The 202,151-nt window shown below is 43.5% G+C and overlaps 6 protein-coding genes across 20 annotated transcripts; 2 read left to right on the top strand and 4 right to left on the bottom strand.

Annotated features, from left to right (window-relative positions):
• Positions 1-763: 763 nt before the first annotated feature.
• On the bottom strand, positions 764-20,806 carry AS3MT (arsenite methyltransferase). Of its 5 annotated transcripts, none has more exons than XM_025993008.2 (11): positions 20,426-20,696; positions 20,174-20,214; positions 19,772-19,899; positions 18,568-18,718; positions 17,612-17,748; positions 16,337-16,406; positions 14,848-14,929; positions 13,174-13,305; positions 12,698-12,840; positions 10,030-10,164; positions 764-2,260 (listed from the first exon to the last, which is right to left on the bottom strand). In XM_025993008.2, coding segments are annotated over exons 1-11 (1,125 nt in total). In that variant the 5' UTR covers positions 20,427-20,696; the 3' UTR covers positions 764-2,155. The 5 variants fall into 5 exon arrangements, with proteins under 5 accessions (XP_025848793.1, XP_072595979.1, XP_025848788.1 ...); XM_072739880.1 differs by lacking the exon at positions 764-2,260 and adding an exon at positions 6,340-8,556; XM_072739878.1 differs by lacking the exons at positions 19,772-19,899; positions 20,174-20,214 and having other exon boundaries at positions 20,426-20,804.
• Positions 20,807-26,646: 5,840 nt separating this feature from the next.
• On the bottom strand, positions 26,647-38,184 carry BORCS7 (BLOC-1 related complex subunit 7). The gene is made up of 5 exons (XM_025992990.2): positions 37,972-38,184; positions 30,847-30,909; positions 30,677-30,720; positions 29,324-29,344; positions 26,647-28,464 (listed from the first exon to the last, which is right to left on the bottom strand). The coding sequence occupies exons 1-5, from the start codon at positions 38,167-38,169 to the stop codon at positions 28,413-28,415; spliced, it is 378 nt and encodes a 125-aa protein (XP_025848775.1). The 5' UTR covers positions 38,170-38,184; the 3' UTR covers positions 26,647-28,412.
• A 14,571-nt stretch (positions 38,185-52,755) lies between these two features.
• On the top strand, positions 52,756-59,078 carry CYP17A1 (cytochrome P450 family 17 subfamily A member 1). The gene is made up of 8 exons (XM_025995766.2): positions 52,756-53,484; positions 54,866-55,004; positions 55,206-55,435; positions 56,088-56,174; positions 56,547-56,762; positions 57,092-57,261; positions 57,846-57,949; positions 58,454-59,078. Exons 1-8 carry the CDS (start codon positions 53,188-53,190, stop codon positions 58,735-58,737), a joined length of 1,527 nt encoding a protein of 508 aa, XP_025851551.1. The 5' UTR covers positions 52,756-53,187; the 3' UTR covers positions 58,738-59,078.
• A 7,556-nt stretch (positions 59,079-66,634) lies between these two features.
• WBP1L (WW domain binding protein 1 like) lies at positions 66,635-133,796 on the bottom strand. 3 transcript variants are annotated; one of them, XM_025992971.2, is made up of 4 exons: positions 133,539-133,796; positions 82,593-82,695; positions 71,662-71,823; positions 66,635-70,386 (listed from the first exon to the last, which is right to left on the bottom strand). In XM_025992971.2, exons 1-4 carry the CDS (start codon positions 133,626-133,628, stop codon positions 69,647-69,649), a joined length of 1,095 nt encoding a protein of 364 aa, XP_025848756.1. In that variant the 5' UTR covers positions 133,629-133,796; the 3' UTR covers positions 66,635-69,646. The 3 variants fall into 3 exon arrangements, with proteins under 3 accessions (XP_025848756.1, XP_072595978.1, XP_025848764.1); XM_072739877.1 differs by lacking the exon at positions 133,539-133,796 and adding an exon at positions 107,668-107,901; XM_025992979.2 differs by lacking the exon at positions 133,539-133,796 and adding an exon at positions 107,264-107,518.
• Positions 133,797-139,318: 5,522 nt separating this feature from the next.
• SFXN2 (sideroflexin 2) lies at positions 139,319-163,134 on the bottom strand. Of its 9 annotated transcripts, none has more exons than XM_025992941.2 (14): positions 162,880-162,985; positions 155,849-155,918; positions 152,075-152,131; positions 149,791-149,975; positions 149,447-149,617; positions 148,084-148,182; positions 147,061-147,136; positions 146,665-146,750; positions 145,281-145,341; positions 144,862-144,928; positions 144,092-144,141; positions 143,707-143,756; positions 141,348-141,395; positions 139,319-140,536 (listed from the first exon to the last, which is right to left on the bottom strand). In XM_025992941.2, exons 4-14 carry the CDS (start codon positions 149,949-149,951, stop codon positions 140,437-140,439), a joined length of 969 nt encoding a protein of 322 aa, XP_025848726.1. In that variant the 5' UTR covers positions 149,952-149,975; positions 152,075-152,131; positions 155,849-155,918; positions 162,880-162,985; the 3' UTR covers positions 139,319-140,436. The 9 variants fall into 9 exon arrangements, 8 of the variants coding, with proteins under 8 accessions (XP_025848726.1, XP_072595977.1, XP_025848709.1 ...); XM_072739876.1 differs by having other exon boundaries at positions 149,791-149,968; positions 162,880-162,967; XR_003234107.2 differs by lacking the exon at positions 155,849-155,918 and having other exon boundaries at positions 144,779-144,928; positions 149,791-149,968; positions 162,880-162,996.
• A 14-nt stretch (positions 163,135-163,148) lies between these two features.
• On the top strand, positions 163,149-199,986 carry ARL3 (ARF like GTPase 3). The gene is made up of 6 exons (XM_025992910.2): positions 163,149-163,311; positions 170,377-170,520; positions 176,061-176,177; positions 188,952-189,002; positions 190,499-190,684; positions 199,706-199,986. Exons 1-6 carry the CDS (start codon positions 163,309-163,311, stop codon positions 199,751-199,753), a joined length of 549 nt encoding a protein of 182 aa, XP_025848695.1. The 5' UTR covers positions 163,149-163,308; the 3' UTR covers positions 199,754-199,986.
• Positions 199,987-202,151: the final 2,165 nt, after the last annotated feature.

The following is a 202,151-nucleotide window of genomic DNA, read 5'->3' as shown; positions in this document are numbered from 1 at the left end:
GTGTCTCTGCCTCTCTCTCTCTCTCTCTCTCTCTCTGTCTGTCATAAATAAATAAATAAATCTTTAAAAAAACAAAAGTTTGGCATCAGCCTTCTGCTCATCATTCAACACAGCCTCTCTCGCTTAAAGGAAAGGTAAACTCTGTGATAAGGGACGTACATTCCTAGTTGTCTATCTCACCTATTTTGAATATTTAAATAATCATGTATGGCATTTTTCTGGACAAAACACATCTACTTCATTTTATATTAATAGATATTTTGTCTAGATTCTAGACTAAATACAATTCTTACGATGTATATTTTTGTTGGAAAATAATATATAAAGTATGTTATCCTTTGGAAAAACACAACATGAATATCTACATTCCAGTTTAAACTCATCCCTCAACCTCTTTTGGGGGAACTGAGAATTCAGAATGACAAATGATTGCCTAAAACCTCCTCCCTCTAAATTTAGAAAAGCCTAATAAACCAAATAACCAGAACTCTTTCTTTCCATCCTTTCCCCTCTGGCAGGACCACCTTCTGCTCATGGATGGTGAAATATGCTTAATCCCACCTGTCCTACCTATACCATTCTAACTAATGCTGTCACTGAAATAGGTTATCCCTGGGTAGATAATGAACTCTAGAACCACCAAAGCACTGTTTAGAATCAAGGTCACAGAGTGAATAGAACTTAAAAGATACCACTCAGTCCTCTCCTTAGACTGTAGTAGTAAGTCAGGTCCCATGGATGAACCCAGTCAGAAATCTGAGAATTTCTCCATTTTTAACAGCTTTATTAAAAGAGGACTTTGGACTATAGAATCCATTCCAGCATTCTGTGAGGCATTACAATGTTTTATAAATGTTCTCATACCCCTAATAAAATATCTCTTGGGTCATGTCAGCTCCCCCTCTTGTTTTTTTGCACTGAGGTCAGAGCAATTGGTTGGGATTTTTCTCATTAAAACTCTTCATCACTTGAAGGCTGTTATTAAAGAGCTGATCAGCTCCTGATGACAAGGACCATGACTTATATAAACTTACACCTTTCTATGTCCCCCTGACAAAGCCTTTAAATGTAATTGGACTTCAATGAAATAATGTTCTCATTTCAAATGATAACATCATCCTGAAACATTCCTCAATCTCATTCTTTAACCATGGAAGCTAGAACTAAATCTAATACTTCTCTAAAAGTTTAAGCAGGACATATTATAAAGGAAAAGAAAAGGGGCAGCCCCAGTAGTTCAGCGGTTTCGCACCACCTTCAGCCCAGGGCCTGATCCTGGAGACCTGGGATCAAGTCCCATGTCACGCTCCTGCATGGAGCCTGCTTCTCCCTCTGCCTGTGTCTCTGCCTCTCTCTGTGTGTGTGTCTCTCATGAATAAGTAAATAAAATCCTTAAAAAAAAATTAAAAAAAGGAAAAGAAACCCACCGTGTTTACCTCTTCTACCCCTCTTTAAAAAATAATCACTCTTTTCCTACTGGGTGTTGTTCTGTATGTTGGTAAATTGAACACCAATAAAAAATAAATGTATTATAAAAAAAAAAAAAAAAGAAAAAAAATTAATCACTCTTTTCCTGATCAGATTAGGATTTACTACAGAGAATCACTATGTTGTCATTCTTTATGATCCAATGAGGTCAAAGAGATTCATTATTCACTTGTTTTCTTCATTCAATTGCAAAAAAAAAAAAGTTTGATTTAGACCAGTTACTTTGATAGCACTCCTACCAAATATGATTTGGCAATTTTTTTGGGCATGATTAGCATAATTTCAGTAGGAGCTTTGTTTTATGAACAAACATGGTGAAAGTCCAAAAGGTGCTATGCAGGTCAAAAGGAAGATGTTTTTCCTGAAACCCTCTGCCAACTGTCATTCTCTTTGGCCAAGCCTGAAGACGGCCTCCCAGTTCCACAGCTGACCACTAAGTGGCACCAGAACTTTGAATTAGCAAAGAGAGAGAAAAACCTACTTAACCAGCCTTTAGGTCATTTGCTATGAACCTTCAATTAAAACCTTCTAAAAATAATTATTTTTTATCAATGATCTACAATATAGTGACTTTTCACTATGTATTCTTTATTATGGTCTGTGCTATGGGAGAGAGTAGATTTAAAAGACATATGTAAGTCCTTAGCCTCCTGCCCCTTTCTTCCAGTCAGCTGTAAGTTATGCCACAGCAGCCTCCAGCAACATCAGGGGAACATCTGGACTTCATACTGTCAGACTGTCCTGCAAGCGTGAATGGATCTGTGATGATACCCTGTCAAAAATCAAACCAAAATGAAAGGACAAATTAAAGGTGTTTTGATGTACCCCAACACTCATATTCCAGTTTGACTGAGGTTGGCTTACCTGGAAGGTAGATAAAATGTTATAATTCCATGGAATCTTTGGGAGTCAGCTATCAAGGTGGCTGTCTCGTCCTGAAACTTCTAATTAGGTTTTTACTACATTTTTAAAAAGATTTTGTTTATTCATGAGAGACACAGAGAGAGAAGCAGAGACATAGGCAGAGGGAGAAGTGGGCTCCCTGAGGGGAGCCCGATGTGGGACTCGATCCCAAGACCCGGGAATCACGACCTGAGCCAAAGGCAAATGCTCAACCACTGAGCCAGTGGTCCCTGTCCGCCCCCCCCCCCCCCCATGTTTTTACTACTTTCAAGGTAAAATTCATTTAAAGCTTCTTAAAGGTGGTCCCTAGGGGAAAGTTTATTTGGTTACATTTTGTTTTATGGGAGTCCTATGTGTACATGCTCTTTACCCTTCTGGCATTGAATACCAAAATGTTGAATGCTAAATACCAAATCTTTCCTTCCCTTACTCTCATCTCCAGAAATATGTATGCAAGACAAGAAGGCAAGTCCTAGACACCAGGGCCATCATTAGCAATTGTTGATGTTCAGATGTTGAGATTGCCAACAATGGCCAGCAAGCTCTCAGGGCAGAGTGACTGGAATTTTCAGAAGACAAGACGGCAGACTTTATTTTTCCTCCTTTCACCTCCAGATGAGATATTCCAACAGCAACACCAAGGGGGCCAGAGACCAACCAGGCACAAAACAAAGGCAGCAAAAGCATGGACAAGCCACCTCAAATAATGATGAATTCATTAAACGTAAATGTACTCTCTTACACTTGATTGTTGGTCACTGCAAATAGAAGGTAGGACAAGACACGCATGGGCCCTACATTCATACAGGACAGTCTAGGGCAGCCTGGGTGGCTCAGCAGTTTGGTGCCGCCTTCATCCTAGGGCCTGATCCTGGAGACCCCGGATTGAGTCCCACATCGGGCTCCCTGCATAGAGCCTGCTTCTCCCTCTGCCTGTGTCTCTGCCTCTCTCTTTCTCTCTCTCTGTCTCTCATGAATAAATAAATAAAATCTTAAAAAAAAAAAAAAAGGACAGTCTATGGACCACTCCCTTTAGTGAAGGAACCTCCCTGGCCCTCAGTTTTCACCTTTCTAGAATGAAGACACCTGCCTGGGTCTGGGCTCCCAGAACAAGTGAGCTAGCATCTCCATGCCTGGTAGAGGCCTAGCTATGCTTGTTGCTGCTGCCATGCCCTCCTGTTCATTCTTTCCTCTTCTCGCTACATTGGAATTTCTGGTCAGAAGAGTTCGCCTCTCCTCCTTTTCACCCAGGAAAATGATTTTCCACTCTTTTTGCCATCCCAGATTCTATGAACAGGAGATAGTGACATCAGTATTTCTTTCTAATGTACACTCTCAGTCCTAAAAGATCCCAAGACTTAAAGGGAATAAAAGGTGAGATACTTTGATAAACTGTACTTTCCAGCACCAACATCCTGTGATTCTGTGAAAAGTCTAGATACAGAGAGGCAGGACAGCATACTAGGTAAGACTATCAGCTCTAAAATCCAACATGGGTTCAAATTCACTGCTTTCTAGCTGTGTGACCTTGGATTAGTACATTAATCTCTCTGAGTCTTAGATTCTTCATCTGTAAAATGAGGATGATAAAGGGTTGTTGTGAGGACGAAATGACTGAACATCTTACCCATTCAGTAAAGGCTGGTCCTCTATATTATTCCTAGTGTTGCTCACCTTGTTATTACCACCACTATGAACTGCAGCAAGACAGTATGTACCACAATCCTGGTACTGCAGTGTTTTACTAATGTAATCCTTTGTTGTTATTGTTATTGTTGGCTACATGCCCAGTGTGGAGCCCAATACAGAGCCTGAACTCACAACCCTGAGATAAAGACCTGAGCTGAGATAAAGAGTCCCATGCTCAACTGACTGAGCCACCCAGGTGCCCCTAATGTAATTCCTTTAATAGCAAGATACACTTTCCTTGTCAAGATTAAAAGAGAAGAAGGAAGAGGATGAGGAAGAGGAGAAGAGGAGAAGAGGAGGAGGAGGGGAAGTGGGAAGTGGGAAGAGGAGGAGAAAAGGCAGGAGGAAGAGGAAAAAAGAAAGAAAAGAAGGGCTCTAGAAAGCAGTCATCACTGAGACAAACCACAGTAAGCAGCATTCTTCTGTGGTTGCAGCTGTCAGAAAGACGCAAGTGCCAGCAACCCCCACATGCTGCCTGCCTGTACTGTGCTCTAGGTCTTTATCGGAAAGGTCTTCCATAAAAAAGATATGAATGTCCTCCTCCAACTACACAAGGTTATATTTCTAGGACACGCAGCTGTCTCATTCTTTAAATCTTCCTTCACTGTCAATGATTGCCTTTTCAAAACCTTGGAACTGATCTAAAGACATTGGCACATCAGCAGGCTGAAAGAAATAAGGCAGATGAGAGAGGAGACAGTTGGGATAAACTAGTTCAAGTACATGGAACATTACCATTGGTATCTGAGGTCAAGAGTTCTCCTGTGTGCCCCCAGTGCACACTAAGAGAGAGGTCAAGGAGAGCCAGGCTGGAAGAACGGGGTCTTTGCAGAAGCCAGCCTGATTAATGGTTTTTGTTTTTTTTTTTCAGCCAGAGTACACTGGAAGTGTTGTGGTTGGAGGAAACACTCCCTTTACTTGTAACAGTAATCTGCTGACTGCTTTTCTAATGAGGATTCAGGAAACTAGGTTCCAGGAGAATTCGAATGGTGAAAACATTTCAAAATACACATTGATTCTCCCCAGCAAGGTTTTGTTATCAGTGAACTTCCCAGAGTTTCAAAATACCAATAACACATTTGTGAAAGGTTTAATAGACTGAAAGTCCAAAGTCAAATTTCTCTACTTTCCAAAAAGGCATCTTCTTGGAAAAACAGAAAAGAAATGAAACAGAATGCTCAAGAATTTCATAAAGCAAAACCCGTCAATCACTCTTCAGCTCTAGAGGTGGCTTCTATACTTAGCTTGGGCTTGATTCATGCTAGTAATGGTGGCCAAATAAGAATACATTCAGGTTTTTGGCTCCAGAATTCCTGTCTCTTGCATTCAATTAAATTTTCCCAGCTACAAATTTACAGTTTTGGAGAGTGATCTCTAAATAAACTTTACTCTTAAAGACTGCTTATAATGTAACAGATGGAGGAGAAAAAGGCATAACAGTTACTTGTGTATCAATGTATGCTCAGTGTATCCAAAGTTACTATAAAACCCAAGCAAGAGAAAGCAAAAATTCATGGCAAAAGATTAGAGAACCTCTGAGCCCAGGAGAAAGGGTGTGTGGGAGAATGATAAATCCTAGAACACAGTTCCAAGTGACCAAGAATCTTAGTACAAATCCACAACTGTAACTACTTCAATTTCTTGAGTTTGCATTATGTACCAGGCATCAGGCTAACATCAGGCATACATCATTTCCACTAATCCTCACAACCTGAGGCAAAAAGTGATTATCACCTTCCTGTTACACATGGGGAGACAGAGGGTGCAGGGAGGTTAGGTAAGGTACCCAAGATCACACATGCCTGATAGAGCCAAGATCTAAACCTAGTCTGATTGCAAGGCCTGTGTACTTAAACCCCATGCTCTGCCACTATCCTGCCGTGGCAGCATCAGTGTCTTCTTTCCTGGGATTTCCAAAATTCAGTGCCTTGAGACACAGTATTGGTATGACTTTGGTGAATGCTGTGAGTTGTCAGCCAAAAGAAACTTGAAACCCATCACTAAGCCTCTTCTAAATACAATATTATAAATTAATGAATGGATCAATAAAACAATTGTGATAGCATGAATACGGTGAAATGATTAAATATATAAGAGAGAAAGGCAAAGAAAGATACTACTGTCTAGTATAATTACCTATCTGCCTTCTTCATAGGGTAGTTGTGGAGATGACATGAGATAAATCGCAATAAAATGCTTTAAAAAATACTATACCAATATTTCAGATACTAAAATAATTTCAAAAATGAAACCAAAATATTTTAGAAAATGACCATTTTTTAATATAGTGGTATCCTGGCTCAGGTATACATTCAGGAAATTAAGATATGATAAAAATCAGCTTTTCAAAATAGTGGAGAATTGATTTAATAAATGAAGAGAAAAATTTGAACTAGTTAATATTTGGAGAAATAGTCACACTGTACCTCAACATTTATGCTAAAATAAATTCCAGATGGTTAAAAAATTTTAATGTGAAAAGCAAAACCTTGAAAGTGCTAGAAGAATCTGCATGACCTTGGATTAAGCAATGGATTCTTAGCTATAACACCCAAAAGCACAAGCAACCAAAAAAGAAAAATGCAACTTCACCAAAATTAAAAACTTTTGTGCATCAAAGGACACTTTCCAGAGAGTGAAAAGACAACACACAGGGCACCTGGGTGGCTCAGTGGTTGAGTGCCTCTTTGCCTTTGGCTCAGGTCATGATCCCGGAGTCCTGGGATCGAGTCCCACGTCAGGCTCCCCAGAGGGAGCCTGCTTCTCCCTCTGCCTATGTCTCTGCCTCTCTCTGTGTGTCTCTCATGAATAAATAAATAAAATCTTTAAAAAATAAAAGTAATTTTTAAAAAAGAAAAGACAACACACAGAATGTGAGAAAGTTTTGGCAGTCATATATCTCATAACAGTCTAGTATCCAGAATATATAAAGAACTCTCACAGCTCAACAACAAAAAGACAACCCAATTAAAACATGAGCAAAGGAGTCTGGGTGGCTCAGTCAGATAAGTGTGTCCAACTCTTGATTTTGGCCCCAGTCATGATCTCAAGGTTGTAAGATCGAGTTCTGTGTCAGGCTCTGTGCTGGGCATGGAGCTTCCTTAAGGTTCTCTCTGTTTCCCTCTCTCTCTGCTCCTCCTCCCTCCCTCTCCCTCTATCTAAAAAAAAAAAAAAATGGGTAAAGAATTTGAATAGACATTTCCCCAAAGAAAATATACAGATGGTCAACAAACATGTGAGAAGATGGTTAACATCACTAGTCACTGGGGAAATGCAAATCCAAACTAGGATGGCTGCAAATCCAAACTAGGATGGCTGCAATCAAAACGAAAAAGAAAATAAAGTGTTGGCAAAGATGTAGAGAAACTGGAAACCTATACACTGCTGGTAGGAACTTAAAATGGTGCAGCCACTATGGAAAACAGTTTGGTTAGTCTTCAAAAAGTTAGATGTAGAATTACCATATGACCCAACAATCCACTACTAGATATAGACCCCAAAGAATTGAAAATAAGTACATGATTTACATGTACAGGTATGTTCACAGTAATACTACTCGCAAGAGCCAAGAGTAGAAAGAACTGAGCAGCCTGGGTGGCTCAACGGTTTAGCACTGCCTTTAGCCCATGGTGTGATCCTGGAGTCCCGGAATTGAGTCCTACATCGGGCTCCCTGCATGTAGCCTGCTTCTCCCTCTGCCTGTGTCTCTGCCTCTCATGAATAAATAAATAAAATCTTAAAAAAAAAAAAGAGTAGAAAGAACCTAATTATCTATCAACTGATGAATGAATAAACAAATGTGGTATATCCATGCAATGGAATATTATTCAGACATGAAAATTAATGAAGTACTGATACATGGATAAACCTTGAAAACGTTATGTTAGGTAAAAGGATCCAGACACAAAAGGCCATATAGTGTATGATTCCACTTATATAAAATATCCACAATAGTGGATATTATAATCCAGAGACAGAAAACTGATTATTGCCAGCTTCTCCCAGGGGGAGAAGAGATAGCAGAAAGACTGCTTAATGGATATGGGATTTCTATTTGGGGCAACAAAAGTTTTCTGGAACTAGATAGTACAACTTTGTAAATGTACTAAAAGTTACTAAATTGTACATGTGATTAAAAATGTGAATTTTATGTTATATGAATTTTATCTCAAAATGTCTAAAGTACTAAACAAAAATATAGGTGGGGCACCTGGCTGGCTCAGTCAGTGGAGCATGTAACTCTTGATCTTGAGGTTGTGAGTTCAAGCCCCAGGTTGTATGTACAGATTACCTAAAAATAAAACCTATTAAAAAAATTAAAAGAAGGGAATCTCTGGGTGGCTCAGTGGTTTAGGGCCTGCCTTTGGCCCAGGGCGTGATTCTGGAGTCCTGGGATTGAGTCCTGCATCAGGCTTCCTGCATGGAGCCTGCTTCTCCCTCTGCCTGTGTCTCTACCTCGCTCTCTCTGTATCTCTCCTGAATAAATAAATAAAATAAAATAAAAAGAATTAAAAGAAAATATAGGTAAATTCATAATGTTCACACAGAGCAAGTCTTTCTAATCATAACATAAGAGGCAGAAACCATGAAGGAAATGACTACATAAAAATTGAAAATGTGTATTCAGGAAAAATAAGTAAATAAAAAGATGACATGCTAAGAAAAAATATTCACAATATATAATAGACAATTTTTTATAGAATAATTTAAAAAGGCAAATACCACTCTAAGAGCAGATGGTTAAAGGAATTATATAGGAAGTTCAAAATGGATGAAAACATAACTGGCCAACAAATATACCAAAAGATTCAATATATGCAAAATAAAACAACACATTAGTTTCTGCCCATTAGACAAAAAAAGGTTTTATTTTTTTAAAGATTTTATTATTTATTTATTTATTCATGGGAGACACAGAAACAGAGGGAGAGATACAGGCAGAGGGAGAAGCAGACTCCCCAAGAGGAGCACAGTGTGGAACTTGAACCCAGAACCCAGAGATCAAGCCCTGAGCCAAAGGTAGACGCTCAACCACTGAGCCACCCAGGCGTCCCAAGAAAAGTTTTTAAAAAATAATAACCAATATTAGTAAGAGCAGAGAAAAGGTATTATCATATATTGCAAGTAGGCATGTAGACTGGTACAGTCTTTCTGTAGCACAATTCAATTATCTTAATTTAGACTTACAATTATTTGAGGGGCACCTGAGTGGCTCAGTCAGTTAAGCATCTGCCTTCAGCTCAGATCATGGTCCTTGGGGTCCTAGGACTGAGTCCCCGTGTCAGGCTCCCTGCTCAGCAGGGACTCTGCTTCTCCCTCTCCCTCTGCCCCTCCTTCTGCTTGTGCTCTCTCTCCTTCTCTCTCTCAAATAAATAAATAAAATCTTTTTTAAAATTATTTTTTCAAAAACTTACAAATATTTGAATAAATTTTTCCAAGGTAGCTCTTAACCGTTTTTGTATCTGGACTCCTTTAAGAATCTAATGAAAGTGGGCACCTGGGTGGCTCAGTGGTTGAGCATCAGTCTTCAGCTCAGGTTATGATCCGGGGAACCTGGGATCAAGTCCTGTATCAGGCTCCCCGCAGGAAGCTTGCTTCTCCCTCTGCCTGTGTCTCTGCCTTTCTCTGTGTCTCTCATGAATAAATAAATGAAATCTTAACAGAAAAAAGAATCTGATGAAAGTCATAGACACTCTCTTGAGAAAATACATACACACACATATAATTTTAAGGGGTTCATGGATGCCCTGAAGTCCATTCATAGGTGCACCAAGTTAAGAGTCTCTGGCTTACTGTCCAGATTGGAAAAATAAAGTTATGAAATTAATTCAAGTTATTTTGTAGACATAAATATACTAGAAATTATCAATAGTGGCCAACTAAAGGAAAAATGATTTGTTTCTTGCTTTAGCAGTCTGTGGCAAGGTATGGGTTGAAAGCCAAACAAACCTTTGATTCTAAAGCAGAACAGCCACTACATGTTGGCAGCGTCTCTCCAATTGGTCTGATCAGAAAATCTTGGGCAAATCGTGAATTTTTCAAGATAGCTGCTGTTTCTTTATCCACTTCAATGATTTCACCTTCCTGAAGGGTAGTAGGAAAAAAACACATATTAAGAAATGCCACTTTAAAGACACCTGGGTGAATCAATCAGTTAAACCTCTTTGCCTTTGGCTCAGGTCATGATCTCAGGGTCTTGGGATGGAGCACCTACCTGAGGGCTCCCTGCTCAGTGGGGAGCTTGCTTCTCCCTCTTCCTCTGCCTCTTTCCTCCCTGGCTTGTATACTGTCTCTGTCTCTATCTCTGTCTCTGTCTCTCTCTCTCTCTCAAATACATAAATAAAATCTTTAAAAAAAGAAAGAAATGCCACTTGAATCTCAATAAAAGAAAAACATGCAAAGGTTTTACTAAGGAGTGACATTTCAGGATAAAAGACTATACCTGGGGATCCCTGGGTGGCTCAGCAGTTTAGCACCTGCCTTTGGCCCAGGGAGTGGTCCTGGAGTCCCAGGATCAAGTCCCATCGGGCTCCCTGTATGGAGCCTGCTTCTCCCTCTCCCTGTGTCTCTACCTCCTCTCTCTCTCTGTGTGTGTGTCTCTCATGAATAAATAAATAAAATCTTAAAAAAAAAAAGACTATACCTTCTGATACAATATTTTCTTATATTCAGATCTTGCTGCTATTTCATGCTTATTACAAAATGGAATTGACCAGTGTCATAATCAGTTTTTCTTTGGTAGCAAAGAAAAAAGAAAAAAAGGGGGGGGGATACTCATTGCTCTTGTATTCCATTTCTCCTCAGAGACAGATGTAGAAAACCATTGTTATCTGGGTTTCACTTTATTCGTCATTAAAATGAGGTTTTAAATTAAAGTTATCATTTCTAAATAAATAAATAAATAAATAAATAAATAAATAAATAAATAAAGTAATCATTTCTAATGTGTATTCTGGTGAGTCTCAGGGTGCCTGGGGGGTTATAAAGGGCCCATGCCTTGGGAACCAAGAGTGAGCACAGGAAATTCTGGGCTATCTAATCCCTGTTCCCTTCAGATAAGCTCTGCTTTCATCCCTTCATATATATATACTGGAGTTATGTAAAGCGATGTATGACACAGGGTAAGTATTGGTTTCTTAAATAAAATTTTGCTTTAAAAAAGAATCTACTATTAAAAATGGGGTGGGTTTTTTGTTTTTGTTTTTTTGAGAGCCACTGTATCAGAGCAATGAGTTCAAAGGCCCTTCCCACTTTGATTCTGTGACTCTACAGAAGCAGGCAGGACACCAAGGGGCAGTGCATCAGTGAAAAAGCATTAATAACTCCACTGCACCAAGGGGTAGTTAAGAAACTTGAAGATGCTATTTGAACCCAAAAAATCAGGGGTAGAAAACAGTAAATCCTTCTACCTTTGGAACAAATCATGACTGCATCTTCTATTTACTGAGTTCCCAGTATGTACCAATGTTCTGCTATATTATTGCTAATCTTTATTAAGATTTTATTTTTTAAGTAATATCTACACCCAATGTGGGGCTCAAACTTACAACCCTGAGATGTAGAGTCACATGCTCTACTGACTGAGCAAGCCAAGTACCCCTGTGTTATTGCTAATCTTATAGAAATTCTACACAGTAAGTGTTATCACCCCTACTCTTGCAGTAGAGCAAACTATATCTCAAAGAAGGACTTATTCAAGTTTACCCGAGTAATAAATAATAGAGCCAGAATTTGAACCCAGGTATCTGATTCCAAAGCCTGTACTTTTCCATTTTGAGAAAATAAAGCCTGCTCTGCAAAGAGTAGTAGAAATAGCACTGTGTTGTCATTAAACACTAACAGTTCCTTAATTCTATGATACAAGTGAACCACTGAAATACGGTTGCACAATACTTCTTTTCTTTTCCATCCTGCTTTTCTGTAATTCCACTAATCTGATGTCTGAAGGATGCTTCCTGTAAAAATTTTTCTTAAGGGGATGCTTGGGTGGCTGAGTTGGTTAAGCATCTGCCTTCAGCTCAGGTCATGATCCCAGGGTTCTGGGATCGAGCCTCACATCAGGTGCCTTGCTCAGCAGGGAGCCGGCTTCTCCTCTCCTGCTCCCCCTGCTTCTGCTCTCTCTCTCCCTCTCTGTCAAATAAATAAATGAAAATCTTAAAAATAAACTTTCTTAGGTGTGATAGTGATATTGTGATTATGTAGGAGAATTTTTTATTCTTAGGAGATACATCCTGAAATATTAAGGGTAAAATGTCATGACGCCTGCAACTTACTTTTAACGGTTCCGTGAAAGTATACATACACACCCATGCGCATCCCAAAAGCAGAAAACTGAGAAGCAATGAAAGGTTAAGAAAAGGTAGGGATCCCTGGGTGGCGCAGCGGTTTGGCGCCTGCCTTTGGCCCAGGGCACCATCCTGGAGACCGGGGATCGAATCCCATGTCGGGCTCCTGGTGCATGGAGCCTGCTTCTCCCTCTGCCTGTGTCTCTGCCTCTCTCTCTCTCTGTGTGACTATCATAAATAAATAAAAATTAAAAAAAAAAAAAGAAAGAAAAGGTAATTGGAGCAAGGGTAAGAGTTCTAGAATGTCCGAAGTCATGGAAATGTTTATTTACCTTAAATGTGAAATTTGCATCAAATATTAGTTCTTTCTCATGTCCTGTGATTCCTCCATTGTAAATCACTTGGCATCTCTCGGCTGGCCCTGTCTTAGGGAGTTTGAAGAGGCGAAATGTTGCAGAAACAAAGCGACAGTCACCTAAAACAGAATTTACCCATGGATCAGCTCCAGCACCCAAACGACTATTGGTTTGCTTAGCAGATGAAGAGCACATGTATCATAAAGGTGATTTTCTTCTTTGCAGCCATCAGTTATCTTTCTGGGCAGTTCACTTTATTTACTGAATAACTTTGAACTGCTTTATTAAATACCAAACTTTGGGAGGTTGCTATTAAGCAGAAGACAAGATGGGTGATGACCCAGATGACCCAAAGTCTCCTTCAAATGAGACTCACTCAGTACACTCTTGTTAATCACCACATGTGAACCATTCAGGGAGCAATTTTAACAATCCCCACTGCTATTTCTTACCAATCACTCTTTCCAATTCCTTGTTTTGAACTGTAATGAGATTGGCAGTGACCAAACGTGGAGGGCAGAAGCCAATTTTTTGGGCAAGGACGGCAAGGTCCTTCCAGTACAAAGCACCACCGAGGCACTCACCTAAAAAAATGAAAAATCACAGGCTAATCAACTAGACATTCAAGAAATTACTCTTTTTTTTTTTAAGAAATTACTCTTCTATAAAATTGATTAGGAACGGTATTATTAGTTGGGGCACCTAGCTGTCAAAAAAGCATGAGGCTCTTGACCTCAAAGTCATGAGTTTGAGTCCCATGTTGGGTATAGAGATTATTTAAATAAGCAAACTTTAAAAAAGGATATGGTATTAGTTAAAACATAGACCCTAAAAATAGAAAAAGGACCTGAGTGCCCCCAATATCTAGAAAGTCACAGTTAAAATGCAACATGCTAGCTAATGGCCCCCTGGAAACCATTCTTCAAGACAGTCACTAATGTACTGGTTCCACCAACCTGTGATCATATTCTGGATGGATTAAGTCACATTCTGAAAAGCACTATGCTATGTGAGTAAAAAAATATAAAGGATAATTTACACAGTTGTCTATTAGCTCCAGATTATCATAAATGATCTGCTACTAGAATGATTACTACTAATAAATATTCATAAGGCATTTTATAGTTTTTTAACCTATTACATCAACACATTAGAAACAACCCAAATGATTACCCATAGAGAAATTGTCAAAGTACACAACTGTACAATACAGTTGTAGGATACATACATTTAAAACATATTTTTAAATGTTTTAGGCTTAGGAAATATCCCCAAAACAGTTAGAATACTAAATTCTATATGTAGCATGCTCCTAATTTTATTATACATACATACACACACATACACACATAGACACCCTAAAAGGATATATACTAAAATGTTAGAGGTTATTGCTAGGTTACATGATAAGCAGTAATTTTTTCTTTTTCTTTTTGTATTTTCCAACATTTTAGCAATATTCATTTATTATTGTATGATAAGAAAAAGTTAACATCACTTATTTTTAAAGTAAGAACTGTTTTTTTTTATGGGATTCTTCTTTTCTTTTCTTTTTTTTTTTTTTTTTTTTAGTAATCTCTATACCTAACGTGTGCTTGAACTCACAACCCTGAGATCAAGAGTTCAAGAGTTACATGCTCCCCCCACCGAGCTAACAAGGTGCCCCTAAAAGTAAGAACTTTGGATTTCATAGTCAGACTGACTACTCGCATGTATTCATCTCAACTTCCAGAGACTCCGTTAACATGACAATAACGGAAAAAACAACACAATAACACTGAGGACAGAAGGGGATGAAGGGGCTTCAGTCTGAGAACAGTTGCCGTACTATAGGTTTCAAAGTATTTTTCATATCCACTATCTCATTTAATCTTCATAATAGCCCAGTAAAATGTAGATATTAATATCTACATTTGGATATTATAATAATATAATAATTTGGAAAACAATGACTTAAAAAGACTAAGTTGTCCAAGGTCATACCACTCTTGAGTGGCTGAGGAGCAAGGAGACAGAAGCCTCTTCCACTTAGTCCCATGTGTTCCTCCATCACAAAGGATATCAGCAGACCAGAGCTCTGTATGTGAACAAGTATCTGCCTTAAAACAAAACAAAGCAACACCTACCCCATAAAATTTTGTGTGTCCTGATTTCTTCTGGCAATTCAAGGCTAGCATAGACGTCACTGAAATACAGCTCCCCTCCATGCTGAAACAGCAGTATTAGTCCAAACAAGGTTAAAGATGACATTAGTCCAGATAGCAAAGAAAGGAATGAGGAGATAAAATCAATTTTAAAAACCAACAGAAGTACTGGGGTGATCCCTTGTGAACAAATCATAGCTGCCTCCCTATTTACAAGCAACAGCTGTGTGTCAAGATTTTCTTTCAGCGCTCTACCCAACAGACAATAAAATGGCTTTCCAAGAGTGTTTCTCTCCTAAATAAAGATGCTGGGGTGCTTAAAATTTTAGCCAATCTGAACCAAATGCAGTCCCGGGCAGTTGTATAACTAACAGAAATAAAAAGCATTCCTAAATTCTTCTCCCTTAAAAATTATATAACGTTTATAATGTTATTTATTTTTATAATAATATTTTTTAAATGTCCTTAGGATCTCAGACATATGAGTGATTAGGAATTTTAAGATTGTATTTAGCAAAAAAGGGGTGGGGGCACTCAGGTGGCTCAGTCAGTTAAGCATCTGCCTTCATTCAGGTCATGATTTCAGGGTCCTGGGATGGAGCCTCACATCAGACTCTGCTCTCAGCAGGGAGCCTGCTTCTCCCTCTCCCTCTGCCTACCTCTCCACCTACTTGTGCTCGCTCTCTTGGTCTCTCAGTCAAATAAGTAAATAAATAAAAATTTAAAAAGACAGTATATAGCTAGTTTCAAGGGCTCAGAGTCTAGATTGTACAATAATGTCTCTACCTTTTAGAAGTACATCTTGATGAAGATAGCAAGCTGGTCCATGACATATTAAATAAGACATTATTAAATCTTTTCTATATATTGTCTTTTGATCTCTACGACAGCTCTGTAAACCCAAAATCTCAGAATCTCATATCTTCTGTCACGAAGATGCACATCTCATGATATATGTAGAGGGTATGGAGCTCCTGCACGTCTTCCTTTTAGAAAGCAGTTAATGTAATAGTTCTATCATCTTTAACTTCCCAAAGATCTGAAATCCTGATAGAGATGAAATAAGCAGCTCTGAGAAACACTATATACAAGCTAGAAGAGTATATCCATAGGAATCTTTATAGTCAGTCCAAAAGTCCCTGCAGTTCCACAGATGCTATTTCTGACCATGTGCAGCAGGGGACAGGAGGAGAGACAGCAATAAGGCAAATACTTTACATGTTCAATGACAATCATGACTCTCAGATTTACTACCTTTTATGACAGGAGAGGAGAAAGACTCCATGTCTGGGGCATTCTTGCCATGCCCCTTTTTGTCATCCTTTTTTTAATGTAGGGAAAAAGTTACCAGAGTTTGAGTTCTCAGCTCAAGGGGGGAAGAACAGAACAGATTCCATCTGCTCTTACTGATTTTTTTTTTTTTAATTTTATTACTGACATTTAAAGACCATTTGTCTCCCTCTTCCCTCACCTTTAGCACTCGGTACACCTCCTGCAGCACTGCTTGCTTATCTGGTACAAGGTTAATGACACAATTTGATCTAAAAGAGAACTGATGGAATGTCAGACAAATTTGCACACTACTCAGAGCTCCTCAAATCCTTTAGACCCTAAAGATCTCTTCCATCATTTCCCAAAGCTATATCATTCTTCCTGCCTCCCTCCTCTCTTCCCCACACTCAACTTTTCCCCCAAAAAAGGAGATGGACAAAGTGTTTAAGATTGCAATAAATTGGGACGCTGGGGTGGCTCAGGGGTTGAGCGTCTGCCCTCGGCTCAGGATCAAGTTCCACATCAGGCTCCCTGCAAGGAGCCTCTGCCTATGTCTCTGCCTCCCCTCTGTGTCTCTCATGAATAAATAAAATCTTTAAAAAAAAAATAATAAAATAGGGACGCTTGGGTGGCTCAGGTCGTGATCCCGGGATCCAGGATCGAGTGCCGCATGGGGCTCCCTGTGAGGAGCCTGCTTCTCCCTCTGCCTGTGTCTCTGCCTCTCTCTCTTCTGTGTCTCTCATGAATAAATAAATAAATCTTTAAAAAAATAAAATAAAAACCCAATATAGGGATCCCTGGGTGGCGCAGCGGCTTGGCGCCTGCCTTTGGCCCAGGGCGCGATCCTGGAGATGCGGGATCGAATCCCACGTCGGGCTTCCGGTGCATGGAGCCTGCTTCTCCCTCAGCTATCATAAATAAAAATTAAAAAAAAAAAAAAAAAACCAATATATTGTTAGCCATATTGAGCATGCAGGAAAAAAAAATCAGGCACGCTTATTTGTTTCTGCCCTGAGAGTCACCATGCAACAGCACAAAACCTGCAGCCAGATGCCTATTGCACCACGCACTGTTTATGTCACAGGTAAATTGGCAAAATTCCTCCAAGGCAGCTTTATTAAGGCTGTCACCTGGGCATGATTTGACAACAACTCTAAGAAAAAGAAGAAACACAGAGTCCTATACTTTGCTGTGACAATAATACTAAAGATAACACATTGGTGTGTGTTCTATGAGCAGACTCAGTGGTCCTGCTCTTCTTCTGGGCTCATCCGTTCATGGTTAAGTTTACAATTGGTTCTCTCCTGGGCTAGTGTGTTCTGAGGCCCTTGGGCTACAAGCGCCCGAGAGCAACTCCCTCCCTTTATCAAGTCATGAGTAACACCCCAAATGAGACTCAGTATAGCGAAGAGTGGTGACATTTGTGTTCAACAGGAAATGGGCTATATTCACAAAAATGAGGGTGTAGACCTACATAACTATATCATAACTCTCATCCTTGATTCCAATCTCCTCCAATTTCTCTATGTAGCCATGTAGAAAAGTCACATTGGGGGTCTGGAAGCCATATTTTTCCATGTGATATTCAATATACTTCTTAGCCACTTCTACCTAAAAACACAAAAACAAAAAATATTTATACTTATATATAAATTTGATAATCATTTTTTAAAAATATGGTACTTCTGGGGACACCTGGGTGGCTCAGCAGTTGAGCATCTGCCTTTGACTCAGGGCGTGATCCCGGGATCCAAGATCGAGTCCCACATGGGGCTCCTGCAGAGAGTCTGCCTCTCCTTAATAAATAAATAAAATCTTTAAAAAATATATGCTACTTTTTTACTAAAAATTTCCTATTACTAATGGAATATTAGTAATATATTTTTGGATAAGTGTACAAGGTTCCTCTGGGCATGTAGGACATTACATGGGAAATGTAATGTCTGGGAAAACTCAATGAGGGATAAACTCCCACTTGATACATGGATTTTTTTGTTGTTGTTGTTCTGGTTAATTAAGTAGGCTCCACACCCAGCGAGGGGCTTGAACTCATGACCCTGACAGCAAGCGTTGCATGCTCTCCTGCCTGCGTCGACCAAGTGTCCCTTGATGTATGTATTTTGCTTGAATAAACTCTTCACTCAGTAACAAAATCCATCAAGATAGGTGGCAGAGGAAGGGAAAAATCAGATTCCAATGGGTGATTATAATTTTCTTATGTCAGGTCAAACCTCTGACTCTGTTCTCCCAGAAGGGCTCCTAGTTGTCAAAGTTCTCAGGCTTTGGGGACAGGAAACCCTAGTGGCACAAATGAGCTTTGTATTGAGTAGCCCTCTTAGATTATCCTCAAAGACTCACAAAAGAAACTTCATCTCTAAAAGAATGCCTTTGAGAATTTCTTCCTTTTTGTCCTCCAAATCACTGCCTCACCTGACTTTCTGTCATGTCTATCCCAGTGACATGTCCTGTCTCACCAACCAGCTGACTAAGTGCATAGCAATCTCTGCCACTTCCACTGCCCAGGTCCAAAATCCAGCAGTTCTCCAGACACTCAGGGATGACCAGACCACAGCCATAATACCTGGGAAATAGAAAACACATGCATATATACATATTTTTTCCCCTAGAGACTAGAATATGTGGAATCACTACATCTTACAAATCCTTCCTTCCCACCTCCCTCCTTCCTTTCTGTCCCTCCTTGCTTCCATCATTTACTGGATTTCCATTTAGGTGTTCAGTTTCCCTCACTAAACTGGAAGCTCCATGAAAACTGGGACTCTGCTTTGTTTACCATTGTTATCAAGGTTGGGCATTGTACCAGGTACTAAGACAAATAAGCCATTTACAATATTTGTTGAATAAATATATTTAGTTAGGCATTAGCTGAACATCTACTACAGGTCCAGAACTTCTGTCCCCTGGGGGTATTTACCTGGGGAGGCAACCCATGAGCACAGAAAACACTTCCCATGATTTACTGAATTGGCAGTAAATGCTATAGTGGTTTAGGGAAGAGGGTGCTCAAGGATAGAAATGGCCTCACAAACCAGGTAGGCCAGCAGTGAAGTGTTGGAAGGCAGAAAGGAGAGGGAAGGTGTTCCAGATCAATAATTGCATGTGAGGCAGGAGGAAGGGAAAGAGCTGGCTGGAACAGTTAGTGCATCAGAAGGAACTGGGGTTGGCTAGGAAGGGGGGACCAAACTGCACAGCCTCGACAATCCAAGGTGTATAAACGTATCCTGAGTAAAGGGGGGATGGGGTTGGGGGTTTTAAACAGAGCTGTAAGATGATCAGAGTGTGCTTTACTAGTTTTACAATAGACAAGGCAAACCAGATGGATTGGAGGAAATGGATTAATTAATTCCCTAGTGACCACATTACTATCTTTTGAAAAAGCTGCTGTCTGGGATGCCTGGGTGGCTCTGTCTTTGGCTCAGGGCGTCATCCCAGTCTGTGTATGGAGTCCTACATTCGGCCCCCTGGGTGGAGCCTGCTTTTTCCTCTGCCTATGTCTCTGCCTCTCTCTGTGCATCTCTCATGAATAAATAAATAAATATATTAATTTAAAAAAAAAAGTTGCTCTCTAGAGTCTTTGTGACTGGGGGGACGGGGCTGGCACAGGGCACTCTACCTCAAGGTTACTTCTTCGTGTACATTCCTCAAGGCTTCCTGGATGTGCCTGGGGACCAGCCTGGCTGTAGTGACACAGGCACTGGTCTGGAGGTCCCCTGATTTCTTCAGCACCTGCCCGTAGTAGGTCTGACCAGAGGCCATGGGGAGAGAGAAGAGCTGGAGATGGTCTCCACAGGGTGCAGGGTGAAGGCTTCCATGCCCACCACCACCCCCATCCCCACCCATGCAGGCCTGGTGAGGCTTTCTCTGAAAAGCTCTAAGCCCAAACTCTGCCCTGCACCCCCTCCTGTCCCCTCCCTGATGCTGAGGGGAAGGGCACAGGCGGCCTGGGCTCCCAAAGGCCTAGTGCTCCCACTCAGCCGAGGCTCCTCCTTGGCCATTCACCGCCCTCCTGCGGCACCTGCACGTCCTTCCAGGTCTCCGCGTCGCGGGAGGCGGCCACTGCCAAGAGGAGAAAAGGAAACTGAAAGGCGAAGGTGCTGAGCACCTGCAAGGGGAAAGGGCTTGCGCTAAGACAGAAGGGGGGTTAGGGGGCGGGCTGGGAGCCCCGGAGGTGGTGCTTGGTGGGGGCCGGTGACTGCAGGACCTGCCTTGAGGAGCTGCACGGGGATGCCCGGCAGGGAGGCGGGAGGGGGGGGCCCGGCGCACTCACTGTCTCCTCGGCCTCCGGATTCCAGGATTTGGGTACACCTGCAACCAGCTCCCCAGGCCCCGCGCTCCGGAGGCCCCGCCCCGGGCCAGGCGGCCGGATGTCCTGCGGGGCGGGCTTCGGCTTCCGGGGGCTGCGCCCGGGGCTCCAGGCCGCTGCACCTGCTGGCTCGCGAGGCGGGCACCTGCCGCCGGGAGCCTCCCCGCAGTCGCCCACCTGCCCCACCTGCCCCCACAGGCCGCTCTGCTCCTGCTGGGCCGTGTCATCTCTCTTTAGTCTTTCCAACCAGAAAGAGGCTATTACTATTCATTAGTGTATCTTCCTTTATCGCTCCGCTATTATAAAATAGGTCATTTTATAAACCTATTTGCACTTAAATGCAGACCCATATGACTTTTACCCCCTTTGGGAATGCAATTATCTTCTCTCAATTTTTTTAAATTGAAGTCTAGTTGACATGTTACAGAAGCCTCAGGTGACATAGTGATTCCATAATTCCACACGATACACAACGCTCACCACAAGCCTAGCTGCCAACTGCCACCAGTTATTACATTATTGACTATATTCCCTATGCTGTGCTTTTTTTTTTTTTTTAAGATTTTATTTATTTATTCATGATAGACAGAGAGAGAGAGGGGCAGAGACACAGGCAGAGGGAGAAGCAGGCTCCATGCAGGGAGCCCAATGTGGGATTCAATCCCGGGACTCCAGGATCACCCTCTGGGCCAAAGGCAGGCACCAAACTGCTGAGCCACCCAGGGATCCCCTATGCTGTGCTTTTTAATCCCCATGAATTATTCATCTTACAACTGTAAGATTGTACTTCTTAATCCTCTTTACCGATTTTGCCCATCCCTGCCTTGGCAACCACCAGTTTGTATTTAGCAGTTTTTTATTATTTTTTTTAGATCCTATATATTAATTATATGACATTTGTCTTTCCCTGCCTGACTTATTTCACATGGCATTATACACCTTTGGTCCATCATGTTGTCCTAAATAACAAGATCTCATTCTTTTTTATAGCTGTGTAATACTCCACTATATAAATATGGAATTACATATTATTGTGTGTGTGTATACACACATATATACACACCACTTCTTTATCCATTCATTTACTGATGACACTTAGTTGCTTCCATATCTTGGCTAATGTGAATAATGCTGCAACAAACAAAGGGGTGCATAAAGCTTTTAAATTAGTTTTCAGGTTTTTGGGTAAATACTCAGCAATGGAATTACTAGATCACATGGAATTCTATTTTTAACTTTCTGAGGATTCCCCCATACTGCTTTCCACAGTGAGTGCACCAGTTTGCATTCACACCAACAGTGGGAGGGTTTCCTTTTGTCCACATCTTCGCCAACACTTGTTATTTCTTGTCCTTTTGAGATCAGTCATTTTGACTGGTGGTATCTTATTATGGTTCTGAATTGCATTTATCTGATGAGCGATCATGCACATCTTTTCACATCTGTTGGCCAGATGCATATCTTCTTTGGAGAAATGTCTGTTCAGGTCCTCTGCCCATTTTTTAAACAGAATATTCTAAATCTATTTTTAAAGTCAGGTTTATTGAAATATAATTTACATTCAGTAAAATTCAACTTTCTCTAGTGTACAGTTCTGTGAATTCTGACAAACGTACACATGACAGTTAAGACCCTCTCATACTAAAAAATTTCTTTATGCCCCTTTGTAGGAAATCCTAATCCCCTCCCCTACCAGCTCCTAAACCACCACAGATCTATTCTCCTGCCTTTTCCAGGATGCCATGGAATCATACTGTATGCATGCAGTAGTTCTCAGTCTGTAAATTGTATTTAGAAAATCAACTCTGTTAAATTCATTTTTAACCTCTAGTAGTTTCTAGTCGATTGTGTTTCCTAAGTAATGTCATTCCATCCTGCCAAAAGTTTTTTTTTTTCCATCCCTATATTGAAAAACAGCATGGTCCATTTGTGTAGATTTTTTTTTCAGTTAAGTACAGTACTGTAAATGTATTTACTTCCTTTGCAATTTTCTTAATAACATTGTTTTTTCTCTAGCTTACTTCATTGTAAATACAGTATATAGCACATATAACATACAAAATATGTATTGACTGTTTATGTTATTGATAAGGCTTCTAGCCAATAGGCTATTAGTAGTTACATTTTTGGGGAGTCGAAAGTTATACACAGATTTTCGACTGTGCAGGTTTGGTACCCCAACCCCCATGTTGTATAAGGGCTCACTGTATTTGTCTATCTTACTTCCTTCTGTGGTCGTAATAAGTATTTCTATTTATTAGGATAGGAAGAAGATATGGATATCTAAATGGGACTAAATTTACTGTTACACTCATTTTTAAATCTCATCTGTTAATAACAATCTTCCTTGATGTTGATTAGTTGTTGTTAAATATTAATAGAAGCTGTTGTATTTTAATATTTTTAAAGATTTAAACCCATGAAAACAATCCTTGTTGGAATATTTTTATAGCTTAGGATATTTCCAACTATTAAGTGTGCAAAAATGCGTGTTTCTATAGCTATCGGTTTCTTGGCAATTGTATAATTGTAAAAACACTCTTGAATATTCATTTTCAAAATTCTGTCTCCTTGGGATCCCTGGGTGGCTCAGCAGTTTGGTGCCTGCCTTTGGCCCAGAGGGTGATCCTGGAGTCCCGGGATTGAATCCCACATTGGGCTCCCTGCATGGAGCCTGCTTCTCCCTCTGCCTGTGTCTCTGCCTCTCTCTCTCTCTATGTCTCGAATGAATGAATGAATGAATGAATGAACCAAAATACTGCCTCCATAAAATTAGTTCCTTTAGAAAAGCCTTCACTTTCTCACTCATTATTAAAATGCTACTTTTATCTTGAAGGCAAAGATTAATGGGAGTTAAGGAAAGGGCTTTACTGTTTTCTACTTGTTCATTGTACTTACTTTAGTATGTTATCCTCAATTTGTGGGTTTTCACAAGAATCATTTGATAAGCCTAAAATCCACATAACCACACACAGATAAACCACAATAAAGCAAACCACCATCAACTTAAATTGAGTGATTCCCAATTTTCTGTCAGGAATCTAGTGTACAGCACTGATTCTGCACCACACTGCTTGCAGCCATCATTCATTCTGATGGTCCGTGCACCAACCGCAGGGGTTTTGTTTTTTTTTAAATTACCCTGGCTAAAGGACAGGCATGCTGAGTAGATCAGTAAGCTCTGTAGACCAAATCAGAGCTCTCATATCAAGTCATATTTTAAATATTAACAAAATAATTATCTTTCTTAAGATAAAAAATAAACATACATAGAAAATTTCATATTTGAGGTGTCTGGTGGTTCAGTTGGTTAAGCATCTACTGTCAGGTCAGGTCATGGTCCTAGGGTTCTGGGTCCTGGGACTGAGCTCCTCATTAGGCTCTGTGCTCAGCAGAGAGTCTGCTTCTTCCTCTCCCTCTGCCCCTCTCCCTGCTTGTGTTCTCTCTCTTGCTCGCTCACTCTCTCTCTCAAATAAAATCTTAAAAAAAAAAAAAAAGTAAAATAAAAAAAAAATTTTAAGAAATCTTCATATCTTCTTTCCTTACCTCCAAGGATGGTCTTGTGCATACTTCCCCATATCCCACCTTGGAACCAAACTACTGGTCTGACAATTACAGAATCGTCCAGAAAGGCAGATTTTGGTTCAATACACAGACCATCTTTAAAGAAGTAGAGCTTTCCAAAATGGCCAGCATCCCTAAGTAAAGGATTGCCCAAAATTGGAAGCATTCAGGCAGAAGCCAGATGACCAGCTGGATGTTTACTTGCCAGAGATGCAGTGGCAGGGGTAAATGCATTGGATTCAATTACTTCCAAGGTCCTTTCTTTTGTACTGTATTAAATACCAGAAAATGACAAATAGCACCCACGTTTCTATTTATAATAAAAGTAACAGACAACAGAGAGCTAGACTAGTACTCAAAAGATCTATCATCAAACTCAATAACTTTGGGTAGTCATGTCCTGTCCCTGGCTATGTTTTAACCCCTGTAAAACATGGGGCCAGAATTCAGTTACTTTTGAGACCCCATACAGAGCTAAGATTCTGGGGTTGATTCTTTCTTCTTCACCAAATATTCTATGTTGGTTCTTTTTTCTTTTAATTTAATTTAATTTATTTATTCATGAAAGACACAGAGAGGGAGAGAGAAGCAGAGACACAGGCAGAGGGAGAAGCAGGCTCCATGCAGGGAGCCTGATGTGGGACTCCATCCTAGGACTCCAGGATCACACCCTGGGCCGAAGGCAGGTGCTAAACTGCTGAACCATCCAGGGACCCCCCCATATGTTGGTTCTTTAGAAAGAACTCTGGAAAGAAATTTTTTTTCTTTTTCTCTTGGTTTTAATTAGAAATAAAAGTTAATTTTTTCAAATGCCTGTATTACAGTGATATATGATTTAATGTTTCTTATCAATGTAATGTGTTTTGCAGCTGTTACATCAATTTTGCAATTCTGGAATTATCTTAGCAATCTTCAAAAATGTTTCTCTATTCAATTTGTCTGAGATTTTATTAGGATTTTTGCATCTATGTTCATAAATAAGAATTTCCTAAATTTTCTTATGCTATTTTGCTTTTAATTTTTAAAAATGAAAGTCACAAGGGCACGTGGCTGGCCCAGTTGGTAGAGCATGTGACTCTTGACCTGGGAGATAAGTCTGAGCCCCATGTTGGGTATAGTGATTACTTAAAAAATAAAATCTTTAAAAATAATTAAATAAATAAAAATAAAAATGAAAGTCATATTAATTTCAGCAAATGAACTGGGTATCTTACTATTATTTTCTATACTTTGAGAGTATATGGAAACTCTCTGATAGTTTGGAAAAGTCTCAGGAAAGCCATCACAAGGAAATGACTTTCCTTTTTTTATTCTTTATTTTTTATGTAAGCTCTAGGCCCAATGTGGGGTTCAAACTCATCACCCCAAGATCAAGAGTGGCATGCTCTTCTGACTGAGCCAGGTAGGTGCCCCAGACATACTCTCTTTTAAATGGCAGTTTTGTAATATTCTATCTTTAAAGGAGCCACACATTTTGATACTAGCATTCAAATTTCTAGCATCAAGCTGACAGATCATGCTTTTAAAATCTAATTGATTTATATATCTCCATTTCAATTATAAATTTACTAATGTGTACTTTTAGATTGAGCGGATACTTTACCAATTTAATTTTTAAGATTTTATTTTTAAGAAATCTCCACATCCAATGTGGAGCTTGAACTTACAACTCCAAGATCAAGAATCACATGCTCTACCAATTGAAAACTATCCAGCTGCCGAATACTTTTCCAATTTAATCTATAAGAACCAATTAATTATATCAAATATTTTTCAAATTCTTATCATTCATGCTCGGTTTTCTTATTCTATTTTAATTTCTTCTCTAAGTTCTAGCCACAAACTCCTTAAAAAAGAAAACATTTCCACCCTTTTCCCTAATATGGAGATTTAAAGCAGGATTTTTTTCCTTTATATTACTGCTTAGGTTCTATCACATGAATTTTCTTGCATAGAATTTGAATTTTCATGGGATACCTGGGTGGCTCAGCAGTTTGGTGCCTGCCTTCGACCCAGGGTGTTGTCCTGGGGTCCTGGGATCGAGTCCCACATAGGCCTCCCTGCATGGGGCCTGCTTCTCCCTCTGCTTGTGTCTCTGCTCCTCGCTCTCTCTGTGTGTCTCTCATGAATAAATAAATAAAATCTTAAAATAAAAAAAAAAAAGAATCTGAATTTTCACTATTTTAAAAATATTATCTTTCAACAGATTCTCTACAACCCAGATGTTATTTAAAGAAGTATTTTTAGTTTCCATATGTTTGATCACCATTTAATTCTACCTAACCCATTATTTCCACAAGAGACATACTATCAAATTATGTATACAATTCTGATTGTTGATACTTTTTTGGCTACTTTTCTTTCATGGATTTTGGCATTACATTCTTTAAAATGACTAAATCTGGGGATCCCCGGGTGGCTCAGCGGTTTAGTGCCTGCCTTTGGCCCGGGGCGTGATCCTGGAGTCCCGGGATCAAGCCCCATGTTGGGCTCCCTGCATGGAGCCTGCTTCTCCCTCTGCCTGTGTCTCTGCCTCTCTTTCTCTCTCTCTCTCTCTCTGTGTCTCTCATGAATAAATAAATAAATAATCTTTAAAAAAATAAAAAAATAAAATGACTAAATTCAGTACTACTAGGTTTTGTTATTTATTGTAAATTTTACACATACCATTAAAATTTTAATGATGAATTTTTTTATCAAGTATAATGTAAGCAATCATTGCTTCTTTAATATTTGTTCCATCATGATAAGGAAAACTTAGACCATACCTTTACTTTAATTTTTAATTTTTTACAAATGTCATGTTAGATATTTCTTTCCATCTTGGATACTTGGATGATTAAACTTTGCTTTGCTTTCTAAACTGATGATCCTTTTAAAATACTGGTCCTTGGATTTTCTAAGCAGATAATCCTACCATATGATAATCATTTTACCTCCTTGTTGCTCATAATAGCTATACTTATTTTTAATTTCTGCACTAGACATGGCCTCCAGCAAAATGCTGAATAGCAACAGTGATAGTAATATCCTCCAATAATGCCAAATGTTTTACTCCTAATATGACATTTGCTGTCAACTTGTGACCCTTCTTTTAGAAGGTGAATTAAGTCCACTTACATTTAATAATTGTGATGTTATTGAATGAATGCATAACTAAATTCCTTCACACTTAGTTTTTTTCTTTTACCTTAAGCTAATGTGTATAGGTATAATGAGGGATAAATACAACCTAATATAATTAGTCAACTTGATGATATACAATATGAATTAAATTTGACTCTTACTTGCTTTTTCTTTTTCACTGAAAACACCACCATTTTCTTATGTCAGCTTTCTCCTAATTCCTTAGTGAAGTAAGAAATGAACTAGAACACAACATGGTCCCATTTAAAATTCAAAGACATTCAAAGAAATGCCTTTTAGCAAGATGAATTAAATGAACATGGGCAAATATCTAAAAACAGAAGGCTTTCACCATGGCACAGCCCTACATTGCCTTTGCATTTGGCAGTAATGTTCTACAAGTGAATCTGCTGATGATTAGCAAAATTACAAAATGAACCCAAGGCCAATTAATCTAGAGTCACAAAAAAGAAATGCAGGTCAAGGCAGGAGTTTGCAGCTGGCCAGATATGGTACCATTTGCCTAATTTTCAATTGGGAATTTGCTACAGTGAATAAAATAAATATCTCCTCTGAGTTAATAAAAAGTAACAGATATTACCTATCACCATTCTGTAACCATGAGACTTCCTGAACATATATATGATCAAAAGAAGTCTTTAAAAAGAATATTAAGGGGATCTCTGGGTGGCTCAGCGGTTTGGCGCCTGCCTTTGGCTCAGGCTATGATCCTGGAGACCGGGGATCGAGTCCCACACTGGGCTCCCGGCATGGAGCCTGCTTCTCCCTCTGCCTCTCTCTCTGTCTTTTATGAATAAATAAATAAAATCTTTTTAAAAAATAAAAATAAAATAAAATAAAAAGAATATTAATCATTCCTATGTTTTCACAGTAGAAGCCTGATTTTTGAATTTAAAATATTATTCAGCATTTGCTTAAGAATCACATTTAGATGACATAGTTTTTCACAAGTAAAAGTTCTGTGGGAAAAACTAAGATCTTTTTTTATTTTGCTTTAACATAAAACTAAACAGAGCAATTAAAAAATTCAGTAAGAGCATGGGTTAGTCTGCTTTAAGAGTACTTCCAAAATTCAACCACCCAGCTTCTCTTCAGAGGAAACTGTAAACCATCACAAATCTTTTCTAACTTAACTTTTGGAGAAGAAAATGGAAAATTTAAACCCACAGGACAGTAACTGAATAAAATATTTCCTTCTCAGTGTCAGGCAAAGAAGTGCTTTTCCTGCTTACAAGCCATTCTATTTCAACAGATGATTCAACTGGTCCTGTAGATCAGAAGACTGCTCAACACTAAAAATTAGAACAGAGAAGAAATTTATCTGGAATGAGCAATAAAGACCTCTCTTTGTACAATTTGTACTTTAATGCATACATATTGCTGAAGCTAAATCAAAATTTATATTGGTCCACTACAGTCCCAGAAGTTTAAACTATGAAAAAAAGGTTTGTAAAGCCAATTAGTGTAACAAATTTTGTAAGGGAAAGATTTAATCCACTCAAAAAAACCCCAATATTGCTTAATGACTTTATTAGCACCTTTACTTAATAAATATTACCAGTGTAGAAAGTTTTCTATCCCTTAAGGTTGGCTTCTACACCTTGTAATTTTTAGAAAACCTTGACTAGCAATGAACTGACTTACTGCATACCTTTGAAATATACAGTTGACTTTGAATAATGTGGGAGTTACAGGCGCTGACGCCCCACACAGTCAAAATCTATGTATAACCTGACTCCCCCAAATCTTAACTACTAAGAGCTTACTGTTGACCAGAAGCCTAACTGATAATATAAACAGCCAATTAACACATATTTTGTGTTATATGTATTATAGGCTACACTCTTATAATAAAGTAAGCTAGAGAAAAAATGTTATTAAGAAAACTATAAGGAAGAAAAAATAAACATTTACAATACTGTATCGGACTTATCCAAAAAGAAATCTGTGTGTTAAGTGGAACTGTGTAGCTCAAACTTGTATTGTTCAAGGGTCAACTGTACTGTTTTCTTTATATCCCAAATGAGCCAACCCAGAACACATGAGAGTTTAAGGCCATGTGTCAACCAGAGTTTCACATTGATCCTAGGCCCAGAAGTACAATTCCCTGCAGTTGATCCCCCCGACTCCCCCATCTTTGGGGTTACTTACTTCTTCTGAATAGCTTCTTGCCTAAATCAGAAAAGGAAAGAGGAAAACAAACATTAAAAAATCTAAGAAAACTAGTTCAACTTATGGCGAGGTATTTGAAATAGGCAGAACGAATTTCTAGCTTATGTCACGATCTATATTTCTGTCCATTCTAGCTTAAGACTATGCTCTTGAAGCTCTGTTCACTAAGTGAAGAGTTGCTAAAAAGATGGATTCTAAGCCTGAAGAGGTAATGGCCCTCTATCAGACTGAGGGAGGTGGTGCCACTTACTATATGTATGGCTCACATTCAGTCCAGGTATGTGGAGCCTAATGGTCACACACCTGATATATACACACACACCAAGAATGAACATTGAGCTGTTTAAAATTCTTTTTTTTTTTTTTTTTTTTTTAGATTTTGTATTTATTCATAGAGACAGAGAGAGAGAGAGGCAGAGACACAGGCAGAGGGAGAAGCAGGCATCATACAGAGAGTCTGATGTGGGACTCAATCCAGGGTCTCCAGGATCACGCCCTGGGCTGCAGGCAACGCTAAACCGCTGCGCCACTGGGGCTGCCCAAGCTGTTTAAATGTTAAGAGTTAAATTCTCAATCATACATTTCTAATAGGTACCTAAGTAATATCAACTATATAAAATATAAAGCAAAATGAAATACAATGAAAAGCTAATTAAAATTTATCCAAGGGTGTCTGGATGGCTCAGTGGTTGAGCATCTGCCTTTGGCTTAAGTTATGATCCCAGAGTCCCAAGGGTAGAGTCTTGCATCAGGCTCCCCCTGTGGGAGCCTGCCTCTCCTTCTGCCTCTCTGTGTCTCTTATGAATAAATAAATAAAATCTTAATAAAAAAAAAGTTATCTAAAATTGTAACAGAGAGAGTTCTCTAGATTTCAAAATATCCTGGATGATTTACATGTAGGGCTGGCTTAAATGGGGGACTACAGGATACAGGCCACAGCTACACTTGATTTCTTAGTGCAAGCACAGACTCCCCAGGAGAGACCCTGGGCACAAGTAGTCAACAGATACTGATTGTCTACTAGAAACATGATCCTGGCATTGGCCCTGTCCTCCTGGGGTTTAGAGTCTCTCTCTCTGAGGAGCCCCCAGATGAATACAGAGAGACTCACAAAAGGCAGTCTCTGCTCTTGATCTCACCCCATACTCCGGCTTCTTCTGCAGTCGCAGCCATCTTTTCCAGAAGGAGCTCATTCTTAACTAACCCCACCTCTACTCCCAACTCCTGCTTTTATAGGAAAATGTGCTGAAGCACAAAGGCAGATGGGGTGGGGGGTGTTAGTCTGTGGAAGGTGACTTTGCAACAAGCCAGGACTGGAGAGGGCATACTCACTGGTATTGAAGGTGCGTTGTTATTATTGCCATTTTCCTTAAACTCTGCATTAAAAAAAAAAAAGAACAAAACAAAACAAAACAAAAAAACAGACAGAGAACATTCCACTTTCTTGTAGCCACACCAATTATGTAGATAAAACCCAAATCATAAAAGGAATTGTTTCTTACATCTTCTGAGTGCAAGATGGCATCTTCCTGCAGGACCATGTTTCGAGCCGCCTGACCTAGCAGCTGGAAGACAAAAATAAAGTGGTAATGATCAAAATCTGCAAACTTCCTGTCATCTTCTCTTGCAGCTGTTATACCACCGCCCTCTCTCCTCCCCTCCCCCCATACAACTACAAATGCTCCAAATGTAACAGAGGATAATTTCCCATTTGTTCACGTTGAAAATCCAAATTCAGGGTCACTCTGGCAGTCCTGGCCTGGGCTAACCACCCGTTCCAAAGGCTACTGCTTAAGAAATCAAGGGCTCCCTGTGTAGCTTATGAGCCAAGAGCTGAAAGGAGAAGTCTGCAAAGAAAACTTTGGCTGCACAGGCCCAGTGAGAACTTTTGGTTTTTTAAAGGCAAATCTGACATTTGGGGTGGTTTGAAAGGGATGAGGGAGCAGGAACTAGGGCAGGGCTAAAAAGGAGAGCAGGAATATAGCTGTTTAGAAATGGAATGAGAGAGGGACACCTGGGTGGCTCAGCGGTTGAGCGTCTGCCTTTGGCTCAGGGCGTGATCTCGGAGTCCTGCAATCGAGTCCCACATCAGGCTTCCGGCATGGAACCTGCTTCTCCCTCTGCCTGTGTCTCTGCCTCTCTCTCTCTGTGTCTCTCATGAATAAATAAATAAAATATTTTTAAAATAAATAAATAAACAAAAACAATCAGAAAAAAAAAAAAAGAAGAAGAAATGGGAATGGAATGAGAGAGACACACAGAGCACAAAGAGGCCTGGGAAGAAGCTCGGGGTTGAAACGGGAAAGCACCACAGGAAGGATGGCCGGATGGGGCAGGGTAGGATACAAGGAGAAAATGTAACTGTACTTACGGCAATGAGCAAAGCTCCACCCACGTAGAGAATTGTGAATCATTGTGCTGTACACTTGAAACTAATATAACATTGTATGTCAACTATATTTCAATTTAAAAAGAAAGACAAAAAGGAGAAATGTGGAAGTGGATTTTGATGAGTTCTGATAGCTGATAGAGGGGCCACAAGACCAAGAGACAAAAGCTGAGCTCCGATTCAGATGGCTGGCCTGTGGCCACAGAGATGTGACTCAGGGCTGTGAGGCAAGGGGAGATGGACAGAAGTCTGTGGCCTACTGTCATACTCTGCTCCAGCAGACATGAAGTCCAACCCCATAAGGGGAGCTGCTGCTATGTACATCCTACCTACCATCCCTGTTCCCTTGGGCCAGAGAGATTCCGATGAAGAGGGGACTGATGACCTAAAATTCACCAGGAATACCAGCATTGCTATGGCCTCCAGATAGTCTTTTTACTAATTTTCAAGTTTTAAAATTAATAAACCTATATGTGCTTCTAAGTCGAAACAGTAAAATAAGACCTTCGATCCCTGTCCTTTTCCCTACCCATTCTCCTTCCCCTATGCATAAATATTTTTTTAGAGGCACCTGGTTGGCTCAGGTAGTAGAGCACGTGCGACTCTTGATCTCAGGGTCATGAGTTCAAGCCCCACGTTGGGCATGGAGCCTAGTTAACTAAGCTAAATAAATAAATAAAAATTAAAAATATACATATACTACCTATGTACATATAATAATGGGATATATATATATATATATATATACACACACACACACACACACACACACACACACACAGGGTTCATCTTTTCATTGCTTCTTTCTAAAAGTGGACATACATATATACCTGTCCCCCTCCTTACTTAAAATGTAACTACTATCTGCACTCTTCCACACAGTGCTATTTTCACTTGACAAGATAGGCTAAAATAGATGTGCAGTAATTTATACTGAATCTGCGCATTGCTCTTTTATGGCTGCTGAGCACTCTGCTGTATACATGCCCCCATAAGATTATTCAACCAGTTGTCTTGTAGACTTTGGGACTATTTCTAGTCTTTGCTATTATAAGTAGTGCTACAAAAAAAAAAAAAAAAAAAAAAACAACCTTATATATCTATGTGTCTTTTTGCTAGTGTATCTTTGGGATAGATTCATAGAATTATGACTGTGATTGCTGGATGAGGGGATTTTAGTTTTGCTACATATTGCCAAATTCCCCTCCACTGGGGTTACACCATTGCACACTCCTGTCCACAATGTATTAGAGTGCCTCTGGCCACTTTTAAGTGGCCAACTCCAAAGTCCTATAGATGGGAGATGGTGACAGACAAACTGATGACAGAAAGAAAAGGTTCTCACAGAATCTTCCTCATTCATTGAGTCGGTCAGTCAACAAATATTTATTAAGTGCTTATAATATGCTAGGGAGAAACATAGCCCCTGTCCTCACAGGGCTCACAATTTGGGGACACAGGCACTACCTTATGGTAACAGCTGATGGGGAAGCACCAGATGACTGGACAGCACAGGGTAGGGGGGGTGGGATGTGACCCATTACAGGGATGGGTGTTCAGGGAGGGCTTCCTAAAAGAAGTGACTTCTAAGCAGAGACCTAAAAGTCGAGCACAATCAGATTTACTGTTTTAGAAGCGTGGCAAGCAGAATGGACTGAAGCAGGGACGAAGTTAGAGAGACTGGTTTGGGAGAACACTGCCATAGTCTAGGCAAGCAGTGAAAGTGGCCTGAGCCACAGGAGTGGCAGTTGAAAGGCAGGCGGCCAGGGTGGGGGAGGTGATCATTTAGAAGATAGACTCAAGGAGACTCATGATTCCTGGACTCGTGATTGCTGTTGCAATGCAGGGCCAAGGCCCTTTCTTTGATGAAAGATGTCTTCATTGGCATTCTGCATCATTTTCTTGCATAAACCAACCACGCACATCACATATCATTTAAGATGTCCGGTTTGGGTTCCTTTAAAGTGGAACAACATCTTGAGTATTTCCCCCTAGGCTTTTACCATTGACTTGCTCATTTGAGTTGCTATTAAGCAACTCAATAGCAATCTTAGCTACTCATCTTCAACAAGTATTATTACTAAGTTGCTATTTGTTAGCTCTTCATCTTCAAGATCTTTCCAACATAGTTTTCATAGCAATTCCAATTCCCTTTTTGTTTTCATTCTGGTTCATCATTTTCCATATTATTGCATTAAATAATGCAGTTACAGTAGCAAGCATAAACACAGGCTTAAGATAACAGACAAAGGACCCTAAAAAAAAGAACCCTCCCCCACAATGGACCCTTTACTCAGCACACAACTCGACTGGAGGAGTAGAGGTGCAGGCATACACAGGAGGAGCGTGGGAATCACACATGTGGGCACAGGCTGGCATGTTCTTCCCCACTTGGTACTCCAGCCATACTGGCCTCCTCGTACACCCTGCACACACTCCCATTTCAAGACATTTGCATTTGCCATTTCTTCTATTTGGAACGCTCTGCCTCCAGATGTCCATGTGACTGATTCCCTCACTTCATTCAGGTGTCTACTCCAATGTCTCCTCCTTTAGGGAGCCCTTCCCTAACCACCCTGTCTCAGGAAAACCCTTTTATCACTCTCTACTCTCAGCTTAGTTTTTTCTTCATGATATTTATTACTACCTGTTTGTTTTATTTATTTGTCTGTCTCTTCACTAAAATGTAAGCTTCCTAAGTACAGGGACTAGTTTCGTGTATCATCCTCTACCTTATACCTGGAATAGTTCATGGCACATACCAGACAATATTTGTTAAGTGAATGCTGTGGAAGGAGAGCTTTACACGTGGAAATTGTCAGCTAATCAAATAAAACAGCCACAAGGAGACTGCTGATAAGAGAAACAATGTTCTATGTGCTAAGAAGGATTGAAATAGAAAATTAGGCTCCATGTCCACAATGAGACCAAGAGTTTCCTTTCCCTCAGGACCAACAACAGGGAAGTGCCCTGTGGCTTTGGGACAATTTAGGCCACACCAAAACCAAATCAAAAAGGTAGAGAAGAAAGTCTAAGGAATATAAAGAATGTGTACCCCCCTGGAGAAGAGAGTTGCCACTAGATCCCCAAAAACCATAAACAGAAGTTGTTAAGTGAAAATAAACTGTAAATACTTGAGACATTTTTTTCTCTAGGAGACTCAGGTTACAGCTCAGGACACCATCAAGAAAATAAAAACAAAACTCACAGAATGGGAGAAAATATGTACAAACAATATCCAATAAGGGATAAACATTCAGAATATATGAAGAACTACAACTCAATAACAGAAAGTCCAATTTGGAAATGGACAATGATTTTCATAGACATTTCTCCAAAGATATACAAATGGCCAGTAAGAACAAGAACAATGCTCAACATCACTAGTCTTTGGGGAAATGCAAATCAAAACCACTGGGGGATACTAGTTTATACCTCTCACGATAGCTATGATTAAAAATGGAAAATGACAAATGTAGCTGGAACGCTGATGCACTGGTAACAATGGAAAATAGTACACCTATTGTGCTAAACAATATGGGGATTCCTCAAAAAGTTATATGACCCAGCAATTGCAATTGCAACTCAGCAATTACCCCAAATAATTGGAAGTAGGGTCTCAATTAGGTATTTATATACCAATGTTTACTGCAGCATATTCACAAAGCCAAAAGGTGGAAACAATCACCAAATGAATGAATAAATAAAACGTGGTATATACATAAAATGGAATATTATTCAGTCCTAAAGATTAATATAATACTGATATGTGTTACCAAAAAAAACAAAGACAAAAAAAGAAAAGCAACAAGACACTCCAAATAATCTATACTTTAGTAAAGGAAATGGCAAAAATACATAACTACAGAAAAAGTCAATATAATAAGATACCCAATAAAAAGATAAATCAGAGAACTGAGAGATGATGTGTAAACCTCAGAACGCTGGAATTATTTCAGTTTAACTCAATTCATACCATTTACTGAACACCCAATCTAACTCTACTATAGAAGAACCTCATGTGAAAAATACACAAGGAGGAACAGAAAGGAGCAAGTAACATTAGGGCAGTCAATGGTAACGCCACGGCTTTGTGGCCACTTAACCAGCTAATATCACATGAGAGGTGATGTCCAAGATTATGAGCCTAGAACCAGTCTGCCTAAATTTGAATCCTAGTTCTATCCCTTCCTAGCTACGGTGTAACCTTGGACAAATTCCTTTTTGTATCTTCTATATAAGAAAAGCATCTCCTCTATTAGTGAGTATAAAGATTAAGCTACATAAAACACAGTAGAGTTCAGCACATAGTAGATGCTCAATAAAAGAAGATGGATGTTCAATACATACTGGTGGTTAACTATGAACACTATATACATATTTTAAATTTATGTATCCATACCTTGTTTCTCCTCCAGAAATACTGAAGGCAATTTATACCAAATTACGTGCATGTGTGTGTACACATATATACACATTTTTTTTAAACAGCAACAGAATCTAAAAGTCATTAAAAGGAGAAGGAAGTAAATGTGTCTATCACTAAAACTGATCAAAGAACTTCCGTGCAACCAAGGCAAAATGTAAGACACTTGCATTGTATAATTCTTATTTGGTAAAGGCAACATAACAATTCCTCAGAGATAGAGAGACTGTCCTCTGATACTGAATTCTAAAATGAGCATACCACATAAGACCTCATACAAAACCTACTTGGGATCACCAAATCAGTGACTTCAGCAATAGTATTATGGTAAATAAAAAACACCTTCTTCATACAGTTATTTCTTGTAGTCATTATCAATAAAAGCTAAGGACTTATCAATAAAAGCTAAGGTGATTCTGTAAAGACAATCTACTGGGCCCTAAACTAATATGAATAAAGCTGCTATGAATATTCATATACAAGTCCAAAAGCTTGTAGCCATTCTGTGCTTGTTACTATAATTACATAACTTAACGAAACAGTATAGAAACTGATGAAATATGAGTTAAAAGACAGTTGCTATTATTGTGAAAACTAAGGTGAAAATAACCAATACTTGTTGAAGATGAGCAGCCAAGACACACTGCTATTAATTATAGGCAAGATAATGGTTAAGGTTTATAGAAGAAATTCACAAAGATCTAAAAAGGCTTGTGGTTGTTTTTTTTTTTTTTTAAGATTTTATTTATTCGAGATAGAAAGGGATCAAGAGAGGACATGAGCAGGGGCAGAGGGAGAGGAAGAAACAGACTCCCTTGCAGAGCAGGGAGCCCAAGGCTGGGTGGGCTCAATGCCAGGACCTCCGTATCATGACGTGAGCTGGGAAGGCAGATGATTAATGGAGTGAGCCACCTAGAAGCCCCTAAAAAGGCTTTATACTCAGATTGTTTCACAGGTGTATTCAAGATGTTCCACTTTAAAAAACCAAAACAGGAACTCCTAGATAATATGTTATATGTGTGGTATGTATATGTAACAAAATGAGAGGCATATTATCACTTCTCTTGGGTAAAAACCTAGAGTGTAATGGCTCGATCATCAGAACCATTTTGTTTATCCATTCACTTGTCAATGGAAATTTGGGTTGTTTCCAGTTTGGTGCTATCATGGATATGGTGCCATGCACATATACAAATCTTTTTGTGGACATATATTTTCATTTCTTGTGGGTGAATATCCAAGAGTACAATACTTTTTTTGGAGACACTGTACATATATAAAACTTTCTGGTGTGAAAAAGCCATCATATAACTCCATTCGTGGAACCAGCTAAAGGATGAAGGGGAAGTCAGGGCAACGGAGAAAGCTAATTAATGAAACAGAAAACCAAGAATGTGGCCAGAAAGACAAATCAGAAAAGAACAAATCCACAGACGATGCACAGAAGTGTGGAAGGAATCTGGGATGTTGAGGGCAAAACCATGCGGAATTTCGGGGCTAAAAATGGATAGATCTTCACTAGAAGACAACCCAATGAAACAAATGAGGAACTGGCCAGGACCACTGTCTTATCCGCTGCTCCCAGGCAATCTCCGCCTTAAAGCACAGATTCCCACCGTTTTTTTCTCTTCCTACATCGCTAATGCCGGAGAGACTACACATCCCAGAATGCAACACGCGCCCTTAGCGGAAGAGCTCTACTATCTGGGAGCGGTTCACAGCCTACAATTCCCAGGAGGTAATGCGATCTCCTTCCCACTAGGGAAGACTTGGGCCCGGGGTACCCGGCCGGAATGTCCACTCCCAGCTCACCTCAGAGCTCCGGGAGCCTTTCAGCACCTGCTTGGTGAGCGCGATCACATCCGTCCCACAGGTGTTCACCTTCTCTGTGAGGAGCCCCTTCACGGATTGACCGAATCGCGCTTGCGAATCTGGTGTCCCAGTCGCCATCACCTCAACTAGTGAACGCCTCAGCCTGGACAACGGCGAGTCGCTGGGGCCAAAAGGCATCAAAGCGGAAGGAAGCGAGGTGGTGTCTCTTCCACCGTGGGAAAAGGAAGGGACGCATGCGCCCAGCGGAGGTTGACTTTACCTAACTTTAAATTAAAATAAAATATTCAGGTGGTATCCTGAGGAAGATGGGGGCCCCAGGCGGACATCTCTGGAGGGAACGGAAGACAATTTCAGTAAATCTATGGGTTAGAGTCAGAAGGGCTGGAATACATTCCTACTTCTGCATTTAGTCATGTGACTGCAAATTACTCAAGCTTTGAGTCTTGTGTTCATCAGTAAGAAAACAATGTTCAAGTCTCCAAAGGGTTATGAGCATGAATTAAAGTAATTCAGTTCAATTTTAATAAAATTTCATGAGGCAAATATCAAACTGTGCTAGACTGAGGGTAGAGAAAGAGAAGAGATACAGTCCTTTGTCTCTAGGAGCTCCCGGGCCATGTAATGAGCCACGTAAACAGCTCATAAATGGAGGCAGTGCTCGACATCACTAGTAATTTTTTATGATAAATGATCGCTTTGTTCTATTAAAAGCAAACTGTCACGTTGGAAATGAATTAATATCTGAAATGTTTCATGTAGCTCTATTTCTTTTTTAGCTAACACACAAGAGATGAGAATGGTGTCATGTTGCAAATTTTGTTCAAAATCACCTGTATTCAGTGATGAAGTTTTGGAATTATAGGTGAGGTTTGGTGGGGTGAGGTCCGGAGCCGATGACCAAGAAAGAATTCTTGAGACGTCTTTGGTGCAAAATGGTGGTTTTATTAAAGAACAGGGACCGGACCCGTGGGCAGGAGGAGCTGCTGCCCTGAAGCCTGTGAGGGGTTGCTGATTATATACCTGGGAGTTGGGAGGGGTTTGAGGATAGTGTACTCTCTAAGGAATTTTGGAAGCAAGGTTTCCAGGACCTTGAGGGGGCTAGCTATTGTTAGGAAAATGTCACTTATTACCGTCTAATAAAACTTGAGTCATGAGATTCTTCAGATGTGTATTGGTGGGCCATGTGCTTGGAGGATGATTGCCAACACGTATCTTGGGGGTTTAGAGATAAAGGGAAATTTCTAAAGGAATTTTTATGTTAAAGTAGGCTAATAGGATCCTTCAGGTCGAGCTAAGATTGCCTTTTGCCCTTAGCAAAGTATTAACATGGAGGCAGTTGAGTCTGTAGAGGAATGTCACTCTCCCTGTTTCAAGGAGTTGTCATTGTGCTTTGTCCTCAGCCAGTCCTCTGTTCCCTCATCATTCAGTATCATTACTTTCTCCTCCAAGTGTCTAGATTCATGTCTCTGTCGATTCTTTCATTTATCAGTTTTATTAAGGTACGATTTATGTGCAATAACTATGTTCTTTCAAAGTGTACAGTTTGATTAGTGGGGCAGATGTGAACCACCACAATTAAGATATAGAACATTTTTATCACCCCCAGAGGTATCCAGATGTCTCTTTGCGGTCCATCTGTCCCTCACTCTAGGCAACAACTGATCTGCTTTCTAGCACTATAAACTAATTTGCATTTCTAGAATGCTATGTAATTGGAATAATATAGGAAGTATGGGGATCCCTGGGTGGCTCAGCGGTTTAGCGCCTGCCTTTGGCCCAGGGCACGATCCTGGAGTCCCAGGATCGAGTCCCACGTCAGGCTCCCGGCATGGAGCCTGCTTCTCCCTCCTCCTGTGTCTCTGCCTCTCTCTGTCTATCATGAATAAATAAATAAATAAATCTTTTAAAAATATATAGGAAGTATTATCTTTGTCTAGCTTCTTTCAGCATGATTTTGAGAGTTATCCACACTGTAGTGTGTATCACTAGTCTATTCCTTTTTATTGCTGAGTAATACTCCATCGTTTGAATATGTCTCATTTTGTTTATCCATTCACATGGAAATGGATATTTGGGTTGTTTCCATCTGGCGGCTGTTATAAATAAAGCTGCTGTGGCATTCAGATACAAGTCCCTCTGTGGGTCGTTTTCATTTATCTTGGATAATATCTAGGAATAGAATGGCTGGATCATATAAGTGTTTAACTTTTCAAGGCACTGCCAGGGCATCTGGGTATCTCAGTGGGTTGGGCCTCTGACTCTTGGTTTCCACTCAGGTAGTGATCTTGGAATCTTGGGATTAAGCCCTGTGTTAGGCTCTGAGCTCAGCTGGAGATTCTCTCCCTCTCCCTCTGCCCCTCTCTCTGCTCTCTTTCTCAATAAATAAATATATCTTTTAAAAAAAAAACTGCCAGGGCGCCTGGGTGGCTCAGTTGAGTGTCTCTTTTCAGCTCAGGTCATGATCCCAGGGTCCTGGGATCAAGCCCCATGTTGGGCTCCCTGCACTGCGAGAAGTCTGCTTCTTCCATTCCCTCTCCCTCTCCCTCTGCTCATACTCGCTCTCTCTCTCTCTCTCAAATAAATAAATGAAATCTTAAAAAAAAAAAAAACAATTTGCCAAACCATTTCCCAAAGTTTTTACCATTTTATGTTCCAAGTACCAGCATGGGAGACTCCAGTTGCTCCACAACCACAAATTTAGGAAAAGATTGTTATGTAGCCATGGTAACATGCCATGTTACATACCTGTGGTAGACAGACTGGCCACTGACAGGTAGCTTCCATGATCCCCATCCCATGGTGTTCATGTGCTTGTGTGATCCCCTTCTTATACATGTGGGCAGGACCTGTGGCTTGTTTCTAACCAATAGAATATGCACAAGGAATGAGAGATACATGATTGTGTATACATGATTATGTAATTGCAAATACTGTTAGAACCATCTTGCTGGGGCAGCCCAGGTGGCTCAGCAGTTTAGCGCCGCCTTCAGCCCTGGACCTGATCCTGGAGGCCCAGGATCAAGTCCCACGTCAGGCTCCCTGCATGGAGCCTGCTTCTCCCTTTGCCTGTGTCTTTGCCTCTCTCCCTCTCTCTGTTTCTCATGAATAAATAAATAAAATATTAAAAAAAAAAAGAATCATCTTGCTGAAGTCTCTTTCCCCTTTGCTGGCTGCGAGGAAGCAAGTGACCATGTTGGAGAACTCCACGTGGCAAGGAACTGCATCTAGTCACTGAGAAATGAGCCTCCAGCTGACAGCCAGCAAAAAAATGAAACACTCAAGCAAACAACCTAAAGGAACTGAATGCTACTAACAACCAGGCAAATGGGAAAATAGATCCTTACCCAGTTGTGAGCCTCCAGATGAGAACCCAGCGCTGGTTCACACCTTGATTGCAACCTTGTGAGACACTAAGTAGATGACCCACAAAAGTTGTACTTGGATTCCTGACTCACAGGGATTATAAGATAATAAATGTGTGTTGTTTTAAGCCACTGTTTGTGGTAATATTGCTGTACAGAATAGAAAACTAATACCCCCCATAACGTGCTTGAAATCTGTTCAATCAGTTAATGACAACTCACCTCAGTGAAACCCTTCTGCAGATTAAGCAATCGGGGTCATTTCTGAAAGTCATCCATAAACCAATTCATGCCAATAATTACCCCTCAGGGTGCCAATCAATGAACAGTAGTTTCACCCAAGTAACACTTCTTTTTTTTAATTTTTTAAAAGATTTTATTTTTATTATTTATTCATGAGAGACAGAGGGAGAGAGAGAGGCAGAGACACAGGCAGAGGGAGAAACAGGCTCCATGCAGGAAGCCGGACGTGGGCCTCGATCCCAGGACCCCAGGATCACACCCTGGACTGAAGGTGGCACTAAACCACTGAGCCACCCAGGCCGCCCCCCAACTAACACTTCTATAGATAATATCAACTTTCTAATGTCCATCAATCCCTGAAGTCCATGCTTCCCCAAAACTCTATTAGGATCAACAGTCTACTCTGCTTAGAGAGACTGACTGATCTCCTTTATAATAATAAGGAAATTCAGTTTTGTCTATTTCATATATTGAGCTATAGTCTAATCATCTTTTGACAGTTCTAAAGGCTCTACCAAGATCATTTTGAAGACCCTCATATGGCAGCATTCCAGGGACCTTCAGATCAACAAGGTGAACTTCCCTGGATCTTTGAATCTAGTGGTTAGACCTTGGGTCCATCTGGAGATGTACCATTTAGTTAGGAAATCTAGGTCTTTGTATAAGGTATTAGACCTTTTGTTTGGTGGTATATTGTTTGATAAATATTTTTACCATGAATATGATCATTCTGTTGCATGCTTTGCTTTTGCTGTTGTTATCTCTGTGTACAAAGCTATGTCACAAGGGATTTTGCTTTTGCCAGGATTATCTTGTTTCTTCTGAATGTATAAAGGGAGTATTCCACAGAGTATGGATGGAATCACAGGCACAGTAGTCTCAAACCCAATCTAAGCTGACCTTTGAGGGTTAATTGTTGAGATCTATTAGACTGGATCCTGGCTGGTATTATCACATCCCTTTTGCTAACTGAAACCACCCAATCTTTTTCCACTAACTGATTAACTAATTATGAATTACCATTACTTTCTGTCTCTCATATTATTAAGTAGTGGTATAACTTTCTTAATCCAGAATCCCTATAATCTTTACCCAGTGAAGGATAATCCTAGATTGTGTTTCTATAATTCAAGAAGTGTCCATGGCCAGAAAATAACATTTGGACATGCTAATACTCAATATTAATCCACTGTTATTGATTGACCTCTTGGTAAATGTAAGAAGTGACAGCATCAGGTTTGATATAGGTAGTCTAGTCACTCTTGTAAAATCCAATTCCTTACTAGAAGTCAAATTGTCTAAATAGCTAAACTATGGCTCTTTCTAGGATATATCAAATTACTCAAATAAAAGGATAGATATGTAACATAATAGCTGGCATGCCTTTAAAAGAATTAACTTCTTTAAAATTATATTTTAAAAGTTTTTTTAAAAACTTCCTCAAAAACTTTTAAAAAATAAATGTCAAATGTGACTTACTTGATGCCTTGATAATACCTACAATAATTGCTGATCCTAAAGGTAGAAAGTCACAGTTTATACTATAGAAGCTATAATCCTGCAGACATACTTTAAAGATAATCATGGTAAACAGGCTGCTGTGATTAAAAGTTTGCATACAAGAACCTCATATAAGATGATAAAAATAATAAATTCACGGAGAAGTTAAAGGATTCAATTGTAAATATATAAAATCTAGGGGCACCTGAGTGACCCAGTCAGTTAAGCGTCCAACTCTTGATTTCTACTCAGGTCATGATCTCAGGTTCGTAGGATCAAGCTCTGTGTCAGGCTCCGTGCTGAGTGTGAAGCCTCCTACAGATTCTTTCTCTCTCTCTCTCTCTCTCTCTCTCTCTCTCTGCTCCACCCATCCAGCTCACATGCACGGTCTCACTCTCTCCTTAAAAAAAAAAAAAATTAAAAATAAATAAATAAGTACACAAAATCTGGCCCATGAAATTCTGAAAAGAAACATGAGGAATGATTGAGTTTAAGACCTACCAAGTTAAGATCTTTCAAAACCAGCATCATCACCTGACAGCACCAGATAAAACCTCACGTGAACACTAGACTAAATTCTCCACGAAACACCTCATTCCAGTAGGTGCAAATTGGCCATGATATAGAACACTAATTGAAATTTTTTTCTAGGGCACCTGGGTGGCTCAATGGCTCCCACAGGGAGCCTGTTTTTCCCTCTGCCTATGTCTCTGCCTCTCTCTGTGTCTCTCATGAGTACATAAAATCTTTTAAAAAAAATAATGAAGTATCAATGTAAAAGATTGTAAAGTGAAGAATTGTAAAAAATGGAAAAGTTATAAGGGACTGGAACCATGCCTAAAGGTGATTTTGAACATCTCCATATGAATTTTGTAAATTCACTTCTATGTGTGCCAGTGAGAGTCCATTTATCTTCTGAATGAGATGAAGCATTTCCATGTTGAAAAGCCACAAGTACTAAAATACTATTATACTTTGTATCTTGTACCTAACTTCTACCTATGTTTTCTACATTCCAACTGGTTGATCCAGTGATAAGATGACACATTTAACTGAAGCAATTATTTATGAATTTAAATTGTGCAAGACTTGGCCTTTACTCAAGTCTTTCTAACTTCATCACTCCCCAGTCCTCTGGAGAAACACAAGATAATTTAATAGAACTGAAAAGCTGACTTGCAATAGAGACCCTAAATTGAGGTTGCAAGATAACTTTTGGAGCAGGTAGTTTGAAGGCCTCAGAAGAAGCTGAAAACCATATGGACTAGACAACTACCGCTCCAAACCCTTGGAACACAGCCCCTCCAAGTGCCACTCTCTTCATACTCTTTATTCATACTTAAAAAAAAAAAACGGATGTCAGGTTCTATCTTTATGACTGAGCATGTTCCCCTTATTAGTAATAATAACGTGTCTGAGTCTAGGCTTTTCTAGAGACAATCATCATGCTAATGTTACGATTTAGTTCCCTCAACCTATTGCCTAGTACGGTTCCTTTGAAAAACAATATACCAAAAAAAAAAAAAAAAAAGACAGACAGACAGATATCATATCAATAATGATAGCCTTCCTAAAGTCCTTACACTAGAAGAAGCACAAGGTACCACAAACACCCAGAGATGATATACTTCAGCTCCATCAAGGTTGATACATTCCTTGGATAGCTTCTGAGTTCTATTTCATATGTTGCAATTAGACCCTTCACTGCCAACCCAGACAGAAGGTTAAGTATTTTGTAGGGCTATTCCAAGGATATGACTCCCCCACACCCTCAATAGACTGTATTTCTTTACAGAGTCCAAAAGAATGAAACCATTTCTGTGAAGAGGCTTTCTTTCTCCCCCGCTCACAATCTCCTCTATTAACAACACTTTGCATTCCTATGGTATATTTGTTACAGTTAATGAACCAATATTGATGCATTTACTATTAAATAAAGCTCATAGTTTATGTTAGGGTTACTTTTTGTGTTGTTTGGATTTTATGGGTTTTGATAGATGCAAAATATCATGTATCTACCATTACAGTATCATACAGAATAGTTTATTGCCCTAAAAATCCCCCGTACTCCACCTATTCATCCCTCCTCCCTCCCCTTGTGCCCCTGACAACTACTGATATTTTTACTGTCTCTCTAGTTTGCCTTTCTGAAAATGTCCCCTGGTTGGAATCATACAGTATGTAGCCTTTTCAAACTGGCTTCTTTAAATAAACAATGTGTGCTTAAGCTTCCCCATGTCTTTTTGGTTTGATAGTTCACTTATTTTTATCACTGAATAATATTCCTTTGTATGGATGTACCAAAGTTTGCTTTATCCATTAGCCTATTAATGGTTTCTTCCAGCTTTTCATAGTTATGAATAATGTGGCTATAAACATTTGTGTGTAGGCTTTGTGTGGACATAAATTTTCTACTGATTTTCTTAAATACCTAGGAGCACAATTGCTGGGTCATATATTTTTATGTCAATAAAATATAAATAACATAAAATTTACCATCTTAACACATTTTTTAGTGTAACAATTCAATAGTATTAGGTACATTAACAGCGTACAGATGCAACTACTGAACCTGTTTCCCTAACTTTTTCATTGTCCCAAAGAGAAACTCTGAACCCATTAAATAATTACATCCTATTTCTCCCCTCCCCTCCAGCCCCTGGTAACCTCTATTCTGATTTATGTCACTATGAATTTACCTATTCCAAATACCTCTTGCAAGTGGAACCATATAATATTTGTCCTCTTGTGTCTAGCTTATTTCACTTAGCAAAAGGTTTTTCAAATTTAATCCATGTTATAGAATGTTTTAAAACTTCATTCTTTTATTGCTGAATAATAGTCCATTGTGTGTATATAACACATTTTGTTCATCCATTTATCTGTTGGTGGACACTAGGGTTGACTCCACCTTTTGGTTATCATGAATAATGCTGCTGTGAACATTGATGTACAAGTATCTATTTGAGTCCATCTTGTCAATACTTCTGGACAGTAAGTACAGAAATGCTGGCTCTGACAACAATTCTGTTTACCATTTTGAAGGACAACCATTCTTTTCCACAGAAGCTGCATCACTTTGCACAACCATCAACAATGCATGAGGTTTCCAATTCCTCCACATTTTCACCAACACTTGTTATTTTCTGTTTTTTTTTTAAATATCATAGCCATTCTACTGGATATAAAATGATAAGAACGTCTTCCAAAGTGGTTGCATTCCCACCAGTGATGAATAAGAGTTTCTGTTGCTCCGCATCAAGTCAGCATCTGGTATTGTCAGTTTTTTGGATTTTAGCCATTCTAATATTTGTGTAGTGAGTATCTTGTTGTTTTAATTTGCAATTCCCTAAGGACATATGACATCGAGTGTCTTTTCACATATGCTTATTTGCCATCTGTATATCATCTATGGTGAGATATCTGTTCAGATCTGTTGCCCATTTTTAAATTTTTTTTCTTGTTGTCAGGTTTAAAAGTTCTTTGTATATCTTGGATACGAATCTTTTATCAAATATATGTTTTGCAAATGTTGTCGTCTAGTCTATGACTTGTTTCTTCATTTTCTTAACAGTGATTTTTATGGTGCAGTTTTAAATTTCAATAGAGTCCAACTAAAAAGAAATAGAGTCCAACTTATCTTTTTTTTTTCTTTCATGGATTATGCATATGGTGTGTATCTAAAAAGTCGCCACCAAACTGAAGGTCCTTGAATTTTCTCTTATGTGACCTTTTTATGTTTTAAAGTTTACATTTAGGTCTATGATCCACTTTTTTATAATAACTTCTGTGGAAGGTATAAGGACTACTGTATAATTATTTCTTTCTTCCCTTTTTTTTCCTTTCTTTTGCATAAGGATGTCACTGTTCCAGCATCATTTTTTTAAAAGATTTTATTTATTTATTTATGAGAGACACGGAGAGGGGGCTGGGCAGAGACACAGGCAGAGGGAGAAGCAGGCTCCATGCAGGGAGCTGATGCAGGACTCGATCCCGGGACTCGATCCCGGGACTCCAGGATCACACCCTGGGCGGAAGGCAGGTGCTAAACCACTGAGCCACCTAGGGATCCCCCAGCATCATTTGTTAAGAAAACTAGCCTTTCTCCATTCAACTGCCTCTGCTACTTGTCAAACATCTTACAATACTGATCATTCCTATCCATGAACCTGACATATCTCTCTATTTATTTAGATATTTTTAAAACTATTTTATTTACTTATTTGAGAGCGTGAGCAAGTAAGAGAGAGAGAAAGAGAGCATGAACAGGGGGAGAGGGAGAGACAGACTCCCACTGAGCAGGGAGCCCGACGTGGGGCTCCATCCCAGGACCCTGGGACCATGACCCGAGATTAAGGCAGATGCTTAACCAGTTGAGCCACTCAGGTGCCCCTGTTTAGATATTTTTAAGTTTGTTTTGTCACAGTTGTACTTTTATCAATAAAATATTTTATTATATGTGCATACCACGTTGTATTCCTAGTTTATTTTTGTTCATGTAAATGGCATTGTGTTTTAAATTTCAAATTTCCAATTCTTCATTGTTGATATATAGAGAAGCAATTGATTTTTATGTATTAAACTTGTATCCTGCAACCTCGTTATAATCCCTTGTTAGTTGCTAGAGGGTTTTTTTTGTTGATTCTTTGGGGGTTTCCTACATAATCATGTCGTCTGCTAACAAAGACAGTTTTATTTCTTCCTTCCCAATCTATATACCTTTTATTTTCCTTGTTGTATTGCATTCCTAGGACTTTCAGGACTATATTGAATAGGAATGGTGAAAAGGGGCATCTTTGCCTTTTTCCCAACCTCAGGAGCAAATCATCTAGTTTCTCACCATTAAATATGATATTAACTGTAGGGTTTTGGTAGCTGTTCTTCATCAATTTGGGGGAGCTCCTCTCTATTCCTAGTTTGCTGGGAGTTCTTATTGTGAATAGATGTTGGATTTTGTCCAATGCTTTTCTGCATATACGATTTTTCTTTTTTAGCCTGTTGATGTGATAGATTACGTTAACTGATTTTCTAACGTTGAACCAGCCTGAATACCTGAAAAAAATCCCACTTGGCCTGGATACATAATTCCTTTTCTATATTGTTAGATTTAAGTTGCTAATATTTTGTTGAGGATTTTTGCATGTATGTTCATAAAAGATATTGGTCTGTAGCCTTCCTTTCTTGTAATGTCTTTATCTGGTTTTGGTATTAAGGAAATTCTGGCCACATAGAAAGAGTTAGGAAGTGTCCTCTCTGCTTCAATACCTTGTAAGAGATTGTTGAGAACTGGCATAATTTTTTTCTTACATATTTAGTAGAATTTAACAATGAAGCCATCTGGCCTGATGCTTTCTGTTTTAAAACACTGTTAATTATTGATTCAAGTACTGTAGTAGACACAGACTGATTCAGACTATCTTGTATGAGTTTTGGCAGATTATGTTTTCAAGGAATTGGTCCATTTTAACTAGGTCATCAAAATTTGTGGGCATAGACTTTATGAATAAATCCAAAGGGAGATTCTTTGAAAAGATTAATAAGGCCTCTGAAAAAATAGAAAATGCAAATTTTAAGAAATATTAATTGCCAAAAGTGACTCAAGAAGACTCAGAAGAATTGAGGAGACCAACACCTGTGGAAGAAACTGAAAAATTATGTTAAGGAGTCATCTCTCCAAAAAAGGCATTAGTACCTGACACTTTTCATGTTACCTTGCTTTAGAACTTCAAAGAATAGATCATTTCCATGCTATTTAATCTGTTGAAGGATATAGAAAAAGACTGAAAGTTTCTCTAATAACTTTTTTAAATGAGTAAAATCATAATACCAAAACTTGACAATGCGTAAGTAGGAAAACCACAACCCAATTTTTCATGATTAGATATGAAAAAGAAGTAAAATTCTAAGTAATACACAGAGAATTCAAATCTATATTAAAAGATGCTCTGGATACGTTATTATTAATCTAGGAATGGTTGGATATCAAAAATATATTAATATAATGCCTCTGATAAATAAGTCAGTATTTGTCACAAGTCTTTAAAATATGCATGCATTGAGGCACCTACCTGGCTGGCTGGTTCAGCTGGTGGAGGACCTGACTCCTGATCTCAGGGTTGTTAGTTCAAGCCCCATGTTGGATATGGAGATTACTTAAAAAATAAAACCTTTTTAAAAATGCATGCAAGGGGACCCCTGGGTGGCTTAGTCAGTTGAGTATTTGCCTTCGGCTCTAGTCACGATCCTGAGGTCCTGGGATTGAGCCCCACGTCAGTCTCCCTGCTCAGCAGGGAAACTGCTTCTCCCTCCCATTCATACTTGCTCTCTCTCCCTCTCAAATAAATAAATACAATCTTTTTTAAAAAATGCATGCATGGCTCTTGAGCAACAACTGCACTCTTAGGATCCTACCCTAAGAAAATATTAATGGTTATGCACAAAGCTTTACTGCAACACTATTATTTAATGTTGTTTATATGAAAAACAAAGACAAAAACAGAAACAACCTAAATGTCCAATACCACAACACAGGATCAGTTAAATAAACTATGCTAGATATATGATATACACACAATGGAATGATATGCAGCCATCAAAAATAATGGAGAAAGTCCTTAAAAAGAGAAAAATATCCACACCCAAAAAATGCAGTATGGCCTCAGTTAGCTTAAAAACACATTTCAATTTTTAAATTTATTTTTAGCTATCTGCATTAGCCAGATTTTCTGCAATTATCACCAGTAAACCTTATAATACAGTGATGAGGCTATGAAGCAACGTTTTTTTTTTTTTTAAAGATTCCTATTTCTTGTTCATGATTGGGGTGAAGTATTAGAGAAGCACCTCAGCATTCACTTCAGGAATAGAAAGGACCTGTTCATATTTCTTTACCAGCTGGTTGACTCCACTTGGCCCCTGCCTGGATCACAGGACTCAGGCCTCTTCTTGCTGGGCTGTCAAACTTTACACAAAAGGTCTTCATCCAGCCTACCCCAGCACTGATGCCAGATTCACCCTCCAAAAACACCAGTATCCCCTGTCACTCCCCTGCTGCAGAACATTCAGGGGTTTCTCCATTCTCTCTAGCCCTCCATTTCGGGGCTCCAGAGACTGATATTATGTGCCTGTCCAGCAAGCCTCCTATGTGTCTGCAAGTAGGACTGTCACCATCCCACACATTCCACTCCTTCCAGCATCCGCATATCTCTCTGCTGCTCCCCCTTCCGGTGGCGCCCTTTCTCCCCCACTCCCCACGCCTCTACCAAGCAGTCCTACCTCTCTTTCAAGGCCTAGCTCAAGTCCCCTTTCTTTCACGAAGACTTCTCTGACCACCCTGGCCCATATCTCCAACCACAAATGGCCCTAAATGTCTGAACCACATTTGCACATTTGGAGTAATGGGCAACCAGGAAGTCCAGCTTACAAGGCTTTGCCAGTTCCCCTTCATGATGAGGTCCCGTACCTGCTGCCTTCCTGCTTTATTCCAGCAGCCCACATACCAGTTTGTAGTCCATAAAGCACAGACACTGGCAGACCACCCCCAGAGATGGGCAGAAATCCCATCTCTCATCTTTGTAAGTCTCACTCAGTGGGCCCTGGTTCCCTGTCTGAAGGCCCACCTCTTCTACGATGATTGACACCAGGAATGCCCACCTCCTTGGGGCAGTGGCTTCTCCTGGTGATACAGAATCATTGATAAATACTGATGGAGGGGGATCCCTGGGTGGCGCAGCGGTTTGGCGCCTGCCTTTGGCCCAGGGCGCGATCCTGGAGACCCTGGATCGAATCCCACGTCGGGCTCTTGGTGCATGGAGCCTGCTTCTCCCTCTGCCTGTGTCTCTGTGTCTCTCATGAGTAAATAAATAAAACCCTTTAAAAAAAAATACTGATGGAGCCACTGAAGGTTTCCAGGAAAAGATGAGAATTTTGTCTGTCAGGAAGATCTACTAATAAGAGCTCAGAAAAACTAAGAAGCCTATTTTGGTATAATGAGGATAAGAATAAATAGTGAATGAGTACTTACTTCATGCCAGGTAGCACTTCTGCATGCATGACTTCACTGAATCACAACCCTAAGGAGTAGATTCCATTATTATTTCCATTTTACAGAGGAGGCAACTGAAACTTAACACATTAATATAAACTTAAGTTAATATAGAATTATTATATAACCTAGCAATTCTACTTCTGGGTATATATCCCAAAGAATCAAAGAATCAAAAACAGGGACTCAAACAGATACTCGTACACACATGTTCCTAGCGGCATTATTAACAATAGCCAAAAAGTGAAAATAACCAAAGTGTCCATCAACTATGAATGGATAAACAAGATGTGGTACAACCATACAATGGAATATTACTCAATCATAAAAAGCAATGGAGTTCTGATACAATGTGGATGAACCTCAAAAGCATTATGCTAGGTGAAATAACCTGGGTACACAAAAAACAATATTGCAAGATTCCACTTATGTGAAATAGGCATATTCATAGAGACAAAGTAGGTTAGACCTTGCAAAGAGTGAGAAGGAGGGGAAGATGGGGAGTTATTTCTTAATTGGTAGTTTCTGTTTTGGGTATGAAGAAGTTTTGGAAGTAGATAGTGGTGATGGCTGTACAACATTGGGAGTATATTTAATGCTACTAAATTTTACACTTAAGACGGTCAAAATAGGGGATCCCTGGGTGGCTCAGTGGTTTGGTGCCTGCCTTCGGCCCAGGGCGTGATCTTGGGGTCCTGGGTTCGAGTCCCACATTGGGCTTCCTGCGTGGAACCTGCTTCTTCCCTGTGTCTCTGCCTTTCTGCAACCCCCTCTCTCATGAATAAATAAATAAAATCTTAAAAAAAAAAAAAAGACAGTTAAAATGAGGGGCTCTTGCCTGGCCCAGTGGAGCATGCAACTCTTGATCTTGGGGTTGTGAGTTCAAGCCCCATGTTGGGTATAGAGCTTACTTAAAGAAGCTTCTTTTATTTATTTATTTGTTTTTTAAAGATTTTATTTATTCATTCATGTGAGATAGAGAGAGAGAGGCAGAGGCAGGCCCCATGCAGGGAGCCCGACATGGGACTCGATCCCGGGTCTCCAGGATCACGCCCAGGGCTGAAGGCGGCGCTAAACCGCTGAGCCACCGGGGCTGCCCAAAGAAACTTCTTTTAATTACAATGTTAAATGTATATATATATATATAAATAATATATATTTTTATAAAATATAAAAATGTATTATATATTTATTATATATATTTATATATTTATATATATTTATATATATATATATTTTTTTAAGTAGGCTCCATGCCGGGCATGGAGCCCAATGTGGGGCTCAAACTTATGACGCTGAGATCAAGAGTTGAACACTTAACTTACTGAGCCACCCAGGTGCCCCACATAATATTTTGATATAATAAAAATAAATTCCTAAAAAACATCATATAGCTAGAAGGTGGCCCAGCTAGAATTTTAACCCAAACCTGTCTGACTCTAAAGCCCATGCTCTCAACCCTAGGGCTTCACTGCCTCTGGAAAGAGCAGCAAACCAGGAGTCAGGACATCTGGGTTCTTGCTGTCACTATCTTGTGTGACCTTATACGAGACTGACCTTTGAAGGCATGACATTCTTTGGCTGTTAAATAAGACTGGATAAAATATCTTTGACAGTCTCTGTTGGTAGTAACCCTCCTGACAACATCATCTGTTCATGGATTTTGATTTTACAACGTGGAAAGTCCCAAGCCTTGATTCCTGACCCAGATACCATTTGTTCCTGGTGTACTCTATGGACATTGATGAATAGGAAGCTCCAAGGAGGGAGGACCAGCTGCCTTCCCCTTACCTAGCCTCTCCCCTAGGGGTTTGCCCTGGAGTTGAGCCAGCCCTTGAGGAGGCCTCCACTCCTCCTCCCTCTCCTGATTCTGGAAGAGGGCTTGGGCCTGGCTATGCTCCAGAATAAATTTCCACAAGGCAAGAGATAACACAGAGCCAAGGTAAAGATCAGGGCAGCTCTTAAAAAGGCCTCCTTGCACCCTAGAGTTGGCTCCCATTCTTCCACCCCATAGCTGCTTGTCCTGCTTGCCGGCACCTGGCTACCATGTGGGAACTCTTGGTTTTCTTGCTGTTCACCCTGGTCTATTTCTTATGGCCCAAGTCAAAGTGCCCTAATGCCAAGTATCCCAGGAGCCTCCCATCCCTGCCCTTGGTAGGCAGCCTGCCATTCCTCCCCAGAGATGGCCACCAGCACGTGAGTTTCTTCAAGCTACAGAAAAAATACGGCCCCATCTATTCCTTTCGTATGGGTACCAAGACTACAGTGATGGTCGGCCACCACCAGCTGGCCAAGGAGGTGCTTATCAAGAAGGGCAAGGAATTCTCTGGGCGGCCCCGAGTGGTAAGCGGTGCCCACCTATCCCTCCTTTCTCACCAGCTCCCGGGGAGGGGGGTGGTTCAGCCAAGACCATGCCTGGAATGGCCCTTCCAGATCCTGTAATTCTTCCTAAAACAGACTAAAAGGGCCATGGGTGGGGATCGGCCCCTCAGTAGGCAGGAAAAATCAAAGGAAGACTTTATTTCTGGGCTTCCAGGAGGTGGGCTGTCATCTTGCCTGGAACTGGATGATGTGCTCTCTGAGTCTTGACTTCTCTAACTGAGGTAGTATACGCAAAGCACTTAGCCCAGGGCCCAGCACAGTAAGTACTCAAGTAAATAGCCTTTAGGAGTGCTACTCTTCGTGTAGAAAATGGGATTAAAATGATTACTGTCTTCTATGGGAAGGTGTGAGGGAGAAGTATCCTGGGTTTTGGAGGGCAGAGATTGCTATTTCTCTGGAGCTGTCCCCAGCTGCTCTGGCTCACAGTAGAGTCAGCTCACAGTAGAGCTGACACATGGTGGCATTTCAAGGATGCCAATGATCTATCCTACTGAGTCTTCTGTAACACTCCTGGGGGAGGAGAGAAGCTAACCATCTGGGAAAACTGCCAATGCCCCATCCCAGCACCCTGCTGCTGAGTACCCCCTTGAACTCCCCAGGCAGGACCTCCCAGTCACTTATCTCTGACCAGGCCAAAGGCTGATTCATTTTTCCCTGGATAAGTCAGCTAAGTCTGCTGGCCAATGGCTTCTAGCTCTCCTCAGCAAAGAGGAAGGAGGAGGCTAGTCAGATGGGGCTTTCGGGTCACAGCATATAAGGGGAGGCTTTGAAACCTGAAGCTTTGAAGTCCCTCTGGGAAGAGGTGGCTTGGCCAAGTCCAGACTGCATTCTCCAGTTGGGGCCTTATGGTGGGCACACGGCCTTGCAATGGAAGGGCAGAAAAAAGATGAGTGGCTGCTGTATCTGCAGCACCCCCCAGAGGGCCCAGAGAAAGGCAGGAGTCTGGGCAGTCTTCACCCTCTACAAGCCAACCTGCTCCTGCCCCCAGGACAGGCACCATTCAGAGCGCTTATTCCATCCACGGCTGCCTTCCCCTGGTCAGCAACTGATAAGAGAGGCTCAGAGGTCACCCTGTCATTGAACTGAACCCCAGAACCCCTGCATTCTAATTCAGGGTTCTTTTTTTCCTCCTCATTCTGTCTCTCTGATGAAATTGGGAGTAGAGGAGTCTCAGGCCCTGCCCTACCAAGGCCTAATGGTCATGGCAGAGTAGAGCAAGGATGCCCCACATGGATGTCAGCATGGCAAGTATCTGCCTTCTCCCTCAAAAAAGGTGCAGGAGGCCCAGGGCAAGGGCAGGTCATTGATGTCTGATTCTTACAGTCTTTCTTGCTCTCCAAAGGTGACTATGGATATCCTGTCTGACAATCAAAAGGGTATCGCTTTCGCAGACCATGGTGCCAGCTGGCAGCTGCACAGGAAACTGGCACTGGCCACCTTTGCCCTGTTCAAGGATGGCAACCAGAGGCTAGAGAAGATCAGTAAGTGTGTGATGGCCGGCCCCTGGGGCTGCTGGAAGAAGGGGGGGGTCGCGGGCGCGGACACAATGGAAGGCTCAATCTAGGGCTTTCTTGGCTGCTGCTGCCATCTAGTGGCCAATCTGTTCTATGTCTTGGCTAACATGGAATTGGGAGGGAGGGTGCGGCTTAATTCTCCACCATCTTGCCCCTCTCTCCTCTCAGTTTGTCAGGAAAACAGTTTATTATGTGATTTCCTGGCCACCCAGAATGGAAAGTCCATAGATTTGTCCTTGCCTCTCTTCCTGGCGGTGACCAATATAATCTGCTTGATCTGCTTCAACACTTCCTACAAGAATGGAGATCCAGCTCTGGAGATCATAAAGAATTACAACGATGGCATCTTGGATACTTTGGGAAGGGATCATATGATAGACATATTCCCCGGGTTGAAGGTGAGGATGAGGTCAGTCCCCACCTTCAGATTCTAGCAGTCCCTGTCCCCAACTCTTTTCAATGCCTGGCTCCAGACCCACTTTTTTCCTGACCACCTCAGCCACAATGACCTCTACCTCCTCTCTTTTGAAAACTTTGCCACTTCTCTACATAGCTTTTAACTATGCATTTTAATATTTTAATACTTGTGATAATGGCTTTCATTTATTTACCAATTGCCGTATGTCCAGTACTAAGTACTCCACATGCATTCATTATGTCATTCCCCTTTAAGGTTGAGTTTATTATCCCCGAACAGATAAGAATGCAGGCTTAAAGAAGTTAAGGAAGTTGCCCTACGCTTCAGACTCAAGTCTATCTTACTCCTAAAGGCTGGGCACACAGCAGAGTCTAATTAGTAGACCCTCAATCAGTGCCTGATGTTTGATTCAATGGAGAAGGAGAGGTAGAGATGCTTCCTTTTCCCCTATTTGGAGCTGTGTTAATAATCCCATTGTGTGCCTCTGTCTTGCCTTCCATTTTGGCTGGCGGTCTGGGTCAGAGTAGAAATTCACCAGAGACTGAAAGCCAGGATCTGCCCCCAGAAGGGATTCTGGTAGCTGGAGAAGCAAAATAGAGATGGATGGATTTGACGTTATTTCTACTTTCCAGATCTTCCCCAACAAAACCCTGGAAAAAATGAGGAATTGTGTTAAAATGCGAGATGCCTTGCTGAATGAAATCCTTGAAAAATATAAGGTAGGTGATGCAGCAGAGGAGACCATGAGTTAGGTTGAAATGTCATGAAAACAGGGCGGGGGTCCATTTTGGACACTGTAGTATCTCTAGCACTGAGCAGAGAGAGCCAGGCACATATGTGTTCAACCAAAAAAATGACTTAACGAATGACGAGGGGGAAGGAAGTAAGGAAATGCAGAGGAGTCTAGAAGGGACCCACTTACTCCCAAAATTTAAAGAGAGCCCTCCTACCTCCACAAGCTTGTAGGTCCTGCCTAGTCTCTCACTTCCAGATGGAAGAGACCTTTGAGTCTCCAGTCTGGGATGGAAGTATGGCAGGGTATTGCAGATGGGGCTCCTTCCTTACCACTGTCTCCCAACCTCACCCAACAGGAAAAATTCAGCAGCGACTCTATCACCAACATGCTAGACGTACTGATCCAAGCCAGGATGAACTCCGACGATAACAATGCTGGCTCAGACCGGGATTCAAAGCTGCTTTCAGATAAACATATTCTCATCAGCATAGGGGACATTTTTGGGGCCGGTGTGGAGACCACCACGTCCGTGGTGAAGTGGACTGTGGCCTTCCTGCTACACAATCCTCAGGTGGGCTTCCCCCTACTCTGGTCTCCCCAACCACTCTTCCCCTACAGCCAGATCCACCTATGGCCCCAGAAAGGAGAAGTAATACCCTCTGCCCTTCCATGCAAGATGACTGGGCTGCTCCACTTCTCACCCAAGTAGTAGTTGGCTTTGGCCCTAGGCTGGCGCTGCTGCTGTATCTTTTGGAAACAAAAAGCCTGGAATGCAAAGCCACCACTGGGAAGAGTGTGAGCCAGCTCTTCTGGATGTATCAATAGGATTCTTCTAAACCCATGCTTCTCTTGGGCTTAATTTAAGCATGTTTGTCACATCTACCCTGCTCTGGCCCTTAGTTGCAGAAGAAGATCCAGGAGGAGATTGATCAGAATGTAGGTTTTGGCCGCATACCAACTATGAGTGACCGGAGCAAACTCATCTTGCTAGAGGCTACCATCAGAGAGGTGCTTCGCATTCGGCCTGCGGCCCCTATGCTCATCCCCCACAAGGCTATCGTTGATTCCAGGTATGCCTTCCCTCCTGGTAACACAAGACTGCTTTCCAGCCCACCTGGGCCCTCCTCAGCCTGCCGGTCAATTCATATGCAACCATCGATCATCTATCATCCTACCCATGACTCTACTGATCAATATATCTGCCACCTACTAATACCGGCTAACTAATCCACAGATCTAACTGACCTCCCTCAGAAACTGCTTGCTGCCTTGGAGACATATGGTCTGGGATGAAAGACCAGGTGCTCCATCCTCCTACACAATCTGATAGCCACAACACACACACACATGCACCAGCTCAAAAGGCACACCCACATGCCCTGACATACATGACTGTCCATGCACACAGGTATTGATACATAAAAGCTAGTCAGGAAGAGAGCTGGAGACAGGCTGGATTCATAGTTAATCTGGCAGAAGCTGAGGAAAGACGAGGGGGTGGGCATGAATGAAATCCTTGAAAAATATAAGGTAGGTGATGCAGCAGAGGACATATGAGGACATATGAGGACATTTTTCCCCCTGGGGTGTAGGGCTGAGCAGTTCGGTGAGAACAATATTTTAGACTCCCCTTTCCTCTCCCTCTTTGGGGCAGCATTGGTGAGTTTGCTGTTGACAAGGGCACAAGTGTTATCATCAATCTGTGGGCGCTGCATCACAATGAGAAGGAGTGGTACCGGCCTGACCAGTTCATGCCAGGTGAGTCCCCGTTTTGTCCTGCTCTCAAGCCACACAGCCAGCCTGGCCTCCATGCTCATCCTTCCAGCATCATGTTCCCTCTGCTAAGCTTTCTACTAGAAAACTCCTGGCTCCAACTGCATAAACCTGTTGACAGCCCCTTTCTACCCTAGACTTATCCAAACTCTTCACAGCTGGGTTTCTCACTCTCTCCTTCCACTAATTGCAAGTGTCCCCTAAGAAGCCTTCTAGGTATATGGCTCCCATGAAGTCAGCCCCTCTCCCCATTCATTAAGACTCCCTCCTTTCTGTCCTTCCTGAATATTGCACTTCTCCTGTGTAGTTAAGGGCTACCTGAGAGCTGGGCTGTATCTCTCCTTGGGCTAGGGTTCCCCCATGTAAGGCTGTTCATCTCCTCAGACTGGGGCTCCCTGGGCAGGGCCAGGTCTCCCCCTCAGTTAGGGCAGAGCCATTCCTCTACTTACCCCTGCCTTGACCCTGGCTGACACTTCCCCATGTCCACAGAGCGCTTCCTGGACGCCACAAAGAGTCAGCTCATCTCTCCATCATTAAGTTACTTGCCCTTTGGAGCAGGACCTCGCTCCTGTGTAGGTGAGATCCTGGCCCGCCAGGAACTCTTCCTCGTCATGGCCTGGTTGCTGCAGAGGTTCGACCTGGAGGCCCCAGATGATGGGCAGCTGCCTTCCCTGGAGGGCATCCCCAGAGTGGTCTTTTTGATCGAGTCTTTCAAAGTTAAGATCAAGGTGCGCCAGGCCTGGAGGGAAGCCCAGGCTGAGGGTAGCACCTAGAGGCTGACCTAGCATCCCCTGACTCCACCCTGTGTGATCCCACAGCACAAAATCAGAGGTGTGATTCGGCCCTCCCCCACCTTTCCTCCCTCCTCCTGGCCCACACTGCCTTCTTTTCCAGCCTGCAGTCCCTGGTAGTGATATGCATAAACTAAACAGTTTTTCTTCCTGGTCCCTGAACAGTTCATTCATTTGTTTATTTGTTCACTCAGTTTTAATAACAAATATTTATTGAGCACCTGCTATGTGCCACTCACTATCCCTGGACACTCAAGCTCCTTGGTTTCATACAGATTACTTTCTACTGAAGGCTGACAAATAAATATTGCAGAGACTCCTAAGTGCTTTGAAGTCACTTATACTGGGTGTTGGTGATATGAGGAGAGAACGGCAGAAGTGGAGGGGGGCCACAGCAAGCGAGTAGTTGGGAAGGTGTAAAGATGTGGGGAAAAGCATCCGGCACTGAGGGAGCAGCAGGCAGGAAGTTTTTGAGGTGGGAGAGGTTGGTGTGGCAAGAACAGAGCAAATGAAAGGGGAGAGGAGTTCTTGATGAAGTCAGATTGGAGACAGGGGCCAAGACCCATGGAGCCTTGTAAGTAACAGGAAAGAGTTTAGGTATCTATTCCTAATATGATGGGAAGTCATGGAGGAGACGGGACTGTTAAACATGTAAGTGGGAAGGTCTGATTTGTATTTTGGGGGGCTGGTGGGGGGGAGAGAGAGAGAGACAAAGTGTGTGTGTGTGTGTGTGTGTGTGTGTGTGTGTGTGTGTGTAGGGGCAGAGGCAGAGGCAGAGGCAGAGGGAGAGAGAGAATCTTGAGCAGGCTCCACACCCAGCATGGAGCCTGACATGTGGCTCAATCTCACAACCCTGAGATCATGACCTGATTCAAAATCGAGACGAATGCTTAACCGACACAGGCACACAGGCGTGCCTGGTTTGTATTTTTAAGACCACCCTAGTTGCTGAGTGGAGATTGGTCTGAGAGGGATAAGAGCTGGGGCAGGGAGGAGGTGGCTGTGCTGGTCCAGGTAAGTGAAGTCATGGAGGCTTAGCTCCTGGCCATAGCAGTGGATATGGTGAGAATTGGTGGGATTGTTTACATATTGAAAGTGAAGCAGAAGATCTTGTTTGATCCAAAGAGGCATCACTGCGTGTACCTTGAAGATTTGGCTTTGGGGGAGTGTGTGTAACCCAACCCACCACTACCTATCCCTCTTATCTTGGTCGCCAAAGGCCAGCAGGTCTCCTTTACTTCGTCGTGTCCTGGGGTAAACACGGCCAGGAAAGCGTTCTGCAGTGCCCCGGCTCTGCCCTGCTCCCGACAGCCACCCCAGGAAATCTGTAAATGCCTCACTAGAAAATGGCTCCTGGACTTCTTTAAACCTTGGCTACTGGCCAGTTTGCAAGTGAAAGATGTCCTGAGATGCTCTGGGGAGAAACTGACCCTTGCCCATTAGCCTAGAGAGAGGCTCCAATGCCAGCTCCCTGGCGCCAGGTGGGCCAGGGTCAGGTCATCAACCCAGTCTTTCTCTTCATACTGGAGGAGGGCTCTGGAAGGGGCAAGGCTGAGACCTTGCCTTATCTGGCCATGTTTTCAGAAGAAATCAACAGAGACCCTGCAAACAGGGAGGGACAAAGTTTTCCATTACAGCACACTTTCTCCCTTCAAAGAGCTTTGTTAATCCAGTGGTAAGAGACTATTCCTCAACTCAGTAAGGAATAGTCAACTCATTCCTCACCCCTAACTCAGCCTTGCTAAAGAGCCCATGGAAAGTTTGTGGGCAGGCATGGTTGACCAGCTCCTGTCACAAGCAGCCTGGTGAAATGCTGACACTCCTGTAGGCTGACAGGAAAGGGTTTAACTGGAAGTGGCTCCTCTCTCTCCCAGGTTTCTCTGCCCCTATTAGTTGGTCATTGGCCCAGAGCCAAGCTACCCTCAGTTTCCAAGCAGAGGGGAGCAGATCGGCTGGAAGAGAGTTAAGTGTTCTCCTCTTCAACTATTGAATCAGATCATAGAGTGGCAGAAGAAAGAGAGACTAATCCTTTGTTTTGAAGATGACAAAACTTAGGGCCAGTTGGGGTAAGGGCAGGGGAAGTAACTTGCCCTAAGTCACGCAGCTCCTTAGCAGCAGGGCTGGGACCAGAACCCAAGATTTCAATGATGCAGGAAGAGGAGCCAGACATGCTTTCTCACTCAACTGGTATCCATGCAGAAGGGCTCTGGGGTGTCTGGCCAGGGGGAGTACAAAGCTGAATGTCCTTTCAGAAAATGACCTCATGACCTCAGACTCCTGCCCAAATTGTCCCTCCCCTGCCTGGAAGGCCTTTTCCCACTGACCTAACTCCTCCCATCCTGAATCTCAGAGTGCAAGCCCAATTCCAGGGTATTTCTCAAGACTCCCAGCCCACTGTGCTTGTCCTGTTTTAGCACTCAGCTTCTGCTCCGTGGTACTGAATCCCATATATACCTGAGCATCTGCTTGGGCTCAAGATGGGTGCAGTATCCCCCAAGGGCACTGCCCACCCCTATGTTTCTGGAGTTCAAGACTGAATTTTCTCCTGTTCCTTATCCTGCAGATCAGCACCTGGCAAGTAGGTTAGACACAAGAGGACTGAATGCTCTAAGTCCCTGGGCTAATTGATCCAGGGATAAATAGACTATTTCCTTATGCACAAGAAAGCTGGGATCTTTGACAAAGCTGGAAGGTGTTTGCCAAGACCCCACAGTCATATTTTGAGCCTCAGAATGCCCTTATCCAGTGATATGATGGAAAATAAATACTAAACAAACAGTTCTCTGGTGCAGATGTACTAGTGTTTGCCAACTGCCATGATGTAAACAGTCCCCATTATGAGCAATTTCAGGGCACCAATGTGATGTCACTGAATACAGTTGGGAATAGATGTGTGGTAGCATTATATGCTACTTACCATTACAGTGTAAATAAATACCATTGCTATATAACTCCATTACTAATAATACCATTATTCCCACCATACATAGATGTAAATAGCCTCAAGGGCACAGATAATAGTAATGTAGTAAAATAATTAGGAAATGATTAGTTTTGATTATTGATTACCTTTGTTTTTACTATAATGTATTCATTATAGGTTTCTATAGTTTTTTTTAATGGTTATTTAATAAACAGTTCACAAAAATCCTGGACATTTAGGAAATTATTTATTTATTTACTTAAATTAAGCTCCACATCCAATGTGGGGCTTGAACTCACAACCCTGAGATTAAGAGTTGCATGCTCTACTGAATGGGCCAGGCAGGCACCCCCTAATTCCTGAAAATTTAATAATCAGCTTTTGTGAACCAAAATAGCCAGCCTTCCCAGGAGGAACATGCTATCTTTTATCCTTCAGAAGGGTGGTTCCCCAGAGTCCGTATTTTGATGGGACTGACTCCTCCCTCTGGTACCCTTGGTGTGGGGTGGGGGTGAATGAGAATATGTGACTGCTCTGGTGCCTCTGGTGGCCATAGAATCTGAAGCAAAGGAGGAGCTCTTTCTCCAGGCACACTCGTGGGCTTAAACACCCATCTTTGGAGGACAGGAATCCAGTCGCAGAGGTAAGAGAGTTGGGAAGAACTGGATAAGGAAGATCCAGGCCCCCTAGGTTCCTAGCCTTGGACCTTAGGCCCATTGTTAGCTTCTTGAACCCATTTCTTCATTTTTTTTAAGATTTATTTATTCATTCATTCAGAGAGAGAGAGAGAGAGACAGGCAGAGACACAGGCAGAGGGAGAAGCGGGCTCCATGCAGGGAGCCCGACGTGGGACTCCATCCTGGGTCTCCAGGATCACGCCCTGGGCCACAGGTGGCGCCAAACCGCTGCCCCACTGGGCTGCCCTCACTTCTTCATTTGTACAGTGGGGTGACTTCCCACCTGTGCTGTCCATTATCTAAGACTCTGGGGAGGGTGAAAAGCAGAAAGGGCCAGGTAAGCTGGGGAGGTACAGAAGACAAGAGGTCAGGCTGTGAGGGCAAGTTGTTCCAGTGCTATCATTCACAGGCCCTGTGATCATGGGCAACTTCCTCAGCTTTCTCAAACCTCAGTTTTCTAAACTATAATATGGGTGTCTAGGTGTGTGCAGAAATGGTACCACCAACATGAAAATGTTGCTGAAAGTCAAATATGGACCTATATAATGCATTTAGTGCTTTGATCAATACTGGCTTTACTGCCATTGCCTCCAGCCAGATCCACAAAATAAGTCCTTGTCTAAGAATGAAGAAACGAGTGTTGTTTAGACAGGTCCAGCTGAAGGACAGGACCTCCCTCTCCAGCCCCCCTTATAGCTCCAATGATCCTGCCTGCTGCCCCTCCCTCTTTCCCCATCTGGGGCATGCTGGCAGCTGGGAAGTGGGTGGGGAGCCCAGAGACAAACTTTTCATGCTTCCAACACAGAGGGTGTTTTGTAATATTTTCCAGCGGGATTGGGTTTCTCGAGACTTCTTGGTAAGAAGGCATGCAATGGAAGGTTAAACTGGTGGGGAGAGGGCTTAGAGTGAGGAGAAACTTCAGATCAAACCAAATCCTCTTCTCCCCTCCAAGTCACCCGAAAGCTCTAACTCCTGAGAATTTTACAATGTTTCCAGGAGGACTCACTCTCCCTGAGGAAGTTAACACTGATAGTGCACCATCCGCCCCAGGAGTGTGGCTATTTCAGCATTGAGGGGCTCTGGCAGGAGCGCCTGGCTGAGCATGGGGGCCTCTGGAGGCTTCTGATGAGGCAAGTGGGAAAGCAAGGGGAATAAAGAAGCTCTTGAGGAAACCGTCTGGCTCACCTTTCATTATGCCACTTGCCTGTTCATCACCTCTCTCTGGTTCTTTCTCACCTTTGAGAAGAAATCAAAAGTTCTTCACGTGGCTTGTGAGCACCAAGTCTTCAGTGTTCAGGGTTCAAATCCTGGCTCTCCCACTTACGAGCTATGTAATCTTGGACAAGTTAGTCAATGTCTCTGAATGCTTCAACCCCGTTAATAAAGAAGTCCATACCTCAGATGGCTGTTTTGAAGCTAAAATGAAAAAATGTGGGTAAGATGTTTACACATGACCCAATAACATCCAGTCAATAAACAGAACAGTAAAGACAAATTAAAATATTTTTATTACCAGCTTACCGGTCTAGATTCATCTCCTGTCACTTCCCAGAATGCAATTACCTACAGAGATTAAATTGCTTGCAGCTTTAGACATTTTGGCCTCCCATGTTTTTGTGTGCTTTACAGCACCTGGCACATAGTAGGCACTCAATAATCTGCAAAACAAACATCTACCTAGAATTACCTTTACACCTTTCTTTACCTGGCAAGCTCATTTGAGAGGTCCCTGCTCCAAGAAGACTGCCCTCTACAGGGGCAGGAGGGTGGCATTCTCTTCTGCAGCATCCTGTGCACACATGCTTCATGGTACTGTGCTACTAATACTGTTTTCATGCCTTCCCCCCCCCTTGGGACCATTAGTTCTTCTCAAGAGGAACCTGGTCTAAGGCATAGTTGCATCCCCAATACCTAGTACATGGTAGGTACTCGGTAAATGCTCAGCTTAAGGAAGGCCAGTCACTTGCCCCCAGACTGGGAACCTACATCCCAAATACCTCCCAGGACCCACTGCCCAGTAGGTTCAGGAGGATGCAGGTTTCCAGCATGTTTGGCCAACAGTCAGCCAAACCCACTTCCCACTCCTCCTAAGTCAAACCCTGCTTCCCCTCTGCCCCACAACCCCCTGGCTGAAAATGGGAGGAAATTGAAGAATAGAGAGTTTCTTGAAATTCTTGCTCATCAAAGCTACCTTTATGTGTTTCCGAGCATTGATATCATTCCCACCTGCACTTAGTTGCCTGGGGCAATAGAAAATGAGGAACTCAGTGACCCAGGAACCTGGGGTGCTGCCAGCAGTGCAGTGAGGTCTGCTCTACAGACCTAGGCATCAGACATACATGTACAGCCTCCAGCATGCAAGAACTGAACTGGTTATTTCTGTGCCATTCAGACATTAGATTAATGAAGGCAGGAATGATGTAATCCCTAGTCATTTCCCAGGGTTTTATTTTTTTTTTATTTTTAAAATATTTTATTTATTCATGAGAGACAGACAGAGAGAGAGGCAGAGGGAGAAGCAGACTCCATGCAAGGAGCCTGACATGGGACTCGATCCCGGGTCTCCAAATTCACATCCTGGACTGAAGGTAGCGCTAAACCACTGAGCCACCGGGGCTGCCCAATTTCCCAGGATTTTAGAACAAATCTGTCTCTAGATGTTAATGGTTCCTCTGAGCTTATGGGTTCCTCTTGGAGGAACCCAATGGTTTAGAAGGAACCAGGCAGCAACCATCTCACTAGTGTCACTGAGGGGCCAGAACTGTGTCCTCTGGCCAAGGGGCAAAGATGGGGGTGGGGCCTGGGCTTTCAGGTAAGAGTGTAGACTGCAGGGTTAGGCCAGGGAGTAGAGAAGGCAATACTGTCAGCATCCCCTGCTGGCCCGTTAGGGAGCATTCCACTTGGGGAAGCAGGAACGCCCTCTGGGAAGCTTCCAAGATGTGCACATTGTGTTGCTTTGCCCACCTGCAGGCCATCCAAGAGGTTGTGCTGGGTGGCAGTGTTCCCCTTCCTGGGCAGAGGTAGAAGGCTATTCCTTCCCTTAGAGCAGGGATTTACAGTGGACTCAAAGTTCTAAGAGGACAGTCCTATGCAGTGGGGGAAAAGAATAGTGAGTCTTAGGAAAGAATGATTGGCCCACAATGGCAGAAGCTGGCACACCAGTGGCGTCCCACAAGACCTAAAAACCATTCTCAGGTCCCTGCCTGTTATGTAAGACCTCATACAAGCCCCCACATGTGGTTGCCTGATTCCCTAAATCTGTACCATTCACTTCATCTTACTCTATCTCCTATTGGGTTTTCTTTTGGGGGGCAGGGGTTAAGCATATATATTTTTAAGATTTTATTTATTTGATTCTATTTATTTGAGAGAGAGTGAGCGAGAGAGCACAAACCGGGGGAGTGCCAGAGGGAGAGGGAGAAGCAAACTCCCTACTGAGAAGAGACACCCTCCCCATGAGGGGCTCAATCCCAGAACCCTGAGATCATGACCTGAGCTGAAGACAGATGCTTAACCTACTGAGCCACCCAGGCACTCTCCCCCCCCCCCCCCATTGTTAACTATTTCACGTGGATGTTTTGTCTTCATGCCTATAACTTGACTTCAGAGGCAAGGGTCTTGTCTTCTTTCTTTTGCATTCTCCCCACCACCCGGTACAGTGTTGGGCACAAAGTAGGAGGCTCAATAATACATGTTTTGTGCATCAAATTCCAGGGCCGATCCAGTTTCTATCACATTTTTTTTCCTAAAGATTTTTTATTATTTTTAAGTAACCTCTACAGCCAATGTGAGAGCTCAAACTCACAAACCTGAGATCAAGAGTCCCATGCTCTACTGACTGAGCCAGCCTGGCGGGGGGGGGGGGGGGGGAGCTTTATCACGTCATTAAGAGATCTCACAGGGTGCTTGCTTTCTCCAAATGCCATTTTAGCTTCCAGGTATCTAACAGAATTCATTTCTACCTTTTTTGCGTCTGATTTTTAACCTGTTTGTGGGACTTTACAAAGTATTCCAGACTTCAGAAATATACCCTTGACAGAGAGAGGGTTTGGAGAAAACTCCTCCAGACAAAGCGTGGCCTCAGCAGGAGCATCACCCACCTTGCCCTTGGCCCCGTGGTCTCCACTGGGCCAGGGGCCTGTCCTCAACTGCTAGGTGCCTTTTCACAGCCTGTGTGAAGGGAAAAGTGCTTGTGGTTGGGAATCTTGGGGTATGACCCCTGAAGTCTGAGGGAGGGGGGAGAAGAAACAAGGTGCTGCAAGAAAAAAGAACAACTGCATTTTTGGGATCAATTTTATTTGGGCTTCTCACAGTGGTTAGAGCCACTCTGTCTTCAGAACAATCACAGCACAGGAAATGCGTCACCGAGACTGCCCAGAAAAGTCTGACCAGCTGAATCTTATTGCTTAAAATACACATATTCACAATAACTGACAAATGGTGATGTGCCTCACACAGGAATGTGTTAGCATTTGCAAATCTTCCGACTGTAGCACCAAACCCTCAACCAGACCAACCCCTTCCTCCTCCTTCACCTGGAAAACCAGATTCAGTCAAATCTCCCTAGCCCCCTACCGAGTCCTTTCAGCTCCCTTTTGTACCTCTCTCCCAGCAGGAGAGCCCATGGGCAGGGGCCAGACTGTGATGGCTGGAATCAGGCCTGGCTCCAGTGGCTGCGGTCTTCTTCTCAAGCCTATAGGGCAGGACGCTGCAGTGAACCCAACAGTTAACACGCAGACCAGTGCCCTGCTCCAGCTGGGGAAGGAAACTTGGGAGGGCCAGAATTCATCCATTTGATCAGTTAACTGAAGTAGGATTCATTTTGGTAAAATTTCATCTCCTTTGAGACTTCAGTGAGTTGTTTGGGATTTTATTTAAAAAAAAAAATAGTGGAAGGAAAGGCATCTGAGGGCTGCTGACACACTCCCGCCCACTCTTGTCCCACACAGGCTTGCTTGCTTGCATACGCCGGACCTCGGCAGAGAGAGGTAAGCCCTATGGCACTGCGGTGTCTGCCAAACTCTCCTGGCCATTCCGGGCAGGGACAACGTCTGGGCCACAGCTAGTCCAAGCTCATCACTGAAGATCCAATCAAGCTTCTACCTGAAATCCCACCTTTGCCTTCCGTGCTGAGTGGTTTTGAACACCCCCTGGGGCTGATACTGAGGGCCAGGAGGAGCCAAGGGATGCAGACAGGTTCAGAGCACGTTTCCACTTATAGGGAACAGAACACAGGCCTCCGAGTGTCCACGGAGCAATGTGCAAATTGCAGTGATGGGTAGAGAAAAGCCTCTACATCGAGCACAGTTATATCTGGCAGATGTGGGGGGATTGGGGGATGGGGATGGGGGGCTGCCATCACAATGCTGCTGGATACACTCGAGTACACAGTCAGACATTTGTTCAGTAAACAGTAAATGTGTAAAATAAATTACCTTGAGAGGGCCATATCTGCTCCAAAGTGTGGTTGATGTGAGCACAATGGCTGCCATTCAAAGTATATTCACAGGAAAACAGGGCTAGGGGCTCACACAACACACACACACACACACACACACACACACACACACACACACACACACACAGGCTATCCAAAAAGTCATTGTACACAGACTTCACTTTGTTCAACATGGATTTTGGTTTTGTGGACTCCAAACGCAGACATTCGTTCGTTCACCTCACAGCCTTGGATTTGTCTATTTTTTGTACATATATATATATTTTTTCTCCTTTCTTACTGTAACCTCAATGCCTAATGTGAATATCATCGTTCAAGAATGGGGGAAGAACCAAACTCTTCATATGAACAGCACTGGACAGGGAATGTGAGTTTTAGCTGTTTGCTTTCTCCATCAGGTTATTCCTATCAAAGCTCAACTGGTTATCTGAAGCCAAACTACAGTAATAAGGATCCTGCAGTCCTTCCAGACCACTGCCTTCACCCTCCTACCTGGGCCACTTGGGCTGTTTACATAGGCTACAAAAGTTAGCCACCCCACTCACAAAGGGGGCTGCAGATAAGGCAGGGGAAAGGGCTTGAAAGCCACAGATAACCAAGCCATTTCTTCCAAGTGGTCAGTTTAAAAATAAAGACAAAAACAACACAACAGAAGAACTTATTCAGAATCAAGAGAAAATACTGTGTAAAAGCCAGGCTATGGGGCTGCCCTCTCTTAGGACCTGTAGCCCCCTTTGTTCATATGGAACAGTGAGACACAAGGGCCTGAGGGCTGTGTGTTTGGGTTGGGGAAGACCCTGGTCACCTATAGGCACAGACCAGAGGGCAGAGATGCAGCAAGCTGCACCAGATCCACCTCCATGGCCTAGGTTCTCCTGTGCTCCCACAGAAGTTCCAGAGACAGCCCCTGACTCCCACCCTGCCACCCACCCAGGCCCATGCCTGCACACAAAACACCTCCTCCTAGCTCAATGGCAGCCAGGTTCTTTGAAGGTCAATTTGGGACAGAGCCACAAACTTCCCCTTCCCAGAACAGAATTCTTGCCTGCCCGCTGGTAAAGTTCTTGCATTCAGCTTGCTTTTGTTGCTGCTGTTGTTGCTGTTTAAAGAGAAACCCCAAAGAAGGTGAGAGAATGTTCCATACTGAGCCGGGCTATGGCCAGCCAGAACCCACTGGGAAGGGCCCTTCAGGGATGCACGGTGGTACATCAACCCTGTCACCTGGAATCTGAGAGAGCAGTAAGCCTCCTACCAACCTCAGAACTGCCTGTCAGCCCTCATCATCTCCCAGGGCTAGCCCAGTTCTGGCTCTGCAGACAGACACTGGCAGCAAGGGGTAATGATCCCTGGGGCGCCGTGGGCTTCCTTCTTTACCCAGGGCTGAGACCTGCCACCCCTCCCAGACCGAGACACAGCAAAGTTCTCTGAAACGAACACCAGGGCACAGACCCACTCCACCACCAAGAGTCACCTCAGGGCACAGTCTCAGCCCCCTCCTTGGGGGCTTCTGAAACACACATCTCTCTGACCCAAGTGGGTAAGTGAGACATGACTTGCAAAGAGAAGAAAGGGGACAGGGTCGGGGATGAGGAATGAGTCACAGAACGAACCAACTTCTCAGCCCTCCACGACACTGTGCTCCTGTGGGCGGAGAGGCATCCACTCCCCAAGCTGTACCTGGAGATGGAGGAAAATGCAGGAGCGGGCGGTGGGGAGGGGAACGAAGAAGGAAGTGGCTGTACCACTTTCTCTGAAAGTCATTTAATGCTTCTCTCAGGGGACTCCCCTACCCTGGTTGCTCTGCCAAGTTCTCAGGTACAGGCAGGGCCTGCTCTAGCTGGGAGAGCTGCTGCTCTGCGAGTTTGGGGAGTCCTGCTCATTGATGGTGTTCAGCAGCAGGCAGGCGGGGGGCCGTGGCAGGTGGGGGTGCCCGGGCTCTCGGGCCTGCTCCTCGGAGGGCTGACAGAGCCCTTCCTCCTCGTCGCCCGGGGGCCGCACGTGGCAGCTGTCACAGAAGTCCAGGGGTCCATCCAGAGCGTCGTCAATGAGCGTGTGGAACTCCTTGAGGTCATCGTCATGGTGGCCCCGGTTGCACACACACACCTCAATGCCCGAGTCACCCGTGAAGCGGCGGTGTCTGCCAGGCGTCTTGTCTTTGCTATCGGGGAGGGCGCTGCCCTGCTCGGAGCTGTAGTCTCTCAGCAGCTCCTCCTTACAGTCGGAATCTTTGTCCAGGAAGGCCCCAGGGTCCAGCTCCCCCAGGCCGGCCACAGAGCCACTGGGCTCCATCCCGAGGGCTTTGGTGGCTGCTGTGCCAGTGGGCACGTCGGAGGGCTCAGGGTCAGCGATGCTTGGGGGTCTCGTGCTGCTTCTGCTGGGCCCAGACAAGGGGCTGCTCTGCGCGCCCTGGGGGCCCCTGGGGGGGTCGGCGCCTGGGGGGCTGCCGCCCGTAGGACCACAAGGTGCAGGCAGCTGCTGCTGCTGGAGCTGGAAGGCACTGTACGGTGGGGGAGGAGTCGGAGGTCGGTTCACCACTTCCTCATAAGGAGGTAGTAAATAGTTTGGCAAAAACCCTAAAATGGGGAGGCAGGGAGGAGAAATTACTGCACTGGCAATTGTTCTAGGACAGAGTGCAGAGCTTGCACTCAACATATGCCTCTTCCCACCCTGGGCATACCCACTGAGCGACAACTACAGCTCCTGCTTGTCAGCAGGGCAGAGGGGTGGGGCAGTTTTGTGGAAAAAAAGGACAGCCTGGGAGTGACCTAATCTAGCTTCTTGAAATCTGAGAGCCCCTAAACCTGCTTCACAGGCAAGATCTTCTGCCTGTCTGGAGTCAAGGGGTGGACGGCCAAGAGATCATTTCTGCCCACAGCGTTTCTGTTTCCACATGCCCCCGGGTCTCAGGTTTCTTGTTCAGACTGTGTCCTTCGTCTGCGTCCCATAGGCCTCAGTGTCAGGGACCCTAATTTAAGACTTCCTGACTACGTTTTTCTTGTCCCCCACCATCCCAGATGTATGGACCATGAAAAGGGCCTTTTTCTGGGAGATTAGAAATCCGTGTTGTCCCTCCCTCTAGTGTGGACGGAGGTGGTCTGGAAAGACAAACCGAACCTCATCTTGACTCAGATTGGGAGCAGGTGGGTTACCAGTGAAGGGTGAGGGGCCTGCCAAACAAGGCTTATTACCAACATGCCAGGTAAGTTATCTTTTGAATGTGCTGAGTATCTCAAGGCACAGATGGTTTGGTTAAAACAGTAACTGCTAGCATTTACTGAGCACTTACTATATGCCAAGCACTGTGCTAAACACTTGACACTTCTAGATGTGGAATTCCATACCCATGACCACTTTGTTCTGTAGAACACACTGTAGAATGGCTTTGGACAAGCTGGGCCTCCCTGGACTCTTACAGGGTCACTTGTAAGGAACCCCCAGAGAAGTTAGGTGAGTGTCCGGTGAGTCACGCAGTTTCTTGGTTCTCAGGACATCCCAATGTCACCCCGCACACACCCCTGCCCCTTTCATGGCAGCCTCAGGGATATCACAGGGTACTAAGCAAAATGGGAGGATTTCAGGCCACAGAAATCTAAGTCTTGATTCACTTGCATCATACACCATCTGACTATCTGACTACCTGCCTTAAGAAAATAGGCCCATGTGGATTTGGAATGACCCAGTGGCTTCAGGGCACAGCACCTGCTCCTCTGTGCTAATGGTGAGCACCCCCCTATTCCCATACCTGCGAGAGAGACTCTGCACTGTGCTGGGCAAGGGGGCCTACAGGGGCCCACAGTTTGTGTCCTGGGCTCAGAAGGGTGGAGTTTGGGGGCTTTTGGTGTACGTACTGAAATAAAATGGCAGCGCTGAGTAATTGTGGGCTTCTCGGTAGGCAATCAGGTTGATCTCATGCTGCCGCTGCTGGGCCTGAAGGCGATGCTTGGCTCGGCGGTGGTGGCACACACAGCAGCAGCTCAGGATGATGATGATGGTCCACACCAGCCAGAACCCTGGGGGCAGGGAGGCAAGGCAGAGAGGCACACATGCGTGGTGAACACCAGCCAGAGGAACAGCTTTCCCAGCAGGGAAGTCCCTGGCCGGCGCCCACCTGGTCGAAGCTGACACTGCCTGCCTCACCTGGTGAATTTCCATTTGGAATCTGTGTTCAATTTCTATAAATGTCTGTGCCAGAATGAAAGATGGGGTGGGAGGGGGCAGAAGGCAACTCTCCAGCACCACTGGTCCTGTGTTTTGGGCTTGGTGGACATTACATATGCTGACCTTTTAAGGACTATGTATTCGTCCTCTCTTAAGGGATCTCAGAGAAAGTGATTCTGGCTTTCTTCTCACCTGTCTCCCCCTCTCAACCCCCAAGCTCTGCTCAAGACATTAAGACTGGTTCCCAGCCTCCTTCCTGCTGCTATACCAGGTTGCTCACCAAAAGCAAAGAGCCCCTCAAAATCCCAGCAGGTTGGCAACTGGGAGGCCCCGCAGACGGGCCACCCAACAAAGGAATTCTTAGGGTTCTCTTGATATCACCAAACAGATCATGGGCTTTTCTCTACCAGATACACTGGTGTAATACAAGAGTCACTAAAGTTGCAGGGGGAAAAATTCTAATTGCCTCAGGTCCATCTCTTCCCTAGAGAGCATAAATGACTTCCCCTGCTCTTGATATAATCTGGTATAATTCCATCTCCTACAGTTGCAAATAACACTCCCACCTCCCTTTGGCCTGTGATTACATTAGACTCAAGGCCATCAGCAGCCTCCCCTCCTTCCTCCTTGCTCCAGAGAGGGATAGGTATAAGGGGACAGAGGAGAAGGCCTACAGTCCTCCTTCTTCAGGAGGATTCCTTCTTCTCGTTTCCCACAGTGTTCTTGGATCATATTCAGAGAATCCTGACAAACCCCCATATAAGACACCCCCTCTCCAATCTTCAATTGTAAGCAGAAACCCTTTTTTAAAAAGCTTTTTATAATCAATGAGCAATTTTGCTTTTAAAAAAATACATATACATACATATGGGAGGAAAGAGACTAGAAGGAAAACACAAAAGGAGTGACATACCTCTAAGTGGTGGGATTATGAGAAATTCCAATTTTTGCCTTCACATTATAAAACTGGAAACAAAGTAAACTTAAAATACCTGTGACTAATTTTACTTTTTTTTCTAGCTTTTATTTAAAGAACTTAAGAGGATGGGAGCATCTGGCTGGCTCAGTCATTGTAGCATACAACTCTTGTTTTGGGGGTTGTGAGTTCGAGCCCCACATTGGGAGTAGAGATTACTAAAAAAAAAATTAATTTCTGGAGAGGTTTTTAAATTTCTCTGAGAATGTATTCATAAAATGAAATAACATGAATCATTTAAAAATATTCACAGATTACTACTTCTGACATATAAAGATGTTTCTAGGGGATCCCTGGGCAGCTCAGTGGTTTAGCGCCTGCCTTCAGCTCAGGGCGTGGTCCTGGAGTCCTGGGATTGAGTCCCACATGGGGTTCCCTGCATGGAGCCTGCTTCTCCCTCTGCCTGTGTCTCTGCCAATCTCTCTCTCTCTCTGTGTCTCTCAATAAATAAAATCTTTAAAAAAATAAATATGTTTCTAATATTAAATGAAAAAAGCAAGGCAGCCCCAGTGGCGCAGCAGTTTAGTGCCATCTACAGCCCGGGGTGTGATCCTGGAGACCCAGGATCGAGTCCCACGTCGGGCTCCCTGCATGGAGCCTGCCTCTCCCTCTGCCTGTGTCTCTGCCTCTCTCTCTGAATAAATAAATAAATCTTAAAAATAAAAAAAATAAATGAAAAAAGCAAATTACAGAACAGTATAAAATCTGATCCTAATTTTTTTCCTTCAAAAAGAAAGTATATAGGGATGCCTGGGTGGCTCAATTGGTTGAGCGTCTGCCTTTAGCTCAGGGCATGATCCTGGTCCCAGGATCAAGTCCTGTGTGAGGCTCCCTGTGAGGAGCCTGATTCTCCCTCTGCCTGTGTCTCTGCCTCTCTCTCTCTGTGTCTCTCATGAATAAATAAATAAAATCTTTTTTAAAAAAGTATATATGAATATCTAGAAGGATGGTTAGAAAGTTCATCATGAGGTTATTTCTGGTACTAGATCTCTTGTTTTTTGCTTATCTGCATTTCCAAGCTTTCTAAGACGAACATGTACTTCTTTGAAATAAAAAGAATATTTTTTTCTGAGGAAAAATATTTATCTGAGGAATAATTTTAAGGTGATTTGTTATTGGGACACACCTAGCTCAGTTGGTTGAGCATCTACCTTCAGCTCAGGTCATGATCCCAGGTTCCTGGGATGGAGCCTGTGGCAAGCTCCCTGCTCAGCACAGGGTCCACTTACCCTTTGCCTCTGCCCCTCCCCCAGCTTGTGCTCACGTGCTGGCTCTCTCTCCCCGCCCCCCAAGTAAATAAAATCTAAAACAAACAAAAAAAAATTGTTATTGAGACTAGGTGATCGTTCATTTGCTATTTCTGAATAACTTTAATTTTTTTCCATTACCAAGGCTACATGTATTTTGTTATCACCTGCTTTGTAATTATACTTTTGTGTTTAGAATTTAAGTATTTAAGTATTCCCACATGTATCTCTTGCCAGAATGAGTTAAGATCATTCAAAAAAAAAAAAAAAAAAAAAAAAAAACAACCCCAGGGCTCCTGGCTGGCTCAGTCGGTAGAATACCTGACTCTTAACTTTGGCGTTGACTTTAAGCCCCACATTGGGTGTAAAGCTTATTTAAAACCAAACAAAACCAAAACAAACTTTCCCCCAAGTAAACATGTATATTAATACACCTCTGACTTTTCTATTTGTACCAGAATACAATATTCGAAAAGATCGCACTGATCTTTAGGGTGTGGTCTCAGGCAACAGCTTTTTGTCCCCTAAAGGTGTTCTCACTGAATCACCCCACAAAACCACCCCCACAGAGTAAGAAGGGAGGGCAGTAAGGCCGCCTGGCCCTGGCAGGCTGGCAGCACCACCATATGACACCTAATATGCTGAAAGCAGTTAAGTTAACTGCTTTCAGCATGTTAGGTGTTCAGTGGAACTTGTCAGTGTTCAGGGGAACTTTCTGCTGAGGCCTGACAAAAAGAGAATGGGCAGAGGACAACAGGCGGCGGATTTCTACCCTTTATCCCATCAGCAGGCAATAAAACCCTCGTAGCTGGCCAGCTCAGTCAGTAGAGCGCTAGATCTCAGCGTTGTGGGTTTGAGACCCATGTAAGGTATAGAGGTTATCTAAAAATAAAACCTTGAAAAAAAATAGTAAGATGTAACCAGAAAACATATACATAAGTTGAAGTCAGAAGTCTCCCTTGTGGTCCTTCCCAGATTCAAAGCTGACATTTGCTTAAGTTCACTTAAGCAACCTGCTGCTGGTTGACTCAAGACTAGATAAATACTGTCACAGGAGCCCTGAGAAGTGGGGGTAAGGCCAGAAAAGAGCATTGGGAGCCAAGTGGCTCCCTGATGTTGTCCTATAACATCCTCAGCGCCAGCCTCCTTGGGGGGGGGGGGGCTGCACTAGAGAGAGGGAGGCAGCACAAACAAGCAGAGTGCCTTCTGCTCAAGGGTCCGGCTCTAGACGTATTTCAGAGAACTAAGAGTTTCTGGGCTAATCACTCTTCCATATTACCTGCATTTCTCTCACTTGCCCAGCATCATTATCTCACAATCCTTTATACTTCAGTACTGTGTTCTAATTCTAAAAGTACATTCTCCCAGGCAGCCCGGGTGACGCAGCGGTTTGGCGCCCCCTGCAGCCTGGGGTGTGATCCTGGAGACCAGGGATCGAGTCCCACTTCGGGCTGCCTGCATGGAGCCTGCTTCTCCCTCTGCCTGTGTCTCTGCCTCTCTCTCTGCGTCTATGGATAAATAAATAAAATCTTAAAAAAATAAAAATAAATAAAAGTACATTCTCCCATGAGATAATTGCATCTAACTCGACTAGTTTACCTCCCAAGTCATTTTTTCAGTAGTTTCTTACCTAAAGGTAAACGAACATTTAACCTTTATGTTGCCATATAAATGATCTAGGGGCAATATTTCTCATTTTATAACATGATTTTATTTTTTAATGTTTTGTTGTTGTTTTTCTTTGTGTTTTTAGGTAAACTCCACCCTCAGTGTGGGGCTCAAACTCACAATCCCATCACGGAGAGTCGCATTGCTCTATCAACTGGGCCAGCCAGGCAAGACTTTATTTTTTTTAACACATGCTTTTAATAAGAAAAATCTCAGATACTGATTTTCATATGTTGGCCACATATTTCTGGTTTTCCCCTTCTGGGCATTTGGGTAGGCTTGAACTTCGTGGCCCCCTTATGACTGGGCAAGGCTTTGGGACTGGTTCGAACTAGTGAATATGGTTTAGAAGTAATTTCTGTCCATTAGAGGCCAGGACATCTCTTATTTCTATAAGACTTTCCTTCCTTTAGTCCTCCTTCTGCCATGACGGTTGGCAACATTTCAGATAGTGACATCAGGGATAGTCTGGCTTCAGGATGATGAAGTGGAAACCAAACTCCCCTCCAACCCATGATGGACATGTAGTGTGAGAAGTAAACCTGTTTAAGGCCACTTGGTTGGAGACTTATAGCCTATCTTGATTGATGCAGTATCTTTATAGGCTTTTCTAGAGAAAAAGATTTAAGCATTCATCAGATTCTTAAGGGAATCCTTGATCCAGAAAAAAGTCTGAGATCCACTGAACTGGAATTATAATAGAAAAAGAGAGCTTTTTAAAATTTTTATTTATTTTATTTATTTTATTTTATTTTTTTAAGGAAAAAACTAGGCAGGGCAAAAGGAGACTAGGGAAAAAATGAGACAGCTGTAATACATGTCCTTGGCAAAACTGCTTTAGTCATATCTAAGAGAACACCAGACAACTCATGTGTTCATTGAAACTCTACTACCCTACTTCTTTCAACATAGTACCATGGGAAGAAAAAGTCTCCCTACTATGTACCAGTTATATGATGTTATATTTACACTGTTGATGTTATTAAGTATCAAACTGAGTTCTAATTCCTTTTTGTTATTGTTGTTTTCATTTATTTATTCACATTATTTAATCTCTACACCCAAGGTGGGGCTCAAACTCACAACCCTGCGATCAAGAGTCGCATGCTCTTCCGCTTGAGCCAGCCAGGTGCCCCTAATTTCTTCATTTCTAATACAGTATGACAAAAGATTATTTGTGTGGATCAAAACTGAGAGAAAGCTAACTTGGAAGTAGAATGGGTCTAGTGGCAAAATAGAGTTTAGTACAGGCCCAGAAAAGACCCTTAATGAGCTGGTCCTCCTTGATGGAGTTAATGTGGGAAGGCAGAAGGCATTCTTTAGTCTGGCCCTCACAAAATGGACTCATTTGGGAGCCACTTTAGTGAAGCAATGTCCCACCAAGTTTAAAAGGGAGAATATCCAGACTAGTCTCTAAGGAGTTGTACAAACTTTTGATCTTTTCACCAGATTTCACAAACAAGGAACTAAATTTTAAAAGAAAAACCTAATGAAACAGACACACAAAAGCTTGTCCTCCTCCCCAAACACACACCTACCCAAAGATTACACTTCTCAATGACAATTTTGAAAGCTGTGATCTCATGGTGGGGAGCATTTGTCATGCTAAGCAAAATAGAAAACATGTTTTGGAAAACAATCACAGTCCAATGTAGGAACTGAGTCATGTGCCCTGAGTTCACTATAAACTTGGGAAAACACCACTCCCCAACTGGGCAGGAAATTCCTCATTAGGAAGCCAAAGCACACTGTAAATTCTACCCCACAGGATGGTGGGTGACCTCCCTGGTCCCTTTTAGCTCTCAGCAGGAGCTCCTACCACTGCCACTGTGGAAAAGGCCTGATATGGGGAAAAGAAGACCTCAGAAGGCTTACAAATTCATCTGAAAGACTGGAAAAGTTTCCTAGAAACATGACTGCAGTTCCAAAAAGAAAAGAGACAGTAGCCTGGGTTCAAGTCACAGCTCATAAAACCATTTCTTAGCTTTGTGATCTTGGTCATTTTGTTTTTACTTCCCTCATCTGTAAAATGGGGAAAATAATGGTTTCCACCTTACCAGTCATTGTGAAATGAGTTAATATTCAGAACCATGCCTGGCATATAAGTTCTCTAGATTGTTATTTACGGCTGTCATTACAAAAGTGACCGCAGATGGGAAGGATTTTCTTTCCATTTCTCTTTTAATCCTGCCCCCCCAAATACTCCATAAAAAAGCAAGGGTGAAGAACAAGTCCAAAGTCTGCTTCTAGATTCTGTGCTTAGCTGAACTCATTGGAAAACCAGCCCAAGTGCCACTGATCAACCTGTTTTTGTCCAGAAGCCAGCACCTCTAGGAGCAGGGGTCCAATCGAGGGCTTGGAAGAAGGCCCCAGCTTTCCACTCTCCACTGTGCTAAGGGTGGCAGATGGCACGGGCTTTTGTCACGAGCAGCTCAACAACGATCAAACATCTTAACATAAACTAAAAAGAAAAAGCAGGTAAAAACAAGCTGCGCAGTCTTAAATGAATTTGTTAACAGTCTGTTTCATATCACCTCAGGGGAAATTCCACTGCCCAGAAACACTCCCTTTCTCCAACTAAAGCCCAAACAAGAGAAAACCGATGCCCAAGTGAAGGTCCCTCAAATTATCTCAGGAGCAGAAATTCCCAGCTCTGGCCTCTCCCTGGACTTTGGAGGCTGGTGAGTGGCAACAGTCCTGGGATGAGAATCGGGAAATGTCAGTTCAGGATCTTTGGCCCTGAGCATGTTGGTGGCCTCTCTCAATCTTGGCTTTTTTCTTTGCTCTACCTCTCCCGTGAAGGGCATCCTCAGGTGGATGAAACATGCATATTTGAGACCCTCCATGACCTGGGCCCATCACCCCTCCAGTCCAGCACACCAGAGTTCTGGAGGGGGTTGCTCTGGAGTGAGGACCACTGACCCTACCAGTCAGCTGCATCCAGCTGAGCACTTACTTCAAACCCCTGGTCCCGACACATGAGAACATAGGGGTGACATGAGAACCTAGCAGGTTTGTTCTTGGGGTGAAAGGCAACAATGTGAGTAAAGACCTTAGTGTCTCGCATGTAGTAGAATTTTGTGCACATTAGCACGCTCATCTCCCATTCCTTCCCAGACAAGCCTCACGGCCTCAGGGGAAAGGTCAATGACGTCATGCATTCTCTGTTCTTTCCCATCCCTGGCCTCTGGTGTTCCTCTGCCTGAGAAATCATTCTACCCTTCTTCATGTGTTAAATCCTATCTGCCTTCTAGGGTCCACCTCAAATGCCACCTCTTCCATGCAGTCTGCCTGAATCCTGCCTAGCCAACGCAAACTGTCCTTCTGAAAATCCACAGCAGTCCTGGCACACACATTCCACTCTCTACTTTGTCTTACTAGTGGACCTCCTGTCTTATCTCCTCTCTCTGCTAGGAGAGACCCTGTTGATGGCAAGGATTCTGCTTCTCTACAGTTTCTAACACAGAAGAGGTCACAGCCTCAAGTAGCAGTTTCTTAGAACTGCAAATTCTCAGGTCCACCTCAGACCTATTGAATTAAAAAACAACAACAAAAACTGGGAGTAGGACTCAGATACCTGTATTTTAATAAGCCCTCCAGGAAATTCGGAAGCTTGCCAAATTTGGGGAACCACTCGAATAAGGGTTTTACTGAATGAATAAATGATTGAATAATGAGTTAAAGTACAAGTGCCAAAAAATGCGTGGGATAATAGTAATGATGATGACCAGTTCTGACAGCCTCAGTGGTAAAACAGGACCTTTGTTTCCCACCTGACGCAGGCCCAGTAACGACCACTGGTTTCAGTTATAACTGCAAAGACATGGAGAAAGGGAGTTTGTGTAAGTGAGGTATGTAGTGTGCGTGTGTGTGTGCGCACGTGTATCAGTCTTCACCTCCATTGAGGTGAAAGGGTTCGTAGAAATGGTGTTTTTTGCTTTTTTTTTCCCTGAGGCCTTCTCTGTAGGCAACTGTGGTTAAAGAGGTTCTCTGTCTGGGCAGCCCCGATGGCCCAGCGGTTTGGCGCCACCTTCAGCCCAGGGTATGACCCTGGACGCCCAGGATCGAGTCCCATGTCAGGCTCCCTGCATGGAGCCTGCTTCTCTCTCTGCCTGTGTCTCTGCCCCTCTCTCTCTCTCTCTCTCTCTGTGTCTCTCATGAATAAATAAATAAAATCTTAAAAAAAAAAAAAAAAAAAAAGAAAGATGTTCTCTGTCTGACAGAAACTCTGCCAAGGATTTCCTGGCTGAGACTTTTTTTCCTTCCAAAGGAAAGAGACAAAAAGAGTAACCCAAAGCCCATTATTTTCACATGTCAGGCAAAGTTTAGAGGTGAGTAGAGGGAATAGGGTTCAAAGCGACCAAAAATTCAGTTTTGATATGAACCAAAGGGGCTCATCCCAACACTCATCTTCCCTCCTAGCCACACATCAGGCAGAGGACCCTGATGAGGAGGAAAACCAAAGAATTCTGAGGGGGGTGGAACACTCAATGGGCCTCTCTTGACAGAGAAGCCATTTCCAGGCACCAAGGAGGACAGTTTTGCTTTTATAATCTCCATCCCTCCAGAACTTGGAAAGCATGGGCCAACTCATAGGATGGCGAGTCTTTCATCCCCATCCAGACTCTTGTCTCTGGCCTCCTCCTTTCCCCCCACTGACCATAACTGGAGAGAGAATTAGCCACTCAGGGTGCCTGGGTGGCTCAGTGGTTGAGCGTCTGCCTTTGGCTCACGTCGTGATCCCAGGGTCCTGGGATCCAGTCCCACATCAGGCTCCCCGCAGGGAGCCTGCTTCTCCCTCTGCCTATGTTTCTGCCTCTCTCTCTGTGACTCTCATGAACAAATAAATAAAATCTTAAAAAAAAAAAAAAAAAAAAAAAAAAAAAGCTTCTCCCATGGCTTTCTTTAAGCCCTTGGGGTGAAGTACCGCTTCCCAGGCCGCCTCTCTGCCCTGGTCTCCCTGTCCCCATTGCCCCACCCCCTCAGCCGGGCGACAGTGACCCAATTCTGGTGGCTACTGAGACTGCTCCGCCAAAAGCCCAGGAGGCTCTGTCAATCTGAGACGAGGTCATCCGCAACTGATGCCGCCTGGGCCGGGCCCCGGAAAAACAAACTGCAGCTCTGTGGCTTTTTGGCAGCCAAGCTTCGACTTTTGTTTTAACAAGAGGTGGGAGGGAGAATTGGAGCCCTGTGGTTATCTTCATTTTAAAACATTTAAACAGTCTGTTCACCTGCTTGGCACTTTGTGTCCTCTAGTAAGTCCCTCGGCCCCACCCCTTCTAAAATAGCAACAATCCTGGATCGTCCTTCGCCGTTGCTTATATTCTCAGAGGACTGGTGCAGATGTCCCAAGCTTTGTCCTCTCCTGGTGAAGGGACCGTGCACTGGACTACCCCTGGGATTCCTCAGAAAGGCAGATAAGCCAGTCCTCAGTTCTCAAAAGGGAAGGATAAGGGTGAGGAGAGGTCCTATTTGGAGGAACCACTCCTAATGGCTACAAGATACCTTTACATGCAGAGGGAGACACTGCCGAGCCAAGAGTCTAATTTACTTTCCATACCAAACAACAGCCCTCCTCACTGCCTTCTGACCACATCACCAATGTGGGGGGAGTGGGGAGATCAGAGAGAAGAAGGGGAGAAAGGACAGGGTGACGGTGGCAGAAAAGGCACGCTTTGACAAATGAGCCCAGTTTGTTTCCAAATGGAGGGAGTGATGAGGGCTTAGAACTATCTGGGGAAATGAGCTACCATTTCTCTCTCTACAGACGCTTGTGAGAACCAGCGCAGTGCTGCTCACCTCTGCCCTAAGGACTCTCCTGTCTTCCCATTCTCTGTCCAGCATCCTGCAGTGTCTCATCCTAGCTTCAAGAAGACTGAAATACCAAGCACGTTAGTGAACTCCTTGAACCTGGCTGGCTCCCTAGCGATTGTGCCCGATGTCACCACCCTTGTGCAAGTCTGAAGGTACAAAGCCAATGGGCTCAACCAAACCAGTGGTGAGATGAGGACTGTTTCCATAGCAGTTAGCTGAGCGTAACAGCGGAGATACACTGGAGAAGCAAACCTACAGACATTTCAGCTTGAGAAGTGGGAAGGAAACAGAGGGAGCTAAACCTCTGGACTTCCTCGCTCCAAGAGGGCTCCTAGACTTCTTGCTCCAAGAGGGCTCTGGGAGCAGGGAACTAGGGAGAAGGTGATCCCTTTAAGGAACCAGAAACAGAGGCAGCTCCTTGATGCTGTATGGGGAATTCTGGAAAGTCCTTAAGATTCTTACAATGAAATAGCATTACAGCTATCCACAGAGCCTATAGCCTGGCATTCACAGCAGCTTGGCTGCTACAATCTCTCTTTATGGAGATGGCAAAGCCTGGGTGTCTGGGCTAGCCCACAGAAGGATGTGAGTTGTTGTCACTGCTCAGCACACACTGGAGGGGATGTTGCAGAGAAGCTCAGGCAGGAGCTTCCTCAGCAGACCAGGTAACCACGGCCTCTTCAGAAGGCACAGACCATATTCCTTAGTCTTTAGCCAATGGTTTCTGAAGAGCACCAGAGCACTTCGCCTCTACAGAGGAATTTCTTCTGGAACCCAGCAACAGATTCCACTCACAACACTGTCCCCTGGGAGAATGAGAAAATGTGCCCAGTCCACCACTTCCCAATGAGCAGAGATGGTAACCAGGAGGACCTTGGGGTACCAGAGGCCCCGGGAGGGGCGGGCAAGGACTTACACCAGAGTTCATAGTAGTAGTTGCAGCACTGAGACTGTCCACAGCAATGTCCTGTGTCACAAATGTAGCTTTGATTGTTGGTGCCCACACAGGTTTCCTTATCCTAAAAAAATAAAAGAATAATCATCAAAAAACATTTAAGCATATGAAATTATAGCTTTTATGTATTTTTAAAAATATTTTATTTATTTATTTGTTTATTTATTTATTTACTTATTTATGAGAGACACATAGAGAGAGGCAGAAACATAGGCAGAGGGAAAAGCAGACTCCCTGTGGGGAGCCCAATGTAGGACTCGATCCCAGGACCCCAGGATCACGACCTGAGCTAAACGCAGATGCTCAAGCACTGAGCCACCCAGGTGCCCCCAAATTATAGCTTTTATTTTATTTTATTTTTTCTTTTAAGATTTTATTTATTTATTTATGAGAGACACAGAGAGAGAGAGAGAGAGAGAGAGAGGCAGAGACACAGGCAGAGGGAGAAGCAGGCTCCATGCAGGGAGTCTGACATGGGACTCGATCCCGGGTCTCCAGGACCACACCCCAGCCAAAGGCGGCGCCAAACCGCTGAGCCACCCGAGCTGCCCCAAATTATAGCTTTTAAATGCCACTTTTCTTCCCATCCCCCTCTTCCCAGTTATCTGGCCACCCTCCACCAAGATGGTCTGTTCATTCCATGAGGGAAAAAAAATTAGAAAGAACCCACCACAACAACAGACTGAAGAAAAAACAAAGGTTTATTAAAGGGGGAAGAGGTTTCGGCACACAAAGTTGACTGATGAAGAGCAAAGTTTTCCTCAGACAGGAAATGGATGCCTCATTTTCTTTATGTCCAAGCAGAAACACTTCATGTTCCAGTGTTACACTCAGCCAGTAAAAAGACAATGGTTCTCATGTAATTAGCAGTATGTTTTAAATAAAATTGGCTTTTTGTGAAAGTTCCCGGAACAATTAATGCAGTACATATCCTAGGATTAGCATCTACTCAGTCACTCCGTCCTTCAAAACACACTCTGTTCAAGGTTAATTACAGTGTGACTCCGAAGAGGGCCAAGACAACTTGCCACTAAAATTCTTTGCTCTTTAAGAAAAAGGGTGACCTCCTCAGGTGACCTCGTCCAATTTCAATTTGCTAGATAATTTTCTGATTATCAAATGATCTCTTAATGATCTTGATTGGACCTAGGATTCACACTGTGCCTTGTCAGGACAGTTCCAGAAAGGGCACTGCTGAGTAACCACCCTGAGGTGTGCCAAATTCTATTCACAGTCCTGGTGGATGGGGATGGGGGTGAAGACGCTTTTTGACATTTCACACTTAAGATAGGAGATATCCCCGCAGCCAACCTGGACTTCAGCCCCAAAATGTACTGTGGGCCCCACCACATATGATGAGACTGTTAAGTCGGGTGCTCCACCTGGCTTTCAACATTTCTTTATTCTAAACAAGTGACACATCCATTTACTAGACACTGTCTTTGTGCCAAGCACTGTGTTGGGTACGTGGGATAGATGAATAAGACATTGTCCCCATCCCCAAGAAGCTCACAGTTAAAAGGGGGAGTGGGGGAGGCTGTTCAGCAGAGAAACTAAAACCACAGTATTGTATTTGCTGCTACTCAGGCTGACCCTGCCCACAGCGTACATCCGGGCGGAGGCCTGCCAGTGGAAACTTAAGTCACATGGTCAGTTCCTCCTCTCTGGGCCTTGCTTTACACTACACTACTTGGCCAAGGGTATAAACAAGGCACTCCACTAACCATCTACAGGGCTAAGGCTGGGCAGAGTCAGCTCGGGTACCTGTTGTCACAGGGAGAGGACAAGGGAGAGGGCACAGCTAGAGACCTGCTCCTGGGCTCATGGCAGGTCTCTGCCACAGTTGCTCAGGCGGTTCCTGGTCTTTAAGAGCCTGACAGCCTTGTGTGAGGGGGTTTAGGAAGAAGGAAACACTGGGAAGGCATTGGAAAGCTCTGACAGTGAGGGTTTCACAACACGACCAACAGAGGTCTTCCCATCTCTGCCTTCCCATGTCTACTATAAGCAACATGGAAGGCCTAGTGGGGGGCTGTCTGGTCGGAGGGCTCCTCTGAGGCCTGGCATGTGGAGAGAGCAGATCTGTGCTCACTTCTTTTGCTAGAACACACCCTCCCTGACTTCAGAGCAAAACATTGCTTTCATAAAGACATCAAAAAGTTTCTCCCAAGTTTACCAGGCCCTGAAATGCCATTCTTCTGGCACTGGCTTGCAAGAGCACAGTTCAAAGTGTCCACATAGTTTCTAAAAGAGGCTGTGCTGCCTACACTCCAACACATGAAAGAATCCAGTGACACTTCTGCCTCAGGAAAATTCACCAGATGAGGTCCAGACTCTGAACACAGGACAGCCAACTAGTCCTAAGTGAGGCGTGGAATGGAACGCGTTTGAAATCTAAACAAGCGGTATCCTCATGACCTACTGGTGTCAGCTTTTCTCTTGGCTTTTCCATCCCCCGGCACAGGAAGCCTGTTATAAACAGGACCCTGCTCTTTTTCCCTGCTTTGCCTCCACTTTCCTAGGGAGAGCAGAACTGTAGAAGCATCATTTAATCCAGTGCTCCTCAAACGCTTTCTACCCAGTAAATATCAACCCCTGCTCTTGTTCCCCTGCCCTCCCCACCCCTAACAGAGTTCGAAGGTTGCCTGGGACAGTGATGGTAATAGGAACTGTCATTCTCTGCCACAGAAGGAAGGAAAGCAGTGGGCAGTATAGGAAGACAAGAAGTGGGCTCTCGTGAACATTTAGCAAGGAAGAAATGGAGGATCAGGGGGGTAAGTGAGGTGGGAGTCCCAAGGTAAGTTCCTCCAGAAGCCTGGTGGTATGAAAGGAAAATCCAAGAGCATAGGGTTTGATCCTGGCTCTCTCGGGTTTGGTAGGACTACAGAGGACCAGGACCTGGACACAATGGCCCTCAGATGAGTTAAAGACACTCTCTCATGTCTCCTTCAACCCCAAGTCTTTATTAGCCTATCCACCTCCCACCCCCTCACACTGCAGCCTCGAGTCAATACAAGAGCTCCTGAAATTTGTCTCCTCTTATTCAAAGAGCTAGCAAAGAACAGAGGTGTGCAAATGCTGCCGAATGCTCTTCCAGCCTTCCCTGTACAGGGGGCCTAATTGTGGTTTACCTGGAGGACTCTCAGAGACTTCCGGTGGCTCAAGATCCATGGTGAGGAAGGTATGGTTGAGAGCCAGGCAGATCTGGGTCTAAAGCACAGCTCCTATACTATTGTCTATTAATTAACCATGTGACGTTGGTTAAGTGACTTAACTTCTCTGAGCTCTTAATATCAATGTCACTCTGTGAACCATTATTGCCAGGCTAGAAAGACTGCCTAAACAGCACTTTGCATTCACTTAGAGCTATTTCAGAAGAGTGAAGTTCACTGGCAATGTGGGTTGCTCCAGACACACAAAGAACAGAAAAAGCGACCGGATGGAATGCAATGGATAAAGTTAAAATATGAAAAGTTCTCAGCACGTTTTATGATTATGATTATTCTCTGCCTTGTTTCCAAGGATCTTCAAGCACCTTACACCTATTACATTGTTCAGACTAAGTCTTGAAGCGTGGGCAGTAAATATCCTTCCCGCTCCCTCTCTCCAGAGAGTGAACCAAAGAATGAGTTGTGCTCTCCCTATGGGCAAGAGCTCTGACTCCTCACCAACCACCCCCATTTCCAGTATGGGCGCAGGGTTTGGTACATAACAGTTTGCTTAACCAAACACCAGCTATTCAACCTGGGGTGATTGATATCGCTAATGTGTACTGAGCACCTGCTATGTGCCAGGCACATAAACGCCTTACATATATTCCTTAATCTTAACCTGAAGGCAACTTGTGAAGTGGGTAGTGTCAGAGAATTGAGGCGAAGAGAGGCTGAGTAACTTGTCTAAGGTCACACAGCTACCAAGTGCTTTGATCTCTTTTGTTTGGCCCTAGGGCCTGAGCTTTTACTAGGAAGCTTCAGCTTCTTTGGTTGAGATTATACTTCTTCAGCTGCTTAAATAAACCCACTGAAAGCCCCAAACCAAAGTCAACATTTTGTCTTTGAAGGAAAAGATAAGGACTCTGCCTTGTGGAGCTCTATGACTTTGGGAAGAGGATCCTTCATCTTCTACTTGGCAGTGAGGAGGAGCAACATGCTCAGGACTCCTCCCTTTTTTTCTTAAAAGGTGGTCTTTTCTTTTCTCTTTTAATTTATTTGACAGAGAGATAGAGAAAGCCAGAGAGCACAAGCCAGAGGGAATGGCAGAGGAGAGGGAGAAGTAGGTTCCTCCTTGAGCGGGGCGCCTGATGCAGGGCTTGATCCCAGGACCTGAGCAGAAGGCAGATGCTCAACCGCTGAACCACCCAGGCATCCCAAAGATTTTATTTATTTGACAGAAAGGGGGGGGGGGGCATGCACACGCATGCGCAGGGGCAGAAGGAGAGGGGGAAGCAGGCTCCCCGCTGAGCAGAGACACCATAATCACCACCACCAGCCACCCCCTCACCCCCAACCAATGCAGGGTTCTGATCCCAGGACCCTGGGACGACCATGTGAGCTGAAGGCAGACACTTTACTGACTGAGCCACCCAGGCACCCTCACAGTTTCTTTATGACAGGTTCTATGTTTCTAGAATTTTGGGGCTATGCAGTTTTGTGCAAATGAAAACATGTTAAGAAGGAGCTATCTTCAAAATGCAAATCTGATCTCGTCACTTTGCTACTCCATCTGGTCCCCACTTACCTAACTTCCCTACCTACTTCTTCAACAATCTCCTTTTAGTTAAAGGGCTTTGTGTGTACCATCTCCTTTTCCTAGAATGTTTTCCCCATCCCTCTCCCCTGGTTGATAATTGTCTAACCATCTTGGTGATCTCCATTCAAGCTTACCTTTGTCACAGAAGCTATCTGGACCTTCATGTCTAACACCTAGGTCTTATCTCTAGTAAGGTCTCACTGAATCATGTATTTTTCTCTTTCTAGTTGTAGTTTTACCTGAATGATTTACTTTATTACCTTTCACTAGACTGAAAGCTCCATGAGGACAGAGATAATGACCGTTTTCGCCGTTTGCCCATTGTGTCCCCCCACCGCCACCCTTCCAGATCACAGCTGGTACAGGGCAGGTGCTCAATAAATGTTGAAAGAATGAATGAAGGTCCCACATTCCACAATGGGATGAAACACCATTCTGCTTTTCAGAAAATCAGGATATGAAAATGCAACCTTGGGATGCCTGGGTGGCTCAGTGGTTGAGTGTCTGCCTTTGGCTCAGGTTGGGATTCTGGGGTCCTGGGATTGAGTCCTGCATCGGCCTCCCCATAAGGAGCCTGCTTCTCCCTCTGCCTATCTCTCTGCCTCTCTCTCTCTCATGAATAAATAAATAAAATCTTTAAAATAAATAAATAAAATCTAAAAAAAAAAAAGAAAGAAAGAAAGAAACTGTGAATAACACATGCTCTTATGCTGAGGTCTCTCATCTCAGAAATGACTGTGGCAATGACCATTAGCATCATCGTTCATTACAGGTATGTGTCTTCAGCCCAGATTCCACAGCCTAGCTCTGAGGTATAGAGCACACAGGGTCACCAGACGAAAAGCACAGGCACAAAGAAGAACTATTCAAGGCCAACACTGAACCGGAAAGAATATTTTTACAACAGAAAAGGATGAACAGTATACCTTTTGTCCATATGCAAGAAATCATCTCATCTCTTCTGTGGTAGCATAAACTGGGACTAACAACACTTTCCTTAACAATTTCCATCTCTTATAGTTGCTGTTCTCAGCTAAGCCACTGTAAAGGTCAATCAGCATAAGAACCTTCTAAGCACCATCATAAAGAGAGACACTGGGCAGTACATGGTTCCTCAGGGTTGGTTTTAATTCACCAATTTGTGAGGTTGGAAAACCCTGCTAGTAACTGGCAACAGCAGCTTCATGTCCATAGGAAAGCACCAAAGTTGTAAAGCTTAAAAGTAAAAAGTAATACTGAAATTGTTCACAGGTGTTAAAGCATAGGACACTATCTTGGCTGCTGGATGTGAATGAATTTGGAGCGCCACTTCTGGTTTCCCTGCAGGGAAAAGAAACAATTTCTAATCGAAATGTCCAATTCCACAAATCAAAAAACAAATGTGTACTAATGCTCCTCTTGCATTCCAGCACTGTGCTGGATGCTATAGCTACAACAATGAGCAAGAGATTCTGGGGGAAGGGGTCCTGTTTCTGTGGCAAGAGTGCTAGGTTGGTAACTTTAAAAATTCTTCTGGGATCCCTGGGTGGCGCAGCGGTTTGGCGCCTGCCTTTGGCCCGGGGCGCGATCCTGGAGACCCGGGATCGAATCCCACGTCGGGCTCCCGGTGCATGGAGCCTGCTTCTCCCTCTGCCTATGTCTCTGCTTCTCTCTCTCTCACTGTGTGCCTATCATAAATAAATAAAATTTAAAAAAAATTAAAAAAAAATTCTTCTTTGCCAAAACTCGTAGAAATAGTAACAATACAGCAATATCCTTTTAATTACACAGCTGAGCTAGCAAGAAAGTAAGGAAGATCCTTAGGAGTCAAAAATGTTGAAGGGAACTAGAAAGTACAATGGTAAATGAGGTCAGGCCTTTTCAGTTGCCCTGGAAAAAGGGGCTGTTTATTGCTGTTGGACCCAACTGAAAACAGGGAATTAAAACAGCCCCAATATAAAGTGAGGACCCTCAAAAAGATAGAGTGGACTAGGAATAAATTAGCCTATAGGCCACACACTGACAGGAAGAAAGCTCTGAATTGAGAGGAAGAAAACATCTGCTTTCATCATCTGTAACCATCGGTCGTGTCTTTCCATAAGTTAATTTGAAATTTGAATTGTACTATTACATGGTCTGAAAATCCCCAAGGATAAATTGAACACAAAAAGTGGCTTCAGGCTTGCAATAACGCTGTGACATTTGGCAGAAGAAATACAAAACTCTGAAGAGACCCACCCTCAATCGGGGCATGATTTCCATAAATAAAGCTCTGTTGAAGATGAGCTCACAATAGAAAATTCACAAAAGAAAAACTTACACAGAAATAAGCCATCGCAAACAAGACTTGGGAAATCCAACAAATAGCAGGATAAGACTCTCTGAAAAAACTTAAGAGAATGATCTGATAAACTAGAATATAAAAGCATGTTTCAAATTATTAAAGCCTGGGTCACCTGGGTGGCTCAGTGGTTGAGTAATCTGCCTTTGGCTCAGGGCATGATCCTGGAGTACCGGGATCGAGTCCCACATTGGGCTCCTGGCATGAAGCCTGTTTCTCCCTCTGTCTATGTCTCTGCCTCTCTCTTTCTGTGTCTCTCATGAATAAATAAATAAGTAAAATCTTAAAAAAAAAAATAAACTGGAATGTTTAAAAAATTATTATTATTAAAGCCAAAAAGAAAGAATAAAAACAAGAGAAAAGAACATGCTGAAGAAAACAGTGACCAAGCAGTGAGGTGGGGGTAGGGGGTATAGAAAAATCACTATTGATTAGAAACTCAATAGATTGGCTACACAGAGATCAGACCAAGTTAAAGAGAGAATTGGTGAACTGGGACACAGATCTGAGAAAAATACCCGGCAAAGGGCTAACAACAATTAAAATATACCATAGAAATGGAAAATGAGAATAAGAAGCTTAAGAAGAAGAATACGGAGGAGATGTGATATTTAAAGAGATAACTGAAAAATTTCCAGAGCTGATTGAATATATGGAATTTTCAGGCAAACTCATACTGGAGCACACTGTTCGAAACTACAGAACAACAACAACAAAAAGATCCTAACACTGGGATGCCGGGGTGGCTCAAAGGTTGAGCATCTGCCTTTGGCTCAAGGCATGATCCTGGGGTCCCAGGATACAGTCCTGCATTGGGCTCCCCACAGGGAGCCTACTTCTCCCTCTGCCTATATCTCTGCCTCTCTCCCTGTCTCTCTCATGAATAAATAAATAAAATCTTTAAAAAAAGAGAAAAAAGATCCTAAACAGTTCAAATGAGGAAGACTGAAAATTAACATTAAATTAGAATTTAAAATAGTAATAATCTCCATAAGGATATAAAACAGGATAACAGGTTTTAGATGGGGCAGTCAGGAAAGGCCTCCCTGGGAAGGTGACATGGGAGTCGAGCCCTGAATGATGAGAAGGGACCAGATTAAATTAAGAAGATCTGTGGGAACAATGTTCCAGGCAGCAGGAATGTCAAATGCATACAAAGACACCAATGCAGGAGTGAGTTTGGTGTGTTCAAGAAAAAGAAGGCTAGTGTGTGTGAGTACAGTGAATCTCAAGGGGAGTGGTATGAAAAGAATCACTGAGAATTTAGAAAGAAGCCATGCCTCATATGCCTTGCAAAACAGTTAAAATAACAGCCGAAATACCAGAGCTTGTAAATTCGTTGTTGGCTATAATGTTGCTGGATATATGAATAATATCAAAATATTTTTGCAATTCTTTTTTTTTTTTAAGATTTTATTTATCCATGAGTGACACAGAGAGATGCAGAGAGAGAGGCGGAGACACAGGCAGAGGGAGAAGCAGGCTCCATGCAGGGAGCCCGATGTGGGACTCGATCTTGGAACTCCAGGATCACACCCTGAGCCGAAGGCAGATGCTCAACTGCTGAGCCACCCAGGCATCCCAGAATCACTGAGTTTTAACCAAAAATGAGGTCATTCTTTTTTTTTTTTTTTTTTAAGATTTTATTTATTTATTCATGGAGACACACACAGAGAGAGAGGTAGAGACACAGGCAAGGGAGAAGCAGGCTCCATGCAGGGAGCCCGATGTGGGACTCAATCCCGTGTCTCCAGGATCACGCCCTGGGCTGAAGGCAGCACCAAACTGCTGAGCCACCCGGGCTGCCCCTATTTTTGCAATTCTTATGATTCCTTTTCAACTTAGGACCCCATCCCTCTTTTGTTGTCTCCCTGCTTTATGGCTGCTACTGTAGAGTAAGTAACAAAATCAACTTTCCTTCTAGTCTTGAACCAGGAATGGCTTTCCAGAAAGTAGACAAAATTCTAGCACTATACATCTACTGGACCAGGGTTCTATCTGATTTTGGTAATTCTTTATAACCAAAGGGCAAGAGAGTCTTCATAAACAAGACAGATTTGAAATGGCTAAATGAGAAAAGACAGCAAGCAACCTTAACTTAGAATCAGCTATTTTTATTCTTACACAGAATCTTCAAATTCTGAAATTGTAGCACTTTCAGGCCCAGGTCCTTAAAAAAGATTTGTAGGTGATCATAAAAAACACTCTTTAACACTGTTGGTAGTAACGCAAGCTGGTACAATCACTCTGGAAAACAGTATCGAGGGTCCTCAAAAAGTTGAAAATAGAGCTCCCCTATGACCCAGCAATTGCACTAGTAGGTATTTACCCCAAAGATACAAACGTAGTTATTCAAAGGGGCACCTGCACCCCAATTTTTAGAGCAGCAATGTCCACATTAGCCAAACTATGGGAAGAGCCCAGATGTCCATCGACTGATAAATGGATAAAGAGGATGCAGTATATATGTCCAATGGACTATAACTCAGCCATCAAAAAAATGAAATCTTGCCATTTGCAATGACGTGGATGAAACCAGAGGCTATTACACTAAGTGAAATAAGTCATTCAGAGAAAGATAATTATCATATGATCTCATTCGTTATGTGGAATTTAAGAAACAAAACAGGATCACAGAGGAAAGGTGGGAACAATAAAACAAGACAAAATCAGAGAGGGAGACAAACCATAAGAGACTCTAAATCATAGGAAACAAACTGAGGGTTGCTGGAGGGGAGGGGGAAGGGGGGTCACTGGGTAATGGGCATTAAGGAGGACATGTGACGTAATGAGCACTGGGTATTATATAAGACTCATAAATCACTGATGTCTACCTCTGAAACCAATAATATACTATATGTTAGTTGTATTTAAATTTTTAAAAAATGGAAAAAAACATTCTTGAAAGTTTTATGGATTTACACCTAGATTTTTACAATAAGAAAGTTAGTATCAGTTTTTCTCTAACACTAATGGTTTTAAGCTGTTTGAAGAGCTGAGGAAAATAAGTAGAATCACTCAAGGGCACACATTTTGAATTGGATGTATGGAGGTTACAGAATAGATGGGGATGACGGAAAGTAAGCTCATGCAGAGGAATGATCCAGTTGGAGTCCTGATCTATTATTTCCTACATGTTAGTCTAATCTCCCTGTTTTTATGATCGGGAGTGTCATGTACTACTTTTGTATCCTTCACAGTATAACCTATACATGTCAATTATACCTTTAAGCTTTTCTACCTAAAAGAGCTCTGTTTCATCCTTTCTGATAAAGGGCAAGCCACTGCTAAGAAATTAACCAAGACTCTATTTTCTATGTACTGGGATATTATGAATGATTTTTTTTTTTAATTTATGATAGTCACACACACACAGAGAGAGAGAGAGAGAGAGAGAGAGGCAGAGACACAGGCAGAGGGAGAAGCAGGCTCCATGCACCGGGAGCCCGATGTGGGATTCGATCCCGGGTCTTCAGGATCGCGCCCTGGGCCAAAGGCAGGTGCCAAACCCCTGCGCCACCCAGGGATCCCTATGAATGAATTTTTATACTGTTTGGTTGAGTTCAGTAATTTTCCTCAAGGACAATTAGCCTGGCCAGGTTCCCCTAAACAAGCCAATAAATCTAATCTGATAAAATTCAGCCTAATCCCTCACATTTGATAGTATACTTTACCTCCAGTTCCCTGGACTCAAGAGCACCCAGTCTCCCACCCTCTGGCTGCAAAGTACCAGCCAGTAATATTTGAAAGAAGCCTAGACACAAAGTGAGCTGCTGCTGCTTCAAGATGTGGCTGCAGTGTATATTGTGGAAAGAGAGTCCCAGGGACCCCTGCTATAGCAGAGACAAGGATCCATTGACTTCCACCTGTGAGAGTCTCGTATAACAATTCTGTCTGGGGACTCCCAAAGACTGGCATGCTCCAAGAATCCAAGGAAGGGCAACAGTGAATCAGAATGAATCATGACATCTCACAAATAGTGAATTTGCTCTAAGGTAGCAACGAACACACTTTGATAATAAATGGAACAAAATAAGGATGCCTGGGTGGCTCAGCAGTTAAGCATCTGCCTTCAGCTCAGGGCGGGATTCTGAAGCCCCGGGACCAAGTCCCACAACCTGGTCCTCCGTGTCTCCCTCTGCGGGTGTCTCTGCCTCTCTCCCTCTGTGTCTCTCACGAATAAATAAATTAAAAAAAATTTTTTTAAATAAATAAATAAATGCAACAAAATAGAGATGTGTTTCCTGAAGTGTGGTCCGTGAGCCCAAAAAATCAGTTGGTGTATTTAAGAATGTGGGTTAAGAACTTATGGTTCAGCTCATATATATTCAAGTTTGAGAACCACTTCCCTAGATTTATAAAAACATACAATATACAGAGTTCTTGCCCTCAAAAGTAGAATGGTCTAATATTCCTCTTCTAAAGATTTTTTTAAATTTCTTTATTTGACAGACAGCACAAGCAGGGGAAGCAGCAGAGGGAGAGGGAGAAGCAGGCTCCCCGCTGAGCAGGGAGCCTGAAACTGGCTGGATCACAGGACCCCAGGATCACGACCTGAGCCTAAGGCAAGGCTCTTAACCAACTGAGCCACCCAGGTGCCCCAAACATAATTTTTTTCTTAAAAGTAACGTGTCAGGTACACTCATATCCACATCAGTACTACTGCATTGCAAACTGGATCCTCATTAAATAGCTCCCAAACAGAGCAGCCAAAAAAGAAATTAAAATCCATTTCCTGTGTTGCTATTAGGAACCTGAATAACAAACTCAGAAAAAGCCACTTGACCCTGGTAGGAAAATCCCAGAGCACAGATCGGAAGTTGCAACATATTCCATGGTTTTATTAGAGACTACTTGTCGATGTCCTAGCACATGCAGACCTGTGGGGTCTTACTGGCTGCAGCAGCTCAGGACATTGAGTTAATGTGCTATTCTTTCACACCTGGACACTTAGAAGGAAAGCACTCCTGCCTTGAGGCAACCCTAGCAATCCCTCATCACTGGTCTCTTCTGCCACAGAATAAATGCACTGAGAAGTATGGCATCTTCAGCCAAGGGCTGGTGCAGAGAGCTGAGGGGCGAGATACCAGGTAGCACTCAACAGAGCAGGAGGCACTCGGGCAGAGCAGGAGGGGATTCAGCTGACTATCATGAGTCCAGAGTTGGTCCCATGAGGGCAGGTTCTTTCCTTCCCACACTGTATCACTGCCTCTCCTGCCTGAAAGCAGGGATTACCAGAGGCCCTCAGACCACAATGGGACCACTAATGAGTTCCATGCTTACATGGTAACTTTGCTTTTCAATTTTAAAAAAATATTTATTTATTTATTAGAGAGAGTGCCAGAGAGAGTGAGAGGGAGGAGCAAAGGGAGAGGGAGAGAGAGAATCATAAGCAGACCCCCCTCCCCCCAGAGTATGGAGCCTGGGGCTCCATCTCAGGACCCTGGGATGACCTGAGCCAAAATCAAGAGTCAGGCACTCAACCACTGAGCCACCCAGGAGCTCCCATTTTCCAATTAAAAAAAAAAAAATGGAATTAATGAACAAAAATAAAATAAAATAATAAAATAAAAATGGAATTAACGGGGGTACCTAGGTGACCCAGTCGGTTAAGCGAGGGACTCTTAATTTCAGCTCAGGTCCTGTTCTTTCCCTTTCCCTCTGCCCCTCCCCTGCGCCCACACCCTCTCTCTCTGTCTCTCTCTAAAATAAATAAATCTGGGATGCCTGGGTGGCTCAGTGGTTGAGCATCTGCCTTTGGCTCAGGTCATGATCCCAGAGTCCTGAGATCGAGTCCTGCATTGGGCTCCTTGCAGGAAGCCTGCTTTTCCCTCTGCCTATGTCTCTGCCTCTCTCATGAATAAATAAATAAAATCTTTAAAAAGCAATAATAATAAAGTAAAATAAATATATCTTTAAGAATAAAAATGGAATTAACAATTTTTTTAAAACCAGCAAAAACAGATTTATTCGAGAATAGCAGAGAATTACATCTGAGACGAGCAAGCTATGGCAGAACCACAGGCAAGTCCCTAGCTGTCAACATTTTCAAATGAAAAGGAATTATACAGAAATCAGATTTCCAGCTTCTCTTGCAAATTCCAGGCCCACATTCCCTTAGCAGCGTGTCAGGCTGGCTCACAGATGTACATGGGCTCTGGTTCCACCTCAGCCTCCCCGCAATGCCTGCTGTCCACGAAGCCCATCTGCTTCATTCAAGCTGTCACTGCCCAGCTCCTGTGGGCATCTGATTAGCTACTCCTGCTCTCAAGTTCAGTAATAGACGTGCATCCCCTCACGTTGAGGTTAACGCATGCCACAGAGACCCAAACATGAACAGCAGACATGAATTTCCCACAGTGAGGCTCAAGCAACACCTTCTCTACAAGACACGTAAAACAGAGGCCTTGACCCAGAGGAGCGCACCTCTCTGTGGCATGAGAGGAATACCTCTGGAGAGTCAGGAAAACCTCCTGCCACAACACTCAACAGGTTGAAGAAAAACCAAGTTCTTCCCAATGACTGTGTTTATCAAGCATTCAGCTGGGCATTTTCACCTAGGTTATGTTTTCCACATAGGAACCAAGAAAAGTTGGGTCCAGAGTGGTCACACAGCTAGAACAAGCTTTTTGGACCTAAAGCGCAAATTTGAGTGGAAAGAATGTAATGCTTGGGGGTTATCCTTAACTTTCATGCTAGATGCTGACAGGCACAAAAATTACAGATAAGATATGGACTTTGCCTTTGAGGAACTTTGTAATAACCAAATGCTAGGTTAAAAAAAAAAAAGGTAGATGTTTCAGCTCTTGTTGCTGAAAACCTTCCCGAAATATTCAGGTTTATTGTGTGCCTTAATTAAGTACGTTCTAATCAAAAGGATTCATTCTTTTTTAATTTTCTTAAAAGAGTATTTATTTATTTGAGAGGGAGAGAGCACAAACATGGGGAAGGGCAGAGCAATGTAAAATATACCCAACACTCACATATAAAATTAATATATATAAAATACACACTTATATAGGACTCTCAAGGTTTTCGAGCTTCTTTAGTCAGCCTATCTTTTGAGTCTACCAGCCAGCATCCTGCAAGAGGTCAGAAGTGCTATTACCCTCATCTTACAGATAAGAAACTGCCACAAAGCCCCAGGCTAAGGACGACAGACCCGGAATGGTGGACATCCTGGCCTTCTGACTTTGGGGTCAGTATTCTTTCTATGACTAGGTTCTAGCTCATCAAAGTCTTTGCTAAATCCTGAAAATGGTGCTTGCTCAAATAAAATACTCACTTCTCTGCCTGGAAAGAGGTATGGCTTTCAAAGCTATCTCAAATATTGACAGTACCAGTAGACGTCTCATTGACGTGCTTTAAAAGAGATTCACCAGTTTCATTTGACAGAGAACAGTACATGTGGGATCTCAGAGACCTTCCTTACTTTAAGCAAAATTCTAAATTTAACCCCACTTTTTCTCAGCAGTTCCATCCCACTGCAGCAGGCTTTTGTCGGGAGCAAAAGACATAATAATGGGACTTGTCTGCTGTCTAAAGACCAGTTCCAGAGATTTATTGCCAGTAAAAAAGTTCAACACTGTTCAAGGAAACTATTTACTTACACCTGGGACAAGGAGTCACATTAAAAATGGTTTCCCTGGGCATGTGATGTAATGAGCACTGAGTGTTATATAAGACTGATGAATCACTCAATTCTATCTCTGAAACTAATAATACACTGTATGTTAATTAGCTGAATTTAAATAAAATTTTAAAAATAAAACATATTTTGTAGACAGCAGCAACAATAAAAAACTCCAATATCTATACCACAGAAACTTATCAGCATGGCATTAAGCAAAAATATGCTAGAAATGGAGTTACATATCAAGAATAATGTTAATATTAAGAGTTGTGTTTTGCATCTGTCTTGCATTGGGATACATATATTTACTGCCAAGAGCCTGCCTATAAAGTTAGGAGAATTACTAAGCTTATCACAAATTGAGGGGATCCCTGGGTGGCACAGCGGTTTAGCACCTGCCTTTGGCCCAGGGCGCGGTCCTGGAGACCCGGGATCGAATCCCACGTTGGGCTCCCGGTGCGTGGAGCCTGCTTCTCCCTCTGCCCATGTCTCTGCCTCTCTCTCTCTCTCTCTCTCTCTCTCTCTCTCTCTGTGTGACTATCATAAAAAAAAAATTGATTGACTATTGCTAAATACTGGGGGCACCTGGGTGACTCAGTCAGTTAAGTGTCTGCCTTCAGCTCACGTTATGATCCCAGGGTCCTGGGATGGAGCCTGGTGTTGGGAAATCCCTGCTAGTGGGGAGTCTGCTTCTTCCTCTCCCTCTGCCCTCCCCACCCCAGCTCATGTTCTCTCTGATAAATAAATAGAATCTTCAAAAAATAAAAATAAAAACAAAAATAAAAATAAAAATGATCTCCCTGGAAATGGATACAAGATTAAAAAAAAAAAAAATGTCTTCAGAATCCAGAGGCTATGTCTCCAAAGGACTCTGAATAACTTTAAAGAATCTTCTGAACTCTAAGACCTTACTCTTAAAGATTAGAGGGATGCCTGGGTGGCTCAGTCAGTTAAGCATCTGGCTCAGGTCATGATCTCAGGGTCTCAGAATCCTGGATCTGGGTTTGTACTCAGAGGGGAGTCTGCTTCTTTCTCTCTGTCCCTCCACCCACCCCCACCCTGCTTGTGCTCTCTCTCATGCCATCTCTCAAATAAATAAATAAAATCTTAAAAAAAAAAAAAAAAAAAGATTAAAGGAGACACCAGACGACTTAGAGAAAGGGGAATTTACTATACTATCAGAGATAGAGTACAATAGACCCAATACAGCAATAGACACTTAGCTTGAAATATGGCCTGTTTTTGAAATAACTGTAGCCTAATTGTTCTTTAAACTATATAAAGTTATTTGGGCATTACTGAGATCCCATCCTTCTGAAAGTGGTTATCCAGATTGTTATTATCCAGAGTAAGAGATAAAATACCAGTTCCAGAAGGGCTTGATCTTAGCTACTGGCCATAAAAAATCAACTCCATACCTGCCCTTGACAAAGCCTAGTGCCTGCTGATTAGGGGTAACCAAGATGTTATTAAGATTCTAAATCTTGTGGGCAAGTAGTTAATACTTACTGCTTGGAAAGCAGCAGGGGGAAGTACACCTATTTTCCCTGTATTAAAATATCTCAATCCACTTTCCCTGAGGCCTGTGACTTCTGTGACTGTTCCCTCAGCAGAGTGGATACATTATGCATCAGTAATGTCTAGCCATGAGTTTCTCTGCCTTGACAATACTGACACTTGGAGCCAGAAAATTGTGTGGAGACTGTCCCATGCATTGTAGGATGTTTATTTAGCAGCATCCTTGGCCTCTACTCACTAGATACTGGTAGCAACATCCCGCTGCTGCCCTCCCTCCCCCATGCCCAGGGTGTGACAATCAACAACATACAAACATTGCCAAATGTTTCCCAGGTAGAGGGGGGAAATTGCCCATAGTTTACAACCACTATTCTAGCCAAACTGCGCTATACAATTTAGTGCAGAATTATATTCTATCTGTCTGATTGCCTCCTGAGCTCCCCAACCATTCTGTAAATTCCCCAGAAGCGAGCCTAATGTCGATCTCACAAGCGCAACTGGTCTAGCAAAGGATCAGACAGGCAAAAATCTTCAGAAAGTGCTGATCCTGCTAACAGACAGTCAAGTAACCCAAGGGGCTAGTCCTCCCCCTGGGCTCCCTGTGCCTCCCAACTACAATGGTCATGCGAAGCAGTGCCACTAAGGGAGTCTCCAAGGGTAAGACCAACGCTGTGGTAATATGATTATGCATGACTGCTGAGAGACCTACCCATTGGCTCTCTGGCCATGAGAGCTTCACAATAACTCAACACAATATGAGCCTGGCTCATAAACTCAGAACCTCACCCAGAGACAGGGAAGTGATAGCACATTCTATTTTTGCTGGCTACCTGCCCTGGTCTACCCTGGGCCTCCCCACCACACTCCAGAGCCACACCCAGAGGAGTGGGAGGTCACAGGTATTCACACCACTGTCTGTACATACCAGGGATTTCCAAATCCTTGATGAAAACCACATGATCAGATGGGCAGTATGTGAAACCAACAATGAGACCGTGTGTCACAGTGCAGTTAAAGAACTTGAGAACATGTGTGTTAAGCAAGAGAACCAAACAATAACAATTTTCTGGCCTCCTTGATGTAATGCCCAAGGGAACCAATGTCTTATATGCAACACAGACCCAGCAAGCCCTAAGCCACTTTCAGGAAAAGAAGTCACTGTGTTATACCCCCGCCATTCTTAAAGCATGTCTCCCTCTCTCCTGAAATGCATACAGCTTTCCCCTACTGCCCTTCCTCCCTGGGTAAAACAACAAGATAGGTCAAGCAAGTCACCTCCCAGAACTGAATCACCATCTCCAGCAACCAGCCACCAACGGCCACTTACAAGGTCTGGGATTCAAGTCTAGTTGAGCCCTGCCCAGAAAAGCAATGGCTACAAAGGGGCACAGAAATGGCTAAAGCAGATGTGAGGAGACTGCTTCAACTCATTTTCGCTATAAATTAGCAACAGAGTCCAGAAGTGTGAGGGAAGGAGAGTTAAGAAACTAGTATCTGGCTGCTAGGGAATTGGGGCAGAAAAATGAATTTTCTAGAAGGTTTTTGTTGTTGTTGTTGTTGTTGTTGTTTTGGGTTTTTTATTCATGAGAGACACAGAAAGAGAGGCAGACATAGGCAGAGGGAGAAGCAGGCTCCCTGTAGGGAGCCCAATGCAGGACTCAATCCCAGGACCCCAGGATCACAACCTAAGCCCAAGGCAGATACTCAACTACTGAGCCACCTAGGTGCCCCTAGAAGTTTCTTCAGTAGCCCCAAATTATTGTTCTCCTGGACTAAAATTTACCTCTTCAAGGAAAAGGGGTGGGAGGGGGGTGGATCCAACTCGTGGGTTATCACTGGAGGAAGTGAATGTTTTCTTTGGCTCTACCCTGGATAAAAGTTTCAAAATCAGCAGATACAGTCTTCTTTTCCACTAAGTTACTATCCAGTCCACTGATTTCTCTTTGCTTTGATAACAGGAGTGTGATGAAGAAACAAGCTACATTCCTCTACAAAAGCAGTTTCTTGCAGCAGGTTGAGGGTTTAAAAATCCATCTGAGGGGCGCCTGGGTGGCTCAGTCAGCTGAGTGTCCGACTCCTGATTTCAGCTTGGGTCATGATCTCAGGATCGTGGGATTGAGCCCTGCAGTCAGGCTCCTTAATGAATGTGAATCCTGCTTGGGAGTCTCTCTCCCTTTTCACCTCTCCTACCACCACGCAACCCCGCCAGTGTTCCCCCCCCCTCCCCCGGCCCCAGCCCCAGCCCAATCTCTCTCTCACTCTTAAATAAATTAAATCTTTAGGGAAAAAAATCCATCTGAAAGGGCCAAGATAAGAATCACCTTTTCCTACCTTTAGGTGACAGTAGGGAACTGAGGCACTCTATGGAGCTGACACTTAACAAGATTTTTACACATCAGCGCCAATAAGGATTTTGGCTTCAATCTCCAGTAGTACAAACATCAAATGTCACCTTGATGTTTGCTGCATTATATACAGCCAGTTCCCTTCCAAGCAGGGTCTTGCTTAATTTGTCCCGAACCTTGTAGAGAGAGACTAAGCACACACAGGGGGTTATGTCGGCTGGGACTCAATACTTGGGTTGTTTGCAGAGTGCAGGGTACACAGGGAGAAGATGTGGCAGATTTGGGTGCAGGTACCATTCCTGAGCAATATGCAAGAGAAGGACAACACTGTTCTCTCAGACCTGGCCTCAGTGCCACCACAGCCACACATTAGCTATGTGACACTAAAGAGATAAAAACTCCTTGAGTTTTGGTTTCCTAACACCAGAAAGGAAGTAGGATCTCCTATCTCACGGTGGCTGTCGCGATGAAACAACAAATGCATCATGTAACGCTGGCTAACATTCAGCAGTTCAGGGGTTAAATTAGAAGTTGGCAAATTCCCTCTTCCCTCTCTCTAGTGATGGCTTCCACCCTACAGCTTTAGGCTGGCTTACATTATGGTATTTTCAGTGCTGTCCTTGTGAGACCCTAAGATCTCTCTTTTTTTTTTTTAAGATTTTATTTATTTATTCATGAGAGACGCAGAAAAAGAGGCAAAGACACAGGCAGAGGGAGAAGCAGGTCCCTGCAGGGAACCTGATGCAGGACTCGATTCCAGGACCCCAGGGATCATGACCTGAGCCTAAGGCAGATGCTCAACCACTGAGTCACCCAGGAGCCCTCCCCAAGATCTCTTATTATGCCCAGGGAGTAACTGGGATTCAACATTCTGGTTGCCCTGTTAAACTCAGCATCAAGCCAATCAAGGGCCTATAGTACCAGCTGCCACTTTCTAGAATACAAGCACCCCCTTGGGCCAGGAGCCTCATATTCTAACACAGGCAAAAGGACCTCAGTTTTGTTGAAAACTACTCATTTCTATTATCAAGGATCATCTCACTTTGGTGAGGACAATTTGGGGGAGAGTGGGCCCCTCCCACAGAGAAAGGCAACATTCTGAGGTGCACGATACAAATTATTATCTTGATAGATCTAGCATGAACTCCACCAGCCAGCAGCTGCCATCAACTGGCCCTTCCGCACACCTACAGTGCAACCACTGTGACCACTGGACTTTGGACAGGGCCACCTGCAGAAAGCCACCTCCTAACACCTGTGAACTCACAGTACCCTGTCCCTCTCTAATAGCACTCACCACCACCTGCTGAATGTTCCAATTACCCTGAGCACTTCCTTCCCCTACCAGACCGTAAATCCCGAGGGCAGAGATAGAGTTTATGTCTCTTTGTATCCACAACATGCTTTGGATGGAATACGTGCACAATACTTTTTTTTTTTTAAGATTTTATTTATTTACTCATCACACACACACACACACACACACACAGGCAGAGACACAGGCAGAGGAGAGAGAGAGAGAGAGAGGCAGAGACACAGGCAGAGGGAGAAGCAGGCTCCCTGTAGGGAGCCCGATGTGGGACTTGAACCAGGGTCTCCAGGATCACTCCCTGGGCTGGAGGCGGTGCTAAACTGCTGAGCCACCCGGGCTGCCCACACAATACTTTTTAGATCTAGCATGTTAGTCCTGAGAATTCTCCTGCATTATGAAATCAATGCCTTCTGAATCAAACAGGAAATAGAATTCATTTAAATCAGCAAATGAAGAATGTTCTGTTGCAATCCTATTCTCTGAAAGTCAGTAATCCACCTGTTAGGTTTACATGAGGGATTCTCTCTGAACCAGAAAACTCATTTTCTGATCTCACCAGTTAAGAATGGGATAACTCAACTGTAGGGCCTATCTAAACTCTGGTGCACAGTTCCATTCCCACAAAGTTCGGCGGGTGACTCTTTTCTGAAGTTTAGCTCCTCCAAGCACAAAAAGACTGCTCTTTAGTCAACACTAGCTTCTAGCAAGCTGTCTTAACTGTCCCTTGCATTGAAGAACTAATACGACCTACAGCTTAATTGCCCTTTACAGACATTGAATTCATGTCACACTCATTATCGGACCAAAGGGCCCTAATGCCTTCCTCTTTCTCTGTGTCATAAAGGATGCCAGCAGTCGGTGAGCCAAAGTCCTTGTCTTGCCTCAGGCATACCTCATACTAAGACTCAAGAGATGACAGTTTCCCTTCTCATCTACAGGCGAAAATAAAAACAACACTCTCAACCTGGTCTGTCTGGAATGCTCTTTCCCCAGATCATATGTCTGGTAAACTCCTACTCATCCCTAAAGACTAGATCGGATATCACCTTCTCAAGGAAGCCTTTCATACACACCACTCTCCATCCCACATCCCCTGCTTGCCCACCCTCTACTGTCCTACTTCCTGGGCATTCCTGTTACAGCCTCAGCAGTTATCAGTTATCCTGCAATGATTTCCTTGCTACTAAACCTAGTGGGGCAGGGGGCGCTCTCATATTTCCAAAAACTAGCTCGGTCAGAACCACCTGGGGAATTCACACAAATGCATGTTCCTGGGGCTTGGCCCTAGACCTACAAAATCTACCTCGTAATTAGCCCCACTCTCAGGTGATTTTTATGCATTTTGAGAACCAGTGCATTGGAGTATGAGCTCCTATGGGAACTCATGAGCTCCTATGGAAGTTAAGGGTTGTGCTTTATCTTTGCATCCTTTGTGTCAGGTCCACATTCATTAAGTGTTCAAATCTCCCTGAAGGGACATGATTCAGTAGATGCTGCATTCATGACAGTCTTCCACAGAGTAAATGCAAATGGGCCCAAAGAGACAAACAATGTCTTAGCTGGAACCCAGGCCACCTAGAAACAACCTTCAGAAAATATGCCCCAGGGCAGCCCCGGTGGTGCAGCAGTTTAGCGCCGCCTGCAGCCCAGGGCGTGATCCTGGAGACCCTGGATCGAGTCCCATGTCAGGCTCTCTGCGTGGAGCCTGCTTCCCCCTCTGCCAGTGTCTCTGCCTCTCTCTCTCTCTGCACCTCTATGAATAAATAAATAAAAATCTTTAAAAAAAAAAATGCCCCAACTAAAACAATGCCATAACCCTGCTCTTCTCACACAGACATTGGGCAGAGCAGTCTAGGTAGTGAGAGAAATTCCAGGCTCTGGAATCAAAAGACCAGGGTTTAAAAAGAAACAACATGGGTGCCTGGGTGGCTCAGTCGGTTGAGCATCTGACTCCTGATTTCAGCTCAGCTTATGATCTCAGGGTCATGGGATCGAGCCCCACATTGGGCTTGGTGCTCAGCTCGGAGTGTGCTGGAGATTATCACCCTCTCCCTCTGCCTCTGCCCCTCCTCTGGTTGTGTTCTCTCTCTCTCTCTCTCTCTCTCTCTGATAAATACATAAAATCTTACAAAGAAAAAAAAAAAAAAGCTTCTATTACCATTTTCCTAGCTAGCTGAACAACTTTGGGCCAACGGCTTACCTCTTATAAGCCTCAGCATGCACTTCTGCAGAAATAGAATCACACTATGACGTAAGACAGGGTTGTTATGTGGATTAAGAGAGAAAAGAAATGTACGAAAGTTCATATGTATTATGTATGATAAAGACCAACAGAATATATATTTTTGTCATTTTTAAAAGACAGAATTATTAACAAGTAATCTTTAGAAAGCTAGCTTTTCTATAGCTCCAGTAAAGAATAGTTATACTGTCAGACACAGAAATGCTAGAAATACACAAAATTACATAACCAAAAACAGTCAAAGTTCTCATAGGCAAGGTTTGAATCACAGAAGGGCAGAAAGGGTCTCCAAGAGGTCTTCTAGTTCTTCCTTCTACCAGGGATCTGTTTAGAAACAAATCTTAAAGGGTGCCTGGGTGGCTCAGATGGTTAAGCATCCAAATCTTGGTTTCAGCTCAGGATATGATCTCAGGGTCCTGAGATCGAGGCCTGCCTAGGGCTCTGCACTCAATCTGGAATCTGCATAAGATTCTCCCTCTGCCCCTCCATGCACCCACCCTCCACCCCTGAGTGAACACATGTTCTCTCTCAAATAAATAAAGCTTTTTAAAAAGAAAGAAAGAAACAAACAAACAAACAAACAAGAGCTTAAGATTCACCTGCTCTTGATCCTCTGAGATGCTCCCCAGGACCACCAACTCAGCCCTTCACTTGATCTACTACATCCTCTCACTCAGCTGAGGGGCCCTCCTCTTCTTGACTGGTCAATATACAATGTGACTAGCATACTCGTATAGTAAGCGACAGCCTCCCAACACCCAGAGAGCTCATGCTGATAGGCCTTTCCACTCCACCCTCCACCTCTAGTCCTTGGGCTTCTAGTTCTCCATACCTGTGGGCTCTCGCATCCCTTAGGGATGAGTACATAGAAATAATGGTTACATTTTCACTAAATGCCCACTCTCAGCCAGCCAAGGTACCTCATGTTTTAAATACATTCTTTTGTGAAAACCTCTCAGTAAGTCTTCCAGTAGGTTTTATTATTTTCATTTCAAAGATGAGGTTCAGAGCAGTTAAGGGCCTGCCCAAGACCCTGGAGTGGCAGGCGGGAGGACAGGATATGGACACAGGCCTTTCTGGCTCCCAAGCCCTGCTCCTCCCACCCTACCACAAAGTTTCCACCTCTTGCCTCCTGACATCTGACATGCATGCATGGGATGTACCATTTCCAATGCTGTACAAAATCCTCACCAGGGGGACAGTTGAGTGGCTCAGTAGTTGAGGGCCTGCCTTTGGCTCAGGTCGTGATCCCAGAGCCTGCTTCTCCCTCTGCCTATGTCTCTGCCTCTCTCTGTGTGTGTCTCTCATGAATAAATAAATAAAATCTTAGAAAAAAAAATCCTCACCAGGTCTCCCTTTGCCCATAGGTTAAAAGGACATCCTTTCTCAGGGACAGAGGAGGTGCTCAAATGTCCACCAACCCCCTGGCCTATCAGCTGCCCCAAAGAACACTGAAAATTAACAAGAGAACCGATGGTATGTATGGAGTGAGCTTTTCATAGACATTTTTAAAGAATTTTGGGCAACCCAAGGGAGATTTGCTCACCTAGCACTTTTCTAACAGTGAGACTAAACCAGCAGTCCCTAGAGGCAACTCGCTAAGACTTCTGCTTTCATCTCATCTATGGCTTTTCATCACCCAGGAACAGGCAGCAGAGGGTGTGTGTCTGTCCCTACCCCCTCTTACAGCCACTGGTTACAGTCACACATTCCGATACAGACATGCCTCTTAGACCAAAGGGGGTGGGGTGGGGTGGCCAACTCTCAGAAGCCCTGGAACAAATAGTTGGCAACAGCTGTGTTCTCAGCAGACAGCAGTTGGTCTCTTGCTACTGTTTTCTCATTCCACACCAGGTTACGGGCTATAATTTAGTGCCTCTACTTCAAACAGCAGTTTGCATAGCAATCAAGACTCTACCACAGGGGTCTGTTGGCTCTGAAAAATCTGCCAGGAACACCGAAATGTGGCCAATCCCATCCCCATCCCTCTGAGATAGCCAGGTTGTCCCTGAGCCACACAGCCCTGACCACATGCCCACAAGGAGAAAGCCTCCGGGTGCCCTTTCCTCTAGTTGATCCCCCTACCCCCCACGTAGAATCTCTTTAGAACGAGAGGGAAATGTTAAGAAATCTCTGCTAACTAACCAAATCAAAATGTAGAAGGAAGAAAAGCAGTTTGGATCAAGAATCTAGTCTGCCTCTCATTCTCCCCAGTCTCTCCCCTCAGCTGTTCCCTCTCTAAGGCTTTGGAAACAGCTTTATGGTTTCTAATGGAAAAACAGAATGGACAGCCCCAGAGACCTCAGGGATGTATGGGGTTAAGAACACGGTGGCTCTGGAAGGAAGGAACAACTAGCACACAAGAAGACTGGAAATTTCTGCACGGGAGCTGGCCTGCTCTAGCTGCGAGAGACATTTTCTCAAAGGTTCCCTCCACCCAAAGCTGTAATACAACAAACAAGCTCCCACCCTTCTTCCCTGCCCAAACCCGATCGACGGATAACCAGTTCAATTACCTGTCTAAGACCCAAAAGGAAAGGCATCCTGCAAGAGCATCGTCCACACTAACGTTTGGAACAAAGGGCTTTTAAAAGTTAAGGTCTTGGAATGAGCATTTCCCCAGGTGGGCCTGCGAGCTCGGCGGTCCCAGCTAAACGGCCTTCCTTAGCAAAGAAGAGAAAGTAAACAGAGTCCTGGGACCAGGCAGGCGCTCTCCCTCCTGCTGTCCTCGCTACTCCCCCCGCCTGGCTCCGACCCACCCCCACCTTCTCGTGACATATCTCAGACGCAGCAAAGCCCAAGCTGTCTGCCAAGGGGGAAATGACATCAGTTCAGGCACAGCAGAAACAACTCCAGACAGCTGCTGTGGAATACTGAGGAGGATGTGCTGCAAACCCATGACGGCCAGCCCCGGACCCACCTCGCGCTGGAGCCTGAGACAGGAGGGCTGCCGCTCTACTCGCTCTACTCGGGTCCCCTTGGCTCTGAGCTGGTGCATAGAAATCAAATCTCTCAAGCTGAAATGGGCTACATTTCTCTGAATAAGGACTGGCCTCTGGAGCCCCCAGGCTATTGTTTCTCCTCCTTGGGAAGGAAAGTTAAGCCCAGTGATAGTCAGTTTCACCGACACTTTTCCTCCGGGGCTCCCACTGAGTCAGTGCTCAATAAATAACAGTTGTGTTAAGCCCGGTTGTCCCAACTTTCTCTAGAGATTGAGGCAATTACCAGGGAGGGTTTGGGAGGCACCTTTCCCCCAGCTAAGGTAGGACATGCAACTTCGGACACTGACCTCTGGAGCCCTCGCTTCTACAGGAGAGTTTATATTTCATAAACAAATTGCGCATGTACAGGTGCCAACATGTTTCCTCACTTGTCTTACAAAAGGTACAACAAGTCCTACGGCAGCCTCCAAGTTGCCAGTAAAGCAGATCATCTATATTTAAACCAACTCTTGGGACACCTGGGTGGCTCAGCGGTTGGGTGGCCTGCCTTCAGCCCGGGGCATGATCCTGCGGTCCCGGGGTCGAGTCCCACATCCGGCTCCCTGCATGGAGCCTGCTTCTCCCTCTGCCTGTGTCTCTGCCTCTCTCTCTCTCTCTCTGTCTTTCATGAATAAATAAATAAAATATTTTAAAAAAATAAAATATAAATAAACAGACAAACCAACTCTTGCTTCTGAAAAGTTCACCTTCGTAGGTCTGTCGTGCTTTCTTCTCAAAGCTCAGGTTAGGGAGAAAAGCGTAAAGCACGCTTTACACAAGAAAAAAAGGCCCTGGGGCTGGCCTGCTCTCACCTGGCCACCCCCTTCCCTAACCAGCAGGTCACAGCCGCTCTCCTTGGCCCTGAATCCTCTACCACAACACTAACAAAGAACAAAAGGTTCATGTTCGGATTTGTCCTTGCAAAAATGACTCCTCTCAGAGAACTTTATAAATCCAAAGTTACTTTCTAGTAACTTCTGGGGCTGCGGATTGATTATATTTTCCATCACCCAAAGCAAGTATGTCTCATCTTTCTTTTTATTTTCTGCAACAGTTTTCTTCCAGTGATATTCATCGAAGGCCTCCACGGGAGTGGCACTGTGCCGGGCATGACCCAGGTAAAATCAGAAATGGCTCTTGCAAATTAGTATCTCTCACCCCCACCTAGGACAATAAATTAGCAGCACACAACACTTATTGCATGGTGAGTAGCCAATAGTACTTTTCAGTCGTTAGTGAATCCAGCCAGACACACAATGTGCTTGCTGCAGGTCTCCCACTGATGGTCAAGGTCACACTGACTTTCCTGACTGAGGAAATGAATGAGCCAAGCCAGCTGAGCCATTTCCTCGAGGTTCATGCAAAGAACAAATCCCAGCCTCATTGCTACCAGAAGAGAGAAGAGGAGTGATGGGTAGAGGGCAGTAGCTTTTGCTGCTGCAGGTGTTTCGGGGCTAGGGGGCCATTCTTCAGCAAGTATGTATTCTCAGAGCCCATCCCATGCCTTTTTACCACTCACACACACAGGCCAAATTAGCAAATGGGAGGACAGGAGACAGGCAGGTCTGGGTGACCACCAGAAGACACATGCAGCACTATGATTTTTGTCAGCGAAAGTGGAGAAAAGGGCACCCGCAGCCCTTCCAGGGCAACTCTGGTCTGAAATTACCTAATAAGACGCAGCAGCACCTGCAATTCTCTGGAAAGAGTGCCACGGCTAAGTGTACTTTTTCATTCATTGCAGTGTGCCAGACACTGTTCCAGGTGCTGATGACACTGCCATGGGCAAAATGCTCAAGGACCTTTGCTCTGATGGGCTATGGAAACATTCCACATTTCTAAATAATGCTCATCAACAGTGATCTCTGAATAAGTGGAATTGCAGCAAAATTACTAGAAATCCAAAAATAATTTTGTAAAAGTTCAATCTAAATTATCAAAATTGCATCATAGGCTTCCCAATTTTCCCCTAATGAATCATCATCCTTTTATGGATGTAACTCAAAAGCAGTGTTTCTAATCAGCAGCTGTCTACTTTTATCTTCTTACAAAATTATAAAATCCTGTGTACAAGGCAGCATTAAACTCCATGCATTACACCAAGCACAATATCCCATACTCTAACAAAATGCTGATAATAGCTTCTTTCTCACTAATCTTGTCCCTGCCCCACCCGCCAGTCCCTTGCTGACTAACCCTCATTGGGCACTGAGATATGGGGGAGGTAAGAAAGAGACAACTGGCAAATGTGGGCAGCCCTAGGAAGGCAAGTTCACTTTTTGCCATGTGACCACAACGCAATGACAAAGTAGTCAGCTTTGGGATTTCAGAGGCAAAGATGATCATTAGCAATTTCTAGTAGTATGGGTAAAAAAAAAAAAAAAAAAAAAGAGTCCTTTTATGTGAGCGACCCAGGCTCATACATGATAGACTAAAGTCAAATCCTTCAACGATTTTAGTCATCTGCCTGACAATGCAGAATTTAATTCAATGCTGAATTCACCAACTTAAAAAAGGGGGGGGGGGGGCGTCTTACTACACCAGAATTAAGCAGGATTATGTTATCAAAATGTTGCAGTTTAACAGCTGCTTGTGGCCCCAGGTAATGTCTGAGCCACCCTTCCACTGACCTAGCCCTTTCCTCCCCAGTTTATTTTATTTTTTTAAGATTTTATTGATTTATTCATGAGAGACACACACAGAGAGAGAGAGAGAGAGAGAGAGAGAGAGAGAGAGGCAGAGACACAGGCGGAGGGAGAAGCAGGCTCCACGCAGGGAGCCTGACGCAGGACTCAATCCTGGGACTCCAGGATCACACCCTTGGCCAAAGGCGGCACTAAACCGCTGAGCCACCCAGGCTGCCCACTTCCTCCCCAGTTTAGAGAACCCCCAAAGATAGGAAGAATTGCTGAAATCTTTTGGATTCTGAATAACGTTTTAAGAAGACACCCTACAAAGTGTATACGTTCACAGTTAATAGAATTCATCCTTCCACTGTGTTGATATAAGAATCTTTCAGCAGTATTTTTCTAGGCACCCTATCCATTTATAATCTTTAAATTCTGGGATGGAGGTGGCGAGTTATTTTTTCAGTACTGACAATGAGCCATACTCTGGGCTAAGAACTCCCATGTAACCCACCTCAAACACCACAACAAACTCATGATGTAGGTAGTACCCCCCTGTTCAGTTACAGAAACTGAAGCATATGGACACCTTGCCCCGGGTCACATAGCTAGCAGTAGGAGAGCAAGGAAATGAATAAAGCCTCTAGCTCCAAAGACTCTTTCCTTGACAGTAATACAGGTGTCATAATATCAAACCAAAAGTTACCAGTGAGGCAAACACCAGAACTGAGGGTTAGCTGAACATTGAGCAGCTATGCACATGCCTAGTCAGTGCCCCAGAACCCTGTTTTAGAAGACTGCCACTTACACTGGCTCTGATAGTTGTATTCTAGAGCACAGAGGATAGGCCCTGAGGCCGCAGGACACGCATTCTGACCCACTTTAGAACCCAAGTTCTTTTTTTTTTAAGATTTTATTTATTTATTCATAAGATACATGGAGAGAGAGAGAGGGAGAGAGAGAGAGAGGCAGAGACACAGGCAGAGGGAGAAGCAGGCTCCATGCAGGGAGCCTGACGTGGGACTCGATCCTGGGTCTCCAGGATCACGCCCTGGGCTGAGGATGGCGCTAAACCGCTGAGCCACCCGGGCTGCCCTAGAACCCAGTTCTATGAGGTAAATTGGGAAATTCCTAAAGTTCTCTTTTGTTCTCAGCACACAACTGGCCTCTGTGCAATGAGCCAGCTGGTATAGAAGATCTTCTACGCCTTAGATCTCAGGTAGCTGGTGAAATGTTCCCACACTGTGTCATGGCAAGGTGAGACTGGAAGGAGACTAGGGCTAAAGGCTGGGGGTTTTTTATTTCACAATCAAGGAATGTGAAGAAACAGTTTTCTCAGAATAGGACAACAACTGCCAGGCTTCTAGGATGGGAGATAATCTCTAGACCCAAACCATTTTTACTTCCAGGAGCTTTAGAGCAGAGGCTGCTAGGCAGACAGAACATCTAAGATGAGAGATCTTTCTTATCTTTCTCAGATGGGGCACAGGCATATCAAAATGCCTTCCAGTTTGGACTCAAAAACAACCAAAAAAAAAAACCCAAACCAAACCAAACCAAACAACAACGACAGACACCCAGAAGTACAGATGAACTCCAAACCCCAAACTGAAGTGAGTGCCACAAAAGTAAAACCGAGGCATCCTCATATCCTGAATGTAAGGCTGGGCATCAATAAAAGGATCCTGAAGTAATTATTTTGGGGAATGCCATGGGAAAGATTCCAAACCCAAAACAAAAATTTGCAGAACTCTGCCAAGTAGAAATGCTAAAGACTGCTTAGTTGCCAGAAACCAAGAATATTAGCTTATCTGTGTCCTGGGGCTGGACAAAGGCAAACATGTAGCAAGCCTGCTGAGACAAGAAAACACACCTTTCCTGGTTTCTGAATAGGACAAGGAGTTCTACAAGTCACACAGGGCTTGCAGGGGTGTCTGGTAGAGTGTCTATGGATATAGCGGCGCCTGGCTGACGCAGTCGGTAGACCATGGAACTCTTGATCTCGGGGTCATGTATTCGAGCCCCCGTGTTGGCTATAGGGATTACTTAAAAACAAAAACCAAAAATCTAAAAAAAACCTATGGCTGCTTTCCTACTATTGAGTCTTCCAGGAAAGATGGCTAGGCAAACAGCCCTTAACTGTGGTATGCAATCACTTGCTAAACATCAAACAATATGTTTAGAGAGGAGTACTCTAACATATGTTGATATCTCAGCCCTTACAAGTGAAAAAGGGGAGCTTCAGTGAAGTTAGGTAACTTGTTCAAGGACACACACCTAGTAGGCAGGGGAGCCAGGGCTTCAATCAGGCCTGTGTGACTCTAAAATGGCTTGCACATGCATGGAGATGGTATTCTGATATTGTAAATGTCACTCTCCCCTCATCTGTGACCCAGAAAGTAACAGTCACATCCAGCCCATTCTGGCTGTAGCATCAGGATGAGGAGGATGCACTATTGGATGAACTAGTCTTGCCCTGGAGGATTTATTTATTTCATTGCCCAGTGAAGGAGAAAAGACAGCATGTACAGAAACAAACAGAGGCATCCTATAATAAACATAGGGGAGCAGTAGAGACAGTAACTGCAAGAAGAGCTCGAAGAAGGGAGGTCAGTCAGGGACAGAATGGCCAAAGAAAGCTGCATCAAGACAGGTACTAGGGACACCTGAGTGGCTCAGTGACTGAGCGTCTGCTTTGGCTCAGGTCATGATCCTGGGGTCCTGGGATCAAGTCCTCCATCAGTCTCCCTGCGGGGAGCCTGCTTCTCCCTCTCCTGTGTCTCTGCCTATCTCTGTGTGTCTCTCATGAATAAATAAATAAAATCTTTAAAAAACAAACAAAAAAACCCACAGAAAACAAAAGACAGATACTAAAATAACACGTAGGCTAGGGGCAGGAAGATGAGCATGGCAGGCAGACCCAAGTATAGCCCAAAGCATAGAAACAAGGAAACATGGGGCATCTAAGAAAGACACAAGATTGGGCACAGATGAGTTGGAGGGAGAAGGCAGAAAGAAGCCCCATGCACCAAAGACCTCTGACTGGCACATTTGTTCTTTATGATGACTGCAGTAGCATCATGAATAGCAAGGACAGGATTTTCTAGTTTACTTAATATCTTAGGCTCTCTTTTTGTTTGTTTACATCTTGGAGTTGCTCCTGCTCCACTCTGGGGAGGGTGGGGGAGGTGGAGGGAAGATACCATTTTCAAAGATCTTTTAAATAAAGAGAGAGAGAAATAAAAGTAGCAGAAGGTGATGATGAAATCTTAAGAAAATTCCTCTATGTAAGTCAAGTTCTGACCCAGCTGTCTTGTCTGAGAAAAAGAGAAGGAAAAAACAAAACAAAACAAAACACAAAATAGCAGAAGCTGAGACCAGTTTAATGACAACTCCCTGAGGTTCCTGGCTTTTCCACCCCCTAACAAGAAAATCCTTCTGGGTTGACAATCAATCACTCTGCAAATATTTATTACCTTCCGGGGACAGATCTTTCCTGTGCCTGCTCCCTCTAGAGAGCACAGGGGTCTCTGAAACTCAGCGTTGACCGTGAACTGTCCCTGAGTTAATGGGCTGCCACTGATATGCAACTCTAGCTTTATCAAGTACAACAGCAGCCTTGTTTGTTTTTGTACCGAAATGCCAGGTTCATTTTTTTTTCCTGCCCTGAAAACAGTTGAACCCCCACCAACCAGCAAGTAGCCAAGAATTACATGATAATCAGGAAGCTCTGGCTCATGGCTCAGGGCACTCTCCATGTCTCCTCCCAAGCTACTCTCTAAACTGAAGATTGGACTAAGAACAAAAAGAGGGACATGCCACTTGATGGGATGAGCACTGGGTGTTATACTACATGTTGGCAAACTGAATTTAAATTTAAAAAATGTTAAAAAAAAAAAAAAAGAGGAACCTGGGTGGCTTAGTGGTTGAGCATCTACCTTTGGCTCAGGTCGTGATCCAGGGGTCCTGGGATCGAGTCCCTGCTCTGGGCTCCCCTCAGGGATCCTGCTTTTCCCTCTGCCTATATCTCTGTCTCTCTCTGTGTGTCTCTCATGAATAAATAAAATCTTTTAAAAATAATTAATTAATTAATTAATGTTTTTAAAAGGAGGGACATGGGTCACACCCAGTATCTGACACACACTGCGATGCAACCTGCAAAAAGCCTTAACTCCGTTAGGAAAATTAGTCTTCAAGGTCTCTGCTAAATCTGATTTCACTTTTCCCTTTATCTCAGCTTGGAACAAGACAAGGAGAGACGTGACTCACTTCAGGTGGAAACACGCGTATAGTGGTGGTAGGCCCACCGGAAGGGCTAACAGCAAAGTCATTTTATTAAAGGCACCTGAACTCTTGAGTTGCTGGAAGCAGCTCCAGGCCCTATGGATGCAAGGTCAGAAGAGTAACTATTCACACTGCCCAGAAACCATCCTGGTTGTGCTTTTATAGGGAAATCCACCCACTCTTTTAGGGGTCATAAACTCAGCAAAATGATTTCTTCTCAGGCCTGTCTCCTCCTCTAAAGTAGAAGCAACATAAAATCAAGATGTCTAGAGACGCCTAGTTGAGTGTCTGCCTTTGGCTTGGGGCGTGATCCGACGCCTAGTTGAGTGTCTGCCTTTGGCTTGGGGCGTGATCCCAGGATCTGGGATCAAGTCCTGCATCCGGCTCCCTGTGGGGAGCCTGCTTCTCTCTCTCTCCGTGTCTCTCATGAATAAATAGATAAAATCTTAAAAAAAAAAAAAAAAAGCAAGATGTCTAACTACCACTTCTGTGTCCCTCATCTTACCAACCAATGCCTTGCACAAAGTAAACCCTCAAAAAAAGATTGGTACATGGATAAAGAGATAGATGAATAAAGAGAAGACTGTAAAAAGGAAGTTACTACAGCTGAATTCCCAGAAGACAGTGCAAGTGACATGTTCATGGCCACAGAAACCCGATAAACAGCTAAGAGGTCAGAAGAGCACATGGATATAACTAGGAAACCCTGTGTGTCTCCATTATCTGTATATCTGTAATTTCTCTACAGAGGAATTTAAAGCATTTAAACCATCTCAAAAGCAAAATTCCCTTAGAATGGGATGTGACCTAACCCCTATTCATTTTTCGATTATGGGGACTGGGATGAAGCTGCTCTTGGTTTTGCTGCCGATCACCAGCTAACTTCATTAAGCAACACCTAGAAGTTGCCTTTTTTTTTTTTTTTTTTTTTTTTTGTATAAAGGATCGTGAAACTTAATGAGGTCTAGCTGGAAATACAGCTCCTGGCACTATATCTTCCCTCATTTCCTGGATCTTATGTAAATCAAATATTACCTCCTCCCTCCTTGGGCTATTCGATAACCAATCTACTCCAGGTCTTGAGAGTTCATGGTCAAAAGCACCAGAAGGAAACATTACGACAAAGTTATCCCTCCCATAAGTTGTAGGGAGTGGAAAAGCTTCTGCAACACACACCCCCGCAGCCCAAGGGAAACAATGATGAAGAGTGGTAAAACTGGAGAGGGCATCATAACAGATGAATCCTCTGGTCCTTTCGTCATAATATGCCCAACCATAGGCCACACCTGAACCCTGGACTCCCAGGCCACAAAGAGTAAGGCAACAAAGCTGACAGTATGTAACCCTACTTCAAAACCATCTTGACCCACCGTCCAAATCATGCAGCACTAGAGCAAAAGCAGAAGTAGGCAGAGAGATGCTACATTACAGGCCTAAGGCTTAGGGAGAGAAAAGCTAAAAGTGCCTTTGAGAAAGCATCTCCCATCATGGCAAGCAAGAAGGGCCTTCCCTGAAAAATAAAATTAGCAGGTACTCATACCTTTATGACTATATCTATTGTTCCAAAGTCTTCCACTTTATTCAAGATGCACATTCTGCTCAATATTGCAGAAAAGGTGGAGCTAGGCAGTGAGAGAGACAGTAAGTCATCATCCTTGTAGAACTCAAAGTTTATAAACTACTTTCGCATCCATTTTAGTTGCTCCTTGTATCAGCTGGTGACAGGGCTAGAAGTTTTTACACACCCCACTTGCCAGACAATATAGTGAATGTCTGAAAATGTGCAATGACCTAGGGCCAGACTTAGCGCTTCTGACTGAAGGGGCAGAGGTCTTCCCATGGAACCCCGGCGAGTGACACAAACTAGACTCTACTGGGGCTCTGGCATTCTCCCTATTCTCATGACCCTACCCCAACTGCTTAAATTCTCTGAGGTGGTTGGCTACTTCTATCAGCGTCACCCAGAGATGGCTTTGACACAGCCATTTCTGCGATAAGAGGCTCATGTGGTCAAAGAAGTCCGCTGTCTCTCCTGGAGATTCAGGACGCAGGTGCTTTATAGTTAAGCCTCTGAGGAGTCTCACAGTTAAGAACCCTGCTAAAACCCAAATCTCCTACATTTCAAATGGCACAGTCTTTCTTTCTTACCAAACATCTGTTCATGGGATCATTATCTCTATGGTTTCTGTCAGCCTCCACAGAACAATTCTGTGTTCCCGTTCTCCCTCAGCAGCTTTTGCTCATCTGCTGTGAAACCCCCCCCCACCCAGTTCTGTACCTTGAGGGCAAGCATAGTCAGGCACAGGACAGGGACACGCAGCTGAGGCCCCCAGAGAGGTGAAAAGAGGACAAACTATGCTGACAGGTCTTCTGCTTTTCTCAGGTTTCTCTGAACGTTTGTGCAATCTCAGATAAGAGTAGGATTTCCCCCCAAATCCTCCCTATGCTAGAAATTGAGTGCAAAAGTCCTAAGTTAATCTTTCACTTTAGACACTGGGGAGAGGTTGGAAAGGGAGATCTATTGTGACAAGATGACAAAGAAAGAGTTTTGTTGGTTTTTTTTTGTGGGGGGGGCGGGAGGTTTGCCGCGGTTGAGACTCCACCACTGGATGTGGTCAAGTGAAAGAGAAAGCTGTAGTTGGAAGGGTGCCTCTGACACTCACAGGACTGGCAGGGATTCCCGGGGAGAAACTTTTTTTTTTTAGTTTTTATTTATTTATTCCTGAGAGACAGAGAGAGAGAGAGAGAGAGGCAGAGACACAGGCAGAGGGAGAAGCAGGCTCCATGCAGGGAGCCTGACGTGGGACTCGATCCCGGGTCTCCAGGATCCGGCCCTGGGCCAAAGGCAGGCGCCAAACCACTGAGCCACCCAGGGATCCCGGGAGAAACTTTTTTTAAAGTAGAGGAGCACTTAGTGAGGCTTACTTACTTAGGAAAGCTGAAGAAGTGTCATTTATTAGCTGAATTTTCTTTTTCTTTTTTTTTTTTTTGAATTTTCTTTTTAAAAGAGAAGATTTTATTAATCTATTTGAGAGAGAGAGAGAAAGAGTATGAGTGAGCAGAGGGGCAGAGGGAGAGGGAGAAGCAGGCCCCCTGCTGAGCAGGGAGCCGGGATGCAGCGCTCGATCTCTCAGGGCCCTGAGATCATGACCTGAGCCAAAGGCAAACATTTAACTGACTAAGCCACCCAGGTGCCCCCGTATATTAGCTGAATTTTCTTTTTTTTTAAGATTTTATTTATTCATGAGAGACAGAGAGAGAGAGGCAGAGACAGAGACACAGGCAGAGGGAGAAGCAAGCCCCATGCAGGGAGCCCGATGTGGGACTTGATCCCAGGACCCCATGATCACAACCCAAGTCAAAGGCAGGCGCTCAACCGTCAAGCCACTCAGGTGTCCCTTATCTAAATTTTCTAATGGTATTTTTATCTCTGGATATAATTTAAGTTCTCAAATGCAAGATCTTTTTTTTTTTTTAAGATTTTATTTATTTATTCATGAGAGACACAAAGAGAGAGGCAGAGACACAGGCAGAGAGAGAAGCAGGCTCCCTACAGGGAGCCTGATGCGGGGCTCGATCCCAGGACCCCGGGATTGCGACCTGAACCAAAGGCAGACACTCAACCACTGAGCCATCCAGGTGCTCCACATGCAAGATCCTATAACATTAAGCAATTATTGTCAATTTTTTAGGGTATGATACGATAGGGTGGTTGTGCTGAGGAACAAAATCCTTTTATCTTTTAGAGATCAAACAGAACTATATGGTTGAAATGATATGGAGTCTGCAGTCTTCTTCAAAATAACTTCACCAGTCACGAATGAAAGTGAAAGTGGATACAGACAAAAGAGGATAGGCCATGACAATAAAATGCTGAAGTTGAGTGATGGGGACATGGGGGTTCATTATACCATTCTCTTTATTTTTATTCTATATTTTAAATTTTTCCATAATACAGATATTCAAAGGATTCTGTTCTAAATAATGTCCGCTCTTGACCCAAAGGAATATTAAGCTTTACAGAGCCCTTGAAGGAACTAAGGAACACCAAAAGCTCAAGTGAAAAAAGAAAAAAAAGAATACACTGGGCTTCCCCCAAATGAAAAATGTGCTTCAAGGAGCATGATCGGGGATCCCTGGGTGGCGCAGCCGTTTGGTGCCTGCCTTTGGCCCAGGGCGCGATCCTGGAGACCCGGGATCGAGTCCCACGTCGGGCTCCCGGTGCATGGAGCCTGCTTCTCCCTCTGCCTGTGTCTCTGCCTCTCTCTCTCTCTCTGTGTGACTATCGTAGATAAATAAAAAAAAAATCTAAAAAAAAAAAACAAAAACAAAGAGCATGATCAAGAAAGTGAAAGACAAAACAAAACAAAAACCACCGTAAGGGAAAAATATTTGCTAATCATTTATCTGTTAAAGGACTCATAAAGTGTTCTATTGTGAGACTCCTCAGAAGCTTAACTGTAAAGCACACGCATCATGAGTCTTCAGGAGAGACAGTGGATTTCTTTGACCACATGGGCCTCTTATCGCAGAAATGGCTGCATCAAAGCCGTCTCTGGGTGACGTTGATAGAAGCAGCCAGCCAACTCAGAGAACGTAAGCAACTGATTCCAGAGTCATGAGAATAGGTGGTAGCACGGGAGAATGCCAGAGCCCCAACAGAGTCTAGTCAAAAGGAAAACCCTCTGGACAGTCACTCACTTGAATTTTATGAGAAGATTTTTGTCCCTTGTAGTCAGATAAGGGTCTTTAAAATGGGCAAAGATGTGACATGTGGGTGGCTCAGTGCTTGAGCATCTGCCTTTGGCTCAGGACCTGATCCCAGGGTCCAAGATCAAGTCCCACATCAGGCTCCTTGCAGGGAGCCTGCTTCTTTCTCTGCCTATGTCTCTGCCTTTCTCTCTGTGTCTCTCATGAATAAATAAAATATTTTTTAAAAATAAAAATTAAGGGATCCCTGAGTGGCGCAGCGGTTTGGCGCCTGCCTTTGGCCCAGGGCGCGATCCTGGAGACCCGGGATCGAGTCCCACGTCGGGCTCCCGGTGCATGGAGCCTGCTTCTCCCTCTGCCTGTGTCTCTGCCTCTCTCTCTCTCTGTGACTATCATAAATAAATAAAAATTAAAAAAAAATTTAAAAAAAAAAAAAAAGAAAAAGAAAAAAAAATAAATAAAAATTAAAAAAAATAAAATATTTTTTAAAAATAAAAATTAAAAAAAAATAAAAATGGGCAAAGAATTGAACAGACATTTTTTTTGTCCAAAGATACATGAGAACATGAGAAAACGTTCAACATCATTTGTCATTAGGGAAACGCAAGTCAAAACCACAATGAGGGTGCTGGGGTGGCTCAGTCGGTTAAGCATCTGCCTTCAGCTCAGGTCATGATCCCAGGGTTCTGGGATTGAGTCCCAAGCAGGGCTCTCTGCTCAACGGGGAGCCTGCTCCTCCTTCTCCCTCTGCTTGCTGCTTCCCCTGCTTGTGCTCTCTCTCTCTCTCTCTCTGTCAAATAAATAAAGTCTTTAAGAAAAAAACCCACAATGAGATACTACCTCATATCCATTATAATGGTTAAAATAAAAAAGATAAATAATAACAAGTGTTGGAGAGGATGTACAGAAATTGGAACCCTCATAATTGCTAGTGGGGAACATGGCATGGTACAGCCACTTTGGTAAACAGTCTGGCAATTCCTAAAAAAAAGTAGACACAGAGTTATCACATGACCTTCTAGGTATATCCTAAGAGAAATGAACACAGATATACTCACAAAAACTTGTATAATGTTCATAGCATTATTCCTAGTACCCCCAAAGTGATAACAGCCCAAATGTCTATGAGTTGACTGATGGATGAATAAAATATGTCATACCCATACAACAGAATATGAATGGAAAGGAAAAAAGTACTGGCACCAGCTACAACGTGGATGAACCCTGAAAACACTATGAGAAGTAAAAGAAGCCAATCACAAAACAAACATGGTGTTAGGATTCTATTTACATGAAGTGTTCAGAATGGGAAAACCCACAGTGGCAGAAAGTAGAGGAGTGGTTGCCAGGAGCTGGGGTCTGGGAAGGGGAGGGTTCAGGAAGGGAACCCGCTAATTGATATAAGGTTGCTTTCAGGGCACCTGGGTGGTTCAGTGGTTGAGCAACTGCCTTCGGCTCAGGGCATGATCCTGGGGTCCTTGGGATTGAGTCCTGCATTGGGCTCCCTGCATAGAGCCTGCTTCTCCCTCTGCCTCTCTCTCTGTGTCTCTCATGAATAAATAAATAATCTTTAAAAAAAATAGATAGGGGATCCCTGGGTGGCGCAGCGGTTTAGTGCCTGCCTTTGGCCCAGGGCGCGATCCTGGAGACCCAGGATCGAATCCCACGTCGGGCTCCCGGTGCATGGAGCCTGCTTCTCCCTCTGTCTATGTCTCTGCCTCTCTCTCTCTCTCTCTCTCTCTCTCTCTCTCTTTCTCTGTGTGACTATCATAAATAAATAAAGATTTTTTAAAAATAGATATAGGGTTGCTTTCTGGGGTGATGAAAATGTTCTGAGATAGATAGGGGTGATGGTGGCCTAATCTTGTGAACATGCTAAAAACCAGTGCACTGGAAAAAAAAAAAAAAAAAAAACCAGTGCACTGCACACTCTGCAAGGGTGAACTTTACGGTATGTGAATTATCTCAATAATGCTGTTATTATTTTTAAAAAGCCTCAGAAAACATCCTCACCTCAGAACAGGAAGTACAGTATGCATTGGTACAGGACACTGTGCCGAGAGCCAACAGACCTGCGTGTGGTCTAACACTATGGTCAGAATGGATGTCCAACCACAACTCCCACGCCCAAGACAAGGTACACTTCTTTGCTGGTGATAACCTGACTCTTCCTCCCTGGAGAGGGCACAGCGATGTACAGATCAGGATAACAGTATATATATATATATATATATATTCATTCTAACTTTAACTTAACCTGTTCTAAGAATAAACAATTTCCATACTTTATTATTAGAAAACAATTTCTGGAAAAACACCCCTCATCAGACTGCCAAGGGTGGTGAATATGGAAAGCGAGTCCACATGCCTTCTGGACTAGGAGCTCACTAAAATATACTCTTAAATTCTTCCACTGGAAACAGATCTTGGGTCAGTCAGGAAATAAGGAAGTCTTAAAGCTTCCCAAAGATTAAAAAAAAAAAAAAGATAATTGTACAGGCTAACATTTACCAAGTAATTACTAGTGGCAGGCACTGTTCTAAGTGCTTTGTAAGTACTAACTCAATTAATCCTTACAATAACTCAATTAACCCAAACAATAACCCTATAAGCTAGGTGCTATTATCCCATTTTACAGATGAGGATACTGAGTCAACCAATTAGCCTAAGATTATATGGAGGTAGTCTGGCTCCAGAGTCTACACTCTCACTGATGGTATTTCTAAGTATTCCTGCTTCTGGGATGACCACCACAGAAGGGTGGTTCATAAGACTTGTGTGCCACACAGCAACTGGCCAACAGTTCCAAGCCACCTGCCTGACATCTTCCAGGCACCTACTAACCACATCCTTCAACACCTCAGCAGGCCACAGCTCCGCTTCCCTAGCTCCAGGCACACTGCCCTCCTCCTTCACAGCAAAGGGAGCAGCAACCTGGTTTGCAGACAGGGAGGAGACTTGAAGCTAAGCAGATCGAAGACGTAAATGGGTTTTTGAGAAAGAAAATGTGAGAAAGGCATGTGGAAATGTTCTCCACATGCCTGTGTTGAGTCAGAAGAAGGCACACCTTCAAGGATAAGCTGAAGGTACAGATGAAGACATGTTGCTTACACAATGTGTGGGGAAATGAGCCCCCAAATAGCCTATTGCTGGAGATGTACACTGATAAAACCACTTTGGAGAGCAATCTGGCACTGTCCACCCCAAACTTCCAAAGTATATACCCCACAACCCCACAATCCCCAATTCTACTTCTAGGAACCCAGACTACAGAAATACATAGAACAATCAATGTTCACTATAACACAGTGTGAAATGGTAAAAACTCGGATACAATGTATGTTCAGCTACCTAGCAGTAAATAAATCATGGTCTAAGGCAATAATATATAAGAGGTTTTTTGTTGCTGTTTTGGTTTTTTGTTTGTTTTTGCAATTCTATGCTTATTTCTGAATGCCATCCCTCTCCTTCTTTTTCCTCTTCTTAAGGCTTTCCTAAACTTTGTCAACTCTCCTTATGATTCTTTCACTGTTTACTAATTTTCCAAGTTTTGGGGGTTTTGATTAATATTATTCTTTCTTTTCTTTTTTTTTTTAAAGATTTCACTTATTTATTTGACAGGGAGAGAAAGAGTACAAGCAGGGGGAGCAGAAATGGGAGAAGCAGGCTCCCCGCTGAGCAGGGAACTAGATGCAGTGCAGGGCTCAATACCAGCACCCTGGGATCACGACCTGAGCTGCAGGCAGATGCTTAACTGATTGAGCCACCGAGGTGCCCCAACATACAGGCGTTTAAAAAAAAAAAAAATCAGAGGTACATATGCAATACAGAAAGAAGTCTACAAAGGATGAAAAACTGCATGTTGTAAAGTACCACATATAAATTATCCCAGTTTTGTTTTAAAGCCAAATGAAAATTGGTACATCTGGGTGGCTCAGTGGTTGATCATCTGCCTCTGGCTCAGAGCATGATCCTGGGATCCTGATCGAATCCCACACTGGGCTCCCTGAGAGAAGCCTGCTTCTCCCTCTGCCTATGTCTCTGCTTCTCTCTCTGTCTCTCACGAATAAATAAATCTTTTAAAAAAATGAAAAGAAAATAAAGAACCCTATCCATACCAACAATTTTATATTTACATATAGGAGTTACTTTCATGGGATCCCTGGGTGGCGCAGCGGTTTGGCGCCTGCCTTTGGCCCAGGGCGCGATCCTGGAGACCCGGGATCAAATCCCACGTCAGGCTCCCGGTGCATGGAGCCTGCTTCTCCCTCTGCCTGTGTCTCTGCCTCTCTCTCTCTCTCTCTCTCTCTCATGAATAAATAAATAAAATCTTTAAAAAAAAAAAAAAAAAGGAGTTACTTTCATATATATATATATATGTATATATATATATATAATGTTAAAACTATTATTTTATATATATATAAACATATATATGGGACTCCTGGGTGGCTCAGCGGTTGAGCATCTGCCTTTTAGCTCAGGGCGTGATCCTGGAGTCCCGGGATCGAGTCTCACATTAGGCTTCCTGTATGGAGCCTGCTTCTCCCTCTGCCTGTGTCTCTGCCTCTCTCTGTGTGTGTCTCTCATGAATAAATAAATAAAATCTTAGAAAAAAAATCTTAGAAAAAAACAAATATATATATACATATATGTTAAAACTAATACCGTACCTATAAATATTCAGCATAAGCAGAAAACCCACCAAAAACACACACCAAACCACAAACTTTCACTTTTTACTCTAAGCATGTCTGTCTATATTATTTATCATTGTATGAAGCGTGTGTTATTTGTGTGTAATTAAAAACTGACGTGAAAAGGTAAAAGGCACCTTAAAGCTCAAAGAAATGCAGCAATCCGGTCGAAGGAAGGAAAAGGAAAAGAAAGTCAGTAGATCAGGGGATTCCTGGATGGCTCGTGGTTTAGTGCCTTGCCTTTGGCCCAAGGCGTAAACCTGGGGTCCTGGGATGGAGTCCCTGCATGGAGCCTGCTTCTGCCTCTTCCTGTGTCTGCCTCTCTCTCTCTCTCTCTGTCTCTCATGAATAAATAAATAAAATCTTAAAAAAAAAAGAAAGAAAGAAAGAAAGTCAGTAGATCTTGTGCCAAATCAGACTGGTACAGGTTTTCTGCTTTTCCCCAACAACCTGCAGACACCGGGGGTGGGGGGTGGAGGGTGGATTTGCATATTTAAAGACAAAGGACTCAAGTAAAAAGAAAGAACACAGGATGAACTTCTTACCCTAGTCAACTCTATATTCAAATCCCAAAGAGCTACAACGCTCCAGTGTCAAAAGCCAAATATTAACCTTCTCTCCCAAATGAACCTCAAAGAGGGAAAAATCATTTAGATCTGATCAGTCAACTAAGCTGTGGTTTTCCTCTCATTTCTGTGTTTGGTTGGATTTTAATATAGCTGTCGTGAACGGCCAAGTGGAATTTTAGATAAGAAAGATAATTTCAGAAATGGAAAACAAAAAAGCAGCAGGTAGGATTTCGAAAAACGTGCATATTTTCTTCACAAAACGCATGCCTCTGACCTGCAAGAATGTGTAATGACACAGTGTTACAACATACAATCTGTCTTGCTTGATATTTAAAAATCAAAACAGGCGTGTTTTTATAGCTTTACTCTAGGATCCACCCTTCCAAGCTACAAATATTCTTGCAACGTCTTACATTCACTTTTACCTCTTCCAAAGCAAGTTCAAATTAAATTCTTTAGAACATCTAAGATCATGAATCAAAACTTAGGCCAATGCACTCCTGACGGCATTGATGGCACCAGGAATGGACGATCCATAGCTCATCTATTTTCCCGCATAAGAAAGTATGGAAAGAAGAAAATCAAAAGTAAATAAATCCAAGCTATGGGAATGTAGCTGAGTAAGCGAGAGTATCCGAAAACCCCAGTCCATCCAACGTTGTGATCTCCAAGTCTGAGACCATGACCTACTTTAATTCCCACACTGGGAAAGCCCAGAATTGTATCGACAAGCCACATAATTCAATAGAACGAGATCTGTTTCTCCTTTCCTTACCTCCCAGATTGCAATGTTCTGGATTTATTGATTATTTCTTTGTTTGTGGTTTCCACATCACATGCATTTTTTTGGCCAGACTTTGCTCCACCTAGTGGAAATACAAAGGACGGTCCAAAAGGGAGGTGCCCATAAGCCAGACCTCAGCCTGTTGTATACCACCAAGTAGACAGATCACAAAGACCCACTGTCACTGTTCCCTGTTACTCAGCAGCTGCTCTGACTGCCTGTGTGGTTATGGTAGAGTTGGTGGCCCCGGTGGTAACCACAATTGGGGTTACAGGGCAAAGAATGAATCCACATCATTGTACCACCTGGATCCTGATGGTCCCTCAAGAGTTAGTCCAACAGGAAAGCAAGAGATGCGATGCTCTCAGGTGAACCTATGGCCAGGCATTCAAAAGGCATTTGGAATTGTTAATCCAAAGTCATCTGAGATACCCACAGTATGCTTAAAGAATTGCCAGCTACCAAAAAAAAAGAAAGAAAAAGAAAAAGAAAAGAAAAGAATTGCCAGCTAGTGCACAAAATCCACAGATGTGCTGCATCATGGGGGCTTGAAAGAGAAGGCTTCTCCTGAGGTCACACAGCCACCCTAATCTAAGTTCCAGTCAGCCCACGGTGACCCTGAGAATACCTCATGGTTTCTGTAGGCTGAGTATGTGACAACAAACCAATGTTTGTGGAGCTGAAAATGAGAGTAGATCCAAGATGTAGAATGGGGAAAGGAAAAAGTTCTAAGAACATGTCTTGGTTCAGATTGATAATGAGAAAAAAAAAAAAAAAAAAAAGATTGATAATGAGGCCATGGAGGACCCTGAGAAAAGAAAGTAACTGGCATCAGGCTTTCAACTGGGGTGAAAACAAACATGTTCTTAAAATGAAACCACAAGGGCAAACCAAAGAAAGAGGAAAGAAAGTTTAAGGCTGGGCGAATAAGGGAGGCTCATCTGCTTACTGAACCACAAACTAAAAAAAATTTTTTTTTCTCAAAAATGTTTTATGTTGCCTGACAAAGCCAGGCTGACTGGCAACATGTTAACAAATCTGAGAGTAATCAAGATTCAGGATATTAAAGCTTTCAACTGTCCCATCTAAAATTTGTTGTCAGAAGTTACTTCATCTACTTCACAATGTTATGTTCTCTCTTCATAGGAAGGTTAACCTCAAACCCTGTGATGATCAGCATGAGCTGATATGGGAAGAGCAGGCACTGCTAAACCAGTGTCTGGCCATCTCCACACCACTGACATTTTGGACTAGACGATTCTTTGTTGTGGGAGGCTCTCCTTTGTGACAGGAGGTTTAGCAGCATCCCTGGCCCTGAGCTGTGACAACCAAAAATGTTTCCAGACACTGACAAATGTCCTCTGGAAGGGGCACAATTATCCCCAGTTGAGAACCACAACTCTAAACATATAGGTTCACCACAAACATTTCCTACAGGGACAAAATTAAACTCAGATATAGGACAGATTCAAGGAAATCATTCTCAAACTCCCCAAATTTCAGCTTCTGAACTCAATTTGAGAGCTGATACTAACTTATCAACAACCAAATCCACTCTGAGGACCACAAATAATAACTATTATTTGTGATATTATTTTGTGATAATTATATTTAATAGCCATTAAATGTATTCCAAGAGCGTTTTTTTTTTGTTTTTGTTTTTGTTTTTTTTTATGTATTATAGTCACAGAGAGAGAGAGAGAGAGGCAGAGACACAGGCAGAGGGAGAAGCAGGCTCCATGCACCGGGAGCCCGATGTGGGATTCGATCCTGGGTCTCCAGGATCGCACCCTGGGCCAAAGGCAGGCGCTAAACTGCTGCGCCACCCAGGGATCCCCCAAGAGCTTTATATATATCTTTTCACCTCACAGCAAACCTATAAGGTACATACTATTATTGATTCCATTTTATAGATGAGGACACTGAGGCACAAAGAGGTCAACAACTTGCTTCTTCTACCTAGAAGAGTCAGGTTTGGATCTCAGGTGGTCTGCCCCTGGAGCCCACAACCTCACCACTGTGTTGGACTTACCTCACTATTCCCGCACCAGAAAGCTCTTAGATCTGCACTATTAAGTAGTCAGTGACCACATGTAGCTATTTAATTTAAATTAATTAAAATTAAATATCATACCAGCCTTGGAAAAGTCTAGTGTCCCTTAAAAGGTTATATATAAAGTTACTATGTGACCCAGCAGTTTCACCATGAAGTATACACCCAGGAGAAATGAAAACTTATGTCTACACAAAAAAACTTGTACATGCATGTTCACAGCAGCATTATTCAAATTAGCCCAAAAGTAGAAACAGCCCAAATGCCCATCATTTGATGAATAGATAAATTAAATGTAGTATATTTATATGACTGAATGTTAACTAACTACAGAAAGGAATGAAATGCTGATATGTCAGCATGGATGAATCTTGGAAACATTATGCTAAGTGAAAGAAGCCAGTCACGGAGAACCACCTAGAGTATGATTCCATTTATAAGAAATGTCCAGAATAGGCAAATCCATAGAGACACAAAATAGATTAGTGGCTGCCAGGGGCTGCAGGAGGTGGGGATGGGATGGGGAGGGACTGCTAATGGCAATGGGGCTTCTTTCTAGGGTAATGAAAATTTCCTAAAATTACATAGTAGGGGCGTCTGGGTGGTTCAGTCAGTTAGGTGTCTGATGCTTGATTTCAGCTCAAATCATGATCTCGGGGGGGGGGGGGGGGTCCTCTGCGCTCAGCAGGGAGTCTGCTTGTCACTCTCCCTCTGCTTCTCCCCCTTATCCCTTGTGCTCTCCCTCTTGCACAAATAAATTCATTAAATCTTTTTTTTAATTCATTAAATCTTAAAAAACAAAACAAATAAAATTAGATAGTAGATGGTACACAATTCTGCGACTTACTAAAAAGTCATTTCACATACACTTTAAAAGGGTGAATCTACTGGCATGTTAATTATGTCTCAATACAGCTGTTATAAAAAACTAGATGTCACTAAAAATTCAGTTGCTCATCTATCCAAGTCACATTCCTAGTGCCAATAGTCACATGTGGCTAAGTGGTTAGTTACCAAAACAGACAGTGCAAATATAGGACATTTCTAACATCACAGAAAGTTCTACTGGACTGCACTGCTTGGATGAATGGATGAAAGGCCTCTTTACCATATAACCACAACCTACCTTTCAAGTGTTTTCTACTTCTACCCTCCTCTACATACCCACATAGGAAGCTTCCACCACAGGCTACATGCCACCTCCAAACACATCCTCCATTTTCACTTTTCCAGGCTGGAATTGACTTGTTTCCCTTCCCAACCTTTAAAGCCTGGCCCAAGTGCCTCTTCTGTGAAGATTTTCCTAAATCCCACCTTCCCCTGGTCAGAGCAGAGTCAATTGTTCCCACTGTCCTTTGTTTGCACATCTGCGCCTCTGGGTTACAAATCATTATGCGTGTGATCTGTCTTTTCCAGCAGATTACCAGCTCCTTGAAAACAGAGGGATTCAGTTACTCAACTGAGGGCTCCCAGAGCCCACCCGCATTAACAGTCTGCTGCAGACTGAACATTTCAGTAAATGATGGCTGAATTCTACTGAAAGGACTTCTGGAAACTCAAGGTGTTGATCTGAGACAACTTCTTTAAAAAAAAAAAAAGATTTTATTTATTTATTCATGAGAGACACACAGAGAGAGAGAGAGGCAGAAACACAGGCAGAGGGAGAAGCAGGCTCCATGCAGGGAGCCCAATATGGGACTCGATCCCAGGACTCGAGGATCATGCCCCGAGTGGAAGGCAGACGCTTTAACCGCTGAGCCACCCAGGTATCCTGAGACAACTTCTCACTTTGGTTTATAAAACAGACTAAGGAAATGAGGGAAGGGGAATTAGAGTCTAGACATTCCATCTCCCACTATTTGATGAGAAGAAATGATGCTAATCACACCAAAATGCTGTTTTTAAGAAGGAAGAGTGGAGTAGAGCTTCTGGACTGAAACCTGGGGCATACTTGGTAAGAGGAGGGGGCAGAGAGTATACTATTGAGAGACAAGGTAAGACAAAAATATCAGGAATTAGGACCCCCAACCAACTCAAAGTTTTAAGCGTGGCAGAGGAAAGGTAAGGACTGTCTCTAGAGATTAAGCTGGGTGGCTTTAAAGAAAAAGACATCTCTACTAAAACGTTATTTTTTTTAAAAAATTTTATTTATTTATTCATGAGAGACACACACAGAGAGAGAGAGAGAGAGAGGCAGAGACACAGGCAGACAGAGAAGCAGACTCCATGCAGGGAGCCTGACGTGGGACTCGATCCTGGGTCTCCAGGATTAGGCCCTGGACTGAAGGCAGCACTAAACCACTGAGCCACCCGGGCTGCCCCTAAAATGTTATTTTAAATAACATGGTCAGATTGTTCTAGTTGAATCTAACCAACAATAGAAAGAAACTCTATGTATCTCGATACTTATTTAACTAGAAGAGACAAATGCCAAGGGCTCACTGGCAACTCGACTACTTTTTTCTATTCTTTATGGATTTAAGGAATAACACCTGAGTCACAGTAAGGAGCGTTAAGTCTAAGTTCATAATCTCAGAAGTGAGCTAGGCTGATAACGTTTCTGGGCCAGAAATGATAGTTCCAGTGGAGAGCTGGTAACAGGGAAAGCAAGCCACTACGTGTTATATAAATACATATACCATATATTTCTGATATTAGATACGTATATATAGTATAAAAAGATTGTATTTGATAAAGGCACTTCAAAGGGAAAAAATCACTGTAAGACTAGATCGGGCACGTTCAGGATGTAGACGAAAACACAGTAAGACACCCACACCATGTTCAATACAGAATGAGTAGAGCAAGTCCTCCTCAATTCAGTTAGTTGGAAGCCCCTTGCAATAAGGACAGTGAGTACCTGAAGTGCATCCTATGTCAAATATCCTCTGAATATTTTTCTTCTTCACTATTTTTTTATTTTTATTTTATTTTTATTTATTTATGATAGTCACACACAGAGAGAGAGAGAGAGAGGCAGAGACACAGGCAGAGGGAGAAGCAGGCTCCATGCACCGGGAGCCCGACGTAGGATTCGATCCCGGGTCTCCAGGATAGCGCCCCGGGCCAAAGGCAGGCGCTAAACCGCTGCGCCACCCAGGGATCCCACTATTTTTTTTTTTTTTTTTAAGATTTTATTTATGTATTTGAGAGGGAGAGGAGAGAGAGAGGGAATGAGAGTGCAGGAGCAGGGGGAGGGAAAAGCAGATTCCCAGCTAAGCAGGGAGCCTAAGGCAGGGCTCAATCCCAGGATGCTGGGATCATGACCTGAGCCAAAGGCAGACACTTAACTGACTGAGCCACCCCGGTGCCCTTCTTCACAGATTTCACAGGCAAAAATCAACAAAAACCCAAACAAAACAAAAAACAAATTGACTAAACAGTGGTGGATTCAGAGTTAATAATTATATAGTAGCTTCCATTCCAAAGGTTAAAATTCAAAACACAAATGTCACTATAGATATCTAGTACTCATGGGCAGAAAGAGACAAGGATACGAGGTGGGGATCGGAGCACTGGGTATGAGGGTGGTCGGGAAGAGGGAACCCACTCATTACCAAACGTTCTCTTCTCTGCAGGAACTGTAACCACATAATAGCTGCTGGTCAATGCTAGCATCCATCCAAATGGAACAAAGTACAAAAGCCACCCTGTCCCCAAAATAAGTATTGGAAGTGCCAGAGAAATGATAAGAAAGCGGCCTATGATCGATAAACTGCAATTAGGGCATGACATTGAAGATCCCCTCCCACATCTTCTTGCCAACTCCAAAGCTTCTGTGACCTGCTGGCACCTCCACTTTCCATCCTTCCACTGCCAAAGAAGTGGATCTGGTTCCCACCGTCAACTCAGAGGCCCACCACTGTTCTTCCATTGGGGTGAAGCATCCACAAGCCCATGGCTCCGATCTCCTAAGGCTCCAATATTCTTAAATTAACCCTCTAGCAGTATTATTACTGGATATTGAGAACACCCTTTCTTTACCTAAATGTAGAAATAGATGCAAAGGCGAAGCAGTAAGTTTGTTCTATATTTTGTTCTGTCAACATCTATATATTTTTTAAGATTTATTTATTTATTTATTTATTTTAGAGAGAGAGTAAGAGTGAGCATTGGGGGAAGGGGGAGAGGGAGAGGAAGAGAGAATCTCCAACAGACTCCTTGCTGAATGAGAAGCCTGACCAGGGGCTCAATCCCACAACCCAAGCTGAAATCAAAAGTCAGACACTCAACAACTGAGCTACCCACGTGCCCCAACATCTGTACTTCTTAACTGTATCAGTCCTAAGGGTTCTGACTTTCCCAAGAAATAAAATTTCTTTCTCCTGCCAGTTTATGATTTTAGCTAGGGAAAAGAACCCCAACAACATCTCCTTGATGCTAGCATTGACCAGCAGCTATTATTAAAATGGAAGGGTCCCAGCCCTACAAAGGGGAATATGTTGGGCCAGAAAATAAGCTCTAGTTCTTTCACATGCTATTTCAAATATACAGAAATAGATTCTGGTGGGGGAAACAGAGGATACTTCAACAGATAAATAACAAATTGTGGTACAGTCGTACAGTGGAATACTATTCAGCCACAATAAAGGAATGAAGTACTGGCACCTGCTACAATGTAGATGAATCTCAAGAACATTATGTTAAGGGAAAGAACACGGACACAAAATATCACAAAGTGTAGGATTCCATTTATATACAATATCCTGAATAGGTAAATCCACAGAGACAGAAAACAGATTGGTGGCTGCCAGGATCTGGGGGAAAGGGAAATTAGGGAGGAACTGCTTAAGGGGTAGGGGGTTTTCTTTTGAAGTGATGAAAATGTTTTGGAACTAGATGTAGTGGTTGCATAACATTGTGAATGTACAAAACACCGCTGAATTGTTCACTTTAAAGTGGTAAAATGGTTTTACATGGTTTCTGTCACACGAACATCGTTCCATTTTAAAAACTAATTTTTAAAAGAAAGGATACTAGGCGGGCAAAACAAGATGCAGATGTGGAAAGGCAGCCCATAAACTCCTAGGGAAAAGATAAGTATTTTTGCTGGAACTCTGCTTCTACTCTTGATCACAACGCAAAGTTCAAGCACCAAGCTGTACAGACTCTGCCATCAGCCGTGTGCGAAAGTGAGTGTGTGTGTCTATTCCCTGCTGAAAAGACAGGGAAGAGAACAGAAACTGAAGAAAATAGAATGGTAAAGCCTTGCCAAATGCAAGGGAAGGAGGGGTGATTCCCCCTACTGCACCCCACCCAACTTGGCACCAGGAGTAATGCTCCCATTAGGGTTTCGAAATGCCAGCCGGAGCTGGAATCAGCACAAGCAAGCTTCTCTGCCTGGATAAAAAGCAAGCCACCCAGCAAGAAAAGCTGGGGTGCTCCATTTGCTGCCCATATTGGCAGCAGCACCACCCTTTGCTCAAAAGCCCTGAACTGGCCTAGATCAGCATCGGTGGCTGGCTTTCCCAGGCCAGCCAGCCTCACAGCAAGAGCCTGTAATAGCTCCACTGTGCCCTCATCCTGAGGGGTCCCGATCCGCTTCATCCCGCAGGCCCTCCAAGAGTCTGGCCTCCAACACGTTACAAACGGAGCCAAGATGCCCTCGGAACTTTTCCCTGTCCGGCTTGAAATAAATATCCTCTCGGCCCCTCCTCCGTCTCAGGCCAGCTCAACAGCCGCCGTGCCCCTACCCGCACACACGTACACACTGCATCACTCACTGCCTCGGAGACCTGCTGCCGGGGGACACGAACGCGCCCCCCGTGCCTCAGCCTCGCACCACTATCCGGGCAGTCATCCCAGCCACCTGACCTAACTGCCCTCTCAAAGGCCCCTCTCTCGCTGAGCACCGCGCCTCCGCCACTTCCCTGACACCCAAACAGGTGTCCCCAGCTCCACACCGACGCCCCCCTCGAGCCTGTCCACCCCGGGCACGGGAGCCCCTCTCAGGACCCCTCAACTCTTGGCAGCAGCACTCCTCCGGCCCCCTCCAGCCAGGCAGCGACGCCGTCTTCAGCCCCCTCCAGCCAGGCCTCGACGACCCCCAGGCCCCCAGGCTGGCCCGGACGCCCCCTCCCCCTTACCTGCGGGGGTTCAGCCCTGGCTGACAGGGGGCTGGGCAGCGCCTGGAGGAGCAGGAGCGCCATGCCACCCAGGAGCCTTCTCCTCTCCATCCCCCTCCTGCTCCTGCTCCTCCGCCACGGCGCCGCCACCTCCCTCCTCCTCCTCCCTCTCCTCCTCTTCCCTCTTCTTCCTTCTTCCCTTCTTTTCCTGTTTCACTCTCCCCTCCCGCTTCCGGCTCTGCTCCACCCCGCCCCAGCCCAAACACCCTCCCACACCCCGGGCAGGCTCTCCAGTTCCAGCCCTTCGTGGGCCCCTGCCCTTCGTCCATTGACCAAAATAGCTGTCGATCAAATAGAAGTTCCGCCCCCCCATGAAGACGGAAGACCGGAGGGATCTAGCCAATGAAAAGTGGGAGGAAGCCGGGCCATCTTGAGTGCGGCATGGTGGTGTAAATGCCTCCCACGCCACCGAGAGTGGCGGAAGTAGCTCCGATCGGGGGCGGGGCCACGCGGTGCGAGCTTTGACAAGCCTCTGATCCGGGTGCCGCCATCTTGAGCGTGGCGGAAGTAGTAGATTGCCGCACTTCAGCAAAGAAAGGGAAGGGGTAAAGTGATTCTAAAGAGCGTCAGAAAAGAGATTGTGTTTTAGAAGGTAACAGGGCGCTCCTTAAGAAGAAAACAACTGCAGTCTAAAAAATCTGTTAACGAAAAAAAATTTAAAAAATAAAAATAAAAAATCTGTTGACGTCTTTTGCTTTGAAGCGCAGCCCTGGTACCAGGGTCCCTCTCCTTGGTCTCAAGACGCCCGAGTGGTAGTTTAAGGTTAATTTGAATTCTACGAAATAGTAGCTTTACCTGAGGCGTGGTGCTGTGTCACCCCAAATCTCGGGAACAAAATTCTGTTGATTCTACCTTAGAAACAGATCTGAAATCCACTCCCATTGTTTCCATCCACATTTCTCATCTTGCAAAATACAAACGGTCTCCCCAGCTGGCCCTAGTTGCCAAGCCTTCCCTCCCCATTCCTGCTGCGCTCCCCAGCAAGGGCGCTCTAGACAAAGCCAAACATCATTGTCTTAAGACTTTCTCTCTTAAAATACTAAAACTACCTAGGGCATATGTAGTCCAATCTCCTCAATATGGTCCTCTCTTGTGTCCTGATCCCTGCCTCCTCCTTTTTATCTCATAACCTTCCGCCACTACATTTTCCCACACTTACACCAAACCCTTAAGAGATCCCCAGTGTGCTGCGCTATAGTACACATTACCATATAGTTCTCTGTTTATAAACTCCTAGCTCCCCCCGCCCCCCCGCACCGCCCTTGTTTCTTCTGGATTCTCATAACACTAACACACATTGTATCTGATCTATAATATCTGCCTGGCTGACGCCTCCCACTAAATCTGCAGCTTCTTGTATATTGTATAGCACAGCAAGTCTTACTCTTTTTTTTTTTTTTTTTTTTTTTTTTTTTGAGAAATCCCTACAACATCCTGTACAAGGCCCAACCACGAGCCCAACAATGTTGGTAAAGTAAATGAACAAATGAAGACCCAGGCTGGAGAAGCCAGACGCCTGTAGCTGCCAATTTCCTCTCAAAATCCTGCCAAACCATTTTGCAGGTTGGCCTAGTCTAGCCCATAGCTGAGCCCAGAGGGAGTTTGTTCTTGGCTTAAATGGTGGCAAAGTAGGAAACAGGTAAAAGTGAAGAATTTGGCTCTGTCCTCAGCTTAAGAACGTCCACAGTTGGGCAGCCCCGGTGGTGCAGAGGTTTAGCGCCGCCTGCAGCTCAGGGCAGGAGACCCTGGATCAAGTCCTATGTCAGGCTCTCTGCATGGAGCCTGCTTCTCCCTCTGCCTGTGTCTCTGCTTCTCATTCTCTCTCTGTGTCTCTATGAATAAATAAATAAATAATCTTAAAAAAAAAAAAAAAAGGATGTTCATTTTCTTTACCAAGAAGTTTTGCCTCTTCTTGATCCTGCTTTGCCAAGTGTTACAAAAGATGACAAGTATTTTTGCCAATCTCAAAAGCCTTAGAAAGCCTTCATCCAATCAAGCTCCTTAGGGAAGAAATAAAGATTCAGTATTAGGCAAGGGCCAAACTACTTTCACAACACAGGGTGTCAGTCCTGGCCTCAATTTTTTCTAAGTCCTCCTATGTAAAAACCAGGTATTATCATCATTAGGAAACCCCAATAGTTTCAACTTAACAAACACAGGATGTTTTATCCTAACTTCCCTTCCTTTCTTTACCTGAGAGCTTAAACTGAGCCACTGGATGGGACAAACACTAAAGCCTGCCCCGTCTGGATTAGTACTTCCCAGACAAAGTCATTTGAGTCACCCTAACCACCTTGCTTTCCACATCTCACAGGTGCCAACTCAGAGAAACCAGAGAGGTCTTACAAAATGGAACTGAGATGCAGTTTGAATTAGTGTGTTTTAAAGTGCCTCTAAACTATAGCCACCACATATTCCAGACTTTTCCAAAAGAGCCATTGTCTATAAAGGGAGGAGGAATGCCAGAAAGATTTAGGAGCTGGGTAGGAAAGGAGAAGGTTATCAATTCACAAAAGAACATCAGTGTGGGGGCGCCTGTATGGTTCAGTGGGTTATGTGTCTGCCTTCCGCTCAGACTGTAATCCCAGGATCCTGGGATTGAGCCCCTAGTTGAGCTCCCTGCTTGATGGGGTGTCTGTTTCATCCTCTGCCCCCTGCTTCTGCTCTCTCTCTCTCTCTCTCTCTCTCTCAAATAAATAAAATCTTTAAAGAATCAGTTTGGAAATGTTTCCAAGCTCTGCTAGCTCTGGTAATGTTTGTCCTATTTGTCTTTGGAAATGCATTAAGCTGAAGCCAGATCTCCTACCCTAAGAAAACTAGCTCAATGACAGTTTTCTGCTAGAAATCAGCTAAAATCAAATTGCACATGTTACAGCATGGATAAACTTTGAAAATATTATGCTAAATGAAAGAAACCAGACACAAAAGACTACACATTGCATGGATTTCTTTTACATGAAAAGTACAGAATAGGTCAATCTATAGAGGCAGAAAGTAGATTAGGGGTTTTGGTGGGTTTTGGTGGGTTGAAGGGGATGGAGAGAGACTGCCAAAGGGTACAGAGTTTCTTTGGGGAGTACTAAAAGTATTCTGAAATTAGTGATGAGGATTACAACGCTGTGAATATACTAAAAAAAAAAATGCTGAATTATATACACTTTAAAAAGATGAATTTATGTTATATGAATTATATTTTAATCTTGAAAAATAGGGAGAAAATTAAATTGCAGCCAGAACCGTGGCCTCAGGGAAGAGGCTCTTTTTCTTTAGAGCAGTAGTTCTTTTTTTAATACGTTTATTTTATTTTATTTTATTTTATTTATTCATAGACACACACACACAGAGACAGAGACACAGAGGGAGAAGCAGGCTCCATGCAGGGAGCCCGATGTGGGACTCGGCCGGATGTGGGACTCGATCTCCAGGATCACACCCCAGGCTGCAGGCGGCGCCAAACCGCTGCACCACCGGGGCTGCCCTAGAGCAGTAGTTCTTGAAGTGTGCTCCCCAGACTAATAGAAACCATATCACTGGGCAATTGCTAGAAATGCACATTCTCAGGTTCCATCGCAGACCTACATAATAAATTCTGGGGATGGGGTACCACATTTTTTTTTTCATTTTGATTCCAGTTAACATACAGTGTTATGTTAGTTTCAGGTATACAACATAGTGATTCAACAATTCTATACATTACTTAGTGCTCATCATGGTATGTGTATTCTTAATCCCCTTCACTTACTTCACCCATCTCCCACTCACCTCCTTTCTAGTAACCATCAGTTTGTTTTCTGTATTTAAGAATCTGTTTTTTTTGTTGTTGTTGTTGTTTTGTTTTGTCTCCTTTTTTGTTGTTGCTCATTGATTTTGGTTCTTAAATTCTATATGAGTGAAATCATGGTATTACTCTTTCTCTGACTTATTTCACTTAGCATTATCCTCTCTAGATCCATCCATGTTGTGCAAATGACAAGATTTCATTTTGTTTTATGGCTGTGTAATATTCACTTGCAAATATATACTGCATCTTCTTTATCCATTCACCTATTCATGGATATTTGGACTGCTTCCATAATTTGGTTATTGTAAATAATGCTGCAATAAACATAGGGGTGCATATATCTTTTTGAATTAGTGTTTTTGGGGACACTTGGGTGGCTCAGCGGTTGAGCATCTGCCTTCGGCTCAGGGCGTGATCGAGTCCCACATCAGGCTCCTGCAGGGAGCCTGCCTGCTTCTCCCTCTGCCTCTCTCTGTGTCTCATGAATAAATACGTAAATCCTTAAAAAAAAATTAGTGTTTTTGTATTCCTGGATCATATGGTAATTTACTTTTAATTTTTTCAGAAACCTCCATACTGTTTCCAGTTCCATAGTGGCTATACCAATTTGTATTCCCGCCAGCAGTGCAAGAGTTCTTTTTTATCCACATCCTTGCCAAAACGTTTTTCTCATATATTTTTTATTTATTTTTTTATTTTAGCCTTTCTAATAGGTTTGAGGTATTATCTCATTGTGGTTTTGATTTGCATTTCCTTGATGATGAATTATGTTGACCATCTGTATGTCTTCCTTGGAGAAATGTCTGTTCATGTCTTCTGCCCATTTTTTATTAATGTCCACACCCAATGTGAGGCTTGAACTCATGACCCCAAGGTAGAGTCTCATGCTCTACCGATGTAAACCTTTTCTGCCCATTTTAAAATTGTATTATTTGCTTTTTGTGTGTGTTGAACTGTAATATGTTGTGTATTTTGGATACTAACCCTTTATCAGATGTCATTGGCAAGTATTTTCTCTCATTCTTTTAGTTTTGTTTCTTTGGCTATGCAGAAGCTTGTTTTAAAATTTTTATTTCAGAGAGAGTGAGAGAAAGCACGAGCAGTAGAAAGGGGTAGAGGGAGAAGTAGACTCCCTGCTGGGCAGGGAGCCCAGATGTGGGGCTCTATTCCAGGACCCCAGGATCATGACCTGAGCCAAAGACAGACGTTTAACTGACTGAGCCACCCAGGCGCCCCAGAAGCTTTTTGTTTTGACATAGTACCAATGCTTTATTTTTGCTTTTTCTTCCCTTGCCTCCCTCAGGAAACAGAACTAGACTCACAATCTGTGTTTTAACAACCCATCCACAGGACTCTGACACATGTTCTAAAAACCATGGTTCTGGGGCAGCCCCAGTGGCACAGCAATTTGGCACCGCTTGCAGCCTGGGGTGTGATCCTGGAGACCCAGGATCAAGTCCCACATTGGGCTCCCTGCATGGAGCCTGCTTCTCCCTCTGCCTGTGTCTCTGCCTCTCTGTGTGTCTATGAATAAATAAAATCTTAGAAAAACAAAAACAAAAACAAAAAACCATGGCTCTGGAGTAGGGGAAACTTTTAGTATAAAGGGTCAGAAAGCAAATATTTTATGTTTTGCATGCCACATATTCTTGGTGTCTCCCCTCCCCCCATTAAGAATATAAAACATTCTTAGTTCCAGGCACACAGAAACAAGTAGCAAGTGACTCTGGACCCTGGCATCATAGTTCATCAACTACTGCTCTGAAACAACAGTTCCCATTTTGGAGTCTCCAACAAAGATGGGTGGACTTTTCCTTTGCAGAATGGGAAATAAACAATGGCCTCCAGGCATCAGAGCAGTTCCCCTTATAGTTCTTGCAACCTCTTCCACACCAAGGACAAAATCAGACCAGATCCTGCTTTCGTTCCGGCTTTATTAACTCAGTCTGCAGACAGTTCCTTGTGCTCTTTCAAGAAATTTATTTGATTCACAGTGATATCCTTTGAATGGTCAGTAAATTCTATTAGAACTCAATACAGAGATTGATCCCAGGTAAGCCACAATGGTCCCCTTCCACCCCTACCCCAACCTCCTGAGCCTGAAAAATCACCTAGAGCAGCTGAGAGGGAAAAGGATAAATGGCTGCACTTTGCTGTGTGTCCTTCCAGGCTCTTTGGTCCTGGTTGATTACTTCTCGGAGATATCCAAATAAAACTTTCCTATTCAGTACACACCAGTCTTTGGTGTTTAGCCCAATGGGCTGAGGAAGAGAGGCAGCTAGGAAAATATACCCACTAAAATGTGTAATTAATACCTCCATACAATCCTTTTTACTTATAGTTAGTGGACTTATCTTTTAAACACAGAGATGTAAAATCGGACAGGATTTTGGCACAGAACAGATTCAGTGTTACAGGCTCAGAGCACCATGAAACTTTGTAGCCTCATGTGATGGCCTTTTTTTTTAGCACTAAGAACTCCCAGATGCCTGATCAACCCAAGCCTAGCAGCACTCCCAAAGACACCTTCTGACAAGGGGGCACTGGGGACAAGAAGGGGGAAGAATGGAGAAGAGCCCCAAGGGGACAAAGACTTCTTCCCTCTCCCTTCCTGGGTTAGCTAGAATTACAGGGGCAAACATTCTGTATTGTGACACAGATGAGGAAGAAGGGAAGAAGAAACAGAGGTAGGAGCTTTCCTTAGTCCCAGGGGCTCTTCCCCCTTCCTGGCTGGAACTAGAATCCCAAAGGTTTCCTAATTTTTTCATATGGTTTGCTTGAGTATCTCCCCCCAGGTTCTAGCAACTTCTCCCCAGGATGTCTCAACTCCTGGTCTCCAGGGGATGGTGGTTAAGGGGGTAGCAGAAAGAAGGCTTGGCCTTTGCTCCCCTTGTTCACTTCTATCCCCTGGAGTCCAATAACCCAGATGCCTGGATGAAAACATGAGGCTCCCCACCTCCCAAATGCACCCTAACTTTCAGGCCCCTTTGGCAGAGGAATGAGGGCACAGGTGTACAAGGCAGCTAAGGAAAGGCTGGTGAGTATGGGTGCAGACTGGTCCTTGCTGGGACGGGGCATTTAGAGGCCCTTATTGAAGTAGATATAAGGCATAAGTTCTCCATACTTGGCCTTGATAGTGTCTTGGAGTTCTGGTTCCAGATAAGAAACTGATAATTCACTGAAAAGAGAAAAGAAGGGGATTATGGGCATGCCAACTGGACAAGTAACAAATTACCAGCAGATAAAATCTAACTCAAATGCCACCTCTAAGAAGCCCTTCCTGATTTTTGCGTCAGAACTAATGGCCCCTGTACAACATAATATGTTGCTTTTTCTTCTACTCAGGCCTGACTGTATTCTCCCTGCTGCTAAACTTCCATCTTCTCTGTTAGATTATAAGCACAGTGCTTGAACCCAGGCGATGCCTGCAGAGGATACTGAAATATGAGTAGGAAGGCAAAGGAACCTGGTATCTTCTTGGTGTACATCCAAGCTACACCTAGTCTCCTGGAGCTAGTCCTCTCCCTCCCCAAGTCTGATGCTTTGTTTCCCTCTTCCATCATCACTTTGCACACTCCTTCCCTGCCAAGGCATACAAGGGAAGTAGAGAGGTCCGAGTCATCCAGCCCCAAGCGAACACAAACCAGAATAAGTACCTATCCCTTTGTTCAATTTCAAGGACCAGATCTAGCCAGAGAAGATGTGTCTAACAACCCAACCAACGGGGACAGAAAGTCTCTTGTCCCCCTACTTCTCTCCAGGGCAGCCCTTCCTCGACTGGGAGGGAGCAACTCATCCCTCTGCCCCTGAGAGATCTGTTTTGGTTTACCATTCATCCAGAGTTAAGAGGCCCAGAGTTTAGGCTGATAGGCACCTGTCCTTGGCAAAGGGTGCCCTTCCTGCCCATCCTGGTCTGCTTCAGGACAGCAGGCAGGTCAGGGGGAACAGGAACAGGGCATTTGGTAACGTGAGGAGCAAAGAACTATTACCATTTCTGTGGGAAGAGCCCACATGCCACTGGCACCATAAAGATGAGGCTGGAAGAAGAAGAAACAAATCATTAGGGACATCTCCTACAGACCTGCTCACACCCCATCTCTGAGCCCCCCAAAGGAAGTAGGGAGATGCCCATCACTACCCTGCCTTCCACATTGCCCCATGGCTCCCCTTCCTACAACTCTTCTCCTGGCCTCTCAGTGCCAGGATATTCATTCTGGCATGGCATGAAATTGGCCTCCTCTACCTCCCATCCCTCACTCCACATCCACCTGTCGTTCAAGCAGGTGAAGATAATAAAGGCAGGAGAAGATAACAAAGGCACTGGGATTATAAGTAGCAGCCCTAAAGACCACAAGCACTGAGCAGTGAGGAGTATAAAACCCAAGGTCCTGCCCCCCTGGCCATGAACCCCTAGGCTGGCCAACAACAGAACCAAGCAGTCTCTCCAACCTCCCCGAGCACACAAGCACCTGGAGGAGCTCATTAAGAGGCAACGCTGGGCAGCCCCGCTGGCTCAGCGGTTTAGCGCCGCCTACAGCCCGGGGTGTGATCCTGGAGATCCTGGAGACCCTGGATCAAGTCCCACATCAGGCTCCCTGCATGAAGCCTGCTTCTCCCTCTGCCTGTGTCTCTGCCTCTCTCTCTCCTCTCTGTGTAGTCTCATGAATAAATAAAAAAAATCTTAAAAAAAAAAAAAAAAAGAGGAAATGCTAATGCAGTAGGCCTGGGGAAGGGCCTATAGTATTTCTAAGGTCCTCAGATGCTTCAGGGCCAGAGCCCTGTCTTACAGAACATGGGAATCTGACAGAACAGGGTTCAGATCCCACTTGGCTACTCACTTGCTGTGTGAACCTGGGCAAGTGAGCCCTGAGCCAGCAGAGGGAGGACACGAGTGCCTGTTCTGCAGGGCTGCTGTGGTGTTCAACCCATGGGAACCACTCACTCAGGGGTGACTCAATAGCAGAAGGTAGCATGGTGTGTGAAACTGTCGGGAATCTGACCTGAACTCCAGCAATTATGAGCTACAGAGCCCTGGGCAAGTCTCATCTCACCAAACCTTGGGATCTTCGTTTGTGTTTTTTTATTTTTACTTTTGAAATTTTATTTATTTATTCATGAAAGACACAGAGAGAGGCAGAAACATAGGCAGAGGGACAAACAGGCTCCCTGTGGGACTTGATTTCAGGACCCCAAGGATCACAACCTGAGCCAAAGGCAGACGCTCAACCACTGAGCCACCTAGGTGTCCCGGATTGTTCATTTGTAAAAGGAGATGATGACAGGACCTAGACCTTTGGGGCAGAGGGGATTAAGTGAAATTATAGATGTGGAGCATGAGCACAATGGGGACACACAGAACACCTTCTGCATGTGTTGGTTGTTTCTGTTGCTGTCATTAGCGCCGTGGCCTCACAAAGTGTTACTGATGCTAGGATGTGGCCAGTCACTGGCAGGCACCGAAGCACGTTGCTGTGACTAATAGTGTTTGCCTTTTGTGTGAGGTTGGGACACCTGAAGCCCCAGGCTGTCCCCTCATTTTTTTTATGTCTCAGTATATTTATTTATTTATTTACTTAGTTTATTTATATTGAGATATAGCTGATGTACAACACTGTGTACAGGTAAGGTGTATAACATGCTGATTCAATACAGTGATACGCTGCAATGTGACAACCAGAGCATAGGCTAACACCTCTGTCACTGTCATAGAATTATCACTTCTTTATTTTTATTTTTTTTTATTCTTTATTTTTAAGTAATCTCTACACACCCAACATAGGGCTCAAACTCACAACCCTGAGATCAAGAGTCGCATGCAAGGCAGCCCGGGTGGCTCAGCGTTTTAGTGCCACCTTCAGCCCAGGGCATGATCCTGGAGACCCGGGATCGAGTCCCATATCAGGCTCCCTGCATGGAGCCTGCTTCTCCCTCTCCCTCTGTCTCTGCCTCTCTCTCTCTCAGTGTCTCTCAGGAATAAATAAATAAAATCTTAAAAAAAAAAAAAAAAAAAGTCACATGCCTTACCAACTGAGCTAGCCAGGCGCCCCCAGAATTATTATTTCTTTTTTGTGGTGGGACTGTATTGTGGTTTTCATCTCTTCCTGAGTCTGCAGGTCAGAGGACAGGAGGGAGCCCACACGTGCAGATGTGTGCATGGGGCTTAGCCAGCCTGGTGCCCTCAACAAAGATGGGGCAAGAGCTCTCTGGATGGCCCACGGGTGTTCTGAGCTCAGGCACTATGGAAGTCAGGTAAAGGAATACATGTTCTCCAGCACGGGAAACACAAGAAGATAGTTCTTAGGTGCCCAAGCTACCATAGGACCCAAACCAAGAAAACATGCTACTCACAAGCACCCAGACAGCAGAACTTGCAATGGGGCATGCAGGACCTTGACTTTCTGCACAAAAACAAAGGAAAGACCCACATAAGACATACGAAGGTTCTTAATGTGAACCCCACACCTGCCCTACCCCTGATCAGCCAGCTGGAAACCCACAGGCACAAAAATCCTGGCCATGAAGGAAAGGAGAGAGGGGCTCCTCTCACTCTGTGGTAAGGCCAAGCAACAGGCTATGGCATCTAAAGCAGGCAGCTGGCAGGGACTGGTATGGGCCCTTCTTGAGCGAGATGAAGGCCAATTACTAGAGGGAAGGATGAGGATCAGGAGCTCTTACGTGTAGATGTGGCTGGGGGGCTCTGGGAAAAAGAGATGCAAAAGCGAACCCCACTCACCTTCATGAAATGCAGCTTCTCCAGCCTTTCCATGATGACTGGCAGCAAGACTAGAAGAGACCAGGGAGAACTCAGTGGGAGGGTTGTAAGACTCTCCAAAATCAGATTAGGGACCAGGTGATTCCCCCCACCTCCCCAAAAGTTCCAGAAAATACTTTTGGAATGGAAGACTGTGTAGGCATGGTCACGTCCCCCAAGACCTAGCAGAAGGGTGCTTCCCAAACTTCTCCCCCTGCACACCTCTAATAGGGCATGTACCGCAGGCCCAAAGAGTCCTTCTCAAAACTCAAATCTTTGAAGGCTCATGCAAACCAATCTCGTATCCTACTTTGTAACATATCCCTGCTGGAAGCAAAACCAGGGCAGGGGATTTATTTTCTTTACCACTGTCTTCCTGGCACCCTGCACTGTGTCCAACACAGTGAAGGTACTTAAGGAATATCTATGGAATGAAAAGAACTTTCTTCCCTAGACCTCTGATTAACTGATCTACAGTGTGGTTCTCTCATGGGTTTCTGCATTCAGCACTATGTAGGTATACCATATACAACATGTGGATTTGATACGTTTATACACTGTAAAATGATTACCACTGTAGCATTAGCTACAATCTCTATCACATCAAGGAATTTTTTTATTGGGGTGGGAAAAGTTTGAGAAGCATGGCTATAGAGGCTGGGGCCCCACCTCCCATCCAAAAGCTAAGTGTGGCTAAGGCCTCCATCATGTGTTCCAGGGACTGCCAGGATGGGAAGGCTTCTCTATCTTACTCATGCCAGGGGCTGCCATGGTGATCCGAGAAATAACCACTTGGGTGATGCCTATGGCCGCAGCTCTCTGAGGAAAGAAAAGAGTAAATTGTCAGGAATGACCCTTTCAGTATCCATGGGCTGTATCAAAGGGCTGAGTCAAGGGTCAGGGTCAAGTCAGAAGTGGTAAAGGGGATGGATCCACCAGGGGCTGTGTTCTCACCCAGCTAGACTTTTATGGCTTCAGGACCAGAAATGATGGAGAAAAGACATGACAAGCCTGTTCTGAACGAGAAATGTAGGGAAATCAAGGGGAATGAGAATGGAATCAGGGGAATCCTGTAACAGAACGAGGGCCTGCTCTAATCAGAGTAGTAAGAACAGGACAAGGTATAAGAGAGAATTCCCTCCTCCCACCCCAAAGGGATGCCTCTGCTTACCCGGGAATGTCCAATCTCATTGTTATTCCTGTCCTTCACGCAGATGCCCTGGATGAGTTCCCTAAACATGGACAGGAGTTGCTGGACGTGGGAAAGGGGTCCTGGAAGCCTGCCAGTGATGTGACACACTAGGGGACCAAGCACACTCAAGCTCTAGGAAGCCACCTCCTGTACCTGGCCCTTTGGTCTTCCTTTTGCATTTCAGTGAGTGGTGTCTCAGAAGTGATCTAGGGCAGTGGCTAAGAGAGCTAGGCCGGGGCTCAGATTGCCTGGGTTGAATCCTCAGACTGCAGAGTAAGTTTCTGAACTGCAGCAAGTTCCCCAATCCTTCTGAAGACTCAGTTATCATCCCCTGCAAGATGGGGATCAGACATGGCACCCAGGTCATAGTATTGGTGAGGATTAAAGGAGACAATGCCTGCAAAGTGCTTAGTTCAGCGTGATTGAGCAGAACAGAGTGACTGCTCCACAAACACTAGCTGTGCTTCTTCTCAGGCCAGCTCCTGAAAGCACTCAACCCCAGAGCAGGTAGGTGGCTGGGGTTCCTTCCTTTGTTGGGAAGGAGCACCTGGATGGGGGAGGGAAAGAGGAGAGGAACAGTGTGTATGAATGACTATTCTGGTAGTGTGCTCCTTCTGCAAGAGCTGTTGTGAAATGTACCCATTTGCTGGCAGTCCCAAGAAAACGTGGCTTGTGGATACTGGTGTTGGTGATGAAGGCAATGATGATGGTGATGGGAGCAATAAAAGCTAACATATACCATGTGATATCTCCCAGGCGCTATCGTGAGTGCTTTATGTATACTACATCATTAAGTTTTACCGCAGAAAAAAAAAGTTTTACAGCAGAGGAATATCTATGCTTTCTCTAGTCAAAAAACAAGAACTGCAAGACACACGGGTTTCTCCTTTTACCTTTCCTGCTGGGAAGCTTAGAGCCAGGTGCCTGGAAAACATCTATCTATTCCTCTGGCTTCTTTCAAAGCTTCTTGGCTCTGTTCTATCTTTGGACACCTCCCTCTGCTACATTTCATTCTGTAAGCCATCAACCAGGGCTTTGGAAGTAGGCAGAGTTCACAACTTCAATACAGTTGCAGTTGAAAGGACATGATCTTATATAAATCCCCATAGGTCCACCCCACTCCCTGCCATCCCACACCATCCAAACAATGACTCCCACAATACTTATCATGGATTAAACTTAAGTCACCTGCCACTCCCAACGGCCATCACCGTTGGAGCAGCCAATCCTTTGGAACCCTTCAGAGGTGCAGCCCAGCGACCCTCCCCATACCCACCTCAGTCCCCAAAAGCTACCCACTGCCATGGTTTCCTGCCCTTGCCCCACTAACCTTGTAATTTGTAAAAGGGATCCCCATACTCACTGCTGTCGCATCATTGGGATGTTGACACAGTTAGCAGCAGCCACAGCAGCAAAGGGTACCCAGCGGCCCACCAGGGGTGGAGCTCTCTGTTGGGGGAAGGGAACAACAGAGTTCACTGGAGATGGGAGGGGAGGGGGCTTAAGGACTACAAAATGTAATCAGACTTCACTACTGATGCATATTCAGACACTTAGTCTTGGAACCCAAATTCCCTCAAAGACCCGAGAAAGAACAACCTGGGGAGAGTTCTGGTACATTTCCCACTAGTTGGCTGGGCTCTGGCCATACCCAACTCACCCAAACAAGGGCAAAGCCAGGCTTGGGAGGGGGAATGTTTTCCCTAGGACTTTGCTGCCACCTAGTGGCCACCATGCCCACAGCAGCCCCACACAGTACCTTTGTCAACATGTTCATGCCCACAGCAGTGGCCACCGCAGTGGTTGTGGCTGTGATGTAGGAAATGGCCATCTGCCTAGTGGAGGAGAGACACGCTTGGGAGTGGGGAGCCCTGCCAGCTGAGGGCAAGACCATGGCTTGATTGAGAAAGTCTGGAAATGAGGCTTCATGCCTGAGAAGCTCATGAGCACTCTCCCCAGTCTCATCTTGTTACATCCCCTTCCTAAGCACACACACAACGCTCCAGTCCCATTGGCCCCCTTTCAGTACTTTAAACATGCCAAACTCTTTACTGCTTTAAAACCTTTGCATGCTGCTGCTCCCTCTCCAGGGAATTCTTCTGTAGGCTAAATCTTTATCCTTCAGAAATCAGCAGAAACATGCACTCCACAGAAAAGACTTCCCCAACCAGCCCATCCACAAAGATGTCCCTCTTCTGTTTGCTATCCTGTCACCTGTTTGCTTCCTTAATGGCAGGAGTCACAAGCTAAGATTATAGTGCTTGTTTGCTTTAAAATACCTTAAATTCCACAAGAATAAAGACCCTAGAACCATGCCTGGCACTTAACAACTACTCAAGAAATAGCTGAAGGTGCCTGGGTGACTTAGTCAGTTAAGCATCTGTCTTTGGCTCAGGTCATGGTCCCAGAGTCCTGGGATCAAGACCCTGTCAAACTCCCTCCTCAGTGGGGAGTCTGCTTCTCCCTCTCTCTCCCGCCCCCGAACCCTGCTTGCTCACTCTCTCTCTCTCTTAAATAAATAGAATCTTTAAAAAAAAAAAAAAAGAAAGAAAAGAAAGAAATACTTGAGAATGAATGAATGAATGAACTTTGGTCTAGGAAAATATTCTCTTAGCCGCAGAAAATACTTGCAAACCCTAAGAGGGGGGCTTGGTCACCAGCTCTGTGTGACCTTCACCCAAAGACAGCCTGAGAGCCCTTCAGAAGGGCTGTGTCCCTGGAGACAAGAGGACAGGCACCTGCTCCATACCCAGATGGACAGCCTAGAATTCCAGTCTCCTACCTGCCGGACGTGGGGGAAGCTGCATTCCTGTTGGTGTAGTTGACTAAGGCATTGAAGGACTGGTTCACCCATTGCCAGAAGATCACCGCCGGCATCGTCCTACCATAAAGGAGGCCCAGAGGGCAAAGAAGAGTCCAATGGAAGGGAGGCCTTGGTGTACACCAGTCAAACCAGACTGCCTGCTGTTCCCCAAACTGTTCCCACATTGTTTCACGCACCAAGGCTTTTGCATAGGCTGGAGTATCTACACACGCACGCGCACGCACGCACACACACACACACACAAAACCTTCCATACATGGCTAAATATTGCTCTGTTGAGAGGTCACTTCTTCTTGGGAACCTTCGTGACCCTTCCCCTGCCCTTTCTGGAACAGTGAGTCATTTTGTGCTCCCTGTTCTCACAACTCCATATTCTCCCTCTGACCTACCACCTAGCAAACTGAGCTATAACTGTTTACTTGTTGGTCTCCTCAACAAAACTGGAAGCTCCTTTAAGGGAGGGGCTAAGTTTTTATATTCTCAACACCAGGCCCAAGGCCTGGCTCAATAACTGGACAAATAGATGCATGGGGGAGGGGAGCAGAAGTAAGAGAGGAAGGAGAAGGGGAATAAAATATCCAGTAGCTACAGAGAAAGTTTATTCTCTCTCCATCAGGCTGAAAAGGTCTTCCTATTTTAAGGGTGGTATGGGGGGAGATCATCTCATATTTTTTACTAAGACATCACATTATAAAAATACATTAGGGGCACCTGGCCAGATCAGTTGGTTAAGTGCTTGACTCTTGATTTTGGCTTAGGTCATGATCTCAGAGTTGTGAGATCAAGCCCCAGATCAGGCTCTGCATTGGGGGTTGAACCTGCTTGGGATTCTCTCTCCCCTTCCCTCTGCTCCTCCCCGTGGCCACCCTGCCCCCGTCCTCCCCCCACCCCCCACCCACGTGCTCTCTCTCTGCAGAAAGTACATAAATAAAATAAATTCTAAAATAAACATACATTAAATTTCATTGTTGAATAAGTACTTTCTAAAGAGGGGATTAGGATGGCTTATTCATTGAGAGAGTTCTAGAGACAACTACCTCAAGTTAACACCCAGTCACCCATATTTCCTGGCTGTGTCAACTTAGACAAGTTACATAACCTCTCTAGAACCTCGGTTCTTCATCTATAAAATGGAGATGACGATAGTGTCTCTCTGTAAGGCTGATGAGAAAATTAAATGAGGTAACACAAAGAATTTAGCACAGTGCCTGGTATTTGGGAAGAGGTCCATAAAGATGGTTATTATTCTCATCATTATATGACTCCCTGCCTAGCAGATCCACATGGACACACTGCCCACTGCCTCGCTCCAAGGTTCTACCTGTAGAACTGGAGCATGAAGCCCGTGATGATCATGCCGCCAGGGACCTGGAAGGACATCCGCCCAATGACGTTCATCTTCTCCCCAGTGTCAGGGTGGAAGGCTGAGTCATACAGCTTCTTGGCATACAGCAGCTGCTCCACTTGGGTGCCTGGTGGCACGACCCCCATTCTGCCACCCAATGACAACACACAGAGTTACCTCCCAGGCCCCTCGCCCCAAATCATCCTGCTCCCTCTTTCCTGAGAGCTCTGCCTTTTCCCTCATATTCAGTCTCCACCTCCTCTCCAGGGGATCTACCAGTGTGATCCCAGTGCCTCCAGTCCCTTCCCGTAACTGCTCACCTGCTCTTCTCCACCATCACCTTGGCCCAGTCCAGCTCCCGCTCTGGTACCAGGACAGTGCGTGGGTCTGTGATATTGAAGAAGTGTTTCACCCGTCCCAGGAAAGTGCACTGGTCCCAACGGGGGGCATCGATATTAAAGCCAGACAGATCAGCCTCCATGTTGCTCACACACAAAGCTGTGGACTTAAGGAACAGAAGGAAAATGAGGACTGTCCCCCAAACCAAAGTCTGCCCCTGAAGCCCTGAGCACCTCTCATTATAGAACCTCTGCTTTCACCAGCCACTAGTATCACTTGACTAGGCCTGGGAAGGCCCCAGTGAACGGGCACCAGACCGAGTAGCCAGGCCAACATGTTTCCCGAGTACCTGGGGTAGCCAACCCTGTGCTGTACCATGCTGTAGGAGACGCAGGAAAAAGGGACAACACAGTGCCTGTCCCTGTGTCCACAGTGCCTGTCAGTTACACCCTGAGCTGAGTGTAATTGGGGAAGAACAGCCTACCCAGGTAACGGAATATAATCTATACAGTAAATACGAGATGAGAGAAAGCAGAGATGGGGGAGCACGGCTAGAAAAGGAGGCTTCCAGGGATCCCTGGGTGGTTCAGCAGTTTAGCACCTGCCTTTGGCCCAGGGCGCGATCCTGGAGTCCCGGGATCGAGTCCCACATCAGGCTCCCGGCATGGAGCCTGCTTCTCCCTCTGCCTGTGTCTCTGCCTCTCTCTCTCTCTCTATGTCTATCATAAATAAATAAATAAATCTTTAAAAAAAAAAAAGAAAGAAAGAAAGAAAAGAAAAAGAAAAGGAGGCTTCCAGAAGAGATGGAATGTGAGCCCCAGAAGATAGATTTATCTGACGGAGGGAGAAGGCATGGATCATATTCAAAGTAGGAACAATTACAAAGGTAGAAATGAATGTGGCATGATCACTCTCATTATTTGTGTGTGAGTGGTGTGTGCACGTGTATGGCGCATGCAGCCCTATGGAAGATCCCAGGCCATGGCTGTGAGTGAGGCACCACGCCTGCTCTCAAGGAGTTACAGAATGGGAAGCAAATGACAAGTAGAGCAACAAGGATGGCAGTGTGGACATGTCATCCTTGGCATGAACAATGATGTGGACAGACAGTGAGGGCAGTGGGAAACCAGAGAAACAGCATCTAAAAGTGAGATGAGGGATCCCTGGGTGGCGCAGCGGTTTGGCGCCTGCCTTTGGCCCAGGGCGCGATCCTGGAGACCCGGGATCGAATCCCACATCGGGCTCCCGGTGCATGGAGCCTGCTTCTCCCTCTGCCTGTGTCTCTGCTTCTCTCTCTCTCTGTGTGTGACTATCATAAATAAAAAAATTTAAAAAAAATTAAAAAAATAAAAAATAAAAAATAAAAAATAAAAGTGAGATGACCATATCTCCCAGTTGTCCTAGGACTGTTGTCCTGGTGTGATTATGAATAGCAGCCCCTTTCACTCTCAAAAGTGTCCTGATCTGGATGATAAATTATATGGTTACCTTATCTAAAATGGTTGAGACATTCTGAACACATTCTGTGAAAATAAGAAATAAACAATGTTTTGAAGGATGAGTAGAAGTTAGCTAGCTAGCTAGCTAGGTAGAGGAGACATTCCAGGCCAAAAAGAAAAAAGAAGAAGAGCCAGTGTTAACGGCACACAGGACACATGGGGACCAGATAATGATGATCACACCTAACACCGAGCTTTGACTCTATGCCAGTCACTTTGCTTGGGACTTGATGTGCATTTTCTGAATCCATCTTCACAACAATACTATGAAATAAATACCCTTTAATCTAACTCCATTTATGGATGAGAAAATCAAGGCACAGAAAGTAACCTTACCAAATCACACATGCATAGCCAGTGACAAAGCCAGGATTTTAATTCTGCCTGATTTACTTTAGAACTCTTGCCTCTAACTGGGTTCTGGTATCCATGTCTTGAAAAACTAAGGCAGGTCTGACATGTAAGGAGCTTGGAAACTGTCACTCCTGTCCTTCCAACAAGAAAAAAGCTGAACAAACTAAAAATCAGCAACTCTTCTTAGACCCATCAATGAATTGAGGTCACAGGGCAAACCACCATCCCTAAACATGGAGAGACAGGCAAGTACAGAGAATGACAGCTTGCTGGGAACAGAAGCCCTCCTCTGGGTAAGTACCATTGGAAAACTTAAACTATAACTGACAAATTGCTGGAAGCTCAATGTGAACAAATTAAAAATTCCAAGGGGATTCGATCTTGAGTGTGGGGGCCACACTTTTGAGTTTACCTTCAGGAGTCCACCAGGTTCTCAGGGTGAAGATCAGAGAAAAATCCTCTAGTATTTCTGACAGGGAGATGGAAAAAATAGTCATTTTTTAAAAAGATTTTATTTATTTATTCATGAGAGACACACAGAGAGAGGCAGAGAGAGAAGCAGGCTCCATGCAGGAAGCCTGATATGGGACTTGATCCCAGGACCTACAACCTGAGCCAAAGGCAGACCCTCAACCACTGAGCCACCCAGGTGCCCTGAAAAGTAGTCATTCTGAAGTACACCCAGAGCCCCCTGTTCTTCTTAACAAGGCCTGTCCTCAAAAGAGCCTATTTTACCAGAGCCTAACCATTTGGGTTTTAGTAGAATCTAACTTATTTGGGAAAAGGTAAATACCCAACTCCAGCCCTTCCTAACCTTCCTGTTTCATTTAAATAAGGTGAGAAGAGCCTGAGAAGCACTTGTGAAGGTCCAGGGGTACAGGCTCACTCAAAGTCTGAGAACTAATCACAGGACTATAGAACACTCTCTCTTCTCACACACTTGACCACTGTAGGTGGTACAATGCTCCTATGTGATAACAGGGAGAACTGAATAACAGAAAGAATCACAAGTCTCAGACCCTATTTAAGAAGTCTTAAAAAAAAAAAAAAAAGTCTTTAGAAACCTAAAGATAACGAGAGACAAAACAAGGACACCAAAGAAAATGTTAACCTCTGCCACCTAGAGTTTCCACAAACAGTAAATACAACCTAACATCTCACCAGAAAAATGTAAAACTGCACACACATCTGGCTTTCAACAAAAGATTATAAGGTATACTAAAGAACAAAACCATAGTTTGAAGAAAGAGCAAGTGTCAGAACCAGATGATAGAGATTTTGGAATTATCAGAACAGGAATTTAGGGGCACCTAGGTGGCTCAGTCAGTTAAGTATTAAGCATCTGCCTTCAGCTCAGGTCATGATCCCAGGGTTCTGGGATGGAGCCCCATGTCAGGGCGCCCTGCTCAGCAGGGAGCCTGCTTCTCCTTCTCCCTTTGCCTGCTGTTCTCCCTGCTTGTGCTCTCTCCCTCTCTCTCTCATTCTCTGTCATATAAGTAAATAAGATCTTTAAAACACAGACAGACACACACACACAAAAAAAACCGGGACGTCTGGGTAGCTCAGTGGTTGAGCATTTGTGTTTGACTCAGGTCGTGATCCCGGGGTCCTGGGATCAAGTCCTGAATCTGACTCCCTGCTCAGCTGGGAGTCGGCTTCTCCATCTACCTCTGCCCCTCCCCCTGGCTTGTGCTCTCTCTCTCAAATAAATAAAAAAAATCTTTGGAAAAAAAAAAAACAAAAAAAACCACCAAACCCTCAATTATAGAGAATGAACTGATGGTTACCAGAGGGGTAGTAAGCAGGGCGATGGGTGAAATAGGCAAAGGGGATTAAGAGTACACCTATCATGATGAGCACGGAGAAATGTACAAAATTGTTGAATTACTATGTTTTACACCTGAAACTAGTATAACACTGTATGCTAACTACACTAGAATTAAAAATTTTTAAAACTCTACACCTGGGGACGCCTGGGTGGCTTAGCAGATGAACATCTGCCTTTGGCTCAGGGAGGGATCCTGGAGTCCCAGGATCAAGTCCCACATCAGGCTTCCTGCATGAAGCCTGCTTCTCCCTGTGCCTGTGTCTCTGCCTCTATGTCTCTCATGAATAAATAAAGTCTTAAAAAAAAAAATCTACACCTAGTCATGTTATATTATATTTTAAGCTGCAGAAAATCAAGCCAAAGAAAATCAAGGAAAGGGGTGCCTGGGCTCAGTCAGTGAAACGTCTTGCCCTTGATCATGATCTCGGGGTCTTGGGATCGAGCCCTACTTTGGGCTCCCTCCTCAGTGAGGAACCTGCTTCTCCCTCTCCTTCTGGTCCTCCCTTCACTTGTGCTCTCAGTCTTTCTGTTGCTCACTTGCTCCCTCGCTCTCTCTCACTTACTCTCCCTTTCTCAAATAAATAAATAAAATCCTAAAAAAAAAAAAAAAAAAAAAAATCAAGCAAGAAGTCTGAAGCAAGGAAAAGAAAACACCTTACCTACAGAGGAACAAAGATATGAGGAAGTTCACTTCATTGAATTTCTCCTCAGACACCATGCAAGCACAAAGAGCACAGAGTGAAATATTTAAAGCACTGAAAGATAAAAGCCCCACCAACCTAGACTTCTACATCAGCAAAATTATCCCTTACAATGAAGGAGAAATACAGGCTTTACCAGACAAGCAAAATTGAGGGAATTTATTACCAACAGACCTGACTTGCCAGGTGCTAGAAATTCTTCAGAAAGAAAGTGATATAGGTCATAAACTCAGACCTACCTAAAGAATGTCAGAAGGAATAAATGGAGATAAGATAAAATTTTTATTTTTCTTATTCCAATTGTTAAGTTAAACAGATAACAGTTGGTTCAAAATAATAACAGCAACAATGAATTTGATGATTATAGCTTATGTATAGGTGAGATGAATGACAATAGGGCTATAATATATGGAAAAGAGGAGCTGGGGATACTGGTATAGATTACCTGTACTACTGGAGAGGTGCTTTAGGGTAATTCTTGATCTTGGGGTTGTGATTTCAAGCCACACACTGTATGTAGAGGTTACTTAAAAATAAAATCTTTAAGGGGGCTCCTAGGTGGCTCAGTCAGTTAAGCATCCTACTCTTGGTTTCAGCTCAGGTCATGATCTCTGGGTTGTGAGACCGAACCCCACTATCAAGCTCTGTGCTCAGTGGGGAATCTGAGATTCTCTCTTTCCCTCTCCCTCTGCTTACCACTCCCCATGCACGCATACTCTCTCTCAAATAAATAAGTAAATCTTTAAAAAGAATTTTTAAAAATAAATAAAATCTTAAAAAAAAAGCTAAGTCTTTTTAATTTTTGCCTGAGAATTTCGGGAAGCCATTAAAAAGTGTTAAGCAGAGTGACAAGATCAGATGTATCATTTAGAAAGAAAACTCTGGGACAGTCTGGGTGGCTCAGCAGTTTAGCACCACCTTCAGCCCAGGGTGTGGTGATCCTGGACACCCTGGCTCAGTGGTTTAGCGCCATCTTCAGCCCAGGGCATGATCCTGGAGACCCGTTTCTCCCTCTGCCTGTGTCTCCTCCTCTCTCTCTCTCTCTCTCTCTCTCTCATGAATAAATAAAATCTTTTTTTTTTTTTTTAAAGATTTCATCTATTTATTCATGAGAGACACAGGGAGAGAGAGAGGCGGAGACACAGGCAGAGAGAGGAGAGAAGCAGGCTCCACTCAGGGAGCCCGACGTGGGACTCGATCCTGGGTCTCCAGGATCAGGCCCTGGGCTGAAGGCGGCGCTAAACCGCTGAGCCACCCAGGCTGCCCAATAAATAAAATCTTAAAAAAAAAAAAAAAAGAAAGAAAGAAAGAAAGAAAACTCTGGGCAATGACACGAAAATAAACTTTGGTGTGGGAGGACCTCAGAGGATACAGAGAGATCAGCTGAACGGGAATTTGAGTAATCCAAGCAAGAAGAGGTGGGGCTCATGTGAACCCAGATGCACTGGGACAGGAGGGAACAAAAGGACAGAAACTTTTAAAGCAGCACAGTCTCAGGATTTGCTAAATGACTGGTTATAAAAGGAATATTCTATTAGTCAGGTGTCAAGCACAGATGCAGAATCAATAGGAAATACATATCCTTTAAATATATTCATGTGATATTGATAAATATATGAAAATGGATTGAGTACAAGAAATTAGTAAATTGGCTTACGTAATTGTGGGTGTTGGCTCAGCAAGCCTGAAGCCAGCAGGGCAGGCAGTTAGCGAGGGTCAGGCCAATCCTGGGGAGGGAAGGAAGCAATGCAGGCCCAGCTATGGCAGGACTTGTGACCCCAGGGGATGCCTAGCCCTCTTTTAAAGGGATTCCATCTGATTAAATCAGGCCACCCAGGATAATCTCCCCTTAGATTAACTCAAAGCTAACCAATTAGGACTTTAATTGGTTTGATTTGCAAAATCCCTTCACCACAGCACCTAAATTCATGTTTGATCGAATAACTGGGAGATGTGTGTACTACAAAACAGCTGCTTCTTCCTCCTGGCCCACTCTGGCTGGAAGCCTACCAGAAGGGGGATGCAGGGGATCCCTGGGTAGCAGGGTGGGGAGCTGTTTGGCCTAGCTAAATTGATACATCACAAGTATCTAGAGTGATACCCAGGGTTTCTGGCTTAAACCATAATGTGCAGAGACAAAGAATATAGAAAAATAGGCTTTAAGGGAAAAATCAAGGAGTTGTGAGTTTCAGGTGCCATGGGACTTTCTTAAATGCAATAGGCTGCAACCTGTCTCAGGTCCTCTATAAATGCCATTGCTGGTCCAGAATACTGTTCCTTTCCCTCTTCCCTAACACCTACTCATCCCTCTTTTCTTTCTTTCTTTCTTTCTTTCTTTCTTTCTTTCTTTCTTTCTTTCTTTTTTTTTTTAAGGAATAATTTTCAAATTTAACTCTCAATCTTCCACTGCTAGGTCACTTTTTTTTCCTTGAAAAATGTACCCTGGGGGATCCTTGGGTGGCTCAGTGGTTGAGTGCCTGCCTTCAGCCCAGGGCATGATCCTGGAGTCCTGGGATCGAGTCCCACGTGGGCTCCCTGCATGGAACCTGCTTCTCCCTCTGCCTGTGTCTCTGCCTTTCTCTCTCTCTTTCTGTGTCTCTTATGAATAAATAAATAAAATCTTAAAAAAAATTTTTTTAAAAGAAAGAAAAACATCACCCTGAGGATTCTTCATATATATTATATTACAAGCTCATAGGCACAGGTTGAGCAAGATTTAAAGTCATTTTGAGGGGCAGTTGATTAAATATCTGCCTTTGGTCAGGTCACGATCCCAGGGTCCTGGGATGGAGCCCCGCATCTGGCTCCCTGCTCAGTGGGGAGCCTGCCTTTCCCTCTCCCCTTCCTTGTGCTCTCTCAGTCAAATAAATAAAATCTAAAAAAAAAAAAAAAAAAAAAAAAAAAAAAAAGTCATCTTGAGTTATATAATCATCAAAATTCAAAAGCATTCACAAAATTGAGCAAACAAAGCCAGTATTTGAGTATTAGGGAAAGAAAATACATTGCTGATGGAAGCTACAGAGCACTCAAAAAAAAAAAAAAAGTTTTATATTAAGTAGTGGTAAAATGAAGAGAATTCTACCCATGACTCCCACCTCCACAGAGCCCCATGTACCACTGTAGCTGCAAGGGAAGGCCACAGCAAAGCCACCTCAGAATAGAGAGCAGCCTGAGGGACACCTGGGTGGCTCAGCAGTTGAGTGTCTACCTTCAGATCCCTGGATCAGGGATCCAGTCCCTCATTGGGATCCCTGCGGTGAGTCTACTTCTCCCTCTGCCTGTGTCTCTGCCTTTCTCTCTCTCTCATGAATAAATAATTTTTTTTTTTAAAGGGCAGCCTGAAAAGTAGATGTATTATCACATAACATCAGGGTTCCACCCTCTCCCTCAAAATGTAGACTTTTGCTCTCCAGGACAGTCTAGAGTTACTTTCAAGGAAGCACCTACTCATCCTTCAGATCTGGACTTAAACCTTTCCTCAGGGACTCCTTTGAAAGACCTTTGACCCTTCTCTCCCCCAACCAGTAGATCAGGTGCTCTGCTATAAGCCCTCTTGGCTCTGTTCTTTTTCTTCAGAACTATTTCAGTTTGTTCAAACACTCTGTGATTTTATTTTAATTAATTAATTAATGACCTTCCTCTCTCGGTCATTAGCTCCTTAGAGCCAGGGATGGTGTCCATTTTGCTCAGCACTGCTACCCCAGTGCCTAGCACAAGAATTCAAGTATATGCTAAGTAAGAGGTCCAGCTTGTCAGCAAATGGATATTTAGGATTAAAAGAAAGTACAGAGATCTGAGTTAGAAATAAAATAATGAGTCAGCAGCATTAAGGTAGTTTAAGAGAAAGTTTTCCAGTGAGGACACACAGAATAGGAAGAGTAAAGTGCTAAGGACATAGCCTGAAAACCACTATATTTAAGAGGCAAAGGAAGTCCAAATAGATGAGAAAGAAAAACCAGAGACATAGGAGGCATGAGGAGCCAACAAATGCAGTAAAGGAAGAGATAGTCAATTCTTAGATTTTTTGTTGAGGTGGGAGAGACTTCAGCAAGTTGACATGCTGCAGGTGGGTCATTTCCTGGGAGGAAGGAGCCAGGAGAGAAGAGGAGGCCTAACTTGGAGTTTTCATGGCACCCTCACCTGGCCCTGAGGCCACCATTGAGTGACAACCTCTGGAGAAGTTAGAAACCAGACAGCGAGTGTCCACTGCTAGAATTCTGACACTCTCACTCTGCCACAAAGCCCAAGGAAAGCTGACTTGACCTCCTATAGGCCGGTTCAAAGACCAAAGGTATTTCATGCAGTCACAACTGAACCCAAGAGTGGGAGAGAGGCAAGAGTTACATGAGGCTAAAAGGAGTTGCTGGCCTGGCTGGCAGATCACACAGTGTCTGGGATTCCAGAGCCCCAAGCTGGGGCCCCAACCCCTCTCCTGGAGAAAGCTGAATAGAACATGCTATGCTTCCGTTTTTGTTGTTGTTGTTGTTGTTTTTCTTAAAGACTTTATTTGAGAGAGAGAGAGAGAGAGAGAGAGAGAGAAAGAAAAAGAGCATGAGGGCACACAAGCTGGGAGGAGGGACATAGGGAGAAGTACACTCCCTTTGAGCAAGGAGCCTGATGCAGGGCTCCATCCTTGGACCCCAGGATGATGACCTGAGCCAAAAGCAGGAGTTTAACTGCCTGAGCCACCCAGGGTCCCGAACATGCTGTTTCCTTCTTAACACACACACACACACACAGCCTGTCCTTGGACATCTCTCTTGACTCTCAACCCAACACTGGCAAGTCCTCTGCCTTTCATAATGGAAGCACTTCTACCATGAAGGAGTAATCATTTGCTAAACTATTCAAGAAACCTTATCTTCATTACCGAGGTCAGCATAGGAGTTCCTGTCCTGACCTCGGTGCCAGGGGTGCCTGGGTGTTTCAGTTGGTTAAGCATTTGCCTTCAGCTTGGGTCATGATCCCAGGGTTCTGGGATAGAGCCTCACATCACAGGGAGTCTGCTTCTCCCTCTCCCTTGCTCATTTTCTCTTTTTTTTTTTTTTTCTTTTTTAAGATTTTATTTATTTGTTCATGAGAGACACAGAGAGAGGCAGAGAAATATGCAGAGGGAGAAGCAGGCTCCCTGCAGGGAGCCCGATGCAGGACTTAATCCAGGGACTCCAGGATCACACCCTGGGCCGAAGGCACTCAACTGCTGAGCCACCCAGATGTTCCATCCCTTGCTCATTCTCTCTCTCTCTCTCTCAAATAAATAAATAAATAAATAAATAAAATCTTAAAAAAAAAGAAGACCAAAAAAAAAATCTAAATTCTATGTCTAAAACATTTCCCCCTACACCTGCTGCCCCCAATGGGCACAGTTCCATGACTCCTTCAGGGCAAACTCAAACCCTTCTGTCATATACTCTCCTAGCATCCTGTCCTCATTTGCAACACACTCAGCTTTGTAATCACTTTCTTGTTACATACAGTTATTTGTATAAAGTTGGCCTCCCCTGGCAGATTGTAATGTTCTTGCTGTAGCTCTCTCAGGCCCTCTAAAAATACTTACTACTTGCTTAAAATACATCTCAACTTATTCTTGGGCTCTCTGGGCATGGAGGACATCACTCTTTCAAGTCAACTCAGAACCTGTCTTGGTTACAGAAGTAAGAGCAAGTTTTGGGTCACAAAGTTGCAAATGGTCTACCTCTCCTCTACTGAGTCCTATCTGGTTTCTAGGTTTTCTCTAGAATAGTTATTCTCCCTCTTCCCACATAAACTGCATCTAGGTATTCCCTAAAGAGGTCACTACCACATCCAGGGTGGCCCCAGTTCCAAAGGAATATAATTCTGCTACTAGGAACAAGGGGAGAGGGAAGCCCTGGTGGCTCAGCGGTTTAGTGCCGCCTTCAGCCCAGGGCCTGATCCTGGAGACCCAGGATGGAGTCTCACGTTGGGCTCACTGCATGGAGCCTGCTTCTCCCTCTGCCTGTGTCTCTGTCTCTCTCTCTCTCTGTGTCTCTCATGAATAAATAAATAAAATCTTAAAAAAAATAAAAAAGGAACAAGGGGAGAGCTGGAGGTCAAACAGGTGACCAACCAGTAATTCTCTTGCTCTGAGGAAAATATCACAGCTCAAAGATGTGGGGATGCAAGATCTCAATTTGCAGAATGGAAACTGATGCTTAGGAAGGTCCACATCGATTGAGCCAATATGTTGAACATTACACACAACCTGCACTAACCAGAGCTCCAGTCTTGTCCATTCATCCAACAATCTGACAATAGCTAGGGCCTACTTTCCCATGGCCACAAAGCTTGGGGTCACTTAGACGGGTCCTCTGTCTACTAAAGGCCAAAAGAAAGAGAGAGGAAAGAAGAAAAAAAATAGAGAAAAGAGGAAAAAAATGAAACAATCCATTACCTCTCCTGAAGTCATCCTTCTTAGAGTTGAGTTCTTAGAGTAGAGTAGAGTTGAGTTTTTTTTTTTTTTTTTTTGTTCAACACATCTTTATTAACAGAGACATATGGACAGACAATGCATCAAGGGCAATGTCTGGAAGCTGTGATGGGGGTGTCTGTGTGCAGAAAAGGCCTTCTCTAGGCCAGGGATAGCTCCCTGAACCTAGGCTAACCTCTCTAGGTCCCCTGCCCAGCAGTGGGTCCTGAGCTGAGGCCAGCCTCGCCATCATACTCCTGAGGGATGAATGGGGCTGGGGATCTTTCAGGATTGGAAGACCCTGACCTCAGCATTCTTATGGTTCCCCAGCTAACTTGGTTGCTGAGAGGGTGGGGGACACCTAACTAGCTCAGTTGGTAAAGTATGCAACTCTTGATATTGGGGTCTGAGTTCAGGTCCTGTGCTGAGGATATAGTTACTTAAAAAAAAAACAAAACAAACAAACAAAAAAAAAAAAACAGAGAGTTGATTTTCTCTGGCAAACCGTATCAGAGCTCAGAGAACAGACTTCCAAACTCTCTCTGGATATCCTCTTGCAAGGAGAGTAAAGTACTCAGGATTTCCCTGTCAGTATTCCAAGGCAGGAAGAAAAACATCATCACTAACACTTGCACCAGAGGAAAATCAAGGCAGCCAGACTCAAGAAGGTCAAACACAAAGACCACTTGAGATAGGTGACAGCTGGTGCCAAGGCTGTCTACAGAAAGTTGGACAATGAGGTTAATAATTACACACGCAGGCCCAGGTACACTCCCGTGACCCCAAGGCAATCATGATGTTAGACACCAGACAACTCAGAAAGTGAAATCTGCCCTGCCTTTTTCAAAACAGAACCAACAGGCTAGAGATGAGTAGGTTGCAGGAGTGTATCCTCTGAATTAGCCATTTATCTTGCATCTACTTAATCAAGCTTCTGAACAGAGCTTTCTCTCCAATGATCTGAAGCAGGTATGCAGCTAGCAGATGTTTAAAAACATATTTTAGTTGAATGCATAAATAGCTAAGAACCATTCAAGAAAAATCTGCCTTCATTCCAGTAGTCTTAAGGAGACTGTTAAGCCTGCTGGTAGGAAGAGGGGCAAAACCCCCAAACCTAGATGAAACAGTAAGTTTACATAGCTAAACTCTATGTAGCACTTCCCAAGTGCCAGTAATATTTTATGTACTTGACACAATAATTCACATAATCCTCACAAGAACTCAATGAGGGAGGTAAGAGGCACACACATGCTGCAAATGTCTACGTTTATCATCAGTGCCAATACTTTACCAATTCTTTTTTTTTTTTTTAAGATTTTATTTATTTATTCATGGGAGGCAGAGAGAGAGGCAGAGGCACAGGCAGTGGGAGAAGCAGGCTCCCTGTGGGGAGCCCAGTGCAGGACTTTACCAGGCGTCCCCACTTTACCAATTCTTAAAAAGTTCTGGGTTTACACCACAAATATAAGCCATTCTGTTCCTCCTACCTAGACAACACAATAGTGTTAAAATCGCTTTCTCCAGCGTCAGAACTGGGTTCAAGTCCCAACTTTATATGGCTTAGAACAGCCAATTCCTAGGGCTGTGAGAATGAAATGAAATCTTGTGTGAAAAGCATTCCACTAGGAAGTATGTAATTTCCATAAGGGCAGATTTCGTCCCTTACTGTTCTCCAGAGTCTAGAACAGGACCTGGCACACATGTGATTAACTCTTCTTCCCGTCCTCAGCACGCGGAAAGGGTGGGAGGTAGCGCCTCTCAACCCACCCAGAACCCCTCTCGCTGTCGCGTGCCTTAAGTGCAGGCCCATTTTGGCCTTTCTGGGGCTGCAGATGGTGCACCGGTGCACCGTCCGGGCCAATGCTGCTTAGCAAAACCCGGCCATTCCAAAACGCCTTTCACTCCTGCTGTCTGCTCACCTCGGCGTTCAGGGCCAGTGCCCCGGCTGCCTCTTGCCCTCCGACAGGCGGCCTCCCACCACCGGGACGCCTCCATCCTGGATTCTCCACAGAGATGTGGAGATAGATGCACAGCCCATAACGCCGTCACCCCTCAGCTGGGACCTCGGGCGCCGGGGGCCATTAAGGGAGCGGTCCCCGCACAGCCCCAGACCACTATTAGCGCCACGTGGCTTCGGCAGGTGGATGCCCGGCCCCCGCAGCAGCCCCGCCGGAGCAGTCAAGACAGAAATCCAAGCTCCCTCCCGAGATGTGGGGTCTAGAGGAAGGTGTGGTGGGCGGCCTCCTCCCAAGACCCCTTACCTCGTCCCGGGAAGAACGCGCCGGAACAACTGCCAACAGAAGAAGCCCGCGTTGGAACCCGGGCCTGCATGAACCTGCGGCCTCGGCCCGGAACCGCCCCTCGGCCGTCCCGCCCTGCTCCCCCCGACCAATCACAGGCTGAGCGGCGCCCACCAGCCACGTGGGCGAGCTTTAGCCAGTCGCGGGGTCCCCACCGCAGGCAGCCGCCTCCCGGCGCTCCAGCAGCCCGCCCGCGCAGTGGGCGGGCACTTTGGCGCGCTTGCGCACTTGAGGAAAGCGGAGCTGGACCCCGCCCCGTACGAGTGCCTTGCTCCTCCACTGTGCGTGCGAGGGACGTCGGGGGCGGTGCCGCAGCAGTTGCCCCTGGTAACCGGGAGGCAGGAGGAGGAGGAGGAGGCGGAGGTGGAGGAGGAGGGACTCGGCGGGAGGATGGTGAGTGTGGGGGCCCGGGCCCCTCCGGAGCTGGCCGGTCACCCCCCTCCCGTCCCCAGGCCCAGGGCGGGGCACTGCGCTTGAAGCCAAGGAGGGAATGGGAGCCTGCTGCCTGGATCCTGGATTGGTTTCAGGGGGCAGCGGGGAGCGGAGGGTGGGCCCTTGGAAGGAGACCTGGGCCTGGGGAGGAAGGCGGGGCTTGCAGCCAGTCCGAACTAGGGGAAGGGGCTGGAAGGTTGCGTGGCTATCCCGGTACAGAGCCCGGGCTCCATCAGTACTAAGGACTGAGATGAGGGCGGATCCGAGTAACTGCGGAAAGCAGCCTCCGCATGCAGGCTTAGATCTTCCTAGGGAATCGGCCTCCCCACACCGCTGGAAAGTGGGTCCGCTGGGGTCCGGCCAGAAGCGGGGAGAAGGGTCTGCGCTACTGTCTTTGAGGTCGCCCTCGCGGCACCAGGGGAGATGGTAGCCTAGCTCTCCTCTTCCTCGAGGAGTGCGGGCCTCTGGGGGGAGGGGTGTAAATCCCAGGATACAAAGAGGTACGGCTCAGAAGGGATGCCTGGTGGGTTTTACGCCGTCTGGGTGTCTCCGTGGCAGGCGCACTTCTGCAGCGACGAGTTATTTATTTGCTGAGAGTTCTGTAAAGTCTGGTTGTTGGCGATGATCGACGTTCCCTTCAGTATCTAATCCGTGTTGATGGAGACAAATTTGCTGCCCGGTCCTAAGTATTTCATTTCAAACCTGTTGCAGCCTTTTGCATATGACCACTCCAGAACGAGAGATCATAATCTCACCTCAGGATCTCCAACCTAAGAAGTATGGGAAGTTAAAACTGGAGTGGCTATCAATTGGCTTTCCTCTGTCAGACCTAATTAAAGCTTTCCCTAGATTATGAATTATGATGCGTGACAGATTTGACCGTTGACATGTTATTCCTTGTTGATTTTTGTGCAGTTGGTTGGAGGGTATTGAAATGGAATGAAATGGAATTGAGTAGTTTTAGAGCAAGTCAAAGCAAAATTGACTTTGAAGCATTTAGAATAGGTTGATTGGCTTACCAACTGCACAGAGCCAGGCACTCACAGTTACTTCCCCACCCGCTGTACCTTTTGACTTTCAGAAATGTCGAACCATGTTCATTAATTTATGAAGAAAAGACTGGGGGGTGGGGGGAGTACGCACCTTTGGTATTCTAATGAGTAAATTTTGATAGGAAAAAGAATTGATTTTACATTGTCAGGTTGCTAAAGAAGAATTACTTGATCTGAAGTTGCCAATCACATTTCACACTTGCTACATTGCAGTTTTATTAACCGCAGGCTAAACAGATTTTTACATGTTTTCTTTTTATTAATCATTTATACATGAGCTGTCCATTTAAAGGCGAAATTTTTCTCAACAAATGAATACAGACATAAATATTTACACAGAAAATAACTAGAATTGGAATGAAAGAAACATACCAAACCAACAGAGAATGAGATACCATCATAAATGAGAAACACATGAGAGTTGGCTAACTTTTCCCGGTTTATCAATTAGGTGGACTGTGTAATTTCATGATTGTTTAACTTGTAATTACTGGCCACAATAAATTAACCACTGCTCATGTTTCCAGGTGCAAATTGACACTGTATACAGCAAATTGACAGTGCTATAGCACTACTGTATACAACTGTTGTGTTCATTGATCAAGACAGATTTTGTCTTTATTTTTTCCTAAAACGAACAATGTGAAATTAGGGCAAATAATTCTGGATTCTTTATCTGGTTCCAAAATACATTTTTTTTTAATCTCCAAAAGTGTAAGCTATTCTTAGAACTGAAAGTGGAACATAGAATTTAAACCAACAGTGGTGTGATTAAGTATGTCACATCTGGTATCCCACCAATCCCTGTGATAACTGTACAATTAAAGACTGAGTCCAGGTTTTTGTTTTTGTTTTTTAAACTCTCAGCTGGAACTAATACATTTTATTTTTTATCTAAAAACCTAAATGTTTTCTCCAAACATTTAGCCATCTATCTTACCCTTGCCTTTTGATAGCAAGTCTTTGGTGAAATACTAAGATGACAGTAATGTTAGTGCTTAAGTAATCACTGCTATTTAACAGATGACTCCTTCACTCAGGAATTATGTATGGAGTACTTTCTACATACATGAACCTAGTGGTAGTTATCAAGCATGTTAAGCATTTGAAGATTGTTCCTTGGGACACCGGGTGGCTTTTTTTAATTCTTTAAAAAAATTACTGAAGATTGTTTTCAAAATTGTGTTTGTGGTCAGAAAATGGTCAGTGAAAAGTTAAAACAACATAGCTACTGCTTTGAGTGTCTACTACATATGTAATGTTTTACATACATTACTTTGCTTAATCTTCATAGCATTTTTCTTTTTAAAGATTTTATTTATTCATGAGAGATAGAGAGAGAGAGGCAGAGATATAGGCAGAGAGAGGAGCAGGCTCCATGCAGGGAGCTTGATGTGGGACTTGATTCCAGGACTCCAGGATCACACCCTGGGCCAAAGGCAGACGTTCAACCACTGAGCCATCCAGGCGTGGCTTCATAGCATTTTTCTTTTTTTTTTTTTTTTTTAAGTTCTTTTTTTTTTTTTAAGATTTATTTATTTACTTATTTATGATAGACATAGAGAAAGAGAGAGAGAGGCAGAGACACAGGAGGAAGGAGAAGCAGGCTCCATGCCGGGAACCTGACGTGGGACTTGATCCCGGGACTCCAAGATCACATCCTGAGCCAAAGGCAGGCGCTAAACCACTGAGCCACACAGGGATCCCCTCATAGCATTTTTCTTAAGATCCAGGTATTGTTCCCGTTTTCTAGATGCCCAGGGTTACACATGTAAGAAGGGTGAAGTCAAGTCTATGAAATTCCAAAACCCATAATGTTCTCTTTTTTTTTTTTTTTTTTTAAGTTTATTTTTTTTTTAGTAATCTCTACTGACAGTGTGAGGCTTGAACTCACGACCTAGAGATCAAGAGTTGCATGGTCTAGGGCAGCCCGGGTGGCTCAGCCGTTTAGCACCGCCTTCAGCCCAGGGTGTGATCCTGGAGACCAGGGATCGAGTCCCATGTCGAGTCCCATGTCGGGCTCCCTGCATGCAGCCTGCCTCTCCCTCTGCCTGTGTCTCTGCCTCTCTGTGTGTGTCTCTCATGAATAAATAAATAAAATCTTAAAAAGAAAAAAGAAGAGTTGCACAGTCTACAACTGAGCCAGCCAGGTGCTCCCCCCCGCCCCCCACCAGTGTTTTTATTAGGACTCTGGTGAGATGGGAACCCACTCTTCTGAAGAAATGTCCATATTTTGTTCCTCAGGAAACATTGTATTTATTTAATAGAGAGATGAAGAGAAAGAAGACAGGTTTGGGTGAGGTTCTCCCTATCAAAACTATAGGAGTTCCTGGAAGTTAATAAGGTCTCCCTGAGCGGCATAATTTTTTGTTAAAGAGGTTAAATACAGTGAAGTCAGTTACACTTAAGCTAGTTATGGGGAGTACATGTACTTGATAGTTGGCTTACTAATTTTTTTTTTTTTAAGATTTTAGTTACTTTTTCATGAGAGACACAAAGAGAGGGGCAGAGACACAGGCAGAGGGAGAAGCAGGCCCCATGCAGGGAACCCGATGTGGGACTTGATCCCAGGACTCCAGGATCACGTACTGGACCAAAAGGCAGACACTCAACCACTGAGCCACCCAGGCGTCCCTGGCTTACTAATTTTAATATTTAAATTTTAACTGCTCCTCACAGCCAAGTACACTTTCCATCCACTATGACATTCTTCTCTCACCCTCTACCACCCCAGTTTCTTTAAATGACCTAGTTTGTATCATTTTAGGTCAGTGCACCATGCCTCTGTCAGTAGCTGAGTTTAAGCTGATTTTGAGGCAGATAAAATATCTGCAGTCAATAGTACATCTATTCATAATTTGCCTGTAGAAAGTTTGTCCAGATGTTTTATGACTGAGTCAGACCACTTCTGTCCACCAGGGTGCAGATAACTTATATGCACACATACTGATAATAGACTTTATACAATGAACTAAAGTTCTGATTTCTTAAATTGCCTTTAATGTCATAGGAGTACAAATCCAACATAGAAACCATGTCTGTTTCTCTCCATTGTACTTGGAGCACATTGTGGGTATTTAATGTGAATGAAGGAATGAATGAATGGGTATTTTACCCAAAAATGCACTTTAAAAATTTGTTTCCTTGTATCTATACTGCAAAACTCAGCCCCATAATAAAATTAATTTCTAATGGCTATTTCCATTTGACATTTAGAATAAAGTATGGACATTTATGTTTAGAAACATAGACTTACTCTGCTCTCTTTCCTCCAGCCTCTTAAATCAGCTTACTTTGTACCTTTCAGTCAGAACTCTGATATCTATAAATATCCTCTTCCCTATTTAGCAAACCCTGATAATCCTGTGATCCCCTGTCCTCAGTGTTGGGTTAATATGATGCTGTACTGTATTTGCATTTGTCTTCCCTAGACCACGCTTCAGATGCCATTTATCATTATGATAGAAAAAAATAGTAGCTGAACTTTCCATTTCTCCGTAATTTCACTTGAAGGTGAAGCATATAAAGTTATTGTTTCCCAATAATGAAAATCATGCATTAGAAATATAAAAGTATTATTTTTTATACCATTAGGTTAATAAAGTTTAGGTATAGTTAGAATGGTTTTCTGTGCTTTGCTTCTCTCCTTTTAAGATGAATAGAGATTACTTTCTCTTCATTATTCAATTTCAAATATAATGAGTGTACAAAAAGTCTCAGCCTGGGACTCCTGGGTGGCTCAGCGGTTGAGTGTCTGCCTTCAGCTCAGGGCCTGATCCCAGAATCTGGGATTGAGTCCCACATCCGGCTCCCTGCATGAGCCTGCTTCTCCCTCTGCCTATGTCTCTGCCTATCTCTGTCTCTCATGAATAAATAAATAAATCTTAAATTAAAAAAAAAAAAGTCTCAGCCTGCAGAGACTATTTTTTTTTTTAAGATTTTATTTATTTATTTATCCACGAGAGACACACACACAGAGGCAGAGACATAGGCAGAGGGAGAAGCAGGCTCCTCGAGGGGAACCTGATGTGGGACTCAATCCCAGGACTCCGGGATCACACCCTGAGCCAAAGGCATACTCTCAACCACTGAGCCACCCAGGAGTCCCAGAAATAGTATTTTTATTTACAAATTTGTTTTAAAAGAAGAGACACATAAGGAAAAACCTAAAACATTCATTTTGAACCTTCAAAGTATTTTATAGAAATACCTTTCATGATTTCTACACTCATAGATAATGCATGAGAATTTTACTGTACTGTTGTTTCATGTACTGATGTGATAAATTCTGGTTATTTTTTAATTTTATTGGAAAAGGTAATGAGGACATCTAATCAAGAACTCAGGATGAGTAGTACCATGTGTTTTCCCTGTTCTAGCCTTTTTATATTACCAGTCCCCTGAGGATCTCAGAATTCTAATTTTAACTGTTCTGAAAGGTGGTATTATAAATGAGTGATTGCAATGTAGCTAATAGAAGCCAGGGAGACTTCTCATAAATATAGTTTAAAAAAGGAATGGTGTCAAAGTATTCAAGGCCAGATAAGATAAAAACAAAAGAAAAATGTCATGCCAAAAAAGAAGAAGAAGAAGAAGAAGGAGAAGGCCTGCCTATCTTTTTGTTTGTTTGAAATCTATTCAATCACTTTTCCCTAAATCTTTTGGTATAGAATTTGTCTTTCTGTCTTAAACTAAATCTTCCATTTTATTGCTGGAAAAAATTAAGGCACAGAGAGGTTAATGTAATCCTTAGCAAGTCAGTGCAAATACAGAATACTAGAAGTGGTAAACAAAGAGTCTCTGAGACAGGAAGGAATTCTTAATAATTATGCATATTTGCATATCATTGTCCAAAGACTCAATTGTTGAGAATTATTTCACAGAACTGTTATTTGATCTTAGTGAACAGACTGGTTTGAATTATTGCCGGGTGCAATATGGATAAAAAAATATAACCATTTTATATAATTCTAAGACAGCTTGAAGGAATTTCTGCTTGAGCTGGGAGATTAGATTATATGCCCTTTAAACTGTGGAATTCTTTGATTCTTGTTGTAACTCATGCCTCATTGGAACAAAATTGTCAGCTGCAGGATGCAACAAATAACTATCTTATACAATTTTTCTTATGTTTGTAGCTAAAAAGCAATATGGTTTATTTCTAGCCATTAAAAAATAATAAAAGCAAGAAACAAATATTATATTACTAGTCGGAAATACCTGGTTAAATTTTATTCTTTATGACTGACTTTGACAATTCTCTAACTTCTCTGATGTATCCGATTCTTCATCTGAAAAACATAAGTTATACCATGCACTTATAAGGGTCTTGTGAAAATTAGATGGTGATAGAGTTTTGGAGTTTTTTTAGATGATGATAGAGTATTTTGAGTAACGAAGTCTTAAATGTAAACTGAAATAAAGTCTTAAACAATTTTATACAACTTTTTTTCCTGTGTGTGTGTGTGTGTGTGTGTGTGTGTGTGTGTGTGTAGCACCATAAAATCTTGTACTTGCTTGGGTGGGTAGTTGTATTTAATTCAACAACTAATAAGTGCCAGGCATTGTGGGAGACCAAAGCTATAACTCTTACCTGCAAGAAACTTCACTCTAGGAGAGAAACACAAAAATCAATTATCTATAGTCTGATATGATGCATGCTCTAAGTGTATATGAAAGGCTTTAGGAACATGAGTTGAGTAGTAGTTCATACTCACAGAAGATGTGGAGTGACTGCTAAACTGGATTAATAGGAATGGAAATAAGCCATGCCATTTATTGAGTTGCTGAATTTATTGAAGTACTTCTGCCAAAACTTAGAAGGTGGAAGCAAATGAAATAAGTGACATTGAACTGGAATATACTATGAGCTCTCTACAACCAAGAACTTTTGTCAAGGAGAAGATATTCTTATACCTAATAACATCAAAGTCAGTGCCCCAAAAGTAATCTCTCTTCTTCATGGTTGTTTAAGGGCTTGCTCTCAATTTTGCGCAAATTGAAAAGTGCACCAGACCAGGAGGTGAGAATCCTTCTCCTGGGCTTGGATAATGCTGGCAAGACCACTCTTCTGAAGCAGCTTGCATCTGAAGACATCAGCCACATTACACCTACACAGGTAAGCACTTCCCTGGCCCCAGGTGCTTGTGTGACTTATGGGAAGTAATCATAGCCATATGGAAGACAAAATGGGAAATATGGTTTTGTACACTCTCAAGTTGTGTTATGAGGGGCACCTGGGTGGCTCCATTGGTTGAGTGTCTGCCTCTGACTCAGGTCGTGATCCCGGGATCCTGGGATCGAGTCCCACGGCGGGCTCCCTGCTCATGGGGAGCCTGTTTCTCCCTCTCCCTCTGCCCCTCTGCCCTGCTTGTATGCTCGCTCTCTCCCTCTCTCTCTCTCTCTCTCTCTCTCAATTAAAATCTTTTTTTAAAAAAAGTGTTAATGAGAAAAGTTATACAATTTAAAAATAATACAAGATTTCAAAAATATGTCAAGAGATTCCATAGATATAAGGTTCTTAGAGTAGTCAGATTCATTCAGACAGAAAATAGAATTGTGGTTACCAGGCGTTGGAGACAGGGGAGATTGGAAGGGTCATTGTTTAATGGGTGCAGAGGGTCAGTGTTGTAAGTTGAAAAAGGTTCTGTGGATGGCTGGTGGTAATGGTGGCACAACAGTGTGAATGCACTTAGTACTACTGAATTCTACACTTAAATTCTACACTTCTACACTGGTCAAAATGGTAGATATTATGTCTATTTTACCAATTTTTTTTTACCAATTTTTAAATAAAGAATTTAAGGGATCCCTGGGTGGCACAGCGGTTTAGCGCCTGTCTTTGGCCCAGGGCACGATCCTGGAGACCCAGGATCGAATCCCACGTCGGGCTCCCGGTGCATGGAGCCTGCTTCTCCCTCTGCCTGTGTCTCTGCCTCTCTCTCTCTCTCTGTGTGACTATCATAAATAAAAAATTAAAAAAAAAAGAATTTAAATAAGCATATGTATATATCAAGACAGTCCCTCAGCTCTAAGTGATTACTTTTAAAAAATAACTTAATCTTCTCACTATGAAATTAATATGTGTAGAAAATACAGAAAGTATAAAAGAAAAAAACCCAATACCATGAGAAAAACTACTGTTAATATTTTAGGGTGCATTTTTCAGATTTAATAAATATATATCTTTTTTTTTTTAATTAAAAAATAACCTATATTTTTTAATCCAGCCTCTTTCCTAAGGCTAAGCAAAAAAAAAAAATACAAAGGATAAGGCAACGGTGGTGCTGCCAGTGTGGAAGTTGAAAGACAGATCCTAAGTGGAACAACCCTCCTCCTTTAGACCTCTTTCTTTAGACCTCCTTCCCTGTAGGAAATCCTGAGAAAGCTTGACCTTTGCCCAACTCATTGGGTTTCCTAACTAGAGGACAGCCTTTTTGGTCTTAGTCACTTTAAAGTATTTGAGCATTAGAGGTTTTAGCAAAACCAGAGGGTTTTTTTTTTTAGCATTTTCCATCACTGTACTGTGATACGAGTTTGGTGTCAGGTTTGAATGGCTGTGCTGGTGTGTGTACTTCACAGCTTGGGAGTCTTACTGATCTGCAACTTTTTGCAGAAAAGTCATTTCAATTGCTACCAAATGAGCAATTTTACAGCTTCTGAACAAATTTAATGTATAGCCTAAGGAGGAGCAAATTACAGTAGTCTAGCCTAGAAGGGCTAAAAACACATATTACTGTGTCAGGATTTCTGCCAGAAAAAGAAAAGTCTAGGATTTTTTTTCTTTTTAATTGAGTATTAGCAGTAGGCTGTATCTCTTAAGAGTATCACTAAAATGAGAACGGCCAGCACCGTGAACATGGAAATGAACTCTTAAGTTATGGGTTCAAAGTTCCAATTCTAACTTTCAGGCGTTATTTGATGTATTATAGGTGACTTTGTCATTATATGATGTGAAGGTTTCATGTTTATTTTAGTTTATTTTATTTTAAATTTCTTTATTTGTGGGAATCCCAGGGTGGTTCAGCGGTTTGGCGCCTGCCTTCAGCTCAGAGCTGATCCTGGAGACCTGGGATTGAGTCCCGCGTTGGGCTCCCTGCCTGGAGCCTGCTTCTCCCTCTGCGTGTGTCTCTGCCTCTGTGTGTGTGTCTCTCATGAATAAATAAATAAAATATTTTAAAAATAAATAAATAAAATAAAATTTATTTATTTGAAAGAGAGAGAAAACATGCATGTACACGAACCGGGGTGGGGGTCGGGGGGCAGAGTGAGAGAATCTCAGACTCCCAACTGAGTGCAGAGCCAAATAGGAAGCTGGATCTCATGACCCTGAGATCATGACCTGAGCCAAAATCAAAAGTCCAAAGCTTAACCAACTGAGCCACCCAGGTGCCCCCCTTTTTTGGTTATTTTTAAGTAACTGGGTGTGGAGCTCAACGTGGGGCTTAAACTCAGAGCCCTGAGATCAAGACCTGAGCTGGGTGGCGCAGCGGTTTGGCACCTGCCTTTGGCCCGGGGCGCGATCCTGGAGATCCGGGATCGAGTCCCACGTCGGGCTCCCGGTGCATGGAGCCTGCTTCTCCCTCTGCCTGTGTCTCTGCCTCTCTCTCTCTCTCTCTGTGACTATCATAAATAAATAAAAAATTTAAAAAAAAAAAAAAAGACCTGAGCTGGGATCAAGAGTTAGGTGCTTAATTCACTGAGCCACCCAGGTGCCCCCATACTTACTCTTTAAATTAAAAACAAGCTTGCAGGACAGCCCAGGTGGCTCAGGGGTTTAGCGCCACCTTCAGCCCAGAGTGTGATCCTGGAGACCCGGATCAAGTCCCGCGTCAGGCTCCCTGCATGGAGCCTGCTTCTCCCTCTGCCTGTCTCTCTGTGTCTCTCATGAATAAATAAAATCTTAAAAAAAAACAAAAACAAAAAAAAAAAAACAAGCTTTCAGCCTGGCTGACTTAATCAGAAGAACATGTGACTCTTGATCTCAGGGTTGTTAAGTTTGACCCCCACATTGGGTGTAGAGATTATTTTAAAATAAAATCTTTTAAAATCTTTTAAAATTAAAAAAAAAAAAACAACCAAGATTTGCATTTTTGTTTTATATTAGAAAAAGTAATAGGAGCTCATTATAGTAAATTTGTAAAACATTTGTAAAATTGCAAAACTAGAAATCACCTATAGTGCCCAGACATAACCACTGTTAAAAAAATTTTTTTGCCACTGTTAACATTTAAGAATGTATCCATTTTTTTCTATGTATGTATGTGATGGGTTTATTTAAAGATTTTATTTATTTAAGATTTTTTTTATTTTAGAGAAAGATAATATGAGTGTAGGCTGAGGGAGAGGGAGGGGAAAGAATCTCAAGCAGACTCTGCACTGAGCACAGAGGCTGACGTGGAACTGAATCTCATGATCCTGAGATGATGACCTGAGCCAAAACCAAGATTTGGATGCCTAACCAACTGAGCCACCTAGGCGTCCCTTAAAGATTTTATTTTTAATTAATCTCTACACCCAACATGGGGCTCATAATTATAACCCTGAGATCAAGAGTTGCACGCTATGCTGCAACTAAGCCATTCAGGCACCCTTATGATGCATATATTTAAAATAAAAATGATAAATAAATAAATAAATAAAAATAAAAATGACTCAAAGAATATATTATATCATCATTTTCTTTTTTTTTTTTTAATTTTATTTATTTATGATAGTCACCACAGAGAGAGAGAGAGAGAGGCAGAGACATAGGCAGAGGGAGAAGCAGGCTCCATGCAGGGAGCCTGACGTGGGATTCGATCCTGGGTCTCCAGGATCGCGCCCTGGGCCAAAGGCAGGCGCTAAACCACTGCGCCACCCAGGGATCCCCATATCATCATTTTCACTGAATAATACATCTTGAACATGTTTCTACTGTTATATATGTAAATATGTATTTACATTTCTAAATGTTTGCACCCATTATTATTTCCTTAGAATAATTTCTTAGATTTGTTGGTCTTAATAGATTTCTTTTCTTTTGATGACTTTTAGAATTTTAAGGCAGTTGATACATATAGTCAAATTCTAGGAGCTACTCTTATTTATCTTCTGCTTCACTCCATAAAGATTTGACATTACTGGCTTTGACATTTAATCTTGTAGTTAAGTGTACGATTTTTAAGTGCACAAAAGTGGTTTTGTCAGTGAGTCAGAATGAAGCTGCCGTTTACAATAAACTTAAGCCACTTCCCTTTGGAGTTCTTAAACTTCTAATTTATTCAGTTGTGACATCTTACAGGAGCTATAGTCAGCATCATCCCCAGGTATTCCCTAGTGCCCATTTATCCTCAGTGGAAATTGGGTGGCAGTGCTCTGTACTGTCACATTGTGCCTTGTCCTTCTGCACTAGGCAGTAGTGTTGGCAAGCTGCCAGGTGAGGCAAATGTTTATGGAGACATCCCCAGGCCCACTTCCCTCCAGCTATCCTGGATGAAATGTCACTTTTGTGGTAGCAATCTATTGATTGGATCTTTCAAGTCTTGATTTCACTATATCATTCTCAGAAAAATATTTTTTTAAATTATTGCTCACGAAATGCCTTTTCTCCAAACCCCAGAGGTCTTGTTAATTTGTTTCTCTGCACACCAACTCCCAGCTCCACCTGCCCCTGATTTGTGCACCTTTCCCAGAGTTCCACCTTGAGTCACTGTCCTGAGAAATGAATATTTTCAAGTTCATCAGAGATGCTTATGAAAGAACAGTTTCCAATGCCTTCATGTTTATTTTCATCACTGCTTATAACTGAGGGCCCACCCAAAAAAATAAAAATAAAAAAATAACTGAGGGCCCCACTTCAGAGTTTGAACATGCTGTTCTAGCAGGCCATCCCTTCCTCATTGGGCTAATAGTCCATTTATAAACCAGCTTCTCCCATAGTGTCCTAACTTCAGCTCCTTCTTTTTCCTGATTTGATCCATATGAAGAAATTTCTTAAAGAATCCTATCTTCCAGTAGCTCTTGCCTCTTTTTATTTATTTTTTTATTTATTTATTTTTTATTTATGATAGTCACACAGAGAGAGAGAGAGAGAGAGAGAGAGAGAGGCGGAGACACAGGCAGAGGGAGAAGCAGGCTCCATGCACCGGGAGCCCGATGTGGGATTCGATCCCGGGTCTCCAGGATCGTGCCCTGGGCCAAAAGCAGGCGCTAAACCGCTGCGCCACCCAGGGATCCCTCTTGCCTCTTTTTAAACTCAGGATTTGTTCTGTTCTGTTGAATCTGCAGATTCAGCTTCTGTTTTTTTTGTTAGTTAAATGTAATGTTCTATTAAATGTTATCATCTTGAGGATCCATCAGAAGGTGTAGTCTTTGTTGATTATTAGAACTCATTCCAAGTTGTCCTCAGCAGTTTTGTGTGTGTGTGCGTGCACACGTGCATGTGTGTACACTTACTAGAGAAACTGTCACGTTAATATTAACAGTGACTCCAAACCTGAAGTAAGCATATAAAAACCCATTTCTTTCTTCCCTATCATAGCAGACAATTTTCAATATTACCAGTATCACATCTGGCAGAGTACCTCATAATTAATAAATAACACAGCTGTTAAATATAACTTTGTCAGAACTATGATCTAAAGCTTAATAAAGCTTGGTGTTTTGCCTCTCTTTCAGGGTTTTAACATCAAAAGTGTACAATCTCAAGGTTTTAAACTGAATGTATGGGACATTGGTGGACAGAGAAAAATCAGACCATACTGGAGAAATTATTTTGAAAATACTGATATTCTCGTAAGTACTCCTTCTAATGCACTAATTCATAATATTTTCTGCAGTGTGTTAGGAAATATTAACTGTAATGTTCTTTCTTGTCAGTAATTCCACTACTATAAGTCACTATGAATTTAGGGTTAGCAGAAGGCTGCAGATTATGAGAAACATTTTTGTATGGTTTGTATAAGAGTTTTGCTTTTGCTCAGTGACAATGTTGTGCCCACACCCACCTTGGCAAAATAAAGTATTTATTAATTTCACGTAGTGATCTGAATATCAGAAGGGAAATCAGAAGATAGTGCCACTAACTCCATTATCCCAAGGAAATCAACAAGAGTATCCCAAAGAGCCAATCAAGAGGGTGTAAGTCCTGGAAATAATGATGCATATGAAATGGCTGAACAACAGATGTTCTTCACCCTTTTTTTTTAAAAGATTTTTGTATTTATTTGAGAGAGAGCGCATAAGCAGAGTGAGGGGCAGAGGGAGAAGGAGAAACAGACTCCCTACCGAGCAAGGAGCCTAACATGGGACTTGATCCCGGATCCATGGGATCATGGCCCGAACCAAAGGCAGCTACTTAACCGACTGAGAATATCCCTAGATATTTTTCCTAGAAAAGAAACTTGGAACTATTTTCAGTTGCTTCAAGAGCTATCTTGAGCAAGAGAGTTCTCTGTCTCATCATGAAGAGTTCTAGAAGACTGGGTGAGGAGCAATTTGGGGAATATTAAGTGGTAGAGTTTAGCTCAGAGTATGGAAGAAGTCTCCTATCGTTTTAACTGTCCAAAAGTAGAAGCAGGGCAGCCCCAGTGGCGCAGCGGTTTAGCGCCGCCTGCAGCCCGGGGTGTGATTCTGGAGACCCGGGATCGAGTCCCATATTGGAGTCCCATATTGGGTTCCCTGCATGGAGCCTGCTTCTCCCTCTGCCTGTGTCTCTGCCTCTCTCTCTGTGTGTGTCTCTATGAATAAATAAATAAAATCTTTAAAAAAAAAAAAAGTAGAAGCAGCTGCCTTGTTCATTGGGGATTCCCTGGCTCAGGCTGCATTTGTTCAGGAAGGGACTAAGATCTTAACTCCCAGCTCACTGTCACATTCTGTGACATTCTGTAGTACTGCTGTTTCAGAATTCTTGAAGATTTCACTATCCACATACTTGATTTCTCCAACGCCACAGCCTCTCAGTTCATTCACCTTCACTCCAGTGATTTTGTCATTCCCCTTACCTTAGTTACTCACTGTCATGATCATAGCCTAAAACCAGAGGGTCTCATGAACTTGGATAGTAAAAAAACCTGTATGCTATTTTCATTAAACCCTAATGGAAACTCTGCATTTACTACAATTCTACCCATAGAGAAGGAACTGCCATAAGGTCAGCCATGTTGGTGACTTCCATTACCAGTAGAAACCATCTTGCATCTCAAATAACTTTTCTCTGCTTTTGCTTCCTATGTGTCTTTCAACTAGATCATTCTGTCGGCATGCACACAGCCTGTGGCAACTCTTTTTTATTTTATTTTTTTATTTTTATTTATTTTTTTTTTTTGGCAACTCTTTTTTAGAAACAAACTAAAAAAACCTCTTGTCCTGGCTGTGTATCCCATCCAGATACTGTCCTATTCCTCAGTTTCTCTTTAAAACAAAGAGTTTTCTGAGCTCTCTCCTCACTTCCTCCTCCCATTCTCTCTTGAACCCTCCATTCAGGCTCCCCAGGAATTCCCCATTGCTAAGGTTTTCCATCTTCCTCTTACTTGACCTAGCTGCACAGTTAATAAAGTCAGTCATGGGGTCCCTGGGTGGATCAGTGGTTGAGCACCTGCCTTTGGCCCTGGGCGTGACCCTGGAGTCCCGGGATCCAGTCCCACATCAGGCTCCCTGCATGGAGCCTGCTTCTCCCTCTGCCTGTGTCTCTGCCTCTCTTTGTCTCTCATGAATAAATAAATAAAATATTTCTTTTTAAAGTCAGTCAGGGGGATCCCTGGGTGGCGCAGCGGTTTGGCGCCTGCCTTTGGCCCAGGGCGTGATCCTGGAGACCCGGGATCGAATCCCATGTCGGGCTCCCGGTGCATGGAGCCTGCTTCTCCCTCTGCCTGTGTCTCTGCCTCTCTCTCTCTCTCTGTGACTATCATAAATAAATAAAAAAATTTTAAAAAAAAATAAATAAATAAAGTCAGTCAGGGATGCCTGGGTGGCTCAGCGGTTGAGTGCCTCCCTTTGGCCCAGGGAGTAACCCTGGAGTCCAAGGATCGAGTCCCACGTCAGGCTCCCTGCATGGAGCCTGCTTCTCCCTTGGCCTGTGTTCTGCCTCTCTCTCTTTCTGTGTCTCTCATGAATAAATAAATAAAATCTTTTTTTTTTAATTTTTTTATTTATTTATGATAGTCACACACAGAGAGAGAGAGAGAGAGGCAGAGACATAGACAGAGGGAGAAGCAGGCTCCATACACCGGGAGCCCGACGTGGGATTCGATCCTGGGTCTCCAGGATCGTGCACTGGGCCAAAGGCAGGCGCTAAACCGCTGCGCCACCCAGGGATCCCCAATAAATAAAATCTTAAAAAAAAAAAAAAGAACTTGCTTCAAATGCAAAAAAAAATAAAAATAAAAAAATCAAATAAAAGTCAGTCATACTGTCATTGAAACATTATCTTCCCATTTTCCAGAATACCATTCTATCTTGAATTTTCCTCGTATCTCACTGGCCACTCTTCCTCAATCTCCATTGCTATTTTCCCCCTTGTTACCCTCCAAGTGTTGGAGTGCTCCAGAGTTCAGGCCAGTGCTTTGCTTCTCTAAGTTGTAGCGTAGGTGACCTCATCCAATTTCAAGGCGTTAATTACTACCTACATGCTGGTGAATCCCAACCTATTATATTCAACCAGAAACTCTCCCCTAAACCTCAGTTTTATATATAGCTAACTACCTATTTTACATCTCTACTTTAGTGGCTAGTAAGTCCCTTCATCCTCAGTATGTCCAGAACCAAATTCCTATCTTCATCCCTCCCAAAACCTGCTGCTTCTACAGTCTCCTCAGTAAACAAGAGCTCCATTCATCCAAAAGTATTGGAGTCATCCTTGGCTCCTTTCCTTCTCACTCCCCACCTCTGACCTATGCCAATCCTGTGAGTTCTACCTTCAGAATATTTTTAGAATCTGACCACTACTTTCCAGCCCACTGCTACTGTGCATTGATTATTGCCATGTCATCCCCACTAGTCTCCTTGCTTTTGCCTTTCCTCCTGAAAATCTCTTCTCAAAGGTATATCCATAGGGATCCTGTCCCATCTCAGAATAAAGCTAGAGTTCTTACAATAGCCTACAAGGCCCCCTGCCTTCTGGCTTGGCTTATCTGTCTTGTCTTCCCCCTTCTAATTTGGTGCCAGCCGTACTGGCCTGCTTTCTGTCCCTACAACACAGCCATATTCCCACCTCAGGGCCTTGGTCATTACTATTTGCAGTGTTAAGATTCTTAGATATCCTTAGCTATCCTCATGGCTTATTCTCTACCTTCTTCAGTATCTGCTCACATGTCACTTTATGCCACTGAGACCTTCTCTGATTGCTATATTTAAAATTGTGGCTCCTGTCCCTACCTTTCTGGGAATGTAATTTTTCTCTGCTTTTTTTTTTTTTTTTTCTTTGATCAGACCTGTTGGTACCCATCACCATCAGAAATATTTTTATGGGCAGCCTGGGTGGCTCAGTGGTTTAGCGCCTCCTTCGGCCCAGGGCGTGATCCTGGAGACCTGGGATTGAGTCCCACATCGGGCTCCCTGCATGGAGCCTGCTTATCCCTCTCCCTGTGTCTCTGCCTCTCTCTTTCTGTGTCTCTCATGAATAAATAAATAAAATCTTCAAAAAAAATTCATTAAAAAATATATTCTTAAAAAAAAAAAAATATATATATATATATATATTCTTATTTATTACACTTCTCCCCACTGGAATGTAATGTCCACAAAGATAGGGACTTTGCTTCCCCTGCCCCGCCCCAAGTGTTGTATCCCCAGTGCTTAGAAAAGGGCCAAGTGAAATGGACAAAAATTTATAAGATACACTTCATTAGAATTTAAAACTTCTGCTCTGAGAAAGACACTGTTAAGAAAATAAAGCCACAGACTGGGGAAGATATTTGCAAAAACACATCAGATAAAGTACTCATATCTAAAATGTACAAAGAGGGGTACCTGGGTGGCTCGGTTAAGTGTCCAACTCTTGACTTTGGCTCAGGTCATGATTTCAGGGTTATGAGATCAAGTCCCTTGTTGGGTTCCATTGGGCATAGAACTTGCTTAAGATTCTCTGTCTCTGCCCTCCCCACCCTCTAAAACACACACACACACACACACACACACACACACAGCTCAACAATAAGAAAACAAAGAACCCAATTAAAAATTGGCAAAAGACACCTCACCAGTGAAGATACAGAGATAAGTATATGAAAAGTGTGTAACATCTTAGGAAACAGAAAATTAAAACAATGAAATTCCACTACATACCTACCAGAATGGTTAAAATCCAAAATGCTGACAAAGAGGAAAAACAACAGGATCTCCTATTCATTGCCAGTGGGAACGCAAAATGGTACACCACTTTGGAAGACAGTTTGCATTTTCTTACAAAGCCAGGTATAATCTTACCAAACTATGTGATCCAGCAATCACTCTTCGAGGAGTCTACCCAATTAGATGACAACTTATGTCCACACAAAATTCTGCACATGAATATTTATAGCAGCTTTATTCATAATACCAAAAATTGGAAGCAACTGAGATGTCTTGCAGTAGATGAATGAATAAACAAATTGTGTACATCTATATAATATTATTTCTTGCTAATAAGAAATGAAAAAAAATTTTAAATGAGCTATTCAGCCCCAAAAAGACATGGAGGAGACTTAAATGTGTATGGCTAAGTGAAAGTCAGTCTGAAAAAGGGTACGTACTCTCCGTTTCCAACTATATGACATTTTGAAAAAGGCAAACTATAGAACTTAGTAAAAATCTCTGCAAGTAAAAAATTAGTGGTTGCCAGAACTCCCAGGGGAGAGTGGAGGGATAGATGAATAAGTGACATATAGAGGATTTTTAGAGTGACAGAACTATTCTGTATGAAACTATAAGGTGGATACATGTTAATATGGGTCAGTCAAAACCATAGAACTTTAAAATACAAAGAATGAACCTGATGTATTGGTTCAATACTGGTTCACAAATTGTGAGAAATGCATCACACTAATGCAAGATAATAATGCAAGTTACTAGGGGAGACTGGGGGAGGGAATGGAGGTGGGATAGGTATATAGAACTATCCAATTATTTTGTAAATAAAAAACTGCTTAAAATTAAATTAATTAAACTGTAGATTCAAGTCAAATCATTATGCTGTACACCTTAAACTTATACAGTGCCATATGCCAATTATATCTCAATAAAACTAGTGGAGGATGAGCTTGTGCTTTTTGAGTCAAGAGTTAGGAAAAAGCAGGTGCCTGAGAGAAATAACAATTCAGTCTGTTCATCTGCTAGATTAAGGTACTTTGAAAGAAATAACCCAAATAAGAGTAATACATAAGGACATTCATGACCATGAAGCTAAATAAGGAGGCCTCAACTTTTCTTGTCTACAGTTCAGGGTAATTTTAAAGCACAAGCTCTCACACTTTGAGGGTAGACTGACTGCAAGGTAGTTGTAACATGACCCAGATTCTACACCACTTATTAGCTGAGAGTGCCCAGGAATAATCGGACAATCCAGTAAAAGTCAGTTCTGAGCTACTCCAGAGGAGCTTTCTCCAGCTACCTTAGGCTGCCAGTTCCAGACAGTGTTTTGGATTCTGAGTTAACCTTTCATTATTTTCCTGTGCCGTTTGAGATTAAACAAGTCTGGGGGAACAGCTGAGTCCCCAGGGTTAGATTCTAAGGCCTTGTGACTCAGCCCTGTCTGCCAGTTTCATAAACAGCTTGGAGTGGCAGTGGTTGATGGGTTAGGTTATATTAGTTTGTCTGTATTTAATAGTCTTTCATTATTGGTTAAAAAGACCTATTACTCTAGTCTCCACACTGCCTAGAAGAGTAGGGTTGAAGCTTGACACAATTAATTGCCTGGTTAACTTTTCTCATTTATCTCTAGAGTACAATCAGAAATTCTTTATTTTTTTAACAGATACATTCAGTGTCATGATCAGACTATTACATTTAGCAATCAACAGTATGTGTGCAAAAAAATAAATTACATTAAAACCTTTTGTTGGAATGCTTTATATTTTCCATGGAACAGAAACAAAAACAACCTATTATGCAATTAGTCACAAATACAGTCCTCTAGTTTTTTGCCCATACACGAGTATTGTCTAAAACATGTCTTCTTTGTAGCACATAGGGCCCGCCACCACTGTGCTTAGCTGAGGCCACAAATCTGTTATAACCTGTAGCTTCCCTGTCGCTTCTCTGGTTCTCCTCTCCTGCTAAGCTTTGCTTCCTGGCAGTAGTGAAAACCCACTGTCACTGCCATAGCCATTGCAGCTGCTGGAACCACCATAGGCACCTTGGTTTTGTGGTGTGGCAAAGTACTGGCCTCCACTACCATAAGACCCAGAGCTTCTGCCTCCAAAATTTCCTCCTTTCGGGATCCCTGGGTGGCGCAGCGGTTTAGCGCCTGCCTTTGGCCCAGGGCGCGATCCTGGAGACCCGGGATCGAATCCCACGTCGGGCTGCTGGTGCATGGAGCCTGCTTCTCCCTCTGCCTATGTCTCTGCCTCTCTCTCTCTCTCTCTCTCTCTCTCTCTATCATAAATAAATAAAAATTTTAAAAAAAGATTCAAAATTTCCTCCTTTCATGGCTCCAAAATTTGAGGATTGATTGTTGTAATCATTATGGCTTCTGCCACCTCCAGAGTTGCTTCCATCATTAGCAAATCTGTAAGAGCCATCCCCACTGCTGCCGTGTCCACCACCACCTTGACTGCCACCAAAGCCACCTCACCCACTAAAGTTCCCTCCATGACCAAAGTTGTCATTCCCACCAAAACTACCTCCATGACCACCACTGAAGTTTCCAGAACCACTCCAACCTTTTTGGCTGGATGAAGCACTAGCCATCTCTTGCTTAGAGGGGGCTTTCCTTTCTTCACAGTTGTGCCCATTCACAGTATGGGATTTCTGAATGACAATCTTGTCTACAGAGTCATGGTCATCAAATGTTACAGAAGCTAAACCTCTCTGTGCCACCGCCTCAGTCAGTCATGATCTCAATCACTTCAGTTCTCCCATACTGTTCAAAATAATCTCTTGGGGACACCTGGGTGGCTTACTGGTTGAGCCCTAGCCTTTGGCCCAGGGTGTGATCCTGGACTCCTGGGATTGAGTCCTGCGTCGGGCTCCTGGCATGGAGCCTGCTTTTCCCTCTGCCTGTGTATCTACCTCTCTCTCTCTTTGTCTATCATGAATAAATAAAATCTTTAAAAAAATAATAATAATCTCTTAGATGATCTTCAGTGTCTTCTTTAATGCCACCAACAAAAATCTTTTTCATAGTTAAGTGGGCACGAGGCCTTTGAGAATCTTGAGACAGCTTTCTTTGGTCCCACACTCTTCCATTTTCCTTATGTGGCCTTGCATTCATGGCTGCATCCACCTCCTTCACATTGGTGTACATGACAAACTCAAAGCCTCTGGAGCCCTTGGTGTTAATGGTGGTCATGGATCTCTCATTACTACATAAGCCATAAGCATTCCCCATTGCTCAGAATGGCCCCTCAGATTCTCATTAGTTGTTTCAAAGCTCAAATCTCTCATGAAGAGCCTCCACAGCTGTTCAGGGTCTTTGGGAGACCCTGACTTAGGCATGATGGCAGTGGGAGGGGAAACTTTAACAGTGCTTTTCTGTCCATAGGCAGAAAGAAGTAATCCCAAGAAATTCTTACTTTAGAGGAGGTGTTGACAAACTGAATCAGCCTGCCTCCTATTATTATATAGTCTGAGCTAAGAATGGTTTTTATATTTTAAATGGTTGAGGGGAAAAGTTGAAAGAATAAGATTTCATGACACATGAAAATAATGTGAAATTTAAAGTTCAGAGTCCATAAATAAAGTACTATTGGAACAAAGCCACATCCACTTGTTTACAGATTTTTTTTTTAAGATTTTATTTATTTATTCATGAGAGACACAGAAAGAGAGAGAGAGAGAGAGAGAGAGAGAGGCAGAGACAGGCAGAAGGAGAAGCAGGCTCCATGCAGGAAGCCTGATGTGGGACTCGATCCTGGGTCTCCAGGATCAGGCCCTGGGCTGAAGGCGGCGCTAAACCGCTGAGCCACCCAGGCTGCCCTGTTTACGGATTTTTTATGGTTGCTTTTGCACTACAGCAGCAAAGTTCAATAGTTATGAAAGAGATTACATAGGCCACAAAGCCTAAAATATTTACCACCTGACCCCTTACAGAAAAAGACTGACAGACCCCACTTGTGAGCATTAAATTGTTGTCTAGAGGTTTGAAAGAGTCAGGACAACTCCTAAAAGTGCCAGGTATTCTCAGGGAAGATGATGTTGAGAACTGCTGACTTCAGCTTTCATGATTTGGGGGAAGTGACTAAGAAAAAAAACTTGAGGGGTCATAGAAGGGAGGGGACAAAAGATCTTCCATTTCTCTTAGGCCTGAAGGTAACAGTTTTTTGATAGATTAAAAATACACAAATTTTTTCAAGATATTGTCATATTACTCCTAAGCTCCATTTACTTTATTATCAGTTCTGTGTTCAGATGCAACATAATAGAAACAAAGTAACTTTGTCATTTCCATATCCAAAGTGTAGGACATCAAGTGAGGTAGATCTCAACCAACCATCACTTACACTGTTTCTGTGATATCACTTGAGCCTCAATACTTCTAGAGCACAAATAATCAAAAACCTTATTACCCAAAAGCCTCATTTCTCAGTTTCAACTTCCTCTTAGACTTTTCCTGGAGCTAACATACAAAGCCCACTTCTGAGTGTCATCTTTCCTTATCTCTGCCTATCCCTCTTGATGAGAAATACGTAGGAGCAGTAAAATGGCCAAAAGGTGGCAGCAGGAGGGAAGAAGAACAGAAACTAGAGGAGAGACAAAGAGCCCTCCATTCACATGGCTGGATAACTAGTCTCTGGGTAATCTGGAGTTGGGTTAAACTTCCATCAAGAAAAAAATCTTCTCTGGCTCTTCCTCCCACAACCAAATAAAACTTTCAAAGCAACTGCCAAGGAAGATATGAATTGGCTTTGCTTACGTAAAGCATCATTCTAAGTGCAGTGGATTATAACTTCATTTTAGAATAGCTTTATGCAACTTTTTTTTTTTTTTAAGATTCTATTTATTCATGAGAAGCACAGAGAGAGAGGCAGAGACGTAGGCAGAGGGAGCAACTTGATTTTTGAAGACCATAGTGTTTTGTTTTTGTTTTTTTAATTTTTCTTATTTTTAAGGGATGCCTAGGTGGCTCAGCAGTTAAGCATCTGCGTTTGGCTCAGGGTGTGATCCGGGAATCCAGGGATCCAGTCCCACATTGGGCTCCCTGCAGGGAGCCTGCTTCTTACTCTGCCTATATCTCTGCCTCTCTCTCTGTGTCTCTCATGAATAAATAATATCTTTTAAAAAAAAAAAAAGAATTTATGTGTAGTTTCGGAAAATCCTCCTTTTGAATTTTTTTTTTAATAAATTCTACCCCCAAAGTGGGGCTTGAAATCTCGACCCCGGACCCAAGAGTTACATGCTCCCCAATGGAGCCAGTCAGTTGCCTCCTCCTTTTGAATCTTTTAATGAAAAAATTCTTGTCAAAGCAATAAATAGCAAGTAATTTAGCAATTTTAAGTTAAAAATGTCTTCTCACTCACCATCAGATTCTGGCATTTGGTGATCTTTCTTTTCTGTGATTTAAACCGTCTTTCCTGGGGCAGCCCCTGTGGCTCAGTGGTTTAGCGTCGCATTCAGCCCAGGGTGTGATCCTGGAGACCCGAGATTGTGTCCCACATCAGGCTCCCTGCATGGAGCCTGCTTCTCCCTCTGCCTGTGTCTCTGCCTCTCTCTCTCTCTCTGTGTGTCTCTCATGAATAAATAAATAAAATCTTTTAAAAATAAATAAATAAATAAAAATAAACCGTCTTTCCAAACCTCCCTTCTCTCCATCTGTGTTTCATCATATCAAACATCAATTTCTTTTTTTTTTTTTTTTTAATTTTTATTTATTTATGATAGTCACAGAGAGAGAGAGAGAGGGGCAGAGACACAGGCAGAGGGAGAAGCAGGCTCCATGCACTGGGAGCCTGATGTGGGATTCGATCCCGGGTCTCCAGGATCGCGCCCTGGGCCAAAGGCAGGCGCCAAACCGCTGCGCCACCCAGGGATCCCTCAAACATCAATTTCTTAACTGTATCTTTGTCTTCTCAGCCTTGTCTCAGTTTCCTCTTTGCACTCTTACCTTCATATTCACACCCTTTGCTCCCAAGTAGATTTTCTTACTTGGTAAATTTCTTTCTTGCCCTGTGACCTGCTCCCTGCCTTCAGGCAGCCTTCTGAGCCTGAAACCCCCTCTCAGTGATCACTTAACCCTTTCTTCTTCCCTCCCATCTTCTTGCACTGATGCCTGAGTGAAGATCATCCTAATCCACTGTAGACTCCCCACTAATTCCAATCAATTCTAGATTTGTATTGAGATTTACTTTCCCATTGCATTGCTTCTTTCCACATCTATATTTATACGACGCCTGCTATTTTAAAAATGCCAGACCCTCTGGGGAAAAAACAAAGCTACCACCTTGTTCTCCGTGCTGACTTATCAGAAAATCGGTATCAAATCTGGGGTATCTGTGGGCAGAGCCCATTAATGTATGTATTGACACTGAGTCACAGTAATATTGACAACAACAATAATAAGGCTGCAAAAAAAAAAAAAAATTACCGAGACCAAACACATCCATCTTACCTCTTCCTGTGATTCTCCATGAAAGAAGCATAGGTGGAAACATAGGGTATTCAGAGGAACAGCTGAAACTTGGTTCCTGGTATAACATTTAGTATGAGTGACTCTAAGTGAGAGAGCACCAAGGAAAGGAATTTTTTCTTTCAAAAGAGAGCGAATGTTCAGAGTAGCACAGAATTTGACATGCATACAGTGCATTACAATGTACCAGTTAATGTAATTGAAGGGAGGTAAAGGTGAGGCTTGCAGATTGTTTTTTGCTGTTTTTAAGTGAATATGCTTTCCCAAAGGAGTGTTTTCATAATGCCATTAGTTTAAAAACAATTTTAAATTCTTTAAAGAAAGTTTGCAAATTTGATAATTTTTTAAGATTAGCAACTGGGAAAACATTTAATATGTCTCTAATGGAAAAAAAGGCCTATAAGGGGCTCCTGGCTGGCTCAGTTGGAGGAACATGTGACTCTTGACATGAGTTGGAGCCTCACATTGGGTTGTAGAGATTACTTAAATAAATAATATTTTTAAAAGGCCAACAAAATTATATCTATAATTTTCTTTTTTAATTATGAAGAAAAACTAGAAGGGAACTTTCACAAGAAATTAAAATAATTAATGTATTTGGGTTCTATAACTATAGATAATTTTTCTCTTTTGGTCTTATTTCATTTCCCTTGTTGTTATTTACACAATTAATAAAATTCAGTGATGGGAGATAAAGCTTGAGATTTATAATTTACAGTGACTCTTAAGACTTCTCTTAGGTCTGGCAAAGCCTATGCCCTTTTTTTTTTTTTTTTTAAGAATTTTATTTTATTTTATTTATGATAGTCACAGAGAGAGAGAGAGAGGCAGAGACACAGGCAGAGGGAGGAGAAACAGGCTCCATGCACCGGGAGCCCGACGTGGGATTCGATCCCGGGTCTCCAGGATCGCACCCTGGGCCAAAGGAAGGCGCCAAACCACTGTGCCACCCAGGGATCCCCGCCTATCCCCTTTCTATTCCCAATACTTGATTTTAACGTCTCAGCAAGCCTGAGAAGGTGGGAATGAAATGGAGATCAGTGGGTCTCCTCCCTTGGCACCTGAAATCAGTGTATAGTTAAGACTGCAGAATGTACTTTCAGAGCCATGATGTTCCAGGACTGTGGTATTTGTAAATGCCTCAAAAAACTATCCCTTCCTGACAATGTGGACTTTACTGTCATGTAGGCCTGAGTTTGAATTCCAGTCTTGTTAGAACTTGGGCATTGGGCAGCCTGGGTGGCTCAGCGGTTTAGTGCCACCTTTGGCCAGGGGCGTGATCCTGGAGACCCAGTCCTGCGTAGGGCTCCCTGCATGAAGCCTGCTTCTCCTTCTGCCTGTGTCTCTGCTTCTCTCTCTCTATGTGGGTCTCTCATGAATAAATAAATAAATAAATCTTTAAAAAAAAAGGATTTGGGCATAATACTTAATTTCTTTAGGCTTTTGTTTATCAACATATAAAATGGGAAGATAATGAAATCTATCTCATAGAGTTGTAACAGGGATTGATAGGGTAAATCTAAACAAGAATTTTTAGTGAATGTATAATAAATGTACCTATTTTTATCCTGCTTGGCTCTCCTGACATCTACTTTGAAGCTTTGTTTGGCATATTTTCTGGGTATCCGTATTTAATCAATCAGTTAATTAATTAATTTGTTTATTTGGCATCCATAGATGAGGTAAGACTTTTCAGCCAGTTTCCGTTTGCTGTGCTAATGAGAAATCTGACTGAGGATCCTCTGCTCCTTCTGCAGAAGGTACCCTTTTTCCATTTCTGCTTATTGAAGTAACCTTCTTTTACTTTACAGATATATGTCATTGACAGTGCAGACAGAAAAAGATTTGAAGAGACGGGTCAGGTAAATAATTCTTCTGTTGAGATATTTTCCAAATAACTAGGTATTCATTAATCTACCTTGTAAATGTATGAGAGTGAGGGAGGTATTTTTTGTTTAACCTTTGCAGTTTAAACAATGCAGTCATTCTGGCAAGCAAGCAAAAATACCAGTTACCAAAAAAAGTTGTGTGAAAGGAAATTAGTTGAGAGTCCCTTAAACTATTTTTTAATGATAGCCTTTTAGTTTTAGTCAAATTAAATAAATAAGATAGAAGTAAATGGAACTTACCCCCATGCCCAAAAGCTCTTCAGGGTTCTTCCCAGGCCACTTAGAAATGAACCCAGAGGAACAATTCACTTGTCATTTCTACGTACATTTTTCAATACCAGCTTAATTGATCCAAGGGTACCTCTGACAAATTTGTGAAGGGATGGGAAGAAATATGTAAGCCAAGACTAAGCTCCTCTTGTTTCCAATCAAGAGGTAGATATACTTTGAACCCAAATGTGCCTTAAAATACAAAGTACTTGTCAACATGATTACATGGTGAGATTTGTGTACACAATTTTAAATAGAGAAGCAGTGGACATAGACCATTTTACCCAGATGGAGTATACTGATAAGAAGCAAAGAGTAGAATGACCTCTTTAGGAAAGTGTGCAGAGTCCTTGGCCTATATCCTAAACTATCACTGGTGGCCTTCCAAAAGTAGCATTCCCCGTGTTTATGTTCCTTTTTCCTAAAAATTAGTTTGGGAACTCTTTTCCATACCTTGATGATTTCTATATCATCACTCATGTGAATCAATGCTAAACATGACCTTAGAGGTAAAAAAGCTATAAAATGATCTATCTCTTGAACTATCCAATTCCCTTTGACAGCCCAAGTATCCTAAGTAGCTAAAATGAGAGTTTAATAGGGAAGAGGTGGGTCCTTTCAGGTAAATACACACCATCTCCTATGCTTATTGCAGACAGAATCAACATACAATTAAGACCCCAACCAATAACCAAAATATCAGACATACTGCCAGGTGGACTAAGATAATTATTCTAGGATGTGAGTTTGATGAAGTGCAGTGCACATGCATTCTTGCTTTGAAAGTAAGATCAATGAAGCAGAATTATAAACTCTAAAGTCATTGTCATTTCTAGTTTAAAAATGTGTGTGTGCATTGAAAGTCATGTATAGATAGCAATCCTAAATTTTAAATATCTATCTACAACTTGTTTTCTCCTTTGACCAGTGTTTCTCAATGATCTCTGAATCCATAGCAGAGCTACCTGTTGAAATGCTGATTCCTAGGCCCTGTCTCAGACTTTCCAAAGTCAGCATCTCTGGGATGGGCCCAGGAATCTGCCGGGAAATTCTTCCATAGGCTCAAGTTTGAGAACCATTGCCATTGGAAGTTGTTAGTTTATTAGCTTAACACTTATTTTTTTTTTCTAATTAAAAGTACATGGTTAAATATCATAGATTTCATCCTTCCCTTCCCATCCATTCCCAAAATGATCCAGGAACTAGCTGAATTACTGGAGGAAGAAAAACTAAGTTGTGTGCCAGTGCTCATCTTTGCTAACAAGCAGGATTTGCTCACGGCAGCCCCTGCCTCTGAAATTGCAGAAGGACTGAACCTGCACACCATCCGCGACCGTGTCTGGCAGATCCAGTCCTGCTCAGCTCTCACAGGAGAGGGCGTTCAGGTGAGATTACCAGAAGGCTCAGTTACCTGGCAACATGGTGCCCAACCAATGTAGTCTCTTATTGGTTGAACTGAGCTAGATAGAAAGAAGATATAAAACAAATAGCCTTTGATTGGCAGATGAACCACTCCAGGATGTGAAGGGCATGGAGGAGTTCGTTTCTTTTTTACTTAGCAACCAATCTGATAATCATTAACTGTTGCAGGAAAGCCATAGACAAACCACCGTACTTGAGGGACAAACTACCCCATTGGGTAGGAGGTCAGAATAGAAGATCTTCGAAGATGCTTTCTAACTAGGATTCTTTGATCATTGGGTTGGGGGTTTTGTGTTGTGTCTAGTATTATGGATGCTAAATACTTGTGCTCCCAAGGTAACAGCCATCAACAATCATGCATACCAGTTACCCTAGAAGGGTTTTGATTTTTCTCTTGGCTAACTCCACTGTCCTCAGGGCTGGTGTCTCTCCTGCTACTTCAGGTTGGTTTCCCACAGGGAGGCTTCTGCTGACAGCCCCACACTTTATACTGAGGAACTGCAAACTGGAAGAGCAGTCTCCCCCTCATTTGATATGAATTAAGGGCAGAAAATGGTTGTATCCCAGATACCTGAGAGCCTACATCTTCAAAGAATGATAAATAGTTTCAGCTCTGATGCTTCCCACCAAGCAGCCTCAAACCCATTGACACTCAGGGCTGCTTCTTTATTCTGGAGCCCCAGAATGCCGCACAGACTTCATTTTAAACATCTGGTGTACCTGCCAGGGAAGTGACAGTGCTGTGAGAACCAGACAGTACTGTTCAAAGATGCTGGGGGGTGTTAACAACATCTGAAGAAATGGTATCTTCCCTCATTGCCATATGGCATGTGTCATAACTGCATGGCCAGTTTGCTTTTCTCTCAATTTGGTCTGTCGTGATTGGATTCTCAATTTTTGTCCTGCAGCCTCTTTCTATTTCCCTTCTAATGCTCTTCTTCCCTCTCCCCTAAGACATTTGACATTGATTGGTCTTAAAACTGTCTGACTGTTTTTATCTCAATCAAATAGTCGCTTCCAAGAATTATCTCAGTTGTTCCATCTGTTTGCTGCTTTGGCTTTTTTCTTGTTACACAAACAGCCGGAGCCCGCTTCTATGCTTGGCCTCTAGATCGGAGGGCAGACCAGTCTGCACAGGAGGAGCACCTCCTCCAGACTCCTCAATCCACAAAGTTCTGTGTGTGTGTGTGTGTGTGTGTGTGTGTGTGTGTGTGTGTGTTGGGGCTTTCAAGTAGCCAGAGTGGCTGGCCCTCGGCTGCATCCCCAGAACAGATGCTGGAACTCTGGGCAGGGGGGGGGGGGGGGGGGGGGCGGTTCTCTGTGAGATTTAGGTTTGGGAGGGGGCCAGTGTTGAGTCTTAGGTATTTCCTTCAGTCCCAGACTCTGGTTAGGAAAGTAATATAGTCTCATTGTTAATCATGTACAAGTATATAAAACTAAAACCTGAAAAGTTCTTTCCTCCCCTCTAATCCCACTTGACAAAGGAACTAATCACACTAGTAGTTTTTTCTTCTCAAGTCTCTTCTATAAATTGCAATTACATATGTGATTATAGGTCTATCAGGTTTCAAATTAAGTGCATTTTTCAGTTTAATTTATAAGCTGATCCAACAAGTATACTACAACCCAGCATGTTTTTTGATAGGTAAACTCTGATCATTTTATTTAGCTTCTCACTGAAAAAAAAAAGAAACCCAAGTTTTGCCTAAGGCGGTTCCCTGGTTTGTGCATAAAATGGTATTCACGAGGCCTGGGGTTATTTTGGTGAGGAGGAGGCCCGGGAAAAGATAATAGCTTTCTTGTGTTTGTACAAACTACCTCAGGAAGAGGATTCTGCCTTTCTAACTGGTTTAGAACACAAATACAGAAAAGAGAACAGGGGTGCCTGGTTGCCTGGTGCCTCAGTTGGTAGCGCGTGGGACTCTTGATCTTGGGGTTGTGAGTTCAAGCCCCATATAGGTATAGATAACTTAAAAATAAAAAGGGAAAGTAGAGAGTGTCTTAAGGTGGTACTAGAGAAAATGTATGTTTTGGTCATATCCCTGAGAAAATGGGAATTGACAGTTCTGTAATCTTCCCTGGGCCAGAGTATTGAAAGGAAGAAAAAGCAAAGCTGGAATTAACAGTGAGGCTCTTGTTTCTTCAATCAGCCTTAAGGATGGATGTCAAAGGAGGGCTAGAGTTATCTAGAATCAGTATTCAGAGTATTGGCATTCAAGTCAAGGGTGCTTCTTCAGAGGAGCCTGGAGGTTGGGAGAGAACACTCCTTATTGTCTGTCCAGCCCCCACTCTCCTCCTGCAGTCAGGCAGAGATTAGGAGGGTAGAGAGCTCTGTGTCCCTGGCTATGTCAACCATCATAGGAATGGAGTTCCCTTTAAGTAACAGGATCTTTATGCCAAAAAAGAGGCAGGAAGCTATCAGACCCACGGTGGGGATAGGCAAGGGTGGTCTTTAAAATCAACCAGTTTGAATCAACTGAGATAAGTCATGTGTGGTTTGATTTTGTTCAGAAAGTGCTTCTCAGACCAGGGACCTTCAGCAAGCAGGTTCACAGGAAACGATATCAAGAGAGATACAACAAAGAACTGTGAACAAGAAAAATAATGATTTTATATGGAGGAGAAATAGTTTGAAGGTCACTTAATTAGTTTAGTAGATAGTACCATGGTGTATAGAATTGGGTAGTTAAGACTGGGATTTCAAGGTTAATGAGATTAGATTATGGTTAATAGAATGATATAAATTTAGAGAATTTAACCATTATTTGAAATGAGTTATTTAATAAAAATGTTAATTAAGAAGGGAATCTGCTGTCTATTGTCCTCTAATGGTAACCTTTGGGGAGGGAGAAAGGTCGGGGAGTTTTCTGTGGAAACACTTTTCATTGTGAGGCACCGAAGATTGACCGACTGTGTCCCTCCCTCAGGTAATGCCTCCTACCTCAGCTCTTGCCCACTCAGCCAGTTTCTTGGGTTTCACTTTAAAAAGAGTCACTTACATGGAATTCTTTTCTTGCATTGCTTAGATCAAGTGCAGGCCTTTAATAATTCTTATTAATTAAGGCTTTGAGTATTCCTCAAAATCAAAGACGTCACTAGAAAAATGTCCATAAGATCACTTTCAGGCATGGATACTGTGTCATGAAGACTAAAATGCCCTTAATTCCTATTTCATCCTTCCACTCTTCCCTCCCACCCTTCCACCTACTACTCCCTGAAAGCTAGTCAGCCATGGGCAAACCTACCAAAATGATCAGACATTAAATGGATCAAGTAACATCTGGCCCTGCAGCTCTAATGACCCTGAAAGAAGATGTACAAAGGTTTTTTTTTAAAGACCTGGGATTTCTGTTACAGTTTCAGGTATTCAAAGACAGTGTCCCTATTTGCATTGTGTCTGAGCATAGGGGTTTAATCTAAACACATTTGTGAGACGGGTCTCACACCTGTAAGTAACAGCCTCCAGTGGGTGAGATCCGCTAGATAGTGAGCTAAACCCTCCCGATGGATAAGGCAAATAGATTGCTTCTGCTTAGCTGAGTAGCTTAAACACATGATTTGAGACTATGAAAGTGAACGATTCCTGGGATGGATTTGAGATTCTTGCTCTACCTGATATTCTTTTTTTTTTTTTTTAAGATTTTATTTATTTATTCATGAGAGACACACACAGAGAGAGAAGCACAGACACAGGCAGAGGGAGAAGCAGGCTCCATGCAGGGAGCCTGGTGTGGGACTCGATCTCAGGTCTCCAGGATCAGACCCTGGGCTGAAGGCAGCACTAATCCGCTGAGTCACCCGGGCTGCCCATCTACCTGATATTCGGAAGGCAAATAAATATGTGCCATCTTTACAAGGACAGGCAGTGCATATGTTGTTCAACATCCCTGTGTCGGCTATGGAAATGGACTTTTGAGGGCTTCGGGAGAGTTGAGAACAGGTCTCTCTTTGCCTGATTGATGGCAATGGGGAGGCCCGGCCATCATGTGATTTAGGCAGGTTTTCATGGGAAACCTTCAAGAGCAGAGCCTAGGTAAATGGCACTAGAAGCTGAAAGAGAACATCAGTCTTGGAAGCTGTCCTGCTGAGAGGCCCACAGTCCAGAGGGTGGTCGGAAGAGGCTCAAGTATATCAAGGAGCTGAATGCAGAGAAAAGGGAATCTGAACTATATCTGGGATGGGAAACCTGCAACTCCCCCCCCCCCCCCCCCCCCCCAGCCAGATGGCCTCACAGACTTGGGAGCAGCCTCCGGGCATGCCCTCGGGGCTAGGCCCTATGCCAGTGCACAGCATCTAGCTCCAGGACTCCCTTCTTCCCCCTGGGTGTCTAGAAAATGGTTAACAGAGGATCTGGCTTAGAGCCAGAGAAAGGTGGAGAAATCAATCCCTCTTCCACCTACAAACCTGAATTAGAACCCTGAACCACAGCTCTCCTCTGCTCTTACAGTTTTATGTGGTTGAAGATATCCCCTCTCTAAAATGCTGTATGTGTTTAATTAAAATTATACTGGATTAGAATTTCCTTTCAAAGCAGAGATCAGCAGTTTCAGCCTGGCCTCCAGCCTCAGTCATAACAGAGGCCTGCCTCCACTAGGAGCTCTGAGCTAGCAGATTTCCCTGCGGATTACTCTCTCCGCGCCCTCCACCTTCTGCTCACCTTTTTTCCCACATCTCTTCCACATTCTGTCTTCCTTCTCCAAACAAGAGTCATGATCCAGCTCACAATCCTCTCACCTACATGGAAAGGACCACCAACCATCTGAGCCCTGCCTGATGTGAGCTTTGCACACCACCACTAAACATTCACTAGCTAAGTTTCTCGTTTTTGTTTCTTTTTTTCCTTGATTGGGGGGACTTATCCCTTAATAAGCCAACAGAATTTCAGTATTTTAAAAAATGACATTCACCACTTCTTTCTAAGGCCTGACATCAGTTATTTTTGACTCCAAGTGTACATGGAACTGCTTATCTACAAGTCAGACCTCAGGTTTATTTTTAAATTTTCAAGCCTCTCTATAGACCAAGAAAGCAAACTCGAGACATGTGATTTTGCTACCTCTCTGGTGCAGTACCCTTTGTCACCAGAAAAAATATTGATAGCAATATTTTATGTATGCTGCCTTCAACTACACCTTGACTCCTTGAGCCCAGGGGCACAATGGGATAGGCTGCATTGCTCAGCAAGGGTGCAAGCTCCTCCCTTCTTAAAGCAGTTAACTAATGTGATCGGGTAGTCCTCCTGGCATTAAAAACCAGGCCCACGCAACCACGGCTACTACTGCTTCCTTCCAACCATCAGGCAGTGGTGGATACATGGTAGAGAGAGCAAGGTCAAAGGAGCATGGCAGTCAGAAGCCACTCTTCCCCTAGAAAGAAGCAGCATACCTCCAGGCTTGGAGTGCAGGGGCCTGGGACTCCTGCGTTTCCACCCACATGATTAGGGGCAGCCTTGTGTCTCCCAGTGTTTATCGGAGGCAATCATATCATGACATAGTAAAATGTAAAAATGTTTTTCCTTTCCATGACGCTAAACCAAGCTCAGTATTTGAGGTCCGAGGACTCTCTTTAGTCTTAATGAATTGAAGCTAATCAATTCAGATTGGGTTTCAGCAAGGTTGGTCAGGGGAGGCACAGAGGAGGGACTACCCATGACTTCGTCATCCCGTGACGAAGATCAGATGTGCAGAAATTTGGTCAAACCAGTTTTTAACAATAAAGGTTCAACCATTAAACAGACCTATGAGTTCACTTCCTTCTCTGGAGGCAAAGCAGTAACCTACTTCAGGTAGACAATCACCTTTTCTCAGTCATCTGTTTAAAAAAAAAAAAAAAAGGACTGGCCAAAGTAAGACAAGGGCAGTGCGGTGCACAGACAGGAGCCTGAGGAGCAGAAGGCCCCTCCTCTTGTTCTCCCTGAGTGTGGAGTCGCCACTGCAGGCAGTGGTCCGGCAGATAGTTAATACGCTGGGGTCGTGCATCCGGATAAATATATGCAGTCTTCCACATGCAGCCGGGGGATCTTGAGAGTTAAGTGACCAAAACCAGCTTTGGATACCTGGTGAGCTGCCTCAAAGCCACGCGGGGTGCTTGGCTGGGGACACGTCCAGTGTGGTGGCCCTGCAGCCGCTGGGAGTCCTCAGGAACATGGACCCAGGTCTCCCCCCTTTCCCAGCTTCAGGGTGAGGCCTGCCTTCTCTCTGAGCTTGAGGCATTCACTGAGAGGTGCCACTGACTAAAGAGCATGGGTGCTGGAGTTCTTGCCTGGGTTCACGGCCTGCCCCTGCCTCACACAATTCTGTGTCCCCATTTCCTTATTCTGACTGGAAATTCTAACAGAACCTACATCACAGCGTGGTTATGAGGATTCATTTAAAAGATACCAGTTTAGCCTCTGCTGTAGGCCGGATACCAGGATACCATGCTAGGCTCTGTAACCACCTCCTCAGGCCAGTCCAACAGGGACCCTCCTCTCAGGGATCCCAGACAACACTACTGAGTTCCCTTTCCAGGGGCAGCTGGCACAGCTTGTCCGTACTTGATCGAAGGGGCATCATCCCCACTGACTGTGACACCTCTTACCTCCAGCTCAGGTTCTCCCCTGGATAGTAACAAGAAAGGCACAGCTCCTCAGCCTCCAGACACTGCAGACCAGGGCAGCCACAAGCCTTTGTCCCATTTAAATCTCCCCATGCTTCCCACCCTCCAGGTTCCCACACTCCAGGCTACAGGCGGCAGCTATGGAGGGCCCAAGACCCCCCCCCCCCCCCCCCCCCGCAGGTCAGCCGGTGGCTACTGACCTCTGAGCGCCCTCTGTCGGCAAGGCTGGCTGGAAGGGGCCTGCCACCCCTGGCCCTCATGGACATCTGGAAGACACTGCCTCTCAGCAGGACTCCCCGGGTTAAATCCCCTCTACCTCCATAACAGATACCCAGGAAGAATCTGCCCCTCACCCTCCACATTCTGCTTTGGGTTCCTGCAGCTGAGTAAATATTTTTCCTATCTCTTTTGACCACATTCATGTTCAGTTACATACAATAAAAGAACACCCCCCCCCCATAATCAGCCATAAAACAAGAGGAAAAAGTACCATTTGTGTAGTGTGGGAACACAGTTCTTGATTTCTCTGAGAGGATGATTTGATAAAATCGGCAAGTCTCTTTAGAGGAGAAAATATTGAGGTGCACACACCGTTGATAGTGTTTGTACGGGTTCCTGAAAGTGGAAAGTGCTACAGAAGTGCTGAGCTATTCAGCTTCGAAGGCAAGGAGAAGATGGTTATCGTACTCATCCCTCTTTTATTTGTAAAATCTTTTTGTCTCCTGGCAGGTGAGCATTTTTTTTTCCTGGAAACCAATTAGCTACTAAAATTAAACGTGCTTCTTTAAATTAATCCTTTTCATAAAATGGTCTTAAAATTGGCCTCAGCTTTTCACAGTAAGCTGACCCAGTTGTAACTGGAGACACATTTGGAGTCCATCTTCTCCCACCTCGGCGCTCCCCCATCCTTGCCCACACTGCTGCTGCCAGGTGCTGTCCACCTTTGGGCTTTGGGCCGTGGCCAGCCACATCTTGGCAAACACCCTAAAGTCTGCCCTGGGACAGCCAACGGATTATCTGGTTCTCCTGCCCAAGTGCCCTGATGGCAACTGGCAGAGTTTTAATCACTGTAAATTCAGGTTATGGTCAGATTAGCCAGGAGATAGGATGCCTGCTGGTTGTTTTGCAGTGATGTATTGTTTATGGGATTAATGCTCCAAACGGCCAAGGGTGTCAGCTGATATTTATTACTTTAAGCTGTCTCAGCTGTTCAGGTTCAACTACTAGCTCCATGGTCACAGGAAATGCGGGGCTCTGCATGTCATGTATGCCCTGAGATGTGCAAATGTGACTGGGACCTCAGCGAGTATGTGTTACAGATGCAGAGCAAAGGGATTCGTTGCAGGAGCCTTCTTTGATTTTGTTCTGGGCTTCTTTTTTTTTTTTTTTTTTTAATTATTTTTTTTATTTATTTATGATAGTCGCACAGAAAGAGAGAGAGAGAGGCAGAGACACAGGCAGAGGGAGAAGCAGGCTCCATGCAGGGAGCCTGACGTGGGATTCAATCCCGGGTCTCCAGAATCGCGCCCTGGGCCAAAGGCAGGCGCCAAACCGCTGCGCCACCCAGGGATCCCTTGTTCTGGGCTTCTGAGGGAGCTCTGCACACCCTTGAAGGTCGGAGAGAGACTCTGGGGAACGGGGGAGCATTCAGGGATGGCTCCAGAGGGGGCTGAAAAGGAGGTCATCTCTGGCAGACCTGGCATCCAAGAGAAATCATGCTGCCTGCCAGGTGGCTGTAGACATTGTGTGGTTTTTACCGCTGCCCCTCTCCAGCCTAAGAGAGGACACTTTCAAGGTCACTGTGTCTTTAAGGGAACCTTCTCCCGGAGTCCCTCAGCTTGGTGGTGCTTAAAGCTGCAAGAATCAGACCAGCCCTTTGGAACCTCTGTGTAGTGCTGCACTAAGAGAAATAAATGCACATTGCCCCAGTGTGTGTCTAGTAACACACACTGCAGTTGGTTTGTTTTTCCAAAAAAATTTAATTTAACCCAAGTGTACACTGTCACACTGTAAACACACTGGGGCACCAGAAGGGTGGCTTATTGAATTTAATGCCCTGGCAAAGGTCAGCTTTTAGAAAAAGCCAAAAATGGCTGGAATCTCTGATAGCTCTTCAATCAAGCCTTGGATCCAGGCAGATGTGTTTATTTTTTCAGAGGGAGTTCCTGAGGATCCATCTCAAGTTCAGACACTGGGCACTCCCCTCCCATCTCCCTCCTGTGCTCTCCTCCCCAGGAGGCCACTGTCCCTAGTCACCCAAGTGGGCCCCTGGGGGTGGGGGAGGGAGGACCCAGGACACCCCCACTCCCCCCACTCCCTGCTGGGGCTTGAGTGTGTGGTGCCCTTCTTAAAACTAATACGCCTTTCTCTGCCCATTTCCCTTAAAGGACGGCATAAACTGGGTCTGCAAAAATGTCAGTGCAAAGAAGAAATAAAATCTAGACGAACGGAGAGACGCAAGAGCTGCGGGAGCTGAATTCTGTCCTGAAAAACACTAATTTGCTGCTTTCTGACCAAATGTTTTTCCATCTGTGTACAGCTACAGCTGTTTGAAGAGAGGGAACAACACAGTTTAAAAAGAATCCCCATTCCAGCAGTAGATTTAACTGATCTCTGAGGTTCAGTATCATTTTTCAAATAAAGGAATTATATTATTTCCTCTGCATAATTGAAATAGTATTAAATGTCTCAAAGCACATGATTAGAAAATGAGATCTTTTAAATGAGCAAGAGATTACATTGCAGTTTAGACAATTCCAGTGGGCTTTTCTTTCAAAAAAAAAAAAAAGAAAGAAAGAAAGAAAGGAAAAGAGGAAGAAGCAGCTTATGCTGCATGCATTTATTTCCTGACCTGTCCCTTACATCCCCCTCCTCCCCCTCCCATGGTTCTGAACCACAGACTGTGTTTGCTGGTGCTGGGCAGTGATTTTTACCATCACCAACCAAGCTAGGGTGGGAAGCGGCTGGTGGGGGGAGGGGAGGGATAGCAGATGATTAAACCATCTTGTCATGCAGGTAGGAGACTGTGTATGTAATCCTCACCCTTTGGAGAGAGAGGGGGAAAAAACCTTTCTTGCAAACAAGTCACCACAGAAACATACCTCATCCCCACCCCCCCAACCCCCATGGCCAGCCACACAGGGAAGCAAATTCTTATGACTTCTGACTGTAATGACATCTGGAATGTAAGGAGAGGTGGGAGGTTTAATTCCAGAAAAATTACAAGGTCCTTAAAAAGCCCTCACATGGAGGGCTCAGGCTAGCGTAAACAGGCTTTCTCCAGTTCAGTGAAGCAGTGAGCCTCAGACTCTGAGATTAGCTGACTTCTCCATGGCCGTCCTATAGAAGGGATTTCTAAAGCTCAAAGAATTCTGTTTAAATGATCACAATAGGCTGCTGCTATCAGATTTTAAAAATAAATGCGGCTTTACCATGAACCTGCTCCACTGAGAAAAAGGCTGGCAGATCGATTTTTAGAGGAGATCAATTTTTACAGTGCTGGCGACTTGGTGGTGTGGGATGCTCGTGGGTGGAGAGGGTTTGCTGCTGGGAAGAGCTTGGGTGTGTACGATCACCGATCGCTGGGGCCATGCCCTGGGGAGCCAGGGTCACCCTGGCTGCTGGCGTCCTCTGCATCTGTTAGCAAAATGTGCCTCTGAGAGTTGAATGGAGAAGGGCAGGAGTGTCCTGCCCTGCATTGCCAAAAGAGCTTGTCTCCCTGAGCTGTAAGAAATCCCCAGCTTCAGCTGCAGACATGGGAAAGCAGGCCAGAGCCACACTCGGCTCCTGAATTGAACTCTGTTCTGGTGCCTGAGCGCAGGGGTTTTCAGAGTGTGAATAAGAGACTGTTCAGTGGCTAGTGGGTCCCAGGAGGCCAGCTGCCTTCTCATCCAGGGAGGTGGCCCTTCCCAAACCCACCAGGGCCTTGGAGCATACTAAAGGGACCACTCTAGCCCCTGGCCCTCAATCCTCAGCATTTTTTTTTTTTTTTTTTGACTAAGTTGTGCAGGTGAGGCTGCAGCAGGGCCAGATTCAAAGACGGTCTGGGGTGAAAATCATTAACAATGCCAGACATGAAAAGGTGCCCTGGGGGTTGCTGTGGACAGACCAGTAAGGACTTGCAAAACAAAAGCGGGTGAGGCTTTTTAAAGCGCCAAGCTACTTGCTCCCTGCAACCTCCCTCTCTGGCTTCTCTGTCTCCCCCAGGTGCCTCTCTCTTTGAACAGAGGCAAAACAGAATGATAAGGAACCAGAAATCCCTCTTCTGTGAGGCTGGAAATGTGTCTATAGTGCCTGCAAAATGGTTTTTCCCCTCCAAACAGAGCACCAAGGATGTTACCTGAGGGGGCAAACTGCCTGCCTTGAGGTCTGCAACCGAGAGCACTGTGACATGGAACCTTGACTCTGCCAGTGGATGGTCTGCGAAACGTTTCTGTTCTTTTACCACCAACTTAGGGAACTGTCTGGGAGAGCCCTCCCAAGGCCCCGGCCAGCCCGCAGAAGCCACTGGCCCTCCTCTGATAACAGCCTCTGTGAACGCTCAGATTTGCTTTCCAGCTAAAGACCGAGATCCTGCGGCCGGCCCGAGCTTTCATCTTCCCCCTGAGCCCTCCGGAACCCTCCAGGGGCCAGTGGGATAGATGAGCAAAGGCTGCAACACGCAGAGCCTGAAAGCTCCCATTTGTAAAAACAAAAAACAAAACAAAAAAAAAACGCCTCTAAAGTCCTCCCTCCTCTCCCAGCCCCGCCCCGCCCCACCCCTGTGCCGGGACCAGAAGGTGGAATTCGGAGCCTGGAAGGGCACCCCCGGCCCGGCGTCCTCCCAGCCCCGGG

This window comes from Vulpes vulpes, chromosome 15 (assembly GCF_048418805.1).
Source record: "Vulpes vulpes isolate BD-2025 chromosome 15, VulVul3, whole genome shotgun sequence".
NCBI classification, from domain to species: Eukaryota; Metazoa; Chordata; class Mammalia; order Carnivora; family Canidae; genus Vulpes; species Vulpes vulpes.
The sequence above is the reverse complement of the archived record's forward strand: the minus strand, read 5'-3'. Positions and strand labels throughout refer to the sequence as shown.

Coding starts and splice junctions, on each gene's coding strand:
- AS3MT (XM_072739878.1), bottom strand. CDS start 20,688: ATGACACGGCCCAGCAGGAGCAGAGCGGCCTGTGGGGGCAGGTGGGGC. Junction 16,407..17,611: donor GAGAGTTATGATATAGTTAT/GTAGGTCTACAC, acceptor GTTCTCTTTTAG/ATCAAATTGTGTCATTAACC. Junction 2,261..10,029: donor GTTCTGCTTTAGAATCAAAG/GTTTGTTTGGCT, acceptor GATTTTTGACAG/GGTATCATCACAGATCCATT.
- BORCS7 (XM_025992990.2), bottom strand. CDS start 38,169: ATGCCTTTTGGCCCCAGCGACTCGCCGTTGTCCAGGCTGAGGCGTTCA. Junction 29,345..30,676: donor ACAACGCACCTTCAATACCA/GTGAGTATGCCC, acceptor TTTCTGATTTAG/GCAAGAAGCTATTCAGAAGA. Junction 28,465..29,323: donor CAAGAAGCTATTCAGAAGAA/GTAAGTAACCCC, acceptor TCTAATTTTTAG/TGTTGAGCAGTCTTCTGATC.
- CYP17A1 (XM_025995766.2), top strand. CDS start 53,188: ATGTGGGAACTCTTGGTTTTCTTGCTGTTCACCCTGGTCTATTTCTTA. Junction 53,485..54,865: donor TCTCTGGGCGGCCCCGAGTG/GTAAGCGGTGCC, acceptor TGCTCTCCAAAG/GTGACTATGGATATCCTGTC. Junction 55,436..56,087: donor ACATATTCCCCGGGTTGAAG/GTGAGGATGAGG, acceptor TCTACTTTCCAG/ATCTTCCCCAACAAAACCCT.
- WBP1L (XM_025992971.2), bottom strand. CDS start 133,628: ATGGAGAGGAGAAGGCTCCTGGGTGGCATGGCGCTCCTGCTCCTCCAG. Junction 71,824..82,592: donor CTACTACTATGAACTCTGGT/GTAAGTCCTTGC, acceptor CCCTGCCCCCAG/GGTTCTGGCTGGTGTGGACC. Junction 70,387..71,661: donor AGCGCTGCCATTTTATTTCA/GTACGTACACCA, acceptor TCCCCATTTTAG/GGTTTTTGCCAAACTATTTA.
- SFXN2 (XM_025992924.2), bottom strand. CDS start 162,949: ATGCAGGCCCGGGTTCCAACGCGGGCTTCTTCTGTTGGCAGTTGTTCC. Junction 149,969..152,074: donor AACCTGGTGGACTCCTGAAG/GTAAACTCAAAA, acceptor TTAAGTCCACAG/CTTTGTGTGTGAGCAACATG. Junction 149,618..149,790: donor GTGATGGTGGAGAAGAGCAG/GTGAGCAGTTAC, acceptor ATTGGGTGGCAG/AATGGGGGTCGTGCCACCAG.
- ARL3 (XM_025992910.2), top strand. Junction 170,521..176,060: donor GCCACATTACACCTACACAG/GTAAGCACTTCC, acceptor CCTCTCTTTCAG/GGTTTTAACATCAAAAGTGT. Junction 189,003..190,498: donor GATTTGAAGAGACGGGTCAG/GTAAATAATTCT, acceptor AAAATGATCCAG/GAACTAGCTGAATTACTGGA.